General features: G+C 43.7%; 1 protein-coding gene across 2 annotated transcripts; it reads left to right on the top strand.

Annotated features, from left to right (window-relative positions):
• The first annotated feature begins 111,263 nt into the window (after positions 1–111,263).
• Positions 111,264–267,950, top strand: LDLRAP1 (low density lipoprotein receptor adaptor protein 1). Of its 2 annotated transcripts, none has more exons than XM_060784440.2 (9): positions 111,264–111,473; positions 160,378–160,520; positions 167,094–167,206; positions 190,061–190,175; positions 211,862–211,934; positions 228,633–228,716; positions 245,175–245,302; positions 249,482–249,516; positions 267,604–267,950. In XM_060784440.2, the coding sequence occupies exons 1-9, from the start codon at positions 111,389–111,391 to the stop codon at positions 267,752–267,754; spliced, it is 927 nt and encodes a 308-aa protein (XP_060640423.2). In that variant the 5' UTR covers positions 111,264–111,388; the 3' UTR covers positions 267,755–267,950. The 2 variants fall into 2 exon arrangements, with proteins under 2 accessions (XP_060640423.2, XP_060640422.2); XM_060784439.2 differs by having other exon boundaries at positions 111,265–111,473; positions 245,172–245,302.
• The last annotated feature ends 20,408 nt before the right edge of the window (positions 267,951–288,358 follow it).

Raw genomic sequence — 288,358 nt, 5'->3', positions numbered from 1 at the left:
AGTATGCAAGGAATCAATAAGTGTGTATGTGTGTGTGTCAACTGTAAAATAAAATACATGAAACCGATGGGTCGGGCAATGCACGAGGAGATGGCGAAGCCTGAGACTTTTGGTAACTGTTACATTTTTGTTCAGGCTTGAGCTATGCTAATGCCTAGAGAGAGAAGCAGAGAGAGAGAGAGAGTTTGGAGTGTACTCCACATGGACAGAGAAATACCATTTTAAATCTCTCATAAAAGGACATTATGTAAGTTGATGCAACTGATCACATTGTACATATGTTATTCTGAACTACAAAGAGTAAACTACTTGTTCTTTATTGTTCACCTGCGTGGCATATTTTCTTTCTTTGGCAAGGCAGTGTGTGGGCTAATCAAACATGAACTGCACATGGTTTATTTTACATTATGCCACAGACTACATTATATGAGTATACACACTCACCATATATTGCGGCTTCAAACTGCATTATATTGGCAGTGTAGATGGGACCACCATCAATGCAGAAACCAAAATCACACAACACAAGGACAGGAGTTCTGAGGTCAGTGATGATTGCACAATTGCATTCCTAATTTCTGATTTATGTCAATTTATTATCTGGTTCAGAAACCGGCCTGTTTGCCCAATGTAGAGGGCTGAAGGACATCATGATAGAGTGAAACCAGCTCTGATATTGCAGGTGATGCAGGAGATAATCAGGCTGGGCAGATCAATATTCCTTGAATGATTTTGGGTTGCTCACTCCTCTTAGCTCAGACTACATTGGAAGGTTTCTGCAAAGCTAAAGAGAGTCAGCCCATTTCTTTTTTTTTCCACTTGCTGAAATCATATGAATGAGGTATTTGTGTGTGTGTTTCACGTCCAAATCCAAGGAGCCCCTGGTGGCCCAATGGGTTAAAACCCTTGTGCTGTAGGGCTGCTGACCGACAGGTCAACGTTAGAATTTGGGGAGTTCGGGGTGAGCTCCCGTCTGTCAGCTCCAGCTTCCCATTTGGTGACATGAGAGAAGCCTCCCACAGGATGGTAAAACATCCGAGCGCCCCGACCTGGGCAAAATCCAATTCTCTCACACCAGAAGCGACTTGCAGTTTCTCAAGTCGCTCCTGACACGACAAAAAAACAACAACAACTTGGCATTATTTAATTATTAGGAATTCAAGATTGATTTAACACAATCTGCTACAAAAAGCACGTTTCTTTAAATTAAATTAAAATATAATTATAAATTAATTCTAATTGAATTTAGAATGGAAGAATCTCAAACTGACAGAGAAAAGGAATGGTGCTGATACCCTGGATTGCCTCAAACTTTCTTCACCTCAGATTTATAAGAGTGAGTCATTTTATTGATGCTATTGTTAAGCAATTGTGAATCAGAAATCCCTGTCAATCACCTGCGAATGACAGATATATGCCATCAGATTGAATTGTACTTTCTTGTCCAATGGTGGCATAAACTGAATTTTATGGCATACAATGGTTAAAGCAAGTAGGGTGTCTAGTGACTGGAAAACTATTACAAAGTGCTACGGATGAACTCAAACGTAGTTAATATGAAAAATATAAGGGATTCAAAAATCCCTGCAGACGGCCAATTCTCTCACACCAGAAGCGACTTGCAGTTTCTCAAGTTGCTCTTGACATGAAAAAAAAATTGAAATCCCAGTAATGGTGTCAATTCCTTAATTTATGCATGGTGGCTACTATTCAAGGTACAGGAAGTATACCATAAAATGTAACATTAGGTAGGCAAAACAATTCTGAACGTTCTTGCCATTAAATGAAATGATTAGGCAAGATTGCAACTTGCAATTGATCTGCAAAGTAGCATACACAATCATACTGGAGCCCTCTAGTGGCGAGGCTCGGAACAGTGCAAAATGTTATGTTGAAATCCATGATTGGCTTTTAATGCATCTAATCATTAGGCATGGTTAGGTTCGGTCGGAATCTTCGTAATTCGGAATAAATTCGGAAATATTTGCTTTTTGAAGTGATTTTGAAGTTTTTAAGGAAACTGGAAATCTCTTTGCCCTTCTGAAGCTTTTTCCACGAGTTCTGAATCAAATTTTTTTTTGGCTCAAACAAGCCTACTAATCATGTCTTTTTTTTTTTTAAAAAAAAGGCCTGTTTCCTTAATATGGAATGGCTTCCAATTAAACAGAATGCAATTGAAATCTAACATACATAAAAACATTTTTTAAACTTAAAACATATTGAAACAATGGCCAGAATCCACTTGGGCACTTATGAATGTTTTACAGTTACGCACCTACACAGTGAATCATTTCCCAATCCCTATCTACTATGCAGCAGTCTGTGTAAGTATCAGTCAGAAAGCAGCTGACATTTTTACCTCCTTCTTGAACAGTCTCCAGACCCATCTACGTTGATGTATAATGCAGTTTGAAACTGCATTATATGGTCAGTATAGGCTCATATAATGCACTGAACTGTATTATATAAGTCTATACTGACCACATAATGATGTTTCAAATTGCATTTTATGTCAGCACAAACGTGGCCTCCATTGCAGTAGTGTCGCAATACTTTCTCACACTGGAAGTCACTCATGCAAGGGATATGTGGAAATATATGTCAATTACTTTTGAAGTGACAGGGAAACAGCCTTATAAATTGCAGTACCTGTGGGTTCTATAGTTTAACTGTTTGGTAGAAGAGGGGATTTCTGCAGATGTACGAGGGTTATCTGGAAAGTAAGGCTACAAGATTTTTTAAAAATGCAAAGAATGAATTATTTTTTCCACATAATCACCATTTGGTTCAATACATTTTGTCATCCATGGGATGACTTTTTGATGCCTGTGTCATAGTTTCACTCTGCCTGTTCTGGTACAGCTGTACCAGGAGCTCCAATTTTGTTTGCTTTACATTAAATGTTTGTTTGCAGTCCTAGGTTTCAGGGACTCTGCAGATAGGTGGCTTCTTTTGGTTGCAGTTATAGGGCAAGCCACCTGTCCATCATCATTAAGTTTTGGTCCCGCCCCTTGCTCAGGGCAATTGGGAAGGGAAGGGAGGCATTTTTTAGTTAGTCTCAGCTAGGTTAGCCGATGTACAGGATGTGTGTAAAGCTTCCCCTGTACAAAAGCTTCAACCTTTAAGAATTTCCAAGGTTACAGAAATTCCAACAGAAACAGAAGAGAAAGAATTTCCAGGGAAGCATCCCCAAAGCTTTGAAGACTTTCCGGGGGAGAACAGCCCTAAAGATCAAAGAACTCCAGCTGAAGAGACTACAGGCCTTGCTGGTAGGTCCACTCGGTGCTTTGAGACACAGTTCAACCCGGTAATGGTGCCCACATCAGTTAGGTTTAAGTTTACAATCAGCCTGGTAGAAGTTAAAAAGGGGATTTTCCTTTAAAGTAAAGAAGAAGTTATTGAAGATAGTTGCCTGTCCTTCGTGGGCAAGTTTAGGAATTCATCAGTTGCCCAAAAGCTTGAAATCATTTACTTAACTTTACTGAAGACAAGAGAAGTTTCTGTTTGATTGTTCATTAATAATAGACTTTGTTGTACTTCTCAAACTATCTAAAAACTGTTTGTGGTGGAAACCTCTGAGAACTTCTCTTTAGGCCCCCCGGCTTCCTGTTGGGCAAAGGTTGCATGTCCTGTTTTAAAGACAACTATTTACAGGCCCAGCGCGCGACAGAACACTGCCTTTTTCAGCCAGTTTGTCACTTCGATTTTCACTTTGTTGTCATAAGAAAAGTGTTTTCCACCCAGGTGTTTCTTCAATTTAGTGAACAGATGATAGTCACTGGGAGCAAGATCAGGGCTGTGAGAGGGATGGCTTAAAACACCCCAAACAATTGAAGTCAACAACTCTTGTATTGCATCAGCAGTGTGCAGACATGCATTGTCATGAAGGAGACAGACTCCTGCTGTCAGGATCCTACCACGTTTGTTTTGGATGACTCTGCGAAGTTTCTTCATGGTCTCACAATATATTCAGTATCCATTTTGTCACATGCTGTCTTGACATTACATCCTCTCGATAAACGAAAATGATTTTGCCATGAATCACATTGGCGTTCATGCCATTAGCATTTAGGTAGCGTATTACAGCGCAAACTTCGCACTCGGAAACAGAATGAGGACGCTCATCTCTAAACGTCAACGCAATGCCAGTTGATGAGCTCCTGATGACTGGCACTGCTTTTTTGCTTCCGCTGGCTTTCCGCTACACAGCAGTGATACCAACTTCCCCTGCAAAAATTCCCCACGATCTCTAAACTTCACCACAATGCCAGTTGATGAGCTACTGACGACTGGCACTGCCCATTCGCTTCCGCTGGATTCCCGCTACATGGCAGTGATACCAAATTCCCCCGCAAAAATTCCCCATGATAGATATGTACCTTTCTGGATAATCTTTGTAGCTTCTTTTCCTGTTGGACTTCTGCTCAGCTACTAAAGATGCATGAGTCCATGTTGCATTTTGCATCTGGCCATTCTAGAAGATGTCCACCAGATTCAAACCTGATTGGTGAAACATCACCTGACATGCTGGAGCCTCCGGTGGCGCAGTGGGTTAAACCCCTGTGCCAGCAGGACTGAACACCGACAGGTCGCAGGTTCGAATCCGGGGAGAGGCGGATGAGTTCCCTCTATCAACTCCAGCTCCTCATGCGGGGACATGAGAGAAGCCTCCCACAAGGACGATAAAAACATCAAATCATCCGGGCATCCCCTGGGCAACGTCCTTGCAGACGGCCAATTCTCTCACACCAGAAGCGACTTGCAGTTTCTCAAGTCGCTCCTGACACAGAAAAAAACCCCCAAAAACCTGACATGCTTAGTTTAGGAATGGGTACTAGGGTAGTGTTTCATTTCATTATGTTGTCTTGAACTCTGCAGATGAGAAATCCCCCTTAGGCTTTCTGATATTGTTGGATTACAATTTACAGAAACACTGACTGTTGACCATGTTGAATTAACTTTGAGGAACTTGACGTCCAATATACCTGGGGAATCCAAGATTGGGAAACATTGCTCTAGTACAATATTCCATCCTTTTGAAATGCAAAATATGCAGCAGCAATTAATTTCTTTGTTGACTTTGCAAATCCATCTTACTAATTTGGATCCTGTTATTTTACTATTTACTTGCAGGGTGTGGGAGGGTAGGGTGGAAATCTCACTATGCGGTCCTCCAGATACTGTTGAAGCTAGCATAGCCCAATGGCGAAAACTAGAGTGATCAAAGCAAGGGCATCCTTGAGATTTCAGGCTATAAACTTGACACAAAGGTTAATGTCATAGCAATATGTATGCAAAAAAAAAAAAAAAACCAATGGGATTTTGGCCTGCATCAATAGGAGTATAGTGTCTAGATTCAGGGAAGTCATGATACCCCTCTATTCCGTCTTGGTTAGACCACACCTGGAATATTGTGTCCAATTCTGGGCACCACAATGGAAGAGAATGTGTCCAGAGGAGGGCGACTAAAATGATCAAGGATCTGGAGAACAAGCCCTATGAGAAGCAGTTTAAAGAGCTGGGCATGTTTAGCCTGAAGAAGAGAAGGCTGAAAGGAGACATGATAGCCATGTATAAATATGTGAAAGGAAGTCATAGGGAGGAAGGAGCAGGCTTTGTTTTCTGCTGCCCTGGAGACTAGGACGCGGAACAATGGCTTCAAACTACAAGAAAGGAGATTCCATCTGAACATGAGGAAGAACTTCCTGATTGTGAGTGCTGTTCAGCAGTGGAACTCTCTGCCCCGGAATGTGGTGGAGGCACTGTGTTTGTGCTATCGCACGCTGGGCCTGTACATAAGACTGTAGACAGGACATAAATTCTGTGTGCCCAACGGGACGCTGGGGCTGCCTCAGATTAAAGGCTTTTGGATTTCCTTAAACAGAGTCTTTAGATTGCTCAAAGGTTTAACAAAGTTCTTTATTATTGAAAACAAACAGGTACTTTAAGGCTTTCTTAATAGTCTATTGGCTCTCTCAATCTTGTCCACAGGGAACAGGCACTATCTTCACAACTGTAATTTAACTAATGGGGAAATCCTTAACTTCTAATCTGGGTAGTCTGTCTTTGCCTCTGTTGGCGTGGAGCCCCTACATCCGGTACCAACTGCTTCTGGCTTCCGTGAGTGACCCTTACCAAACAGAGCTTTGTAGACTTCCAAGGAAAAAAGGAAGGAGTTCAGGTTTCAGTGATGGCTGGCTGAAGTGCTGTGAGACCGGATTCCCTCAGCAAAGGAGCTGTAAGGCTATATATCTCCTCGGCCAAGCCATAGAAGATGAAGCTTTCTACAGGAGCTCTTGGTATTATGTCCTACATGAAAGGCTTCTCTGTGCGGACTGACCCAAAAAAGGCTCCTATTCCCTCCAAAAACCCAAAAAGGGGGCAGGACCAGGGAACCTAACTATAATTGACAGGTGGCTTGCCCTGTGATTGCAGCCAAAAGAAGCCACCTATCTACAGAGTCCCTGAAACTTAGGACTACAACAAACATTCAATGCAAAGCAAACAAAATTGGAGCTCCTGGTACAGTTGTACCTGCACAGTGCTATTCACCAAACATTTGATCCAAAAGCCACGTTTTCAATCTCTTTCTGAGGGTCAAAAGGGAGGGAACTGCTCTAATATCGCTGGGGAGAGAGTTCCACAGCCGAGGGACCACCACTGAGAAGGCCCTTTCTCTCCTTCCCACCAATCGTGCCTGCGAGGGAGGTGGGACTGAGTGCAGGACCTCTCCGGATTATCTTGATCTTTGAGATGGTTCATAGGGGGAGATATGTTTGGACAGGTAAACTGGGCCAGAACTATTTAGGGCTTTATAGGCTAAAGCCAGCACTTTCAATTGTGCTCAGTAGCAGACTGGCAACCAGTGGAGCTGATGTAACAGTGGGCTGTATGCTCCCTGTACACCAGTAAGCAATCTGGCTGCTGCCTGTTGGACCATTTGAAGCTTCCGAACAGTCTTCAAAGGCAACCTCATGTAGAGCGAGTTGCAGTAATCTATTCAGGGTGTAATAGAGCATGGACCTCTGCGGTAATCAATGTGTTTCAAGGCCATTTCCTTGAGAAAAGTTACCTTTTCTTGGACTACAACTTTTGGAAGGGCCCCAGGTCTCGGCGGTGACCAGGGGAGCATTTGCACAGCTAAGGCTCATGCGCCAGCTGCGCCCGTACCTTGGGAAGTTTGACTTGGCCAAGGTAGTCCACGCTCTGGTTACATCCCGTTTAGACTACTGCAACGCTCTCTATGTGGGGTTGCCTTTGAAGACGGCCCGGAAGCTTCAATTAGTCCAACGTGGAGCAGCGATGTTACTTACAGGTGCGGGACGCAGGGAGCATACAACCCCCTTGTTGTACCAGCTCCACTGGCTGCCGATTTGCTACCGGGCTCAATTCAAGGTGCTGGCGTTGGCCTATAAAGCCTTAAACGGTTCCGGCCCAAGATACCTATCCGACCGCATCTCGACCTACGAGCCCACCAGGACTTTGAGATCTTCCGGGGAGGCCCTGCTCTCGATCCCGCCTGCTTCACAAGCACGGCTGGCGGGGACGAGAGATAGGGCCTTCTCGGTGGTGGCTCCTCGGCTGTGGAACACCCTTCCCGTGGACATTAGACAGGCTCCTTCCCTGATGATATTCCGCAGGAAATTAAAAACTTGGTTGTTCAAGAAGGCGTTCGAACAAGAAGTGCAATGATTGGTAATGACTATAGGAATGGAATAACGGAAAATGATATTGGATTGTGGTTTGGACGATGAGACGACGCTGAATGGTTTTCGTAGTAATGACAATGTTTTATATAATGTTTTTGCATAATGGATTGAGAATTGTCTTTATACTGTGTTTTGAATTTTGTTCTTCCTATGTTGTACACCGCTGTGAGTCGCCCCTGGGCTGAGAACAGCGGTATATAAGCAAAGTAAATAAATAAATAAATACATAAACTTTCCCCACAATCCCTTTCATACACCAACACCTCTGGCATGTCTGCAGAATGTAATGAAAGAGAGAATTGATTTATTTCATTAAGACCTTCCCAGCTTACATCTGATTAATTAAAAATACTTCTCACTCTCGAGAACATGCCCTTTTTGAGAACCCTACCTTTATTAACCTTCTTTTGTTCAATTAATTGCAGGAACAACTGAAAGGGAGAGGAGGTGGGTGCAAAAAAGAGAAAATAAAAACTAGCAGCAGAAAGAGCATCTTAATACAAAGTAATAATACACTTTCAACTCCCACAGACAGCGTGGCAGAAATAATCTGCTTTCAACAGCTTAAAGCTCTCAGGCAACACAGCGAGGGTGATTTGAATGGCAGGTTGGTAGTTTTGGTGCATTGACGGGGGAATGCCTTTGAAGCATCTACAGACCCAATAAGAAAATCCAACATATGCTACTTTCAGCAAAGGACAAGAGGGATCCTCTCACATCTGCAGGAGTCTACTCTATATCATGTAGCTGTGGACAAGTCTACATAGGGACCCCCAAACGCAGCAGCATTGCCCGACACAAATCAAAGAACATGAAAGGCACTGCAGACTCCTTCAACCAGAGAAGTCAGCCCTGATGAACCAACCTAGACACAGAATATTATTTGAGAAAACGGAAATGCTGGACCACTCTAACAACCAGCACCTCAGACTACACAGAGAAGCCATTGAAATACACAAGCATGTGGACAATTTCAACAGAAAGGAGGAAACCATGAAAATGAACAAAACCTGGCTCCCAGTATTTTAAAAAACTCTAAAATCAGTACAGTAAAAAAAGAACAACACTCAGAAAACAGGGGAATTCCAGATAAGAAACAATCAGGGTCAGCTAATCACCTCCCAACAAAGGATTCCCCCAAGCAGCAAGAAGCCACACCTTGAAACTGCTGGGCCATTAAATGCTAATCAAGGTGGCCAACTGAAACTTTCACACCTATCTCAAACAGAGTTCTTTCTTCCACCTTGGACATTCCACAGATACATAACCCCATTTTCCTAGTTTATAACAAACCTCACAATCTCTGAGGATGCCTGCCATAGACGCAGGTGAAACATCAGGAGGGAATGCTTCTGGAACATGGCCAGACAACCCAGAAAACTCATAACAACCCTTGGAAGCTTTGGTTGTAAAAGGCAGAGTGAAGCAGAGACAAGTTGTAGGTTTTTTTGGGCTTATATGACCATGTTCTAGAGGCATTCTCTCCTGACATTTCGCCTGCATCTATGGCAAGCATCCTCAGAGGTAGTGAGGACCTCACTACCTCTGAGGATGCTTGCCATAGATGCAGGCGAAACGTCAGGAGAGAATGCCTCTAGAACATGGTCATATAGCCTGAAAAAACCTACAACAATCCAGTGATTCCGGCCATGAAAGCCTTCGACAATACACAGGTGGGAAGGTTTTGGAAAAGTTCCTTTGTTGAACTGTAACTCCTGGAACTGCCCAGCCAGTGACCATTTACAGTCCAAAAAAGGTAACTTTATAAAGTTCTGATGTGTGGGGCTAATAGCCAAAGGCTTTTTTTCACGTTGAAGTTATGTCCCTTTGGTGACACATTAACTGCCATGGATGCAGCCACTAAAATTTTGGGATTTGTAGTATGGAGAGTCAATCATAGAGTTGGAAGAGAACTTGTGGGCCATCCAGTCCAACCCCATTCTGCCAAGAAGCAGGAACATTGCATTCAAAGCACCCCCAACAGATGGCCATCTAGCCTCTGCTTAAAAGCTTCCAAAGAAGGAGCCTCCACCACACTCCGGGGCAGAGAGTCCCGCTGCTGAACAGCTCTCTCACAGTCAGGAAGTTCTCCCTCATGTTCAGGTGGAATCTTATTTCCTGTAGTTTGAAGCCATTGTTCCGCGTCCTAGTCTCCAAGGCAGCAGAAAACATTACAGAATTCAAAATAGTGTATGAGACTATAAATCTGAGTTCCCACACGTTGGAGCCATGGTGGTTAAAGTGGTATCAAAGAGTAATGTGCAGTGTGAATGAGATCTGTGTCTTTGGTTGGGGAGGATTAGCCAAAGCCATGTGTGCACAGCCCACAACTGAGCCCAGCTAATCCCAAATTAAAGTCACAAATCAAAAGCACATTTGCTTGGGGAGATGGCTTTGTGCTTAGCTTATTGTCATTATTCATGCCTTTATTCATGCCTTCTACAGCAACATGAAGAGGAATGAGTTGATCCATGCCCTGTCCCCAGGAGTTCACACTGGTGTCACATGGTCCATGGCTCCTTGCCAGAAAAAGGTCTTGTGACAGCCACTCTGCTGCTTTGGATCTTTGGGGCTTTATAAGACTAGCCTGCTGTCTCATATACGTTGTGTTCACACCTTATCTCAAAGTGCGTTATGTTGCCACTTCGGCAATACCATGTTCTGACAATCAATCTTCCCCACTAACCTATTTACTTGAGTCTATCATTCATCTCTTTTGGCTACATGGCCTCGCCAAAATTAGGTTTGCATTAGATTCACTTCATACGGTCATCTTAGGGTTGAGCCAAAGCAAAAGGTGAAGCTGCTTCAGGATCTACGTCTCTGGAGCTTCTTTTTGAGGGACATCATCTCTAATTTAATTGCCATGGCTCAATGCTGTGCAATCTTGGGATTTGTAGTTTGGTGAGGCACATTTATTTCTTGGGAGGAGAGCAATGACCAATCTCGATAAAATAGTGAAGAGTAGAAACATCACACTGGCAACGAAGATCTGCATAGTCAAAGCAATGGTATTCCCCGCAGTAACCTATGGATGTGAGAGCTGGACCATAAGGAAGGCTGAGCAAAGGAAGAGAGACGCTTTTGAACTGTGGTGCTTTCAAGGCATGGGGAGGGGGGGAATCTGTGTGGGATGTTTGGTCCAATTCTATCATTGGTGGGGTTCAGAATGCTCTTTGATTGTAGGTGAACTATAAATCCAAGCAACTACAACTCCCAAATGTCAAGGTCTATTTTCCTCGAACTCCACCGGTGTTCACATTTGGGCATATTGCCAAGTTTGGTCCAGATTCATCCATACCCTTCCAGTATTTTCTCTTGGTCATGGGAGTTCTGTGTGCCAAGTTCAATTCCATCTCGTTGGTGGAGTTCAGAATGATCTTTGATTGTAGGTGGACTATAAATCCCAGCAACTACAACTCCCAAATGACAAAATTAATCCCCCCCCCCCCCAATCAGGCCCGTAGCCAGGATTTTGATTCGGGGGGGGGGGGAGGGCTGAGTCTGAGTGAAAGACGGTCTACCCTAGCAAACCTTTTGTATTGTTACCCCAATAACCCCATGCATATGGGATATATTGAGTATGGTGATCAGATCATGATACGAATAAACATAACAGTTTAAATAATGCACCAGTAAGGCCTTCTCGTGGACTACTATGAGAATTTCGGGGGGGGGGGGGTGAAGCACCATTAAAGCACCATCAAAAAAGAAGCACCATTAAAGCCTTTGCAGACCGTGCAAAAAGAATCTGCGAACCCCACCTCCTCCAAGATGAACTGAACCACCTCAACTGGGCTCTACAGGCCAATGGATACTCCACCTCAGACATCAGAAGAGCTGCAAGACCAAGAACAAGCCACAAGAGTAAAGATGAAGATCCACCCAGAGGAAAAGTGTTCCTGCCATACATCAAGGGAACCACTGACCGCATAGGGAAGCTGATGAGGAAACACAACATACAAACAATCTACAAACCCACCAAGAAAATCCAACAAATGCTACGTTCAGCAAAGGACAAGAGGGATCCTCTCACCTCTGCAGGAGTCTACCGTATACCATGCAGCTGTGGACAAGTCTACATAGGGACCACCAAACGCAGCATTGCCCAAACAAGAATCCAGGAACATGAAAGGCACTGCAGACTACTTCAACCAGAGAAGTCAGCCATAGCAGAGCACCTGATGAACCAACCTGGACACAGCATTTTATTTGAGAACACAAAAATGCTGGACCACTCTCACAACCACCATGTCAGACTACACAGAGAAGCCATTGAAATCCACAAGCATGTGGACAATTTCAACAGAAAGGAAGAAACCATGAAAATGAACAAAATCTGGCTACCAGTATTAAAAAATTCTAAAATTAAAACAGCAGAGAGAAAAACAGGCAGGGACATCTAATCACCTTTCAAGAAGAGTTTGCTCCAGGCACTGTCAGCCCATTGTATGCTAATCAAGGTGGTCAGTTGAAAAGATTCACACCTAGCCCAACTTACAAAAGCCTTTTGTCTCACCCTGGTCATTCCACAGATATATAAACCCCTTTTTCCCAGCTCCAGCAGACCTCTGAGGATGCTTGCCATAGATGCAGGCGAAACGTCAGGAGAAATGCCTCTAGAACATGGCCATATAGCCCGAAAAAACCCACAAGAACTGAGTGATTCCGGCCATGAAAGCCTTCGACAATACATTTACATTATGATTCCTAACAGTTGCAAAATTACAGTTATGAAGTAGGAATGAAAATTATTTTATGGTTGGGGGTCACCACTACATGAGGAACTGTATTAAGGGGTTGTGGCATTAAGAAGGTTGAGAAACACTGGTGTAGATGCACCCTTTAGCAGCTCTCTGTATGTGCTGGAGTGTGGACTAGATAGAGCTTCATAAATGCAAAGCTAAGCTGCCTTTTTATCTCTCTAGCAAAAGGAGCAGCTCCATCTAGGAATCCCCCTTTTTAAAAAAAAAAAAGCAAGAAGAGCTTTCCTCCCCTTGGACCTGCCTTCCATGGCAAGAAAGAGCTGTAAGGACATTTTTTTTACTTGAATAGTTTTACAAATCCTAGGTTAAGTGAGCCTGAGGTTATTCTCATTTGTCTTTTTTAAAGTGGCATTTAATATTTTAGTGGGCATTTTATCCCAGGGGTATTGACAGATGGTTGCTTTATCATGTTGGTATTGGCCGCAAGCTTTCGGAAATATTCCAGTTGCTTTGCTGACATCTAGGAAACTGAAATGTATTAAATGATGCCAATCTACTCAGAACAAAGTTACGTCTCTGTGGTTGCCTCTCATAGCTCCAAGAGTTTGAAACCTAGACACCTGAAATTTTGCATGGATACTTAGGGTGCCACAGAGGTTTATGCCACAGGGTTTTTTTTTGTTTTTCACATTGAGTAATTTAATTTAATTAATTAGCTTCCTCCTGTATCCTGCACTAGCAATTGCAATCTCTAGATCAGCGTTTCTCAACCTAGGGGGGTCATGAGGGGGTTTCAGAGGGGTCATCAAAGACCACCAGAAAACACATATTTCTGATGGGGAGGGCTGTTTCTGAGACTCCAAGCAGGGAGGGGAGAGCAGGCATGCTAGGTGCATGGCAGTGTGATGCGCATGTGCGGGCCAGGGAGTGCGTGTGAGGCTGGAGGGAGGTTCACGCCAGTGAGTCCCTTCAAGGCATGGGAGTTCTGTTCTGTGTGGGAAGTTTGGCTCAATTCTATCGTTGGTGGGGTTCAGAATGCTCTTTGATTGGAAGTGAACTATAAATCCCAGCAACTAAGATCTTGAGAGTTTTGACTCATATTGTAAGAAGTTCTTATAGCCTTGGGATTCATGCTCATGTTTTGATTCTTGTTTTTTTGGATTCATGTTCATGTTTTGATTCTTGTTTCCCTGGATTTATGCTCATGTTTTGATTCCTGTTTTCCTGTACCTTTTGGATTATTTTGATTATTGCCTTGGAAGTGTTTTACTCCTCACCTGCTTGGCTGGGATTTTTACTTCTTGACTACTTTTTCTTATCACCTGCTGGATTTTGCCTTTCTTATACCATTTGGTGATTTCCCTTTTTAATTTGCACTTTCTTCAATAAACTGTTTTACTGCTGCTTTTGGATTCCTAGCTGGTCCTAAGGGCAAGGTGAACCCTGGCTGTGGTGCAACATGCAGGAGGATATAGCCTTGGTAAATATGTGGCTCCTTATTAATGTTATTCTTGGTAAGCACACTCCAAGGCAGGGCACAACATTTGCTCGGCAAGGTTCTTATCTCAGGGGGGGATCCATTGGCTAACATCCCGCATTGTCCAGATTGTACCTCACCTTGTTTTCAATGCATCATGGGAAGGCTCCTGTGTTGCTGGCACTGCTTCCTGAGATGCTTGTACCTCTCTTCAGGGATGGAGTCCTGCCAGAAGTAGATCAACTTCATGTAATGACATCTGGTGCGCTCCATGTCTGAAGAAAGATGCAAGTGTTGTAGGACGGGCAATTATGCCCATCCAATGAGGTGGTAAGTCGGGGTAAGTGAAGAGGCTCCCCATAGGGCCCAGGCCCGGCCTCAGAGATTGGGTCGCCCGGCTCCCCCCACCCACTGGTGTGATTGGAGGTAACCCCCCCCCTCCCAGGACTCTGTAAAAGATAGCTCAAAATCACAGAATTCATAGTTTTGCCAAGGACACCTGGCTGGAATGATCCCATAATCCGCTATTTCTCCCCCATGTGGGAACCTAAGGCTTCTTCTATGGTCCCTTGGCTCCACATGGCAACACCCCTGTAACCCAAACTAGCATCTGACAAATGTGGCTATTATTTATTAATTGGATTCCTTTTTATGGGGGGGGGGGCTGACATGATTTCCCCTTAGACCCTGCATTGTTTCCCCTTATGAATTCCTTGTATGTTCCCCTACCCCATTGCCTATTCCCTATGTGTGTATATCAATATTTTTAAAAATTGAAGGAAAAAGCTACCTTTTGATGAAACCAGCACCTCATGGCTCCTGAAAGCTTCTCAATTTCCTGAGCCAGTAAATCCCTAAACAAAGGACTCAACCCAAAACCCAATACATTAACAATAAATAAATGGCTCTTTACAGCCTAGACCTTGGAGGGCAAAGCCAGGCCATCTGGGTTGATAGGATCTATGGACATTTTAAATCACTTAACACAAAGGGTATCTTCCTATCTGCGAGGAACCAGGAATTTCTCCACAACTTCTCCATTGTGTCATATCCTAACTGTCCAGAACCAACTTTATCTTCATCAATGAACCCCATATCCCAGGACTATAACACAAAGGACCTAGCCCCTTGGGGCCTAGGCAAGAATGTTAAGTCAGAGAATAACCTAGGCCAGGCTTGAGAGCCAAAAAAGTTATCGCCCAGCCATTTGGCAAACATTGGCCACCTTAATCCAGTCAACTAGACATTTCTTCATTGTTTCCTTGTTGCCTATCTCCCTTCCACCTCATTGGATTTCCTGCTGGCTTGCTGATGTCACAGCCAATCATAACAAAGCCAGCTCAGGGGGGTGGGCATGGAAACTTTTGAATCTGAAGGCTATATATTTTGTATTTCTCTGCCCAGTGGGCATGTCAATTTTGTTGGCAGTCTACTGCAATGGTCATCCTTTCTAACTGAAATGAAACAAAACCTTGGTGGCTTTCTCTTCAACTTGGTGAGATTTATAATGGAATACTGGCTTTTTTTTCTCACCAGGCAACCCACAATGGCTTGGATCTCTCTATCAACAGTCACTCTAAATTGCTCGACAACACTGGGATCGGCGGTGGAATCGGCCAGGCGATAGGCTCCCCACAGGACCCAGGCCCTAATTCTGAGCCTGTGTCACCTGGCTCTCATCGCCCTCCGGGTTCGGTGGTAGCGTGAGCCAGGGAAAGGCTCCCCACAAAGCCCAGGTCCTGCCTCAGAGTCTGGGTTGCCCAGCTCTCGCTATCTGCTGGGCTTGGTGGTGACATTAGCTGGGTGAAATGCTCTCCACAGGGCCCAGGCCCTGCCTCAAAGCCTGGGTCACCCACTTTGCACTGCCCCCCGGGCTCAGCAGAGATGTGACCCAGACGAAAGACTTCGCCCTGGGCCTAGGCCCAGCCACAGGGTCTATGTCACCCAGTTTTGCGCCACCTGCCGGGCTCCCCACTAGATCTGAGAATTGGCTGCCGGCCAAGTAGATGTCAAGTTTTCTCCAAACCTCTCCAGTATTGGGTTGTTGTAGGTTTTTTCGGGCTATATGGCCATGGTCTAGAGGCATTCTCTCCTGACGTTTTGCCTGCATCTATGGCAAGCATCCTCAGAGGTGTTTCTATTGGTCATGCAAGTTCTGTATGCCAAGTTTGGTTGGAGTTCAGATTGCTCTTTGATTGCAAATGCAACTGCAGCTCCCAAAAGAGTGGGTCTATTGTCCCTAAAGCTCTCCAGTATTTTCTGTTGGTCATAGGAGTTTTGTATGCCAAGTTTGGTTCAGGTCTGTAATTTGTGGGGGTCTCAGTCATCTGTGGAAGTCAGGGACGAATTGGTTGTAGGAACTGCAAATCCCATCATCCATTGTCCATACTCCCCCAAACATATTGTTTTTGTGATTCATCACTATGCTTTTATTATGTTCAATTTGTAACACTGAAAACACATCCTGCATATCAGATATTTACATTACATTACATGATGGTTATGAAGTAGCAACGGAAATAATGTTATGGCCTCAAGTTTTTAATGCGTCGTGATCCTATTGTTATTGTTTTTGCTTTGTTTATGAGTTTATTTATTGTTGTATTGTTGTCGTTGTTGTTTTATTGATGTATTTGGGCTCGGCCTCTTGTAAGCCGCACCGAGTCCTGCGGGAGATGGTAGCGGGGTATAAATAAAGGTTTATTATGGCTGGGGGTCACCACAACATGAGGAATTATATTTAGGTGTCATGGCATTAGAAAGATTGAGAACCACTGTTCTTGTGCAGGTACAACTTCACCAGGAGCTCCAATTTTGTTTGCTTTGCATTTAATGTTTGTTATAGTCCTAAGTTTCAGGGACTCTGCAGATAGGTGGCTTCTTTTGGCTGCAGTCATAGGGCAAGCCACCTGTCAATTATAGTTAGGTTTCCTGGTCCCGCCCCCTTTTTGGGGTTTTGGAGGGAATAGGAGCCTTTTTGGCTCAGTCCACACAGAGACGCTTTTCATGCAGGACATAATACCAAGAGCTCCTGTAGAAAGCTTCATCTTCTACGGCTTGGCCAGGGAGATATACAGCCCACAGTTTTGCTGGGGTTATACAGCCCTACATCTCCTTTGCTGAAGGACTTCAGTCAGACATCATGGAAACCTGAGTTCTTTTCCCCTGGAAGTCTACAAAGCTCTGCTTGGTAAGGGTCACTCGCGGAAGCCAGACGCAGTTGGTACCGGGTGCAGGGGCTCCATGCCAACAGAGGCAAAGACAGACTGCCCAGATTAGAAGTTAAGGATTTCCCCATTTGTTAAAATGCATTTTATGAAGATAGTGCCTGTTCCCTGTGGACAAGATTGAGAGAGAGCCAATAGACTGTTAAGAAAGCCTTAAAGTACCTGTTTGTTTTCATCAATAATAAAGAACTTTGTTGAACCTTTAAGCAATCTAAAGACTCTGTTTTAAGGAAATCCAAGGGCCTTTAATCTGAGGCAGCCCCGGCGTCCTGTTGGGCACACAGAATTTATGTCCTGTCTGCAGTCTTATGCACAGGCCCAGCGTGCGACAGCACAGTTCTATACTATAATAAAAGGAGGGGGGATATGTTGGGGTTCAGCCTGAGTTTGAACTTGAACCTGATTCTCTGTTTGTTCCTGATGCTAATGAAAATACATATTTACTGATGCTAATAGAAATGTACCTCTTGATGCCAATGCTCCTGAAATTAGTGAGGAAGAAACTGCTGTAGGTTTGGAAAATGCCAATGTTCCTGAAATTAGTGAGGAAGGAACTTCTGTAGATTTGGAAAATGAAAGTACCAGTGTTCATGAGAATGTTTCAGAGGGAAGCCTTGAACTTTCCCTCCCTTCTGCACCTGTTAACTGTAATGACAACAGAAGGGGCCAAATTTGGCAAGATAGAAATAAATCACTCAGCTTGCGTCGATCCTCCCGAATTCAAGAATTAAAAACATTGGCTTCAAAGAAGAGGGGCGGTTCACGGAACCAATTCTTGGGTTTTAATTGCCTTCCGCCGGGCTGACTGTATCAGTTCAGGCATCGTTTCAGAATTGATGAAGACCTTGGCAGCTCTCCTGGTTCCCTGGCCATAGCTTGGGAAGATTTCTAGGATATCAAGTACGGTTAGTGAATCACTAAACAGGTTCCAGTATTTTGCAGTGTGGCTTTGGGTTTTTTTTCTTGTGCATTTAAATTCATGTTTGCTGATTTTGCTGTGGCTTTTGACTTGCATTTTTCCTTTATTTTGTAACAATTTTTCTTCAATAAAAAAGGATTGCTTTTCACAGTCAAGTGTGGTGGATAGTTATCTTAGGGCCTCGTTCCCTGCTCTGGATTGCAACAGGATATAGGAAGAATGTTAAATATGTAATTGTGTACCATCTTTTCATTTGTAACATGGTTTATGATATTAAAACACCAATGAAAAAATTAAAAATCCCAAAAAACCTAAAACAAATTAAAAAACAAAGCAAGTAAGAATCAAAAGACAACAAAATGCCCGGGAAAATGAAGAAATGCTTAACCATTTGCCTAAAGATAATCAACACGGAACATAGCAAACATCAAAATTCTCGGTGAAAGGATGTTCAGATCCAGACACACAACAGACCACCAGATTCTAGATTATTCTTCTTTGAATGATTCCAGACAGTACTTAATTCCAGGCGTGCTTTGCAACCTTTTTTTTTTTAAACTAGTCTTTTTTGCCCTGGCAATTTTTGTCCCACTGCCCAGTTGTGCTTTCAGATGTGCGTGGGAGCGCTCCTCTCAGGCTAATCCTGCTTGATCCATGCACACTCACAGCAGCCCGAATGAGAATCACAACTACTCTTGAATGTTGCCTGTTCAATGGTCCGATTGAGCATCAGTCACCAGCCCTATCATTAGGCAGATTGAGTCAGCCAGCAGTTTCTGGGTGATAGAAAAGGACAGTACATTATTTTTTAATAGGTATTATTATAATTTTGGTGCTAAGGAAGCGAAAAATGTTTCAGAGATGTAGCTGATTCAAGAATGGGAAGCTTTTGCTTTCTGGTTTTAATTCTAAGCATGGTCAATGGATCGTCCAGTAAAGGGTTGGTTTTTCAGAAATTCTGGCCCCGGGCCATTGAAAGCTTATTGGTCAAAACCCAGACCATGGGTTTGCTTAGAAGCAACTGGGAATAAGGCCCCTTCTACACTGCAATATAAAAATCCAGATTATCTGCTTTTATAATGTCAACATGATTAATTTTGTGAATATTTTCGTGAATATTTTCATGAATAATATTCTAAATATTTTCATGAATAGTTTTGAGAATAGTTTTGTGAATATTTTCATTGTTATTTTTTTTGAATAGGTTCATGATTAATTTTGTGAATGTTTTTGTGAATATTTTCATAAATAATTTTCTGAATATTTTCATGAATAGTTTTGAGAATCGTTTTGTGAATATTTTCATGGTTATTTTTTTTGAATAGGTTCACAATTATTTTTGTGAATAGATTTTGCAAATATATTTGCGTATTAATGTTATGCGAATATTTTTGTGAGTTATTTTTGGGAGTTAATTTCATGCTTAATTTTGTGAATATGTTTTGTGAATATGCTTTGTGTATTCTTTTGTGAATACTTTTGTGAATATTTTGTGATATTTTTGTGAATAGTGAATAGGTTCATTCACTCCCGCCTCGGAGTTTAAGATCTTCTGGGAAGGCCCTGCTCTCGGCTCCGCCTCTATCACAAGTGAGACTGGCGGGGACGAGGAGCAGGGCCTTCTCGGTGGTGGCCCCTCACCTGTGGAATTCACTCTCCGGGGAAATTAGATCATCGACATCCCTCCTTTCCTTTAGAACAGTGGTTCTCAACCTTCCTAATGCCACGACCCCTTAATACACTTCCTCATGTTATGGTGACCTCCAACCGTAAAATTAGTTTAGTTGCTACTTCATAACTGCCATTTTGGTGCTGTTATGAATAGTAATGTAGATATCTGATGTGCAGGATGTATTTTCATTCGCTAGACCAAATTTGGCACAAATACCCAATACACCCAAATTTGAATACTGATGGAATTGGAGGAGGGTATTGATTTTGTCTTGTGGGAGTTGTAGCTGCTGGGATTTATAGTTCACCTACAATCAAAGAGCATTCAGAACTCTACCAACAATGGAATTGAGTCAAACTTAGCACACAGAACTCCCATGACCAGCAGAAAATACTGGAAGGGTTTGGTGGGCATTGACCTTGAGTTTGGGAGTTGTAGTTCACCTTCATCCAAAGAGCACTGTGGACTCAAACAATGATGGATCTGGACCAAACTTGGCACAAATTCTCAATATGCACAAATGTGAACACTGATGGAATTGGGGGATATAGACCTTGACATTTGGAAATTGTAGTTGCTGGGATTTGTAGTTCACCTACAATCAAAGAGCATTCTGAACCCTACCAATGATTGAATTGGGCCAAACTTCCCACACAGAATCTCCATGAGCTACAGAAAATACTGTGTTTTCAGATGGTCTTTGGTGACCCCTCTGATACCCCCTCGCGACCCCTCCAGGGGTCCCGACCCCCAGGCTGAGAAACACTGCTTTAGAAGGAAACTTACAACCTGGATTTGGGACCAGGCATTTGGGTAATCTGTCAGATAAATAAAGGACGACGACAACTGATAGGAATGGACAATGTGGAACGTATTTATGGACTCTGAGTTGGCGAACGTTGAGCATGAGATTGATTTTTTATTGTTTTTTATTGATTGTGAGTATAATTGTTTTTTTTAACTGTTATAATTGTTTTAGTTGCTGTTTATATATGTTTATCTGTATTATTGTGTAGGCATCGAATTGTGCCTTTTGTAAGCTGCCCTGAGTCCCCCCTCGGGGGTTGAGAAGGGCGGGGTAGAAATATGCGAAATAAATAAACAATAAATTATTTCTGTGGATATGTTTTGGGAATATGTTTTGTGCATATAACTTTGTGATTATTTTGTGATATTTTTGTGAATAGCGAATAGGTTCATGATTATTTTTGTGAATATGTTTCACAAAAAATATTCACAAAAATCATGAAGCTATTCACAAAAATGTTTGCATAAAATATATTCACAAAAATATTTGCAGAACATATTCAGAAAAATGATGAACCTATTAGCAAAAATAATCCTGAAAATATTCACAAAAATATTTACACAAATAATCATGAAAACATTCAGAAATATATCCTCAAAACTGTCCAGATGACATCCCATATTACCATATATACTCGAGCATAAAACAACCCAAATATAAGCCAAGGCACCTAATTTTACCACAAAAAATTGGGAAAACGGATTGACTCGAGTATAAGCCGAGGGTTGGAAATGCAGCTGCTACTGATAAATTTCAAAATAAAAATAGGTACCAATGCAATTACATTAATTGAGGCATCAGGAGGTTAAATGTTTTTGAATATTTACATAACACTGTAATTTAAGATAAGACTGTTCAACTCTGATTAAACCATTATTCTAACCTCCTTCAATATAAATGTGCTTACTTATTCTTCCAATAATAATAAAGAGAGTAAAATAATAAACATATTTTTTTTGTCGTGTTAGGAGCGACTTGAGAAACTGCAAGTCGCTTCTGGTGTGAGAGAATTGGCCGTCTGCAAGGATGTTGCCCAGGGGACACCTGGATGTTTTGATGTTTTACCATCCTTGTGGGAGGCTTCTCTCATGTCCCTGCATGAGGAGCTGGAGCTGATAGAGGGAGCTCATCCGCAACTCCCCGGATTCGAACCTGCGAACTGTCGGTCTTCAGTCCTGCCAGCACAGGGGTTTAACATAATAATAATAATAATAATAATAATAATAGAGTAAAATAATGGAAATATAATAGTAACAGTAATAATAGAGTAAAATAATAAATGGAATAATGTGACGGCGCGAGTGGTGACACCTATATGTAGAACTGTTAGTTGCAAGATTTAAACTGTTGTATCATGCTTAATCCTGCCCCTTTTACCCTGCTTATGTATAGTTGTATGGATTGGTTACTTATAGCTGTCAATCAGTACTGTTTGGCTCCACCTCTTCCTGCAGGAGGGGAGTGCTTCTTTTCTTTTTCATTCTGTCATCAGAGTTCCTACCATATGGACGTAAGAGACTTGACTCTAAAGGACCCTGATTTAAGTTACCTCTTAGCACCAACTCTGAGGATTTTTACCCTTGGGGCTCATGCTTTATGTCCAGATCATCCTGGACAACATTGAGGAGACCCAAGCGCCTTCAAACCGGTTCTTTTGGCACCAGAGGAAGATCCCGAGTCTTCAAAACATAGGCCATCTGAACTGGGGTTGTGGTTTGCTCCAGCATTCACAGCCATTGAGGAAAGAGGAAACTTGGTGAGGCTTCTTGGCTTCAAACACGTTGAACCCAGGACTAATTGAGACTGTAACGTATATTTTCCTTCACCCCTCTGAAGTTTCCAGCTCATTGCTTTAAGAAATAACTCTTTGTGATCAATAAAAACATATTTTGAGTTATTTGCAGCGTTTTGGGTTTTTGGGAGTTCCAGTTTCCTATAGGAGGGCAAGAAGCAATCCCCGGGGGAAAGATGTCACGTCCATCTCTCCTTCATTAAGAATAATAGCCCCAAAGCGCGACGGCACAAATAATAACAATAATCAATAGAGAAAAATAATACAAGTAATAAAAGTAGAGTAAAATAATAAATGTAATAATAACAATAATAAATAAAGTAAATAATTAATATAATAATAAAATAATAATAGGATAAAATAATAAATGTAATAATAATAATAATAATAATAATAATAATAGAGTAAAATAATAAATAACCTTGACTCGAGTATAAGCCAATGGCGACTTTTTCAGCCTAAAAATGGGGCTGAAAAACTAGGCTTATACTCTAATACAATACATACCCTTCAACTGAAGCAAGTAGCCATGCAATCTTAGGGTGTGGCAAAAATTACAGATATTATTTATGAGGAAGAGCAGGCAATCCAGGAGAGGCTACAGCAGTTTTTTTTCCTGAACCCACTGGGAAGTGCAGGATTAAGCCTCTAACTCAGTGTTTCCCAACCTTCCTAATACCACAACCCCTTAATACAGTTTCTCATGTTGTTGTGACCCCCAACCATAATATTATTTTCGTTGCTACTTCATAACTGTAATTTCGTTACTGTTATGAATGTTAATATCTGATATGCAGGATGTATTATCATTCACTGGACCAAATTTGGCACAAATATCCGATACCCCCCAATTTGAATACTGGTGGGGTTTGGAGGAATTGATTTTGTCATTTCTGAGTTGTAGTTCACCAACAATCAAAGAGCATTCAGAACTCCACCAAGAAAGGAACTGAACCAATTTTGGCACATAGAACACCTACAATCAACAGAAAATATTGGCAGGGTTTGGTGGGCATTGACCTTGAGTTTGTAGTTCACCTACATCCAGAGAGCACTGTGGACTCAAAAAATGATGAATCTGAACCAAACTTGGCATGAATACTCAATATGCCCAAATATGAACACTGGTGGAGTTTGGGGGAAATAGACCTTGACATTTGGGAGTTGTAGTTACTGGGATTTATAGTTCACCTACAATGAAAGAGCATTCTGAACCCCACAAACGACAGAATTGGGGCAAATTTCCCACACAGAATCCCCATGACCAACAGAAAATACTTAAGGCCATCCAGTCCAACTCTCTTCACCAAGGTAAGAAAATCTAATCAAAGCCTTCCTGACAAAGAGCCATCCAGTCATAAATATAGATAGATAGATAGATAGATATGATTCACACAAACACACAGATATAGTATAATAGATTTGAAAGGGACCCCTAATGAAGGACAATTATATGTTGCATGTTCCAGAGTAGGTAAACCAGACACTCTCTACATCAACGCTGACAAAGAAACAACAAGAAATACTGTTTACCCACAAGCAGAAAGAAATTACATATATTAGAAACCAACACTTTCTCATTACTTTATTTTCCAGATCACCAGACTGGGCCACAGCAAGGCGTGGCAGGGGTCGGTTAGTGTATATATATATATATATATATATATATATAATACTAACCGTCCCCTGCCACGCGTTGCTGTGGCCCACATGGGGGTTCTGTGTGGGAGGTGTAGCTTAATTCTATCGTTGGTGGGGTTCAGAATGCTCTGTGATTGTGGGTGAACTATAAATCCCGGCAAGTACAACTCCTAAATGTCAAGATTCTATTTTCACCAAACTCCACCAGTGTTCATATTTGGACATATTGAGTATTCGTGTAGAGTTTGGTCCAGATCCATCATTGTTTGAGTCCACAGTGCTCTACCTGGATGTAGGTGAACTACAACTCCAACACCAAAGGACAGTGCCCACCAAACCCTCCCAGTATTTTCTATTGGTCATGGGAGAACTGTGTGCCAAGTTGGGTTCAATTCCATCGTTAGTGGGGTTCAGAATGCTCTTTGATTTTATATGAACTATAAATCCCAGCAACTACAACTCCCAAATGTCAAGGTTCTATTTCCCCCAAACTCCAGCAGTGTTTACATTTGGGCATATTGAGTATTCGTGTAGAGTTTGATGGAGTTTGCGGGAAATAGACCTTGACATTTGGGAGTGGTAGTTGCTGGGATTTATAGTTCACCTACAATCAAAGAGCATTCTGAACCCCACTGATAGAATTGGGCCATACTTCCCACACAGAACCCCCATGAACAACAGATAATACTGTGTTTTCTGATGGTTTTTGGCGACCCCTCTGAAACCCCCTCGTGACCCCCCCCCCCAGGGGTCCCGACCCCCAGGTTGAGAAATGCTGCTCTAACTCTTCCCCACCCGAGTCAATTGAGCACAAGCTACATTTGCTATGTGAACTCAGTGCAATGGAGAAGCATTAACAAGGACTCTCTCTACTCAATTGGGATATTGGGGGAATTTATTGTGCTGGTGTAGCCAGCAAACACTTTTCAAAATCAGCCCCATGTAGAGAGCAATACAGTAGTTAAATCTAGAGGCAATAAAGCTATGAAACATTCTGTACTGTGTATGTAGGTGGTCTCATTTCCTCTTCCATGTCAGGCATTAAATTTGTTTTAGGCCAGCGCTGCCAAACACTAGCTAAATGTAACCCCTTACCTATTGCCACCTTTTTCAAATTAAAGTGGGTCCAGGCCTGTTCTTAGAGCGGAACAGACTCACTTAGGAAGTTCATGAGGTAGGAAGAATTCAACATTACATGTAAATAATACATGTAATGTTACTCTGCAGCAGAGGGACAAAGAGCAAAGAAGTGCTCAGAGGCTGAAACCATTTCCGCCTGTCTGCTCTTAACTCCAAATGGAAAGGCACCTCTACCCTGAAAATTTCAAAGTACATTGTCACAAACACTAAGCTGTTGAGTGCTGTAATATATGCCTGGCAGAAGACTTTAGTTCTGTGAAGGTAATGTCTTTTTCAATCTTCCATATTTGTTCAAGAATGGTTATCTTTGGCTCGATATGTCAGTATCTCCTTAGTTTTAGTCTGTTGGTGTGCTTAAAGCAAATAAGTTTCCAAAAGAGCTGGATTGATTGGGTGCAGGCAGTCCTGGTGTTATTGAGAAATTGACCCCCTCCTCTAATAATAATAACTATAAATTCATAGCATGTTTTTAGAGCTTGGCTGAGTCTCAAACAAGCTCAGCCCCAGCCCAATCCCAAACATCGCTGGGAGGATTAATCTAATCATTGAAACAGGTTTGGCAGGATGCCCCCGGATCATGGACCATGGTGCCACATCCCTTATAGACAGGGGCGGCTCGTCCATTACGCGAAGTAAGCGGTTGCAGAACACTTTTGTTTGCTAGGGGTGCAAAGGCGCCTCTGTAAATACCACTTGACTGCCACTTGAGGAGTGCCCCCTCAGCTCACAACAGCCCTAGCAGTCCGGGGGGAGCCTCGGCTTTCTTGCCTTGCTGCCGGGCGATCCTCTTCCCAAAGGGGCCGGGCCCTTGAGTCTCGCCTAGCCCTCTCGTTCCTGCTCCACCCGGCCACCGGGTGCGCGAGCTGAGCCGACGCTCAATCACTCTCTGTGTTCGATCCCTTCCCCATGACCGGCTCCCTTTCCCGATCCCCTGGCGCTCCACCCGCCTCCTCTCCTCTCCTCAATCTGCGGGTGGGCCAAGGGGCGGAGCCGCCGCGCCTGGCCCGCTTCGGGTCCGGAGGCGTGTCTAAAGACCCCAGCGTGCGCACCAAAATTCGCCTCTTCTCCTGACTTTCTCTTCAGCCATTGGGACCAAGAGAGAGAGAGAGAGAGAGAGACTCTCCAGCTGGAGGTATCTCCCACCTCCGCTCCCTCCTTTGTTTTTGCGCCTACCTTCAGGAAAGGTGGGCATCTCCACCTCTCTCTCTCTCTCTCTCTCTCTCTCTCTCTTGGTCCCAGTGGCTGAGGAGAAAGTCAGGAGAAGAGGTGACTTTTGGTCTTCAGGCACGCCTCTGGACCCAAAGGGAGCAAGTGCGGCAAGTGTAGTTACTGGGATGTATAGTTCACCTAAAATCAAAGAGCATTCTGAACTCCACCAATGATGGAATTGAACCAAATATGGCACACACAACTCCCACGACGAACAGAAAATATATATCAATGATTGGTTGGGGGGGGGGGGCGCCAAAATACGGTTTGCTTACCGTTGAAAATTACCTAGGGCCGCCTCTGCTTATAGAAGTTTACATTACATGTTTTTATTGTGGGTAAAAAAATGGACAAGATTTTACATGCAATATTAATTTATTCCTTGTTTATTTATTTGTAATATATTGTATATTGTATATACTATAATTTATGATATGGTACAACGTATTATATAATATTAATGTATTGGTAGTGTATTATATATATTCTAGTATAATAATATAGTACTCCCCTACAGTATAATATAATAATATGATAATGTGTTCCCTTTAGGTCCTCATCATTGTTTACCTTCATATATTGACTTTACTTGAAGAATTGTCCACTTTACAAAACTTACTATTTTGGATTTCTACTACCATAGTAGACTGCATATAGTCGAAACCGGTTGTGGTTGACAAACTATGGATTTTGAAAAAGGACTGATAAACTGTGTGTTGCTGTGAACAAACTTTAGCAAAATATGGTCTATAAACTGATATATTCAACTGTAGGAATCAGCGGTGTACCTACATTAAGAAGCTCTGGATTAAGAGACTTGTAAAGGGGTTTACAAACTTTGTATTGTTATTGATAAATTTATTTTCAAAAGAACCTTAAAAGAGCTGTACATTTTGCTGTAAGAATTGGTTGTTTATACCACACAAGAAAAATAGTTTTGGGTTTAGAGAATTATATGTAGTATAATTTGTACTAGATGCCTATATATTGGATGTTGTAGCAATTAAGTAAATAGATAATATACATTATTGCAATTATATAATTGTTTTACTTTTGGTCTTAGGGACCTTTTGCCTTTTGCTAATATCTGTTGTCAACTGCTCTGAGTCTCCTCAGGGATATAGGGCAGTATATAAAGTATTATTATTATTATTATTATTATTATTATTATTATTGTATTGTCGAAGGCTTTCATGGCCGGAATCACTGGGTTGTTGTAGATTTTTTCAGGCTATATAGCCATGTTCTAGAGGCATTCTCTCCTGACGTTTTGCCTGCATCTATGGCAAGCATCCTCAGAGGTAGTGAGGTCTGTTGGAACTAGGAAAATGGAAACATTCACACCTAGCTCCAGCAGACAAGAGTCCTTTGCCCCACCCTGGTCTTTCCACAGATATATAAACCCATTTTCCTATTTCCATCAGACCCAGAGGCGGCCCTAGGTAATTTTCAACACTAAGCAAACAGTATTTTGGCACTCCCGCCCCCAACCAATCACTGATATATATTTTCTGTTCGTCGTGGGAGTTCTGTGAGCCATATTTGGTTCAATTCCATCATTGGTGGAGTTCAGAATGCTCTTTGATTGTAGGTGAACTATACATCCCAGTAATTACAACTCGCATATGTCAAGGTCTATTTTCCCCCAAGAGCGCCTCAAGAGCACCCCTGGGCAAAATCAACTATACTGCAAATACTTACTTTGCGTAATGGGTTGGGCCGCCCCTGATCAGACCTCACTACCTCTGAGGATGCTTGCCATAGATGCAGGCGAAACGTCAGGAGAGAATGCCTCTAGAACATGGCCATATAGCCCAAAAAAACCTACAACAACCTATTATTATTATTATTATTATTATTATTATTATTATTATTACATTAACTAATCGTTTTTAGATATACCATCAAAGAGTGGTCAAGATGGACAAAATTAAAAAAATAATAATTTTGAAATTGTAATACACCCACAATATACATTACAAACATACATAGACAACCCGCCACCCACCACAAAACCCCCCAAAAAACCAAACAAACAAAAAAGATGACAAAAGTTACTAGTCAGGAAGGAGACATAAAGTAGGAACAGGCAACAACAGTTGGCTTTTGCCTAAACCTGCAGGGAAGGGAACCCCTACTGTTCTGTCACCGCTGGGCCTGTAATTGGTTGGCTTTAAAAATAGGATGTGTAACCTTTGCCCAGTGGGAAGCCAGGGGCCTAAGGAGAAGTTCTCAGAGGTTTCCACTACAAAGAATCTTCAGATGGCTTAAGAAGTACAACAAGTATTTTATTAATGAACAATCAAACAGGAACTTCTCTTATCTTTAGCAAAATAAAGCAAATAATTCCAAGCTTCTAGGGAACTGGTGAATTCCTAAACTTGCCCACGAAGGACAGGCAACTATCTTCAGTAACTTCTTCTTTAAAGGAAAAACCCCCTTTTTAACTTCTCCCAGGCTGACTGAAATCCAACCCTCACTGGTCTGGGCTCCGCTACCGGGCCGAACTGCTTCTCGGACGCCGAGTGGACCTACCAGCAAGGCAGTGGATATTCTCCAGCTGGAGTTCTTTAGTCTTTAGGGCTGTTTCCTGGAAATTCCCAAAGCTGAGGGAATGCTTCCATGGAGTTCCTTAGGAGTCTCTTAAAGCTGTTCTCCTCTGGATTTCTTTCCCTTCTGTTTCTGTTGGAATTTCTGTAACCCTGGAAGTTCTTAAAGCTTGAAGCCTTTGTACAGAGGAAGTTACACACATCCTATATAAAGGCTAACCTGGCTGAGACTAACTAACAAAATGGCTCACCTTCCCTCCAAAGCCCAAAAGGGGGCGGGACCAGGGAGCCTAATGGTGACGGACAGGTGGCCTGCCCTATGACTGCAGCCAAAAGAAGCCACCTATCTGCAGAGTCTCTGAAACTCAGGACTGCAAACAAACATTCAGTTATTTATTTATCGTGTCATCAGCAACCATTGTATTACAATTCTAACAGAGCAAAACAAACACACAGATTAAAAAGAAAAAGGAAAAAAAAACACACACAGATTTTGCAAATTTGGTATTTGGTTAAATGTCCTTTGACCAGTATCTGGCCACTTGGAGTGCCTCTGGGGTTGCCGCAAGAAGGTCCTCCATTGTGCATGTGGCAGGGCTCAGGTTGCATTGCAGCAGGTGGTCAGTGGTTTGTTCTTCTCCGCACTCGCATGCCGAGGATTCCACCCTGTAGCCCCATTTCTTAAGATTGGCTCTGCATCTCGTGGTGCCAGAGCGCAGTCTGTTCAGCGCCTTCCAAGTCGCCCAGTCTTCTGAGTGCCCAGGGGGGAGTCTCTCATCTGATATCACCCATGAATTTAGGTGCTGGGTTTGGGCCTGCCACTTTTGGACTCTCGCTTGCTGGGGTGTTCCAGCGAGTGTCTCTGTAGATCTAAGAAAACTATGTCTTGATTTAAGTCGTTGACGTGCTGGCTGATACCCAAACAGGGGATGAGCTGGAGATGTCTCTGCCTTGGTCCTTTCACTATTGGCTGCTACTTCCCGGCGGATGTCAGGTGGTGCAATACCGGCTAAGCAGTGTAATTTCTCCAGTGGTGTGGGGCGCAGACACCCTGTGATAATACGGCATGTCTCATTAAGAGCCACATCTACTGTTTTAGTGTGGTGAGATGTGTTCCACACTGGGCATGCATACTCAGCAGCAGAGTAGCATAGCGCAAGGGCAGATGTCTTCACTGTGTCTGGTTGTAATCCCCAGGTTGTGCCAGTCAGCTTTCATATGATGTTGTTTCTAGCGCCCACTTTTTGTTTGATGTTCAGGCAGTGCTTCTTGTAGGTCAGAGCACGGTCCAGTGACTCCCAGGTATTTGGGTGTGTTGCAATGCTCCAGTGGGATTCCTTCCCAGGTGATCTTCAGAGCTCGGGATGCTTGTCTGTTCTTAAGGTGAAAGGCGCATGTCTGTGTTTTAGATGGATTAGGGATCAGTTGGTTTTCCCTGTAATAGGCAGTAAGAGCACCTAGAGCTTCGGAGAGCTTCTGTTCAACCATCTCAAAGTTGCATTCAGTTTGCATTCAGTGCAAAGCAAATAAAATTGGAGCTCCTGGAACAGCTGTTCCAGAACACCTACTCTCTGCTCCTACTTAAGTTAATACAAACTATTGAATTGACTTTGCAACCATTTAATGTAAGCTGGGGCAAAGATGGGAGGAGCAGAAAAAAGCTGGGACATTTTAGAAGTAGTTGCAAAAGCAGGAGGACAGAAGATTAAATGCTAATTAAATTACATTAAATTGGGATAATTGAAGGATACAGCATTACTCTCATGGCAACCTTTCAAATTCACGCCAGTTAGAAACTTCATTGTCTGACATCAAAAACAGGATATTATGCAAGTTCACAACTTCAACAGGGACCTCCTCTCTGCAGAAGACAACCAGCCCTCCATTATGTGACCCTGCTTGCTTTGTTGGCTTGACCACATTGGAAAGAGGAAACCCAGCACGCAAAGTAAACAACAAGCTGCTTCTTAGTAAAGGCGATTATGCGGATTAAAAGAAGATGAAAAGGGATGTTTACAATTATTATTAGCTTCAAAGTCTTCCCAACTAGGACAGCCAGCCGACATCCATCTGTTGTTTTACGCCCATGTGGACTCCAAGGTTGAGCGCATGCCAGCTGCACATGAAATTTAATGTTCGACTGCAACCTGGACTTTAAAGTAAAAATGATGCCATTTTGACAATCCAGGGCTATATCAGCTCTGTTAACACGTGTCCAGGAGGACTAGCGGATTTATAACTATATGCCGGAGAGAGGAATATGATCCCACGGAGTCCAAGAAAGAATGGAAGCAGGGATGCTGGGCAGGTACAAGCCGGGATTCACAAAAGTAGTGACACCGCAGTCTCTCTGAAAAATGGCTTTGATGAAGAGCGTGTGAAAATGGGGCTATAGTGCTGCTATTATTAGAAGGCTCGTTATAGACTTTGGAATTAATTCCAGCCGCACTCGCATTAGTCGTTCCATTTGCCGAGGCAGCTCTCATCCGGCCAAGACTTCATGCTCTTTTTTCTGCCAGGGAGGGGAGACACAATATAAGAGATTAGAAAGAAAGGGAAAGCAATGAACTGGCTGGTTGGATCTAACCCAGTGTTTCTCAACCTTCCTCCTGCCGCGACCCCTTAATACAGTTCCCCATGTTGTGGTGACCCCCAACCATAAAATTGTTTCCGTTGCTACTTCATAACTGGAATTTTGCTACTGTTGTGAATCATCGTGTAAATATCTGATATGCAGGATGGATTTTCATTCACTGGACCAAATTTGGCCCAAATACCCAATACGCCCACATTTGAATACTAGAGAGGTTGTGGGGGGGATTGAATCTGTCATTTGGGAATTGTAGTTGCTGGAATGTATAGTTAGCCTACAATCAAAGAGCATTCTGAACTCCACCAATGATAGAATTGACCCAACTTGGCACACAGAGCTCCCATGACCAACCAAAAACTCTGGAAAGGTTTGGTGGGCACTGACCTTGAGTTTTGGAGTTGTAGTTCACCTACATCCAGAGAGCATTGTGGACTCAAACAATGATGGATCTGGACAAAACTTGGCACGAATACTCAGCTGAAGCCCCTCCCCCGAAATTCTGATGGTGGTTCGTGAAAAGGCCTTACTGGTGCATTATTTAAACTGTTACGTTTATTCATATCATGATCTGATCATCATATTCAATATATCCCATATGCATGGGGGTATTGGGGTAACGATACAAAAGGTTTGCTAGGGTAGACCTCTTTCACTCGGACTCAGGCCCCCCCCAAAACAAACTCACCCCCCCCCCGAATCGAAATCCTGGCTATGGGCCTGGCCCTGGCCCTTGAGCGCTCCAGCTGGAAGTCAGCTGTGACCAGCAGTGCTGCAGAATTTGAAGATGCACGAATGGAGGATGAAAGAGAGAAACATGCCAAGAGGAAGGCGCCTCAAGCCAACCCCGTCTGAGACCGTCTTCCACCTGGAAACCAATGCCCTCACTGCGTGAGAAGATGCAGATCAAGAATAGGGCTCCACAGTCAACTACGGACCCACCAGAATACTGATCCTGGAAGACTATCCTACTCTGTCAACGAGGGATCACTTAAGTAAGTAAGTATTCCACCATAAATATAGCAGAGTAACAGAAGTAAACTTCATAATCAGCAGAAAATTACATGTGGCGAGCAAAAATAGGCTCACCACAGGATGACTTAGGATTGTAGAATCAGAACTTTAGATTCAAAAATATTTATTGAAGTAAAAGAAGTGCATTCTTAATAGAAAAGGTCTTGAAGCCAACTAACTTACTAAGTCTTATCATCTAACGTAGGTAATAATAATAATAATAATAATAATAATAATAATAATAATTCAGACAGAGTTTTGGAGCACAATACTCCTGACCTCACAATCGTGTTAAAAAACAAAGTATGGATCGTCGATGTTGCAATCCCAGGTGACAGCAGGATTGAAGAGAAACAACTGGAAATGCTGCCACGATATGAGGATTTAAAGATCGAACTGCAAAGACTCTGGCACAAGCCAGTAAAGGTGGTCCCAGTGGTGAGCGGCACACTGGGTGCAGTGCCTAAAGACCTTGGCCTGCACTTAAACACAATCAGTGCTGACAAAATTACCATCTACCAGCTGCAGAAGTCCACCTTCCTGGGATCGGCACATTATTCGCCGATACATCACACAGTGATCCACTACAACAGCCAGCAGAGTGTCTGCTGTGGACTCATCTTGTTGTGTTTCGAAGGTGCCCCCCATCTCCAATTAGAAAAGTAATCAAAAGTTTGCCAAGGGGCGACCTCCCTGCTGGGCGAAACTCCGAGGGCAAGGATGTCGCCTTTGTTTCTGTCCATGCAAAAGATTAACCCTTATTATCCAGCCTGGCATCCTTGCCCTTAGCAAAACTATAAATTACTATCTCTTATGGGGGAGGGGTCATGTTCGACTTCACAGCCTCAACCCAATGTGCCTCTAGTGGTGCTGAAATTATCCTGTCAACCCCTGAGCCTAAACCAGGGCTTTAACTCTTAAAGCAGAAGTGGGCCATTATTTGAGTTCTTGGTCTCATATCCCTTGAGGAAAGTCTTCGGTAGCAGCACCCATTACTACATACATACACCCTACCAAGAAAAAGTCACATTTTACCATCCTTTGGGTGGGTGAATTTTAAAGGTCCCCCTAAGGAGTTTTCCTCTAACAGAAAGCAATTTGGAAAATGTTTCAGGAGGGACCTAAAGGGCATTTGGGTCATTTGAGATTTTTCTCTTTAAATTTTTGAAACTCAAAAAAGATCTAAGGATTTTTAAATCCTTGGGGCCACCAAGTCAACCTTAGGGGCTTCACTCTCCTTCTCCCTGCTGTAAAATCTCCCTTTGAAAGTCCAAGTGCGTTCAGTCCTGTTGAGTGCTGAATTAGGGCTCTCGGCTCCTTTTTTCTGACAAGATCCTCATCTTTAATACATCACTGGCAGGGAGGTTTTCTTTCTCCCAGGGTGAGAACTAAAAGGATTACATTTACACATTGTAGAGCCAGCAGTAGTTTGAGTGTTGGAATATGACTCGGGAGACCGTGTTTCCGTTCCCTGCTTGGCCATGGAAACTCACTGGATACCTGCTTTGTCCCAAAATAACTAGTTTTTACCGAAGACATTGTTTGGTTATCTCCATTAAAAGCCCAACAGGTCACACTTTTTGGGGCCTGTCTGGAAGTGCCCTGACTTAGGCCCCTTCTAAACTGCCATATGAACTCCAGATTGCTTTGAACTGGATTATATGGCAGTGAAGACTCATATACTCCAGTTCAAAGCAGATAATGACAATCTGAATTATATGGCAGTATAAAAGGGGCCTTAGATAGTGTTTCTCAACGTGGGAGTCGGAACTGATGGGAGGATCCTGAGGGGCATCAGAGGGGTTGCCAAAGACCATCAGAAAACAGTATTTTCTGCTGGTCATGGGGGTTCTATGTGAGAAGTTTGGCCCAATTCGGAATGCTCTTTGATTGTAGGTGAACTATAAATCTGAGCAACTACAACTCCTAAATGTCAAGGTCTATTTTCCCGAAAATATACCAGTGTTCACATTTGAGCATATTTAGTATTCATGCTAAGTTTGGTCCAGACCCATCATTGTTTGAGTCCATAGTACTCTCTGGATGTAAGTAAACGACAACTCCAAAACTCAAAGTCAATGCCCACCAAACCTTTCCAGTATTTTCTGTTGGTCATGGGAGTTCTGTGTGCCAAGTTTGGTTCAATTCCATTGTTGGTGGAATTCAGAATTCTCTTTGAATGCAGGTTAACTATCAATCCGAACAATTACAACTCCCAAATGACAAAATCAATCCCCCACCCCAACCCCACCAGTATTCAAATTTGGGCGTATCGAGTATTTGTGTGAAATTTGGTCCAGTGAATGAAAATACATCCTGCATGTCAATCAATCAATCAATCAATCAATCCTGCATGTCAGATATTTACATAACAATTCATAACAGTAGCAAAATTAGAGTTGTGAAGTGGCAACGAAAATAATGTTAGGGTTCGGAGTCACAATAGGAGGAACTGTATTAAGGGGTCATGGCATTAGGAAGGTTTAGAAACACTGTGTTAGGAGGTCAGTGCAGATGTGCCCTTCCACACAGCCCTATATCCAAGAATATCAAGGCAGAAAATCCAACAGTATCTGCTTTGAATTGGGTTGTCTGAGTCCACACTCAGATGATGTGGGATGTTTTGATATTCTGGGATATAGGGCTGTGTGGAAGTGCCCTTTGTCGTGCCACTCTGCCTTAAGGATACAGCTGAATGAGGAAACAATTCAAAGTCAGTGAAGCTATTTAAGGGCATTATTGCTCCTGCCCAAAATAAGATTGTGAGTTTTCAAATTATCCTGTGAACCATCATTCATTATAGTGAAAACAAAAGGCAAAAAAAAGTTTGCTGGACAAAGAATTTGGGTTTTCCAGTCTCACAGGGTTTTGGTGCTTTGGATGCCTGAAATGAGACTTCCTCTAGGCTTCACAGCTTCCAGCTCAGGTTGTGACTGATGTTAATACAGACTGACTCATGTACTTCTGGCAGAACAAACTGATTGTTTGCACCAATGTAAAGGATTAGAAAGCATAACGCGAAGAAAACAGAGCTGGCAAACAAACAAGAAGGGGACTCTTTTCATCCATGCGAATGAGAGGTGTTGGTACAGGAAGGGGTACGTTATATTTTGGGATAGGAGAAGGTAAATTATACAAAACTAGCTTTACCCGCCACGCATTGCTGTGGCCAACCTACTCTCCCTCTTTCTCTCCTTCTTTCACTCCTTCCTTCATTTTCTTTTCTTCTTTCCTTTCTTCCTTCTCTACCTGTTTAGTTCCTTCCTTAGCTTTTTGCTCCCATCCTTCCTTCTCTTTGTTTCTTTCCTTCCCTCCCTCTTTCTCTTCGTCTTTCTCTTCTTCCTTCGCTCCGTCTTTCCTCCCTTCCCTTTTTCTTTCCTTCTCTCCTCCTTCCTTCTCTTCCTCTTTTTTCCTCCTCCCTTTTTCCTTCCTCTTTCTCTCCTTTCTTCCCTCTCTATCTCTTTCCTTCCTTCCTTCGCTCTTGACTTCCAGACTTCCTTTTCCTTCTTTCTTTTCTTCCCTTCCTTTCTCTTCTTCCTTCGCTTTTTTCCTCTCTTTCCCTTCCCAAATTCCCCTTCCTTTCTTCCTTCCTTCCTTCCTTCCTTCCTTTTGACACCTTCCCTTCCCCTTCCCTTTCTTCTTCTTTTCTATCTTTCTTTCCTTTCCTCTTTCCTTCCTTTCTTCCTTCTTTCCCATCCTCCTTCTCTCTCTGTAGTCTTTCTTTTCTACCTTTCTTTTTTCATATACCTTCTCAACTTCTCCTTCCTTCCTTCATACACCTTCCTTCCCTTCCTTCCTTTCTCCGTTCTTTCCCATCCTATTCTCTCCCTTTCTTCTTTCTTTCCTTCCTTTCTTCTTTCATATACCTTCTCAACTTCTCCTTTCTTCCTTCCTTCATACACCTTCCCTTCCCTCCTTTCTTCTTCCTTCCTTCCTTTCTCCCTTCTTTCCCATCCTCCTTCTCTCCCTTTCTTCTTTCTTTTCTTCCTTTCTTGTTTCATATAGCTTCTCAACTTCTCCTTCCTTCCTTCCTTCCTTCCTTCCCGTTTAGGGGCGGGGCGGGGGAGGGTGGGGGCGTGGCTTGAACATGGGGGCGTGGCTTGAACATGGGGCGTGGGCGGGGGAAGAAGAAGGAAGGGGAGGAGGTAAGGTTGGCGTATGGGTGTTGCACGCGCCGGGGGACTTCGGGGAAGAGCCTTTGCGTGGCAACAGAGGATGGGGGCATGGCTTGCACAGAGGGTGCGTTGGCCGGCCATGTGCGCGCGCCGGGGGACTTGCGGCGGGGAGCCTTTGCGCATGCTCAGTTGCTTTTTGTAATTGTGAGTGTATTGAAATGTTGTTTGGAATTTTGATTCACGTTGTGCATACCTTGTGGGTTGAGGTATGTGCACGGCAAATTTGGTGTGTTTTCGTCAGGGGGTTTTCACGTTTTGCTGTCCCGTTGAACGCCCTTTCCATTTATATATATATATAGATTTGTGTTGGTGAAGGCTTTCATGGCTAGACCCCTTAGCATTGGGGTCATCAAAATTTTGTCAACAGCCAAAAGTTTCTGACTGCCACCTAGTGGCTGTTTTAGGCATTTACACAAATCAGTTGTGCAGTGTTTACAACGGACTCTGGAAAAGATGCTTCAGTTGTACTTCACAAAAAGGAAATTAGTCGGTTTAGCAAACCTTGCAAATGCTGTTGTCGAAAGTTTTATGGCCGGAATTAGTGGGTTGCTGTGAGTTTTCCAGGCTGTATGGCCATGTTCCAGAAGCATTCTCTCCTGATGTTTCACCCACATCTATGGCAGGCATCCTCAGAGGTTGTGAGGTCTGTTGGAAACTAGGCAAGTGGAGTTTATATACCTGTGGACTGATGTCCAAGGTAAGAGAAAAAACTCTTGTCCACTAAGGCACGTGTGACTGCTGCAATTGATCACCTTGATTAGCATTGGGTAGCCTTGCAGTTTCAAAGCTTTGGCTGCTGCCTGCCTAGGAGAATCTTTTGTTGGGAGGTGATTAGCTGGCCCTGATTGTTTCCTGTCTGGCATTCCCCTATTTTTCAACATGGTTCTTTATTTACTGTTCTGATTTTAGAGGGTTTTTTAAAAAATACTAGTAGTCATATTTTGTTCCATTTTTATGGTTTCCTCCTTTCTGTTGAAATTGTCCTTGTGGATTTCAGTGTCTTCTCTGTGTAGTCTGACATGGTAATTGTTAGAGTGGTCCAACAGACCTCACAACCTTAGAGGATGCCTACCATAGATGCAGACGAAACGTCAGGAGGGAATGCTTCTGGAACATATACAAAATTGTTTATAGTGGGGAGTATTAAAAAAAAATCCCTCCTGTGCTTTGAAGTAGTATGTAATCCCATCCTCGAGGTGGGATTTTAACTACCTTATTAACCTGTCGCGTGTGTGGATTTGTTCCCATGCTGAAATAGATTTCTGTTTGTTTTTTTTAATCTGGGTGGAAATAACCAGAAATATCAGAGGTTTGTGGAGAACGTTTGCATCTAGGTGAGGGGAAAATGGGACAGAAGTAAAGAGGAAATCCGTGCCAAAGATTAGAAAAGAAGAGAAAATGGCAGAGAAGTGAACGAATATGTGATTTGGTGGCCTCTCCACGTATATCGTTCCCTGGAGAAATGCAGCTTGCCATTTATCTTCCTCGGAGAAAATTGCACTCCGAGGTTGTGGTCATTACAGATCCCATGGCACTGCTTGTAACAGTCACTCTCTTGGCCTCGCTGCTATTCGGGCTGAGAAAGACGCCATTGAAGAGGGACTCATCCTGCCTCCCTTCTCTGGATATAAATCCCTCTTTCCTATCAAAGTTTCCTCCATACAGACACCACATGCTTCATCCCCAGTTCCTTTTGTGATTATGTGTTGCTAGTATCGCGGGCTGCTGCGTAGGCTCCGGCAAAGACTCCCCAGTGGGCAGAAATATAAAAGCCAAGACCAAAGTAGGAAATGCAATTGTAAAAAGCAATGTAGCAAGAGCAAATAAAAATCTACCAGTCGTTTTTCAACTCCAGCTGCTTCAATGCTACAGTACATGCGGTAGGATTATGGAGTCACGTTTTATGTTGGGTCACACAACAGGCCATTAAGTGGATGGAGAGGATGGGGCACAAATCAAGATGTATTGTTGTTCTATATATATATATATACACACACACACACACACACACATATACACACACACACAAACACACACACACACACACACACACACATATATATATATATATATATATATATATATATATTTATATACACACACACACTTACTTAGGCGATCCCTCGTTGTCCAAGTAGGATAGTCTCCCAAGATCAGTGGCATGTTTCTCTCTTTCACCCTCCATTCGTGCCTCTTCAAATTCTACAGCACTGCTGGTCACAACTGACCTCCAGCTGGAGCGCTCAAGAGCCAGGGTTTCCCAGTTCTCAGTGTCTATGCCAGAGTTTTTAAGATTGGTTTTGAGCCCATCTTTAAATCTCTTTTCCTGTCCACCAACATTCCATTTTCCGTTCTTGAGTTCGGAGTAGAGCAACTGCTTTGGGAGACGGTGGTCGGGCATCTGGACAACGTGGCCACTCCAGCGGAGTTGATGGCAGAGGACCATCGCTTCAGTGCTGGTGGTCTTTGCTTCTTCCAGCGCACTGACATTTGTCTGCTTGTCTTCTCAAAAGATTTGCAGGATTTTCCAGAGGTAGTACTGATGGAATCGTTCCAGGAGTTGCATGTGACGTCTGTAGACAGTCCACGTCTCGCAGACATATAGTAGGGTTAGGAGGACAATAGCTTTATAAACAAGCACCTTGGTATCCCTACGGGTGTCCCGGTCCTCAACCACTCTCTGCTTCATTCAGAAAAAAGCTGCACTTGCAGAGCTCAGGCGGTGTTGTATTTCAGTGTCGATGTTGACTTTTGTGGAGAGGTGGTCAACATTTTCTAATGTTACACCATTAAGCTGTATTTCTGGCATTGGAGAGGGATTGGCTGGTGACTGCTGGAAGAGCACTTTGGTTTTCTCGATGTTCAATGACAGGCCGAGCTTCTCATATGCTTCTGTTCACACACACACACAGCTCTATCTATCTATCTATCTATCTATCTATCTATCTATCTATCTATCTAACTATCTAGGGGCTGCAATGGCTCAGTGGGTTAAACCGCTAAGCTGCAGAACTTGCTGATGAAGGTTGGCGGTTTGAATCTGGGGTGATCTCCTGTTGTTAGCCCCAGCTTCCTCTAACCTAGCAGTTCGAAAACATACAAATGTGAATAAGGGCACTTCCAGGCAGCACTAAATCACGGGTTTTAAACAGGGCAAAAAAAAATCCCGGGACTTCAGAAAAGGTCCACATACAGACCTCTTGGTCCTGGGATTTCTGCCACCATTGTCCACACTTGATCCTTTGTTGCAAGATTTAGAGGCTTTGTCCTGGCCGGAGAACGATATGAGATAATCGTTCTTTGTCCTGGCCGGAGAAACATTTCATGAAGTACTGTATATACTCGAGTATAAGCCTAGCTTTAAAACATTTTTTTTTTATGCTGAGAAAGGTCTCCTTGGCTTATACTCAAGTGAGGGTCCTGGCGGGAAGTCTGGGTTGCTGTGCTGTGCTGAGAGAAGCTGTATTCCCCAATTAATGTAATTTTATTAGTATCTATTTTTATTTTGAAATTTACCAGTAGCTTCTGCATTTCCCACCCTAGGTTTATACTCAAGTCAATAAATTTTCCCAGTTTTTGTGGTAAAATTAGGTGCTTTGGTTTATATGTGGGTCAGCGTATACTCGAGTATATACAGTATCTGCCACACAAACAATGTTTATGGGGTAGGATTACTTCTGCCCAAGTCAGCACTACACAATCAAACAGAAACACACACTTCCAAGCCAGGAACAGACCTTTGTCATTATTGACACTTTTTACAGCCTGGTTGCCTGGCCATCTGTCCAGAGAGATTTGGTTGTGTACTAGTGGCAGAAAACAACAAGGTGCTGTTGCTGGGTGATACATGTCTGTTCCTGATTGTTCTTACTGTGAAAAGATGTACAACATTGACTAGGGGGGCACAACTTTGTCCTGGTCAGAGAAAATGTGCCCTCCACACGTTTCATGAAGTTTCTGGCACACAAACAATTTTTTTGTCTTCTATTCAAGTGTCACCTTCATTTTAGGAACTGACCAATCAGGAACAAACATCTAAAGCCCAGGAACAAACCAAGATAAAAAAAAATTCAGTGATTTCCAATTGCAGGGACATACAGACATATTTGGCTCAATACCACGATATTTCTGCACCTGGAAATCTTGCTTGTTAGCCTTTTGTAGCCATTGCTTCCGCGTTTACAGGGAATGGCATCCAGCCACCCTCCTGCTTGCTGCAGAAGTTTCTGAGATAAAGGTACTGTCTGGATGGGTCCTAGATCAATCCAGTCATGTTGGCCACATGACCTTGGAGGTGTCTATGGACAACTCCGGCTCTTTGGCTTAGAAATGTAGATGAGCACCAACCCCCAGAGTTGGACACGAGGAAACCTTTACCTTTACTATATATATAGGTAAAAGTTTTCCCCCTAACATGAAGTACAGTCGTGTCCGACTCTGGGGTGTGGTGCTCATCTCCATTTCTATGCCAAAGAACCGGTGTTGTCCAAGGTCATGTGGCCGGCATGACTGCATGGAGCGCTGTTACCTTCCCACCAGAGCATTACCTATTGATCTACTCACATTTGCATGCTTTTAAACTGCTAGGTTGACAGAAGCTGGGGGTGACATCAGAAGCTCATGCTGCTCACCGGATTCGAACCTGAGACCTTTCGGTCAACAAGCTCAGCAGCTCAGCGCTTTAACCCACTGCGCTACCAGGGGCTCCTACTATATATGTGTGTGCGTGCGCGCGCGTGTGCGTGTATGACATTTCTATTTTGTTTCCCACACACAACGGGGAAGGATATAAACGTTGGGTAAGAAAGAAATAGGGAAGGTAAGGACTTGGGAGTTATTGTGAATAAATTAAGTCTTTACCGATATCTAATATTTCACATAAGGGGGGAGGGGGTGGGTGAGGAGACAAGAGAAAAGGAAATGTACATAGTTATGATTATTACATCTAATTTTTCATTTCCATTACACTTCTTTTCATTACTTAGAGTATTAAAAGTTCATGATATCCTCTGAAGCAGAGAGAGGAGTGATATCATCAATTAGTTTCAGATCTGATGGTTGTGTCTTCTTATATCATCTTGTATTATCTTATATCGTTCTTTCTTCTTTCCCAGCTTTCCTCTGTCTAAGTTCATTCAGGAGATGGTAGCGGGGTATAAATAAAGGATTATTATTATTATTATTATTATTATTATTATTATGTTCATCTCGATTGTTCTTGTCAGATTTTTCTGGAGGGCTGAAGTTGGCACAGGCCTGATCGAGATGTTTGTGTTTATAAATCAAGTTTGAAACAGGTGTATGTGTTTATAAATCAACAGAACATCCAACTGGCCAGCCATTTCCAGATCTTGGAAAAGATACTTTTTTGGACTGCAGCACCCCAGCTACTGGGTGGTCCGAAGTCAAGGAGAGGGGAAATACACACTTACGAGAATCCAAGCCAGTCGATACACGGAGGAAACAGCAACCTGCAGTTCCAGGACCCAAGCCCAACAAGAGAAGCGGCAGCAACAGGACCCAAGGCTCAAAACCAACACTTTGTCTACTGCAAAGTTCTATCAGTCCAGTGCCTTCATTTATCTTACAACTCATCATCCATTGATGAGTTGCCCTCCGCCCCATCCTCATCGCTGTCAGCTGACTTAGCCTCTACAGCTGAACACCAACGCCCATCCCTCCAACTCTTCCACCTTTTGTCAAGGCTTAGGTCTCCCCACGATTCCATGGTATCACCAGATTGCCAATCCCCACCAGAAAATCCCTCAAAGATATCACTGGATGTGGGTTGTGTACGCACATTTCTGATCTCCTGAACTTGTGTCCAATCCAATGGTTCCTCTTCATCCTCACTACTCCCAGACCCATTAATTCCAGTAAAACCCATGAACTCCTCTTCCTCTGTGGGAGCAGTATGTCTCGGATCCTTTTTCTCTAATGCTCCTCGTCTGACTCTTGCTCCCGAGTAATCCTCTTAATATCTCTACTCCCATCTCCTTCCTCCTCTTCACTCATTTCATTCTCAGAGAAACCTTCGAAGGATTCTTCGTCTGTGGGTGACATAAGTATCTCCTGAATTCTCTTCCTTTGCTGCTCTTCCCTCCTCTACTACTCCTACTATCAGTTGTAACGTTGTCAGCAGACTCTACTACAACAAGCAGGGTGACCTCCCACTGTTATTCCTGCCAACCTAGCAGTTCAAAACATGCAAATGTGAGTAGATCAATAGGTACTTCGGGAAGGTACCGTGCTCCATGTAGTCATGCCAGCCACATGATCTTGGAGGTGTCTATGGACAACACCGGCTCTTCAGATTAGAAATGGAGATGAGCACCAACCCCTAGAGCCAGACACGACTAGACTTAATGTCAAGGAAAAACCTTTACCTTTATATATATAACGTGTATATGAAACATAAATTAATATAATACTATATAATATAATAATAATTAGATATTATACAGGGTTAGTCAAAATGAATAGGCCAATAATAAAATTAATTGTACCCGAATTGGCCTATTCATTTTGACTAACCCTGTATATTACATATAATATTATGAATAATATTGAAGTATAGTGGTATAGTACAATATAGTAATACATAATATTAATATTGTGCTATGCTAATAATTATAATATATTGTATGTACATATAATATTGATCATAATATTGTAATACAATATAATAATACAATATAATAATATATTTTATATTACATGTAATATTAGTAATAATATTGCAACGTAGTGTTGTAGTACAATATGGTAATATATAATAGTAATATGGTGCTATGCTAATAATATAATATGTTGTATGTACATATAACTTGTAAGCCGCTCTAAGTCCCCTTCAGGGTAAGAACAGCAGGATAGAAATGTAATAAATAAATAAGTAAATAAAATAATGTCTTGTTTCAATGTGGGTCCCTACTCCAAGATATCTCATTATGTACATATGTGCAAATACAGGCATTCCAATACTGAAGGGGGAAAAGAATCTGAAATTCAAAACACTTCTAGCCCCAAGCATTTTTGGATAAGAGATACTCAACCTGTACCTGAAAGTATAAAACTGGAGTGGTGAATGCAGACAGTATATTTAATATAGAGTTTTATGTTTTGTAATGCATACCTCTTGGCCAAGATGTTTCTCTAATGTTTCCTGCGGAGGAAGTCCTGTTCAGTAAAGATCGCAACAACTTGCATTAGGAGCTTCCTCCCTGTGGGTTCTGCTGATGAAATACCCTCTAATTGATGTAGAAGTTCACCATGGTCAAAGGATGCAAGGGAAGGGAGGAATTCCTGGTTTCTTTTTCTGTTCTTTTTCTTTTTGAGAAATAGTACTATTCTGGTATATTTCTTTTTTTTTTTTAAAGGAAAACATTGGGAAACCAGCAATTGGAGCCCTCCGCTATAGAGAAAAAATACCAAAGTAAAATTTACTGAACTGCTGTACAGATATTTACATCCAATATTATCCAACTGCAGGTCCCGCAACAGAAGGGATCTTCTGACATTCCTCTTGCAAGGGCAGGAAAGATCCACCATAATCAGAGTAAGCCTTTTTATTCTGAAAGCTATCAAGAGCACATTTCCTGATAGTGGGATTGTGGCGCAGCTGGCTGAGTGTCAGCTGCATTAACAACTGTACCAGAAGCTCCCACTTTGTTTGCTTTGCATTGAATGTTTGCTTGTAGTCCTAAGTTTCAGGGACTCTGCAGATAGGTGGCTTCTTTTGGCTGCAATCATAGGGCAAGCCACCTGTCAATTATAGTTAGGTTCCCTGGTCCCGCCCCCTTTTTGGGTTTTTGGAGGGAATAGGAGCCTTTTTGAGTCAGTCCACACAGAGAAGCTTTCCATGCAGGACATAATACCAAGAGCTCCTGTAGAAAGCTTCGTCTTCTATGGCTTGGCCAGGGAGATATACAGCCTACGTCTTGGCCGGGGAGATATACAGCCCACAGCTTGGCCGGGGTTATACAGCCCACAGCTTGGCCGAGGATCATACAACCCTACAGCTCCTTTGCCGAAGGACTTCAGTCAGCCATCACGGAAGCCTGAATTCTTTTCCCCTGGAAGTCTACAAAGCTCTGCTTGCTAAGGGTCTCTCGCAGAAGCCAGAAGTAGTTGGTACCGGGTGTAGGGGCTCCAGGCCAACAGAGGCAAAGAAAGACTGCGCAGATTAGAAGTTAAGGATTTCCCCATTAGTTAGTATACAGTTATGAAGATAGTGCCTGTCCCCTGTGGACAAGATTGAGAGAGCCAATAGACTGTTAAGAAAGCTTTAAAGTACCTGTTTGTTTTCATCAATAAAGAACTTTGTTGAACCTTTAAGCATTCTAGAGACTGTGTTTTAAGGAAATCCAAGGGCCTTTAATCTGAGGCAGCCCCGGCGTCCCGTTGGGCACACGGAATTTATGTCCTGTCTACAGTCTGATGCCCAGGCCCAGCGTGCGACAGCACAAAGATCACTCTGACCAAAAGGTCATGTGTTCAAAGCCAGCCTGGGTTGGAGTGGGTTTCCAACCAATTGTGTAGCCTGTTGTCGACCTTTGCAACCCGAAAGACAGTTGCATCTGTCAAGTTTGGAAACTCCAAGAGCCATGAGCTGCTGGCTTTTATAAAACGGGCTGCTCTCCTTCATGTTTTTCATATAGGCATGCATACGTATAGGGAATAAGGAATGGGGCAGGGGAGCATCCACAGAGTTCATAGGAAGGGGGGGGGAATCATGCAGGGTCTAAGGGGAAGTCACGTCAGCCCCCCAAAGACCATAAAAGTTCATAAAGTTTGGCAAGAGTTTATAAAAGTTCTTATAAAGTTCATGGAAAGTCCATAAGAGTCCATAAGAGTTCATGGGGGTGTATAGAAGGCCCTAGGAGCACTGAGTAGCCGGTGTCCATTCATAAAACAGGGATTTCATTCATAAAAAAGGAATCCAATAATAGTCAAATTGGTGATATGCTAGTTTGGGTTACAGGGGCATTGTCATGTGGGGCCATGGGGCCATGGAAGAAGCCTTAGGTTCCCACAGGGGTGAGAGATAGGGGATTATGGGATCATTCCAGCCTGGTGTCCTTGGCAAAACTATGAATTCCCTGATTTTGAACGATCTTTTACAGAGTCCGGGGGGGGGGGGGTCACCTCCGATCACATCATCATTCATCATTACTGGGGTTACTGTGTATGCATTACTCTATTTTTCTTCCTCTGTGTTATATGATGGCCATTGTGTTTTATAATTTGTGTAAATTATAAAACTCTACCTGCTTATGAACCCTGTGGCCTATGATGTATGTAGTAAAGAAAATCCACTGCTCATGTGTTTCTATAGGCCAGGTGCTCTCACTTGCTCGGTTTTCTGCAAAGTTCCCTTTCCAGAGTGTTGGTTCTGTTAGTTTTTAATCTTAACATGTTTAGGGCTTTATAGGCCAAAGCCAGCACTTTGGATTGGGCCCAGTAGCAAACTGACAGCCAGTGGAACTGGTGTAACAGGGGGGTTGTGTGCTCTCTGTATGCTGCTCCAGTAAGAACACAACGACCGTGGCTTCTCAATCTGTTGCAGCCTTCTTCCACCTTCACAGCCATTGTAACTTGTAATATGTTATCCTCCGCCTGCTCCAATTGAGGTCTTTGGGTCTTCAGACTGGACTGGACGCAGCAGTCCAGTCAAGGTTAAGAGAGGCAGACTATGTTTAGGGCACCTTTCTAGCCCCTTCCCCATGTGGGATGAGCAGAGTGGATCCTCAAAAGGGCTGCTCAGTCGTGGATAGGATACAGCTCCGAGCTACTCAACTGCCTCGGACCTTGAGGTAGAACGACTGAGTCCGTATCCACCACCCATGTGCCAGTCTGTGACTAGGGGCTTCCAGATTTCACAGTCCTGCCCCCGTCTCCACTCACTGATCACCAGGGGACTTTGGTTTGTTTTTATTTTTCTTGGAAGACGTCTGTGCGTGAATTTTTAAAATGTTGCTCTACTCTGAACTCAAGAACGGAAAACAGAATGTTGGTGGGCAGGAAAAGAGATTTAAAGATGGACTCAAAGCCAACCTTAAAAACTCTGGTATAGACACTGAGAACTGGGAAGCTCTGAGTGTTCCAGCTGGAGGTCAGCTGTGACCAGCAGTGCTGTAGAATTCGAAGAGGCACGAGTGGAGGGCAAAAGGGAGAAATTTGCCAAGAGAAAAGCGCATCAAGCCAACCCTGACCGGGACTGCATTCAACCTAGAAACCAATGTCCTCACTGCAGGAGAACATACGGATCAAGAATAGGTCTCTACAGTCACCTACGGACCCGCTGCCAAGACACTACACTTGCAGGACCATCATCCTCGGGCTACGAGGGATAGCCTAAGGTATGTGCTGGGTGAGAGACATTGTAACGAAATAGCTGTGAACCGATCTTGATTTGGTCACATGCTAGAAAAGGGCTTGTAAAGAGGATCATTTGGTTTAGAGTTGTCATAAATTGGACCGGTCTTGAAGGTACATAACAACAAATTAGATTCTACCAACCTTCCGGGCATCATAATGCTTGCTTTGGAAAAAAAACGCATCAGTACAAAGAGTCTTAGCTGATGTTTCTGTGCTGTAAAAATAGACTGAATTAATTGAAGAGGCACGAATGGAGGACGAAAGGGAGAAACGTGCCAAGAGGAAGGCGCATCAAGCCAACCCTGACTGAGACCACCTTCCACCTGGAAACCAATGCTCTCACATGCAACTCCTAGAACGATTCCATCAGTGTTGCCTCCGAAAAATTCTGCAAATCTCTTGGGAAGACAAGTGGACAAATGTCAGCATGTTGGAAGAAACAAAGACCATCAGCATTGAAGCGATGGTCCTCCGCCATCAACTCCGCTGGACTGGATACCCCACCACCGTCTCCCAAAGCAGTTGCTCTACTCCAAACTCAAGAACGGAAAATGGAATGTCGGTGGGCAGGAAAAGAGATTCAAAGATGAGCTCAAAGCCAACTTTTAAAACTCTGGCATAGACACTGAGAACTGGGAAGCCCTGGCCCGTGAGCACTCCAGCTGGAGGTCAGCTGTGACCAGCAGTGCTGTAGAATTTGAAGAGGCACGAATGGAGGGCGAAAGAGAGAAACGTGCCAAGAGGAAGGCGCGTCAAGCCAACCCCGACCGGGACCGCCTTCCACCTGGAAACCAATGCTCTCACTGTGGGAGAAGATACAGATCAAGAATAGGGCTCCACAGTCACCCACGTACCCACCGCCAGTATATCGATCTTGGAAGACAATCCTACTGGGACAATGAGGGATCGCCAAAGTAAGTCCAGTAAGAAATCTAGCTGACGCCTGTTGGACTACTTGACGCTTCCAGACGGTCTCCACGTAGAGCACGTTGCCTTAATCTATTCAAGATGTAGCAAGAGCATTTTATTTATTTATTTGGGGTTCTTTTACCCCGCCATTCTCACCCCGAAGGGGACTCAGGGCGGCTTACAGAAACAAAGGCACAATTTGATGCCTGTATCATAAAACAATCATACACAAATTACATCAATTCACAGTTGACATGCATGCATTATAACCATAAAATCAATAAAATAAATAAAAACCAAATACAAACCCAATTTCTCCTCTTACATGGTCAGCGTTCGTTAACACCTAGATCTAGTTTTACGTTCCATTCATCCATCCTGCTGGTCTTACTCGCCTGGTTGTCTGATTTAATTGCCAGAGTGCCCAAAGGCCTGGTCCCATAACCAAGTCTTCACCCTCCTCCTGAAGGCGAGGAGGGATGATGATGCCCTGATTTCCCCCGGGAGTGAGTTCCACAGGTGGGGGGCTACCACTGAGAAAGCCCCGCTCCTCATCCCCACCAGCCTCACTTGTGACAGTGGTGGGGTCGAGAGCAGGGCCTCCCCAGATGATCTCAGACTCCGGGGTGGGACGTAGAGGGAGAAACGTTCGGACAGATACACTGGACCGGAACCGTATAGGGTTTTGTAGGTCAAAACCAGCACCTTGAATTGTGCTCGGAACTGAATCGGCAGCCAATGGAGCTGGCACAGCAGGGGGGTGGTATGCTCTCTGTATGTCGCTCCGGTAAGCAATCTGGCTGCCGCTCGCTGGACTAGTTGAAGTTTCCGAACAGTCTTCAAGGGCAACCCCACGTAGAGAGCATTGCAGTAGTCTATTCGGGATGTAACAAGAGCGTGGACCACCGTGGCCAGATCAGACTTCCCGAGGTACGGGCGCAACTGGTGCACAAGTTTTAATTGCGCAAAAGCTCTCCCAGCCACCGCTGAGACCTGGGATTCCAGGCTCAGCGATGAGTCCAGGATCACTCCCAAGCTGCGAACCTGCGTCTTCAGGGGGAGTGTAACCCCATCCAGCACAGGCTGTTACCCTATACCCTGTTCGGCCTTACGACTGACCAGTAGGACCTCTGTCTTGTCTGGATTCAATTTCAATTTGTTATCTCTCATCCAGTCCGACACAGCAGCTAGACACCGATTCAAGGTCTGAACAGCCTCCTTGGTGACAGGTGAGAAGGAGTGACAGATCTGGACATCATCTGCGTAGAGATAACATCTCAGTCCGAAACTCCGAATGATCTCCCCCAGCGGCTTCATGTAGATGTTAAATAACATTGGGGACAGAATCGAGCCCTGTGGGACTCCACACGACAACGTTGTGGGGCTGAACAGGTGTCACCCAGTAACACCTTCTGGGACCGTCCCTCAAGAAATGACTGGAGCCACTGCAAAGCAGTACCCCCAAGTCCCATATCTATGAGGCATCCCAGAAGGATACCGTGATCGACGGTATCAAAGACCGCTGAGAGGTCCAGCAGAACTAACAGGGACACACTCCCCCTGTCCAGTTCCCTGCGAAGATCATCTACCAAGGCGACCAAGGCTGTTTCCGTTCCATGTCCCGGTCTAAAGCCAGACTGTGCCGGATCAAGATAATCAGTGTCTACCAGAAATCCCTAGAGTTGTGCTGCCACCACACGTTCCAGGACTTTGCCCAAATAGGGGAGATTGGAAACTGGCCGATAGTTGTCTAATTGAGTGGGGTCCAGTGATGGTTTTTTCAACAGCGGTTTGATGATAGCTTGTTTTAAGCTCGCTGGAATCTTGCCCTCCTGTAAGGAGGCATTAACCACCACCTTCACCCACTCTGCCAAACCCCCTCTGGCTTCTTTTATCAGCCAGGATGGGCAGGGGTCTAGGATGCATGTAGTGGGTCGCACCTCTCCAAGGATCCTGTCCACATCCTCAAGCTGAACCAATTGAAATGAATCCAATAAAACCTGACAAGCAGATGCTCTCGTTACATTCTCAGAGACTGCAGGTAAAGTGGTGTCAAAAACCAACCGAATCAGCCCAATTTTATCTGCAAAGAATCGAGCAAACGCTTCACAGCGAGCTCCAGAGCTGTCAGGGATCTCGCTTTTCGGCGGGTTTAACAGACCCCTGACAACTCGGAAGAGCTCAGCTGGACGATTCTTCGCAGATGCAATATTGGCAGCAAAGGATGTTTTTTGTGCTGCCGCTATTGCCACATCGTAGGACCTTAGAAAGGCATTCAGATGTGTTTGGGCTGATTTAGTCGGATTCTTGCGCCACACGCGCTCTAGCCACCTCTTCTTTCGCTTCATTGCTGCCAGCTCCTCAGTAAACCAAGAGGCCGGGTTAGCTCAGTTACTCAAAAGGGGGCGTTCCGGAGCAATTGTGTCGATTGCCCTCGTCATCTCGGTGTTCCAATGAGAGACCAAGGCATCGACAGGGTCGCCAGTCAAGGAGGTGGGAAACTCCCCAAGAGCCATCAGGAAACATTTGGATCCATAAGCCTCAGCATATATCACCATGGCCAAATCTGGCTTTTCAAAGTACAGGTGCAACTGGTGCACAAGTTTTAATTGTGCTAATGCTCCCCTGGTCACCTTCGAAACCTGGGGAATGAATCTTGGAAAACTCCCAAGCTGTGGACCTGTGCCTTCAGGGGGATTGTAATCCCATCCAGAAAAGGGCTGTTACCCTATACCATGTTTGGTCTTTCAACTGCCCAGGAGGATCTCTGTCTTGTCTGAATTCAGTTTCAATTTGTTCGCTCTCATCCTGACCGGTACAGCCGCAAAGCACTGTGACGGACTGGATGATGGTTCCTAATTTCCTTGAGACAGGGTTGTAAGTCCACTGCCTGAAAAACACGTTTAAACACAATTTTCAAAGGTAACAGGAAAGAAACACAAGAAACAAGAGATTGAGATGGAGGGGTTGCTTTTCCGCAAGGTCTTTCTTGCCTGCTGATTTTATTATCATAGCAATAATATTTTATATCATCGTTTTGGTACCGTTTGGGTACATTGTTGCTGTGCCGTTATCTATTTTGGGTGATACGACGGAAGGAAAACAAGGAAAGCAATCTTTTAAATAAGCAAGCATTGCACATTGTGGAAGACTACATCCTGTTAATTTTCTCTGCACTCAGTTGCCTGGGATAGACCTCAGCAACAAAGAGGACATTTGTTCTTTGCAATGGTAATATGACACGTTGTTATCATGAGGTTCAAAATGAGGTTTCCCAGCTCCGTAGAAAATGCAGAATCAAGGACGATGCTTGCTGCGAGTGGGATTCAGGTGTATCTGCACAAGGACAGGTGGCATCTAACCTTCTCTCCTCCTCACTTGTAGCCCAGTCTTGTGCAATGAATGGTTAGAAAATAAAAGCTCAGCATATGTCATTTCGAAAAGAATGCAAAGATCCGAAAATGTATTAGTAGTTGTTTCGTGATCCCTGTGAACATTTTAATATTTGGGTGAAAAAAATGATTTTTAAAGCCATTTCCTATTTCTCTTCACAGCAAAATCTGGATAAAGCAGAAATTTAACCCAATGTACAGGCAAGAAGCCCCTGGTGGTGCAATGGGTTAAACCCTTGTGCCGGCAGGACTGCTGACCAACAGGTCAGCAGTTTGAATCCGGGGAGAGTGGGTTGAGCTCCCTCTGTCAGCTCCAGCTCCCCAAGCAGGGATATGAAAGAAGCCTTCCACAAAGATGGCAAAACATCAAACATCCAGGCATCCCCTGGGCAACATCCTTGCAGACGGCCAATTCTCCTCCATCAGAAGTGACTTGCAGTTTAGTTGCTCCCAGGCCCGTAGCCAGGATTTCGTTTCGGGGGGGGGGGGGGGGTAATTTTTTTCAGGGCAGGTTTCGGGGGGGGGGCTGAGTCTGAGTGAAAGAGGGTCTACCCTAGCAAACCTTTTGTATCATTACCCCAATACCCCCATGCATATGAGATATATTGAGTATGAATAAACATAACAGTTTAAATAATGCAACAGTAAGGTCTTTTCACGAACCATCATGAGAATTTCAGGGGGGGGGGGGGCTGAAGCCCCTCAAGCCCCCCCCCCCCCCCGGCTACATGCCTGGTTGCTCCTGACAGGGGGAAAAACCCCCAATGTGCAGGCAAATAGAGGGAGAAAATGTGGAGGCGGTGACAGACTCTGTATTTCTAGGCATGAAGAAGATGACTGCAGACACAGACCACAACCAGAAAATCAGAAGACAATTCCTTTCTTGGGAGGAGAGCAGTGACCAATCTTGATAAAAAAAATATTTAAGAGTAGAGATATCACACTGGCAATGAAGATCTACATAGTTATTCCCCGTAGTAACCTACGGATTGGAGAGCCTTAGTAACCTACGGATTGGTATTCCCCGTAGTAACCTACGGATAGGAGAGCTGGATGAGAGACGTTTTGAACTGTGGTGGTGGAGGAAAATTCTGAGAGTGCCTTGGACCGCAAGAAGATCGAACCAGTCCATACTCCAGGAAATAATGCACGACTGCTCACTGGAGGGAAGGATATTAAAGGCAAAGATGAAGTACTTTGGCCATATAATGAGAAGACAGGAGACCTTGGAGAAAATAATGATGCTGGAAAAAATGGAAGGAAAAAGGAAGAGGGGCCAACCAATAACAACAACAACAACAACAACAACAACAACAACAACAACAACATGGTTGTGGCTCACAAATGGAACTTTGAAAAAGGAGACGGAGGGCCTGATTCTGGCAGCCCAAGAACAAACCATTAGAACAAATGCCATCAAAGCCAGAATTGAAAAGCTGACGACAGATCCCAAATGTAGACTCTGCAAGGAAGCAGATTAAACAATAGATCACATCCTCAGCTGCTGCAAGAAGATCGCACAGACAGACTACAAGCAGAGGCACAACACCATTGCTCAGATAATTCATTGGAACTTGTGCCACAAACACCATCTGCCTGTGACAAAGAACTGGTGGGATCACAAGCCGGAAAAAGTTACAGAAAATGAGGACGTCAAACTCCTCTGGGACTTCCGAATTTCAGACAGATAGAGTTTTGGAGCACAATACTCCTGACCTCATGATCGTGTTAAAAAAAATGAAGTATGAATTGCAGGCCTGTAGCCGGGGGGGGGGGGACGCCCCCCAATTTTTCAGGTTAAAAAAACCCTGGTTTACTCATGACTTTTAACTGGTTAACCAAATCTCCATGCAAAGTCTATGAGACGCAAAAAATTAAGAGTCCCTCCAGAACAGCAAGCACTATCTCAAGCAAATATTGACAATTTATTCACACAGTCATTACTTGCAGCAATAGCCGATGTAGAAAATCAACCAAGTTGGGGGGGGGGGGAGTGTTGAATGTTCTTATTAAGGAGGCCAGACTTGGTGGAGGTGGTTGACAAGGGCGGAGCTGCAGGCTATTGAAGGCTGCTCTGCCCCCTGCTGTGCTCTTTGCTTCAGCATGAGCTAGGAGGCAGATTTCATTCCCCCCCCCCGAAATTATCAACCCCCCCCCCCGAAATTTTCAAAGCCCTCCCGAAAATGGCCCTGATGAATTGTAAATGTTGCAATCCCAGGTGACAGCAGGATTGAAGAGAAACAACTGGAAAAGCTGACACGATAAGAGGATTTAAAGATTGAACTGCAAAGACTGTGGTACAAGCCAGTCAAGGTGGTCCCAGTGGTGATTGGCACACTGGGTGCAGTGCCTAAAGACCTTGGCCTGCACTTAAACACAATCGGCGCTGACAAAATTACCATATGCCAGCTGCAGAAGGCCACCTTACTGGGATCTGCACCCATTATTCGCCGATACATCACACAGTCCTAGACACTTGGGAAGTGTCCGACATGTGATCCAATACAACAGCCACCAGAGTGTCTGCTGTGGACTCATCTTGTGTTTCAAACAACAACAACAACAACTGCCCTATCGCCCCAAGGGTACTCAGGGCGGATCGCAGTACACATACACGGCAAACATTCAATGCCGTTTTGGATAGACAGGACAGAGACAGACAGAACAGAACAGAACAGAAAGGAGGTATATTGTGACGACATCCAGCTTTTTGGTACCTTGGAGGTTGTGCTCGAATCCAGCCACAGGGGGGTGCTGTTGCTCCATCCTCTATGACAAAGAGCCATCAGGACTTCCTCCTTCCTTTTGGTCACCGGACATTTTCTTTTTTCTTTCTTTATGGTGTTGTAAAATACCTCCCCCACCTGTTCTAGCGGTACATCATTTATCTCCTTACAGCTCAAGCTGTTTTTAAACTGCTGAGGTACACAGTGAGCTGGGCTGACAGCTGGGAGCTCATGCCAACCTGGTGCTTCGAACTGGCAACCTTTCGGTTGGTAGATCTTACAATTGCTGGTGATTTACCAGCTGTGCTAAAGCCCAACCAAGGGCAAGGTGGATGGATGGTATCCTTGAAGTGACTAGCTTGACCTTGAAGGATCTTGGGGTGGCCACAGCCGACAGGGAGCTCTGGCCTGGGCTGGTCCAGGAGGTCACGAAGAGATGGATGTGACTGAATGAATAAACAACAACAATGGAAATGCTATGTGCAGTATGCATTCAATAATGCAAGTGTAGTGGAGTAGCAGGTTGGAATGATAAAGTCCTTAATCTAGCTCTGTAGGTAACTTGTCTTCATCAGGCAGGGGGAAGCATATAGCATAGCAATGGGATCCAAAAAGTCACCCGGGAGAAACTGTTCCGGAATATTAGTCTGTGGAGTCAGCAATATTAATTGACTTGCCATTTTCAAGCCTCATGTGGCACAGCCTATGGCCTTCTCAGCTACTTGGTCCCTCTCTTTAAAAAACAAGAACGGCCTCCTGCCGCCTCCTTTGACAACCTGCTAATAATTATATAGGAGTTTTCCCATTTTAAAAATCTTCCCATCCAAAGGATATGAATCATTAGGCAACCTCTTCCAACTTGGTATGGTTAGATATGCCAGTCATTTTGAACCAGGAATAATGGGTTTTCTGGTCTAACACATCTGGAGGGCAACAAGTTGAGGAATGCAGGCATATTAATAATGTTTTTATTCATTAATTGCGTACAAAAAGCCACATCCACACCTGGTATACACTCAACAGAAATTATTTCAGAGGGTTGTCTGTTCAATGGACTGGAGGTGATTTTATAAAGGCATACAAAGCTTGAAAAAGTTTATTTTTTTTATCCAACTCCCAACAGCCAAAGTGCTCTTCCAGCAGTCACCAGTCAATCCCTCTCCAATGTCAGAAATACAGCTTAATGGTGTAACATTAGAAAATGTTGACCATTTCCATTACCTTAGCAACCACCTCTCCACAAAAGTCAACATTGACACTGAAATACAACACCGCATGAGCTCTGTGAGTGCAGCATTTTTCCGAATGAAGCAGAGAGTGTTTGAGGACCAGGACATCTGTAGGGATACCAAGGTGCTTATTTACAAAGCTATTGTCCCCCCAACCCTGCTATATGCCTGTGAGACATGGACTATCTACAGACGTCACATGCAACTCCTAGAACGATTCCATCAGCGTTGCCTCCGGAAAATTCTGCAAATCTCTTGGGAAGACAAATGTCAACATGCTAGAAGAAGCAAAGACCACCAGCACTGAAGTGATGGTCCTCCGCCATCAACTCCGCTGGACCGGATGCCCAACCACCGTCTCCCAAAGCAGTTGATCTACTCCGAACTCAAGAACGGAAAACGGAATGTTGGTGGGCAGGAAAAGAGATTCAAATATGGGCTCAAAGCCAACCTTAAAATCGCTGGCATAGAGACTGAGAACTGGGAAGTCCTGGCCCTTGAGCGCTCCAGCTGGAGGTCAGCTGTGACCAGCAGTGCTGTAGAATTTGAAGAGGCACGAATGGTGGGCCAAGAGGAAGGCGCATCAAGCCATCCCCGACCAGGACCACCTTTCACCTGGAAACCAATGCCCTCACTGCGGGAGAACATGCAGATCAAAAATAGGGCTCCACGGTCACCTACGTACTCACCGCCAGTACACCGATCTTGGAAGACAATCCTACTCAGACAACGAGGGATCGCTTAAGTAAGTAATTAAGTACGTTTATACCTTACTTTTCTGCTAAGGAATTTAAGATGGTTAGCAGGGATCCCCTTCTTCTGTTTGGTGCCCTCCAGATGTGTTAGATCAGACATGGACTCCTCTGCGCATGCTCCGTTTGGTTGTGTAATTGTGAGTTTGTTGTTATGTTTTTTTGAGTTGTGATGAGTGTTCTGCATACTTTGTGGTTTGAGGTATGCGTACGCCAAGTTTGGTGATTTTTCGTCCAGGGGTTTTCACGTTTTGCAGCCCCTAACAACGCCCTTTTGGATTTTATATATATAGATGACAGATGCAGTATCAAAGATTTGAAAGGGACTCCTAAAGAAGGACACTATGTTGCATGTTCCAGAGTAGGCAAACCAGATAATCTCCACATCAACACTGACAAAAAAACAAGAAATACTGTTTACCCACAAGCAGAAAGACATTACATATATTAGAAACCAGTACTTTCTCATTACTTTATTTTCCAGATCACCAGACTGAGCCACAGCAATGCGTGGCAGGGGATCGCTAGTATTTAATAAGATTTCTTTTTGCTGCCACCTTATATTGTTTCATAGGATACCTCCTTGCCAGAATGTTTAAGAAGACACATGAACTCTTCAGGTGAAATGAAACATGAATATGTTGTTTATTTTGTTCTTGAACAGAAAAGATGTGTAGTGGTTACAATAAATTATCAGGCTTTGCTTTACAGAGAATGGTTCTATAACTTGAGGTTCTTAAAAGCAATGTTCCACACACAGGAATACAAACAGGTTATTCTGAACCTGTTGAATCCTCTTTCCACACCAGCACTCTAACACTATAGAGGCCTAACTATATCTCTTACTTCTTTTTCCTGAAGGCTTTAATTATTTCCATCAAAGAGGTATGTTTTAACAACAGTTCCTAAAACTCCTCCTTCCTTCCTTCCCCTTCAAAACTCCTAACTTTTTTAAACACCAAACACCCAACTGACAGTTATGGCTGCCTTAGCTCCTTATTATTTATTTATTTTGAACATTTTTACCCCGCCCTTCTCAACCCCTGGCGGGGGGGGGGGGGGGGGACTCAGGGCGGCTTACAATTGGCAATAATTCAATGCCACATCATAAAATACAGAATAACAAATATAACAATTAAACATGAACATTAATAAATAAAGATTAGAACAGTATACTTACACTCTGAATAGCTGTTGCCCGTCTGTTGGCTATTTAGCTAGCCATCTACTAATGATTACTTCGCTTAACTTATCCAAATCCTCTTCCATGCCATAGTCAAACATTATCAATTGTCCTTTAACCTGATTGCCCGAAGGCCTGGTCCCACAGCCACGTTTTGACCTTTTTTCTAAAGGTTTAGAGGGATGACGATGACCTAATTTCCCCGGGGAGCAAATTCCACAGGCGGGGGGCCACCACCAAGAAGGCCCTGTCCCTCGTCCCTGCGAAGCATGTTTGAGACAAAGGCGGTAGCATCCAAAATCTCCTCGTTGGGATTTTCTCCAGGTCTACTATTAGCTATGGATTACAATGAAGCCAAAGCACTTATTAAACAACTTATCACAGACACAGAGCGCCAACTAGATCTGGCCTCGGCTCCAAGCTTCCTTATCAGTGAAGACAGCAGATACCTTGCCTCCCATATGGCATATTTAACATACTTAGAGGTTCCTATTCATCGAAGGGCTTTCACCCTGGCCCGATGCCACGCTCTCCCATCAGCTGTACTCGAAGGCCGCTACCAGAAGATCCCTTTCCCAGAGAGACTCTGCTCCTGTGACTCGGGTCATGTAGAAACAATAGAACATGTGCTCCTTCAGTGCCCGTTCTACAGGGATATCCGTGCCAGGCTTATCTTACCTCTGATAGACAAGCACCCAGGCCATTCAGGACAATTTTATACCTCCCTGCTACTGGCAGATACTAATTCAGCTACAACCTACAATGTCGCAAAGTTCTGTGCAGCAGCATACAAAATCCGCCAGGGAATGACTAGTTCCAAAAGTCAACTGTGTGTCCAGTAATCTTCTTCCCTGAATCTACAATTTGGTGATGGATCTGGGCAGTGTATGTTTTTACCCTGTTCCCCCTTCTGCTCCCTCACCCATATTGTGTTTTTAGTAGTTATATTTATATTTTTAATGTACCAAACATGCCAGGTTTGTCTGGAAATGTGACACTATTTCCTGTGCTGGTCAATGACCGAAATAAATATTTTGATTGATTGAGACAAAGGCGGGGCCGAGAGCAGGGCCTCCCCAGAAGATCTTAAGCTCCGAGGTGGGACGTAGAAGGAGATACGTTCGGACAGGTATGCTGGACCTTCCTTTCCCTTTGGCTCCGCCCATCTCCAATTGCTTAGCAGTTCCCTCCAATTTCATCAGCCAATCAGATTGCACTTAAACTATGAAGCTGCCTAATTTCTCCACCCCCCTACCCTGCTCTCCTTAGCTTTTCCAAGCCAGGCTTGTCTACTGGATTTACACCAACTCTGTAAGGTAGGCCAATACATTACATGTCAAAACGAAAGGAAAATATTGTGCTTGCCCTTGCAACCAGATAAGGTTTTCTTATCTCTCTTCTCCTGGAGACAAGTTGACCTCCTTCGTGCCTGAGAAAGATGCCTTCATTTGCAAAAGTCTAGTTCATCCTCATTAAATTCTGCATCTGACAAATCATCCTCAGAGAAAGACTGCTATAGCCTGTTCCCAGGAATTTGACCTTGTGCATCTGCAGGAACAAAGGTGTGGTCATCCGAGAGCTCAGGCCTCTCTCCTGAGCTCAACTCAGGCCCAGCAAAACCCTCATCCCCATTGACATCAGACCCAATCACAGGCTGAACTACAACACTTCACTTCATTCAGCAGTGTCGCCCAAATCGTGACCTGTGCTGACAAGAGAATATTGGAAGTAGTATACTATATTTATAACATATTCTATCTATAATATGCTGGCATCACATATATATTATCTATATAAATAAAAATGTAATGTTCGTTTGTGGGATTAACAGAACTCAAAAACCACTGGACGAATAGACACCAAATTTGGACATAAGACACCTAACAATCCAATTTATGTTCTTCACTAAAAAATTGATTTTGTCATTTGGGAGTTGTAGTTGCTGGGATGTATAGTTAACCTACAATCAAAGAGCATTCTGAACTCCACCAATGATGGAATTGAAGCAGACTTGGCACTCAGAACTCCCATGACCAACAGAAAATACTGGAAGGGTTTGGTGGGCATTGACCTTGAGTTTGGGAGTTGTAGTTCACCTACATCCAGAGAGCACTGTGGACTCAAACAATGATGGATCTGGACCAAACTTGGCACAAGCACTCAATACGCCCAAATATGAACACAGATGGAGTTTGGAGGAAATAGACCTTGACATTTGGGAGTTGTAGTTGCTGGGATTTATAGTTCACCTACAATCAAAGAGCATTCTGAACTCCATCAACGATGGAATTGAACTAAACTGGGCACACAGAACTCCCATGACTAACAGAAAATACTGGAAGGGTTTGGTGGGCATTGGCCTTGAGTTTGGGACTTGTAGTTCACCTACATTCAGAGAGCACTGTGGACTCAAACAATGATGGATCTGGACCAAACTTGGCACAAGCAATCAATACGCCCAAATATGAACACAGATGGAGTTTGGGGGAAATAGACCTTGACATTTGGGAGTTGTAGTCACTGGGATTCACAGTTAACCTACAATCAAAGAGCATTGTGAACCACAGAATTGGGGCAAACTTCCCACTCTGAACCCCCATGACCAACAGGAAATGCTTATGGCCATCCAATCCAACTCCCTTCATCAGGGCAAGAAAACACAATCAAAGTCCTCCTGCCAAAGAGTCATCCAGCCATAGATAGATAGACAGATAGATAGATAGATAGATAGATAGATGGATAGATATAGATATGATTCATACACAGTGTGCTGTCGCATGCTGGGCCTGTGCATATGACCGTAGACAGGACATAAATTCTGTGTGCACAATGGGACACCGGGGCTGCCTCAGATTAAAGGCCCCTGGATCTCCCCAAAACAAAGTTCTGTAGAGGCTTAAAGTAAGTCCAACAAAGTTCTTTATTGATGAAAAACAAACAGGTACTTTAAAACTTTCTTAACAGTCTATTGGCTCTTGCAATCTTGTTCACTGTAAACAGGCACTATCTTCTTAACTGTAATTAACTAATGGGGAAATCCTTAACTTCTAATCTGGGCAGTCTGTCTTTGCCTCTGTTGGCGTGGAGCCCCTACACCCGGTACCAACTGCTTCTGGCTTCCGCGAGAGACCCTTACCAGGCAGAGCTTTGTAGACTTCTAGGGAAAAAGGAGTTCAGGTTTTGGTGATGGCTGGCTGAAGTCCCTCAGCAAAGGAGCTGTAAGGCTGTATGATCCTCGGCCAAGCTGTGGGGCTGTATCTCCCCGGCCAAGCCGTAGAAGACGAAGCTTTCTACAGGAGCTCTTGGTATTATGTCCTGTGCGAAAGGACTGTGTGGACTGAACTCAAAATGGCTCCTATTCCCTCTAAAACTCAAAGGGGGGAGGGGGGGGCGGGACCAGGGAACCTAACTATAATTGACAGGTGGCTTGCCCTATGATTGCAGCCACAAGAAGCCGCCTATCTGCAGAGTCCCTGAAACTTAGAACTGCAACAAACATTAAATGCAAAGCAAACAAAATTGGAGCTCCTGGTGCAGTTGTACCTGCACACACAGAGAGATATAGTATCCTAGATTTGAAAGGGACCCCTAAAGAAGGACAATGATATGTTGCATGTTCCAGGCAAACCAGACACTCTCCACATCAGTACTGACAAAGAAACAGCAAGAAATACTGTTTACCCACAAGCATAAAGAAATTACATATATTAGCAACCAACACTTTCTCATTACTTTATTTTCCAGACTGGGCCACAGCAATGCGTGGCAGGGGACAGCTAGTGTGTGTGTGTGTGTGTGTGTGTGTGGGTGTGTGTGTATGCTAATCCTTACTTAGGAAATATTCTTGAAAGGAAGGGTTTCAATTGATTTCTGCTCTCTCTAAGCCCAGTTGACGCTGCTTCACTGTCTACCAACCTCAAGCTGTTTTGACACTTGGAGAAATATGTTCTGCTACTCCCACATACCATTCACGCTTGAGAGCTGGCATATTCAATATGGTCAAGGAAGACATGAACATCCAGCCAGTAAAGGGACGCTCCCACATTGAGCGCAGCTTAAGAAGTGTTTGTGCAATAAAGGCAAAATGGGATTGATTTGGTCAGTTCAGAAAGACAGAGCTGCTCAAATGCTCAAAGTGCTCCAGACCAGACTAGTGGCAATTTTGGGGGTGGGGGGGATCAGCAAGCAATAAGCAGAACGGTATAGCTTTTTGATCTTGGAATAAATCTGTTGAAGTAGAAATCATTCTATTTATTCTTGTGTCACAAGAGAAGAAGAGGAAAGTAAAAATGTCAACATTGGCAGAGGGAGTACATGGCTGCGGGGTGGGACTCAGCAGGGAAGAAACAGAGCAGCTGAGACTCATCCTGCAGGGAAAAAAAGAACAGAAAAGGCAAGGAAACTCGCAAACTAGCATCAAGTACATGCAATGACCTTAAAATGAGCTAAAAGGTCACAGGTTAGTTGGCTGGAAGAGCTCTGGAGAGCTGTTCGGATGTGTCAGCAAGTGTGGGAGAAATCTATGTGATGGAGTGCCTGGTACACAAGACGTATGGCTTAGTATTCTCAGCCAGTAACAATTTAAGAAAGAAGAATCTGCAAAATTAAAAAGGTGTGAAGAGGAGTGGGATTTTATCTTCATGGGGTTTGGAGAAAACCAAAGTGCTCTTCCAGCAGTCACCAGCCAATCCCTCTGCAATGCCAGAAATACAGCTTAATGGTGTAACATTATAAAATGTTGAACATTTCTGCTACCTTGGCAGCCACCTCTCCATAAAAGTCAAACATTGACATTGAAATATAACACCACCTGAGTTCTGCGAGTGCAGCATTTTTCCAAATAGAGCAGAGAGTGTTTGAAGACCGGGACATCCATAGGGAGACCAAGGTGCTTGTTTACAAAGCTATTGTCCTCCCAATCCTGCTATAAGCCTGTGAAACGTGGACTGTCTACAGATATCACACTCAACTCCTAGAATGATTCCATCAGCGTTACCTCTGAAAAATCTTGCAAATCTCTTAGGAAGACAGGCGGACAAATGTCAGCGTGCTGGAAGAAGCAGAGACCACCAGCATTGAAGTGATGCTCCCTCACTATCAACTCCGCTGGACTGGCCACCAGGGGCGGCTCGTCCATTACGTGAAGTAAGCGGTCGCAGAACACTTTTTTTTGCCAGGGGCGCAGAGGCGCCTCTGTAAATGCCCCTCGACTGCCACTTGAGGAGCGCCCCCTCAGCTCACAACAGCCCTAGCAGGCTTTCTTGCCTCGCTGCCAGGCGATCCTCTTCCCAAAGGGGTTGGGCCCTTGAGCCTTGCCTAGCCCCTTGTTCCTGCTCCACTTGGCCACCGGGTGCGCGAGCAGAGCCGGCGCTCAAACGTTCTCCGTGTTAGATCCCTTCCCCATGGCTGGCTCCCTTTCCCGATCCCCCAGCGCTCCACCCGCCTCCTCTCCTCTCCCCAATCCGTGGGTGGGCCAAGGGGTGGAGCCGCCATGCTTGGCCCACTTCGGGTCCGGAGGCGTGTCTGAAGACCCCAGCGTGCGCACCAAAAGTTGCCTCTTCTCCTGACTTTCTCTTCAGCCATTGGGACCAAGAGAGAGAGAGAGCCCCTCCGGCTGGAGGTATCTCCCACCTCCACTCCCTCCTTTGTTTTTGCGCCTACCTTCAGGAAAGGTGGGCATCTCCACCTCTCTCTCTCTCTCTCTCTTGGTCCCAATGGCTGAGGAGAAAGTCAGGAGAAGAGGTGACTTTTGGTGCACACACCCGGGTCTTCAGGCACACCTACGGACCCAAAGCGGGCCAGGCAAGGGAGCAAATGCGGCAAGAGTAGTTACTGGGATGTATAGTTCACCTACAATCAAAGAGCATTCTGAACGCCACCAATGATGTAATTGAACCAAATACGGCACACAGAACTCCCATGACGAACAGAAAATATATATCAATTATTGGTTGGGGGGGGGGCGGCAAAATACTGTTTGCTTACTGTTGAAAATTACCTAGGGCCGCCTCTGCTGGCCACATTGTCCTAATGCCCGATCACCGTCTCCCTAAGGAGTTACTATACTACTGTTCTGTCGCACGCTGGGCCTGTAAATAATTGCCTTTAAACAGGACGTGCAACCTTTGACCAGCGGGAAGCCCAAAGAGAAGCTCTCAGGGATCTTCCACCATAAATAGTCTTTAGATGGCTTGTGAAGTATAACAAAGTCCTTTATTAATGAACAATCAAACAGAAACTTCTCTTGTCTTCAGTAAAGATAAACAAATGATTCCAGGCTTTTATGTAACCGGTAGCTTCCTAAACTTGCCCATGAAGGACAGGCAACTGTCTTCAATAACTTCTTATTTACTTTAAAGGAAAATCCCCCTTTTAACGTCTCCCAGGCTGACTGTAATCCAACTCTTACTGATGTGGGCTCCGCTACCGGGTCGAACTGCTTCTCGAATGCCGAGTGGACCTACCAGTAAAGGCTTAGATGTTCTTCAGCTGGAGTTCTTTGGTCTTTAGAGCTGTTTCCCTGGAAATCTTTGGAGACTCTTAAGACTGTTCTCCCCCGGAAAGTCTTAAGGGTTGAAGCTTTTGTACAGGGGAAGCTTGCACACATCCTATACATTAGCTTTCCTTGCTGAAACTAACTAAAAATGGCTCCCTTCCCTTCCCAATTGCCCTGAACAAGGGGCGGAACCAAAACTTAACGATGATGGACAGGTGACTTGCCCTATGACTGCAACCAAAGGAAGCCACCTATCTACAGAGTCCTTGAAACCTAGGACTGCAAGCAAACATTTAATACAAAGCAAATAAAGTTGGAGCTCCTGATACAGCCGAATCAGCACAACTACCAACTCAGGAATGGGAAATGTAATGTTGGTGGACAGGAAAAGAGATTTAAAGATGGACTCAAAGCCAACCTGAAAAACTGTGACATAGACACCGAGAACTGGGAAGCCCTGGCCCTTGAGCGCTCTAACTGGAGATCAGTTGTGACCAGTAGTGCTGCAGAATTTGAAGAGGCATGAGTGGAGGGCAGGGAGAAACATGCCAAGAGAAAGACACACCAAGCCAACCCTGACCGGGACCACCTTCTACGTAGAAACCAATGTCCTCACTGCGGGAGAACATGCGGGTCAAGAATAGGTCTCTACAGTCACCTACAGACCCACCGCCAAGACACTACACTTGTGGGACCATCATCCTTGGGCTACGAGGGATTGCCTAAGGTATGTGCTGGGCGAGAGACATTGCAACCAAACAGCTGTGAATTGATCTTGATTTGGTCACATGCTAGAAAAGGGCTTGTAAAGGAGATCATTTGGTTTAGAGTTGTCATAAATTGGAGCTGTCTTAAAGGTACATAACAACAAATTAGATTCTACCAACCTTCCGGGCATCATAATTCTTGCTTGGAAAAAAAAACGCATCAGTACAAAGCATCTTAGCTGATGTTTCTGTGCTGTAAAAATAGACTGAATTAATTGTGTTAGCAATGAGTAAGTGTTTATTCTGTGATAGTGTTTTGGAAAGCACTGAATGTTATGACAGAGAACAAGGGCAGACATTGCTATTCCTCCCTTGCAATGTTATTTGAGATACCCTCTTGGAAAAGAGGTAAGAGAGCTCCACAAAGAACTGCAAGAGTTTGTTTTTGTTTGAGTCTGCTAGAAAGGGCTCCTCTCACTCCGATATCGAATTATATGAAGGAAGAGCCTGATAAGCATTGCTAACCAAAATTAATAATCAGAGTTCCAGATTAAAGACTCAACAGACGTGAAGACAAAAAAAAGAGGCTTTTAATGTGCTGTTTTAATTTGTAATTTGCTATTTTTTTGCTTTTAACTGTATGTGGTCTGGGCTTGTCCCCATGTAAGCCGCCCCAAGTCCCCTCTGTTTAAGGAGCTCCACTGGCTGCCATTTATTTTCCGAGCCCAATTTAAGGTGCAGGTGCTCACCTACAAAGCCCTGAACGGTTTGGGACCACCCTACCTGCGTGACCGCATCTCCATCTACGAACCCACACGCTCACTCTGGTCATCTGGGGAGGCCCTGCTCGTGATCCCACCCACGTCGCAAGCGCGCTTGGTGGGGACACGGGACAGGGCCTTTTCTGTGGCGGCCCCCCGACTTTGGAACGCCCTCCCAAAAGATCTTCGACAGGCCCCTACTCTGGCAGTTTTCAGAAAGAACCTAAAAACTTGGCTGTTCCGATGTGCCTTTTCAGATTAGGAATTCCCCATCACTAAGTCCTAGAAGCACTTTAGTAGAATTAAGATCGCTGCACACCACACTTATTTTAATCCTACGTTCCTCCTGCCATTTCAGCACTTTTAACCCTGTACCCACTGCTCTGGCCGGCCCAGTTTTAAAGTGTCCTGATCTATTGTTACTGTTGTTGTTATTTGCTTAACTATTTTGATTTGCTTCTGTTTTGTTGTTGTGTTATGTTTTGTTGTACTGTGTTTTGAGGCTTCGGCCTGTGTAAGCCGCATCGAGTCCTTCGGGAGATGCTAGCGGGGTACAAATAAAGTTAATAATAATAATAATAATAGAAAAATTAAGTTCTTCTTCTTAATACATTCCGGCCAAGAATGTGGGCTCCTTCCCAAAAGTACAAGCATAAAGGATGTGGTTTTGTGCAACCAGTTTTATAACATTTTGAATTTTCCTCCCTTGTCTCCAATTGCCTGAGTTCCGATGATGTGGCTGGAGATCCCCTCCCAACCAGGTGGAGGAAAGTTATGTGCATGGACAGGGGTCTTCAGGAAGTGCTGGCATTCCATGCCAGCAAAAGTCCAGGATGGGGATGATGGGATTATGAAGCCTAGGCTCCTGAGAACAATGAAGCTGATCTCTGTAGTCCTGTTTGAGTTAGGCAAACAAAAGGAGGAAGTCTACTGAGGTGGCTGCAGTAGAGCTGTTGGGAACTACTGCCTACTGCCTTTTGTTATACTTTTGTAAGATACTGATAGAAATTTCTGGGTGATGGCCCTGCCTTGAGTTTAAGCAGTTCGGATAATTTCTTAGTGCATTTAAGAATAAGGTAGAATAAAATTATAGTTTATACATTCTATAAATCTATAGAATAGATATAGTGTGCAGAAAAGTTGCATAGAAGATCCTGAGGAGCAGATGGAAGTATGGTAGCTGCTATTGCACAACTAAAACTTGTGTGCCAGCTGCGCCCGTACTTTGGGAAGTCTGACTTGGCCACGGTAGTCCACGCTTTGGTTACATCCCGCTTAGATTACTGCAAGGCTCTCTATGTGGGGTTGCCTCTGAAGACTGCCCGGAAGCTGCAGCAAGTCCAACGCGCGGAAGCCAGATTACTAACGGGTGCTGGGTACAGGGAGCACACCACTCCGCTGTTATACCAGCTCCACTGGCTGCCAATTAGCTTCCGAGCACAATTCAAAGTGCTGGTGTTAACCTATAAAGCCCTAAACGACTCCGGCCCTGTTTACCTCTCTGAACGTATTCTCCCTAACGAACCATCAAGATTATTAAGATCGTCTGGAGAGGCCCTGCTCTCGGTCCCACCAGCCGCACAGGCACGCCTGGTGGGGACAAGGGACAGGGCCTTCTCTGTGGTGGCCCCGCGACTCTGGAACTCTCTCCCACCGGAGGTCAGAACCGCCCCGTCTATCCTGACATTTAGGAAACGGGTGAAGACGTGGTTGTGGAGACAGGCTTTCGATGAATGAGACAACACCCTAGGATTTTGGATGGAAGATGATGTATATTTGATTTTAATATGACGACTGACCACCGTAGTTTTAAATATATTGTTATTTTAAATGTGTTACTGTAATTGTGAACTATGATATTTTAGTGATTGTATGTGTTTTTATGGTTGGAAACCGGGCTGAGTCCCTCAATAAGGTGAGAAGGTCGGTATAGAAAACTTTGAAATAAATAATAAATAAATAAATATTGGTTTTTATAATTAAATTTTGGATGTTGTGTCTGTCCTGGTACAGCTGTACCAGGAGCTCCAATTTTGTTTGCTTTACATTAAATGTTTGTTTGCAGTCCTAGGTTTCAGGGACTCTGCAGATAGGTGGCTTCTTTTGGTTGCAGTTATAGGGCAAGCCACCTGTCCATCATCATTAAGTTTCGGTCCTGCCCCTTGCTCAGGGCAATTGGGAAGGGAAGGGAGCCATTTTTTAGTTAGTCTCAGCTAGGTTAGCCAATGTACAGGACGTGTGTAAACGTCCCCTGTACAAAAGCTTCAGCCTTTAAGAATTTCCAGGGAAGCATCCCCACACCTTTATGAATTTCCAGGGAAGCATCCCCAAAGCTTTAAGAATTTCCAGGGTTACAGAAATTCCAACAGAAACAGAAGGAAAAGAGTCTCCAAAGACTTTCCAGGGAAACAGCCCTAAAGAGCAAAGAACTCCAGCTGAAGAAACTACAGGCCTTGCTGGTAGGTCCACTCGGTGCTTTGAGACGCAGTTCAACCCGGTAGTGGGGCCCACATCAGTTAGGTTTAAGTTTACAGTCAGCCTGGGAGAAGTTTAAAAGGGGATTTTCCTTTAAAGAAGAAGTTATTGAAGATAGTTGCCTGTCCTTCGTGGGCAAGTTTAGGAATTCACCAGTTGCCCAAAAGCTTGGAATCATTTACTTAACTTTACTGAAGACAAGAGAAGTTTCTGTTTGATTGTTCATTAATAAAAGACTTTGTTGTACTTCTCAAGCCATCTAAAGACCGTTTGTGGTGGAAACCTCTGAGAACTTCTCTTTGGGCCCCCTGGCTTCCCGTTGGGCAAAGGTTGCACGTCCTGTTTTAAAAACAACTATTTACAGGCCCAGCGCACGACAGAACAGTGTCCATTTAAGACCCACACAACGAGTCATTGTTTGAGGATTACCCCACCCTTAAGAGTTCAGGGAATTTCTCTCTGCGTTCATTGAAAAGTGACTGATCCTGGTGATTTCTGGCAGAAATAATATACACATTTTGCTATAGATGCATAAAAGAGACATATATACTGCGTATATATATATAATGAAAAGGGAACTGTGGTGGTGCTGGTCTCTTGCAGAGTGACAAAGACTTCACATACAAGGGAAGGGTGCTGCTTTATTTCATTCTGGTTTATTGCCCTTGGAAAACTATAAATCTTTATTGGGATGGGGCTGTGTTTAACAACACCTTCTGTTTGCACTAGTTTGCAGCCATTGAGGTAAGCTGAGGACAAAAGAGAAAAGTGGGAGGAGAAGAGAGAAACTGGAACATTTTACAAATAACAGAAAAGGTGGGATGACAGAGGATTAATTGGGACTCTTGTCAGGCAAGATCCTGGAAAAGATAATTAAGGAAGTGGTTGCAAATACTTAGAAAGGAATGCGGTCATCGCTAATAGTCAGCATGGATTTATAAAAAACAAGTCATCTGATCTCTATTTTTGAGAGAGAGAAAGTTACAAGCTAGGTGGATGCAAGGAACACCGTGGATGAAGCATATCAGGATTTCAGTAAGGCCTTTCTTCAACAAGGTCCCCCATGACCTTCTGGCAAGGAAACTAGTCCAATGTGGGCTAGGCAAAACTACGGTTAGCTGGATCTGTAATTGGTTAAGGGAATGAACTCAGAGGGTGATTCTTCATCCTGGAACGAAGTGACGAGTGGAGTGCCATCAGCAGGGCTCCATCCTGGGACCGGTCCTGTTTAGGACCTTTATTAACGACTTAGATGAAGAGTTAGAAGGCAATTTGGGAGGGAGAACCAATATTCCAGACGACAGGAGCAGAATTCAAAACGATCTGAACAGATGAGAGAGATGATTGGCCAAAACGAACAACATAAAGATCAACAGGGGCAAATGCAAGATACTCCACTTAGGCATAAAAAATGAAATGCAAAGATATGATGCCTGGCTCGACAGCAGGACGCGTGGAAAATATCTTGAATTCCTCATGAACAGGAAGGTAAACATGAGCCAACAATGTCATGCAGCAGTTTAAAAATCCAATGGGATTTTGGCCTGCATCAATAGGAGTGCCAAGACCAGAGAAGTCATGATACCCTTCTATTCTGCCTTGGTCAGACCACACCTGGAATCACACTGTGTCCAATTCTGGGCACCGCAGTTGAAGGGAGATGTTGACTCTAAGCTGGAATGTGTCCAGAGGAGGATGACTCAAATGATCAAGGGTCTGGAGAACAAGCCATATGAGGAGTGGCTTAAAGACCTGGGCATGTTTATTCTAGAGAAGAGAAGGCTGAGAGGAGACGGGCCGAGTGCCATGTATAAACATGTGAAGGGAAGCTTGTTTTCTGTTGCCCTGGAGTCTAAGATGCAATGGTGCAATGGCTTCAAGCTACAGCAAAAAAGGTAGATTCCACCTGAACATGAGGAAGAACTTCCTAACTGTGAGAGCTGTTCAGCAGTGGAACTCTCTGCCCCAGAGTATGGTGAAGGCTCCTTCTTTGGAGGCTTTTAAACAGAGGCTGGATGGCCATCTGTTGGGGGTGCTTTGAATGCAATTTTCCTGCTTCTTGGCAGAAAGGGGTTGGACTGGATGGCCCACGAGGTCTCTTCCAACTCTATGATTCTATGATTCTTGTCTGCCAAACCAGGACAGCTGGGGATAAGCCAAGGGGCTCAATACATTCTGCTACGATGGATGAATGTGCCGATTTCTCTTGTTCCAGCATCTAGTTTTTGTTTTGAAGCATCAGTTTTGTTGTTGTTGGTATCATGAAGAAAATTAGAAAATGTGGAAAGTGTACATGTACAAAATTCTGAATAAAACCCTAACTTTATCCCTCTCCCGTCCTATGTGTGCATTGCTTTCTATGGATGTTAAGAAGCTACCTCTGTGCCATTTTGCAAGTGATGGAGAAAACAATGGGCAGAAGCTGTTGCCGTTGCCTGGCAACCTCGGGGCCCCTCCTGAGAGTGTTGGGTACCATGCTTCATTAGACATTTAGGTCAGACAGGCGGAAAGTTACTTTGGGAAACTACAGCTCCCAGAGTCAGCAGAGCTGGGGAGATTCTATGATACTCTCACCTCAAAAGAGAGGTTCCCATTTGTCCAGCATGAGCAGTTCCCTTTATTTAACAACAACAACAACAACAACAATTTTATTTCTTACCCACCTCTCCTTATGGCTCAAGGGACACAACATATCTCAAAACACATAACCAAATACATCATATAACATACACACATCTATATATATATTAGGGCTGGGCGGTTTCGTTTCGTTAATTCGTAATTCGTTAATAATTCGTTATTTTTTCAATTACAAAACGATAACGAACCATTCTGGAGCAATTATTTAAAAAAACGAATTTTCAAAAACGTTTTGTAAATGCTTCGTATTTCGATATTGTATTCGTTTCGTTATTGTTTTGAGGTCGTTTCGTTATTATTTCCGCATGTCTGGGCCAGTTTTATGGTTTAATTAGTGAAAAAAAATTATAATATCACACCAACAGTCAACAACAGAGGGAGAGGGAAGCTTCAGAAGGTTTTGGAGGTTTTTTAGCGTATTTCGCGGTCGCGTCCGCCATTAACGAATCGATTCGTTATTGTTTCGGAAATCGATTAATTAATTTTTTACCATTTACGAAATTTCGTAAATATCAAACTTTTTAAAAGGAAAATTTTGTAATTATTTTAAATATCGAAACAAAAAAAAACCCCCAAATACAAATCGATTTTAGAAACAAATTTTTCCGTTGTTACCCAGGCCTAATATATATATATAAATGCTCTGTGCATAATGAGTAGCTTAAAAACAAAAGAACCAATGAACGAAATCACACCAAATTTGGCAACAAAAGTCTCACAACACAAGGAGTGACCATCACTCAAAAATTATGATTTTGTCATTTGGGAGTTGTAGCTGCTGGGATTTATAGTTCACCTATAATCAAAAAGCAATCTGAACTCCACCAATGATGGAATTGAACCAAACTTGGTACACAGGCCTACCATGACCAACAGAAAATACTAGCAGCGTTTGGTGGGCATTGACCTTGAGTTTCGGAGTTGTAGTTCACCTACATCCAGAGAGCACTGTGGACTCAAACAATGATGGATCTGGACCAAACTTGGCACAAGCACTCAATACGTCCAAATATGAACACAGATGGAGTTTGAGGGAAATAGACCTTGACATTTGGGAGTTGTAGTTGCTGGGATTTATAGTTCACCTACAATCAAAGAGCATTCTGAACCCCAACAATGATAGAATTGGGCCAAACTTCCCATGACCAACAGAAAATACTGTGTTTTCTGTTGGTCTTTGGTGACCCCTACACAGTTCACCTACAATCAAAGAGCATTCTGAACCCCACGAACGACAGAATCGGGGCAAACTTCCCACACAGAACCCCCATGACCTACAGAAAATACTTAAGGCGATCCAATCTAACTCCCTTCATCAGGGCAAGAAAGCGTAATCAAAGTCCTCCTGACAAAGAGCCACCCAGCCATCGAGATAGATAGATAGATAGATAGATAGATAGATATGATTCATACACACACAGATATAGTATCATAGATTTGAAAGGGGCCCTTAAAGAAGGACAATGATATGTTGCATGTTCCAGGGTGGGCAAACCAGACACTCTCCACATCAACACTGACAAAGAAACAGCAAGAAATACTGTTTACCCACAAGCATAAACTACATATATTAGAAACCAACACTTTCTCGTTACTTTATTTTCCAGATCAACAGACTGGGCCACAGCAACGCGTGGCAGGGGACAGCTAGTTAAAACATATTTCCATGGAATACATATTTTTAAAAATGAAGAACCAAGATTAAAATATAGTAAACACAAGACGTGAGATGAAAATTTGTACTTTAAGTCTGACATAGATGCTTCAGTGCAGCCCGCTCACTGAATATTGAATATTGAATATTGAGTCAGCTCAGTATTGCAGTCTTCCATGATTTGGCAGTAGGTCTTCAAGGGGTGCATCTACACCAGCCATGGGCAAACTTGGGCCCTCCAGGTGTTTTGGACTTCAACTCCCACAATTCCTAACAGCCTCAAGCCCTTTCCTTGAGGGTTGAAGTTTGCCCATGCCTGAAGTACATTGTTGAATTAATGTAGTTTGATACCACTTTAACTGCCACTGTAACTAAAAGCTGATTGGGGCGGTCTTTTTAATGCTGCATAGTGCTGTTTTTAACATTTGCCTTCTGATTTTAATGAACTGTAATGTTTCAATTGTTCTGTCGCGCGCGCTGGGCCTGTAATAGCTGTACTTTTCTATAGGACGTATACTTTAAGCCCAGCGGGAAGCCAGGGGCGCCTCAAAGAGAGGTTCTCAGGGATTTTCTGAAGTAATGGTCTTTAGAGTCTTTAATGATACAACAAAGTCTTTATTATGGAACAAACAACAAATCTTCAATGGTTCAAACAACTCTTCAAGGCTTTCTTAGTCTAGTCCTCAATGGGCTGGTACCTGACTTTAGTTAACTGAACCTTCTCTGTAGAAGAAACCCCTTTTAACCTCTCCCAGGCTGTTTACTATCTATGCCTCATCGGTGTGGGTCCTACTACCGATTCCAAATGCATTGGGGTATCGAGTAGACCTACCAGCCGAGGCTTGAAGATATTTCAGCTGGAGTTCGGTAGATCTGTAGTGCTGTCCTCCCTCAGAGAGTTCTTTGAAACTTCAGGGCTGTTTTCCCTCTGATTGCTGTGAGGCTGAGAAGCTGTGAGCTCTCAGCCAGAGCCTTGGGACCTTTTCCCTGAATGCTCTTTTTCCCTGGATAGTCTTGAGAAAAGAAACTTTTCTACGGGACGAGCTGGTCTACGTCCTATAGTCTAGCTTTCTTGTGTGAGACTGACCAAAAAATGGCTCCTTTCCCTCCCAGAACCCTGAACAAGGGGCGGAACCAAAGCTTAATTATGATAGACAGGAGGCCTGCCCTATAACTGCAAACAGATAACAGAAAGAAAATAAAGTTGGAGCTCCTGGTACAGCCATACCAGCACATCAATACTAGCCATGCATTGCTGTGGCCCAGTCTGGCTAAATGGAAAAGAAAGAAAAGAGAAAGAGCTGGTTTCTAATATATGTAGATAATAGTTTATATAATAATAATCCTGGTCTAAATGATAATACTAATACCAATACTACTACTACTAATAATAATAATAATAATAATAATAATAATGGTGTAAATAGTAATTATACTGGCCTAAGTAGTAATAGTAGTAGCAATAACAACAACAGAGCAGTACGTGTGAAAAAGATCTTGGAGTCCTCGTGGACAACAAGTTAAATATGAGCCAACAATGTGATGTGGCAGCAAAAAAAGCCAATGGGATTTTGGCCTGCATCAATAGGAGCATAGTGTCTAGATCTAGGGAAGTAATGCTACCCCTCTATTCTGTTTTGGTTAGACCACACCTGGAATACTGTGTCCAATTCTGGGCACCACAATTCAAGAGAGATATTGACAAGCTGGAATGTGTCCAGAGGAGAGCGACTAAAATGATAAAAGGTCTGGAGAACAAGCCCTATGAGGAGCGGCTTAAGGAGCTGGGCATGTTTAGCCTGAAGAAGAGAAGGCTGAGAGGGGATATGATAGCCATGTATAAATATGTGAGAGGAAGCCACAGGGAGGAGGGAGCAAGCTTGTTTTCTGCTTCCCTGGAGACTAGGACGCGGAACAACGGCTTCAAACTACAAGAGAGGAGATTCCATCTGAACATGAGGAAGAACTTCCTGACTGTGAGAGCCGTTCAGCAGTGGAACTCTCTGCCCCGGAGTGTGGTGGAGGCTCCTTCTTTGGAAGCTTTTAAACAGAGGCTGGATGGCCATCTGTCAGGGGTGATTTGAATGCAATATTCCTGCTTCTTGGCAGGGGGTTGGACTGGATGGCCCATGAGGTCTCTTCCAACTCTTTGATTCTATGATTCTATGATTCTAACAACAACAGAACAAATGCAATTAAGGCCAAGATTGAAAAATCAGCTGATGACCCAAAATGCAGACTGTGTAAGGAAGCTGATGAAACTATGGACCACATCCTCACCTGTTGCAAGAAAATCGCACAGATGGACTACAAACAAAAGCACAACTCTGTGGTCCAGATGTTTCACTGGAACTTATATCACAAGTACCACCTGCCAGCAGTACAGAATTGGTGGGATCATAAACCTGCAAAGGTAGTGGAAAATCAACACGCAAAAATACTGTGGGACTTTCGAATCCAGACTGACAAAGTTTTGGAACACAATACACCAGATATCACGGTTGTGGAAAAGAAAAAGTTTGGATTATTGATGTCGCCATACCAGGTGACAGTTGCATTGAGGAAAAATGACACGAAAAACTCAGCCGTTATCAAGACCTCAATCTTGATGTTTCTTGGTTTGATATCCAATAGTTTCCTCGCAGGCTGTGATGATGGAGGTCTTCAGTTTGTTCCAATGTTCCTCAACATTTTCGGGGTGTTCTGTGGGTAGATGGTCCTTGAGTGCCGTTTGGAGAAGGGCACATCTGGAGGGCTCCTGAAGGGCTTGGGTGTTCATTTTGCGCCTTGTCTTTCTTCCTTGGAGTCTGCGCTTGGGGCGATCTTGATAGCTATCATGGATCGGATTAGCCTGAGGTAGGACATCAGTTAATCTCACAGTAGCAACAACAATAGACTCGATTTATTTATTTTTCAGCTGATCTGGTTGGGGAATTCTGGAAAAATGGATCCCAGAAAGGAATGTTTCCAAGATCTAGTTTCAACGTTACTTCAACGTTTTTTTTTTAAAAAAAAGCAGCATACAGCAATTCATAGCACATCGCAAAAATCACAATATTATAGTTTACAAGTGACAGCAATGGGAGCGTAACAATGCAGCCACACTTTCCAATTACCCAGTATCTCAGATCTTTTTAACTAGAGATGAAACACGTTCTACATGTGAAGCATTTGTTCTGCCACTGATCTGTTTGCTTTTTCCACTTGCAATGACCCTGTGTCCTATTTAACTGTTCTCTATCTGAAGGACAGTCAGAGGACAGTACTACTGTATCTATTTAAAGGTGTCCTCTATTTGAAGGTCTGTCCGGTCCAATTTCCATGTAAAGATAAAGATTTATAAGAAAGGGAAGCAGAGGCTTTCACCCCTGGATAGCAAGCTGAGCTGGCTGCAGTGTTCTATGTCACTATTGCAAGATGCATTGATACTTTTTGGACTGCAACTCCTAGAATCCCCCAACCAGGCTGGCCATAGTGGCTGGGAAATATGAGGGTTATAGTCCAAAGAACCTTTCCAAGCTCTGTGAGTAATGTATTTCTACTGCGGTCATTACTCCAGACTTACAGAGAGAGGTCAACCCTCCTGTTTAAGGAGCTCCATTGGCTGCCGTTCATTTTCCGGTCCCAATTCAAGGTGCAGGTGCTCACCTACAAAGCCCTAAACGGTTTGGGACCTGCCTACCTGCGTGACCGCATCTCCGTGTATGAACCCACATGATCCCTCCGTTCATCTGGAGAGGCCCTGCTCACGATTCCACCTGCATCGCTAGCGCGTTTGGTGGGGACGAGGGACAGGGCCTTCTCTGTGGTAGCCCCCCGACTCTGGAACTCTCTCCCCAAGGACATCAGACAAGCCCCAACGTTGGCAGTCTTTAGGAAGAGCTTGAAGACCTGGCTGTTCCAGTGTGCCTTCCCTGAATAGGAAACTCCCAGCATCATGTCCCAAACGCACTTTACTAGAGATTTAAGATTACCTGCACATGGCACCTACCTAAAATCCTTACATTTCACCTGTCATGTCCAGCACTTTTAATTTTAGTCATTACATTTGGCCCGGCTCTAGTTTTAAATGTGTCATGATGTATTGTTTTTAATGTTTTATTGTTATTGCTTTTAATGTTTATTGGTTTGCTTTATGAGTTTTATTGTTGTATTTGTTATGCTGTTGTTTTATTGAGGGCCTTGGCCTTTGTAAGCCGCACCGAGTCCTTCGGGAGATGTTAGCGGGGTACAAATAAAGATAATAATAATAATAGAATACATCCGTTGTCAAAGGCTTTCACGGCTGGAATCACTAGGTTGCTGTTTGTTTTCTGGGCTGTATGGCCATGTTCCAGAAGCATTCTCTCCTGACATTTCGCCCACATCTATAGCAGGCATCCTCAGAGGTTTTGAGGTCTGTTGGAAACTAGGCAAGTGGGGTTTATATATCTGAGGAATAATGTCCAGGGTGGGATAAAGAACTCTTGTCTGCTAGAGGCAAGTGTGAATGTTGAAATTAATGGCCCTGCAGCTTCGAAGCCTGGATGATTGCTGCCTGGTGGAATCTTTTGTTTGGAGCTGGCCCTGATTGATTCTTGCCAGGAATTACCTTCTTTTCAGAATATTGTTCTTCTTTTACTGTTTAGAGTTTTTTTTAATACTGGTAGCCAGATTTTGTTCATTTTCATGATTTCCTCCTTTCTGTTGAAATTGTCCGCACGCCTGTGGATTTCAATGGCTTCTCTTTGTAGTCTGACATGGTGGTTGTGAGAGTGGTCCAGCATTTGTGTGTTCTCAAATAATATGCTTTGTCCAGGTTGGTTCATTGGGTGCTCTGCTATGGCTGACTTCTCAAGTTGAAATAGTCTGCAGTGCCTTTCATGTTCCTAGATTCGTGTTTGGGCAATTCTGTGTTTGGTGGTCCCTATGTAGACGTGTCCACAGCTGCATGGTATACAGTAGACTCCTGCAGAGGTGAGAGGATCCCTTTTGTCCTTTGCTGAACAGAGCATTTGCTGGATTTTCTTAGTGGGTCTGTAGATAGTTTGTAGGTTTGTAGGTTGTGCTTATCATATTCCATGCAGTGAGCATGACCTTGCCTGCCAAGAGTTGGGTACGTGCTGCCTTTGAAGACGGTGAGTCATGATGCTTCCATTGTATCGACTGGACTTTAATCTCAGGATCAGAGTGATGAACCCAGCTTTCATCCTGTGTGATCAGTTTGTTGAAAAAGTCCTCCTGGTTTCCATGGCACATAATTGTCAATACAGTCTGAGAGCATTCGACTCGTTCCTGCTTCTGGAAAGGTGTGAGCAGCTGGGGGACCCAGTGAACGGATACATTATGCACGTCAAGATGGTCTTGGATTATTTTTTCCCCACAGACCCAACAGTAATCTTGACATTTTGGGCTAGGCAACCAATGGTTATGTGGCGATTTTCCAAAATGACAGCTTCCACTTGCTGGATGGTGTATTCATCAATAGCAGAGTGGGGTCACCCTGGAATTGGAGCTGTTTGCACTGAATTCCGACCACATTGGAATTGACGATGCCAGTTCTTGACTACATCATATGATGTGGAATTCTCACCATAATCCTCTTTCATCTCATCAAACATCTCCTTTGGTGTGCGGCCTTTCAAGTAAAGGACTGTTCTGTATTCCACTGAGTCCATTCTTAAACCTCACACCATTTCAGCACCTGCAAAATCAAGACCGTTATCAGTTCTGAGTTGTAAATTGGCACGTAACCTATAGAGACTTATATCATTACACACATGCAGTTTTCACGTCCTGTGATAAATAGAAGTGGGTCAGGGAAATCTTTAATGAACACCCCTCATAGTGCCGTGTGATAGACCCAACCAAAGTAACTTTTAGAACCTCATCCCAAAATGAGGTCCTAAATACTTTACCGTAGCATTCCATTCCATTTATAAGGAAAATAGATAATATATTCACTCCCATCACTAGACTGTAGGGCAGTTGTTCTCAACATTCCTAATGCTGCAATCCCTTAATACAGTTTCTCATGTTGTGGTGACCCCCAACCATAATAATAATAATAATAATAATAATAATAATAATAATAATAATAGATGCTTGGGAAGTGTTTGACTTGTGATTTTGTGATACAAAATCCAGCATCAGGGGTGGCTCAACTCATTACGCAAAGTAAGCATTTGCAGTATAGTTGATTTTGCCCAGGGGCGCTCTTGAGGCGCTCTTGGGGGGAAAATAGACCTTGACATATGCGCGTTGTAGTTGCTGGGATGTATAGTTTACCTACAATCAAAGAGCATTCTGCACTCCACCAATGATGGAATTGAACCAAATATGGCACACAGAACTCCCACGACGAACAGAAAATATATATCAGTGATTGGGGTGGGGGTGGGGGGCAAAATACTACTTGCTTACCGTTGAAAATTACCTAGGACTGCCTCTGTCCAGCATCTAGATCTCGTTTGCTGTGACATACTGTGCTTTTGTATCAGTAAAATAATAACAATTATTATTATTATTTTCTGAGCATACTACAATTGGACAATATCAAGCATGGGCATGCGAAAGAATATGTCAAAAGGGTCAGAAAGGTTTTGAAGATCAAATTAAATGGTGGAAATACAATCAAGGTTTTCAACACCTGGGCCATCCCTATAATCAGATACTCCTAGAATTGTGAACTGGACACAAGCAGAGCTGGGTGATTTGGACAGAAAAACAAGAAAACTGATGACAATCCACTACTCATTATACTTGTGTAGTGATGTCAACAGACTTGCCCTGCTCAGGAAATCAGGAGACAGAGGGCTTCTGCAAGTGAAACAAACGATAGAAGAAGAGAAACATGCACTGGCAGATTATGTGAAAGGCTGTCAAGAATCAACATTGAGGGAAGTCAATAGCAGACAACTGCTTCAAGTGCAAAAGACAAAAGGAGGGCCTGATTCTTGCAGCCCAAGAACAAGCCATTAGAACAAATGCCATCAAAGCCAGAATTGATAAGTCAACGACAGATCCCACGTGTAGGCTCTGCAAGGAAGCAGACGAAATGATAGATCACATCCTCAGCTGCTGCAAGAAGATTACGCAGATAGACTACAAGCAGAGGCATAACACCATTGCTCAGATGATCCATTGGAACTTGTGCCAAAAATACCATCCACCTTGTGACAAAGAACTGGTGGGATCACAATCCTGAAAAACACAAATAGCACAGACAAAGACAAATACTTCTCCTTTCGTTTCCGACTCTGGAGGCAATGCTGAACTCTGGCACTGGGGAGGTGTTCATCTCCTTTTCCAAGCTGAGGAGCCTATGTTGTCCATAGACAACTCCTGATCGTGTATCTGGCATGACTGCATGAATCATATTTTGCCTTGCCCGCTGAAGTGGTACCTATTGATTTACTCACATTTGCATGTTTTCGAACTGCTAGGTTGGCAGGAGCTAGGGCTAACAGCAGGAGCTCACCCCGTCCCATGGATTCGAACTGCCGACCTTCAGGCCAGCAGATCAGCAGCTCAAGGGTTTCACCCACTGTGCCATCGCAGCCCTGTTTAGCCATTTCTGTGCAAATTGGGAGATGTTCCCTGACTCCAAAACCTCTGTTTCTGCATACTTTAAAAACAAATCCAAGGATTTCAGAGGATGGAGCAATTTTGGAAACACAATTCTATCTGTAGTGGCTCGTCAGTGCTGTGTTTTGGTTAGAGAGTTGGCCGGAAATTTAGAGAATACAGATTTCCATTTCCACTGCGCCAAGAGAGTCACTGGGCTATCGTGGACCAGTCAGTTTTTTTTTCAACTTGACCCTCCTTATAAGGTTATTGTGAGGATTGGTGGAGAGCTGAGCTACATATTTTATCTTGAGCATATTGAAGGAAATGTGGATTATACATGCAACACGCAAATAAGGCTGGCATGCTTTTGGCACACGCTGCAGGCACTTTCTTAGCATTCACTGAGAAAAGCTGTGCCAACCAAGGCAAGGGAAAAGGTGCCAGCTTTGTGCCATCTGTTTTTCAAATGCTGGACTTCTAGGAGGGCCCTTGGGTCTTTAATACTCTGGGAGGGTTGCCCAATGCCAAAGCATCTGTCCCATAATGCATTTGCTCCTTTCTCTGCTAATGCTGTTGCTTTTTTCTCCCTTTTTTCACCACGAATGTGTTTTGCAGCCCCTGTTTTCTGCCTTCCTCTCCACTGGTGCAATTTTACTGCCAGCAGAGCCAAGATTATTCCAACCCAACTAGGACTGTCTTAGGACATTATTGCATATGAGCTGCTATCCCATGGCATTCCTGCAATGCAGTTACGAGCTACTTACTATCATGATGACAGGGGTCAAATGCAGCCACTGGCATTGTAGGATTGCCATACCACAACAGTGCAAAGTTGCATTTCTGTGTGGGCAGTGCAACACCAACCTCCCACATGACACTTCTCCTTCTTTAGCTGTGTTAAAGGGCCAGGTTTTAGCACAATGATAAGATCTACCAACCGAAAGGTTGCCAGTTCGAAGCGTGACAGTGTGAGCACCCAACTGTCAGCCCAGCTCACTGTTTACCTAAGCAATTCGAAAACAGCTTGAGCTGTAAATAGAGAAATTAGTACCACTAAAAAAAGCAGGGGAGGTATTTTACACCATAAAGAAAAAGATCAGAAAATGCCCGGTGAGCAAAAGGAAGGAGGAAGTCTTGCTAGCTCTTCGTCATAGAGGATGGAGTGACCGCACCCCCCCCCCCCCCGAGGCTTGATTTGAACACAACCTCCAAGATGCCAAAAAGCTGGATGTCAATACAACACACCTCCTTTCTGTTCTGTCTGTCTCTGTCTTGTCTGTCCAAAACGCATTGAATGTTTGCCATGTATGTGTACTGTGATCCGCTCTGAATCCCCTTGGGGAGATAGGGTGGAATATAAATTAAGTGTTGTTGTTGTTGTTGCTGCTGCTGTTGTTGTTATACTAGATTTCCTTTGACTAGAAGCTGGCCACTTGGAGTGCCTCTAGTGTCGCTGTAAGAATGTCCTCCATTGTGCAGGGCTCAGGTTGCATTGTAGTAGATGATCTGTGGTTTGCTCTTCTCCGCACTCGCATGTCGTGAACTCCACTTTGTAGCCCCATTTCTTAAGATTGGCTCTGCATCTCATGGTGTCAGAGCGCATCGTTTTCAGCACCTTCCAAGTCGCCCCAACTTCTGTATGCCCAAGAGGAAGTCTCTCATTTGATATCAGCCATGGATTAAAGTTCCGTGTTTTAGCCTGCCGCTTTTGGACTCTTGTTTGCTGAGGTGTTCCTGTGAGTATTTCTGTAGGTCTTAGAAAGCTATTTCTTGATTTAAAACATTGACATGCTGGCTGATATCTGAACAGAGGATGGGCTGGAAATGTCATTGCCTTGGTCTTTACATTATTGGTTGAGCTGAGTCTGCAAAGAAGTGTGCATGGCTGATGAAGATATAGTGACCCACATTCATGGGGTTGCCATAAGTCAAAGTTAATTTGACTGCAGTTAATAACTATATATAGAGAGAGATACACACACACACACACACACACACATCCTGTTTCCCCCAAAATAAGACAGGGTCTTATGTTAATTTATTTTCAGGTAATAACTTATTTTTCCAAACTGACTTTTTTTATGAACTGTAGGGTTTATTTTTGAAGTAGGGCTTATATTTCGAGCTTCCTCAAAAAACCTGAAAAATCACACTAGACCTTATTTTTGGTGAAACAGGGTATAGTGTGTGTGTGCATATGGAAAAATATTTTTATTAGCTGTATGAGGTGGTGCAGTGGGTTAAACCACTGAGCTGCTGAACTTGCTGATCAAAAGGTTGGTGGTTCGGATCTAGGGAGCAGGGTGAGCTCCTGCTGTTAGCCCCAGCTTCTGCCAACCTTGTAGTTTGATGAAGGCAAGATGAAAATACATAATACACATATTGGAAAATATGTATTAGATGTAACCATATTAGAAATAGGAGTTAGAAAATATATGAAATCACAAAGAGAAGTGTATGTAATATATGCATGACCTTCACTTCACTTGGCTTCTTAAAAGCGGCAAAAATTAGATGCCTCAAGAGACTCCTTCCATTTTGGTACCAGGCGAAGCTTATTGTAAGATTAATGAACTAGCCATCAAGAGGCTTCAGGAAGAACTTATCTCAAGATGGATGGAAGCTCTTGCTATCAGGGGTTCAGTAGACATTCTGGCAATGGTCCGCATTAATAGCAGCTCCTCAGATAAAGATGCTTAAAATGAAGGCTGACAGGTGTTGAAGTTAAAATATGCCATTGAAGTCAATGTAAAAGTGGAATTTTGTGATGCACATTGTGATGCCTGTATGATGCATGCATATTATTTTAAAGGGTATATAAACCAAGGCTTTTCTTTGTTCTGTGCCCTGTCTCTGGATTACCAGCAGGTCCATATCCGGTTGGCGCCAACTGAGAATAAACCGTGCTTTTTCAGACCTCAGGAACTCTCTTTGTCTCTTTTCCTCAAACCATCGCCCTGCCATTTCAGTTTGAAGACATGCAGATGTGAGTAGATGAATAGGAACTGCTCTGTGACGGTCTGGATGAGGGTGAACAAATTGAAATTGAATCCAGACAAGACAGACGTACTCCTGGTCAGTCGCAAGGCCGAACAGGGTATAGGGTTACAGCCTGTGTTGGACGGGGTCACACTCCCCCTGAAGATGCAGGTTCGCAGCTTGGGTGTGATCTTGGACTCATCGCTGAGCCTGGAACCCCAGGTTTCAGCGGTGACCAGGGGAGCATTCGCACAGTTAAAACTAGTGCGCCAGCTGCGCCCGTACCTTGGGAAGCCTGACTTGGCATGCTCTAGTCACATCCCGTTTAGACTACTGCAATGCTCTCTACGTGGGGTTGCCTCTGAAGACTGCTCGGAAGCTTCAAATGGTCCAACGATCGGCAGCCAGGATGCTAACAGGAGCAGCACTCAGGGAGCACACCACTCCACTGCTGCGCCAGCTCCACTGTCTGCCAATTTGCTACCGGGCACAATTCAAAGTGCTGGCTTTAGCCTTTAAAGCCCAAAACGGTTCTGGCCCAACCTACCTGTCCGAACGCGTCTCCTCCTATGAACCAGTTAGGACATTAAAATCATCTGGGGAGGCCCTGCTCTCGATCCCGCCGACTTCACAAGCACGCCTGGCAGGGACGAGAGACAGGGCCTTCTCAGTGGTGGTCCCTCGGCTGTGGAACGCCCTTCCTGCAGATATTAGATCGACCCCTTCCTTGCTGGCATTCCGGAGGAAAGTAAAGACCTGGCTGTTTGAACAGGCATTTGACTAAGCAGTGTGATTGATTGACTGACTATCGGAACACGGAATATCGGATAACGAGTTTGGGTTCTGATTTCATTGATGAGACCTGATGGATTTGTTATATTGATGTAGTGATGTATTGATATTGATGTTTAATGATTTGTGATGCTATTGCTTTTAAATGCTTAATGATTTTGTATTGTGTATACCTAAATTGTTGTAAACCGCTCTGAGTTGCCTAAGGGCTGAGAAGAGCGGTATACAAATAAAATAAATAAATAAATCACTACCTCCTCACTACCTCTGAGGATGCTTGCCATAGATGCAGGCGAAACGTCAGAAGAAATGCCTCTAGAACATGGCCCTATAGCCCAAAAAAACCAACAAGAACTTAAATAAATAAATAATAAGGTAACAACGCTCCATGCAGTCATGCTGGCCACATAACCTTGGAGGTGTCTACAGACAACGCCGGCTCTTTGGCTTAGAAATGGAGATGAGCACCACCCCCTAGAGTCTGACACAACTAGACTTAATGTCAAGGGGGAACCTTTACCTTTACTATTGGCTGTATGAACACAGGAACTATACATATGCATTCACCGTTATGTTCACAATAGCATAAAATGTGAAGTTAGTAAATTGAGCCCATTTTGTACTGGAATGACAAGTTCCCATGCCAAGGTACACTTTGGAAAGGTGTGTTTGAGTTCCAACCCCTCCCTTGGAGAAGCAAAGGGTGTGAAATTTATCCATAAAAGGTAATGTGAGTTTCCTTCTCTTTTTGCATCATTGGATTTCCACATGGAGAAATGCTGGAGTTTATGATGCCTGGAATTTTCATTTATGTAATTTGATTAAAATGTTCTATCCAGCCATTTCACCCTGTAACATACTCTCAAGGCCGTGCATAGTGCCATGCTGTAAAACAAACACGAGCACTCTAAAACGATTGAAGCAATTAAAACCTGTTTTAAACCCAGTGCCAGCATAGAACGGCCCCCTATAGTAATAAAAAATACGTTTTGACAGACAGCATCAGCAACTAACCCACGAATCCTTAAATGCCTGGCAAACAAAGCCATTTAAATGGTTCTGAAAATAAAATAAAATAGACCCAACATGTTCCTCTCACGCCAGAATAAGGTTCCTTAAACACATTGCCACCATAGAAAAGGCCGTGATTTTAAGACCAAGAGATTTTGCTTCTGATGACTGGAGGATAGGCTTGTGCATTCCAGGTAAACTTTTTAAAAATCATCTTTATTATGAAAAAAAACCAAAAACATTTTTTTTACACTGGGGAGGGGGTACAGATAGAAAAAAAAAGAATAAGAGAAGATTGGTTAGAAAAGGGAAGAGATCAGGTGGGATATGGATTGGGGGTAGAGAGGAAATGAGGGCTAAAAAAGTGGGGAAAGTGGGGAAAGAGAAAAAAATTGATGTAGGTAGCCTTTGCATTTCCTATGTACCTACATATCTGTATCTATCTAAAGCAGGGGTCCTCAAACTAAGGCCTGGGGGCCGGATGCGGTCATTTACCTCCAAGGTCATTTACCCGGCCCTCGCTCTGGGTCAACCTAAGTATGAAACTACTTGAAAGCACACAATAACAACAATCCTATCTCATCAGCCAAAAGCAGGGCCACACTTTCCATTGAAATACTAATAAGTTTATATTTGTAAAAATTGTATTGTTTTAAAATGTTTTTTTGCACTACAAATAAGATATTTGCAGTGTGCATGATTTTTTCGAATTATAATCCGGCCCGCCAACAGTCTGAGGGATTGTGACCTGGCCCTCTGTTTAAAAAGTTTGTGGACCCCTGATCTAAAGTATCTATATACAGTAATTTTATATATGAAATTTCCCCCATATGTTGGCAGGTCTTTTCAAATCTTATATACATATAGATATCGAGAAATTTCCATATACCTGTGTATCTGTATCTATAGGTATACATTATTTTTATATATGAATTTCCTCTCACATGTTTGCAACTCTCTGCAAATCTTATATAGATATAGATAAATATATAGATATACCTACATATATGTATATCTGAGTGTATGTATATGTGTGTGTATATATAAGCCCCCTGCCACACGATGCTGTGGCCCAGTCTGTTGATCTGGAAAATAAAGTAATGAGAAAGTGTTGGTTACTAATATATATAATTTCTTTCTGCTTGTGGGTAAACAGTATTCCTTGCTGTTTCTTTGTCAGTGTTGATGTGGAGATTGTCTGGTTTGCTTACTCTGGAACATGCAACATATAATTGTCCTTCTTTAGGGGTCCCTTTTGAATCTATGATACTATATCTGTGTGTGTGTGAATAATATCTATCTCTATCTATCTATCTATCTATCTATCTATCTATCTATCTATCTATCTATCTATATCTATGGCTGGATGGCTCTTTGTCAGGAGGGCTTTGATTATGTTTTCTTGCCCTGGTGAAGGGAGTTGTACTGGATGGCCTTAAGTATTTTCTGATGGTCATGGGGGTTCTGTATGGGAAGTTTGCCCTAATTCTGTCATTCGTGGGATTCAGAATGCTCTTTGATTGTAGGTGAACTGTGAATCCCAGTGACTACAACTCCCAAATGTCAAGGTCTATTTCCCCCAAACTCCATCTGTGTTCATATTTGGGCGTGTTGAGTATTCGTGCCAAGTTTGGTCCAGATCCATCATTGTTTGAGTCCACAGTGCTCTCTGGATGTAGGGGAACTACAACTCCCAAACTCATGGTCAATGCCCACCAAACCCTTCCAGTATTTTCTGTTGGTCATGGGAGTTCTGTGTGCCAAGTTTGGTTCAATTCCTTCGTTGGTGGAGTTCAGAATGCTCTTTGGTTGTAAGTGAACTATAAATCCCAGCAACTACAACTACCAAATGACAAAATCATAATTTTTTGAGTGATGGTCACTCCTTGTATTTTGAGATGTTTTGTTGCCAAATTTGGTGGGATTTCGTTCATTGGTTCTTTTGTTTTTAAGGTACTAATTATGCACAGAGCATTTATATATAGATAGATATCTAGCTCTGCATTGTTTATATAGGCATTGAACGTTTGCCTGTTTACTATGTTGGAAGCCAGCCTGAGTCCCCATGGGGAGATAGGCTGGTATACAAATGAAGTTCTACAATAAACCATCACTGGACCACACTAAATTCGACAACTATCGGCCAGTTTCCAATCTCCCCTTTGTGGGCAAAGTCTTAGAACATGTGGTGGCCTCACAACTCCAGGTATTCTTGGTAGACACGGATTATCTAGACCCGGCACAGTCTGACTTTAGCCCGGGACATGGTACCGAGACAGCCTTGGTCGTCTTAGTGGATGATCTGCGCCGGGAGTTCGACAGGGGGAGTGTGTCCCTGTTGGTGCTGCTGGACCTCTCAGCGACCTTTGATACCGTCGACCACGGTATCCTTCTGGGGCGCCTCGAGGGGATGGGTCTTGGGGGTACTGTTCTGCAGTGGCTCCGGTCATTCCTAGAGGGTCGATCTCAGAAGGTGTTATTGGGAGACACCTGTTCAACACCACAACCTTTGTCTTGTGGGGTTCCACAGGGCTCAATATTGTCTCACATGTTGTTTAACATCTACATGAAGCCGCTGGGGGAGATCATCCGGAGATTCGGGGTGCGGTGTCATCTGTACGCAGATGATGTCCAACTCTGTCACTCCTTTCCACCTGCTACTAAGGAGGCTGTCGAGGTCCTGAACCGGTGTCTGGCCGCTGTGACGGTCTGGATGAGGGCGAACAAATTGAAATTGAATCCAGACAAGACAGAGGTACTCCTGGTCAGTCGCAAGGCCGAACAGGGCATAGGGTTACAGCCTGTGTTGGATGGGGCCGCACTCCCCCTGAAGACGCAGGTTCGCAGCTTGGGTGTGATCTTGGACTCATTGCTGAGCCTGGAACCCCAGGTTTCGGTGGTGACCAGGGGAGCATTTGCACAGCTAAAGCTTGTGCGCCAGCTGCGCCCGTACCTTGGGAAGTCTGACTTGGCCACGGTAGTCCACGCTCTGGTTACCTCCTGTTTAGACTACTGCAACGCTCTCTACGTGGGGTTGCCTTTGAAGACGGCTCGGAAGCTTCAACTAGTCCAACGCTCGGCAGCCATGATTCTAACGGGAGCGAGGCGCAGGGAGCATACAACCCCCTTGCTGCGCCAACTCCACTTGCTACCGATTTGCTACCGGGCTCAATTCAAAGTGCTGGCGTTGGCCTTTAAAGCCCTAAACGGTTCCGGCCCAAGCTACCTATCCGACCGCATCTCTGCCTATGAAGCCACTAGGACTTTGAGATCTTCCGGGGAGGCCCTGCTCTTGATCCCGCCTGCCTCACAGGCACGGCTGGCGGGGATGAGAGATAGGGCCTTCTCGGTGGTGGCCCCGTGGCTGTGGAACGCCCTTCCCATGGACATTAGACTAGCTCCATCACTAATGGTATTCCGCAAAAAGGTGAAAACCTGGTAATTTGAGCAGGAGTTTGAATAGTCAGTGCAATGAATGTAATGAACATAGGAATGGAACAATGGATAACGGATCTGGATCATGTTTTTAGTGATGAGACGCTAGTGAATGGCTATGGTGTTAATTGTATATTGTTGTTAATTGTATACTTTTCTATAATATGTTATGATGTTAACTGTTTTTTATATCGTGTGTTGATAGCATTGAATTTTTGCTGTTCTTGTTGTTAACCGCTGTGAGTTGCCTAAGGGCTGAGAACAGCGGTATACAAATAAAGTAAATAAATAAATAAAGTAAATAAATAATAATAATAATAATAATAATAATAATAAATTGTTGATACCATATTGTTTTTGTTGACCCTTCTTTTCCACTTACAGAACTAGTTTACTGTTTTTCTTTGAAATATGGTAAATATTCAAAAACATTGTACCTATGGATGCCTCAATTAATGTAATTTTATTGATATCCATTTTTATTTTGAAATTTACCAGTTGTTGCTGCATTTCCCACCCTTGGCTTATACTCAAGTCAATATGTTTTCCCAGTTTTTTGTGGTAAAATTAGGTGTCTCGGCTTATGTTCAGGTCAGTTTATATTCAAGTATATACGGTAATTCCTTTCCACACCGGGAATAAGCTGTGCCTGTATCGCCTCCAAACAAACCTATCCAACAAAATCCTGTGATAGCATTGCCTTAAGGTGGCTTTAAGTCAGAAATGATTCAGTGGAATACAACAAGAATAACAAGAAATTGAATGCACCTGGTGCAGAGGAGGGAGAATTCTATTTCAATGTGTTTTGTGTTTTTGCAGAATGTATTAACATTTGCAAATATCTATGTGTTTTAGGTGAAAAGAACCTAAAGCTTAAAAAATAGCAAATGTGGGAGAAAGAAAAGCTGAGATTTCCCATTTGTCATCCCGCAGCATTCCTGCAGTCAAATACACGCTTTCTGGAACAAAGCCTCATTGAACTCAGTAAGACGTTCATTGCTGAATAAACAAACACACTTCGAGATGATTCTGGACAGATTCACGCTTCTGTCAACTAGGCTGGAAGAAAGCCCTATTGAACTAGTGGGATTTACATTTAAATAATTTTGGACAGGGTTGGACTGCATCAGTGCGAAACAAAGCTTTTGGGTTGCCATGCCAAAATGAAGTGTCACCTCCTAAATGCTTATGTGTTACACTGCTGCAAGATTGCCAACTTCTGAAGAAACCCTTGTCACTGGGCCAGGAACAGCAGAATGCTGAAAGGTGATCATATTTAAACAGCCATGCTGTGAATAGATTTCTGGTGATGTTTTCCAGAAAGCTGTCACTGCTGGCCTGTTAGAGCACAAGTCTTATGGCACCTCGAAGGCCTACAGAACAGGTTCCTCAGGGCAGTTGACAGATATGGAAAGAATTTTAATTTTGTACAGGGCCCAGACAAAAATAGGAGAAATATTTATTTATTTGTTTATTCCAACTGAGCTCTAGGTGCTCTCACTGCCTATTACATGGAAAACCAACTGATCCCTAATCCATCTAAAACACAGACATGTGCCTTTCACCTTAAGAAGAGACAAGCATCCCAAGCTCTGAGGATTACCTGGGAAGGAATCCCACTGGAGCATTGCAGCACACCCAAATACCTGGGAGTCACCCTGGACCGTGCTCTGACCTACAAGAAGCACTGCCTGAACATCAAGCAAAAAGTGGGCACTAGAAACAATATCATACGAAAGCTGACTGGCACAACCTGGGGATCACAACCAGACACAGTGAAGACATCTGCCCTTGCGCTGTGCTACTCTGCTGCTGAGTATGGTGAGTGTGGAACACATCTCACCACACTAAAACAGTGGATGTGGCTCTTAATGAGACATGCCGCATTATCACAGGTTGTCTGCGCCCTACACCACTGGAGAAATTACACTGCTTAGCCGGCATTGCACCACCTGACATCCGTCGGGAAGTAGCGGCCATCTCCAGCTCATCCAGGCCCGTAGCCAGGATTTCGTTTCGGGGGGGGGGGGGCTGAATTTTTTTCAGGGGGGGTTGAGTTTCGGGGGGGATGAGTCTGAGTGAAAGAGGGTCTACTCTACCTTTTGTATCATTACCCCAATACCCCCATGCATATGGGATATATTGAGTATGGTGATCAGATCATGATATGAATAAACATAACAGTTTAAATAATGCACCAGTAAGGCCTTTTCGCGAACCACCATGAGAATTTCGGGGGGGGGGGGGCTGAAGCCCCTCAAGCCCTCCCCCCTGGCTACATGCCTGAGCTCATGGGTATCAGCCAGCATGTCTATGACTTAAATCAAGAAATAGTTTTCTTAGATCTACAGAGACACTTGCTGGAACACCTCAGCAAGCAAGAGTCCAAAAGTGACAGCCTCAAACCCAGAACCTCAAGCCGTGGGTGATACCAAATGAGAGACTCTCCCCTGGGCACACAGAAGACTGGGAAGGCGCTGAACAGACTGTGCTCTGGCACCACGAGATGCAGAGCCAATCTTAAGAAATGGGGCTACAAAGTGGAATCCACGACATGCATGTGCGGAGAAGAGCAAACTACAGACCACCTGCTGCAATGCAACCTGAGCCCTGCTACATGCACAATGGAGGACCTTCTTGCGGCAACACCAGAGGCACTCCAAGTGGCCAGATACCGGTCAAAGGACTTTTAATCAACTACTAAGTTTGCAAAATTTGTGCTTTTTTATCTGTTTGTTTGTTTTGTTCTGTTAGAAATGTAATACAGTGGTATGGTTGCTGATGACACGATAAATAAAAAAAATGTTTATTTATTTACTCCATTTATATACCACTTTTCTCCGCCCTCGGGCAACTCAAAGTGGTTTACAGTAGCAAAAATTCAATGCAAAACATCATAAAAACAATTAAAACCATTAAAACCATGGCATCAATATACAATCTTTACAACGTCAATACTACATAACTCATAGCGTCTCTTAGTTAAAATCAAGATCCAATCTCGTCATCCAGTCGTTCCACGTTCCAATGTTTTTTACACTGCCTTTTCGAACGCCTGCTCAAACAACCAGGTCTTAACCTTCCTACGAAATGCTAACAAAGATTTTTTTTAGGCATCAAACTAACAGCTCTGAAAAGAATGGAAAAATCTGGCCTCTTTATTGAACTGAAACAACATTTCTGCCCATCACTATGCTCTACAATCCTATCTAGAAGCAGAAAGCTGTTTAGGGAAAAGATAGTGGCTGGTTATGTTGCATCCAGTCAACAACAACAATATTTTATTATTGTCCAGAGACCCCCTTTCTCCATAGAAACATAGTTAGATAAAATTCACAACAATTAAAATATGGAGTTAAAACTGCTTGATGCTGAATACAAGGGCCAGAGGTTTAGCACAGCTGGTAAATCATCAGCAATTATAAGATCTATCAACCAAAAGGTTGTACATTCGAAATCCCGGGTTGGCGTAAGCTCCCAACTGTCAGCCTATCTCATTGTTTACCTAAGCAATTCAAAAACAGCTTTAACTGTGATTAGAGAAATTAGGTACTGCTAAAAAGCAGGGGAGGTGTTTTATGACGCCATAAAAGAAAGAAGATCAGAAAATGCAACCAAAAAGGAAGTCCTGACGGCTCTTCGTCATAGAGGATAGAGCAACAGCACTCCCTGGACTCGAGCCCAACCTTCCATGGCACCAAAAACAGCTGAAACAAACCACCTCCTGTTATGTCTGTCTGTGTATTGTCTATACAAAGCTGCATTGAATGTTTGCTGTGTATATGTACTGTGATCCGCCCTGAGTTCCCTTCGGGGTGAGAAGGGTGGAATATAAATAAAGTGTTGTTGTTGTTGTTGTTGTTGTTGTTGTTGTTATAAAAACATCTGTGTCTAAAGTTGGGAATTGTCCAATCCTGGCTACCATGGAAAGAAACTTGGCAACTGCCAGGGTCACGTAAGGAAGATCGTCACCAAGTAAAAACTTCACAAAAAGTTTCACTGAGCTAGCCGGTGAGACAGCAGTATTTGGCCACCATCAAGTTTTTTAAGTAGTTTGCTGTGTGGAAAAGCCTAACATAGTGTATGGACAGAGCACTTGGGGAGCAAGATACATATGAACGAGAACTTAGCTCACAAAAGGCAATGTCCCACATTCTCTGCTTGATTTATTTGAAAGCCATATTAAAGCCCAGATGAGTTAAAAGGGACGCAGAAAAAACGATGGAGTAAAATAGAGTAAAATAATGGAAATGTAATAATAACAATATTTATTCCTAACAGAACAAAACAAACAAACAGATAAAAAAAAACACAGATTTTGCAGACTTGGTAGTGGATTAAATGTCCTTTGACCAGTATCTGGCCACTTGGAGTGCCTCTGGTGTTGCTGCAAGAAGGTCCTCCATTGTGCATGTGGCAGGGCTCAGGTTGCATTGCAGCAGGTGGTCAGTGGTTTGCTCTTCTCCGCACTCGCATGTCGTGGATTCCACTTTATAGCCCCATTTCTGAAGGTTGGCTCTGCATCTCGTGGTGCCAGAGCGCAGTCTGTTCAGCGCCTTCCAAGTCGCCCAGTCTTCTGTGTGCCCAGAGGGGAGTCTCTCATCTGGTATCAGCCATGGATTGAGGTGCTGGGTTTGAGCCTGCTACTTTTGAACTCTCGCTTGCTGAGGTATTCCAGCGAGTGTCTCTGTAGATCTAAGAAAACTATGTCTTGATTTAAGTCGTTGACGTGCTGGCTGATAACCAAACAAGGGATGAGCTGGAGATGTCTCTGCCTTGGTCCTTTCACTATTGGCTGCCACTGCCCGGCGGATGTCAGGTGGTGCAATACTGGCTAGACAGTGTAATTTCTCCAGTGGTGTAGGGTGCAGACACCCCGTGATAATGCGGCATGTCTCATTAAGAGCCACATCCACTGTTTTAGCGTGGTGAGATGTGTTCCACACTGGGCATGCGTACTCAGCAGCAGAGTAGCATAGCGCAAGGGCAGATGTCTTCACTGTATCTGGTTGTGCTCCCCAGGTTGTGCCAGTCAGCTTTCGTATGATATTGTTTCTAGCACCCACTTTTTGTTTGATGTTCAGGCAGTGCTTCTTGTAGGTAAGAGCATGGTCCAGAGTGACTCCCAGATATTTGGGTGCGCTGCAATGCTCCAGTGGGATTCCTTCCCAGATAATCCTCAGAGCTCGGGATGCTTGTCTGTTCTTAAGGTGAAAGGCACATGTCTGTGTTTTAGATGGATTGGGGATCAGTTGGTTTTCCCTGTAATAGGCAGTGAGAGCACCTAGAGCTTCGGAGATTCTGTTCAACCATCTCAAATAATAACAATAATAACAATAATAGAGTAAAACAACAAATGTAATAATAACAACAATAATAGAGTATAATAATAATTGTAGTAATAATAGAGTAAAATGATAAATGTAGTAATAATAATAAATGCAGTAAAATAATAAAGGCAATAAAAATAATAACAGAGCAAAATAATAAATAACCTTGACTCAAGTATAAGCCGAAGAAGACTTTTTCACCCTAAAAAAGAGCTGGAAAACTAGGCTTATACTCGAGCATATACAGTACTTCAATCCACATAACAAAAAAAAGTAATGCTAAAAAGGCAAACATCATTATTGATATAATAGTCATAAATAAAAATAAGGTATTTTCCTGATTTATTTATCGTGTCAGGAGCAAGCCAAACAGTTGTATTGCATTTTTAACAAACAAATAAATAAACAAAACACAAGGTCTGCAAGCTTGGTAGTTGATTACATGTCCTTTGACCAGTAGCTGGCCACTTGGAGTACCTCTGGTGTTACTATAAGAAGGTCTTCCATTGTGCATGCAGTAGGGCTCAGATTGCATCGCAGCAGATGGTCTGTAGTTTGCTCTTCTCCACACTTGCATGTCGTGGACTCCACTTTGTGGCCCCATTTCTTAAGGTTGGCTCTGCATCTCGTGGTGCCAGAGTGCAGTCTGTTCAGCGCCTTCCAAGTCGCCCAGTTTTCATGTGTGCCCAGGAAGGAGCCTCTCATTTGGTATCAGACATTGATTGAGGTTCTGGGTTTGAGCCTGCCACTTTTGGACTCTCGTTTGCTGAGGTGTTCCAGCAAGTGTTTCTGTAGATCTTAGAAAACTATTTCTTGATTTAAGTCGTTGTCGTGCTGGCTGATACCCAAACAGGGGATGAGCTGGAGATGTCACTGCCTTGGTCCTTTCACTATTGGCTGCCACTTTCCGGCGGATGTCAGGTGGTGCAATACTGGCTAAACAGTGTAATTTCTCCAGTGGTGTAGAGCGCTGATGCATTTTCCTGATGCCAAAAGGACAAAGTAAATTGCTTATTTTTTGTTATGAGTTTTATTTTCTTGTTTGTATTATTTGTTGTTATTGCTTTTATTATTGATGTTTTGTGGGCTTGGCCTCATGTAAGCTGCACCGAGTCCCTTGGGGGATAGTAGCTGGGTATAAATAAATTATTATTATTATTATTATTATTATTATTATTATGCCAACCGATCCTCTCTGGGGATAGCACCCAACACTGATATGCCTACCATGGTGATGGCTCTCTGTCTTGTAGCCACCTGCCTCAGGAGGCTTTCTATTTCAAAGATTAACATCAAGGCAGGTACATAAACAGACAGGTGGTCTTTTGTGTCCCTTAGTCTTAGACCATGAAAGCCTTTAAAGGTCAAATCAGCACTTTCAATTACATTTAAGAAATGACTGGAGGCAATGTGGTTGACATAGCTGAGACATAATGTGATCACACTGCCCAGTCGCTTGTAACCACATTCTGTGAAAATGGTAATTTCTGGACAGAGGCAACGTTGCATATAAACACATTACAACAGTTTAACCAGGAGGTGAGCAAAGCATGGGCAATTCAGTCCAGGCTGATCTGTGTTTGCCTCAGTGGGCAGGTGGACATGTGTGTACCTGCTCAGGGACTGTGCACCCTTCATCCCATGCATGAAATGTTATCCAGAATTGTGAGTGTGCACATACACACAGTGTGCATGGAGAGCAATGGGCTTGTGGACAGTGAAGTCGGAGAACAAATAAAAGCACAAGCCATGAATGTGACATTATGAACAGTGACTAAACTGTTGTGAATATCACAAAAGCCCTGGTGTCACAGGTAAACCAATGAGCACATGCACAATACAGTTATTAGTGTTTATGTTACCTTTGTTATTTTTGCAGCTTCAGATTAATAGTCATCCATCTGGAAGGATGTGTGTGCATATCTGTATAGAAAAATACAACATCATATGCAAAAAAAGTATGATCAGAGTCTGAATCTAAGAACTAGCGATGTTTCAACAAGGAAGAGTGATCTATAGTAGCGTTTCTCAGCCTGGGAGTCTGGACCCTTGGGAGGATGTCGTGAGAGGGTGTCAGAGGGGTCACCAAAGGCCATCAGAAAACACAGTGTGCCGTTGCGCCTGGGGGCTATAACTCTTAATGATCAAGGCATCTTTCCCCAGGGGATTGTTTCTTGCCCTCCTATAGGAAACCTGAACTCCCAAAGACCAAAACACAACAGATAACTCGAAATGTTATTTATTGTTCACAATAAGTTATCTTTCTCAGGCATAAGCTTGATGTTTCAACAGGGATAAAAGAAATATACTTTACAATCTCTGAAGTCCCAGGAGTTTGTAGCTGAGAAGCTTTTCCTGTTTCCTCTTTCCTCAATGGCTGTGAATGCCGAAGCAAACCACAACCCCAGTTCAAATGGCCTATGTTTGAAGACTCAGGATCTTCCTCTGGTGCCAAAAGAACCGGTTTGAAGGCGCTTGAGACTTCCAACGTCGTGCAGGTTGGTCTGAACATGAAGCATAAGTCTCAAGGGTAAAAAACCTCAGAACTGGTGCTGAGAGGTAATTTAAGTAGGGGCTTTTAGAGCCAAGTCTCTTACTCACGTCCATCCGATAGAAACTCTGATGGCAGAATGAAAACAAAGGAAGCACTCCCCTCCTGCAGGAAGAGGTGGAGCCAAACAATACTGATTGACAGCTATAAGTAACCAATCCATCCAACTATACATAAACAGGGTAAAAAGGCAGGATTACGCATGATACAACAGTTTAAATCTTGCAACTAACAGTTCTACACATAGGTGGCGCCACTCGCGCCATCACACACAGTATTTTCTGTTGGTCATGGGGGTTTTGTGTGGGAAGTTTGGCTCAATCGGTGGGTTTCAGAATGCTCTTTGATTGCATATAGTCCAGTTCAAAGCAGATAATCTGGATTTTTATATGACAGTCTAGATCAGCGTTTCTCAACCTGGGGGTCGAGACCCCTAGGGGGAGGGTCGCGAGGGGATGTCAGAGGGGTCGCCAAAGACCAGTATTTTCTGTTGTTCATGGGGGTTCTGTGTGGGAAGCTTGGGCCAATTGTATTGTTAGTGGGGTTCAGAATGCTCTTTGATTGTAGGTGAATTATACATCCCAGCAACTGCAACTCCCAAATGTCAAGGTCTATTTTCCCCAAACTCCACCAGTGTTCACATTTGGGCATATTCAGTATTTGGTCCAGATCCACCACTGTTTGAGTCCACAGTGCTCTCTGAATGGTGGTGAACTACAACTCCAAAACTTAAGGTCAATGCCCATCAAACCCTTCTGATATTTTCTGTTGGTCATGGGAGTTCTGTGTGCCAAGTTTGGTTCAATTCCATTGTTGGTGGAGTTTCGAAGGCTCTTTGATTGTGGATTAACTATAAATCCCAGCAACTACAACTCCCAAATGACAAACTCAATCCCGCTCAACCCCACCAGTATTCAAATTTGGGTGTATTGGGGCATATCAGATATTTACATCACGATTCATAACAGTAGCAAAATTACAGTTATGAAGTAGCCACTAAATAATGTTTAGGCCCTGCCTATCTTCAAGATCGCATCTCCCTCTAGAAACCAGTGTAAACTCTAAATTCCACCAGGGAGGCCCGTCTCTCGCTCCCACCATCGTCATCAGCGTGGTTTGTGGGGATGAGGGAGAGGGCCTTCTTGGTTGTTGGCCCCTGCCTCTGGAACGCCCTCACCAGGGAAATAAGACTGGCCCCTTCCCTCTCCTCTTTTTGTAAGAGCTTGAAGACTTGGTTTCAACAGGCCTTCGAGAATGACTAGTACGAGCTCCAGCCCTAGAAACTAGTTAGAATCTGGCCCTGCACCCCAACCTATTACCCAGTCAGTTTCCCAATAGGCTCAGGAAATGGGCAACCACAAGCCCCACTATCACAATTGTTGAAGCTGGTTTATTGCACTTTACCCATTTCCCCAGCCCCCCCCCCCCCCCCCCCATGGCTTACCTTGCACTAGCTCCAGCCCGGCCATCCCAAATTGCCTAGGTCTTTTCTGAATTTCTGGCCCTAACAGTTAATTTTGGCATGAGGAATAAGGTGGGATTGGTTTTACTGTATATGTGTTGTGTTAAAATTTTATGCTTTTTTTTCTTACTCTGTATGTTTTGTGTTTTTACATTTTGGAAACTGCCCTGAATCCCCTAGGGGAGATAGAGCGGTATATAAATAAAGTTTTATTTATTTATTTATTATTTGAAACACAACAAGATGAGTCCACAGCAGACACTCTGCTGGTTGTTGTATTGGATCACACGTCAGACACTTCCCAAGTGTCTAGGACTGTGTGATGTATCAGTGAATAATGCGTGCAGATCCCTTTTGCAGCTACCAGATGATGATTTTGTCAGCGCCAATTGCTTTTAAGTGCAGGCCAAGGTCTTTAGGCACTGCACCCAGTGTGCCGATCACCACTGGGACCACCTTTACTGGCTTGTGCCAGAGTCTTTGCAGTTCGATCTTTAAATCCTCATATCGTGTCAGCTTTTTCAGTTGTTGTATTGTCGAAGGCTTTCATGGCCGGAATCACTCAGTTCTTGTGGGTTTTTTCGGGCTATATGGCCATGTTCTAGAGGCATTTCTCCTGACGTTTCGCCTGCATCTATGGCAAGCATCCTCAGAGGTGAGGTCAGAGGTGACCTCACCTCTGAGGATGCTTGCCATAGATGCAGGCGAAACGTCAGGAGAAATGCCTCTAGAACATGGCCATATAGCCCGAAAAAACCCACAAGAACTTTTTCAGTTGTTTCTCTTCGATCCTGATGTCACCTGAGATTGCAACATTTATTATTATTATTATTATTATTATTATTGGATTGCATCATCATCATCATCATCATCATCATAATTATTATTATTATTTTACTGACACAAAAGCACAGTATGTCACAGCAAACGAGATCTATATGCTGGATTTCATATCACAAAATCACAAGTCGAACACTTCCCAAGCGTCTAGGACTGTGTGATGTATTTTTGAATGATGCGTGCAGATCCAAATAAGGTGGCCTTTTGCAGTTGACAGATCGTGATTTTGTCAATGTTTATTGTTTCCAAATGCCTGCTGAGATCTTTTGGCACAGTACCAAGTGTGCTGATGACCACTGGGACCACCTGTGCTGGTTTATGCCAGAGCCTTTGCAGTTCGATTTTGAGATCTTGATAGTGGCTGAGTTTTTCCTGTTGGTTTTCCTCAATGTGGCTGTCACTTGGTATGACAACATCAATAATCCGTGATGTCTGGTGATTATTATATTAATCTCGTGGTTATTATTATTATTATTATTATTATTATTATTATTATTATTATTATTATGGTTGGGGGTCATCACAGCATGAGGAACTGTATTAAGGGATTGCAGCATTAGGAATGTTGAGAACAACTGCCCTACAGTCTAGTGCCCTAGCTTAGTCTACGTTAATAGAATTCTTCCCATGTTTTTCTTCTCTTCTGCTTTCCTCCTCATGAGGGACTTGTGTACAAGCTTAGTACAAGAAATGAATCTGAGTTAATACCTAGATTACATTTTTTGTGAAATGCTGGAAGTCATTATTCGTCCCAGTAGTGGCAGTGCAAGTGGAAGCCTATTCTTTTCCTCATAAAGGAAGATGGGCAATTTGACAGACTTCTTGGACGACAACTCCTATAATATTGCCCAAAGTGTAGAATTGTACTTTAAGACTTCTGCACATCACCAGGTTGCTGAATTTAACAGGACTCGAATCCTGGTAAGAATGGAAAGCTATAGATCCTATCTTACTGAGCATAATAGTTGGTGGACAGAGAACCATAAAAGGAAGGATTATGTCCTCTTTTCTCCCGAAGCCTTGGGAGATGGTGTCATCATTCTGCACCTAGCAATGGGAACATGGTTGTTGTGTTCCTTCAGGCTGTTTCCAACCTATTGTAACACTTAGAAGTTCTCATGAAGGTTTCTGGAGCTGAAAGTGTGCATGTTCTGTTGCACGTTGGGCCTGTAAAGAATTTCCTTTAGAACAGGATGTGCAACCTTTGCCCAGCAGGAAGCCAGGGGGCCCAAGGAGAAGTTCTCAGAGGTTTTCCACCACAAATGATCTTTAAATAGCTCACAAAGTACAACAAAGTCTTTTATTAATGAACAATCAAACAGAAACTTCTCTTGTCTTCAGAAAGTTAAACAAATGATTCCAGGCTTTTATGCAACTGGTAGCTTCCTAAACTTGCCCACGAAGGACAGGCAACTGTCTTCAATAACTTCTTTACTTTAAAAGAAAGTCCCCTTTTTAACTTCTCCCAGGCTGTCTGTAATCTAACCCTTACTGATGTGGGCTCCGCTGCCAGGTCGAACTGTTTCTCGAACGCCGAGTGGACCTACCAGTAAGGCAGTAGACTCTCCAGCTAGAGTTCTTTGGTCTTTGGGGCTCTTTTCCTGGATTAAAGGCTGAAGCTTTTATATAGGGGAAGCTTGCACACGTCCTATACATTAGCTTTCCTTGCTGAGACTAACTAAAAAATGGCTCCCTTCCCTTCCCAATTGCCCTGAGCAAGGGGCAGGACCAAAACTTAACGATGATGGACAGGTGACTTGCCCTATGACTGCAACCAAAAGAAGCCACTTATATGCAGAGTTCCTGAAACCTAGGACTGCAATCAAACATTTAATACAAAGCAAATAAAGTTGAAGCTCCTGGTACAGCTGTACCAGAACAGTGCCACTCAACCAAATTCACCCAATGGGTTTGTTGGGAGAGTGGGCTTATTAATAAAAGACCCTCCTCATAAATGTACAGCAGAGTAACTTATCAGCAGCAGCATAACCCAGCACCAGTAGTCCAAAGTGATAAAAAGAACAAAAACACACAGACCAATGTTATCACTTCCATAGGAGGCTCTTCTTTGTAGTAAAATAATATGGTTGCACTATTTACAGGAACAAGGTTTCCATAACACAAATAACGTCCTTTATACTTCCTTCTTTGCTTCCATGCTAGGCTTCTTTCTTATGCAGATAAACAGCTTCAGTCTCACAGAGTTTCCTCTCACACCCAACTTACTCAGGAGCTTCACATAGTAGCTTTACACACACCTTTACACATGAGACCTTCAACCAGCTTCTCATAAATGAAGGCCTACCCTCGTACTGTGAGGCCTTCTCTCACAGGCTAATGCTTACCTCACACTGTGAGGCCTTCTCACAGACTAAGACCTTTTTCCCACTGAGGCAAACTAACACAGAGGCCGACTAAGCTACAGGCATACCTGCTTATATAGAACTACAGCTTTTGCTGAGTAATTGCATCTATTTAACCTGTGACGGAGTGAGTGGCGACACCTGTGTGTAGAACTCTAAAGTGCAAAGGTTTAAACTGTATAACATGCCCAAACTTGCCTAGTTTGTAAATGTATAGTTGGATTGATTGATTATTTATAGCTGTCAATCAATATTGTTTGCACCAGTTATATTGCTTCCTCAGCTCAATTGCTTGGCTCCACCTCTTCCTGGGGAAGAGGGCAGGGCTTTCTTCTCATTCTACCATCAAACTTTCTATCAGATAGACGTGAGAAAGAGACTTGGCTCTAAAGCCCTTAATTAAGTTACCTCTCATCACCAATTCTAAGGTTTTACCCTTGGGACTCATGCTTCATGTCCAGATCACCCTGTACAACGTTGAGGAGACCCAAGCGCCTTCAAACCGGTCCTTTGGCATCAAAAGAAAGACTCTGTGCCTTCAACATAGGCCATTGGACTGCGGTTTGTGTGTGTTCTGACCTTCACAGCCATTGAGAAAAGAGGGAACAGGAAAAGCTTCTCAGCTGTGAAATCTCCTTGGACCCAAGACAACCAGAGACTCTAATGTATATTTCCTTTACCCCCTTTGAAACTTCCAGCTTATTGCCTTAAAGGGATAACTCTTTGTTAACAATAAAACCTATTTTGAGTTATCTACAGTGTTTTGGTCCTTGGGAGTTCCAGTTCTCTAAAAAGAAGGTAAGAAGCAATCCCCTGGGGGAAAGATGTCACGCCTATGTCTCTTTCACTAAGAGTTATAGCCCCCAGGCACAATGGCAACCCTTTCAGTGCTTGACTCACATTTTTGTAATTAAAAATACCTAGTTAATTTTTAATATTTCTGACAGGGTTTTCATGGCTGAGTGGTGAATCGAGCCCGTCTCCAGAGTTGTCGTGCAGGGAACAAGGGACAAGGATCTGATTTAATTTGATTAATAAATAGCAATAGTATGAAGAAAGGGTTTGGTTAAATAAATAGTCTTAGTCTTTTTAATATTAGAAATAAATTGAAGAGTCTGCCATGAGAAACACACATGAAAAAGACCCACAAGGACAATATAACACTACCAAAAGAGAGCCCTAGCAAGAGGAATCCATTGAAGGTCTGCATGGGAATATCAAGCCAGGGAACTCACACAGGAGAGCAAGGCAATAAACTTCATGAAGGAAGAAAAGCTCAAACAGAAAGGGTATTTTGATACTGATAGATTAGCCACTCCATACCTGGCCAAATTTAAATGTAATGTGGGCATGGAACATTACCTCTCTTTTATACTTCCACTTTATATTAGAAAATTTTTTACCCGGGCTAGATTTGAGCAGCTCGACATTAAGTCCAAGTTGGGACGACATCAGAATATTCCCTACACGAGGAGAACCTGTGGGTGTCGTGAGGTAGATGCAGAAGTGGAGGACTCAGAACATTTTTTCTTAAAATGTCCCTACTACAACAGGATCCGGTCTTACTACCTAGAGCCTCTGCTGGAGAATCATACTTATTCAGAGAATAAGGAGAAATTGCACATCCTCCTTCAGGGCTCAGATAAAAACTCTATTTTAAAATTGACCCTTTTTATCCAAAAAGCGCTGGCCATCCGTGAGAAGATGGAAGCAGAGAGAGGCGACCTTGCTGCCATCAACAAAACTCAAACTTAAAAACTTAATATGGACACGCCACTAGTTTTACCTACCCATGCCCCCCACTCTAACCCTATTTTAAGGAATTAAACAATTTTAATCTTTTAACCTTTTTATCTCGTAGTTGCTCAATTATTTAGGAGTGGGTTGACAGGCCAGTAGGCCATGATGCCTCGTATTCATATATGGTTTTACTGTATGTGTATGTTTTGTATGTTTTGATATGGTCAAAATTGACTAATCAATAAAGAATTGTATTGTATATTGATAGATTGAACCAAATGGATGCCTCAAAGGAAGGAAGAAGGTTCAAAATAGATTGGATGATTTGTAATCGGGAAATTGTGGGGAAATTACTTACTTGATCTATTTTGATAAACTACTGATCAAAGTACCATATGTACAGGATGAAAGGGAAAAGGGACAATGGACTTCACCCCCCCCCCCCGAAATTTTCATGGTGGTTCGCGAAAAGGCCTTATTGGTGCATTATTTAAACTATTATGTTTATTCATATCATGATCTGATCACCATACTCAATATATCCTATATGCATGGGGGTATTGGGGTAATGATACAAAAGGTTTGCTAGGCTAGACCCTCTTTCACTCAGACTCAGCCCCCCCCCCCCCCCCGAAACTCAGCCTGAAAAAAAATTCAGCCCCCCCCCCCCCCCCCGAAACGAAATCCTGGCTACGGGCCTGACTATGGGGAATACCATTGCTTTTACTATGTGGATCTTAGTTGCCAGTGTGATGTCTCTACTCTTCACTATTTTATCAAGCTGTGACCAGCAGTGCTGCAGAATTTGAAGAGGCACAAATGGAAGGTGAAAGGGAGAAGTGTGCCAAGAGGAAGGCGCGTCAGGCCAACCCCGACCGAGACTCCCTTCCACCTGGAAACCAATGCCCTCACTGCGGAAGAAGATGCAGAGCAAGAATAGGGCTCCACAGCCACATACGGACCCACAAGAATACTGGAAGACAATCCTCAGAAAACGAGGGATCGCCTAAGTAAGGAAGTAATTTTATCAAGACTGGTCATGGCTCTCCTCCCAAGAAGGAAACCTCTTCTGATTTCCTGTCTGCTGTCTGCGAACAACAAGGAGAAGACACAAAAGTTATATGGAAGTATAGGTTGTCCATATACCTGTTGACCCATTCTGTCTGATACCACCCACTTGACACCATTAAAACGTACATGTTTTAAATTTTCCAAATCACAATCAATTGATCATTTCTCTGGTCCCATTTATCTTTCTTTCCACTTGAAAGAAAAAAGTGTTTTGGAAAAATCAAAAAAACTTGCCCACACTTCTATGACATTTTGGATTATCAGTTTAATGGAAGGACACTGATGTCGGAGTTTTAAGGTCAATCGTTTCAAAGAGATCCGCTCCCTGACAGATAACTAGTGCAATTGACGCAGCTCTGGAAATGTTGTTGACATGATTAGAACAGCGCGTCCCAGAAAACAGCTTTGTAGCTCTATTCCACACCAACTGACATTTCTGGACCGTCTTCAACCATAGACTCAGATGTGTATTGTAAAGTCCAGCCTGGAGCTTCCCAGCGCCTGGGTAATTGCAGCCTGGATCTCTCTGTCCAGGTAGGGTTACAGCTGGTATTTCAGTCAAAATCAATCAAAGACACTCAATGTCACACACAGCGACACACACACCCTCCAGCAGCTTGATACACAGCATTCTATCAAGGCTTTTAGAAAACTGGGTTCCTCTCCTACTTACTACTGTTACATTTATACACAGCATAAAGCTAGGAGGAAAGCATTGTTTGTGCACTGTTGGAAATTAAATACCAGTATTTGAAAAGTAACCATGCTGATGAATGGGAAGACATTGTCAGGATTTTAAACCCACTTCAGTCTAAAGCAGTGTTTTTCAACCTTCCTAATACTGCGACTCCTTAATACAGTTCCTCATGTTGTGGTGACCCCCAACCATAAAATTATTTTCGTTGCTACTTCAGAACTGTAATTTTACTACTAGTGATGTAAATATCTGATATGCAGGATGTATTTTCATTCACTGGACCAAATTTGGCACAAATACCTGATATGCCCAAATTTGAATACTGGTGGGATTTGAAGGGGGGGGGGTTCCTTTTGTCATTTGGGAGTTGGAGTTGCTAGGATTTATAGTTCACCTACAATCAAAGATCACTCTGAACTCCACCAACAATGGGATTGAACCAAACTTGAGAACTCGCATGACCAATAGAAAATACTGGAAGGGTTTGGTGGACATAGACCTTGAGTTTTGGAGTTGTAGTTCACCTACATCCAGAGAGTATTGTGGACACAAACAACGATAGATCTGGACAAAACTTGGCACAAACACTCAATATGCCCAAATGTGAACACTGGTGGGGTGTGCGGAAAATAGACCTTGACATTTGGAAGTTGTGGTTGCTGGGATTTTTGGTTCATCTACAATCATTGCAGGAGGAGGGATTTTGGTGGGAGGATTCTCTGTCTGTTTCCAAAAAGGAAGACAAGGAGAGGCGGAGAGATCTTCAACCTTCTTTGCCAAAGGGATTCCTAAGACCATCAGAAATCTGTGTCTTCTGATGGTGTTTGGCGACCCCTCTGAAACCCCCCTCATGACCCCCCCCCCCGGAATCCTGACTACCAGGTTGAGAAATTCTGGTCTAAAGGTCATGATGGTACCCTTCTATGCATCCTTGATTTATTCATTAATTCATAGTATTTGTATCCCACTTTTACTCTCTTAAGGAAACGCAAAGTGGTTTTTGGAAATTTAACTACATTAGGCAGTTGCTCTCAGGAGGTACACTTCTATCATGCCGAAATTCCATCCCTACTGCCACTGCTCCGGCCTCAGAAGGAAAGAAGAGAGAGTCACAGCTGAATTGCCATTACTTTTTCTTTTTGTGTGTCATGTCTTATTTAGATTGCAACCCCGAGGGCAGGAAACAGCTTGTTGCCGTTCTACCGGGAAAGCACCACATACAGTGAAAGTATCATATAACTCAGAGCATTCAAAACATTTCATGTTGGGGCTACATTTTGAGACATGCATGATTTCACGACACAGTGCATTAGTGTGTCGGCTGCAGTGTGTAGGTGTGTCATGCGAAGGCAGCAAGAAATGACAAAAAATTTGGAAATGTATGTTATGAGGGTTATCCGGAAAGTAAGGTTACAAGGCACGTGGCTCTCATGGGGAATTTTCTCAAGGGAAGTTGGTATTCCCATGTAGTGGGAAGCTAGGAGAAGTGATCAAGCAGTGCCAGTCATCAGTAGCTTATCAACTAGCATTGTGGTGAAGGTTAAAGCATACTCATCCCATTTCCCTCCAAGTGCAAAGTTCATGCTGTAATACAATACATAAATGCTAAGGGCATGAACGTCACTGAGATTCATCACAAAATTGTTTCAGTTTATGGAGAGGACATAATATCAAGACAGCATGTGACGAAATGGGTACGGAATATATGGTGAGACTATGAAGAAACTTTGCAGAACCATCCAAAACAAACATGGTGGGATGCTGAGGGTGGGAGTCTGTCTCCTTCATGACAATGCATGTCTGCACACCACTCATGCAACACAAGAGTTGTTGACTCCATTTAGTTGGGATGTTTTAAGTCACCCCTCTCACAGTCCCGAACTCACACCCAGTGACTATCATCTGGACTAAATTGATGGAATACCTGGGTGAAAAACATTTTTCCAATGACAATGAGGTAAAAATTGAAGTGACTAACTGTTCTGGAAAAGGTGGAGGGAAACTTCTATGACATAGGCATCAAAAACTTGTCGCACAGATGACAAAATGTATTGAACTGAATGGTGATTTATGTGGAGAAATAATGTAATACCTTGTATGCTACAATCCATGTCAATTTTATTAAAATATATTAATTCTTTGGATTAAAAAAATCTTGTAACCTTACTTTCCAGATAACCCTTGTACATTTGCAGAAATCTCCTCTTCTACCAAACAGCTAAACTATAGAACCACAGTTACTGCAGTTTATAAGGCTGTTTCCCTGTCACTTCAAAAGCAATTATATATTTCTACATATCCTTTGCACGAGTGACTTCCAGTGTGAGAAAGTATTGCGACACTTGCATGTTGCAATGGAGGCCACGTTTGTGCTGCCATAAAATCACTGAATGGTGATAAAGTGAAAAAAATAATGTAATACCTTGTATGCTTACAATCCATGTCAGTTTTATTAAAATATATTCATTCTTTGGATTTTTAAAAAATCTTGTAACCTTACTTTCCTTTGTATCTTAGAAATCATGTATTTTTTTGAAAAATTTAAATGAGAGATTTTTATGAGCTCTCTTGAATCCCTATACATTTTGTGACTATAATTTATGCATGTGTCTGTGTCTCCTATAAGGGGTTGGATTAGTCTCCAGTTTGCTCATAAAACTGAATAACTATGTCGTGAAATAACACGTCTAAAAATTGTGCCACCAACACAAACTATTTGGGAAGCCCTTCACGAACGTCTCATGGTGTAGTTTGGAAAGTTCTGATATCAATGATAATAATAACACTTTATTTATATTTATTTATTTATTTATTTATTTGACTTGTATACCGCTACTCCCAATTTGGCTCGGAGCAGTTTACAGCAGTAGATTAAAAGAATACAATTAACTTTAAAATACAATAAAAACAAGAACAGACATAGTCTCGAGTTATTCACCCATCAAAAGCTTGTCGGAAGAAAAAGGTTTTACAGGCTTTCCGAAAAGCAAGTAGGTCTCAGATAGATCGGGTTTCAACTGGCAAGGCATTCCATAAATAAGGGGCCACAATCGAGAAGGCTCTCTGCCTAGTAGAGGACAGATGATAAGTCCGGATGTTGGGGACTTCAAGCAAATTTTGGTCTTCGGACCGAAGTAATCTCTGGGGTTGGTAGGGGGATAAGTGGGCCCTCAGGTACGCCGGCCCCAGACCATATAAGGCCTTAAAGGTTAATACCAGCACCTTGAAAGTAATCCGGTACTCAATTGGTAGCCAGTGCAGCTGTTGTAGAACTGGGGTGATACGACACCTCACCGGCACCCTGGCGAGAAGACGAGCCGCCGCATTTTGCACCAGCTTCAGTTTCCGGATCACTGACAAAGGAAGGCCAATGTAGAGGGCGTTACAGTAGTCAAGCCTCGAGCTGACCATTGCCTGGATCACCGTAGCCAGGTCGTTCCTAGATAGGTAGGGAGCCAGTCGCCTAGCAGATGGAAAAATGCAGATCTGCTCACAGCAGAGACCTGGGCCTCCATTGTGAGCAGAGGGTCCAATAAGACACCAAGACTTTTTACAGCCTATCTCCACACTATCTCCGAGGGATTGTGATACTTATATACAAGCAGTCCCCGAGTTATAGATATTCAGTTTCCATACAACTCATAGTTAAGAAGGGGTGGGACAACAGGAAGTGAGAGAAATCTAGCCCTCGGAAGGAAAATTCACTCCTAGAAGAGTTATCATCATGGGGAAAAGGTTTCTCAACTAAAGCTTTATCACCAATCCTGGTTTCCACAACAAGCAAATTTTTCAAAAGCCAATGATCACAGGGGCAGAAAGTGAGGTGAAATCTTCTGAACAGGGGCACAGGCAGCAAAACAAACACCACAGGAGTGTTAACCCTTCCCTATGCTATCTAAAGCTAATCTATATACATATTTGGCTTGAATTACCCTTCAAAAAATGGACCTGTTCTAACTTGCATACAAATTCAAGTTGAGAAGAAACCTTCAGTATTATTATTATTATTTTACTGACACAAAAACACAGTATGTCACAGCAAATGAGATATATATGCTGGATTTCATATCACAAAATCACAAGTTGAACACTTCCAAAGTGTCTAGGACTGTGTGATGTATTTTCGAATGATGCACACAGCTCCAAGTAAGGTGGCCTTTTGCAGTTGATAGATGATGATTTTGTCAATGTTTATTGTTTTCAAATGCTGGCTGAGATCTTTTGGCACGACACCCAGTGTGCCGATTACCACTGGGAACACCTGTACTGGTTTATGCTAGAGCAGTGGTTCTCAACCTTCCTAATGCCGTGACCCCTTAATACAGTTCCTCATGTTGTGGTGACCCCCAACCATAACATTATTTTTGTTGCTACTTCATAACTGTAATTTTGCTACTGTTATGAATCACAATGTAAATATCTCATACTTTCATTCACTGGACCAAATTTGACACTAATACCCGATACGTCCAAATTTGAATACTGGTGGGACTGGGGGGGATTGACTTTGTCATTTGGGAGTTGTAGTTGATGGGATTTATAGTTAACCTACATGCAAAAAGCATTCTGAACTCCACCACCAATGGAACTGAACCAAACCTGGCACACAGAAGTCCCATGACCAACATAAAATACTAGAAGTGTTTGGTGAGCATTGACCTTGAGTTTTGGAGTTGTAGTTCACCTACATCCAGAGAGCATGGTGGACTCAAACAGTGATGGATCTGGACCAAATTTGGCACAGATACTCAATATGCCCAAATGTGAACACTGGTGGAGTTTGGGGGGGGGGGGGAGACCTTGACATTTGGGAGTTGTAGTTGCTGGGATTTACAATTCACCTACAATCAAAAAGCATTCTGAACCACACCAATGATAGAATTGGGCCCAACTTCCCAAAACAGAACCCCTATGACCAACAGAAAATACTGTGTTTCTGATGGTCTTTGGCGACCCCTTTGGTATCCCCTCATGACCCCCCCAGGCAGGACATAGTGGATAAGCATACAGATGTGGAGTTGTCTGTTCTGCTCCACAGTCACACAAGGTGTGGGATTCTTTTAGGTAGTGCCATTTTGCCAGGTTGTCTTTTGATCTGCCCACTCCACTTCTGAATTTGTTCAGGGACTTCCAAGTTACCCATCCTTGATTTGCCCCTGAAGGAAGAGCCTCGTGGGTGGGGGTGGGGGTGGGGGGCATCCAGTTCGGATTTCTTGGTTGAGCTGCCCAGAGGGATACCCCAAGGATATTAGGCAAGCCCCCACATTGGCAGTCTTTAGGAGGAGCTTGAAAACATGGTTGTTCCAATGTGCCTTCCCTGAATAAAAGAACAATAATTTATAACTTTATTCTATTTGTTGGGACACTCAACCCTACCTTGCCCTCTAAAAAACCCTGTTTAGATTCATTTTACTGCTGTTCACACCCAGAGTTTTAAATTGTGAATCTATTAGATTTGGCCCTGCCCACAGTGTTGGATCTTTGTGTTTTTAAATGTTTTGTTTTACTGCTGATATGTTATTTATAATGGTTTTGTATTGTATTTTTCCCCTTTATTTTATTGCTGTGTTGATTTACTGATGTATTGTATCATTGGGCTTGGCCTCATGTAAGTTGCCCCGAGTCCCCTTGGGAAGATGGTGGTGGGGTATAAATAAAGTTTCATTATTATTATTATTATTATTATTATTAGTGCTCAACCTTATTTCTCTCACATTAAGCAGCAACTTCCCGTTGCACATCGGGGGGGGGGGGGGGCGGTGGCAATGCCAGCTAGCTTGTGTAGGTTTAAGACATCCTGTGATTATTCTGCATGTTTCATTCCATGCTATGTAATGGCCAAGGAGCTCTGGCATGAGCTGGTCCAGGAGGTCACGAAGAGTGAGTCGGATGTGACTGAACGAATAAACAACAACAGTTTTCCCTAACAGAAGGTGTCTCTGATAACCCAGTTCAAAGCAGAGATTGCGGATCATTTGAAGCCCTAACTCTCCCCGCCCCTTGGCTACAGTCCTGGCTGAGACTGTTGGAAATAGTGGGAGCTAGTCCAACCCCCTTCTGCCTTCATGCAGTCAAAGCACAATCAAAGTGCCCCCAACAGGTGGCCATCCAACCCCAACAACAACAACAGAATTGGAAGAGACCACATGGGCCATCTAGTCCAGGGGTCCTCAAACTAAGGCTGGAGGGCCGGAAACGGCCCTCCAAGGTCATTTACCCGGCCCTCGCTCAGGGTCAGTCTAAGTCTGAAACGACTTAAAAGCACACAACTATAATAACAATCCCATCTCACCAGCCAAAAGCAGGCCCACACTTCCTACTGAAATACTAATAAGTCTATATTTGTTAAAATTGTTCTTAATTTTAATTATTGTATTGTTTTAAAGTGTTTTTGCACTACAAATAACATATGTACAGTGTGCATAGGAATTCATTCATTTTTTTTTAAAAAATATAATCCGGCTCTCCAACAGTTTGAGGGACTGTGACATGGCCCTCTGTTTACAAAGTTTGAGGATCCCTGATCTAGTTCAATCCCCTTCTACCTTCATGCAGCAAAAGCACAATGAAAGCACTCCTGACAGATGGCCATCCAGCCTCAACAACAACACCGACAGAATTGGAAGAGACCGCATGGGCCATCTAGTCCAACCCCTTTCTGCCCTCATGCAGTCAAAGCACAATCAAAGCGCCCCCGACAGATGGCCATTCAATCTCAACAGCAACAACAACAGAATTGGAAGAGACCACATGGGCAATCTAGTCCAACCCTCTTCTGCCTTCGTGCAGCAAAAGCACAATGAACGCAACCCTGACAGATGGCCAACCAGCCTCAATGACAACAACAACATGGACCATCTAGTGCAACCCCCTACTTCCTTCATGCAGTAAAAGCACAATGAAAGCACCTCTGACAAATGGCCATCCAGCCACAACAACAGAATTGGAAGAAACCACATGGACCATCAAGTCCATCAAGTCCAATCTCCTTCTGCCTTCGTGCCCCAAAAGCACAATGAAAGCACCCCTGACAGATGACCATCCAGTTTCAACAACAACAAGAGTTGGAAGAGACCCTTAGGCCTCTTCCACACTGCCCCTGTATTCCAGGATCTGATTCCAGATTATCTGCTTTAAATTGGATTATATGAGTCCCCAGTGCCAGATAATCTGGGATAAGCAGATAATCTGGGCTCAGATCCTGGGACAGAGAGTGGTGTGGAAGAGGCCTGAATTCCAGTGTGGGGAAATGATTGATATGTGTCTCAGGGCCCTTCCATACAGCCATATAACCCTGAACATCAAGACAGATTATCCAGATGATCTGAGTCCAAAAAACCTGGAGGGAAGGCTCAGGTTGTCCCCTGCCTGGCCTAGAGAGTCCCTTCTGCGGGACAGCGGCGCCTGTTGCTGCTGGGTGCGCCTTCCCGGCTTGGCACCGGCAGGAAGCGGAGGAGGAGTCCCCGGTTGCCCGGCCTGCCTTTCCCTCCCCTTCCCTGCCCTGCCCTCCCTCCTTTCCCCAGGAGATCCTCCCTCTGCGAAGGAGGGGCCAGTGCCGAGGAGGACGCACAGGAAAGCGAAAAAAAGAAACAGAAGAAAGTTTGGCCGAGACTTTGGAGACTTTGTTTCTCCTTTGCGGCATGGACGCCCTCAAATCCGCCGGGCGGGCCATCATCCGGAGCCCGAGCTTCGCCAAACCCGGCTGGGGAGGAGGCAAGCACAAAAGTGAGTTAGTTTCCCCCATTTTTCCAAAGTGATCCCCCCTTTTGGACCCCCCTCTTGAGCCTTTCCAAAGGAAAGAGTCTGGAGTTCTGCTGCGCCCTCCGTGCGCCCTCGGTGCGCTTTTGGAGAGGTTTAGGGGGACCGCCTAAACCGCCTCGCTTTGGGACCTTGCTCCGGGTCGAGGGGATCCGTTTCCTGATCCGATTACAGAGAGGAAACTCCACTCCCAGGATCCGATCTCACTGGGTGGGGGGAATCTCCGTCGAGGGTTTTTTTCCGGATCTTAACTCGCCTCGGATGTTTCTCGGTGGCTAAAGTTTGGGGAACTTTTCCCCGGCGCTCAGTCATTGCTTTGTCAGCAAACTTTTTGTTTGTTTCAGTCTCATTACATTAGAGAGAAAGATCTACTGAAAATCCGGTTTCTGGGCTTTGTAGTTTAGGGAGGAGCCTTTCACAGCCTCACTAAACTACAAACCCCAGCATTCTGCAGAAGGCAGAAACCGGATTTTAAGTGGATTTTCTCTCTCTAATGTGATGAGAAGCCATAGAAACAAACCACAGAAAGCCATAGAAACAAACTTCATCACACTAGAGAATGAATCCACTTAAAATCCGGTTTCTGGGGTTTGTAGTTTAGGGAGGAGCCTTTCACAGCCTCACTAAACTACAAACCCCAGCATTCTGCAGAAGGCAGAAACCGGATTTTAAGTGGATTCATTCTCTAGTGTGATGAAGTTTGTTTCTATGGCTTCCATGGTTTAGAGCAGTGGTTCTCAACCTGGGGGTCGGGACCCCTGGAAGGGTCACAAGAGAGTGTCAGAGGGGTCACTAAAGACCACCAGAAAACACAGTATTTTCTGTTGGTCATGGGGGTTCTATGTGGGAAGTTTGGCCCAATTCTGTCATTGGTGGGGTTCAGAATTCTCTTTAATTGCAGGTGAACTATAAATCCCAGCAACTACAACTCCCAAGATATCAAAGTCTATTTCCCCCAAATTCCACCAGTATTCACATCTGGGCATCTTGAGTATTCATGCCAAGTTTAGTCCAGATCCATCATTGTTTGAGTCCGCAGTGCTCTCTGGATATAAGCAAACTACAACTCCAAAACTCAAGTCAATGCCCACCAAAATCCTTCCAGTATTTTCTGTTGGTCAGGGGAGTTCTGTGTGCCAAGTTTGGTTCAATTCCATCATTGGTGGAGTTCAGAATGCTCTTTGATTGTAGGTGAACTATAAATCCCAGCAACTACAACTCCCAAGATATCAAATTCCCAATTCCATCATTGGTGGAGTTCAGAATGCTCTACAATCAAAGAGCTCTGTGATGCTCTTTGATTGTAGGTGAACTATAAATCCCAGCAACTACAACTCCCAAGATATCAAATCCCCAAATTCCACCAGTATTCACATCTGGGCATCTTGAGTATTATTGCCAAGTTTAGACCAGATCCATCATTGTTTGAGTCCACAGTGCTCTCTGGATGTAGGCGAACTACAACTCCAATACTCAAGGTCAATGCCCACCAAACCCTTCCAGTATTTTCTGTTGGTCATGGGAGTTCTGTGTGCCAAGTTTGGCCCAATTCCATCGCTGGTGGAGTTCAGAATGCTCTTTGATTGCAAGTGAACTATAAATCCCAGCACCTACAACTCCCAAATGTCAAAGTTTATTTCCCCCAAAGTCCACAAGTGTTCACATTTAGGTATACTGAGTATTATTGCCAAGTTTAGTCCAGATCCATCATTGTTTGAGTCCACAGTGCTCTCTGGATGTAGGCGAACTACAACTCCAAAACTCAAGGTCAATGCCCACCAAAATCCTTCCAGTATTTTCTGTTGGTCACAGGAGTTCTGTGTCCCAAGTTTGGTTCAATTCCATCATTGGTGGAGTTCAGAATGCTCTTTGATTGTAGGTGAACTATAAATCCCAGCACCTACAACTCCCAAATGCCAATGTCTATTTCCCCCAAAGTCCACAAGTGTTCACATTTAGGTATACTGACTATTATTGCCAAGTTTAGTCCAGATCCATCATTGTTTGAGTCCACAGTGCTCTCTGGATGTAGACGAACTACAACTCCAAAACTCAAGGTCAATGCCCACCAAAATCCTTCCAGTATTTTCTGTTGGTCACGGGAGTTCTGTGTGCCAAGTTTGGTTCAATTCCATCATTGGTGGAGTTCAGAATGCTCTTTGATTGTAGGTGAACTATAAATCCCAGCAACTACAACTCCCAAATGACAAAATCAACCGCCCAACCCCACCAGTATTGAAACATGGGCGTATCGGGTATTTGTGCCAAATTTGATCCAGTGAATGAAAATACACCCTGTGTATCAGATATTTACATGACGATTCATAACAGCAGCAAAATGACAGTTATGAAGTAGGAAGGAAAATAATGTTATGGTTGGGGGTCACCACCACATGAGGAACTGTATTAAGGGGTCGCAGCATGAGGAAGGTTGAGAACCATTGGTTTAGAGGACCTTTCTGTCCTCTCTTTTTCTCATCTGGGGTGTCTTTCCAAAGGTTTGCAACAGTTTAATAAGGACCACCAAAGATTCACAGCAACCCTGCCCCAATCCCTGGATCCTTCGCCTCTAGAGCAGAGCTTTCCAAACTTTGTCATGTTGGGGACACACTAGAGCAGGCATGGGCCCTCCAGGTGTTTTGGACTTCAACTCCCACAATTCCTAGCAGCCTCAGGTCCCTTCATTAGCATTTGAAGGCCTGCCTGAGCCTGGAAATTACAACAGCAAAACAACAGAGAGGAAACAACCAGGCACATCTTAACACCTCTCAGCAAGAGATTTTCCCAGGCTCAGGCAGGCCTTCAAATGCTAATGAAGGTGGTCAGTTGAAACATTCACACCTAGCTCCAGCAGAGAAAAGCTCTTTGCCCCACCCCAGCCATTCCACAGATATATAAACCCATTGTCCTAATTCCAACAGACCTCACTACCTCTGAGGATGCTTGCCATAGATGCAGGCGAAACATCAGGAGAAATGCCTCTAGAACATGGCTCTATAGCCCGAAAAAACCCACAAGAATCTAGTGATTCCAGCCATGAAAGCCTTTGACAATACACTTGATATCTGTTTTCTGCCTCCTGCAGAATGCTGGGGTTTGTAGTTTAGGGAGGCTGTTAAAGGCATCCCCCTAAACTACAAACCCCAGAATCCTGCAGGAGGCAGGATTTTAAGTGGATTTATTCTCTAGTTTGGGGGTCTTAAACTTTTTAAACAGAGGGCCAGGTCACAGTCCTTCAAACTGTTGGAGGGCCGGATTATAATTGAAAAAAACATGGAATAAATTCCTATGCACACTGGACATATCTTATTTGTAGTGCAAAAACACTTAAAACAATACAATAATTAAAATGAAGAACAATTTTAACAAATATAAACAAATTTCAATGGGAAATGTGGGCCTGCTTTTGGTTGATGAGATAGGATTGTTGTTGTTATTGTTGTGTGCTTTCAAGTTATTTCAGACTTAGGTTGACCCTGAGCAAGGGCCGGATAAATGACCTTGGAGGGCCGTATCCAGCCCTCGCGCCTTAGTTTGAGGACCCCTGCTCTAGTGTGTCATGAGGCCCCTTCCATACCACCATATAAAATCCATGTTGAACTGGATTATATGGCAGTGTGGACTCAGATAACCCAGTTCAGATATTGTGGATTATTAGCCTTGATGTTCAGGGTTATATGGCTGTGTGGAAGGGCCCTGAGACATATCTATCCTTTCGCAACACAGGAATTCAGGCCCCTTCCACACTGCCCCTCTATCCCAGGATCTGATCCCAGATTATCTGCTTATCCCAGATTATCTGGCAGTGGCGACTCATATAATCCAGTTTAAAAGCAGATAATCAGGGATCGGATCCTGGGATAGAGGCCTAAGGGTCTCTACCAACTCTATTGTTGTTGAGGCTGGATGGCCACCTTCAGGGGTGCTTTAATTGTGCTTTTGCTGCATGAATGCTGAATGAAGGCAGAAGGGGGTTGGACTAGATGGCCCATGTTGTTCTTGTTGTTGATGATGATGATGCTGGTTGGCCATTTGTCAGGGTTGCTTTTGTGCTTTTGCTGGATGAATGCAGAAGGGGGTTGCACTAGATGGCCCATGTGGTCTCTTCCAACTCTGTTGTTGTTGTTGAGGTTGATTGGCCATCTGTCGGGGGCACTTTGATTGTGCTTTGACTGCATGAGGGCAGAAAGGGGTTGGACTAGATGGCCTATGCGGTCTCTTACAATTCTGTTGTTGTTGAGGTTGGATGGCCATCTGTCGGGGGCGCTTTGATTGTGCTTTGACTGCATGAGGGCAGAAAGGGGTTGGACTAGATGGCCCATGCGGTCTCTTCCAACTCTGTTGTTGTTGTTGAGGTTGGATGGCCATCTGTCAGGGGCGCTTTGAGTTTGCTTTGACTGCATGAGGGCAGAAGGGGGTTGGACTAGATGGCCCATGCGGTCTCTTCCAATTCTGTTGTTGTTGTTGAGGTTGGATGGCCATCCGTCGGGGGCGCTTTGATTGTGCTTTGACTGCATGAGGGCAAAAGGGGCTTGGACTAGATTGCCCATGTGGTCTCTTCCAATTCTGTTGTTGTTGTTGTTGAGGTTGGATGGCCATCTGTCGGAGGCGCTTTGATTGTGCTTTGACTGCATGAGGGCAGAAGGGGGTTGGACTAGATGGCCCATGCGGTCTCTTCCAACTCTGTTGTTGTTGTTGTTGTTGAGGCTGGATGGTCTTCTGTTGGGGGTGCTTTGATTGTGCTTTCCCTTCATGAAGGCAGAAGGTCCTTGGACTAGGTGGTAGAAAAATACATGAACTAATGCTTATGCAGAATGCACATATTTTATTTGTAGTTCAAAAAACATGAAAAAGAATACAATATTTAAAATGAAGAACAACGTAAACTTATCAGTATTTCAATGGAAAGTGTGTAACGCTATTCAGCATGGGTTGTAACCTTATGTGCTTTTCTACTGACTCACAAACACCTTTATCTTTCCTGGGCTGAATTTCAGTTGGTTTGCTCTCATTCTCTTCCAGTGGAAGTTGGCCATAGGGTTGCACTGGAGGACCCAAAGATTCTTAGAGGGTTCTCTCAAATTAAACAAAATCCAAGCATTTTTGCCCACTTTCATTTGGGTCCTACATCCCTAGCCCTAAAGATCTGTGGTGGATTTAGAGATTCATAAAAGTAGGTAAAGGTTTTCCCCTGACATTAAGTCTAGTTGTGTCTGACTCTGGGGGTGGTGGTGCTCATCTCCATTTCTAAGCCAAAGAGCCAGCGTTGTCCATAGACGCCTCCAAAGTCATGTGGCCAGCATGACTGCATGTAACGCTGTTACCTTCCCGACAGAGTGGTACCTATTGATCGTCTCACATTTACATGTTTCAAACTGCTAAGTTAGCAGAAGCTGGGGCTAACAGCAGGAGCTCACCCCGCTCCCCGGATTCAAACCGCCAACCTTTTGGTCAGCAAGTTCAGCAGCTCAGTAGTTTAACCTACTGAGCCACTAGGAAGATTCATGGAGAGAACATATTAATGAAATCCGCAAATAATCAAATTCTCAATAGTTAAACCGGCAAATGTGGAGAGTCAACTACAGTCGTTTGGACGTGAGGTGTTGTGGAGGCACAGTGGAGATTTGAAAGAGACAAGGCATTTGGGGCTGTGAAGATGCCCCACTGAAGATGTCTTTGCTTAGTTTTGCTTGGTTTGGATATATTTTGATGGATAGGCGTACTCATTGTACTTCAGTCTTAATACCCATTAATCTAAGGTTAATCTGTGAAGTTGGCAGTCCTGACAGTACCGGCTGGCCTTTGCAGGATATGATTTGGCTTAATAGTTGATTCAGGGAGAAGTGGCCAGAGCACATGTGTCAAACTCAAGGACCACGGGCCAAATCCGGCCTGCCATGCCATTTTATGCTGCCTTCCAGATGCTGGACTACACCTGCTTTGTTCCTCATCATTGGACATAATGACTAGAGCCAATGGGAGTTGTGATATGGTTTTAACTAATGCTATATTTACTGTTTTAATGTTTGCTATTTGTATTTAATTGCGATTTTACTATTGTAATTCTTATGTAGCAGTATCGTACCACTACTAAATGTAAGCTGTCCCGAGTGCCCCTTCAGGGGTAAAGAAGGGACGGGATAGAAATACCAGAAATGACACAGTAACATCTGGAAAGCAGCAATTTGTTTAGCCAGGGAGTTTAAGTTAGATACAAGGCTTGAGAATACGATGTCTGACCTAAAATGCCCTCTAACCCATCATAAGGAAATGATGCTAAAAATTTACAGTGTTTCATACCTATATTATGGAGTTATGATCCTTATACAACTGTCACAAAGCTGGGATTGGGAGTCTTTGGCCTTTCCCAGTGTTATGGACTGCTGTTTCTAGGATGCAGGAATGGGGCGGATAGAAATTCTAACTCAGGAGGGCCATATGTTTAATGTTGAAGGCTTTCATGGCCAGAATCACTGGGTTGGTGTCATGTTTGGAGGGTCATACGTTTAATGTCGAAGGCTTTCATGACCAGAATCACTGGGTTGCTGTGAATTTTCCGGGCTATATGGCCATGTTCCAGAAGCATTCTCTCCTGACATTTTGCCCACATCTATGTGAGGCATCCTCAGAGGTTGAGAGGTTTGTTAGAAACTAGGCAAGTGGGGTTTATATATCTGTGGAATGTCCAGGGTGGGAGAAAGTACTCTTTTGTCTGTTTGAGGCAAGTGGGAATGTTGCAATTAGCCACCTTAATATTGAATAGCCTTGCAGCTTCAAAGCCTGACTGCTTCCTGCCTGGGGAATCCTTTGTTGGGAGGTGTTAGCTGGCCTGACTTGTTTCCTGTCTGGAATTCCCCTGTTTTTTGGGTGTTTCTCTTTATTTACTGTCCTGATTTTAGAGTTTTTAAAATAATAATAATAATAATAATAATAATAATAATAATCTTTATTTATACCCCGCCACCATCTCCTCAAAGGGGACTCGGGGCGGGTAACATAAGGCCAAGCCTGGAGATACAATACAGCAAAATAAAATACAAAACAACAAAATTACAACACAATAAAATACACGAGGTAACATAATAAACAGTGCAAAATAACATAATGAAGAATCGAACACAATGGACGGGCCAAATGCACAGATAAAATGATAAAACCCTGGATGAGATAGGAATAAAAAGTGTATAAAGAAGCCAGACTTTTGTTCATTTTCATGGTCTCCTCCTTTCTGTTGCAGTTGTCCACATGCTTTTGGATTTCAAAGGCTTCTCTGTGTAGTCTGACATGGTGGTTGTCAGAGTGGTCCAGCATTTCTGTCTTCTCAAATAATATGCTGTGTCCAGGTTGGCTCATCAGGTGCTGACTTCTCTGGTTGAAGTAGTCTGCATTGCCTTTCATGTTCCTTGATTTGTGTCTGGGCAATGCTACTGCATTTGGTGGTCCTATATGTAGACTTGTCAGTAGTTGCATGGTATATGGTAGACCCCAGCAGAGGTGAGAGGCTGAATGTAGTATTTGTTGAATTTTCTTGGTGGGTCTGCAGATAGTTTGTTGATTGTGTTTCTTCCTCAGCTTCCCTGTGCGGTCATTGGTTCCCTTGATGTATGGTAAAAACACTTTTCCTCTGGGTGGATCTTTGTCTTGACTTTCCTGGCTTCTTCTTGCAGCTCTTCTAATGTCTGTGGTGGAGTATCCATTGGCCTGTAAAGCCCAGTTGAGGTGGTTCAGTTCGTCTTGGAGGAGGTGGGGTTTGCAGATTCTTTTTGCATGGTCTGCCACGGCTTTAATTGTGCTTCTGTTTTGACTTGGGCTTGGGTGATGGTTGGAGTTTTTATGTAGGTATCTATCTCCTGCTGGGGAAAGTGGAAGGTAAAAGGAAGAGGGGCCGACCAAGGGCAAGATGGATAGATGGCATCCTTGAAGTGACTGGCTTGACCTTGAAGGAGCTGGGGGTGGTGACAGCCGACAGGGAGCTCTGGCGTGGGCTGGTCCATGAGGTCACAAAGAGTCGGAGACGACTGAACGAATGAACAACAACACATCTATCTCTGTGTGTAGGTTTTCTGCAAATTGTGTGGCCCCATTGTTGATTGGGTTTGCGGATGACTAGGACATCTAGAAATGGCAGATTTCCTCAGTTTTCTTTTTCCATGGTGAATTGGATGTTTGGGTGGATGCTGTTTATTATTTATTTATTTATTTAGAACTTTTTATATACCGGTCTTCTCAACCTCCGCAGAGGGACTCAGGCCGGTTCACAACAAACGATTCTTAAACAATAGTTTAAAATATCACATCACATAATGCGCTAATATATAAAATACACTAGCTGTCCCCTGCCACGCATTGCTGTGGCCCAGTCTGTTGACATGGAAAATAAATTAATGAGTAAGTGTTGGTTTCTAATATATGTGATGTCTTTATGCTTGTGGCTAAACAGTATTTCTTGCTGTTTCTTTGTCAATGTTGATGTGGAGAATGTCTGGTTTGCCTACTCTGGAACATGCAAGATATCATTGTCCTTCTTTAGGGGACCCTTTCAAATCTATAATACTATGTGTGTGTGTGTGAATCACATCTATCTATACCTATGGCTGGATGGCTCTTTGTCAGGAGGGCTTTGATTACGTTTTCTTGCCCTGGTGAAGGGAGTTGGACTGGATGGCCTTGAGTATTTTCTGTTGGTCATGGGGGTTCTGTGTGGGAAGTTTGCCCCGATTCTGTCATTCGTGGGGTTCAGAACACTCTTTGATAGTAGGTGAACTATAAATCCCAGCAACTACAACTCCCAAATGTCAAGATCTATTTCCCCCAAACTCCATCTGTGTTCACATTTGGCCGTATTGAGTGTTTGTGCCAAATTTGGTCCAGATCCATCATTGTTTGAGTCCACACTGCTCTCTGGATTTAGGTGAACTACAACTCCCAAACTCAAGGTCAATGCCCACCAAACCTTTCCAGTATTTTCTGTTGGTCAAGGGAGTTCTGTGCGCGCCAAGTCTGGTTCAATTCCATCATTGGTGGAGTTCAGAATGCTCTTTGATTGTAGGTGAACTATAAATCCCAGCAACTACAACTCCCAAATGACAAAATCAACATTTTTTGAGTAATGGTCACTCCTTGTGTTGGGAGACGTCTTGTTGCCAAATTTGATGTGATTTCGTTCATTGATTCATTTGTTTTTAAGGTACTCATTATGCATAGAGCATATATATATATATATAGAGAGAGAGAGAGAGAGAGAGAGAGAGAGATTAAAATACAATCATATAATTACATAAGGCCAAGTCATCCAAATGAAATCACAATTCATCGCCATCTGTCCGTGTGGTCAAGAGTTATTGACTCACTCATCGAATGCTAAATTCCAGAGCCAAGTTTTCACCAGCTTTCTAAAAGTCAGGAGAGAAGGGGCAGTTCTAATCTCCAGTGGGAGAGAGTTCCAGAGCCGAGGGGCCACCACCGAGAAGGCCCTGTCCCTCGCCCCCACCAGACACAATTGTGAGGGCGGTGGGACTGAGAGCAGGGCCCCTCCAGAAGATCTTAATAACCTTGATGGTTCATAGGGGAGAATCCATTTGGACAGGTAAATTGGGCCGGAGTCGTTTGGGGCTTTATAGGTCAACACCAGCACTTTGAATTGTGCTCGGAAACTGATTGGCAGCCAATGGAGCTGACGTAACAGAGGATTAGTATGCTCCTTGTACCCCGCTCCTGTTAGTAGTCTGGCTGCCGCTCGTTGGACTAGTTGTAGCTTCCGGGCAGTCTTCAGAGGCAACCCCACGTAGAGAGCGTTGCAGTAGTCTATACGGGATGTAACCAGAGCGTAGAGCACCGTGGCCAGATCAGACTTTCCAAGGTACGAGCGCAGCTGGCGCACAAGTTTTAATTGTGCAAAAGCTCCCCTGACCACCGCCAAGACCTGGGGTTCCAGGCTCAGCGATGAGTCCAGGCTCACTCCCAAGCTGTGAACCTGCGCCTTCAGGGGGAGTGTAACCCCGTCAAGCACAGGCTGTAACCCTATGCCCTGTTCGGCCTTTCGACTGACCAGGAAGACCTCTGTCTTGTCTGGATTTAGTCTCAATCTGTTAGCCCTCATCCAGTCCGTTACAGCGGCCAAGCACCGGTTCAAGTCTTGGACAGCCTCCTGTTAAGGTAGTCCAGCAACTTGTTGAGTTCTTCTTCTCCATGGCTCCAAAGGATGAAGGTGTCATCCACTTATCGGAATCATATAGTGGGATTTCCCCAGACAGGAAGCCGCCAGACTTTGAAGCTTTCAGGCTATTGAATGCTAATCAAAGTGGCCAATTGCAGCATTCACACTCGCCTCAAACAGACCAGAGTTTTTTCTCCTACCCTGGACATTATTCCACAGATATATAAACCTCATTTGCCTAGTTTCCAAGAGACCTCACAATCTCTGAGGATGCCTGCCATAGAGGTGGGAGAAACGTCAGGACAAAATGCTTCTCAAAAATGGTCATACAGGCCGGATAACTCACTGCAACCCAGCCATATGCTTTCTAACCTTGCTGGATAGTAAGTCAGTATGTATTATGACCCCTGATATTGCTGATGAGAAAGGGACTAAAAAAAAGAGAGAGAACGATATGCCACGCATGTGCTACTGAATTGTTGCGATTAAAATTTGAATCAGGGACTTCATGAACTGTAGGACTGACTCTTAGGCAGCATTTCATAAAATTGACATTGTCCTCTAGTCTTTATACCCTCCCTCATCTCACATTAGGAAGAACTTCCTGACTGTATGAGCTATTCAACAGTGGGACTCTCTGCTTTAGAGTGTGGTGGAAGCTCCTTCCTTTCAAGCTTTTAAACAGGCTAGATGGCCATCTGTCAGGGATACTTTAATTGTGCTTTTCCTGCATGGCAGGGGGTTGGACTAGATGGCCCATGTAGTTTCTTCCAACTCTATTATTCTATGATTCCATGATTCTTACATAGTTTATTTTGTTAAGATTGTTGCCGTATATACTCAAGTACTGTATAAGTTGACCCGAATATAAGCCGAGGCACCCAATTTTACCACAAAAACTAGGAAAATATATTGACTTGAGAATAAGCTGAGGGTGGGAAATGCAGCAGCTAATGGTAAATTTCAAAATAAAAATAGATATCAATAAAATTACATTAATTGAGGCATCAGTAGATTAAATGTTTTTGAAGTTTTACATAAAACTGTAATTTAAGATAAGACTGTCCAACTCTGATTAAACCATTATTCTAACCTTATTCTTATGTATCCTTCCAATAATAATAAAGAAAGAGAGTAAAATAATACATGTAATAAAAAATAGGAATAATAGAAGGGTTTTTTGTCATGTCAGGAGCGACCTGAGAAACTGCAAGTCACTTCTGGTGTGAGAGAATTGGCCGTCTGCAAGGACATTGCCCAGGGGACGCTCGGATAATTTGATATTTTATCATCCTTGTGGGAGGCTTCTCTCATGTCCCCGCATGAGGAGCTAGAGCTGATAGAGGGAGCTCATCCGCCTTTCCCCGGATTCAAACCTGCGACCTGTCGGTCTTCAGTCCTGCCGGCACAGGGGTTTAACCCACTGCACCACCGAGGGCTCCGAATAATAGAGTAAAATAATGGAAATGTAATAATAAAAATAGAGTAAAATAATAAATGCAATAATAATAAATAGAGTAAAATAATAAATGTAATAACAACAATAATAAAGTAAAATAATAATTTTACTTTATTATTGTTGTTATTACATTTATTATTTTACTCTATTTATTATTATTGCATTCATTATTTTACTCTATTTTTATTATTACATTTCCATTATTTTACATTAATAATAATAGATTACATTAATAATAATAGATTATACATTAATAATAATAGAGTAAAATAATAAATATGATAGCAATAATAACAATAATAATATAGTAATCTAATGGAAATGCAATAATAACAGTTATAATAGAATAAATAATAATAATAGAGTAAAAGAATAAATGTAATAAAATAATAGTAATTGAGGAAAATAATGTAAATAATAATAACAAATAGAGTAAAAGAATAAATGTACTACTACTACTACTACTAATAATAATAATAATAATAATAATAACAGAATAAAATTATAAGTAACTTGACTTAAAAGCCCCCCTTGATAAGCCAAGGGGGGCTTTTTCAGCCTAAAAAGGGGGCTGAAAAACTCGGCTTATACTCAAGTATATATGGTATTTATATCCCGCCCTTCTGCTAAGGTGATAGCTAACAATAAATTCACAAAACTAGATATGCAACTATTGCTTGAATTAACTTCTTTTCATGGTCTGGAAACTATGTTCAATGAGGAGTGGCTTTGGGTACTAGGTATGTTTAGTCTGGAGAACTGGGGGCCTGATTGGTATGTTTACAAATTTGGAAGGATGTCATACTGAAGATAGAGCAAAATTGTTTTCTGTTGCTTTGGAGAGCAGTAGCTTTCATATAAACAGTAGGAAGGAATTCTTGATGCTGAAAACTGTTTGATAGAAGTGGGCTACGCCACTTCAGAGTGTGTTGGCATCTCTTTCTTCGGAATTTTTAAAATATAGAGACTGGATGGCCATCTGTTGGGAGTGTTTTGGTTGTGCATTCCTGCATGGCAGAAGGGTCTAATTCTAATTCTGTTTCTATGATTCTGTTTCTTCACATGCATAGTATTATTAGATTGTAAGCCAGTGTTTCTCAACCTGGGGGTCGGGACCCCTGGGTGGGTCGCAAGGGAGTGTCAGAGGGGTCACCAAAGACCATCGGAAAACTCAGTATTTTCTGTTGGTCATGGGGTACTGTGTCCACAGCACTCTCTGGATGTAGGTGAACAACAACTCCTGAGCTCAAGATCAATGCCCACCAAACCCTTCCAGTATTTTCTGTTGGTCATGGGCATTTGTGTGCCAAGTTTGGTTCAATTCCATCGTTGGTGGAGTTCAGAATGCTCTTTGATTGTAGGTGAACTATAAATGCCAGTAACTACGACTCCCAAATGTCAAGGTCTATTTTCCCCAAACTCAACCAGTGTTCACATTTGGGCATATTGAGGGTGACAAGTTTCAACCAGGTCCATCATTATTTGAGTCCACCATGCTCTCTGGATGTAGGCGAACTACAATTCCCAAATGCAAGGTCAATGCCTACCAAACCCTTCCAGTATTTTCTGTTGGGTCATGGGAGTTCTTTGTGACAAGTATGGTTCAATTCCATCATTAGTGGAGTTCAGAGTGCTCTTTGATGGTAGGTGAACTATAAATCCCAGCAACTACCACCCCCAAGTGGCAAAATCAATGCCCCTCCAATCCCACCAGTATTCAAATTAGAGCTTATCATGTATTTGGTCCGGTGAATGAAAATACATCCTGCATATCAGATATTTATATGACAATTCATAACAGGAGCAAAATGACAGTTATGAAGTAGCAACAGAAATAATGTTATGGTTGGGGGTCAGCACAACATTAGGAACTGTGTTAAGGGGTCGCGGCATTAGGAAGGTTGAGAAACACTGTTGTAAGCCATGTGTGCGTGTATTTGTATGATACCTAGAAAACCATCTGCAGGCTCTTTATAAACCTGGAATTAATTGTGAAATTCAGTCTGAGATACGATCCACACTGCCCTGCCTCCCAAACCTTGTTTACGTCTTCCGTTCTAAAGTTCTTGCTACTAATTTAATACTTCCAGCATTAAAAAGGTGAGGATGGAGTGCAAATCACTCAGCAGGCTGTGTATATCGAGTGACCCCATTACCCAGGTTGCTTTGGTGTCAGAGGCATGGGATGCGCAGATCGAAGTGCACACACGCTTAGATCTGTGTGGCTTGGGGCTTAGGAGCTCATGAGGTTGCCTTAGACCAAGGCAGGGCTAGTGTCTGCACCTCCTGGGCTTATGAAAAACCTGTTTTTGTCGCTCATTCTTGTGAAGATGCATTGGATGCTCCCATGATCTTTTCTTGAGTCAATACCTTTTGCTTCCCATTGTGCTTTCCTTTAACCATTCCCAACTTTTCTCTTCCCACACTTCTGGATATAACACTGTGGTGTGTCAACCTTATGTGTATGCTATAACTAGGAAAGAAGAACGCCTCCGATGCAGGATCTGTCCATGCTTTCTAGGGGGGATCTGTACTTTAAAAACTAATTAAAGCTCTGCAGGAGACCTTGGAGACCATCTCATCCAACATTTCTCAACCTTGAGGTCAGGAGTCCTGGAGGGGGGGTTGTGAGGGGGTTTCAGAGGGGTCACCAAAGACCATCAGAAAACATATATTTCTCATGGTCTTAGGAACCCCTTTGACAGACAAGGCTGAAGATCTCTCCACTTGTCCTTCTCTTCCTTTTTGGAACTATACAGCGAATCCCACCAAAAGCCTTCCTCCTGCTGTGATTGGCTGGCCTCTCAGCCAAGGGGAGGGCGGTTTCTGAGACTCCAAGTGGGGAGGGGAGAGCACGCGTGCTCGGCACATGGTGTGCAAGGTTAAAGGGAGGCTCGCGCCATTAGTCCCTTCAAGAAATGAGGTTTCTGTGTGGGAAGTTTGGCCCAATTCTATCATCTGATATGCAGGATGTATTTTCATTCACTGGACCAAATTTGGCACAAATACCCAATACGCCCAAATTTACAGTTCACCTACAATCAAAGAGCATTCTGAACCACATCAATGGTACAATTGGGCCAAACTTCCCACACAGAACTCCCATGATCAACAGAAAATACTGTGTTTTCTGATGGTCTTTGGTGACCTCTCTGACACTCCCTTTGCGACCCCTGAGGGGTCTTGACCCGCAAGTTAAAAAACACTGCACTAAAGTGTCACGACACAGTTTGGGAAGTCTGCTTTACAGCTTTGTGACCTTATATGTCCTCCAGCTTAAGGTGATGATGGGTGCTACCTAGTTTCAATAATATTACAATGCTTTTATTATAGCAATACATTGTAAAGTGGTGACAATATTCCAAACATCAACACTTTTTTACTACTACCCATTCATTTCCACCTACTGGATTACTTATTCTTTCAATCTTTCGAGGTGTTTGCTCTATTCTTGCCCTTGCAGTCCATTTCCAGGGTGCCTGCCCTGTCAGGTGTTATCATCACCACCACCACCACCATCATCCCACTTTCTCTCTCTTAAATGAGGCTCAAAGCAGCTAACAATAGTTAAAAATGAACAATTTAATGCCCAAAACATATAAACATTAAACTAGACTGAAACATAGGAGTGTTAAAAATAAATAGTAAATAAATAGTAATAAATAAAATTATTCTAATCTTCAAAATGTATTAAAATGGTACCTCATCCTGTCTACTGGTAGGAACACATGTTATGCACATTTGTTCACAAAACATGCATCTCTAACATGGAAATGATAGGGTTGTTGTAGGTTTTTTTCAGGCTATACGGACATGTTCTAGAGGCATTTTCTCCTGACGTTACACCTGCATCTATGCCAAGCATCCTCAGAGGTAGTGAAACGTCAGGAGAGAATGCCTCTAGAACATGGCCATATAGCCCCAAAAAAACCTACAACAACCTAGTGATTCCAGCCATGAAAGCCTTCGACAATACATGGAAGTGAGAGTTCAAGAACGCACAGGAGAATCAATGACAACCATCTCAACCTAAAATCCTCTGGATGTTTTGGACAACTACTTCCATCAATCTCTGCTAACATGACATAACTAATCACTTGGGCCCCTTCTACACTGCCATATAAAATACAGATTATCTGCTTTGAACTGGATTATATGGCAGTGTAGACTGAGATAATCCAATTCAAAGTGGATAAACTGGATTATCTGATTTGATAATCTGGATTATATGGCAGTGTAGAAGGAGCATTGGTGGCCTTACAGGTTCCTGTTTTCTCAGGTGAATCCAAATCAAATTGCCCAACTGAGACAATGGCAGTCTACAATCAGGCTTTGAGAAGGAAAGAATTGAAGCAGAAACCAAAACAGACTTGTTCGCTGTTGTTGCAAACCACAAGACTAGAACCAACAGGTTGAAATTCCACAGAATTAGACTTTGCCCTAAGGTTTGGCCAATTTCCTAGGGAATTTTTTGCAAAAATTAATTCTTAGCTACATGCATGTAGTGCGTGTCTTCCCACAAACGTAAAGCAGCACATGTCCCTTTTCTCCTCCAAGACAAAATCAATCCCCTCACCCAAACCCACCAGCATTCAAATTTGGGCATATTGGGTATTTGTGCCAAATTTGGTCCCGTGAATGAAAATACATTCTGCATGTCATAAATTTACATTACAATTGATAACAGTAGCAAAATTGTAATTATGAAGTAGCAACTAAAGTAATGTTATGGTTGGGGCTCAGCACAACATGAGGAACTGTATTAAGGGGTCAAATACCCGATTTGGCACAAATACCCAATATGCTCAAATTTGAATACTGATGGGGCTGGTGGGCGGGATTGAGTTTGTCATTTGGGAGTTGTAGTTGCTGGGATTTATAGTTAACCTACAATCAAAGAGCATTCTGAACTCTACCAACAATGGAATTGAACCAATCTTGGCACACAGAACTCCCATGAGCAACAGAAAATACTGGAAGGGTTTGGTGGGCATTAACCTTGGGTTTTAGAGTTGTAGTTCACCTACATCCAGGGAGCACTGTGGACTCAAACAATGATAGATCTGGACCAAACTGGACACAAATACTCATATCAGGTTTTACAATGTATTGTAATGTAATATAGCTGAGTCATGCACTGCTAATAGGCTTCTATTGGAAATGCTGAGTCATGCATTAACTGTATATAGGGAATCATTTGGGGAATGTGTTCTGGCCTAGTCCAGGTGATTGTGAATGATGTAATCCTGGGTCTGAGTTAAGTTAATGAGTTGGGAACCAATCAGTGATTGCTATGTGTAATTGTATAGAATTGTATATAAGGAAGTCATGTAGAGTGTATACTCTCTCCTTGTGCCGTGATGCTGTTCGTCGAAGGCTCTATGTAATTGATTAAAAGAACCTGTCTGCTAAGACAAGATATAACCATGTTCTGTGGTAAGTTTGTAGTGTCATCTAGATTGGAGGGGAAAACAATAGTAAAACTGACAATGGCCGAGCATGTGCTCAAGTGTCTGTAAAAGAGTTCCAGAGTGACTGCAGTTTGTGGGAGCAGTTGACTGAAAATACTGTGCAGGAAGAAGCTACTGGAAAGCGCTGAAGTTGTGCAACTGATCTGCTGCTGAATTGTGAAATTAATCTCAACAACTCAATATGCCTAAATGTGAACACAGGTGGAGTTTGGAGAAAATAGACCTTTACACTTGGGAGTTGCAGTTGCTGGGATTTATAGTTTGCCTGCAATCAAAGCCCATTCCGAACCCTACCAACGATAGAAATGGGCCAAACTTCCCACACAGAATCCCCATGACCAACAGAAAATACTGTGTTTTGTGATGGTCTTTGGTGACCCCTCTGACACTCTCTCGTGACCCCCCCCCCCCGGGATCCCGACCCCCAGGTTGAGAAAAACTGCTTTACATTGACATTGGCCTTCCAGGATCTGCACTAAAAAAACACAAGTATAATGCCATTTACTATATTAACAAGAACAACACAAAGTTAATTATGCTCTCTAAAAGCATGTAGTTTATACATAACGTATAACAACACATCAGTCAATTAATCAGATTCATCAATCTCCCTGCCTGCTCACAGAATATCTTGGCATGTTACCTAATGAAGATCATAATAAGGCTTCATTCTAATTATAGTGACCGTTGTGATTTACACCTAGGTTGGCATTTGCATTTAAGCTTGGTGCCCATTGGCAGCTTGGCAATTGGCATGAAACACATTCTAGAGTGGTACTGAAGTTTTGCTACATTCAGATCAGTGCCAGCAAGTTACAGCTGGTAATTTTCTAGTAGTTTTGAATATGTTGGATCGGACATGGGCAAACTTTGGCCCTCCAGGCGTTTTGGAATTCAGCTCCCACAATTCCTCAGCTTAAGTGACTGAGGGGGGAAAGGAAAGAGTCTAAGGCGGTTAGGAATTGTGGGAGTTGCAGTCCAAAACACCTGGAGGGCTGAAGTTTGCCCATGCCTGTGTTGGATTACCTGTAATTTATATTTTGGCTCCTCTGCTGTGATTCCCTTAACTCAGACCCAGGATTACATCATTCACAATCACCTGGACTAGGCCAGAACACATTCCCCAAATGATTCCCTATATACAGTTAATGCATGACTCAGCATTTCCAAGTACCCTTGCTACATAATGTCTGACTGTAAAATGAATTTGAAGTAGCTTTTCTGTGGACCCATCTACACAGCCATATAATTCAGTTTCAGATCCCAGATTATCTATTTTGGATTATACGGCAGTGTAGATGGATATAATCCAGTTCAAAGAAGATAATCTGGGATCAGAGATTGGACTATATAGCAGTGCAGATCCAGCCTTAGATAAGGGAGCTTCTTTAAACTGGATCTGCACTGCCATATAATCCAGATTATCAAAAATAATCCAGATTGTCTTTGAACTGGATAATATGAGTCTATTTATTTATTTATTTATTTATTTGCGATATTTCTATACCACCCTTCTCAGCCTGAGGCGACTCAGGGCGGTTTACAAAACAGGCACAGTTCGATGCCACAATAATAAACAGTTAAAAGCATATAAACATCCATAAAATTCCATAAACAATAAAATCAAACAAACATAAAAACATAAAGGGCTGAGAATGGCGGTTAATAAATGCATCAAATAAATAAATAAATCCTCCATATCTAATTTCCAGAATCTTTATCCGATTGTAATTGTCCAGCCGTCTACATTGCCATTTAATCCAGTTCAAAGCAGATAATCTGGGATCAGAGATTGGACTATATGGTAGTGTAGATCTAGCTTTAAATAAGGAAGCTTCTTAGGATGGATCTACACTGCCGTATAATCCAGATTATTAAAAATATTCCAGATTGGGTTTTTTTGAACTAGTTTATATGAGTCTACACTGCTATATAATCCGGTTCAAAGCAGATAATCTGGGATCAGAGACTGGACTATATGCCAGTGTAGATCCAGCGTAAATAATGGATCTTCTTAGGATGGATCTACACTGCCGTATAATCCAGATTAGTAAAGATAATCCAGATTATTTGATTTGCACTGGATAATATGAGTCTACACCGCCATATAATCCAGTTCAAAGCCGATAATCTGGGATCAAAGATTGGATTATATGGCAGTGTAGATCCAGTCTTAAAAAAGAGAGCTTCTTAGGATGGATCTACACTGTCGTATAATCCAGATTTTTAAAGATAATCCAGATTGTTTTATTTGAACTGGTTTATATGGGTCTACACTGCCATATAATCTAGTTCAAAGCAGATAATCTGGGATCAGAGATTGGACAATATGGCAGTGTAGATCCAGCCTTAAATAAGGAAGCTTCTTAGGATGGATCTACACTGTCGTATAATCCAGATTATTAAAGATAATCCAGATTGTTTTATTTGGACTGGTTTATATGGTCTACAGTGTCATATAATCCAGTTCAAAGCAGATAATCTGGGATCAGAGATTAGATTATATGCCAGTGTAGATCCAGCGTAAATAAGGGAGCTTCTTAGGATGACTCTACACTGTTGTATAATCCAGATTATCAAAAATAATCCAGATTGTTTTATTTGAACTGGATGATTTGAGTCTACACTGCCATATAATCCAATTCAAAGCAGATTATCTGGATTTTATATGACAGTGTAGATGGGGCCCAAATTCACAGTATTAGGCGCAAGATCTTTCCCAACCTGGCGCCTTCTGAGTCTGCTGAACAACAACTCTCATTGTCCCCAGATAGCATATGTGATGCTACAGAGTATTATGGGACATCTTGCACAGAAGAGGTGGGGAAAGGAGAAAGATTCCTGAACATACTATCTGGGTCTCATTCTTTACAAGTAGAAAAGATGAAAAGACTTGATTTTTCTCTTGTAATGTTTGGATGAAACTCATCTCTCTGTGACTCGAAGAAGGATTAAGAAACTCATAACTACATCCGTCAGTGCGTCTCTGCATTTTCAAATTATAGGGTTGCATTACGGAGCCCAGCCTTGGCACTTAACACAGTGCCATTTTTGAAGTGAAACTTCAGCTTGAGAGCTGTACGCGTATTATGGATCATGTCTTTTGATGCTGAATCATGTCACAACATTATCCCTTTCAGAAGAAAGATCTCATTGAACACCCTGCAGGAGGGTGGAAAACAAGGGCAGCCACCTAGACTTGTGTCACTCTTCTTCTGGTGCTTGAAAAGGTTGCTTGTTTTAGACTACAAGTCCCAGAATCCTTCAGTGAGCATGGTCAAGGAACATCTGGTCCCAGACTTCTGGGAGCTGTAGTTTAAAAAGTGTAACCTTTTGGAACTGTGGCTTTCTTCAAGTTTTTGAAAAAGAGATGGAAACAAAGTTTTGAGAAGGGAAACGAATAAATTGAGATATTGAGGGATTTTTTTGTGGGTTTTTCTAATATATGTAGAACCAGGCCCGATTTCGTTTCGGGGGGGGGGGGGGGGGGGGTTGAAATTTTTTCAGGGGGCGTTTCGGGGGGGGGGGGCTGAGTTTCGGTGGGGGGCTGAGTCTGAGTGAAAGAGGGTCTACCCTAGCAAACCTTTTGTATCGTTACCCCAATACCCCCATGCATATGGGATATATTGAGTAGGGTGATCAGATCATGATATGAATAAACATAACAGTTTAAATAATGCACCAGTAAGGCCTTTTCGCGAACCACCATGAGAATTTCGGGGGGGCTGAAGCCCCTCAAGCCCCCCCCCCCCCCCCCGGCTACATGCCTGTGTAGAACACTTTGCATAATGAATGAATCAGGGAAAGTATACTAGATGTTGAATATCCCTTGTTTGAAATGTTATAGTGTTTCAGATTATGGATTATTTTGGTTTTTGCAAACATACATATATTTGAGTATAAGCCTAGTGTTTCAGCCCTTTTTTTAGGCTGAAAAAGCTTCCCTTGGCTTATACTCAAGTATACGTGTTTTATTTTTCTCTAATTATTATTATTATTATTACATTTATTATTTTACTCTATTATTGTTTTTATTACATCTGTTATTGTACTCTATTATTATTATTACATTTATTCTTTTACGCTCTTTATTGTTATGTTATGTTGGCTAAGGCGGATGGGAGTTGGAGTCCAACATCTGAAGCACTGCAGTTAGAGGCTCTGAGAGCTGAAGTCCGAAAGACGAGGTGTTGCACCTCAGGCCTGGAGACACCTATGACCACAGCACCACATCAGAGTATAGACAAACAGTTTATTATAAAAACACACAAATATATGAAAAAACAGGGATAAAAAAAGAAGAGTAATCGTCCAAAAATGTTTAGCAATAGGAGATAATCACACAGAAATCCAAGTCACCCAGTCTTCTGTGTGCCCAGAGGGGAGTCTCTCATTCAGTATCAGCCATGGCTTGAGGTTCCGCATTTTAGCCTGCCACTTTTGGACTCTCACTTGCTGAGGTGTTCCTGCGAATATCTCTTTAGATCTTAGAAAACCATTTCTTGATTCAAGGCTTTGATGTGCTGGATGATATCCAAACAGGGGATGGGCTAAGAGTTGAAAACTACTTTCCCAAGCCTTGTTGGGCTTTAATATGGTGCACCACTGGCTAATATCTGTTTTTAAACCATATGTCTCAAACCCAAGGGCCGCGGGCCAAATCTGGCTCTCCATGTCATTTCATGTGGCTAATGCTGGACTACATTGGCCACATGAAATCCCTCATCATTAGACGTCATGACTAGAGTCGATGGGAGTTGTGATACGGGAACATCTGGAAGGCTACAGTTTATTCTGTTTAGCCAGAGGTTTGAATTTTGATACAAGGGTTGCGGATGTGACGTCTGACTTTAAAATGTCCTTTAACTTTTCTTCAAACTCAGAGCCACAAGTGCTATAGGGTTGCAATTCCCATTATCCCCAGTCACCATGGTAGATGGATGTTGCCATTCAGTAACACCTGTGGACCCCAGTTGGGTAAATACTAAAGAGCACTGACCACTATATATATAAATATATATAGTTGGCTGTCTGTATCCATGGATTCTCCATCCATGGATTTTGTCCATGAAGGCAACCATAAGGCTAATGTGACCATAGATCAGTGTTTCTCAACCTGGGGGCTGGGACCCCTGGGAGGGTCACAAGGGAGTTTCATAGGGGTCGCCAAAAACCATCAGAAAACACATATTTCTGATGGTCTTAGGAACCCTTTGGCAGAGAAGACTGAAGATCTTTCCACCTGTCCTTCTCTTCCTTTTTGGAAACAGATTGGGAATCTTCCCACCAAAAGCCCTCCTCCGCTGTGATTGGCCAGCCTCTCAGACAAGGGGAGGGCTGTTTCTGAGACTCCAAGCTGGAGAGGGGAGAGCAAGCATGCTCAGTGCATGGCAGTGTGATGCACAGGTGCCGGCGAGGAAGAGTGTGCAAGGCTGAAGGGAGGCTCACGCCAGTGAGTCCCTTCAAGAAATGGGGTTCCTGTGTGGGACGTTTGGCCCATTTCTATCATTGGTGGGGTTCAGAATGCTCCTTGTTTGTAGGTAACTATAAATCCCAGCAAATACAATTCCCAAATGTCAAGGTCTATTTTCTCCAAACTCAACCAGTATTCACATTTAGGCATATTGAGTATTTGTGCCCATGTTTGGTCCAGATCTATCATTGATTGAGTCCACAGTGCTCTCTGAATGTAGGTGAACTACAACTCCAAAACTCAAGGTCAACGCTCAACAAAACCTTCCAGTATTTTCTGTTGGTTATGGGAGTTCTGTGTGCCAAGTTTGGTTCAATTCAATTGTTGGTGGAGTTCAGAATGCTCTTTGATTATAGTTTAACTATAAATCCCAGCAACTACAACTCCCCAATGACAAAATCAATCAAACCTCCCCCCCCCCCAACCCCACCAGTATTCAGATTTGGGCATATCAGATATTTGTACCAAATTTTGTCTACTGAATTAAAAAATATATCCTGCATATCATATGTTTACATTACCATTCATAACAGCAAAATTACAGTTATGAAATAGCAACGAAAATAATGTTATGGTTGGGGGTCACCACAACATGAGGGACTGCATTAAGGGGACGTGGCATTAGAAAGGTTGAGAAACACTTCCATAAATGAAAATGGATTTGATATCCCTGTTTTAAAGCAAAAGATCAAACTTTGCAAGAAGCATTGGAGACTCACAGAAATACTGTTCTCTCTCTTGTGTTTGTGCTTTTGTTTCCATCAGTTAATGTAATTTTATGCTTTCTTGTCTTTGTGTAAATTGCCCCCAAGGCCAGAAGCACTTCAAGCTGAAGTCCAAAGCTGAAAGTTCATGCAGAAGTTGTTGAAACTTGTTGTGAGATGTGTGTGTGTGTGTTTGGAACGACTAATAGATCCCACTCCCTGGAGGGCATAGAATCAAAGCCTGAAGGAATAATTATATATTGGCCAGGAAGGACTCTTGCTTATCACATTGGCATCTTAAGCGCGTGACCTGCGCGGCACTGAGCAAACAAGAATTGAACCCTCCCAAAGGGCCACTTCCATTATAGGAATCTCGGTGCACAGAGGGCAAATTTGAACAGCTTGCCCATATTGCTGGATAATTGCACACTGACCTTTGAGGAAGCCTCGCTGTGTTTGTTCGGTAGAGCCTTTAAAGCTTCACTTTCAGCAAGGGAAAAGGGTGAGGCTTTTATGTTTTGGTGGGGAGGGTGCAAGATAAGGGGCCTTTATGATCCACCCAGCCAGCCTATTTGTTATCTGGGAGGCTTTGCATTGTTTACTGTTCCAAAGATTTCTTTGCAAAGTTTCCAGTCTTCATTGAAGTGCTGTTTATCTCCATTCGCTCATCCTCCCAACTTTTATGGGCTTTTAAAGGCAAACCTTATGGATAACTAGAGCGGAATAAGAATTTCAAGCAGCAAAATGATGCAGGACAGTGATGGGAGTTTGTTGGAGGGCAGAGCTGTTAATCCCACAGAAACTGTCCCAAACCCATAAAAGAACAACGCCCCACATTTGCTAGGGTTAGGGACACAGGATCCCCATGAAAGTGAACAACCATGAACTACCTGCGTGAATGCCTATTTAGAAACATCTAGGGCCCCATCTACACTACCAGCCTGGTGTTGGAAAAATAACTTCTTGCTGGGTTGATGAAAAAGTAACTGCTACCTTGGGCAAGATGGATGGATGGCATCCTTGAAGTGACTGGACTGACCTTGAAGGAGCTGGGGGTGGTGACAGCCGACAGGGAGCTCTGGCGTGGGCTGGTCCATGAGGTCACGAAGAGTCGGAGACGACTGAACGAATGAACGAACGAACGGACCTTCCTTCTTGCTTTTTGATTAGTTTCTGTTGCCCCTTGGAATTGATAGGATAAACAAGCAAACACAACATGTCGAAATGCTCTGAATGTGATTTTTCAGGAGTAACATTTGAAAGTGACTAGAAACTGTTATTTTGCCCATAAACTATGTTCTTTTGTTTTGAAATGCTATTTTGCTTCACCTCACAAAGTAATTAAGTACAGGTGATACATGACTTAGTATCCACAGTCTCCGAGGCTGGATTTGCACTGCTTTATAACCCAGTTTCTGAATCCAGAATATCTGTTTTGAACTGGATTATAGGAGTCTACACTGCCATATACTCCAATTCAAAGCAGATAATCTGGATTTTATATGACAGTTTAGATCAGCGTTTCTCAACCTGGGGATCGGGACCCCGGGGGGGGGGCGGTCATGAGGGGATGTCAGAGGGGTCACCAAAGACCACTATTTTCTGTTGGTCATGGGGTTTCTGTGTGGGAGGTTTAGGCCAATTCTATTGTTAGTGGAATTCAGAATGCTCTTTGATTGTAGATGAATTATAAATCCCAGCAACTACAACTCCCAAATGTCAAGGTCTATTTTCTCCAAACTCCACCAGTGTTCACATTTGGGCATATTGAGTATCCCCGCCAAGATTGGTCCGTATCTATTATTGTTTGAGTCCGCAGTGTTCTCTGAATGTAGGTGAATTACAACTCCAGAACTCAAGATCAATACCCACTAAACCCTTCCAGTATTGTCTGTTGGTCGTGGGAGTTCTGTGTACCAAGTTTGGTTCAATTCCATCATTGGTGGAGTTCAGAATGCTCTTTGATTTTAGGTCAACTATAAATCCCAGCAACTACAGCTCCCAACTCCCACTTAAGCAGCTGAGTGGGAAAAGGAAAGGGCCTGAGACTATTAGGAATTGTGGGAGTTGAAGTCCAAAACACCTGGAGGACCTAAGTTTGCCCATGCCTGGTATGGATACACTAGAGGACTGAGAGGTACCTAGAGAAAACATTTTAATCAAATCTGTGAATCATCACAAAAGTGAAATTGACAAATGTGAAGAGCTGACTGGACTATTGAGATTATCCCTTGCTGGTTCTGAATGCATTTCTGTTCTTCCACATACCACCTCACCCAGAAAGTGTATAAACATCCACTGACTGTAGCTACACTCCATCCATCTGATAAACTGGGCTGGAATCCACAAAATCTAATTCCAAATAAAATTTCTGAATTTTTAAGATGCCAGTGGATGTTTCACTACAATTAAAGTTTGTTTTTATTTCCCATACATTTATTTCCCATATGTTGATTTTCTTCTTGCAGAAGCAGGTGGTTTAAAACACATATGAGAATTATCTGGAAAGTAAGGTTACAAGGCACGTAGATCTCACTGAGAATTTTCTTGGGAGAAGTTGGTATCACTGTGTGTAGCGGGAAGCCAGCAGAAGCAAACAAGCAGTGACAGTCGTCAGTAGCTCATCGACTGGCATTGTGCTGATGGTTAGAGATGAGTGTCCTCATTTGTTTTCCTCCTAGTCAAAGTTCATGCTGTATGAGGGATATTTGGAAAATAAGGTTACACGGCACGTAGCTCTCACAGGGAATTTTCTCAGGGGAAGTTGGTATCACTGCCATGTAGCGGGAAGCCAGCAGAAGCAAACAAGCAGTGACAGTCGTCAGTAGCTCATCGACTGGCATTGTGCTGATGGTTAGAGATTAGTGTCCTCATTCGTTTCCCTCCTAGTGCAAAGTTCATGCTATACGAGGGATATATGGAAAGTAAGGTTCCACGGCACGTAGCTCTCGTAGGGAATTTTTCCAGGGGAAGTTGGTATCACTGCCGTGTAGCGGGAAGCCAGCAGAAGCAAACAAGCAGTGCTAGTCGTCAGTAGTTCATTGACTGGTGTGGTGGTCAAGGTTAGAGATGAGCATCCTCATTCCATTTCCCTCCAAGTGTGAAGTTCTCACTGTAATACATTAACTCATTTCTACGAGCATGAACGCCGCTGCGATTCATCGCAAAATTGGAGCCCCCGGTGGCGCAGTGGGTTAAACCCCTGTGCCGACAGGTTGCAGGTTCGAATCCGGGGAGAGGCGGATGAGCTCCCTCTATCAGCTCCAGCTCCTCATGCGGGGACATGAGAGAAGCCTCCCACAAGGATGATAAAAACATCAAATCATCCAGGCGTCCCCTGGGCAACGTCCTTGCAGACGGCCAATTCTCTCACACCAGAAGCGACATGCAGTTTCTCAAGTCGCTCCTGACACGACCAAAAAATCGCAAAATTGCTTCAGTTGATGGAGAGGACATAATGTCAAGACAGCTTTTGACAAAATGTGTATGGAATATAATGTTTTCTGATGGTCTTTGGTGACTCCTCTGACATCCCCTATGTGATCCCACAGGGGCCTTGACCCTCAGGTTGAGAAACATTGCTCTAAGCTGAGAAAATGGCTGCAATAGTGGCCATAAAACAACCAAGAATCGTGGGGTGCCACAGACAAAGCTGGCTAGCCAAGGCAAAGTGTGTGATGAAAATCCTCTTTCCCTATTCAAGTCTTTGGAGGAACAGAAAAACCTTGTTTCTAGTTGGAATCTGCTGCCAACCTGTGTGTTTTGCTCCCTACAGGGTCAGATTTGTGCTCCTTTGTTTGCCTCATAGGGACCCTACTGCTCCCAACATTTCCCACATGTCTCAGGATTCCTCTGCTTTATGCTTCTGCCTGCAAAGCCCAGGGTTCATTTGGCACAATGGAGACGAAATGTGTGGGTGGTCATGGGCGATTCTGCTCTCCTTGTGCACTGAATGCTTTGGTATGCATGGCTGCTAAGCCGTGAAGAAGGATATTCTGTCTTTTTCGGTCTTATGAGTTCCCAGAGCAGAAGGAAAGGGCCATCAGCCTGCTAGGGAGCGCACAATAGATGCTCCTTTCATTGGCATCAGGAGGCTCACAGCTATTCTATATAATGCATTAATTGTGTCTCTTGCTGGAACACAGAAGCTTTGAGTGGTGGCTTATCACTCCTATTAAAGCAACATGTGAATAAGAGAAATGAGACCTGCCATGTCTGCCGGTCATTTGGAACACGAAGATCAGAGGGAATGGATGAGATCTATACGCCGTGCTTCAAATAGCGCTCTGAGTATGGCTTTTTTTATTTTTACAATAAGCCAAGCTATTCATGTGTTTAATGCAATGTGGGTACTATTTTAGAATATGGATGAACTGATGAGTTTGATTGAAAGTTTCCTCTTATTAAAAACTTAATTGGTGAATTTGTTTTTATCATGTCAGAAGTGACTTGAGAACATACTGCAAGTTGCTTCTGGTGTGAGAGAATTGACCGTCTACAGAGACATTGTCCAGGGGGTGCCCGAATGTGTTGTTACCACCTTGCTGGGAGACTTCTCTCATGTCTCCATAAACTAGAGCTGACAGATGGGAGCTCACTCCATCTCATGGATTCGAACCAGCAACCTTCAAGTCAGCGGTTCAGGCAGCCAACGCAAGGGTTTAACCCATTGTGTCCCATGGTTGCTGGCTCAGTGATGAATTCAGGAGGACTTCCAAGCTGTGTAATAAGAATGGCAGCTTCGTCAAAATCCTTCCACTTCCTTACTTTAAGCTTACCATAAGCAGAGAACATGGGGAGGAGTGTCATTCAAATCTGCATTTTCTACGGGCTTCCTTTTTTTTTGACTTGATATTTTGCATTAACAGGCTTCATCATGTGATGCTCCTCCCCATGTCCTTTGACTCTTGAGGTTGCTCTGTAATTCATGAAATTAATGAAATGCAAATCTGGCCTGGAATCAGGGCCATAGCCAGAAAAAAATGGGGGGGGGGGGGGCGAAGCGAATCATGAAGAGTAGTTCCATACCACAAAATAATTTAAATAGTATGGTCCATTCTATATTTTATATAGACTTAATTAAATGTTTTTTCTATTTAAGATATAAAGTTTCAAGTCTTCAAATAACTGAAAATGACTGCTAATCGGTAATGTATAATTATAAAAGAATACCACAATGTCTGTTAGAAACACTTGAAAACTGTGTCAATACACTTAGACAAAAATCAGTCTCCATCAATAACACTGTTCAACAGAGAAAAGGTTTCGGGCCTGAAAATAGTTGTTCTTTTATGATTTTGGGGCGCTGAAAACGAAAATGACATTTAAAAATGTATATTGGCTCTAGTTTTTATGATATAAGCAATCACGGGATCACGTATGGTTGAAAAAATGCATGTTGCGACTTATACTATGGAAGATTCTAGAATACTGTAGAAAGTTTGATGACGCAGTATTAGTGCCGTGTGCAAAAGCCAGAAAGCCCTCTATAAGGCCAGACTTTTGAACGGTGAGGGTCAGTCAGTTGAAGACTGAGACAGGATCGTTAAACATCGTTTTACATTGTTCTTTTTACTGTAGTTATGCCTCACACGTGTGTAAATAAAGCACTATGGAAAAAAAGATATCAAGGCAAATGGACTCCGTCAATGCTGTCAGACTACTGCTGGAGCATCGTAAGAGACAATCCTTTCCATGAATACAAAAGAAAAGTCAAGAGAAGCAAACAGGATAAAAACTAAAGTCACGATTAAAGCGACATTTAAGCTTTCAGACTTTTCAACTGCATTAGGCCTACTCATATAGTTTCTTGCTGCACAAACATAAACAATAGACTAATTAAATAAATATTTCTTATGTATAAACTATTGGCAATATAATTTGACTAAAATTTAGTAAATATTCACAGTTTATATACATGCAGTAAGGTTAGGTGCATTATCATAATATTAACGAATTACCTATTGTGGAGAAAATTGAAATAGCTGTTACATAAAAACCAGAGCCAATTAACACATTTAATTATTATATTTGAATTCAGCATGTTAAATTTATTAAGAAACGGCACATTTCATTTCCGTAACTGAGAAAAACTGAAAATTTGCAGTACAGTGTAACTTTCGGTGAACACTCAAGAGTGCGGGTCCAGTCAGTCTTTCTTGCCCCATTGTGCTTCTTATGTATGTTTTCAAACAAGAGTTGAAAACGACCTATATAGAGGCATAGTAATGGGAACCGTACTATCTGGAAAAGGGGAAGTGAGGGTGCAAGGAGCAAGGAAGGAAAGGCCTAATTCCCCACTATAAATAACATAAATAAAACTTTACTTATATCCCACCACCATCTCCCCGAAGGTACCTGGGGCGGCTTACAAGGCACTCCAGGGTGCACACATAACATACAACAGGTAAAAACAGTACAAAAGTATAAAACAAGTCACATCCACTAATGCTTTTGCCTCTTTGCTGCCCATTAAGAAGTACAGCACATTAATGTTGTATGCTGGCAAATGATGGCTGGAGCAATCTGCCGTTCTTCTAGCGGCATGCTAGTTCACATTCCAGGAATTTCCTGTTGCCTATAGCAAGGTTGGCTAGGCATCAAGTATGTGGGAATTACTAGAATCCCAAAGATCTCTAAAGACATACATTTAGAATGAAACAATTATGGCCCAGATGCTACATAACGCCAGTGGAGGACAAAGCACATCTATGTAGAATTGTGGGAGAACAATGGTTGTCATTCAGGCAGTCTGGCGACAGAGCTCTCCTAATACAGTACAACTCCAGACAGCCACCGCTTGGGTTGTGGAGAACAGGGCTGCACCTATTGTGTAGCTTGAAGAAAGTTTTTTGCATAAGGAAATTGTTAGGGAAAACTACCCAAAAATAAATAGCAGAGCATCCAAAAACAAACATTTAATAGCCCTGCAGCTTCAAGGTTTGGCTGCTTCCCGCCTGAGAAATTCCAGACAAGAAACAATCAGGGCCAGCTAACCACCCCCCAACAAATGCAGAGAAATCCAAGGGACCTACAACCCAAATTGCAATACTGGTGGGAATAAGATGACAATGGGGAAGAAATACAGAAAAAGAGGAGGATCACAAGAGTTGCATGGCATCTTTGTTTCAGCCATGACTGACAGACTGGGCATTCAGTCAGAGATGGGCACCTCTGGCAGGTCTTGAGAAGTTATTATGAGCTCCATAACAAAAGAACGGCCTGCCTCAGGGGAGCATGCTCACTCCATCAATGTTTAACATTTACACAAATGATTAGCCACTGATAGAAGACACAGAGAGTTTTATCAATGCAACCTGAGCGCTGCCACATGTACAATGGAGGACCTTCTTATTGCAACACCAGAGGCACTCCACGTGGCCAGCTTCTTTTTTTTAGTATTTTTTATTATTTTATCATGGTTTGATACATTTGTTATACATTGTTTGTTTTACAGCAGATACATATTATTCAATACAGCCTACCATACTTTTGGCATCTAGTGTTATTTTTCTGCTTATACATATTATCTATCCCTTACCACTGTGCTCCTCCCCCCCCCCCCCAGCCTTACTTACTTAGGCGATCCCTCGTTTTCCGAGGAGGATTGTCTTCCAGTATTCTTGTGGGTCCGTATGTGGCTGTGGAGCCCTATTCTTGCTCTGCATCTTCTTCCGCAGTGAGGGCATTGGTTTCCAGGTGGAAGGTGGTCTCGGTCGGGGTTGGCTTGAAATGCCTTCCTCTTGGCACGCTTCTCCCTTTCGCCCTCCATTCGTGCCTCTTCAAATTCTGCAGCACTGCTGGTCACAGCTGACCTCCAGCTGGAGCGCTCAAGGGCCAGGGCTTCCCAGTTCTCAGTGTCTATGCCAGAGTTTTTAAGGTTGGCTTTGAGCCCATCTTTAAATCTCTTTTTCTGTCCACCAACATTCCGTTTTCCGTTCTTGAGTTTGGAGTAGAGCAACTACTTTGGGAGATGGTGGTTGGGCATCCGGACAACGTGGCCGGTCCAGCGGAGTTGATGGCGGAGGACCATCGCTTCAATGCTGGTGGTCTTTGCTTCTTCCAGCATGCTGACTTTTGTCCGCCCATCTTCCCAAGAGATTTGCAGGATTTTCCGGAGGCAGCGCTGATGGAATCGTTCCAGGAGTTGCATGTGACATCTGTAGACAGTCCACGTCTCACAGGCATATAGCAGGGTTGGGAGGACAATAGCTCTATAAACAAGCACCTTGGTATCCCTACAGATGTCCCCGTTCTCAAACACTCTCTGCTTCATTCGGAAAAATGCTGCACTCGCAGAGCTCAGGCGGTGTTGTATTTCGGTGTCGATGTTGACTTTGGTGGAGAGGTGGCTGCCAAGATAGTGGAAATGATCAACATTTTCTAATGTTACACCATTAAGCTGTATCACTGGCATTGGAGAGGGGTTGGGTGGTGTCTGCTGGAACAGCACTTTGGTTTTTTCAATGTTCAATGACAGGCCGAGCTTCTCATACGCTTCTGCAAAGGTGTTTAGAGTGACTTGAAGATCTTCTTCTGAATGCGCACAGATGACGTTGTCATCAGCATACTGGAGTCCTATAACAGATGTTGTTGTAACCTTGGTTTTGGCTTTCAGTCTGCTGAGGTTGAATAGCTTGCCATCTGTCTGATAGATGATTTCCACTCCGGTGGGAAGCTTCCTATCAACAAGGTGAAGTATCATAGCGATGAAGATGGAGAATAAAGTTGGGGCAATAACACATCCCTGTTTGACATCGGATTCTAAGCCACAGCTTTTATGTATAATCTGTCCAAAATTTCAATTCTTCTTGTGGAGCTAACTTTCCTTCTTTCTTTTTTAATCCTTTTTCAATAAATTTTCTCCATACATCATCAAAATCACTTTGTTCCCATATACCTCTTTTAACTTTAATATACACCTCAGCTTATCATTTATTGCCAATTTCCATACTTCCTTATACCATTCCTCTATTTGTATATTTATTTCTTTTTTCCAGTTCCTTGCTATAAGCAGTCTTGCTATTGTTAATAAATTTGTTATGACTTCTTTATCCTCTTTTTTCAATTGTTTATTGTTATATAATGATAATAAAGCTATACTAGGACTTCTTTCCATTTTAATATTAATTCTATCTTCTATTTCTCTAAATACTTCCCCAAAAGTTATTTACATATCTACATTGCCACCACATATGTATATATGTTCCTGATTCTTGACATCCTCGCCAGCACTTTTTTGAGTAGTTTTTATTTATATTTGCTATTCTTACTATACTTCTTACTATACTTCTTACTATAATATTTCCATATTAACTTATAATAATTTTCTTTAACCCATATTGATAATTTTTTTAGATGTCTTTGTCTCCATAATTGTTGCCACTCTGTTTCATTTATTTTTATCCCTAAATCTTCTTCCCAGACCTCCTTGAGGATGTTATTTTTTGTTTTTCCTTTCTTTATTTCAATTATTATCGTATATATTTTACTAGTTGTTCCTTTCAAATTTTCGTGCTCCTCTACAACCCTTCCATTTTGTATTATTTGTTCAAATTGGTTAAGCTTACTTCCGTTTTTATTATTTTTTCCCCAATTTTTAAACCATTGTTCTAATTGTATATAATGGAACCATGTCAATTTTATTTCTCTAAATTCTTCTATAATCGTTTCTTTCTTCATTCCAACCTTTACCCAATCCCCTATTTTGTCTAATTTTTTCCCTTAACTTTTTATCCATTACTTTTTTTAAAAAATGGAAATTTCTTTTCCATTACAATTGGGGCTATTACTGAACCATCCATTATTAACATTCTGCTATATTCGTTCCATACTTCTAATATATTGCTCAACATTGGGTTTTGTTGTAGTAGAGTCTCCTGGTACTGTTACTACTGATAGTATGAGTGGTAGAAGAGGGAAAAGGTGTGCTCAGGAGCAAAGTGAGAAACAGCAAAGGAAGAGGATTCAGGAAATACTTATGTCACCCACTGATGAAGATTCCTTCGAGGGGTTTTCTGAAAGTGAAATGAGTGAAGAGAAGGAGTTTCAGCGGATGTAAGCAGGGGAGTTAAGAGGTCTACTCTAGAGTCGGGATCCGATGAGGAGTGTCAAAGGAAAAAGATCGGGGATATACTTAATGCTCCCACAGAGGAGGAGGATTTCATGGGTTTCACTGGGAGTAATGGGTCTGGGAGTGACGAGGAGGAGGATGCGTCATTGGACTGGACCAAAGTTCAAGAGGTTCAAGATATCTGTACTCAACCAACATCTAGTGACACGTTTGCGGGGTTTTCTGATGGTGGGGATTGGCCATCTGGGGATACTGTGGACTCATGGGGAAACCTAAGTCTTGACAAGCGATGGAAGAGTTGGAGGGATGGGCGTTGGCGTTCAGCTGTAGAAGCTAAACCAGCTGAAAGTGATGATGACGGGGTGGAGGGCAGCTCATCATTGAGTGAGGAATTGTAGATAAAAGTAAGCATCAAAATGTTATAACTGCAGAAGGCAAAGTGTTGGTTTTGTGCCTTGGGTTTTGTCGCTGCCACTTTCGTGTTGGGCTTGGGTCCTGGATCTGCAGGTTGCTGTATCCGCCGTGTTTGAACTCAGCTTGGATTCCCGTGAGTGTGGTTTTCTCCCTTCCTTGACTTCGGACTGCTTTTGACGACGACAGCGTTGACTACATGGACTTTGGAACCTCACAACTTCAACCTTGGCTTTCTTCGACTTTGGACTGTTTTTGACTTCGGCTTTTGCTTCACGGACCTTTGTTTGCTTACCCTTTGTCTGCTGTGCTATTTTGGGTAACTTTGGACACTACTCAGTTTAATCCGGATTATATCTCTGTTTAATCTGGATTATTTTCTAAATTGATTTTGAGCTAAATCTTGCTGCTTCTTTTCGGTTTTGACCAGAGACACTGAAGTAAGAGTCTCTGAGTCTTTTGTTTGATTTAATCAACTGTTACTTTTGGACATATTACTGAGTCTGTCTCTTTAAGGCTTCTGGGTTCCGACAGGTTTCTAATTTCCCTAGAAGTGGCCAGCTTCTGATCAGAGGACATTTAGTATAATGCCAAGTTTTAAAACTTTGTTTGTGTTTTTAAATAGTTTACAACGGTACCCTCAATTCACTTCTGACACGATAAATAAATAAATAGCCTGCTGCTTATCTTGGATTTTTCAAGATCATTGCTATGTGTTTTTGGAACTGCTGAAATTTTCCCACCATCAATATCAGTTTTGCTCTTGACCACATAAACCAGCAGTCAGAGAGAAGTTGGATATCTCAAAGGCTGTTGACTCTCAATCTCCATGAACTGCATGTAAACAAATCATGGGCCAAGGAAGATTTCTAATGGTGTTACAGCTGGGGACAGTTCTTTCTTGGTTGAGAGTTTGACAGACCATGTGTGTCTCGTGAGCATTTCTCACTTTTAAAATAATAGCACACTTCAGCACATAGTCTGAATGCTTGCTAATCTTTTTGCCACATAAGAACAGATATTTGAGAGGCACATCTTTTTAAAAAACATTCCCATAAGTCTCTGCCTTCTGGAATGCTCAGTGATATCCTTACAGTTTTATGAAATTTGAAGAGTTAGAAAGCAACGGAAACTGATTTCTTCTCCGGATGCTGAGCTTGAGCAACATTTAGCTACAAACAGTGGCTCTGAGTCTTCTTGCTGTTTTTTTCTACAACTCCAGGGCTTGCCCCACCATCAGGATTTCAAAAATGTTTCTTCACAGTACTTACTTACTTACTTACTTACTTTACTTACTACTTACTTAGGCGATCCCTCGTTTTCCGAGGATGATTATCTTCCAGTGTTCTTGTGGGTCCGTATGTGGCTGTGGAGCCCTATTCTTGCTCTGCATCTTCTTCCGCAGTGAGGGCATTGGTTTCCAGGTGGAAGGCGGTCTTGGTTGGGGTTGGCTTGATGCGCCTTCCTCTTGGCACGCTTCTCCCTTTCGCCCTCCATTCGTGCCTCTTCAAATTCTGCAGCACTGCTGGTCACAACTGACCTCCAGCGGGGACCGCTCAAGGGCCAGGGCTTCCCAGTTCTCAGTGTCTATGCCAGAGTTTGTAAGGTTGGCTTTGATCCCGTCTTTAAATCTCTTTTCCTGTCCACCAACATTCTGTTTTCCGTTCTTGAGTTCGGAGTAGAGCAACTGCTTTGGGAGACGGTGGTCGGGCATCCGGACAATGTGGCCGGTCCAGTGGAGTTGATGGCGGAGGACCATTGCTTCAATGCTGGTGGTCTTTGCTTCTTCCAGCACGCTGACGTTTGTCCGCCTGTCTTCCCAAGAGATTTGCAGGATTTTCCGGAGGCAGCGTTGATGGAATCATTCCAGGAGTTGCATGTGACGTCTGCAGACAGTCCAAGTCTCACAGGCATATAGCAGGGTTGGGAGGACAATAGCTCTATAAACAAGCATCTTGGTAACCCTACGGATGTCCCGGTCCTCAAACACTCTTTGGTTCATTCGGAAAAATGCTGCACTCGCAGAGCTCAGGCGGTGTTGTATTTCGGTGTCGATGTTGACTTTGGTGGAGAGGTGGCTGCCAAGGTAGTGGAAATGATCAACATTTTCTAATGTTACACCATTAAGCTGTATCACTGGCATTGGAGAGGGGTTGGCTGGCAGTATTCTGTGCTCAGTGAAAGTCTTCCTTTAAATCCGTTTACACAAGTTTTGTATACTTGGAAGAAGTGGTAAGCACACACTTTGGTTGTAAAGGTCCCAGGTTCAATTTGTGGCATTTCTAGGTAAGCTAGCAAAGTCCTCTGACTCTGGAAAGGAGTCAGTGTCAACAATAACAAGCTAAGTCAACTAAGGGTTCAACTACAAATCCCAGTATCCCATAGCATTGAATCATGGGGATTAAAATGGTGACAAACTGCATTAAGTCTTCCGTGTGGATACACCATTTATCGATTCTGTTAAATCAGGAACATCTGTCTGTGTTTTAACAGAAGAGAGGAAATTAAAAAGGCAAGAGGAAAAGGAAGACTCTGCTGTGGGGATAAAGATGCTACGAGATGCAGGTGCATTGTGTCATCTTGAACAATACATTAAATCGACTGGTGAGATGGGCCATGGTTCTGGGTCAATATCAGGTAGTTTTTGCCAAGTAGGCAGAAAATAATAATAATAATAATAATAATAATAATAGCCCAAGAACAAGCCATTAGAACCAATGCCATCAAAACCAGCATTGAAAAGTTGATGACAGATTCCAGTAATAAAACTTAGTTATATTCCACCCTATCTCCCTGGAAGGACTCAAGGCAGATTCCAAAAAGAAAAGGCAAACATTCAATGCCAGAATACAAGAACAATACACCACAGTAACAAAATTTAACAACTCTATATATAAACACAAATTATGACTTAACAACTAAAAATTAAATTAAAAAACACAGTTTGTTATATAAGACATAAGAGGCACACCAAGGACAAGATGGATGGATGATATCCTTTTGAAGTGACTGGCTTGACTCCGAAGGAGCTGGGGGTGGCCATGGCTGACAGCTCTGGCGTGGACTGGTCCATGAGGTCACGAAGAGTCGGAAGTGACTGAACAAATAAACAACAACAAGACAAACCATCAAACATCCAACAAAAACAAGTGTCGATTCTGCAAGGTAGCAGACAAAACTATGGATCACTGCTGCAAGAAGGTTGCACAGACTGACTACAAGCAGAGGCATAACTCCGTTGCTCAGATGATCCATTGGAACTTGTGCCACAAATACCATCTGCCTACAACAAAGAACTGGTGGGATCACAAGCCTGAAGAAAAGTTACAGAAAATGAACACATCAAACTACTCTGGGACTTCCGAAATCAGACTGACAGAGTTTTGGAGCACAATACTCCTGGCCTCCCAATCGTGAAAAAAAAAAAAAGTATGGATCGTCAATGTTGCAATCCCATCAGGATTGACGAGAAGCAACTGGATCAGCTTATACAATATGAGGATTTAAAGATAGAACTGCAAAGACTTTGGCACAAGCCAGTCAAGGGGGTCCCAGTGGTGATCGGCACACTGGGTACAGTGCCTAAAAACCTTGGCCTGCACTTAAACACAATCAGCACTGACAAAATTACCACCTGTCATCTGCAAAAGACCACCCTACTCGGATCTGCGTGCATTATTCGTTGATACATCACACAATCCTAGAAACTTGGGACTGTCCAACGTGTGATCAAATACAAAAGCCAGCATAGTGATCTTATTTGGTCAGGACTAATCTTGTTGTGTATCACATAACAACAACAACTTCATTTATATCCCACCCCGCTCCCCAAAGGGACTCGGAGCAGCTTACAACAATGTGACAGTAAAAACCAGGAGCTTCTGGAGTGAGAGAATTGGCCGTCTTGTGGGAGGCGTCTCTCAACATAAACAATATAAATTAAATGAACAACCAATATTAAGCAGGTAAAGGTAAAGATTTTCCTCTGACATGACGTCCAGTCGTGTCTGACTCTGATGTGTGGTGCTCATCTCCATTTCTAAGCCAAAGAGCCGGAGTTGTCCGTAGATACCTCCAAGGTCATGTGGCTAGTATGACTGAAAACACCCATATTATATATGACATAAAAAGATATTAATCAATAAATAAACAGAAAAGATAATACTTACACCGTACATCATAAAACATGTAAGAGCACCCCAGTCACTGTTCCAGTCCAGTTAAAAATTCCATTGAATTATCTATCCATTGGCTAACGTTAACCATTTTAAAAGGCCTGTTTCCATAACCAAGTTTTTTTTTTTGTCGTGTCAGGAGTGACTTGAGAAACTGCAAGTCGCTTCTGGTGTGAGAGAATTGGCCGTCTGCAAGGACGTTGCCCAGGGGACGCCCAGATGATTTGATGTTTTTATCATCCTTGTGGGAGGCTTCTTTCATGTCCCCGCATGAGGAGCTGGAGCTGATAGAGGGAGCTCTTCTACCTCTCCCCGGATTTGAACCTGCGACCTGTCGGTCTTCATTCCTGCCGGCACAGAGGTTTTACCACTGCGCCACTGGGGGCTCCACATAACCAAGTTGTCAACTTAAGACAGTGTTTCTCAACCTGGGGGTCGGGACCCCTGAGCGGGTCGCGAGGGGGTGTCAGAGGGGTCGCCAAAGACCATAAGAAAACACAGTATTTTCTGATGGTCATGGGGATTCCATGTGGGAAGTTTGAGCCAATTCTATTGTTGGTGGAGTTCAGAATGTTCTTTGATTGTAATGAACTATAAATCCCAGCAACTACAACTCCCAAATGTCAAGATCTATTTTCCCCGGACTCCACCAGTGTTCACATTTGGGCATATTGAGTATTCATGCCAAGTTTGGTCCAGATCCACCATTGCATGAGTCCACAGTGCTCTCTGGATATAGGTGAACTACAACTCCCAAACTCAAGGTCAATGCCCATCAAACCCTTCCAATGTTTTCCATTGGTCATGGGAGCCAAGTTTGGTTCAAATCCATTGCTGGTGGAGTTCGGAATGCTCTTTGATTATAAGTGAACTATAAATCCTAGCAACTACAACTCCCAAATTACAAAATCAATCCTCGCCCAACCCCACTAGCATTCACATTTGGGTGTATTGGGTATTTGTGCCCAGTTTGGTCCAGTGAATGAAAATGCATCCTGCATATCAGATATTTACATTATGATTTATAACAGTAGTAAAATGACAGTTATGAAGTAGCAATGAAAACAATATTATGGTTGGGGGTCACCACAACATGGGGGACTGAATTAAGGGGTCACGCCATTAGGAAGGTTGAGAACCACCGACTTAAGATATGGATTGACTTCACACTAATCTTGCAAAGTAGTTAATGTACATTCCCACTATATAATAGTGATGGAGGAGAGCAGAGAAAAGGATTTTCTGAAAGCTTCATGCAAAGTGTGTGACAGTGGCAGCATTTTAACTTATCCCCCTTTGGCTGGCAGTCAACCATCCACAGTGAAGGTATTGGTTGCTATCTGCTGTGGATAAAGTGCTACTTACTCAATGACTCGCTTGTGGTTTCTGTGCTCTGCAGTTCTTGCTGGGTTCACAGTTGAGGAGTTCGGAAATGCTAGACACCAATCATCCGGCACGCCTTGGAGGCCCGAGTCTTCAGCATTCATGTTTTTTCACGGTGGGGCTTGAGTAGAAGAGGAGCGGAGCACAAAGGTTAAGTGGCTTTCAGAGAGCCTGCGGAAATTGCCAAAGCAGGGATCAAAAGGCAGGGTGCCTGACTCCTGGCTCAAGTCCTTGTTCTTTTCTAGCCCACACAGCCTCAAATGCTGGTGAAATGTTTCTGTGTTTGTGAGTGTGTTGTAAACACACATATATACAGTAGAGGCTTGCTTATACAACCTTCGCTCATCCAACGTTCTGTAGTATCCAACTCAGTCTGCCTCCCACCTGGATCCACAGCTGTTTCAATACATTGAGATGTTTGGGTGCTAAATTTGTAAATACAGTAATTACTACATAACGTTACCATGTATTGAATTGCTTTTTTTGTTGTAAAACATGATGTTTTAATACTTAATTTGTAAAATCATAACGTAATTAGATGTTTAATAGGCTTTTCCTTAATCCCTCCTTATTATCCAACATTTTCGCTTATCTAATGTTCTGCTGGCCCATTTATGTTGAATAAGCGAGACTACTCTGTGTGTGTGTATCAACCATATATACCACATGTGTGATTATATATATATATGTGTGTGTGTGTTATATACATGTAGTATATATTGTTGATTTTAACAGAAACAATGTAATTCACAACCATGGTAAAGAAAAAAGCTCACATAAGTTGTAGTTTGACAAGGTCTTTAGCCTTTTCTGATAAAGAGTGCTGATGGCTCTCTAAACTACAAATCCCAGCCATGGCAGTCAAAGTGATGTCAAACTGTATTGATTCTAGAGTTCCTTTGTTGTTCTGCAGAGGTTCTTGTCATTGCCCATTGTTGTTCATTCGTTCAGTTTCTTCCGACTCTTGGTGCCCTCATGGACCAGTCCATGCCAGAGCTCCCTGTCGGCCGTCACCACCCCCAGCTTCTTCAAGGTCAAGCCAGTCACTTCAAGGATGCCATTCATCCATCTTGCCCTTGGTCAGCCCCTCTTCCTTTTTCCTTCCATTTTCCCAAGCATCATTGTCTTCTCTAAGCTTTCCTGTCTTCTCATAATGTGGCCAAAGTACTTCATCTTGGCCTCTATTATCCTTTCCCTCCAATGAGCAGTCGGGCTTTATTTCCTGAAGTATGGACTGGTTGGATCTTCTTGCGGTCCAAGGCACTCTCAGAACTTTCCTCCAGCACCACAGTTCAAAAGCATCTATCTTCCTTCACTCAGCCTTCCCTATGGTCCAGCTCTCACATCCGTAGATAACTACGGGGAATACCATGGCTTTGACTATGCAGATCTTCGTTGCCAGTGTGATGTCTCTACTCTTCACTATTTTATCGAGAGTGGTCATTGCTCTCCTCCCAAGAAGTAAGCGTCTTCTGATTTCCTGGCTGCAGTCTGCATCTGCAGTAATCTTTCACCTAGAAATACAAAATCTGTCACTGCTTCCACATTTTCTCCCTCTATTTGCCAGTTATCAATCAGTCTTGTTGCCATAATCTTGGTTTTTTTGATGTTTAACTGCAACCCAGCTTTTGCACTTTCCTCTTTCACCTTGGCTAGAAGGCTCCTCAGCTCCTCCTCGCTTTCGGCCATGATTGCCCATTAGTCATGCAATATATTATCCTAAAGAAACTGCACAGATTTGAGAAATGACTCAAGTTTAGTTAGAGCTTGAAAGTTGGCTTTTCTTGTTGTTGAACTTTCAGTACTTCAGTGTTGAATCTCTTGTTTCTTGACAGCAGTGAACAATGACATACAATACACAAACAAAGGCAAAAGTTTCCCTTTCCATCTCGGGCGTCTGGAGGCGATGCTCAACTCTGGCCATGGGGAGGTACACTTGTTCCAATTTTCCATGCTAGGAGCCTGTTGTCTGTAGACCTTTCTAGTTATGTTTGCCGGCATGGCTGCATGGGCACCTTTTACCTTCCCCCCTATTGATGTACTCACATTACATGTTTTCAAACTGCTAGGTTGTCAGGATCTAAGGCTAACAGTGGGAGCTCACCCTGACCCGCCGCTTTGGACTGCTAACCTTCCGGTCAGCAAGTTTTTCCATAGCTAGCTGTTTAACCCATGGTTGGAGGGTTGGCACACTGGGGAGCAATAGATTTCTACTGCTTTGGAACAATTTGAGTAAATTGCGCAAGGTAAATAAACTTTCATTTCCTGTGCAGAGCTTTTAAATATTGGTTTTTAAAATGGAAGGATTCCAGATCTGAGGAGGGGATGATTGAGAATGGTAGTACAGAAAGTAAGTTTTCCAATCTCTGATTATATGTGTCAGCATAACTCTCCCTGCCATTGTAGTGTGCTACTGTGTTGAATGTCTTGCTTTCTTCGTGAGTCATCTTGCATATATTTCCTCTGACTTAATTGAGCTCTTTGCTTCCCATGCTTGTGGCTTAATTATGAGTCACCCGGGGTTATTACCTGCTGGAGTGTGTTGAATGTAAAGGCACTGCCTATCTCGCTCACTACCCAAAGGAAAAACCTCCTAAAGCAAAGCCCAGCCACACCTTGGTCTGGAATCTGGCTTTCTGGGTTCCAACGTGAGGTTTGGACAACAGTATTGCGGTTTAAGTTCCATCCTCATCTTTCCCCAGTGTTTGGATGAAGCCACCCCTTTTCATTCAAACGGGCGCATTGTTTGTGGTTTGTCAGTTGTCAAACACACAGGGAGAGAACGAGGGAATGGCAAAGGTCATGGGCACAAAGCATGGCTGAGATGCCAAAATAATTATTCCTGATGTGGGCCGTGAGGGGGTTTCAGAGGGGTCGCCAAAGACAACCAGAAGACACAGATTTCTGATGGTCTTAGGAACCCCTTTGGCAGAGAAGGCTGAAGATCTCTCCGCCTGACCTTCTCTTCCTTTTTGGAAACAGACAGAGAATCCTCCCACCAAAATCCTTCCTCCTGCAATGATTGTAGGTGAACTATAAATCCCAGCAACTACAACTCCCAAATGTCAAGTCTGTTTAGATTTCAGTATCTAGATTTCAGTAAGGCCTTCGACAAGGTCTCCCATGACCTTTTGGCAAACAAACTAGTCCAATGTGGGCTAGGCAAAACTACGGTTAGGTAGATCTGTAATTGGTTAAGCGGAAGAACTCAGAAGGTGCTCACCAATGCTTCCTCTTCATCCTGGAAAGAAATTACGAGCGGAGTGCCACAGGGTTCCATCCTGGGTCCGATCCTGTTCAACATCTTGATAAATGACTTAGATCAGTGGTTCTCAACCTGTGGGTCCCCAGGTATTTTGGCCTACAACTCCCAAAAATCCCAGCCAATTTACCACCTGTTAGGATTTCTGGGAGTTGAAGGCCAAAACATCTGGGGACCCACAGGTTGACAACCACTGACTTAGATGAAGGGTTAGAAGGCATGATCATCAAGTTTGCAGACAACACCAAATTGGGAGGGATAGCCAATACTCCAGAAGACAGGAGCAGGATTCAAAATGATCTTAAGAGATTAGAGAGATGGGCCAAAACTAACAAAATGAAGTTCAACAGTGACAAATGCAAGATACTCCACTTAGGCAGAAAAAACAAAATGCAAAGATATAGAATGGGGGATGCATGGCTCGAGAGCAGTATGTGTGAAAAAGATCTTGGGGTCTTCGTGGACAACAAGTTAAACATGAGCCAACAATATGATGCGGCGGCAAAAAAAGCCAATGGGATTTTGGCCTGCATCAATAGGAGTCTAGTGTCTAGATCCAGGGAAGTCATGCTACCCCTCGATTCTGCCTTGGTTAGACCACACCTGGAATATTGTGTCCAATTCTGGACACCGCAGTTGAAGAGAGATATTGACAAGCTGGAATGTGTCCAGAGGAGGGTGACTAAAATGATCAAGGGTCCGGAGAACAAGCCCTATGAGGAGTGGCTTAAAGTGCTGGGCATGTTTAGCCTGAAGACGAGAAGGCTGAGAGGACACATGATAGCCATGTATAAATATGTGAGAGGAAGTCATAGGGAGGAGGGAGCAAGCTTGTTTTTTGCTGCCCTGGAGACTAGGACGCGGAACAATGGCTTCAAACTACAAGAAAGGAGATTTCATCTGAACATTAGGAAGAACTTCCTGACTGTGAGAGCCGTTCAGCAGTGGAACTCTCTGCCTCGGAGTGTGGTGGAGGCTCCTTCTTTGGAAGCTTTTAAACAGAGGCTGGATGGCCATCTGTCAGGGGTGCTTTGAATGCAATTTTCCTGCTTCTTGGCAGGGGGTTGGACTGGATGGCTCACGAGGTCTCTTCCAACTCTGTGATTCTATTATTTTCCCCAAACTCCACCAGCGTTCATATTTGGGCATATTGAGTACTTGTTCCAAGTTTGGAGTTCTGTGTACCAAGTTTGGTTCAATTCCATCGCTGAGCGAGTTCAGATTTTGATCACAGATGGTCTGCTGGTACAGAAGTGTGACCTACATTGGGATGGTAGGCATTGACTAGAGTGAAGCCTTAAATGACACATTCAAGCCAAATCTCTCACCGACTCCACACCTTATTTTATGGTGCTAAATTGTACCCTTCCCAGTACAGCACCTCTCTCTCCCTTTTTGTCCTGGACTGCAATTCCCATCATCCCCAGCCAAGAACCAAGCTGTCTGGATTATGCGCAAGGTTGGAGGGAGCTGCTTAAATGCAGGTCTGTGCAGTGTGACAGTGCGCACGTACGCAGGAGCAAAAAGAAGAGCTCTGGCTCAAAAACTGCTGCCTGTGCATCCTCCAGTTTTGGCGAGTGACCAACAAGATAATGATATTCTGGCTGAGTGACAGCCCTAGACACCACATGGGCCCTGAAGCTGTGAAAAGCTAATAAGCCCATGCACAGACAGTTCTTCTTTCCAGTGTCTGCTTGGGAAGGGACTTGATTCATTATTGTGGAAGCATAGAAGAAATCACACAGGTGATACTGGCTTTATGGCGACCTTATCACATTGAGCTGTTTATATCAGTGGTTCTCAACCTTCCTAATGCCGTGACCCCTTAAAACAGTTACTCACGTTATGGTGACCCCCAACCATAATATTGTTTTCATTGCTACTTGATATCTGTCATTTTTACTACTGTTATAAGTTGTAAATATTCGATATGCAGTATGTATTTTCATCCACTGGACCAAATTGACCCAATAAGCCCAAATGTGAATGCTAGTGGGGTCGGGGGAGGATTGAGTTTGTAATTTGGGAGTTGTAGTAGCTGGGATTTATAGTTCACTTATAATCAAAGAGCATTCTGAACTCCACCAGCAATGAATTAGAACCAAACTTGGCACACAGACCTCCCACGACCAACAGAAAACACTGGAAGGGTTTGGTGGGCATTGACCTTGAGATTGGGAGTTGTAGTTCACCTTTATCCGCAGGAGCACTGTGGATTCACGCAATGATGGATCTGGACCAAACTTGGCACAAATACTCAATATGCCCAAATGTGAACACTGGTGGAGTCTGGGGAAAAATAGACCTTGACATTTGGGAGTTGTAGTTACTGGGATTTATAGTTCACTTATAATCAAAGAGCATTCTGAACTCGACCAACAATAGAATTGGGTCAAACTTTCCACACAGAATCCAAATGGCCAACAGAAAATACTGTGTTTTCTGATGGTCTTTGGCGACCGTTTTGACTCCCCCTCATGACCCCCTCAGGGGTCCCGACCCCCAGGTTGAGAAACACTGGTTTATATCAATACACAACCTGCTGGGTTTTTTTCCTGACTGATTGCATACTGGATTCAGGCAGGATGCATACTGACCTCATCACACCCAAATACTACAATGTTTACCTTCAGAAAATGCTCCACTTTGACTCATCACATTGGCTCCTCCCAATCTGTTCAAAAGTTTCCCTGCGTCACTCTCTCGCAGTGGTTTTCAATCTTCCTAATGCCACAACCCCTTATTACAGTTGTTGTGCTGACCTCTAACCATAACATTATTTTCGTTGCTACTTCATATCTCTAAGTTTGCTACTGTTATGAATCGTCATGTAAATATCTGAAATGCAGGATGTATTTTCATTCACTGGACCAATTTTGGCACAAGTAACCGATATGTCCAAATTTGAATACTGGTGGGGTTGGGGGGAATTGATTTTGTCATTTAGAATTTGTAGTTTAGAATTTGGGACCATTCTAACTGCGTGACCGCATCTCCGTTTATGAACCCACGCGTTCTCTTCGTTCATCCGGAGAGGCCCGGCTCACGATTCCACCTGCGTCGCAGGCGCGTCTGGTGGGGACACAAGACAGGGACTTTTCTGTGGTAGCCCCCCCGACTCTGGAACTCCCTCCCCAAAGATATCAGAGAGGAAGAACTTGAAGACCTGGCTGTTCTGATGTGCCTTTCCAGAATAGGAAAACTCCAGTAACATATCCCAGAAGCACTTTATTAGAGTTTAAGATTGCCCGCACACTGCACTTACCCTAAAATCCGATATACCATCTGTCACATCAGCACTTTTCACCTGTACCCATTACATTGGCCCGGCCCTGTTTTCTTGTGTTTTGGTGTATTGTTTTTATTGTTTTGTTGTTTGATATTGCTTTAATTGTTTTGATTTGCTTTAAGTTGTGTATTTTGTTATGCTATGTTTTATTGAGGCCTTGGCCTGTGTAAGCCGCATCGAGTCCTTCGGGAGATGCTAGCGGGGTACAAATAAAGTTAATAATAATAATAATAATAATAATAATAATAATAGTTCACCTACAATCAAACAACATTCTGAACTCCACCAATGATGGAATTGAACTAAACTTGGCACGCAGAACTCCCATGACCAACAGGAAATACTGGAAGGGTTTGGTGGACATTGACCTTGAGTTTTGGAGTTGTAGTTCACTTACATCCATAGAGCACTGTGGACTCAAACAATGATGGATTTGATCCAAATTTGGCATGAATACTCAATAAGCCCAAAGGTGAAGACTGGTGGAGATTGGGGAAAATAGATCTTGAGTTTTGGGAGTTATAGTTGCTGGGATTTATAGTTTACCTACAATCAAAGAGCATTCAGAACCCACCAAGGATAGAATTGGCCATGGTAGTCCATGCTCTTATTACATCCCATATAGACCACTGCAATGCGATCTATGTGGGGTTGCCTTTGAAGGCTGTCCAGAAGCTTCAACTGGTCTAATGGTTGGCAGCCAGTTTACTAACAGGAGCAGCTCTCAGGGAGCATACAACCCCTCTGTTGCGCCAGCTCCACTGGCTGCTGGTTTGCTATCGGGCACAATTCAAAGTGCTGGCTTTGGCCCATAAAGCCCTAAACCAGTAGTTCTCAACCTTCCTAATGCCACAACCCTTTAATACAGTTCATCATGTTGTGGAGACCCCCAACCATAAAATTATTTTCGTTGCTACTTCATAACTGTAGGTTTGCTACTGTTAGGATTCGTAATGTAAATATCTGATATGCAGGATGTATTTTCATTCACTGGAACAAATTGGGCAGAAATACCCAATACGCCCAAATTTGAATACAGGTGGGGTTAGGAGGGAGGGATTGATTTTGTCATGTAAATATCTGATTTACAGGATGTATTTTCATTCACTGGACCAAATTTGGCACAAATACCCAATATACCCACATTTGAATATTGGTGGGATTGGGGGGGGGGGATTGATTTTGTCATTTGGGAGTTGTCGTTGCCGGGATTTATAGTTCACCTACAATCAAAGAGCATTCTGAACTCCACCAATGAGGAAATTGAACCAAATTTGGCACACTGAACTCCCATGACTAACAGAAAATACTGAAAGGGTTGGGTGGGCTATGACATTGAGTTTTGGAGTTGTAGTTTACCTACATCCAGAGAGCACTGTGGAGCCAAACAATGATGGATCTGGACCAAACTTGGCACGAATACTCAAATATAACCAAATGTGAATACTGGTGAAGTTTGGAGAAAATAGTCATTGAAGTTTGGGAGTTGTAGTTGCTGGGATTTACAGTTCACCTAAAATCAAAGAGCATTCTGAACCCCACCAATGATAGAATTGGTCCAAACTTCCCACACAGAAACCCCCATGACCAACAGTAAATACTGTATTTTCTGATGGTCTTTGGCAACCCCTCTGACACCACCTTGCGACCCCCCCCCCCCCAGGGGTCCCGACCTCCCGGTTGAGAAATGCTGCCCTAAACGGTTCTGGCTCAACTTACCTGTCCGAACGCATCTCCCCTTATATATCATCGAGTACTTTAATATCGTCTGGGGAGGCCCTGCTCTCGGTTCCGCTTTTGTCACAAGTACGTCTAGCGGGGACGAGGAACGGGGCCTTCTCAGTGGTGGCCCCTCGGCTATGGAACACCCTCTCAAGGGAGATCAGATCGGCTTCTTCGCTCATAACATTTCAGAAAAAACTCAAGACATGGCTATTCGAGCAAGCATTTGCAAATATTGAGTAACGGACATAGGAATCGGAACAACGACACAATGAGACTGGACAGTGTTTTTAATGAGAATTTATAGAATTGTGTTTTATTGTTACTGTTATGATTTTATTGATGTTAATGTTTTTATATTGTATTTGTGTTTCTATGGCATTGAATTTTGCCTTGTAAACCGCCTCGAGTCGCCAGAAGGCTGAGAGGGGCGGTATACAGTAAATAAATAAATAAACTTCCCACACAGAACCTCCATGACCAACAGAAAATACTGTGTTTTCTGATGGTCTTTGGCAACCCCTCTGACACCCTCCTTGCGACCCCCCCCCCCCATGGGTCCCGACACCCAGGTTGTTATTAAATTATCCCCGCTTCCTATTTCATAATGATAAGGGGGTTTCAAGGAGAAAAGACAGGAGTGTGAAAATATGCCGGAGATGAAGGAGGATAGAGAATTATACTGTTGGTATATCGGGGAAGCCTTATTCTTCATCAGAGCAATGGGATTTCCCGAGCTTGGCAGGATTACTGTTTTTCTACTATGATTTCCAGAAGTCTCCAGTCAGCCTGGCCAAAAAACGTAACACTGCTGTGCTTTGGTAAGAGATTGCCAAAATGCTTGGAGTGATTTTCATTAAGAAGAATTGAGGTAGCATTTCCCCATTAGTTAGAGAAGGGGAGTCAGAACAGGTTGAGCATCCCTTGTCTGGAATTCTGGAATCCGAAATATTTCAAAATATAGAATTTTCTCCTTTAGTGACTGGTATAATATTAATGACACTTTGTTTCCTGATTGATTAGTATACACAAACTTTGTTTTATGCACAAATTTCCTTTAAAACATCATTTTAAATCAACTTAATGTATACCAGCAACGGAATATGTACAATTATTGTTGGAACAACTGTGTAGAATGGGCCTTAGACTACAACTCCCAGAGTTTGTCTTTATCGTGATTATGGGTTTCTGATAAACAATATACCGTTGGAACACAAATCAACCACACTCTTTGTTTTTTCACGGTATTATTCAAACCTTTGTAAGTAATACAGCTTTCTGTTTCATTCTGTAGAGCTCCCAGAAAACTGGACTGACACCAGAGAAACCTTGCTGGAGGGGATGCTCTTCAATCTAAAGTACCTGGGCATGACGCTGGTTGAACAGCCCAAAGGAGAAGAGTTGTCTGCTGCAGCCGTCAAAAGAATTGTCGCAACTGTGAGTAGAATCCTAGAACCATAGAGTTGGAAGTGACCTTGTGGGCCATCCAGTCCAACTCCATTCTGCCAAGAAGCAGGAAAATCACATTCAAAGCACCCCTAACAGATGGCCATCCAGCCTCTTTTTAAAAGCCTCCAAGAAGGAGCCTCCACCACACTCTGGGGCAGAGAGTTCCACTGCTGAACAGCTCTCACTGTTATGAATTTCTTCCTCATGTTCAGGTGGAATCTCCTTTCCTGTTGTTTGAAGCCATTGCTCCAAGGCAGCAGAAAACAAGCCTCCTCCCTCCTCCCTATGACTTCCCCTCACATCTTGATACATGGCCCTCATCATGTCTCCCTTCAGCCTTCTCTCTATGCTAAACGTGACCAGCTCTTTAAGCCTCTCCTCATAGGGCTTGTTCTCATCATTTGAGTCACCCTCCTCTGGACACATTCTAGCTTGTCAACCTCTCTCTTCAATTGTGGTGCCCAGAATTGGACACAGTGTGATTCCAGATGTGGTCTGGCCAAGGGATAGAGGGATAGCATGTTTTTCCTGGGTCTAAGCACAAGACTCCTATTGATGCAGGCCAAAATCCTATTGGCCCTTTTCCCCCATCACATGACATTGTTGGCTCATGTTTAACTTGTTCCCCACAAGGACTCCAAGGTCTTTTTCACACGTACTGATGTCAAGCCAGGCATTGTCCCCCATTCTGTCTATTTGCATTTCCTTTTTTCTGCCTAAGTGGAGTCTCTGTTGAACTTCATTGTGTTCGCTTTGGCCCATCATCTCTCTAATCTGTGAAGATCGTTTGGAACTCTGCTCCTGTCTTCTGGGGTATTGGCTCTCCCTCCCCATTTGGTCTATCTGCAAACTTGATGGACATGCCTTCTAACCCGTCATCTAAGTCATTAAGAAAGATCTTGAACAATAGTCTTACATGTCAATATATTGAAAATGGATCTGATATTATTGAAAGCTGATCACTTTATACTTGAGATATTTTCTTTTCCAAAATCAGTTTAAGATGCTGGTAATCACAAGGTATTCCCCGTAGTAACCTATGGATGTGAGAGCTAACAACAACAACAACAACAACAACAACACTTTATTTGTACCCTGCTACCATCTCCCCAAGGGACGCGGTGCGGCTTACATGAGGCCGAGCTCGAACACAACAATACAAGCAATAATCACAACAATACAAGTAATTAAAATAAAAACATAAACAGTAAACATATAACATTATCAATAAGACAACATACAATAAAAAACTGTGGGAAGGCCAAATGTAAAATTAAAATTGGAAATAGTGCTGAACATGGACGAAAAGATGATAGTAGCGTTTGTGGAAAGACATACGAGCAGACCTAAAAAATATAAAGTGCTTAGAGGCACACTGGAACAACCATGTTTTCAAGCTCCTCCTGAAAACTGCCAGGGTAGGGGCCTGCCTGATGTCCTCAGGGAGTGAGTTCCAGAGTCGAGGGGCCACCACCGAAAAGGCCCTCTCTCTGGAGCTGGACCATAAGGAAGACTGAGTGAAGGAAGATAGATGCTTTTGAACTGTGGTGCAGGAGGAAAATTCTGAGAGTGCCTTGGCCCGCAACCAGTCCATACTTCAGGAAATAAAGCCCGACTGCTCACTGGAGGGAAGGATATTAGAGGCCAAGATGAAGTACTTTGGCCACATCATGAGACGACAGGAAAGCTTAGAGAAGACAATGATGCTTGGGAAAATGGAAGGAAAAAGGAAGAGGGGCCAACCAAGGGCAAGATGGATGGATAGTATCCTTGAAGTGACTGGCTTGTCTCTGAAGGAACTGGGGGTGGTGACGGCTGACAGGGAGCTCTGGCGTGGGCTGGTCCATGAGGTCACAAAGAGTCGGAAGCGACTGAACAAATAAACAACAACAAATCGCAAGGCTGCCTTCAAGGCCAATGGGCTTGTAACCCATATTTATTTGTATTTTTTCTGTTTAGTCTCACATTTATTGTCAACTGCTTTCAGTCCCTGTGCCATTGCGCCTGGGGGCTATAACTCTTAATGAAAGAGGCATGGACATGGCATCTTTCCCCAGGGGATTGCTTCTTGCCCTCCTATAGGAAACTGGAACTCCCAAAGACCAAAACACAACAGATAACTTGAAATTGTATTTATTGTTCACAATGAGATCTTTCTCAGGCATAAGCTTGATGTTTCAACAGGGATAAAGGAAATATACTTTACAATCTCTGAAGTCCAAGAAGTTTGCAGCTGAGAAGCTTTTCCTGTTTCCCCTTTCCTCAATGGCTGTGAATATCGGAATAAACACAACCCCAGTCCAATGGCCTATGTTGAAGGGACAAGACCTTCTTCTGGTGCCAAAAGAACTGGTTTGAAGGCGCTTGGGTCTCCTCAATGTTGTCCAGGACGATCTGGACATAAAGCATGAGTCCCAAGGGTAAAAAACCTTAGAATTGGTGCTAAGAGGTAATTTAAGCAGGGGCTTTTAGAGCCAAGTCTCTTACTCATGTCCATCTGATAGAAACTCTGATGGCAGAATGAAAAAAGGGAAGCACTCCCCTCCTCCAGGAAGAGGTGGAGCCAAACAATTGAGCTTGAGAAAGCAATTCAACTGGTGCAAACAACACTGATTGACAGCTATAAATAACCAATCAATCCAACTATACATAGGCAGGGTAAAAAGGCAGGATTAAGCATGATAAAGGTAAAGGTAGTCCCCTGACATCAAGTCCAGTCATGTCTGACTCTGGGGTGTAGTGCTCATCTCCATTTCTAAGCCGAAGAGCCAGTGTTGTCCGTAGACACCTCCAAGGTCTTGTGGTCGGCATGACTGCATGGAGCGCCGTTACCTTCCCGCTGGAGCGGTACCTATTGATCTACTCACATTTGAATGTTTTCGAACTGCTAGGTTGGCAGAAGCTAGGGCTGACAGCAGAAGCTGACGCCGCTCCCCGGAATCGAACCTGTGACCTTTCGATCAACAAGCTCAGCAGCTCAGTGCTTTAACCCACTGCGCCACCGGGGGCTCCTTAGGCATGATACAACAGTTTAAATCTTGCAACTAACAGTCCTACACATAGGTGGTGCCACTCGCGCCGTCACAGTCCCAATACTGAAAGAAAAGCAAAATTAAAATAAGGTAAATAAGAAAAAATTAAAAATCTTTTCATCTGATTTTGAAGTTGAGGCTGAGTCTCCCTGCTTTATATAGACAAAATGGCTCAACTCAAAGGTACCAAAGAATCCAATGTAACTCGATTACATTTAGTCATCATGGGATGCTGAGGGTGTTGGCGATGCGGGTGGAAAGTAAAAATCTGGAATTGGAATCGACCCAAGGAGCTAAACATTGGCACAGGAAGGCTCCATACTGCAACATTTCATTGCAGTGCCCACTTGCCAACACTTAAATGCCACGGAGCGTTGCACTTTAAAATTATATTCCAAGAACACTAAGGGAAAACTCACTCAAATAGCATTAAAATCCCATAAAAATCCAGTTCATAAAATAGAATATAGTTCATAAAATACATAAAATGGTTGCAATTATCGAAAATTAGCCAACATAAAATGGTCGTGATTTATAATAGGTTCCCAAACACTCACTTGAATGGAGAAAGCTTTGCCTATCCTTTGTCAAATTATGTTTGATAGGGATGCTCTTTGGGGAGGGCTAGTCCCATAACACACAGTGACGCTGACTGGTGTCCCATTCAAATGAACAGGAAGATGTTCTCCTGCAAAGACCTTTGTGGACATGGAGATCATGGATGGGGCAGAGATGTCATATATGGTCAACACAAAACCCACTTGGCTTTTGTGTGTCTTTCTGTATGTGTGTTAGGGGACCGAAAGAAGGCTGTGTTCTGCAACAAACTGGAATGTCCATTTTATATTCATCCTTTGTATTTATTTCGATTTGCTCCAAAGAAATGGGAAATTATTGTTTCCATTTGATGTTTGATGTTTTGTTAGTATGTCTGTTATAACAGGCTGTGCTTTTTATTTAATTTTAGTTTGTTAAGTTATAATTCGTATTTATATGTTGAGTTGTATAAATTTTGTTAGTATGGATATATTGTTGTATTCGGGCATTGAATGTTTGCCTTTTATGTTTGGCATCTGCCCTGAGTCCCCTTGGGGAGATAGAGTGGAATATAAATAAAGATTATTATGTATTATCGAAGGCTTTCGTGGCCGGAATCACTGGGTTGTTGTAGGTTTTTCCAAGCTGTATGGCCATGTTCTGGAGGCATTTTCTCCTGACGTTTCGCCTACATCTATGGCAAGCATCCTCAGAGGTAGTGAGGTCTGTTGGAAGTAGGAAAATGGGTTTATATATCTGTGGAATGACCAGGGTGGGACAAAGGACTTTTGTCTGCTGGAGCTAGGTGTGAATGTTTCAACTGACCACCTTGATTAGCATTTAATGGCTTGGAAGTCCCACCCTGCTCATTCCACAGATATATAAACCCATTTTCCTACTTCCAACAGACCTCATTACCTCTGAGGATGCTTGCCATAGATGCAGGCGAAACGTCAGGAGAAAATGCCTCCAGAACATGGCCATACAGCCCGGAAAAACCTACAACAACCCAAAGATTATTATTATTATTATTATTATTATTATTATTATTATTATTATTATTATCATAAACACAGCAAGATGAGTCCACAGCAGACACTCTGCTGGCTGTTGTATTGGATCATACGTCAGACACTTCCCAAGTGTCTAGGACTGTGTGATGTATCGCCGAATAATGCGTGCAGATCCCAGTAAGGTGGCCTTCTACAGATGGCAGATGGTAATTTTGTCAGTGCTAATTGTTTTTAAGTGCAGGCCAAGGTCTTTAGGCACTGCACCCAGTGTGCCAATCACCACTGGGACCACCTTTACTGGCTTGTGCCAGAGTCTTTGCAGTTCGATGTTGTTGTTATTATTATTATTATTATTATTATTATTATTATTATTATTAATTTTGTTCACATGTATATCCCACTGTTGGAGTTATCGTCCCAAAGTTGTCCAGTGAGGCCAGATTTCCACTGCCATATAATCCTGTTTCTGAATCCAGATGATCTGTTTTGAACTGGATTAAATGAATCTAAACTGCCATATAATCCAGTTCAAAGATGATAATTTGGATTCAGAAATTGAATTATATGTCAGTATAAACGGGGCTGAATTTTATCATGGCTCATGGATGACTAGAAACTGGATTTTCTAAGCCCCAGGCCCCTTCTACACTTCCATATAAAATCCAGATTGTCTGCTTTGAACTGGATTTTATATGGCAATGTGGACTCATATAATCCAGTTCATAGTAGATAATGTGAATTATCTGATTTGATAATGAGGATTATATGGCAGTGTAGAAGGGACCTCAAATCAAAGCCCTAACTGCTATGCACAGTTGGCTCTCAGACTGGATCTACCCTGCTGTATAATCCAGATTATCAAAGCAGATAATCAAGATTATCTGATTTGAACTAGATTATGTGTAGCCCTTTCTCCACTGCCATATAAAATCCGAATTGTCTGCTTTGAACTGGATTATAGCACAACGTAGACTCATAAAATCCAGTTCAAAACAGCTAATCTGGATTAGCTGCTTTCATAATCTGGATTATATAGCAGCATAGATCCAGCCATAGTCTACACTGCCATATAATCCAGTTCAAAGTTTTGGTTTTATTTTGCTGTAACCTGTTGCCCGGGCTTGGCCCCATGTAAGCCGCTCCGAGTCCACATTGGGGAGATGGTGGCGGGGTATAAATAAAGATTATTATTATTATTCGGTTCTTGTGGGGTTTTTTTGGGCTATAGGGCCATGTTCTAGAGGCATTTCTCCTGACGTTTCGCCTGCATCTATGGCAAGCATCCTCAGAGGTAGTGAGGTCTGTTGGAAATAGGACAGTGGGTTTATATATCTGTGGAATGGCTGGGGTGGGGCAAGGAGCTCTTCCCTGCTGGAGCTAGGTGTGAATGTTTCAGCTGACCACCTTCATTAGCATTTGAAGGCCTGCCTGAGCCTGGGAAAATCCCCTGTTGAGAGGTATTAAGATGTGCCTGGTTGTTTCCTCTCTGCTGTTTTGCTGTTGTAATTTTAGAGTTTTTTAATACTGGTAGTAATAGTAATAATTACTTATTGTTATTGTTACTATTCAAAGTAGATATTCTGGATTTTATATGGTTGATTCAGCCTTTGGATAATTGATATATTCTCAAGAAGGAAGTTTGGGAGTCTACCTTTATTTAACTGTTGGCTTTCAGAGTTATCAAACAAACTTCAGTGGTATATCAAATCTGTCCACCTATGCATTATGGTTTTCCCAAGTTCTATATATGATTATGAGACAAAACATACATCCTTACGAAAGCCAAACCCTTTGGTTCTACCCTGAAGGATACTATAGATCATTACCTGAAATATATGGCTGAATAAAATGGTGATTTTACCAAGCTACAAATCCTAGAATGCTATAGAATGGACCATGACAGTTAATGCATTTCCAGACTGACTCATCCCAAGCATTCTGTGAAATAACCCGGGCTTTTGTCTTTTCTCTTTCCAAAGGCAAAGGCAAGTGGGAGAAAGCTTCGGAAAGTAACCCTGAAAGTGTCTCCCAGAGGAATAATCCTCAGTGACAGTATAACCAATGAACCTATCGAAAACATCTCTATATACAGGTATGTCTCAGTGGGTTACCTTGGAGTGTGCAAAATGAGTTTTGAGAGCCTGACACTAAAAGTGCCTCAATATCATTCTTCTTTGTGTTCCTCATGCTATATCTCCACTCCTTAAATCCCTTCACTTTGCCCTATTATCTCTATGTGCATTTATTCAAGCACATCACTTCATGCGATCTTGACTTATCTTTGATGCCATGGCCATTGGTTTGAGAGGCCCTTCTTGTTTCTCTCCCATTCTATTCAATACACACATGAATTCTGCAGCACTGGTGGTCACAGCTGACCTCCAGTTAGAGTACTCAAGGGCCAGGGCTTTTATGGATGAGAGGCCACCACTGAGAAGGCCCGCTAGTTGTGCTTGTGAGGGGGGTGGGACCAAGAGCAGGGCCTCCCCTGATGGTATTAGCCTCTGAATTGGATCATAGGGGGAGATTATGTTCGGACAGGTAAGCTGGGCCAGAAACATTTATGGTAGTGTTTCTTAACCTTCCTAATGCTGCGACCTCTGAATACAGTTCCTCATGTTGTGGTGACCCCCAACCATAACATTATTTTCGCTGCTACTTCATAGCTGTAATTTTGCTATTGTTATGAATCATCAAATCAAATCATTTATTTCGGTCATTGACCAGCACAGGAAATAGAGTCACATTTTCATACAAACTTGGTATGTTTGGTACATTAAAAATATAAAGCACAATATGGATGAGGGAGCAGAAGGGAAGGGGAAACAGGTTAAAAACATACAATGCCCAGATCCATCACCAAATTTTAGATTCAGAGAGGAAGATTACTGGAGATGTAATCTTGTTATGAATCATAATGTAAATATCTGATATGCAGGATGTATTTTCATTTACTGGACCAAATTTGGCACAAATACCCCATGTGCCCAAATTTGAATACTGGTGGGGTTGGGGAGGAGTTGATTTTGTCATTTGGGAGTCATAGTTGCTGGGATTTATAGTTCACCTACAATCGAAAGAGCATTCCAAACTCCACCAACAATGGAATTGTACCAAACTTGGCTCACAGAACTCCCATGACCAACAGAAAATACTGGAAGGGATTGGTGGGTTTTGGAGTTTTGGAGTTGTAGTTCACCGACATCCATAGAGCACTGTGGACTCAAACAATGATGGATCTGGACCAAATTTGGCATGAATACACAATATGCCCAAATGTGAACACTGATGGAGTTTGGGGAAAACAGACCTTGACATTTGGGATTTGAAGTTTATTTATTTATTTATTTCGGTTTCTTCTACCTCGCCCTTCTCACCCCGAAGGGGACTCAGGGCGGCTTACAAAGGCATAATTCGATGCCAGCATCACATAACAGTAGTAAAACAAAATAACATCAATTAAACAGTTGAACTGTTAAACAACAATTCCTGCATTGCAACCCTAAAACCAGTAAAACCAATAAAACCAATAAAACAATGCAAACCTAATTACTCCTCATAGACGGTCAGCGTTCGCTATCTCATAGTCCAAATTCCAATTCCACATTGTCAGTCCTGTCAGTCCTAGTCGTTTGATTGTCCTTATCTAGTTGTCAGATTGCCCAAAGGCCTGGTCCCACAACCACATCTTTACTTTCCTCCTGAAGGAGAGGAGGGATGTTGATGCCCTAATTTCTCCCAGGAGTGAGTTCCACAGGTGAGGGGCCACCACCGAGAAGGCCCTGCTCCTCGTCCCCACCAACCTCACTTGTGATAACGGTGGGGTCGAGAGCAGGGCCTCCCCAGATGATTTCAGACTCCGGGGTGGGACGTAGAGGGAGATACATTCAGACAGATACACTGGACCGGAACTGTACAGGGTTTTGTAGGTCAAAACCAGCACCTTGAATTGTGCTCGGAACTGAACCGGCAGCCAGTGGAGCTGACACAGCAGGGGGGTGGTGTGCTCCCTGTATGACGCTCCGGTGAGTAATCTGGCTGCCGCTCGCTGGACCAGTTGAAGTTTCCGAACAGTCTTCAAGGGCAACCCCACGTAGAGTGCGTTGCAGTAGTCTATTCGGGATTTGAAGTTGCTGGGATTTATAGTTCACCTACAATTCGGGATTTGAAGTTGCTGGAATTTATAGTTCACCTACAAGCATTCTGAACCCTACCAACGATAGAATTGGGTCAAATTTCCCACACAGAACCCCAATGACCAACAGAAAATATTGTGTTTTCTGATGATCTTTGGTGACCCCTCTGAAATCCCCTCGCAACCCCCCAGGGGTCCTGACCCCCAGCTTGAGAAATACTGATTTATGGCTTTATAGGCTAAAGCCAGCACTTTCAATTGTGTTTGGTAGCAGAGCGGCAACCAGTGGAGCTGACACAACAAGGGGTTGCTCCCTGTACACTGCACCACTGAGGGATCTGGCTGCTGTCCATTGGACTACTCGAAGCTTCCAAACAGTCTTCAAAGGCAACCCCACGTAGAGGGTGTTGCAGTAGTCTATTCGGGGTGTAATTTATGATTTGTCTTGTGGTGAAAGTGGGGTGTAAAGTTAACAGCAACAACACAACCCTGAAAGCATGGAACAATTGGCAGATGCCAGCAGTGGCCTCATGCCTCTATTCCTCCCTTTCCAAACATATTCACATCATGGAGATTATTTAGCAGCAAGTTGAAGACATTTTTATTTCCATTCCTATTTGCTTAATGTGCATCATGGGAAATAGTTGCTGTGCTTGGGGGAAAAAAAGTTTTTAGAAATTGTAATGCGTTCCACTGATTGGCATTTTAATTTTGTTTTCCAAAAATAATAATAATAAAGCTCCATAAGTCACCAACTGTGCTTGAATATGTAATACCATTTTCTAAAAGATTTCTTTGATTTTCAGAGTGTTTTATAGTTTCGGTTATGAAAGCGCTAGTCTTAATCCCTTAAAAGAAAGCTCTATTGCTTTGGGGAAGAGATGGAAGACTGGGTTTTGCTGGAGCTACTCTGGATTTCACAGGCGCTATCCAAGGTACTGAAACCTACTTCAGGGATAAGGCTCCGCACATTGGAGAGCCCCAGCATGGATTTACCTCCTTGAAACAACAGTCGCTGGCCACATCTGTCTTAAAGGCTTTCAAGTTCCTCGCGATGGAGGAATTTGAATCAGAAGGAACTGCATTTGGTTTAGAGATCTGCTCAGAACAGCAAAGTGGCGTTTTGTTGTTGTTGTTGTTGTTTGTCACGTCAGGAGTGACTTGAGAAACTGCAAGTCGTTTCTGGTGTGAGAGAATTGGCTGTCTGCAAGGACGTTGCTCAGGGGATGACAGGATGTTTTTTTATCTTTTACCATCCTTGTCACTGCCTTGGTCCTTTCACTATTGGCTGCTACTTCTCAGCGGATGTCAGGTGGTGCAATACCGGCTAGACACTGTAATTTCTCCAGTGGTGTAGGGCGCAGACACCCCATGATAATGCGACATGCCTCATTAAGAGCCACATCCACTGTTTTAGCATGGTGTGATGCGTTCCACACTGGGCATGTGTACTCAGCAGCAGAGCAGCAAAGCGCAGGGACAGATGTCTTCACTGTGTCTGGTTGTGATCCCCAGGTTGTGCCAGTCAGCTTTCATACGATATTATTTCTAGCAGCCACTTTTTGCTTGACATTCAAGCAGTGCTTCTTATAAGTCAGAGCAGGGTCCAGAGTAACTCCCAGGTATTTTGGTGTGCTCCAATGCTTAGGTGGGATTCCTTCCCAGATAGTCCTCAGAGCTCAAGATGCTTGTCTGATCTAAAGGTGAAAAGCACATGTCTGCATTTTAGCTGGTTTAGGAATCAGCTGGTTTTCCCTGTAATAGGCAGTAAGAGCACCTAAAGCTTCAGAGAGCTTCTGTTCAACCATTTTTAAAGCCCCCTGCTTGAGCGGTGATGGCACGATCATCAGCATAGATGAAACTCTCTGTCCCTTCTGGCAGTGGCTGATCATTGCTGTAAATATTAAACATTGAGAGAGCAAGCACACTATCCTAAGGCAGACTGTTCTTCTATTTTCGCCATCTGCTTCTCTGGCCCTGGAACTAAACAAAAAAAGCTCCTAATTTAAGTAGGTAAGGTGGTAATCCTTTGTGATATTATACATTTTTTTTCAGTAGGAGGCGATGATTTATAGTCTCATAAGCTGCTGACTAGATGTGAAGCACAGTGACTGGCCAATCTTAATCCAAAATCACTTTGGAAATGGCAGCTCTTCTGGGTGTTGCCATCCAAAAAGTAAATTTGAGGGGATTTTGGGAGCTGTAATTCAACAAGGTAATATTTGTAAACTACACAAGAGCATATTATTTTTTATTTTGCTGCAATATAAGGTAACACTTCTGAAAGCAAGGCCATTTTTTTTTAAAAAAAGGTCAGGACCCTGACCCAATAGTCTCTCTTGTTTAATTCTAATAGTGGGCATAGCTTAACAGACCTGTCTTTGGCAAGTTGCTGTCTTGTTTACTTAGAATCATAGAATCAAAGAGTTGGAAGAGACCTCATGGGCCATCCAGTCCAACCCCCTGCCAAGAAGCAGGAATGTTGCATTCAAATCACCCCTGACAGATGGCCATCCAGTCTCTGTTTAAAAGCTTCCAAAGAAGGAGCCTCCACCACACTCCAGGACAGAGAGTTCCACTGCTGAACGGCTCTCACAGTCAGGAAGTTCTTCCTCATGTTCAGGTGGAATCTCCTCTCTTGTAGTTTGAAGCCATTGTTCTGCGTCCTAGTCTCCAAGGAAGCAGAAAACAAGCTTGCTCCCTCCTCCCTGTGGCTTCCTCTCATATATTTATACATGGCTATCATATCTCCTCTCAGCCTTCTCTTCTTCAGGCTAAACATGCCCAGCTCCTTAAGCTGCTCCTCATAGGGCTTGTTCTCCAGACCCTTGATAATTTTAGTTGCCCTCCTCTGGACACATTCCAGCTTGTCAATATCTCTCTTGAATTGTGGTGCCCAGAATTGGACACAATATTCCAGGTGTGGTCTAACCAAAGCAGAATAGAGGGGTACCATTACTTCCCTAGATCTAGACACTATGCTCCTATTGATGCAGGCCAAAATCCTATTGGCTTTTTTTGCCGCCACATCACATTGTTGGCTCATGTTTAACTTGTTGTCCACAAGGACTCCAAGATCTTTTTCACACGTACTGCTCTTGAGCCAGGCATTGTCCCCCATTTTGTATCTTTGCATTTTGTTTTTCCTGCCAAAGTGGAGTATCTTGCATTTGTCACTGTTGAACTTCATTTTGTTAGTTTTGGCCCATCTCTCTAATCTGTCAAGGTCGTTTTGAATCCTGCTCCTGTCCTCTGGAGTATTGGCTATCCCTCCCAATTTGGTGTCATCTGCAAACTTGATGATCATGCCTTCTAGCCCTTCATCTAAGTCATTAATAAAGATGTTGAACAGGACCGGGCCCAGGACGGAACCTTGCGGCACTCCACTTGTCACTTTTTCCCAAGATGAAGAGGAAGCATTGGTGAGCACCCTCTGGGTTTGTCCATTTAACCAATTACTTAGTTTTTTGATAGCTAGAAAAGGGTACTCCAGATATCTACCTAGTGTTAAGGTTAAAGGAAACCATATTTTTGTTTAAATATATGGTGGAAATGTATTACATTGGACCCTAATGCCTTTAATTGAGGTCATCGAATAGCTTTAGCCATGAGTGGAAAAAAGTTTCTTGATACGTCTCTATATCATTCTTCACATGGAGTCTTGCATAAACTGTGTTGGAAAACTCATTAATTTTGAAGGCTGTGCTGAGTGGCATTTACTCTTAAATATTAATAAAGTTTGCACATGTCACTTAGCAGAGGAAGGTCCCCTTGAAACCATTTTTCTTCCTTTCCCTCCCTTTTTGATAGCATGTTGAAAGGATTTTTTCACTGCTGTTATGAAAACCAACATTATCTGCTTTAAAAAGAAACAAATTATAGGGAAAGGGGGGAAAAACATAAGTGGCTTTTATAAAAACAAAGCATCCCGAAGCTTCATATGGGACAAATGTAGGACTTGCTGGAGCAAAACAAGAAACTAATGTGATGTAAATTCATTTTGAATGTGGCTTTTTAAAAAGGCAAGAAACTCCACTGGGAGATCTGTTGTTCTTTTCTTGGGAAGAGAGATCCCTTCTTCAAGCTGTAGCACAAACTTCCTCTTGCCTGAAACAGGGAAGTGAGTTCGGCCTCCTCTTTCCCAGTGATTCCTCATTCTTCTGCTCGATTTTCAATGGGTTGTTGTTGTTCATTCGTTCAGTCGTCTCCGACTCTTCGTGACCTCATGGACCAGCCCACGCCAGAGCTCCCTGTCGGCCGTCACCACCCCCAGCTCCTTCAAGGTCAGTCCAGTCACTTCAAGGATGCCATCCATCCATCTTGTCCTTGGTCGTCCCCTCTTCCTTTTACCTTCCACTTTCCCCAGCATAATTGTCTTCTCTAGGCTTTGCTGTCTCCTCATGATGTGGCCAAAGTACTTCAACTTTGTCTCTAGTATCCTTCCCTCCAATGAGCAGTCGGGCTTTATTTCTTGGAGGATGGACTGGTTGGATCTTCTCACGGTCCAAGGCACTCTCAGAACTTTCCTCCAACACCACAGCTCAAAAGCATCGATCTTCCTTCGCTCGGCCATCCCTAAGGTCCAGCTCTCACATCCGTAGGTTACTACAGGGAATACCATGGCTTTGACTATGCAGATTTTTGTTGCCAGTGTGATGTCTCTACTCTTTTCTATTTTATCGAGACTGGACATTGCTCTCCTCCCAAGAAGTAAGCGTCTCCTGATTTCTTGGCCACAATCTGCATCTGCAGTAATTTTTGCACCTAGAAATACAAAGTCTGTCACAGCCTTCAATGGGAGATGGGGCCAATCGGGGAGGGTCCCTTAAGCACCACTATGGTGTGTTTGGAGCTCTTCTACTGGAGCGGGGAATATCTTGCAGCCACTTCAGCTACGTTTGAATCAAGACAGGCCACAATTTTCTTGTTGGAAGACTAGACCTACTTTCTGCACAAAGAATAGTGGGAGTTTGTGGACAGAAAATGCAATGTTACGGTCAAAGTACCCATTATTATTATTATTATTATTATCATTATTAACTTTATTTATACCCCGCTAACATCTCCCGAAGGACTCAGTGCGACTTACAAAAGGCCAAGGCCCTCAATAAAACAACAACATAACAAATACAACAATAAAACTCATAAAGCAAACAAAAAAAATTAAAGCAATAACAATAAACATTAAAAACAGTAACACGACGCATTTAAAACTAAGGCCGGACCAAATGTAATGAATAAAATTTAAAAGTGCTGGACATGACAGGTGACATGTATAGGTTTTTAGAGGTAGTGCTGTGTGCAGACAATCTTAAATCTCTAGTAAAGTGCATTGGGACATGATGCTAGGAGCTTCCTATTCTGGAAAGGCACACCGGAACAGCCACGTCTTCAATCTCTTCCTGAAGACTGCCAGCGTTGGGGCTTGTCTAATGTCCTTGGGGAGAGAGTTCCAGAGTCGGGGGGCTACCACAGAGAAGGCCCTGTCCCTCGTCCCCACCAACCGCGCTTGCGACGCAGGTGGGATCGTGAGCAGAGCCTCTCCAGATGATCGGAGAGATCGTGTGGGTTCGTATACGGAGATGCGGTCACGCAGGTAGTCAGGTCCCAAACCGTTTAGGGCTTTGTAGGTAAGCACCTGCACCTTGAATTAGGACTGGAAAATGAACTGCAACCAATGGAGCTCCTTAAACAGGAGGGTTGACCTCTCTTTGTAAGGAGCACCAGTTATCAACCTGGCCGCCGCCCGTTGGACCAGTTGGAATTTCCAGGCCGTTTTCAAGGGCAGCCCCACGTAGAGCGCATTGCAGTAGTCCAATCTGGAGGTGACCAAGGCGTGGACCACCCCGGCCAGATCAGCCTTCACGAGGTACGGTCGCAGTTGGTGCACGAGTCTCAGTTGTGCAAAAGCCCTCCCGGCCACCGCCTGAGCCTCAAGCGTAAGTGATGAATCCAAGAGGACACCCAAGCTGTGGACCTGTGACTTCAGGGGGAGTGTAACCCCATCCAGCACAGGCTGCCACCCTATACCCCATGGTTGCAATATCCACAGTTTCATGTACCCATGTCTGACAAAATGTGTCTTCTAAGGGTGTGTGAAACGGCATGGAATCCATTCTGGGTTTTTTTCTGCTCTGAATTATGAATCCGAATGATCTGCCTCCTAATCTCCTGGAATCTTCCCGAAAAACAGAATGGAAGCTGAAACTGAATTCAGGGCTTGTGTTTGACATGTGTGGATCAGAGTGTAGGACTAATATTAGACCAAGGTTTCACATCCCCAGTCAACCATATAGTGAATGGCAGTCACTCTGTCTCAGCATAGACCTGTCCAAAAAGACTCTGAGAGAGTAAAGTTTTTTTGTTGTTGTTTATTCATTCAGTCGCTTGAGACTTGTCATGACCGCCTGGATTAGCTCAGGCCAGAGCTCCCTGCTGGCCATGGCGTCCCCCAACTCCTTCAAGGTCAAGCTAGTCACTTCAAGGATACCATCCATCTACCTTGCCCTTGATCGGCCCCTCTTCCTTTTTCCTTCCATTTTCCCCAGCATCATTCAATTCTCCAAGCTTTCCTGTCTTCTCATTATGCGACCAACATACTGCATCTTTCTCTCTAATATCCGTCCCTCCAGTGAGTAGTTAGGCTTTATTTCCTGGAGTATGCACTGGTTGGATCTTCTTGCGGTTCAAGGCACTCTTCCATTGCTCAGCCTTCCTTATGTTCCAGCTCTCGTATCCATAGGTTACTATGCGGAATGCCACTGCTTTAACAATGCGGACCTTCATTGCCAGTTGACGTCTCTACTCTTTACTGTTTTATCAAGATGGGTCAATGCTCTCTTCCAAAGAAGTAAACATCTTCTGATTTCCTGCCTGCAGTCTGTGACTGCAGTCATCTTCATGCCTAGAAATACAAAGTTTGTCACTACCTCCATGTTTTCTCCCTCTATTTGCCAGTTATCAATCAGTCTGGTCACCATAATCTTGGTTTTTTTAACTGCAACCCAGCTTTTGCACTTTTTTAAATAAATGATTTTTATTGATTTTTGCAGAAAAAAGCAAACATAACATACTTTAAAACTACAGATCCATATTTCTACAATCGTCTATTCACTAAACATTTCCTCACCCCACGCACATCAGCGAAACTAGAAGAAGAGAAAAATGAAAAAACAAGCAAACAAACAAAAAGGGACCCAAAAACAAAGACCAAAAAAACCCCCATGAAAACAAACACCTTGTGACTTCTGCTCTTCATTTTTCGCTTCCCTTATTTGTCATATTTCACCCTTTCCTCTCCAAATCCTTTAAGAGAGGAAGGTGGAAGATTTTTGTTCATAAAATAAACATCTCTCTTATCTATTATCTTCTTATCAACTTTTGCACTTTTTTTTTATTTAAACTTGGTTAGAAGGCTCCTCAGCTCCTCCTTGCTTTTGGCCATCAAAGTGGTATCATCTTCATACCTAACGTTGTTAATGTTTCATCTAGCAATTTTACTCCAGCCTTGGATACGTCAAGCCCCACACGTCACATGATGTGTTCTGCATACAAGTTGAATAGGTTAGGTGAGAGTAGACAGCCCTGCCATACTCCTTTTTCAGTCTTGAAGTTGGAGAACCAGAATAAAATGGGAGAAAAACAGGATATACATATAATAAATGAAAAAAAATCTGTAAACTGAGAACAAATCTTGGAATTCTGATGGTTACATAACTATGGCTTATGCCAATATATGTATATATTGTGGAGGACATGACCTCCTTGCACAATTGTTGTTGTTGTTCATTCGTTCAGTCGTCTCTGACTCTTTGTGACCTCATGGACCAGCCCACGCCAGAGCTCCCTGTCGGCCGTCACCACCCCCAGCTCCTTCAAGGTCAGTCCAGTCACTTCAAGTATGTCATCCATCCATCTTGCCCTTGGTCGGTTCCCTTACACAATAGGTGTACAATATCACCTCCTTTAGCTGGATGAGGGGGGTTACACGTTTCCCTCAAAATACTAAAGGTTTTAGCTGGAAGATGCTCAAGTGTATCCCCACAGGATGGAGGAATAGCATTGCATCTGGAAACTTGTCCCTCAGTTGCTATTTTGCTCCCAGAAAGGAAGGAGGGGAAGGGGAGCAGACTGCACCCCAGACAACAGTGTGAGTACTGAATAAGCTCTTCCATAGAAAAAGAAAATGAAAGAAAACTGCCATTTCTAGATGTCCTAGTCATCTGTAAACCAGACCAACAATTGGGTCACACAGTTTACAGAAAACCTACACACAGAGATAGATACCTTCATAAAAACTCCAACCATCACCCAAGTCAAAAAAGAAGCACCATTAAAGCCTTGGCAGACCGTGCAAAAAGAATCTGCAAACCCCAACTCCTCCAAGATGAACTGAACCACCTCAACTGGGCTCTCCAGGCCAATGGATACTCCACCTCAGACATCAGAAGAGCTGCAAGACCGAGAACAAGCCACGACAGTCAGACAAAGATCCACTCAGAGGAAAAGTGTTCTTGCCATACATCAAGGGAACCACTGACCGCATAGGGAAGCTGATGAAGAAACACAACATACAAACTATCCACAGACCCACTAAGAAAATCCAACAAATGCTACGTTAAGCTAAGGACAAGAGGGATCCTCTCACCTCTGCAGGAGTCTACTGCATACCATGCAGCTGTGGACAAGTCTACATAGGGACCACCAAACGCAGCATCGCCCAAACACGAATCAAGGAACATGAAAGGCACTGCAGACTACTTCAACCAGAGAAGTCAGCCATAGCAGAGCACCTGATGAACCAACCTGGACACAACATATTATTGAAGAACACAGAAATGCTGGACCACTCTCACAACCACCATGTCAGGCTACACAGAGAAGCCATTGAAATCCACAAGCATGTGGACAATTTCAACAGAAAGGAAGAAACCATGAAAATGAACAAAATCTGGTTACCAGTACTAAAAAAACAAAACTCAAACACAGGGGAACTCCAGATAAGAAACAATCACGAACACCTAATCGTCTCTCAACAAAGGAATGTCCCAGGCAGCAACAAGCCACACCTAAAAACTGTCAGGCCATCAAATGCTAATCAAGGTGGCCAGTTGAAACATTCACACCTACCTCCAACAGACAAGAGTTCTTTCTCCCAGCCTGGATTTTCCACAGATATATAAACCCAATTTTCCTAGTTTCCAACAAACCTCACAACCTCTGAGGATGCCTGCCATAGATGTAGGCAACGCATCGGGAGAGAATGCTTCTACACCATGGCCATACAGCCCGGAAAACCTACAACAACCCTATGCTGTTCCAGTCGGCTAAATGGATATCAACCCACAGAGTTATTCTTCATGCAGTAGTACTCCCTGCATGTGAGAAATAAATGGATCTGTGAAGTTTCCTGCTACACTCTCAGAGATCTGTGGTTCTTTCACAGAGGAAACTTTGAATATGAGATACTTTAGAAAAAGAATCTGAGTCTCTCAGAACATGCTGACTGGGGAATACATACTGGGAACTGTAGACCAAAATGCAAGTTTGCCACAGCCAAGACTTTCCTGATTCCTTGTACAAATGCTTAGCCTTTGGAGAAGCATTTCCAAGTGTTCAGAAGACTTCTTGTTGTAATGTTTTCAAGTAAGACATCTCCTGTATTACAGATGAGAGAAACCAAAAGAAGGAAATGTTTGCCAAAGGCCACCAAGCAAATTCATAACAAATTGGGGACTTTTTCATTCATAGCTCATCCCCTTAGCCTTTGAAATGTCTGGAAATAATATGGATATGTATGAAATGTCAACTGTTTTAGACATGGATCACTGTAGGCCATTTAGTTAAGGAAGTTGGTATGTACTAGATAGTTAAGTCAAAAAAGTGATTCTCAAAAATCTCTGTAGACTTATAAATACTGCATCATAACTGTAATGTAATATTAATATAATATATAGGAACCATTCCCTTGTTTTGGAGAAAACCTAAAAGAAGTACTGACTCCCACACCTTTCTCCAGTGTGGCACAACTTTGGGTCTTTTTGAGTCTCTTGGAAGAAAAATGGTGGTGGCAATGGGACTTTCTCTTCACCACAGAATGACTCTCAACTTATCCATTGGTCATATCAAAATTCATAATTTTGACCCTCAGACCTACCCTCAACTTAGAAACAAGGCTGACGTATATACAACTAAATGCATGTAAAGTCCAGTGAGGATGGAGCTTACAAGCTGAGGCTAAATCCAGACAAGACAGAGGTCCTCCTGGTCAGTCGAGAGGCTGATTGGGATATAGGGTGGCAACCTGGGGTCCCACTCCCCCTGAGAACACAGGTCTGCAGTCTGGGGTCCTCCTGGACTCAACGCTGATACTTGAAGCTCAGGTGTCACCAGTGGCCAGGAGGGCCTTCATACAGTTAAAACTAGTGCGCCAGCCAGGGTTATCCAGGGTTGTCCACGCCTTAGTTATATCCAGAATGGACCACTGCATTGCACTTTACATGGGGCTGCCTTTAAAGACGGCTCAGAAACAATTAGTGCAAACATTGGCAGTCAGATTACTAATGGGATCCAGCTATAGGGAGCATACCGTGTCCCTACTGAAGCAGCTCCAGTTTCTGGTCCCAATTCAAAGTGCAGATTATCACCTACAAAGCCCTACACAGTTCGGGTCCAACCTATCTTCTGTCTCAAGTGTGGTTGGTGTGGATAAGAGAGAAGGCCTACTCGATGGTGACCCCCGGCTTTGGAATGCCCTCCCAAGGGATATTAGGTTTGTCCCCACACTACATTGTTTTTGCAGGGAGCTGAAAACATGGCTCTTCAAGCAGGCTTTTGGAAGTCCTTTTTGGAAGATGGTGGTAGGGTTATTATTATTAGTATCTATACATTTGCTGGGTTTAGGGGCACAGGACCCCCCCCCCCCAAAGTTAAAAAAATGTAAATAATAAAATTGTGGATTTTGTTTACTTTAGAGAAAACTTCTCTAGGAACCATTAAGTTCATATCAACTCTATGGCCAACTTTTTCTGGATTTAGGAATCCTTCAGATTCCTAGATGGATGTTCTCTCTTGGAATTTGACTCTATGATCAACTTGTGACAGAAATTGACTATAGGTCACACCGAGGGACCTAGAGTGTCCTAGACAAAAGATTTTAATCAAACGTGTGAGTAATCAAATCCAAAAAAGTCCAATTTTCAAATATGGAGGGCTGTCTGTTTTTCTAATCTGTCTTCAATCAACATGTCTCCAGTTGAGGTCCGTTAGCTCACTTCCAATTGGAAACAATAGAAAACAGCTTAATAACCCAAGCCAAACCTGCAGATCTGATAGAAGGAAAGCCAAGGTAAGGCAACCACTAAGCCCCAAATGTTGCTGTAGCATGTCATTGCCAAGAAAGTCCTTGTGTATGTCAACATAAGGTGTTGGGTAGAACAAAGAGGCAAACTCATCCAGCACTCAATGAGCAGGCAACTTGCAGCCTGGAAATCTTTATCCTGCATATCTGTGGAAGATCACCCTAGAACAGCGGCTCTCAACCTGGGGGTTGTGACCCCCCTGGGGGGTTGTTAAGCAATTTGGGGGGGGGGGGTTGCGAAGCTCCCTTGGTTGGCCCTGCCCCCTCCAAAATAGCTGCCATACGGGCAGCCTTTCCGCCCAGCCCACGGGCCTTTCCAAACTCGGAGGGGCGCATGGGCCAGGTGGAGGGCTGCTCTCAAGGCCTCAACATGCGGGCACCCTTTCCGCCCAGCTCATGTGCCTTTCCGAACTCGGAAGGGCGCAAGGGCCAGACAGAGACCTGCCCGCAAGGGCTCGCCATGCGGGCAGCCTTCCCGCCCGGCCCACGTGCATTTCCGAACTCGGAGGGATGCGTGGGTCGGGCGGAGGCCTGCCCGCAAGGAATCACCATGCGGGCAGCCTTTCCGCCTGGCCCATGCACTATTCCGAACTCGGAGGGGTGCGTGGGCCAGGCGGAGGCCAGCCCGCACAACCTTGCCATTGAGGAGCCTTTTCTGTTTGGCTCTCGTCCCCTGGGCAGACGGCTCCCCGCATGGCCTGGCTTAAGAGGGGCAGAACCAGGAGGAGGTCTTCACATGGCCTGGCAGTCTGGGGAGCCTTTGCCACCAAGCCCTCACCCCCTGCCGAGCTCGGTCCAGATCCATTGGTGTTTGGGTTCACAGTGCTCTATGGATGGAGGTCAACTACAACTTCAAATCAAGGTAAATTTCCCCAAAAGACCTTCAGTATTTTTTGCTGGCCATCGCGTTCTGTGTGCCAAGTTAAGTCCAATGCCATGTTTGGTGGAGCTTTACTAATTGCAGGAGGAACTGTAACTCCTACATGTCTGAACATATTTTCCCCAAACTTCTCCAGTATTTTCTATTGATAATGGGAGTTTTGTATGCCAAGTTTGGTTCAATTCCATTTTTGTTAGAGTTCAGAATGCTCTTTGATGGCAGGGAAACTATACATCCCAGTAACTGCAACTCCTAAATGTCAAGATCTGGTTCCCTCAAATTCCACCAGTGTTCAAATTTGGGCATATTGAGTATTTGTGCCAAGTTGGGTCTAAATGCACAGTCGTTCACAGGCCTCTCCATTTGTAGGTGAACTACATCTCCTGTAAATCATTGTCAATTCCTCCCAGCCCCCTCCAGTATTTTCTGTTGATCATTGGGGTTCTGTGTGCCAAATTTGTGCCAGGTCTACAATTTGTGGGGTCTCAGTGGTCTGTGGAAGTCAGAGCTGAATCGGTTGAAGGTACTGCAAATCCCATCATCCATCGTCCATACTCCCCGAGCATATTGCTTTTGTAATCAGCCACTATGCTTTAATTATGTTCCATTTCTAACAATGAAAATACATCCTGCATATCACATGTTTCCAGTATGATTCATAAGAGTAGCAAAATTACCGTTATGAAATAGCAACGAAAATATAGTTGGGGGTCACCACAACATGAGGAACTTCATTTAGGTGTCACGGCATTAGAAATGTTGAGAACCACTGCCCTAGAAGATGAACTGTTGTCAACAAAGTTCCCACAGATGCAAACTATTCTGATTTGACTGCCCCTAATCTGAGCCTCTTCCTGACCTGTTTTGTTTTGAATCCAGAGCTGTTCCCTCTCTCGGTCTAAAGAGTGACATGCTGCCAAGAGAGATGTCATCACATTCTTGGAAGTGTGGGGCCCAGGACCCGCCTGCCACCTTTGTGATGGTTCAACAGCACTTGCTTCCTGCTCTCTCGGACGTTGAGACTTATCCCCTCTGACAGCTTTTCTTCACACCTTTCCATCAGCTTCTCTTACCGTTTGTCGCTGAGGATGGCAGAGTGTTGGGGACAGGGACCTTCGGAACACATCTGCCATCCCAGGATGAGCAGGAGCCAAGCCTTTAAATCAGACCCACTCCCGTTTAAATTGTCCTGAAAGCTATGTGTCCTCAAATACCGTGTCGTGAAACCAGGAGGCAATAATTCCCCAAGGCAAAAGGGAACTTGCAGTCTTTCCTCTTGAGATTGGCTATTGGATCATCATTCCCATCTAGCTTTACCTAAAAGGATTAAAAAAAAAGAGATCCGTGCTGACGGTGTCAAGTTATACCGTTTTCACACATACAAAGCCTGCCAAGAAATGAATTATGACTGTGTGCTTCCAAAGGAGGCTTTTAGGGTGCACTTACTTTCTTTCGAACGTGTGCGAATGCCCAAATGTCATTTTCTTCCTCTTGTTTTTCTACCTCTTCTTTCTCTTTTCTTTCGTTCTTTCTTACCCATAAGGAGGAAAAGAAGAAATCATTGCACAATGAGGTTTGATTGTGATACTCGTAGCACTTGTCTCGAGACAGCTTGAGATGTGTTATCCTGTTACCAAAATTGCGCCTAATTTCAGACGGAACGTGCGATCGGCAATGACATTATCTGCAGCGTGTCTCTTTTTGGAGTAACAAGGACATAACAGATTGTTTGTTGCTGTTGTTTAAAAAAACTCACAATATGGTTGCTTTTTAGGGTCATAAGTAATGTTACGTTTTTATTGTTATAAAATAAATAGAAAGCTATAAGTAAGTCTAGGCCAGGCATGGGCAAACTTGGGCCTTCCAGGTGTTTTGGACTTCAACTCCCACAATTCCTAACAGCCTCGGGCCCCTTGCTTTCCCCCCTCAGCTGCTTAAGTTTTATTTATTTAAAGCATTTATATTCCGCCCTTCTCACCACGAAGGAGACTCAGGGTGGAACACAACATATATACAGCAGACATTCAATGCCAGAATAAAACAAACTATAAATATAAAGAAAAATTAAAATCAGCTGTATAAACTTTGAAATCAAATTGTTAAAACCATCTCAAACCAGCCATACCTGATGGTTTCCTGTTATTACCTTATTGCACTATCCCAAAGGCTTAGTCCCACAGCTAAGTTTTTACCATCATTCTGAATGACAGGAGGGAGGGGGCTGATCTAATCTCTCCAGGAAGGGAGTTCCGTTGCCGAGGGGCAATTACTAAGAAGGCCCTCTCTCCCTCATCCCTGCCTATCACACCTGTGACAGTGGTGGGACCAAGAGCAGGGCCACCCCACAGAATCTTAGTTTCTGCCGTGGTTTGTACAGGGAGATGCTTTGGACAAGTAAACTGGGCCGGGCCAGTAAAGAGCAGAGACATCAGACTGGCAACAAAGATCCGCCTAGTCAAAGCAATGGTATTCCCCGTAGTAACCTACGGATGTGAGAGCTGGACCTTAGGGAAGGCTGAGCGAAGGAAGATCGATGCTTTTGAGCTGTGGTGCTGGAGGAAAGTTCTGAGAGTGCCTTGGACTGCGAGAAGATCCAACCAGTCCATCCTCCAGGAAATAAAGCCCGGCTGCTCACTGGAAGGAAGGATACTAGAGACAAAGTTGAAGTACTTTGGCCACATCATGAGGAGACAGCAAAGCCTAGAGAAGACAATTATGCTTGGGAAAGTGGAAGGCAAAAGGAAGAGGGGCCGACCAAGGGCAAGATGGATGGATGGCATCCTTGAAGTGACTGGACTGACCTTGAAGGAGCTGGGGGTGGTGACGGCCGACAGGGAACTCTGGCGTGGGCTGGTCCATGAGGTCACAAAGAGTCAGAGACGACTGAACGAATGAACAACAACAGGCCAAAGCCAGCACTTTAAATTGTGCTCAGTAGCAAACTGGGAGCCAGTGGAGCTGACGCAACATGGGAGTTGTGTGCTCCCTGTATGCCATCCCAGTTATTCAATCAATCAATGATTTATTACGGTCTTTGACCAGCACAGTACAGAATGGGGCATCGGTGCCCAAGGAAGGGAATCGCAGTTCCCAAGTAGATCAGGTATAAAAGCAGATTAAAAACATGTTATAAAAGAGACAAATTAAAAAGATAAAACAGACTAAACTTACAGTTTAAAGTGCATGTATGAATCTAAAATAGGGGGCGGCTAATAACAAATATCAGACAACTGGGAAGCTCTAAAAGGGATGAGAGGGGAGCATTTACAGCATTTCAGTTATTACAAATAATTCTAACTATATTCCCGGCAGGAAGTTGCCTGGTAGAGTCGGTCATCAGCCGTCTAATCTTAATTGCTGCTGCACAGAACTTGGCAACTCTTTAGGTTGTTGCAGAGCAAAAGTCCGAGAGCAACAGGAGGGTGTAATATCTTTGAGTGCGCCCTGGATGTTTTAAAAGCCAAGGAGTGATGAAATTAGCTCCCAGTTATCAACCTGGCTTCCTCTTATTGGATTATTTGAAGCTTTCAAACAGTCTTCAAAGGCAACTCTATGTAGAGTGCATTGGAGTAGTCTATCCTGGATGTAACAAGAGCATGGACCACCGTGGCAAGTCTGACTTCCCAAGGTTCCCAAGGCAACTGGCACATGTTTTAATTGTGCAAAAGCCCCCCTAGCCACTGCTGCAACCTGAGGTTCCAGGTTCAGCTATGAGTCCAGGAGGACTCCCAAGATACGAACCTGTGCCTTCAAGTGGAGTGTAAACCCATCCAGCACAGGTTGTAACCCTATACCTTGTTTGGCCTTGCGACTGACCAGGAGTGCCTCTGTCTTGTCTGGGAAACTTCAATTTGTTCGCCCTCATCCAGACCGTCACAGAGGCCAGGCACAGGTTCACAACCTGGATAGCCTCCTTAGCATCTGGTGCAAAGGAATAATAGAGTTAGACATCATCTCCATACAGATGCATCGAACTCCAAAACTCTGAATGATTTCACTAAGTAGCTTCATTTATATGTTAAACAACATAGGGGACAATATTGAGCCCTATGGGACACCACAGGACAAAGGCTGTAGGGCCGAGCAGGTGTCCCCCAACAACACCTTCTGGGTACGAACCTCCAGGAAGGACTGGAGCCACTGCAAAATAGTATGCAAAGATTGATGGCCAGGTTGCTAACTGGAGCAAATTACAGGGAGTGGTCCACCCCCCCCTGTTTAAACAGCTCCGCTGGCTGCTGATAGATTTCAAGTCCCAATTCAAGGTGCAGGTTATCCCCTATAAAGCGTTAAACTGTTCGGTACCTGCCCATCTTCCTCTATGAACCTACATGATCTCTAAGATCTTCTGGGAAGGCTCTTCTCTCACTTCCACCTTTGTCTCAGGCACGGTTGGTGGGGACGAGAGAGAGGGCCTTCTCACTTGTGGCCCCCTGGCTCTGGAATTCCCTCCCCAGGAAGATTAGACTTGCACCCTCCCAGTCCAATTTCCACAAAAATCTTAAGATGTGGATGTTCCGCTGTGCCTTCGACTAGACAATTTCCTAGATAGCTGGCCCCAGCTAGGACCCAAAAATCTTGTTCTCGCACTTTATAACCCAAAGCTAGAATTGACCTACAGTATTTTACATTGCTCTTATCCTTACTGCTGCTATATGACCTCTGCACTTTACCCACTAGCTCTATCCTTTAAATTGTTGTTACACCAGTCTGCCCACCCGTGATGAGAAATTGAACTTTGTTATTGGTTGTTGGTTTTGATGGTTATTTTATATATTGTTATAATGTTGTGATTTCATTTTGTTTTATACTGCTTTATGCATCTTAATGTGTTACATTTTACCTCTGTTGATTGAACTTGCCCGAGTCCCTTTGGGAAGATGGAGGTGGGGTACAAAAATAAAGTTGTTGTTGTTACTATTATTACCTCCAAGACCCATCCTTGTGAGGTGACCCAGAAGGATACCATGGTGTGCTGTCATGCGATAGGCCTGTGAAAAGGGCTGTAGACAGGACATGTTTTGTATGCCCAACGGGACGCCAGGGGTGCCTCAGATTAGAGACCCTTTGGATATCCCTAAACGAAGTCTTTAGAAACTTGGAAAGTTTAACAAAGTTCTTTATTATTGCTTAGGCCTTCAATAAATCGAACAAAGTACTTCAAGGCTTTGAATCAACTGGTGGCTTTCTTAATCTTGTCAACAAGGGACAGGCAACTATCTTCATGAACTGTTTCTTCTCTATCAGGGAAATCCTTAACCTCTACCTGGGCAATCTGTCTTAGGCTCTGCTGGCGTGGGCCCCTACACCCAATCCAAATTGCGTTATGGCTGCCGCGAGTGGTCCTTACCAAACAGAGTCCTTTTGTAGATTTCCAAGAGGAAAGAAGGTCTTCAATTCCCAGCGAAGGCTGGCTGTAAAGCAGTGGGACTGGATCCCCCCAGCAAAGCTATGCTTCTCTGTAGAGCTGTGGGACTGGATCCCCCCAGCAAAAGCTGTAAAAGACAAAGCTTTCTACAGGTGGAACTGATTCACATCCTGTACGAAAGGCTTCTCTGTGTGAACTGAGCTAGAGGTCCCCCTTTTCCTTCCTAAACCCAGAAAAGGGGGCGGAACTAAAGAACCTAATGATGATTGATGGGTCATTGGCCCTATAATTGCAAACCAAGGAAAGCCACCTTATTGAAAAATGCATGGAACCTTGGAATACATGCAAACACTCAAAGAAAGAAAAAGAAGTTGGAGCTCCTGATACAGCTGTACACACATGGTCTATGGCAGGGGTCCTCAAACTATGGCCCGGGCGCTGGATGCGGCCCTCCAAGGTCATTTACTCGGCCCTCACTCATAGTCAACCTAAGTCTGAAGTTGAGAGCACACAACAACAACAACCCTATCTCATCAGCCAAAAGTAGGCCCACACTTCCCATTGAAATAATAATAATTTTATATTTGTTGAAATTGTTCTTCATTTTAATTATTGTATTGTTTTTAAGTTTTTTTGTACTACAAATAAGATATGTGCAGTGTGCATAGAAATTCATTCATATTTTTTTTCAAATAATAATCCGGCGCTCCAACAGTTTGAGGGACTGTGACCTGGCCCTCTGTTTAAAAAGTTTGAGGACCCCTGGTCTATGGTATCGAAGGACACTGAGAGATCCAAGAGAACCCACAGGGACACATTCCCCCTGTCGAGCTCTCTGCGGAGATCATAATAATAACACTTTATTTGTACCCCGCTACCATCTCCCCAAGGGACTCGGTGTGGCTTACATGAGGCCGAGCCCGAATACAACAATACAAGCAAAACAACAACAGTACAAGTAATTAAAATAAAAACATAGACAAGAAAATATACAACATTATCAATAAGACAACACACAATTAAAAACAGTGGGAAGGCCAAATGTAAAATTAAAATGGAAATAATGCTGGGACATGGATGAAAGGTGATAGTGGCATTTGTGGAAGGGCATATGAGCAGATCTAAAAAATGTAAAGTGCTTTGGAGGACAAAGTGTTATGGGATCATTATTCCGGGAAGGTACACTGGAACAACCACGTCTTCAAGCTCCTCCTAAAGACTGACAAGATTGGGGCCTGTCTGATGTCTTTAGGGAGTGAGTTCCAGAGTCGAGGGGCCACCACTGAAAAGGCCCTCTCTCTCGTCCCCACCAAGCGCGCCTGCGATGCTGGTGGGATCGAGAGCAGGGCCTCCCCGGATGATCGAAGGGATCATGTGGGTTCGTATACAGAGATGCGGTCATGCAGGTAGGCGGGTCCTAAACCGTTCAGGGCTTTGTAGGTAAGAACCTGCACCTTGAATTGGGTCCGGTAAATGAATGGCAGCCAGTGGAGCTCCTTGAACAGGAGGATTGACCGCTCCATGTAAGGCGCCCCAGTTAACAACCTGGCCACCACCCGTTGGATCGTTTGAAATTTCCGGGCCGTTTTAAAGGGCATCCCCACATAGAGTGCATTGCAGTAATCCAGTCTAGAGGTGACTAAGGCATGGACCACTTTGGCCAGATCCGCCCTCCCGAAGTACGGTCGCAGTTGGCGCATGAGTCTTAATTGTGCAAAGGCCCTCCCGGACACCACCGACGCCTGAGCCTCAAACGAAAGTGAAGAATCTAGGAAGACCCCCAAACTGCAGACCTGCGACTTCAGGGGGAGCGCAACCCCGTCCAGCACAGGTTGCCACCCTATACCCCGGTCTGGTTTACGATCGACCAGGAGGACCTCTGTCTTGTCGGGATTAATCTTCAGCTTGTTCATCCTCATCCAGACAGCCACAGCGGTCAGGCACTCGTCTAGCACTCGAGGGGCTTCCTTGGAGTTAGGTGGAAAAGAGTAGTAGAGTTGTGTGTCATCTGCATAGAGATGGCACCCAACTCCAAAACTCCGGATGACCTCTCCCAGCGGTTTCATGTAGATGTTAAAAAGCATGGGAGACAGAATGGAGCCTTGCGCGACCCCACAGGTCAAAGGCCAGGGGTCCGAGCAGGCGTCTCCCAGCTTCACCATCTGGGATTGACCCTCAGTTTCATCCAAGAACCCCTGGAGCTGCAAGGCAACGACATGTTCTAAGACTTTGCCCAAAAAGGGGAGATTGGAAACTGGCCGAAATTTGTTCAAATCAGTGGGGTCCAGTGATGGTTTTTTCAACAGCGGTTTTATCACCACTTTTACCCACTTTGCCAAACCCCCTCTGACTTCCTTTATCAACCAGGATGGGCAGAGGTCTAAAATGCATGTAGGCACCCTCGCCTCTCCCAAGAATCTTGTCAATGTCATCAGGTTGCACAAAAGCTTAAGGTACCCATTGGTACAAGATGGGGATGTTGCAGGATTGGGAGCTGTTGATAGCAATAGCTAGGGACAGGAGAATCACAAGGAGGAAACACACCAGCCGGATGCACAAAACGTCATGTGATGGGGACCATTACCAGAGGTGACAGTACAGCTGCAATGTTAATTTGCCTACTTCGTGTGATATATTAAAGTCCCAAGAGCTGGATTGTCTGAGTTCAGAGCACTCATTTTCTCTTTCATTCCCCCTGCAAATGAAAAATAATTCTCCTTAGAATGCAGAGATTTGGGGAAGATGGATGGATATTTGTTTTTCTGCACATTCCCAGTGTTGTAAAATCTTCGGCTGGGAAATTGCATTCTTTCTGGCTTTGATATGATAAGCAAACTTTATGAATCAGCATGTGGCATGCATCTGAAACTTTCATTTGCTTCTCATTTCTCAGGCGAAGTCCTGAAATGGAAGTCGGGTGCAGTTTTGCACAAAATATCAAGCTTTATGTTGGATGCAGGTTTTCATCATTCTGCCGGGTTTTGCTTTATTAGTTTCTAGCCCGTATGTTTGTAAAGATTGGTGAAGAGGTAAGAGGATAACAACTAGAAATCTTGAACTCGTTGGCTGTGAGTTACAGTCCAAAAAAGGAACTTTCTCCCTGTTTAGATTGTGTGCAGCCTAGTGTTCCCCTCTCACTGTTTTGCTTTCTGCCTCCTGATTGTCTAGGTCTTTAATGTGCGCTTTCTTTGTCATTGTTCACAGGATATCTTACTGCACGGCGGACAAAGTGCACGACAAGGTGTTTGCCTATATTGCCCAAAGTCAGCACAATGAGAACCTGGAGTGCCATGCTTTCCTTTGTGGCAAAAAGAAAATGGTCAGTATCATTGCGCCGGAAATGTTACTTTTAGTGGGAAGTGGCTAAAGCAGTGGTTCTCAACCTTCCTAATGCCACAACTCCTTAATACGGTTCCTCATGTTGTGGTGACCCCCCAACCATAACATTATTTTCGTTGCAACTTCATTACTGTAATTTTGCTACTGTTAGGAATTGTCTTGTAAATATCTGATATGATATGGACCAAATTTGGCACAAATACCTGATTCGCCCAAATTTGAATACTGGTGGGGTTGAGGGGGATTGATTTTGTCATTTGGGAGTTGTAGTTGCTGGGCTTAATAGTTCACCTACAACCAAAGAGCATTCTGAATTCCACCAATGATGGAATTGAGCCAAACTTGGCACACAGAACTCCCATGACCAACAGAAAATACTGGAAGAGTTTGGTGGGCATTGACCTTGAGTTTTCGAGTTGTAGTTCACCTATATCCAGAGAGCACTGTGGTCTCAAACAATGATGGATCTGTACCAAACTTGGCACCGATACTCAATACGCCCAAACACTGGTGGAATTTGGGGAAAATAGACCTTGACATTTAGGAGTTGTAGTTGCTGGGATTTATAGTTCACCTACAATCAAAGAGCCCCTTGAACCCCACCAATGGTAGAGTTGGGCCAAACTTCCCACACAGAACCCCCAAGACCAACAGAAAATACTGGAGGGATTTGGGGGGAATTGACAGTGATTTAGGGGAGAGCACACCTCCCCGCTTTTGAGTCTCAGAAACAGCCCTCTCCTTGGCTGAGAGGTTGGCTGAGAGGCCAGCCAATCACTGCTCTGTTTCCAAGAAGGAAGAGAAGGACAGGTGGAGAGATCTTCAGCCTTCTCTGTCAAAGTGATTCCAAGACCTCAGAAATACGTGTTTTCTTATGTTCTTTGGAGACCCCTCGGAAACCCCCCTTGTGACCCCCTCACAGGAGTCCCGACCCCAAAGGTTGGATCTCCACGTCTTGATGCATCATAGGTCGAAATTGCCTTTCAGGGATGGCTGGAAGACACCTCCAGTATTCCTGAAAGTTAGATAGGATGGCTAGGACTCTCTGGAGTTGCAATGCATCTACATCCAAAGGGTTGCAATGCAGTAATACATATAAATATAATCATCATCATCATCATCATCGTCATCATCATCTTTATTTATAGCCCACCACCATCTCCCCAAAGGGGACTCAGGGCCGCTTACATGAGGCCAAGGCAGCAGTACAGTACAGTAAAATAAAACCAAGACAACAATACATACAATACAATTAAATCAATAAAAACATAGGAATACAATAAGAGCAGCACAAACTAAATACAATGTAAAATCAATCCCAAGGGCGGGCTACATGTACAAGTTAAAATGATAAAACTCAGGATGAGATAGGGATGAAAAAGAAGTATGAGATGGAGTAAGAGACCATATTAAAACATCAATCCAGTAGAGTCTCACTTATCCAACCTTTGCTCATCCAACGTTCTGTATTATCCAACGCAGTCTGCCTCCCACCCGGATCCACAGCTGTTTCAATACATTGTGATGTGTTGGTACTAAATTCGTAAATACAGTAATTACTACATAACATTACTGTGTATTGAACTGCTTTTTCTGTCAATTCGTTGTAAAACATGACATTTTGGTGCTTAATTTGTAAAATCATAACGTAATTTGACGTTTAATAGGCTTTTCCTGAATCCCTCCTTACAGGCGTATAGCCAGGATTTTGATTGGGGGTGGGGTGGGGGGCTGAGGATCTACCCTAGCAAACCTTTTGTATTGTTAACTCAATAGCCCCATGAATATGGGATACATTGAGCGTGGTGATCAGATCATGATATGAATAAACATAACAGTTTAAATAATGTACCAGTAAGGCCTTCTCATGGACCACCCTGAGAGTTTCGGGGGGGGGGGGGGAGACTGAAGCCCCTCCCAACATTTTCGTTCATCCAACGTTCTGCTGGCCCGTTTATGTTGAATAAGCGAGATTCTACTGTACATTAAAGCAATATAAAATCATTACCATCATAATAAGAATAATGTAAAAAAAACTCATCACATGCAAATCTTCCTACATAGCTACCCAATACTTATTCTAATACAAAATGGAGTGTTGTGTGGATCGTCTTCAGAATCTCTGAAAATGCCAGTAGCCACAAATGCAGGCGAAACATCAGGAGTAAATGCTGCCAGAACACCATACAGGCCAGAAACCACATAACACTCCAGTGATTCCAGCTGTGAAAGCCTTCAACAATACAAATTTAAAAAATGTTTTTATCTGCAAGTGTAAAGATAGCGGGAGAGAAACCAGCCTCGTCTCTTGTGGCAGAAAGTTCCATAGTCTAGGGCAGCCACTGAAGGCTCAATTCCATCTACCCAAAAATTCAAGGTAGCAGAAATGCTAGCGTCTTTACTCATGATGGCCAGGGGCTCTCTGGAGTGATGGGGGTAACAAGGCCCTGATCCATCCACTTTTACTGTGCTGCTGAGTTCAAGGTGGTTGTGTTGGGTCATGTGAATGGCAGACCGGTTCACTTTGCAGCTGGTCTGCTGCCCACAAGTGTGGGGCTGCTCCGGAGATTCAGCACAACTCTGAAGCATTCCCTAACTTGATGCCGGGCTAAACTGGTTCTGGCTTGTTTACTCTGCATTAAAGACCGGCAGTCTCTGGATGTCATCTGGACATCGAGGTTCATCTTCTGTTCCACTTCAAGGTAAAAGGCTGGTGCTAGAAAACCCTTATTTATTTATCGTGTCAGGAGCAGACTAAACAGTTGTATGGCATTTTTAAACAAACAAACAAACAAAACACAAAGTTTGCAAGCTTGGTAGTTGATTAAATGTCCTTTGACCAGTATCTGGCCACTCGGAGTGCCTCTGGTGTTGCTGCAAGAAAGTCCTCCATTGTGCATGTAGCAGGGCTCAGGTTGCATTGCAGCAGGTGGTCTGGGGTTTGCTCTTCTCCGCACTCACATGTCGTGGATTCCACTTTGTAGCCCCATTTCTGAAGGTTGGCTCTGCATCTCGTGGTGCCAGAGCGCAGTCTGTTCAGCACCTTCCATGTCGCCCAGTTTTCTGTGTGCCCAGGGGGGAGTCTCTCATTTGGTATCAGCCATTGATTGAGGTTCTGGGTTTGAGCCTGCCACTTTTGGACTCTTGCTTACTGAGGTGTTCCAGCGAGTGTCTCTGTAGATCTTAGAAAACTATTTCTTGATTTAAGTCGTTGACATGCTGGCTAATATCCAAACAAGGGATGAGCTGGAGATGTCACTTCCTTGGTCCTTTCACTATTGGCTGCTACTTCCCGGCAGATGTCAGGTGGTGCAATACCGGCTAAACCAGGAGTCCTCAAACTAAGGCCCAGGGGCCGGATGCGGCCCTCCAAGTTCATTTACTCGGCCCTCACTGAGGGTCAACCTAAGTCTGTAACGACTCAAAAGCACACAACAACAACAACAACAACAACAACAATCCTATTTCATCAGCCAAAAGCAAGCCCACACTTCCCATTGAAATACTAATAAATTTATATTTGTTAAAATTGTTCTTCATTTTAATTATTGTATTGTTTTTAAGTGTTTTTTGCACTACAAATAAGATATGTGCAGTGTGCATAGAAATTCATTCATGTTTTTTCCAAATTTTAATCCGGCCCTCCAACAGTTTGAGGGACTGTGACCTGGCCCTCTGTTTAAAAAGTTTGAGGACCCTTGGGCTAAATAATGCAATTTCTCCAGTGGTGTAGGGTGCAGACACCCCGTGATAATGCTGCATGTTTCATTAAAAGCCACATCTACTGTTTTAGTGTGGTGAGATGTGTTCCACACTGGGCATGCATACTCAGCAGCAGAGTAGCATAGCGCAAGGGCAGATGTCTTCACTGTGTCTGGTTGTGATCCCCAGGTTGTGCCAGTCAGCTTTCGTATGATATTATTTCTAGCGCCCACTTTTTGCTTGACATTCAGGTAATGCTTCTTGTAGGTTAGGGCACAGTCCAGAGTGACTCCTAGATATTTGGGTGTGCTGCAATGCTCTAGTGGGATTCCTTCCCAGGTAATCCTCAGAGCTCGGGATGCTTGTCTGTTCTTAAGGTGAAAAGCACATGTCTGTGTTTTAGATGGATTAGGGATCAGCTGGTTTTCCCTGTAATAGGCAGTGAGAGCACCTAGAGCTTTGGAGAACTTTTCAAAGTTCCCTGCTTGAGCAGTAATGGCATGATCATCTGCATAGATGAAACTCTCTGTCCCTTCTGGCAGTGGCTGGTTATTTGTGTAAATGTTGAACATGGATGGAGCAAGCACGCTCCCCTGAGGCAGGCCGTTCTTATGTTTCTGCCATCTGCTTCTCTGGCCCTGGAACTCTCTAGCAAACTCTGAGAAGTCTCTTTGTCGTGGCTTTACCTGATGTGCCTGTGACGATGGTGGATCCAAGGAAAAGCACTCTCCTAGGATCTCAAAACTCAGACAGTCTGGACCTAAGCTGCATAGGGCTTTATGGGTCATGACCTCACTTTAGACCAGCTACTAAATGATATTAAGTAAAGCATTAGGCATTTTTAAGGGTGCTAGACAAAATGCCAGATATCTGTCTGATCATAGGCTTAGTGGGATAGCACAAAAGCCTACTGCTTATTGCTTCTTGGTCTGAATCCTACCACAGTAAGGCATATTTAGTCATTAATTTTAGAGTACATATGCAAAATGTACGTACAGTATATATAGTTTTCAGAAGACAGTATCAGCCTTAAGATTGTGTTGTCGAAGGCTTTCATGGTCAGAATCACATGCTTGGGGAGCTGATGAAGAAACACAACTTACAAATGATCTACAGACCACTAAGAAAATCCAACAAAAGGACATGAGGGATTCTCTCACCCATGCAGGAGTTGTGGACAAGTCTACATAGGGACCACCAAACTCAGCAGCATTGCCCAGGCATGGATCAAGGAACATAAATGGTACTGCAGATTAATCCAACCAGAGAAGTCAGCCATTGCTGACCACCTGATGACTTTACTTACTTAGGCAATCCCTTGTTGTCTGAGTAGGATTGTCTTCCAAGATCTGTGTACTGGCGGTGGATATGTAGGTGACAGTGGAGCCCTATTCTTGATCTGCATCTTCTCCCGCAGTGAGGGCATCTGTTTCCATGTGGAAGGCAGTCCCAGTCGAGGTTGGCTTTACACGCCTTCCTCTTGGCACATTTCTCTCTTTTGCCCTCCATTCGTGCCGCTTTAAATTCTACAGCACTGCTGGTCACAGCTGACCTCCAGCTGGAGCGCTCAAGAGCCAGGGCTTCCCAGTTCTCAGTGTTTATGCCAGAGTTTTTAAGGCTGGCTTTGAGCCCATCTTTAAGTCTCTTTTCCTGCCCACCAACATTCTGTTTTGCATTCTTAAGTTCGGAGTAGAGCAACTTCTTTGGGAGACGGTGGTTGGGCATCCGAACAATATGCCCGGTCCAGTGGAGTTGATGGCAGAGGACCATCTCTTCAATGCTGATTGTCTTTGCTTCTTCCAGCATGCTGACATTTGTCTGCTTGTCTTCCCAAGAAATTTGCAAGATTTTTTTGAGGCAACGCTGATGGAATCATTCTAGGAGTTGCATGTGACGTCTGTAGACAGTCCACGTCTCGCAGGTGTGTTGGGAAGACAATAGCTTTATAAACAAGCACCTTGGACAAGATGACAGTCCATCGAGGGGGACCACCCGATGAACCAACCTGGACACAGCATATTATTTGAGAACACAGAAATGCTGGACCACTCTAACAACCACCATGTCAGATGACTCAGAGAAGCCATTGAAATCCACAAGCATGTGGGCAATTTCAACAGAAAGGAAGAAACCATGAAAAGGAATGCAATCTGGCTACCAGTATTAAAAAAAACTCTAAAATCAGGACAGCAAATAAAGAGCAACACTTAATAAAGAAGGGAAATTCCAGACAAGAAGCAATCAGAGCCAACTAACACCTTCCAACAAAGGATTCCCCCAGGCAGGAAGCAGACATGCTTTGAAGCTGCAAGGCTATTCAATTCCAAACATTCACACTTGTCTCAAACAGACAAGAGTTCTTTCTCCCGCCTTGGACATCATTCCACAGATATACAAACCCCACTTGCCTAGTTTCCAACAGACCTCACAACCTCTGAGGATCCCAAATAGAGGGTACCTCCAGGCAACAAACCCCAGGCTACCTCTATGCAGATACCCTCACTGATTGACTTTGCAAACTTCATAGCTACTAAAATACTAATTCAAGCCAGCTGACTATAACATTCACAATTTCTTTAAACAGACAAGGATTCTTTCTTCCACCCTGGACATTCTACAGATATATATACACTCCACTTGCTTCACTGACAACAGAACCTCTGAGGATGCCTGCCATAGATGCAGGTGAAATGTCAGGAGAGAATGCTTCTAAAACATGGCCATACAGCCCAGAAAACCCACAGCAACCCAGCCTTAAGATTTCTATTCCTGAATACCTTCTAAGCCAGTGTTTCTCAACCTTCTTAATACCGCAACCCCTTAATACAGTTCCTCATGTTGTGGTGACCCCCAACCATAACATTATTTTCATTGCTACTCCGTAACTGTAATTTTGCTACTGTTATGAATCATAATATAAATATCTAATATGCAGGATGTATTTTCATTCACAGGATCAAATTTGGCACCAATACCCAATACGCCCAAATTTGAATATTGGTGGGATTTGTGGGGAGGGGATTGATTTTGTCATTTGAGAGTTGTAGTTGCTGGGATTTATAGTCAACCTGCAAAGAGCATTCTGAACTCCACCAACGATGGAATTGAACCAAACTTGGCACACAGAACTCCCATGACCAACAGAAAATACTGGAAGGGTTTGGTTGGCATTGATCTTGAGTTTTGGAGTTGTAGTTCACCTACATCCAGAGAGCACTGTGGACTCAAACCATGATGGCTCTCGACCAAACTTGGCACGAATACTCAATATGCCCAAATGTGAACACTAGTGGAGTTTGGGGAAAATAGACCTTGAGATTTGGGAGTTGTAGTTGCTGGGATTTATAGTTCACCTACAACCAAAGAGCATTCTAAATTCCACCAACGATGGAATGGAACCACATTTGGCACACAGAACTCCCATGACCAACAGAAAATACTGGAAGGGTTTGGTGGGCATTGATCTTGAGTTGTAGTTCACCTCCATCCAGAGAGCATTGTGGACTCAAACAATGATGGTTTTCGACCGAACTTGGCACGAATACTCAATATGCCCAAATGTGAACACTGATGGAGTTTGGGGAAAATACACCTTGAGATTTGGGAGTTGTAGTTGGTGGGATTTCTAGTTCACCTACAATCAAAGAGCATTGTGAACCCCACCGACAATAGAATTGGGCCAAACTTCCTACAGAGAACCCCCATGAGCAACAGAAAATACAGTCTTTTCTGAAGATCTTTGGTGACCTCTTGGACACCCCCTCACAACCTCCCCAGGGGTCCCGTCCCCCAGTTTGAGAAACACTGTTCTGAGCTGAAGAATAGTTTGGAATTATCAGCACAGGGCCATATTTAAGCTATCTTTCATCGGTGCAGTGCACCATAGATTTGGAGATGACTGGTTATGGCCCTGCTTGCCTTGCATGGGGATGGGGAACCTTTATCCTTCGGATTTTCAAACACTTTGCAGAAGTGCCAAAGCAGCCCCACTTATTGTAGAGGTTTGAAGATCGTAGCGGAGAACATGTGGAAAGCTAAAGGTCTTTGGAACTGTCACTTAGAAATGAAACACCTTGCTAATATGCAGGAAATGGTGGCATTTGGCCACAGCAGTGGAGGGGAACTCAATTTTCAAGCCCACTTTGTAATTCTATATCCAAGGCCTTTTGTTAATGCGTTTCCTCAGAGCAATGTCATGGGCAAGGGCTCTAATGATGCTTCAAAGTCCTTTTGCAGAACGTGCAGCAAGAAACTTAGGCTTGCCATCATGTGTATGTTTAACACCAGCACAGCCCATCCCAACTCTCTAGCTACTCTAGCCATTATATTTTTCACTGTGTGCCTTAGAAACAAAATATGTTTACATATTTACAGTGGTTACATGCTTTATCACTTTTTAATCTACTGATTGGTAATATTGGGGTGATGGCAGGGAGATCAGTTCTTAAAGATGTTGAAGTACTTCTGGCCTGGGTTTCCTGATGCTATCCAGATGTTTTGGACTGCAAATCCTATACAACAGTGGTTCTCACACTTTCTAAGGCTGCAACCCCCTTAATGCAGTTCCTCATGTTGTGGTGACCCCCAACCATAAAATTATTTTTGTTGCTACTTCACAACTGTAATTTTGCTACTGTTATGAATCGTAATGTAAATACCTGATATGCAGGATGTATTTTCATTCACTGGACCAAATTTGGCACAAATACCAGATACGCCCAAATTTGAATACTGGTGGGGTTGGGGGGGGGGGGGTGATATTGTCATTTTGGAGTTGTAGTTGCTGGGATTTATAGTTCACCTACAATCAAAGAGCATTCTGATAGAATTGGGCCAAACTTCCCACACAGAACCCACAGAACACACAGACCAACAGAAAATACTGTGTTGTCGAAGACTTTAATGGCCGGAATCACTGGGTTGCTGTATGTTTTTTCGGGCTATATGGCCATGGTCTAGAGGCATTCTCACAGAAATGCTGGGCCACTATCACAACCACCATGTCAGACTACACAGAGAAGCCATTGAAATACACAAGCATGTGGACAATTTCAACAGAAAGGAGGAAACCATGAAAATGAACAAAATCTGGCTACCAGTATTAAAAAACTCTAAAATTGCAACAGCACAACAACAGAGAGGAAACAAACAAGGACATCTAATTACCTCTCAACAAAAGTTTGCTCCAAGCAGTCAGCCCATTGTATGCTAATCAAGGTGGTCAGTTGAAACATTCACACCTAGCTTCAGCAGAGAGCTCAGTCATTCCACCCCAGTCATTCCACAGATATATAAACCCATTTTCCTATTTCCAACAGACCTCACTACCTCTGAGGATGCTTGCCATAGATGCAGGCGAAACGTCAGGAGAGAATGCCTCTAGACCATAGCCATATAGCCCGAAAAAACCTACAACAACCCAGAAAATACTGTGTTTTCCTATGATCTTTGGCAACACCTCTGACAGGCCTTTCGCACACACACCCAGGGGTCCTGACCTCCAAGTTGAAACACTGCTATACAGCCTTGCAAGTATGAAAAATCTTTATCAATTATTGGAATTGGCCAAGGTGGTCCACGCCTTAGTCACCTCTAGACTGGATTACTGCAATGCACTCTACGTGGGGCTGCCCTTGAAAACCGGGATTGCACCGGGATTGTGGCGCAGCTGGCTGAGTGTCAGCTGCGTTAAGATCACTGACCAAAAAAAAGGTCATGAGTTCGAAGCCAGCCCAGGTTGGAGTGGGTTTCCAACCAATTGTGTAGCCTGTTATCGACCTTTGCAACCCGAAAGACAGTTGCATTTGTCAAATAGGAAAATTAGGTACCACCTATGTGTGGGGAGGCTAATTAACTAATTTATGAGGCCATAAAAAGACTCCAGAAAAAAGCACTCCAGCAAAGCATGCGGGGAATGCGGAAGTACTTCATCAGCGTCGCAGATGGGCAATGAAAGTGACAGCTCCCCTGGCGGCCAGAAAAAGTTAAATAGCCTCTGTGTATGTCTATATATGTTGTATGTCTAATTGGCATTGAATGTTTGTCCTATATGTGTACATTGTAATCCGCCCTAAGTCCCCTGCGGGGTGAGAAGGGCGGTTTATAAATGCTGTAAGTAAATAAGTAAATAAGTAAATAAATAAAATACTGTGTTTTGGTAATCCCTCTGACACCCTCTCATGACCCCCCCCCCCGGGGTCCCGACCCCCAGGTTGAGAAACACCCTTGCAAGTATGAAAAATCGTTATCCATTATTGGAATTGTATTACTATATACTAGCTGTCCCCTGCCACACGTTGCTGTGGCCCAATCTGGTGATCTGGAAAATAAAGTAATGAGAAAGTGTTGGTTTCTAATATATGTAATTTCTTTCTGCTTATGGGTAAACAGTATTTCTTGCTGTTTCTTTGTCAGTGTTGATGTAGAGATGGTCTGGAATATGCAACATATAATTGTCCTTCTTTAGGGGTCCTTTTCACATCTATGATACTATATATCTGTGTATATGAATCATATATATCTATCTATATCTATATCTATGGCTGGATGTCTCTTTGTCAGGAGGGCTTTGATTACGTTTTCTTGCCCTGGTGAAGGGAGTTGGACTGGATGGTCTTAAGTATTTTCTGTTGGTCATGGGGGTTCTGTGTGGGAAGTTTGCCCCAATTCTGTCGTTGGTAGGGTTCAGGATGCTGATTGATTGTAGGTTAACTATAAATCCCAGTAACTACAACTGCCAAATGTCAAGGTCTATTTCCTCCAAACTCCATCTGTGTTCACATTTGGGCATATGGAATATTGTGTCAAGTTTGGTCCAGATCCATCATTGTTTGAGTCCATAGTGCTCTCTGGATGTAGGTGAACTACAGCTCCCAAACTCAAGGTCAATGCCCACCAAACCCTTCTAGTGTTTTCTGTTGGTCATGGGAGTCCTTTGTGCCACGTTTGCCCATGATAAGGACTGCTTTAGGGTTGCCATAAGTTGGAAATGACTTGAAGGCACACAGCCACAATAGCAGCCCATAGAACTACATATTAGCTTCAGAGTATGTATGGAGATAACGCTCTCTAACAGCCTACGTTTATCTTTTTTCTTCCAATTTGCAAACCTTTTCACTCTGTTAGCTTAAAACAAATTTGACTTCCCACATTGGAGTGGCCACTTAGAAGCTTGGACAACGCTTGCACTTGTTTCCAATTTGACACAAGGTAATCTTGTCTGAAAGTCTGAGTGGTGTTTACATTTTGGTAGAAGACCAAAACTCCTTTCTTACGATGGGTGAAAAAACACAGAAACACAAAAATCTTATCTTTAAGTATGGTAATTAAGTATGAAACTCCCCACAGCTGTTTACAATTTCAGCTGTCACATTCAACTCAAGTTTAATAGACCCGGATCCTGGTGCGAATCGCCCAGGCACTAAAAATATAGACTAATTATATGCCAAAAAGCTGGGAAGCTAGACATATATTCAGGATTTACATCCCCAGCATTTTATACAGCCTTCTCCCAATATTTCTCTAATGTAGGATTAATGTTCATACATTAAGTAGCCATGGAGGTAGGAAAAGAGAAACATTTGTATCAGCTCCACTGGCTGCAGGTCCAATTCTGAGCACAATTCTGGTCTTGACCTACAAAACTCTATACGGTTCTGGCCCAGCGTACCTGTCCGAATGTATCTCCTTCTACGTCCCACCTCGGAGTTTAACATCTTCTGGGGAGGCCCTGCTCTCGGCCCCACCTCTGTCGCAAACGCGCTTGGCAGGAGAGAGGGACAGGGCCTTCTCGGTGGTGGCCCCCTGCCTGTGGAATTCACTCCCTGGTGAAATTAGATTATTTACATCCCTCCCCTCTTTTAGAAAGAAGTTAAAAATGTGGATGTGGGACCTGGCCTTCGAGTTATCTTGCTGACAATGACAGTGATGATTATGACAATCACTATGGTAATGGACTAAGGCAGGGGTCCCCAAACTACGGCCCGCAGGCCACTTCCGGCCCGCCAAGGGCACTTATCCGGCCCGTGGAGGAGGAGCGCCACCCCCCCACACACACACACAGTGCCCCTCCCTTGGCTGGCTCACACTATCCGTCAGGCCCAATGGGCAGCGTGAGCCAGCCAAGGGCAGCTGCCCCGCATGGCCTACTCACGTGCAAAGCACCTCGCGAGGTGCTTTACGCACGAGTAGGCCGCGCTGGGCTGCTCCTCCCTTGGCAGGCTCACGCTATCCGTTGGGCTGATGGGCAGCGTGAGCCAGCCAAGGGCAGCTGCTCCGCGTGGCCTAATCGCACGTAAAGCACTTCGCGAGGTGCTTTACGTGCAAGTAGGCAGCGCGGGGCTGCTCCTCCCTTGGCAGGCTCACGCTGCCCATCAGGCCCGATGGGCAGCGTGAGCCAGCCAAGGGAGGCTGCCCCTGCGCTCCATGCCGTCATGCCGGCCACATGACCTTGGAGGTGTCTACGGACAACGCCGGCTCTTCGACTTAGAAATGCAGATGAGCACCACACCCCAGAGTCAGACACGACTGGACTTCATGTCAGAGGAAAACCTTTAACTAGGAAAATTGTGGAAGATCCAGGGTGGGAGAAAGAACTCTTGTCTGTTGGAGGTAGGTATGAATGTTTCAATTGGCGACCTTGATTACCATTTCATAGCCTGACAGTTTCTAGGGAGAATCCTTTGTTGAGAGGTGATTAGCTGGCCCTGATTGTTTCTTGTCTGGACTTCCCCTGTGTTTGAGTGTTGTTCTTTATTTACAGTTATAATTTTAGAGTTTTTTTAATACTGGTAGCCAGATTTTGTTCAGACTAGAAATAGGAAGATTTCCCATTCTCTGCTCCTGGAATTACTGCCTAAAGAGGGCTAGAAAGAACCCCCTCTAAGGGCCCTTCCACACAGCAAAATAAGACATGTGCAATGTGCACATAATTTTTTTTATTGATTTTTTAAAAAAAGAAACTATAGTCCGGCCCTCCAACGGTCTGAGGGACAGTGAACTGGCCCCCGGTTTAAAAAGTTTGAGGACCCCTGGACTAAGGACATGCTTGATGGAGTCTCTAACTAAAGAATTCATCTCAGATAAGGTCACCAGGCTGTTATTGAAACAGAAACAGATTTTAATTAATTAATGTCATTTAATGTATTGTTGAAGGCTTTCATGGCTGGAATCACTAGGTTCTTGTGGGGTTTTTTTCTCTTTTCAACAGAAATTTCAACAGAAAGGAAGAGACCATAAAAATGAACAAAATCTGGCTACCAGTATTAAAAAACTCTAAAATTACAACAGCAAAACAACAGAGAGGAAACAATCAGGCACATCTTAACACCTCTCAACAAAAGATTTCCCAGGCTCAGCCAGGCCTTCAAATGCTAATGAAGGTGGTCAGTTGAAACATTCAAACCTAGCTCCAGCAGAGAAGAGCTCTTTGCCCCTCCCCAGCCATTCCACAGATATATAAACCCATTGTCCTAATTCCAACAGACCTCACTATCTCTGAGGATGCTTGCCATAGATGCAGGCGAAACGTCAGGAGAAATGCCTCTAGAACATGGCCCTATAGCCCGAAAAAACCCACAAGAACCTAATGTCATTTAATGTTTTACATGTATGTAATTATTGGATTTTATTATGTATTTTATTATGTGTACATTGGAGGCATTGAATTGTTGCCAGCTGGAAACCGCCCTGAGTCCATCCGTCCCCGTCCCGGGGTTTTTTTGAGAAGGGTGGAGTACAAATATCTGAAATAAATAAATAATAAATAATAAATTTAGAAACCAACACTTGGGCCAGAAGTGCTGGTGAAGAGAATTTCCCCAATAAGAGTACGCTTCTCTCCATTTGTCCCTTCCTCTCACTTTATGTCCTTTTGTTTCAGAAAATTGTATGCTGGTGATAGGGATGCTTTTTATAGTTACGTTGCACACTGATCGTGCAGTGAGGACAGGAATAACATCATAGTGGGAGGGGAGCATTTGGGGAGAGAATATTGAAAGGCGATGCAACTGCTCATCCCATCCACAGCCGACCAGTTCTCCTCCGCAAATGCTTTTCTGTCCCTGAAGATGGGCTTTGAAATAGGAAAGAAAGTGAAGTGAGCTAGAGCTGACAGGGAGCTTGTGTCCATGGAAAATTGGCTGGCAAGAAAAGGATCAAGCACCACTCCTAGAATCATCGAGTTGGAAGAGACCTTGTGGGCCATCCAGTCCAACTCCATTCTGCCAAGAAGCAGGAAAATCGCATTCAAAGCACCCCTGACAGATGGCCATCCAGCCTCTGATTAAAAGCCTCCAAAGAAGGAGCCTCCACCACACTCCCCGGTAAAGAGTTCCACTGCTGAACAGCTCTCACAGTTAGGAATTTATTCCTCATGTTCAAGTGGAATCTCCTTTACAGTAGTTTCAAGCCATTGTTCCATTGCGTCCCAGTCTCGAGGACAGCAGAAAACAAGCTTGCTCCCTCCTCCCTATGACTTCCCCTGCCATCTTGATCTATGGCCCTCATCATGTCTCCTCTCAGCCTTCTCTTCTTATGAAGGCTAAACATGCCCAGCTCTTTAAGCCGCTCCTCATAGAGTTTGTTCTCGAGACTCTTGATCCTTTGAGTCGCCCTCCTCTGGACACAATCCATCTTAAGAGTCAATATCACCCTTAAGTTGTGGTTCCCAGAATTGGACACAGTATTCCAGGAGTGATCTGAGCAAGGCAGATTAGAGGGCTACCATGACTTCCCTGAATCTAGACCAGGGGTCCACAAATCTTTTAAACAGAGGCCAGGTCACAGTCCCTCAAACTGTTGGAGGGCTGGATTATAATTTGAAAAAAAACATGAATGAATTCCTATGCACACTGCACATATCTTATTTGTAGTGCCAAAAACACTTTAAAACAATACAATAATTAAAATGAGGAACAATGTTAACAAACATAAACTTATTAGTATTCCAATGGGAAGTGTCGGCCTGATTTTGGCTGATGAGATAGGATTGTTGTTGTTGTTATGTGCTTTCAAGTCGTTTCAGACTTAGGTTGACCCTGAGCGAGGGCCGGGTAAATGACCTTGGAGGGCCGCATCCGGTCCCCGGGCCATAGTTTGAGGACCCCTGATCTAGACACTAGACTCCTATTTTCCAGGCCAAAATCCCATTGGCTTTTTTTTCTTTTTTGCTGCCGTATGATATTCCTGGCTCATGTTGAGCTTCCTCCCCACGAGGACTCCAAGATCGTTTCCACATGTCCTGCTGTTGAGCCAGGCATCGTCCCCCATTCTGTCTCTTTGCATGACTGCTTGGAATGCCTGTTTGCCTTTCTGCCGAAGCGGTACCTATTGATCTACTCACATTCGTATGTTTTCGAACTGCTAGGTTGGCAGGAGCTAAGGTAACAGCGGCAGCTCAGCCCAGCCCACTGTAAAAGAAAAGGTTGAGAGGAGACATGACCACCATGTATAAATCTGTGAAAGGATGCCATATGGAAGAGGGAACAGGCTTGTTTTCTGCTGTCCTGGAAACTAGGACTGGAGCAACGGGTTCAAATTACAGGAAAGGAGATTACACCTGAACATTAGGAAGAACTTCCTGACTGTAAGAAGAGCTGTTCAACATTGGAACTCTCTGACTCAACGTCCAGTGGAAGCTCTTCCTTTTGGGTCTTTTACAAAAAGGGTTGGATGGCCATCTGCCAGGAAGGCTTTGATTGTGCTTTTCCTGCATGGCATAAAAGGGTTGAAGTAGATGTCCCATGCGATCTCTTTCAACTCTTATGATTCATTGGCAGATAGAGCTAGTAGAGTTCCCGTAGTTAAGGAAGAAAAGCTGCAAAACTGGCTGTTGATACTGTTAATTACGTTAATTTAACATGTGAGCCACTGAAATTTTAAAATGCATAAGCTTGCCTTTCAAGAGGCAGAGGAGAAACAGGGCGCTTTACGGAAGCAAACACAGCCCCTGGCTTTGATTTTGCTTGCCATCAATGAAGTGGCTTCACTTTGAGGAAATTAATCATACGCGTGTTAGTTGATTAAATTATGAGATAGCCTGCTTAGGCCTAAAAACAATATTTCCCCCCTTTTTTTCGCAACATTTTATTTTTCAAACCATGTGTCTTGATATATACAGTTTGTATCCTTTTCATTTTTTTCATCCCACATTTGCCTGGGGATTTGTGATTTTAGATATTTCTGATCTGTGGTTTTGTGGCACCACAGGACAACCGTTGGACCTGCATCTGACAAAATAAGCCCTCTAGATGGAGGACTTAGAAAATTCCTCTCTAGATTTCATCTCTAGGAATTTTCTACGTGATCTAGTGCAGGCATAAGCAAACTCCAGCCCTCCATGTATTTTGCACTCCAACTCCTATAATTCCTAACAGCCTACCGACCAGACATGTAGCCGGGCGGGCGGGGAGGGGGTGTTTCAGAGGCTTCAGACACCCCCCCCCCCTGAAATTCTCAGGGTGGTCCACAAGAAGGCTTTACTGGTACATTATTTAAACTGTTATGTTTATTCATATCATGATCTGATCACCATGCTCAATGCTTGGTTGGGTATCAGCCAGCACGTCAACGACTTAAATCAAGAAATAGTTTTCTAAGATCCACGGAGACACTCGCTGGAACACCTCAGCAAGCAAGAGTCCAAAAGTGGCAGGCTCAAACTCAGAACCTCAACCAGTGGCTGATACCAAATTAGAAACTCCCCCCTGGGCACACAGAAGACTGGGCGACTTGGAAGGCACTGAACAGACTGCGCTCTGGCACCACGAGATGCATAGCCAACCTTAAGAAATGGGGCTACAAAGTGGAATCCACGACATGCGAGTGCGGAGAAGAGCAAGCCACTGACCGCCTGCTGCAATGCAACTTGAGCCCTGCTACTTGCACAATGGAGGACCTTCTTGCGGCAACACCAGAGGCACTCCAAGTAGGCAGATACTGGTCAAAGGACATTTAATGAACTACCAAGCTTGCAACCTTTGTGTTTTTTTTCTGTTTGTTTGTTTTGTTCTATTAGAAATGTAATACAATGGTCTGGTTGCCCCTGACATGATAGATAGATAGATAGATAGATAGATAGATAGATAGATAGATAGATAGATAGATAAAATAACCATGCTCAATATATCCCATATGCATGGGGATATTGGGATAACAATACAAAAGGTTTGCTAGGGTAGATCCCCCCCCCCCCCCCGGAATCAAAATCCTGGCTACCGGCCTGCTACCAGCCATAAGGAAGTATAGAAGTTGGAGTCCAAAACACTTGGAGGGCTGAAGTTTGCCCATACCTGCTCTAGGGAGACTCTGCAATAACTTTGGGGAAAGAAATTAATTTTACTAGGGTTTTCTATTATCTACAATTTCCCCAGGAATATAGGGATCGTATTGTATTTTTATTTTATGTAAACTATTAGCTATTCCAAAGAAGGGAGGAATAGAATGTATAGATTTATTTATTTATCGTGTCAGCAGTGAGTTGAGGGTACAGTTAAAATGCATTTAAAAATACAAACAAACTTGGCATTAGACTAAATGTTCTTTGATCAGTAGCTGGCCACTTGGAGTGCCTCTGGTGTTACTGTGAGAATGTCCTCCATTGTGCATATGGCAGGGCTCAGGTTGCATTGTAGTAGGTTGCATTGCCCGGGAATGCTCAGGTTGCATTGCCCGGGAATGCCCGGATGTTTGATGTTTTACCATCCTTGCGGGAAGCTTTTCTCATATCCCCACATGGGGAGCTGGAGCTGACAGAAGGAGCTCAACCCACTCTCCCCGGATTCAAACTGTTGACCTATTTAACCCATTACTCCACTGGTGTCTCCATCCCAGCTAAAATACTGATTAATTTATTTATTGTGTCAGAAGCGAACCAAAACAGTTGTATTTCATTAAAAACAAGCAAACAAACAAAACACAAAGTTTGCAGACTTGGTATTATATTAAATGTCCTTTGACCAGTAGCTGGGCACTTGGAGTGCCTCTGGTGTTACTGTGAGAATGTCCTCCATTGTGCATATGGCAGGGCTCAGGTTGCATTGTAGTAGGTGGTCTGTGGTTTGCTCTTCTCCACACTTGCATGCTGTGGGCTCCACTTTATAGCCCCATTTCTAAAGATTAACTCTGCATCTCGTGGTGCCAGATCACAGCCTCTGGGTCTCCCGGCCTCCTGTGTGCTAAGGAAGGAGTTTCTCAGCCAGTCTCAGCCACTGATTAAGGTGCTGGATTTTAACCTGCCACTTTTGGAGTCTCGCTTGCTAAGGTGTTCCTGAGAGTATCTCTGTAGATCTTAGGAACCTATTTGTTGTTGATGTGCTGGCTGATATCCAAAAAGAGGATGGGCCGGAGACGTCACTGCCTTGGTCCTTTCATTTTTGGTTGCTACTTCCCAACGGATGCAATACCGGCTAAACAGTATAATTTTTCCAGTGGTGTAGGGTGTAGACATCCTGTGATAATGCGGCATGTCTCATTAAGAGCCACATCTACTGTTTTAGCATGGTGAGATGTGTTCCTCACTGGTCGTGCGTACTCAGCAGATTAGCCAAGCCCAAAAGCAGATGTCTTCACTGTGTCTTCTCTATGGTGGCCCCCCGACTCTGTAACTCACTCCCCAAGGATATCAAACAAGCCCCCACATTGGCAGTCTTTAGGAGGAGCCTGAAAACGTGGCTGTTCCAGTGTGCCTTCCCTGAATAAAGGAAACAATCCCCTGCAAAATATCCTGAGAAGCACTTTAATTACCCATTGGGTTGCTCTCCCTACATTTTGTTTAAAACCCTCCTACTAGATACATCCTACCTCTGTTCATGCCCAGCATTTATTTTTAAAATTTTAACTATTACATCTGGCCGGGCCATATGTTTTTAAACTCTTGTGTGTTATTGTCTATATGTGAGTTATATTAATTGTATTATTTATTTGCTTATTGCTTGTTGTTTTTACTGATGTGTTGCTGGGCTTGGCCTCATGCAAGACACTCCAAGTCCCTTGGGGAGATTTATTTATTTGTCGTGTCAGAGCAACCAGTCCATTATATTACATTTCTAACAGAACAAAGCAAACAAACTGACAAATACAAAACTTGTGAGTTTGGTAGTTGGTTAAATGTCCTTTGACCAGTATCTGGCCACTTGGAGTGCTTCTGGTGTTGCTGCAAGAAGGTCCTCCATTGTGCATGTAGCAGGGCTCAGGTTGCATTGCAGCAGGTGGTCAGTGGTTTGCTCTTCTCCACACTCGCATGTCGAGGGTTCCACTTTGTAGCCCCATTTCTGAAGGTTGGCTCTGCATCTCGTGGTGCCAGAGCGCAGTCTGTTCAGTGCCTTCCAAGTCGCCCAGTCTTCTGTGTGCCCAGGGGGGAGTCTCTCATTTGGTATCAGCCATTGGTTGAGGTGCTGGGTTTGAGCCTGCCACTTTTGGACTCTCGCTTGCTGAGGTGTTCCAGCGAGTGTCTCTGTAGATCTTAGAAAACTATTTCTAGATTTAAGTCGTTGACGTGCTGGCTGATACCCAAACAGGGAATGAGCTGGAGATGTCTCTGCCATGGTCCTTTCATTGTTTGCTGCTACTTCCCGGCAGATGTCAGGTGGTGCAATACCGGCTAAGCAGTGTAATTTCTCCAGTGGTGTAGGGCGCAGACACCCCGTGATAATGCGGCATGTCTCATTCAGAGCTACATCCACTGTTTTAGTGTGGTGAGATGTGTTCCACACTGGGCATGCATACTCAGCAGCAGAGTAGCACAGCGCAAGGGCAGATGTCTTCACTGTATATGGTTGTGATCCCCAGGTTGTGCCAGTCAGCTTTCGTATGATATTGTTTCTGGCACCCACTTTTTGCTTGATATTCAGGCAGTGCTTCTTGTAGGTAAGAGCACGGTCCAGAGTGACTCCCAGGTATTTGGGTGCACTGCAATGCTCCAGTGGGATTCCTTCCCAGGTGATCTTCAGAGCTCGGGATGCTTCTCTGTTCTTGAGATGAAAGGCACATGTCTGCATTTTAGATGGGTTAGGGATCAGCTGGTTTTCCCTGTAGTAGGCAGTAAGAGCACCTAGAGCTTCGGAGAGCTTCTGTTCAGCCGTCTCAAAGCTCCCTGCTTGAGCAGTAATGGCACGATCATCAACATAGATGAAACTCTCTGTCCCTTCTGGCAGTGGCTGGTCATTTGTGTAGATGTTGAACATGGATGGAGCAAGCACGCTCCCCTGAGGCAGGCCGTTCTTCTCGCCACAGAAGCGACCAGCATGCATGCAAGCAAGCAAAACAACCTTGGGGAGATGGTGGCAGGGTATAAATAAAGTTATTATTGTTATTATTGTTATTATTATTATTATTATTATTATTATTATTATTATCCCCAGGTTGTGTCAGTCAGCTTTTTTAGACTAATGTATACAAATTGTCTGCCTGACTATCCGATCTATATTAAGTCAACATTTCCTCCCCTGTGGAAATGTCATCTTTATAGATGATGATTATTATTATTATTATTAAACTTTATTTGTACCCCGCTAGCATCTCCCAAAGGACTCGATGCGGCTTACAAAGGCCAAGGCCTCAACACACAATATAACAATACAAAACCTAAGGCAAATTAAAACAATTAAAGCAATATAAACAACAAGCAATAAACAATACACTAAACACAATAAAATTGGGCTGGGCCAGAGTAATGGGTACAGGATTAAAAGTGCTGATGCGACAGGAGGTATATAAGGCTTATAGGGCAAGTGCAGTGTGCGGTGTGTAGCAATCTTAGTTCTAATAAAGTGCTTATAGGACTTGGTATTGGAGTTTTCCTAATCTGGGAAGGCACATCAGAACAGCCAGGTCTTCAAGTTCTTTCTGAAGACTGCCAATGTAGGGGCCTGTCTAAGATCTTTGGGGAGGGTGTTCCAGAGTCGGGGGGCCACCACGGAAAAGGCCCTGTCTCGTGTCCCCACCAAACATGCTTGCGACACAGGCGGGATCACGAGCAGGGCCCCTCCAGATGACCGAAGTGAACACGTGGGTTCGTAGACGGAGATGCGGTCACACAGGTAGGATGGTCCCAAACCGTTCAGGGCTTTGTAGGTAAGCACCTGCACCTTAAATTGGGCTCGGAAAATAAACGGCAGCCAGTGGAGCTCCTTGAGCAGGAGGGTTGACCTCTCTCTGTAAGGAGCACCAGTTAACATCCTGGCCGCTGCCCGTTGGACCAGGTGGAATTTCTGAGCCGTTTTCAAGGGCAGCCCCACATAGAGCGCATTACAGTAATCCAATCTAGAAGTGACCAAGGCATGGACCACCCCGGCCAGATCAGCCTTCGCGAGGTACGGTCGCAGTTGGCGCACGAGTCTTAATTGTGCGAAAGCCCTCCCAGACACCACCGACGCCTGAGCCTCAAGCGTAAGCGATGAATCCAATAGGACTCCCAAACTGCGGACCTGTGGTTTCAGGGGGAGTGTAACCCCGTCCAACACAGGTTGCCATCCTATACCCTGGTCAGGTTTATGATCAACCAGGAGGACCTCTGTCTTGTCGGGATTGATCTTCAGCTTGTTCCTCCTCATCCAGATAGACACAGCGGCCAGGCACTCGTCCAAGACCCGAGAAGCCTCCTTGGAATTGGGTGGAAATGAGTAATAGAGTTGTGTGTCATCTGCATAGAGGTGGCCGCCGTTGTTTCACATTTCCTCAACTGTGGTAATGTCATCTTTATAGATTGAATATAAGTTTCCTAAATGAGCGTGAGAATATATCCAGGTAGGAGTGAAGTTGCCGCTGACGCAGCCAACGATGCTGTTGGAATCCACCTTGAATGGAGAGAGACTTGTAGAGCTGTAGAATTCGCAGAAAGATCCTGGTTGACCATCTCTCAACTGATCAGAAACTGAGCCAAATGACTTAAATGTATGCAAGTCACTGTCTATTCACACAGTCTTCTGATTGCGGTTGTGTCTTCTTCTCTTTCCCCTTTCCATGCAGGCTCAAGCCGTCACCCTCACGGTCGCTCAAGCGTTCAAAGTGGCATTTGAATTTTGGCAGGCATCCAAGGAAGGTGAGTGTACGGATTCATCTCCACCTCCCTGGCTTCTCAGCAGCTACGCACCAATGTGAGGCACATTTGGCCTTTTGTTGCAGCTGCTGCCGCCACCACCGTTGTTTGACTTTTCCCTGGAAGGGGAAATATTGCCTTTATGCATTGGTTCCTTTTTACAGAAAGCACAGCGAATGAAATTCCAATTCCTCAGCTCTTTTCGCTGGAGGCTTCTCCTAATTCCGAGAGGTTTGCGATCAAATGCCCTGCAGCTTTCAACCTGTACACCTGCCCATTTCTGGCCTTCATAGTGTCCACTCATATTTCATGCTTTGGATTAGTTTTTCCGATCTGGTCTCCGTTTTATTATCTGGTGCCAGTGAATGCTTCCAGAAAGGGCAGCCTTTCATGACATTCTCCCCTTGCTGATAGGGGGAAAGGGGGGCCATTTTTTACATGTTTTAATGGTTTTTATATCTGTTTTTATATTGTTATGTTGAATGATTTTAATCGCACTTTTATGAATGCATGGCATCGAATCATGTTAATCCGTTTATTTATTTATCGTGTCATCAGCAACCATACCATTGTATTACATTTCTAACAGAACAAAACAAACAAACAGATTAAAAAAGCACAAATTTTGCAAACTTGGTAGTTGATTAAATGTCCTTTGACAAGTATCTGGCCACTTGGAGTGCCTCTGGTGTTGCCGCAAGAAGGTCCTCCATTGTGCATGTAGCAGGGCTCAGGTTGCATTGAAGCAGGTGGTCAGTGGTTTGCTCTTCTCCGCACTCGCATGTTGTGGATTCAACTTTGTAGCCCCATTTCTTAAGATTGGCTCTGCATCTCGTGGTGCCAGAGCGCAGTCTGTTCAGTGCCTTCCAAGTCGCCCAGTCTTCTGTGTGCCCAGGGGGGAGTCTCTCATTTGGTATCAGCCATTGGTTGAGGTGCTGGGTTTGAGCCTGCCACTTTTGGACTCTCGCTTGCTGAGGTGTTCCAGCGAGTGTCTCTGTAGATCTTAGAAAACTATTTCTAGATTTAAGTCGTTGATGTGCTGGCTGATACTCAAACAGGGGATGAGCTGGAGATGTCTCTGCCTTGGTCCTTTCACTATTGGCTGCTACTTCCCGGCAGATGTCAGGTGGTGCAATGCCGGCTAAGCAGTGTAATTTCTCCAGTGGTGTAGGACGCAGACACCCTGTAATAATGCGGCATGTCTCATTAAGAGCCACATCCACTGTTTTAGTGTGGTGAGATGTGTTCCACACTGGGCATGCATACTCAGCAGCACAGTGTTAATCTGTAACCCGCCTTGAGTCGCCTTATGGTTGAGAAAGGCGGGCTATAAATGTTGTAAATAAATAAATCAATATTTTTGGAATCAGCAGGTTGGGTATACTCAGCAGCAGGTCTAAGATTTGAGGCACCAAATGTATGTTGGCCAGTGTGATTGTTGAATTTTATTTATTTATTTCTATTTAGTGCACTTACTGTATATCCCGCCTTTCCAAATTATTTGATAACTGAAAATTCTTTTGAACTAAACATAAGAAAAACAGATTGTACATAGCCCGAAAAAACCTACAACAACCCAGATTGTACATAGCAAGGAAGATTCAGTGTGAACACATATACAATGATGCATATGAAAGAAGAAGAAGAAGAAGAAGAAGAAGAACAACAACAACAACAACAACAACAATGTGATGTGGCGGCAAAAAAAGCCAATGGGATTTTGGCCTGCATTAATAGGAGCATAGTGTCTAGATCTAGGGAAGTAATGCTACCCCTCTATTCTGCTCTGGTTAGACCACACCTGGAATATTGTGTCCAATTCTGGGCACCACAATTCAAGAGAGATATTGACAAGCTGGAATGTGTCCAGAGGAGGGCGACTAAAATGATCAAGGGTCTGGAGAACAAGCCCTATGAGGAGCGGCTTAAGGAGCTGGGCATGTTTAGCCTGAAGAAGAGAAGGTTGAGAGGAGATATGATAGCCATGTATGAATATGTGAGTGGAAGCCACAGGGAGGAGGGAGCAAGCTTGTTTTCTGCTTCCTTGGAGACTAGGACGCGGAACAATGGCTTCAAACTACAAGAGAGGAGATTCCATCTGAACATGAGGAAAAACTTCCTGACTGTGAGAGCCGTTCAGCAGTGGAACTCTCTGCCCCGGAATGTGGTGGAGGCTCCTTCTTTGGAAGCTTTTAAACAGGGGCTGGATGGCCATCTGTCAGGGGTGATTTGAATGCAATATTCCTGCTTCTTGGCAGGGGGTTGGACTAGATGGCCCATGAGGTCTCTTCCAACTCTTTGATTCTATGATTCTAAGAAGAAGAAGAACTACTACTACTACTACTTTATTTTTCTACCCCACCTCCATCTCCCCGAAGGGACTCGGGGCGACTTACATGGGGCCCAAGCCCAAGGCAAAACACAATTAAAAACAAAGCAAAAACAATTAAAACAGCATAAAACAGCGTAAAACAACATAACAATAATAGCTAGCAACAACAATAACAGCAGACTAATTTTGGAGGGGCGGAGGAAAGACCACTACATGAAGTAGTTAAAGGATAAGTGGTTTAGTAAGGTGGATAACAATGTATAACGGCATAGGAAGTATCATGGAAACAGAGTAAATTAACAGGATCAGTTAATATAGTATAGGACATCAGATTGAATGACAATTCAAGTCATGATGCAGGTCATTTGTCATAGGAGTCGTCAATCGAAAGCACGACGAAACATCCACGTCTTTAATTCCTTACAGAATATAGGAGCAGAGATGTCTATTTCACATATCACCTGATGAATTTGAGCGTGCAGAGGCTGATCAAGAAATGAAACATATGTGGTGGATAGTTGGATGAAAACATCAACCTGGTGGGTGGCTGCTAATTTTAAGGCAGATTCTTTGGTGAATGCAATCAAAACAAGAATGAAACTGGGTTGCTGTGAGTTTCGTGAGCTGTATGGCCATGTTCCAGAAGCATTCTCTCTTGACGTTTCATCCACATGTATGGCAGGCATCCTCAGAGGTTGTGAGGTCTGTTGGAAACAAGGAAGGCGGGGAGTATATACCAGTAGACTCCTACATGACATGATGGCAACAGCCTTGGACAGCAATGGCTCCCAAAGTGACCCATTTAAGGTGGAATCAGGTGTCAAACAGGGATGTGTTATTGCCCCAACCTTATTTTCCATCTTCATCACTATGTTACTTCATCTTGTTGATGGGAAGCTTCCCACCAGAGTGGAAATCATCTATCGGACAGATGGCAAGCTATTTAACCTCAGTAGACTGAAAGCCAAAACCAGGCTTACAACAACATCTGTTATAGAACTCCAATATGCTGATGATAACATCATCTGTGCTCATTGAGAAGAAGATCTACAAACCACTCTAAACACCTTTGCAGAAGCATACGAGAAGCTCGCCTGTCATTGAACATCGAGAAAACCAAAGTGCTCTTCCAGCAGTCACCAGCCGACCCCTCTCCAATGCCAGAAATATAGGTTAATGGTGTAACATTAGAAAATGTTGATCATTTCCGCTACCTTGGCAGGCACCTCTCCACAAAAGTCAACATTGACACTGAAATACAACACTTCTTGAGCTCTCTGAGTGCAGCATTTTTCAAATTAATCACAGAGTGTTTGAGGACCGGGACATCCGTAGGAATACCAAGGTGCCTTGTTTATAAAACTATTGTCCTCCTAACCCTGCTATATGCCTGCGAGATGTGGACAGTCTACAGACGTCACATGCAACTTGTAGAACAATCCCATCAGCGCTGCCTCCAAAAAATCCTGCAAATCTCTTGGGAGGACAGGCGGAGAAATGTCAGGTGCTGGAAGAAGCAAAGACCACCAGCATTGAAGCAATGGTCATCCGTTATCAACTCCGCTGGACCGACCGCGTTGTCCAGATGCCCAACCACCATCTCCCAAAGCAGTGTTCTCAAATAATATGCTGTGTCCAGGTTGGCTCATCGGATTGCCACGTTGTCCGGATGTCCAACCACCGTCTCCCAAAGAAGTTGCTCTACTCCGAACTCAAGAATGGAAAATGGGATTTGTTGGGCAGTAAAAGAGATTTAAACATGACTCAAAGCCAACCTTAAGAACTCTGGCATAGACACTGAGAACTGGGAAGCCCTGGCCCTTGAGGACTCCAGCTGGAGGTCAGCTGTGACCAGCAGTGCTGTAGAATTTGAAGAGGTACAAATGGAGGGCGAAAGAGAGAAATGTGCCAAGAGAAAGGCACATCAAGCCAACCCCAACCGGGACCGCCTTCCACCGGGAAACCAAAGCTCTCACTGCGGGAGAACATGCAGATCAAGAATAGGGCTCCACAGTCACCTACGTACCCACCACCAGTACACCGATCTTGGAAAACAATCCTACTTGGACAACGAGGGATTGCCAAAGTAAGTAAGACTCCTGCAGAAGTGAGAGGATCCTTCTTGTCCTTTGCTGAATGTAGCATTTGTTGGATTTTCTTAGTAAGTATGTAGATAGTTTGTATGTTGTGTTTCTTCATCAGCTTCCCTATGCGGTCTGTGGTTCCCTTGATGTATGGTAAGAACACTCTTCCTTTGGGTGGGTCTTTGTCTTTATTCTTGTAGCATGTTCTTGGTTTTTCAGCTCTGTGGTGGAGTCTCCATTGGCCTGTAGAGCCTAGTCAAACAATTCTTAAAGACGTTTGCCATAGTGTTTAGGTGGAATAATCCCTTTCTGATTGTAATTTGAGTCAATTGGTTTGTGTCCTAGTCTCGGGAGCAGCAGAAGACAAGCTTGCTCCATCTTCTAAATTGTAACCCCTTCAGATATTTAAAGAATAGCTTTGATGTCCCCTATCCACGCTAAAAATATCCAGCTCCAAAAGTTGTTCCTCATTGGCTTGGTTTCCAGACCTTTTGATCACCTTGGTTGCTCATCTCTAGACACGTTCCATCACCAGGTTTCCTTCCTCGGTAATGCAACCTGCAATCCTTTAAACTGAAGGTGTACCTGGTTGAACCTGGGACCTTTTTTATACCAAGCAGATGCTGGGTGCGGAGCTTCGCCCTATAACCGCCTTGTAGCAATATGCTTCAATGAGAGATTGTCTCTGTCCTCCCCCGGTCCTTCCATCCAGCAGAAGCGCGTGGGTGTCTGCCTGGCAACCACCCACACGCTTGAGATAGTGTGGCTGGTTGCTAGGCAACCACCCAACTGCTTTCTGTCATCCCCATCCATTATCTCGAAGGCACCCGGGCACAGGCTTCCTCACGCGCATGGAGAAAATGCTGTAGGCCAGGTCCTTGGGTCCTGCCCAACTGCATGGTGCCAATGGAAGAGTATGCCGACAACATGGGACCATCTGTCCTTTTGTCTGTGGGGACCTTATTACTGGAGTAACTGGCAGTTTGGCAATATTCCAGGCAGGCCCCAGGCTTGATTGGGTGGTCTTCCCAAGTCTTGGGGTCATGCCAGTCTCGGGAACCTTGTCTTTCTGCTGTGCAGATTCCGGAGTTGGCAGAAGGGAAAGGTTGACATGAAAAAGAGACTTGCCTGGAAACCCTTTCCATCGCTGTGCTGCCTCTCCTACATCGCTGAGCAAAGCTTTTGAAATTAAATGATGCTTTTTAGAAGTACAGGCAGTCCCCAAGTTACAAACAACATTGGTTCTATAGGTTTGTTCTTAATCTGAATTTGTATGTAAGTCAGAACAAGTACATTTTATAACTGTAACTCCAGTGATACATATGATATACAGAATGGGGGACAATGCCTGGCTTAAGAGCAGTATGTGTGAAAAAGATCTTGGAGTCCTCGTGGACAACAAGTTAAACATGAGCCAACAATGTGATGTGGCGGCAAAAAAAGCCAATGGGATTTTGGCCTGCATCAATAGGAGCATAGTGTCTAGACCTAGGGAAGTAATGCTACCCCTCTATTCCGCTTTGGTTAGACCACATCTGGAATATTGTGTCCAATTCTGAGCACCACAATTCAAGAGAGATATTGACAAGCTGGAATGTGTCCAGAGGAGGGCGACTAAAATGATCAAGGGTCTGGAGAACAAGCCCTATCAGGAGTGGCTTAGGGAGCTGGGCATGTTTATCCTGAAGAAGAGAAGGCTGAGAGGAGATATGATAGCCATGTATAAATATGTGAGAGGAAGCCACAGGGAGGAGGGAGCAAGCTTGTTTTCTGCTTCCTTGGAGACTAGGACGCGGAACAATGGCTTCAAACTACAAGAGATGAGATTCCATCTGAACATAAGGAAGAACTTCCTGACTGTGAGAGCCGTTCAGCAGGGGAACTCTCTGCCCCGGAGTGTGGTGGAGGCTCCTTCTTTGGAAGCTTTTAAACAGAGGCTGGGTGGCCAATAAAGAAGCACTTTATTAGAGTTTAAGACTCTCTGTACATTGCACTTGCCCAGAAATCCAACATACCACCTGCCACACCCAGCACTTTTTAACCTGTACCTATCACTGGCCCGGCCCTGGTTTTTATTGCGTAATGATGTAATGTTTTGTTATTGCTTATGTTTTTAATTTGCTTTAAATTGTATTGTTATTGTTCTGCTGTGTTGTGTTGAGGCCTTGGCCTTTGTAAGCCGCATCGAGTCCTGCGGGAGATGCTAGCGGGGTACAAATAATAATAATAAATAATAATCTGTCAGGGGTGATTTGAATGCAACATTCCTGCTTCTTGGCAGGGGGTTGGACTGGATGGCCCATGAGGTCTCTTCCAACTCTTTGATTCTATGATTCTATGAAATGTGTATGTATATGTATGTGTGTATTTATGTGTATATACATATACGAGGGTTATCCGGAAAGTAAGGTTACAAGATTTTTTAAAAAATACAAAGAATGAATATATTTTAATCAAACTTACATGGATTGTAGCACAGGGATTATATTATTTTTCCACATCATCACCATTCAGTTCAATACAGTTTATCATTCATGTGATGAATTTTTGATGCCTGTGTCATAGAAGATTCCCTCCGCCTTTTTCAGCCAATTTGTCACTTCAATTTTCACTTTGTCGTCATTGGAAAAGTGATTTCTACACAGGTGTTCCTTCAATTTAGTGAACAGATGATGGTCACTGGGTGCGAGATCAAAGATGTGAGAGGGGTGGCTTAAAACATTCCAACCCAATGAAGTCAACACCTCTTGTGTTGCATGGTGGTGGCTCCCTAGCTGAAGAACACTTTCCCCAAAGAGGTTTTTGGCACCTGCCTTGATGTTCTTTTGGTACTCATCTGCGGATGCACATTGTCATGAAGGAGACAGACTCCCGCTGTCAGCACCTCACAACATTTGTTTTGGTTGGCTCTGTGAAGTTTCTTCATGATCTCGCAATGTATTCCGTACCCATTTTGTCACATGCTGTCTTGACATTATGTCCTCTCCATAAACTGAAATGATCTCACAACGAATCGCAGCGGCGTTCACACCTTTAGCATTTAGGTAGCATATTATAGTACAAACTTCGCACTTGGAGGGAAACGGAATGAGGACGCTCATCTCTAACCTTCACCACAACACCAGTCGATGAGCTACTGACGACTGACACTGCTCGTTCACTTCCGCTGGCTTCCCACTATACGGCACACGGCACTGATACCAACTTCCCCCGAGAAAATTCCCTGAGAGAGCTACGTGCCTTGTAACCCTACTTTCCAGATAACCCTCACATGTGTGTATGTGTATGTTGTGTGTATATAGCAAAACTTTGGATAGCATAGGGAAGTGTTAACACCCATGTGGTGTTTCCTTTGCTGTCTGTGCTCCTGTTCAGAAGATTTCACTGCACTTTCTGTTTCTGTTAGAATTGGATTTTGAAAAATATGGCTTGTGGAAACAAGGATTGGTGAGAAAGCTTCAGTGGAGACATTGTTTTCCCCATAATAACTCTTCCAGGAGTGACTTTCCCTTCCTTCCAAGGGGTAGTTTTCTCTCACTTCCTGTTTGTCTCACACCCATTCTTAACTATATATTTTTTATTTATTGGTTTGTTTACTATATTTCTATCCCACTCTTTCCACCTCGAAGGGGACTCAGAGGGACATACAGTTATGGCAAAATGCAGTGCCACATTTCAAACACAAATAAACAAATACAACACATAGACATGATCCAGCGAGAAAATTAAAAGAAGTGTCCGAACAAAAAAATAAAAGCAATAGTCCCCACTAAAGCCCAGGAGGAACAGTCGAAATTAGAATGACAGCAGAGAAGCCAGCAGCCCCAATCCAAGTCAGGCTTGGTTGCAGCACTAAATTGATGGTCAAAGGGAAGCTGGCAGGCAAAATTCCCCAGTAGTTGTCCTATAAAGTATCAGTGACTTGAAATAATTTTGAGCTATGTCTAGGTAGCAGCAAGTTCATGGCGTGGACTTGGAGGCAATGGTAGAGCAGCTCTGCCGCACCAATATCTCTAGGTCAATGCTAGGCAGTGAAAGGAAAGGCCAAGTGGAGCGTAGCTCAAGGAAGCCACCAATCAGTTCTCAGCACTCGTTGCTCTTGCTGGTGTTTGAGTCTGCGTGAGACCATAGTCGCCCCGATGGAATCAGGACCTCAGTAGAATGCTAGTCAGCCGGGCAGTTGATAGAATTCCCAAATGATAAAATCAATCCACCTCAACCCCACCAAATTTGGTCCAATGAATGAAAATACATCCTGCATATTGGATATTTACATTGCAATTCATAATAATAATAATAATAATAATAATAATAATAATCTTTATTTATACCTCGCCACCATCTTCCCAGTGGGGACTCGGAGCGGCTTACATGGGGTGAAGCCCGGACAACATATTACAGCAATAAATTCAAAACATAAACAACAAACAACAAAACAACATCATCAGAATACATTAATAATAAGAAGAAAAGAAAAAAAGTCATAAAATGACATTCAAATCAAATCATTTATTTCGGTCATTGACCAGCACAGGAAATAGAGTCACATTTTCATACAAACTTGGTATGTTTGGTACATTAAAAATATAAATATAACTACTGAAGCACAATTTGGGTGAGGGAGCGGAGGGGAAACAGGTTAAAAACATACAATGCCCAGATCCATCACCAAATTGTAGATTCAGAGAAGAAGATTACTGGACACACAGTTAACTTTTGGTACTAGTCATTCCCTGACGGATTTTGTATGCTGCTGCACAGAACTTTGCAACATTGTAGGTTGTAACTGAATTAATATCTGCAAGTAGCATGGAGGTATAAAATTGTCCTGAATGGCCTGGGTACTTGTATATCAGAGGTAAGATAAGCCTGGCACGGATATCCCTGTAGAACGGGCACTGAAGGAGCACATGTTCTGTTGTTTCTACATGACCTGAGTCACAGCGGCAGAGTCTCTCTGGGAAAGGGATCTTCCGGTAGCGGCCTTTGAGTACAGCTGATGGGAGAGCATGGCATCGAGCCAGGGTGAAAGCCCTTCGAGGAATAGGAACCACTAAATTTTTTAAATATGCCATAGGGGAGGCAAGATCTGCTGTCTTCATTGATAAGGAAGGTTGGAACCGAGGCCAGATCTAGTTGTCGCTCTGTGTCTGTGATACGTTGTTTAATAAGTGTTTTGGCTTGATTGTAATCCATAGCGAATAGCAGACCTGGAGAGAATCCCAATGAGGAGATTTTTGATGCTACCGCCTGCTTCCATGTGGATTGGATGTCATCCGTCATGGGTAGTGGGGCAAGACCAAAGGGTGCATGGGATAGTCTGAGCCAGAGGTTGAGTATGGCCACCCACACCCTGGCCTCCACTCTCATAAAACCCGTCTCTAGTCGCATGGTTGCATTAGAAACGCATTTAGGGACCTGCAAGGCCGATCTCAGAAACTCTGACTGAACCAGCTCTAAGGAGGCAAAACTGGAGAAGGGGTCCAGCTGAGCACCATACAAGAGTTGGGCTAATGACCGCTTCAAACAGCTTGAGCGCTGCCGGTGTGAAGTGGCCCCCTTTTGTCTTAAGATATTTAAGAATGGCAATTGAGCTCCCCTGCGCGGTGTTGGATAACATAAAATAACATTCTAATAAACATTATCACAATAACAATAACAGTGGCCAGGCCACATGTACAGGATAAAACAATTAAAAAAAACTGTAATGAGATAAAATAGGAGCAAGACATTTACGGGGAACTCATAAAACACATAGATTTATGAGGTTGAACTTCCCATTTGGGGGGTGCGAGCTCCAGTAGCAGAAAAATGTTGAGGGGTGCAAAATGTCATGGTGTGCACCTACTCACCAAAGGCGCAGCGAAAGAGCCAGGTTTTAAGGTTCTTTTTAAATGTTTCTAGTGAAGGGGCTTTCCTGATCTCTCCAGGTAAATAGTTCCAAAGTCGGGGAGCCACCGAGGAGAAGGCTCTCTTCCTTATACCCACAAGACAGACTTGTGAGATTGGTAAAGGTGACAGGAGGACCTCCCCCGAAGATCGAAGGGCCTGGGTTGGTACAGTAGCAAAATTACAGTTACGAAATAGCAACAAAAATAATGTTATGGTTTGGGGGGGGGGGCACCAGAACGCGAGGAACTGTATTAAGGGCTGCAGCATTCAGAAGGTTGAGAACCAAAGAGTTAGGGGCACAGGATCCCCATGAAAGTGAACATTTGTGATTAAAGAAATTGCCATTTTTTTCTTACTTGAGAAAATACCTCTTTGGGAATTTCCAGATCTTCCGACACAACTCTTTGGTCAACTTCTGCTGGAAACTAGCTATAGAATCCCACCGAGGAACTTACAGCTTCTCAGAGAGAGCATTTTAATTCGATCCAAATGTAATCAAGCCTACAAAAGGTTAAACCTGTGATTGTGAAGAACCAGCTGTATATTTCCCAGAATTTCCCATTGGCTACGGGATTCTGGAAAGTGTACAGTTGGCTCTCTGTTTCCCCAGATTCCGCATCCATGGATTTGAATGTTTACGGCCTGAAGATATTATCCCTCTGCCAAACAAAATTCCTTAAAGCAAACTTCCCTTTTATGATTTTATAAAAGGGACATCATTTTGTTACGCAGTTGCATATAATGGGACTTGAGTTGCCAGAGATTCTGGTATCTATTGGAGTCCTGAAACCATACACTATCAAATACCAAAAGCTCAGCTGTAGCTCAAACATGTGACATGCGAGTGTGGAGAAGAGCAAACCATAGACCACCTACTCCAATGCAACCTGAGCCTTGCCACATGCACAATGGAGGACCTTCTTGCGGCAACACCAGAGGCACTCCAAGTGGCTAGCTACTGGTCAAAGGACATTTAATAGAATACCAAGTCTGCAAACTTTGTGTTTTGTTTGTTTGTTTGTTTGTTTTTAATGCAATACAACCGTTTTGGTCCGCTCCTGACATGATAAATAAATGTAGTTCAAAAAGTATAATTTCCTGGATATCTTGCAAAATTTACATTTTGCTATTAGTACTTTACTCTCCATGTAGAATTGAAATACATTGCTGGGAGTGGTTCTTGTTAGTCTCAGCTTGTTTCCCCCTTTTAAACCATTCTTATACACTGAGTCCTTGGTATCTGGGGATTTAGGTTCCATGACTTCATGTGGATACTAAAATTCATAGGTATTCAAGCCCCATTAAATAGAATGTGTACTAAAATGACATCTTTGATATGAAAAGGTAGAAAAAATGTTGCTTTTTGGAATTTTTATAATATATTATCAAGCTATAGTTGTTTGTTATTTATTTTTATTTACAGTATTTGTATACTGCTTTTCTCACCCCGAGGGGGACTCAAAGCGGTTTACACATAAGTAATCGCAAAAATTCAATGCCAGTACAAACAATTACAATTATATACTACAATTAGACATAAATCAAATTAAAAAATACATCCATGATCAATAAAACAATCATTAAAACAATAAAACAGGCTCGTCCATCAAATCGCCGTTCCAGTCATTGTCTTTCCGAAATGCTGCATACATTTACTTCTACTTCCCGAAGGCCTGGTCCCAAAACCATGATTTTAATTTGAATCCATGGATGCAGAATCTGAGGATTTTTCATAGCTGACTATACTTGATACTGGATCATTTTAATTCCTATCTAGTGGCACTTATAGAATCATAGAGTTGCAAGAGACCTTGTGGGCTATCCAGTCTAACCCCCTCCCAAGAAGCAGGTAAATTGCATTCAAAGCACTCCTGACAGATGACCATCCAGCCTCTGCTTAAAACCACCAAAGAAGGAGCCTCCGCCACACTGCAGGGCAGAGAGAGAGAGTTCCACTCACAGTCAGGAAGTTCTTCCACATTTTCAGGTGAGAGCTGTTCAGGAGTGGAACTCTCAGCTCCGGAGTTTGCCTTCTTTGGAGGCTTACAGTCACTTGTAAGAAATCATAAAATCGTAGAGTTGGGAGATGCTGGTCCCAGAGAGTTAATCTGGTTTCCAGATGGTCCCAATCTCCTCAATTATATGGGATCAGATGGGGGAGCATCCTATTGATCACCCCTTTCGTTCAATATGAGGTAATATGACTGCTGGGAGAGATCATCCAGAGTTTTGGAGTTCGGTGTCAATTTTACACCGGTTTTATTTATTTATCGTGTCAGGAGCAAACCAAAACAGTTGTATTGCATTAAAAAAGCAGACAAACAAACAAAGAAAACACAAAATTTGCAGACTTGGTATTCTATTAAATGTCCTTTGACTAGTAGTTGGCCTCTTGGAGTGCCTCTGGTGTTGCTGCAAGAAGGTCGTCCATTGTGCATGTGGCAGGGCTCAGGCTACAATGCAGTAGGGGGTCTGTGGTTTGCTCTTCTCCGCACTCGCATGTCGTGGATTCCACTTTGTAGCCCCATTTCTTAAGGTTGGCTCTGCATCTCGTGGTGCCAGAGTACAGTCTGTTCAGTACCTTCCAAGTCGCCCAGTTTTCTGTGTGCCCAGAACCAATGACACCTAACTTTTATTACTCCTTTCCACTGAATGCCGACGATGCCATCCTGTTCCTTAACCGGTGCCTGTCATCAGTGATGGACTGGATGAGGGCTAATAAGTTGAAGGTAAATCCAGACAAAACAGGTGTACTCCTGGTCAGTCGGAAGGCAGACCAAGGTGTGGGATTACAACCTGTTCTGGACAGGGTCACACTCCCCCATAAGATGCAGGTCCACAGTCTAGGGGTGATCCTGGACTCAGCACTGCACTGGAACCCCAAGTGTCAGTGGTGGCCAGGAGAGCCTTCACACAACTAAAACTTGTGCGCCTGCTGCGCCCATACCTCGAGATGCCAGATCTGTCCATGGTAGTCCACACCCCATCTGGACTACTACAACACTCCCTATGTGGGGCTGCCTTGAATATAGTTTGGAAGCTGCAATTAGTTCAGAGATCAGCAGCCAGGTTATTAACTGGAGCATCATACAGGGAGAGATCCACTCGTGTGCAATGGCATCTCCACTGGCTGCTGCTTCGCTTCCGGGTTAAATACAAAGGCCTGGTTATTACCTATGAAGCCCTAAACTGTTTGGGCCCTGAATATTTGAACAACCGCATTTCTGGGTTGTTGTAGTTTTTTTCTGGCTATATGGCCATGTTCTAGAGCAGTGGTTCTCAACCTGGGATCCCCAGATGTTTTTGGCCTACAACTCCCAGAAATCCCAGCTAGTTTACCAGCTGTTAGGATTTCTGGGAGTTGTAGGCCAAAAACATCTGGGGACCCCAGGTTGAGAACCACTTTTCTAGAGGCATTCTCTCCTGATGTTTCACCTGCATGTATGGCAAGCATCCTCAGAGCTAGTGAGGTCTGTTGAAACTAGGAAAAAGGGTTTATATATCTTTGGAATGACCAGGGTGGGACAAAGAACTCTTGTCTGCTGGAGCTAGGTGTGAATGTTTCAACTGACCACCTTGATTAGCATTTGATGGCCTGGCAGTGCCTGGGGCAATCTTTTGTTGAGAGGTGATCAGATGTCCCAGATTGTTTCCTCTCTGTTGTTTTTCCTAGTTCCAACAGACCTCACTACCTCTGAGGATGCTTGCCATAGATGCAGGCGAAACATCAGGAGAGAATGCCTCTAGAACATGGCCATATAGCCCGAAAAAACCTACAGCAACCCAGTGATGCCAGCCATGCAAGCCTTCGACAATAAACCGCATTTCTGTTTATAAACCAATACGAGTACTGCAGTCAGCAGAGGAGGCCCTGCTCTCGGTCCCCGTCTCAAGTACAGTTGGTGGGAATGAGAGAGGCCACTCCCCACCTCTGGAACTCCCTCTCTAAAGAGCTAAAAATGGCCCCCTCTCTCCTCTTCTTCAGAAAGCTTTTAAAGACCTACCCGTGCAACCCAGCTTATGAAGAGGAGGAGGATCAGTATTCTTGATTTTTTTTAAAAATAATCTTTATTGAGAGTTTCTGTTAAAAAATACCATGTATATAAAATCTTTGGGTAACCAAGGAAGAAAGAAAGAGGGGGGAAAGGAAGGAAGAAAAAAGAAAAAAAGAGAAGAAAGGGCAAAGAAAAAGATATTAAAAATATAAGCTTTGTTGACTTCCCGAGTATCTTCCCTGTGGATTCTTCCATTTCTTTCCTACATCTTCTTCTGCTGCTGCTTTTTCTCCCTTCCTTCTAAATTAATATGTTTCTATTGTTATGTTTCAAATATTCCGTAACTTTACGTTTCTTTTATCGGTGTCTGCTTATTTTTGGATATTAATTGTGTAAGTCTGTCCATATTGCTAATGTCTGCAATTTTCTCCATCCAATCTTTTTCTTCTGGGATCTCTTTCTTTTTCCATACTTTTGCATAGCAGATTCTTGCTGCCGTATTTAATAGGAATAGGAGTTTGTCTAGTTCTGATCTATTATTCCAAGCAGGAATATCTCTGGTTTCAGGGAAATCTTTATATTTAATATTTTTTGTAGTATGTCTTGTATTTTTTCCAATATATCTTCGATTTCTCACATGACCACCACACGTGGAAATATGATCCTTCCTTCCCACATTTCCAACATTTTATGTTTATGTTTTTATAACATTTTCCTAATTTCTGTGGGGTCATATACCATCTATGTGACATCTTGATCCAGTTTTCCTTTAGTTCTACTCACCTAGACACCTGATACCCACTTCAGACCGTTGTTGTGATATAATTTTTAGGCTTTTAATGCATTAATGTATTGTGTTTTAACTGATATTTAGCATATCCTTGGTTTAAGTTCTGCTATTTATAAGTTATATTTATTTTATTTTATTTCGTGTTTCATTATGACTGTTGTTTATGTGTTCCTGCCATTGTATGTTTGCCATTTTTGTTATACTTTGGTAACCTCTCTGAGTCCCTCTGGGAGAGAGAGTGGGGTATAAATAAAGTATTATTATTATTATTACTATTATTAGCTGTCCCCTGCCACGCGTTGCTGTGGCCCAGTCTGGGGATCTGGAAAATAAAGTAATGAGAAAGTGTTGGTTTCTAATTTATGAATTCCTTTATGCTTGTATTTCTTTGTTAGTGTTGATGTGGAGAGTGTCTGGTTTGCCTACTCTGGAATATGCAACATATCATAGTCCTTCTTTAGGGGTCTCTTTCAAATCTATGATACTATCTGTGTGTGTGAGAATCATATCTTTCTATCTATCTATCTATCTATCTATCTATCTATCTATCTGTATTTATGACTGGATGGCTCTTTGCCAGAGGGCTCTGATTACATTTTCTTGCCCTAGTGAAGAGAGTTGGACTGGATGGCCTTAAGTATTTTCTGTTGGTCATGGGGGTTCTGTGTGGGAAGTTTGCCCCATTTCTGTCGTTTGTGGGATTCAGAATGCTCTTTAATTGTAGTGAACTATAAATCCCAGTAACTACAAATCCCAAATGTCAAGGTCTATTTCCTCCAAACTCCGTCAACTCTAAAATGTCAAGGTCTATTTCCCTTAAACTCCCATCTGTGTTCATATTTGGGCATATGGAATATTTGTGCCAAGTTTGGTCCAGATCCATCATTGTTTGAGTCCACAGTGCTCTCTGGATGTGGGTGAACTACAACTCCCAAACTCAAGGTCAATGTCCACCAAACCCTTCCAGTTTTTTCTGTTGGTCATGGGAGCCCTGTGTGCTAAGTTTGGCCTAATTCCATCATTGGTGGAGTTCAGAATGCTCTTTGATTGTTGCTAAACTATAAATCCCAGCAACGACAATTCCCACATAACAAAATCAATTTTTTTGAGTGGAGGACATACATTGGGTTGTTAGGTGTCTTGTGTCCAAATTTGGTGTCAATTCCCCCAGTGGTTTTTGAGTTGTGATGGTATCACAAACAAACATTACATTTTTATTTATATAGATTATTATTATTTGATACATAACAAGATTAGTACACAGCAAACAAGATCACTATGCTGACTTTTGTATTTGATCACACACTGGACACTTCCCAAGTCTCTAGGACTGTGTGAGGTATCAGCGAATAATGTGTGCAGATCTGAGTAGGGTGGCCTTTTGCAGCTGACAGATGGTAAATTTGTCGGCGCCAATTGTTTTTAAGTGCAGGCCAAGGTCTTTAGGCACTGCACCCAGTGTGCCGATCACCACTGGAACCACCTTTACTAGCTGCTGCTGCTTCTTGTTGTTGTTGTTGTTGTTGTTGTTGTTATCGCGATCTCTTCCATGAAATGCACTGTTTGTCTTCTGCACTTAGAAAAAAAATCTCATTTTTCTCATTGTAGAGAAAGAGAAGCGGGAGAAAGCCATCTTGGAAGGAGAGAGCACAAGTGTCCCAAGTTCCGAAAGCTCAGCCTCCCCCAAAGGACGTAAGTGACCTGGGAACTTCTCTTTTGCAAGGGAAATCTATTGGAAATATGAAAGCTTGACCCGACCCTGGAGATGGAGGCGAGGCATTTCAAAGTCCCCAAGGTGAACTCAATCTGACTTGTGTGCTCCTTGGAACCCAGTGCAAATTGAATTTCAAAATCTACACTCTTGTCAGATGTTTGACAAAGTGGTTCTAGGTGAAGTGTTTCTTAAAAGAAATAACTGCTGGAACAGCTTAAAGGTACAGCGCCTGCCATTCATGTTGAAGATGGCACTGTGTATATCCCCTTGAGTACAGCTGGGCGGATAACATGCTGTCATTCGTAGGAGACTTTAAGGCAGAATAAAGGTAGCAGCTGCCTTTTCTCCCTACATGATATTCCTAGTAACCCATGTAGCTAAGAACTGATGTCTCCGCTTATTGATTTATCTGTTTTTCTTCTATCTGCAAATCCTTTTCCTTTTGTATTGTTTTCTTTCTGACTATAATCTTGAGTAACGAATTTTATAAGATGTTCCAAGAGCCCCATATGGTTGAAGAGTAATATCAGAAATCCCTTAAAAAAAAAAACAGTCAAGTATTCATAGACCTGTCAGCAGCTTATACTGGTACTGTAAATCATCACCTTCTTCTGAGGAAAAACTTATAATATCACAAAGGACTACCACCTCACCCACTTCATAGGAAATCGGCTACAAAACAGGAGCTTTTTTGTTGAGTTCAAGGGCCAGAGAAGCAGATGGCGAAAACTGAAGAACAGCCTGCCTCAGGGGAGTGTGCTTGCTCCATCAATCATAGAATCATAGAATCAAAGAGTTGGAAGAGACCTCATGGGCCATCCAGTCCAACCCCCTGCCAAGAAGCAGGAATATTGCATTCAAATCACCCCTGACAGATGGCCATCCAGCCTCTGTTTAAAAGCTTCTAAAGAAGGAGCCTCCACCACACTCAGGGGCAGTGAGTTCCACTGCTGAATGGCTCTCAGAGTCAGGAAGTTATTCCTCGTGTTCAGATGGAATCTCCTATCTTGTAGTTTGAAGCCATTGTTCCGCGTCCTAGTCTCCAAGGAAGGAGAAAACAAGCTTGCTCCCTCCTCCCTGTGGCTTCCTCTCACATATTTATACATGGCTATCATATCTCCTCTCAGCCTTCTCTTCTTCAGGCTAAACATGCCCAGCTCCTTAAGCCGCTCCTCATAGGGCTTGTTCTCCAGACCCTTGATCAATCCCACTGGAGCACTGTTTAACATTTACACAAAGGGGCAGAAAGTTTAATATATGCTGACATGCCATCACCTCCCAAGCAGGGAGCTTTGAAATGGTTGAAGCTCTCCAAAGCTTTAGGTGCTCTTGCTGCCTATTACAGGGAAAACCAGCTGATTTCTAATCCATCTATAACACAGATATGTGCTTTTCATCTTAAGAGCTGACAAGCATCTCGAGCTCTGAGGATGACCTGGGAAGGAATCCCACTGCAGCATTGCAACACACCAAAATACCTGGGAGTCACTCTGGACTGTGCTCTGACTTACAAGAAGCACTGCTTGACTATCAAGCAAAAAGTGGGTGCTAGAAATAATATCATACAAAAGCTGACTGGCACAATCTGAGGATCACAAGCAAACACAGTGAAGGCATCTACGCTAGTGTTTTGCCACATTGTTGCTGAATATGCATGTCCAGTGTGGAACACATCTCACCAACAGTGGATGTGGCTCTTAATGAGACATGCCACGTTATCACAGGATGTCTACACCCCACACCACTGGAGAAATTATACTGTTTAACTGGTATTCCACCACCAGAAATTTGCCGTGAAGCAGCAGCCAACAATGAAAGGCCCAAGTCAACATCTCCGGTCCATCCCCTGTTCAGATATCGGCCAGCACGCCAACACCTTAAATCAAGCAATAGTTTTCAAAGATCTACAGAGATACTCACAGGAACACCTCAGCAAACGAGAGTCCAAAAGTGGCAGGTTAAAACCCAGAACCCATGATCTAGGATTGTCTGCTCGCTCCATCTCTCTCCAAATACCTATCCTAGTTATATGTCACCTTGTCATGCCCGGCATTTTTAAATTTTAATTATTACATTTGGCCCTGCCATAGGTTTTTAATGCGTCGTGGTGTTATTGTTACTGTTTATTGCTTTGTTTATGAGTTTATTTATTGTCTATATTGCTGTTGTTGCTGTTTTTACTGATGTATTTGGGCTCGACCTTTTGTAAGCCGCACCGAGTCCTTAGGGAGATGGTAGCGGGGTATAAATAAAAGATTATTATTATTATTATTATTATTATTATTATTATTACATAACCTCAATCCATGATGGATACCAAATGAGAGACTCCCTCTTGGGCACACAGAAAACTGGGCAGCTTGGAAGGCACTAAACAGTCTGCGTTCTGGCACCACGAGATGCAGAGATGTGGGCAAAACGTCTGGAGTGAATGCATCTGGAACATGGTCATACAGCCTGGAAAACTCACAACAACACAGTGATTCCAGCCATGAAAGCCTTCAACAACATAATAACAATAATAGTAATGGTGGGGGTTGAACCTTGGTCCTCTTCGAAAGCAAACAGTATAGAAGAGACACGGCTCTTTTTTCAGTACCTCTGAAAACCACCAATACAAAGAATGTGCATATATTTAACTAGCTGTCCCCTGCCACGCGTTGCTGTGGCCCAGTCTGTTGATCTGGAAAATAAAAGGAACGAGAAAGTGTTGGTTTTTAATATATGTAATTTCTTTATGCTTGTGGGTAAAGAATAAGTCTTGTCGTTTCTTTGTCAGTGTTGCTGTGGAGATTATCTGGTTTGCCTACTCTGGAACATGGAACATATTATTGTCCTTCTTTAAGGGCTCCTTTCAAACCTATGATACTATATCTGTGTGTGTGTGAATCATATCTATCTATCTATCTATCTATCTATCCATCTATCTATAGCTGGATGGCTCTTTGTCAGGAGTACTTTGTTTACATTTTCTTTCCCTGATGAAGGGAGTTGAATTGGATGGCCTTAAGTATTTTCTGTTGATCATGGGGGTTTGCTCCAATTCTGTCGTTGGTGGGGTTCAGAATGCCCTTTGATTGTAGGTGAACTGTAAATCCCAGTGATTACAACTCCCAAATGTCAAGGTCTATTTCCCCCAAACTCCATCTGTGTTCATATTTGGGCGTATTGAGTATTCATGCCAATTTTGGTCCAGATCGATCATTGCTTGAGTCCACAGTGATCTTTTATTGTAGGCGAACTATAAATCCCAACAACTACAACTCTCAAATGCCAAGGTCTAGTTTCCCCAAACTCCACCAGTGTTCATTCACATTGGGCATATTGAGTATTCATGGCAAGTTTCATCCAGGCCACAGTGCTCTCTGGATGTAGGTGAACTACAACTTCCAAAATCAAGGTCAATGCCCACCAAACCCTTGCAGTATTTTCTGTTGGTCATGGGAGTTCTGTGTGCCAAGTTTGGTTCAATTCCATCGTTGTATGAGTTCAGAATGCTCCTTGATTGTAGGTGAACTATAAATTCCAGGAACTACAACTCCCAAATTACAAGATTATAATTTTTTGAGTGATGGTCACTCCTTGTGTTGTGAGACATTTTGCTGCCAAATTTGGTGTGATTTCATTCATTGGTTCTTTTGTTTTTAAGGAACTCATTATGCACTGAGCATTTATATATATATATAGACTTATGCAGTGTCATAAAATTTCAAATTCTGAAATTTTATACATATCCAAAGCATAGTTCAGATTTAAGGATTCTCAAGACTGTGGCCAGAAAACATTATTGAGGCCTTCGGAGCCAGTCATTCTGCTGAATTATTATCCGTGCTGCCCAGAGAAACGCTTTAGAGCAGAGTGGATGTTAAAGAGGATTTCTTCCCTATCAAATATCCTGGTGGATCAATATGACGCAGTCTGCTTGGACAGGAGCCCTGTTTATGGGTGATTTCCTCTGCAGCATCTCGGATGGGAAGAAGGCAGGCAAGTCTTTGCTCCCCGCCGGCCGGTTCATTTAAGGCTATTTGTGCCAAGCAAGGTTTTGGAGATAGCCTTTGCCACCAGACAATTGCACAGAGGATCTAGCTTAAAAACAATACTCGGAAGACATGACCCCATTTCGTAAGCTGCACAGCCCAGACCGTTAAGCGTTTAAATGGATCCCCGGGAGCCATTTTCAGACAGCCGCTTGCAGGAAGGTGGGGAGCTGCCTCTCCCGAGTCCCCTCCCTTCTGCTGTGGAATAACAGGCGCACAGGTTTCATGATGAAGAAGCCACGGGGGTCAAGAGGACAGTTACATCCTTGATAGATTTCAATCAGAGGTCAGTGACATTGTTAGACCTGATCTGCACCCAAATCACAGCTTCTCCAGAATGGAAAAAAAAAGAATCCAGTGTTCTCTGGCCATTCTGCTGGCAGGCAGTGAGAAAAGTGACCTTTTTCCAAGCTGGAGGACATAAGCAGCGCTCCTTTGGGAAATCTGCACAGCAATAGATAAAATCAAATTATCAACCAGTGTGAAAATGTCCTTAAGGGCATCTCCTTCTATCTTCAAAGCTGAAATATGTACTTTTTTATTGTACGCAAGTACAAAAAGAACACAATAACTAACAAAAACTATACATTTAGAGCAGTGGTTCCCAACCTTTAAGAGACCGTGGGCCACTGGGACAAAAAAAGGGGCTATTTATTTATTTATTTATTTAGAACATTTTTACCCCGCCTTTCTCAACACTTAGAGGGACTAAGGGCGGCTTACAATTGGCAACAATTCAATGCCGCTTCATACAGTACAAATAGCAAAAATAACAATTAAAACCATGAACATTAAAATAAAAAATGTACAATATCACAAAGGACTACCACCTCACCCGCCTCATAGGAAACCTGCTACAAAACAGGAGCTTTTTTGTTGTGTTCCAGGGCCAGAGAAGCAGATGGCGGAAACAGAACAGCCTACCTCAGGGGAGTGTGCTTGGCCCATCCATGTTCAACATCTACACAAATGACCAGCCACTGCCAGAAGGGACAGAGAGTTTCATCTATGCTGATGATCGTGCCATTACCGCTCAAGCAGGGAGCTTTGAGATGGTAGAACAGAAGCTTTCCGAAGCTCTAGGTGCTCTTACTACCTATTACAGGGAAAACCAGCTGATCCCCAACCCATCTAAAACACAGACATGTGCCTTTCCTCTCAAGAACAGAGAAGCATCCCGAGCTCTGAAGATCACCTGGGAAGGAATCCCACTGAAGCATTGCAGCGCACCCAAATACCTGGGAGTCACTTTGGACCGTGCTCTGACCTACAAGAAGCATTGCCTGAACACCAAGCAAAAAGTGGGTGCTAGAAACAATATCATACGAAAGCTGATTGGCACAACCTGGGGATCACAACCAGATACAGTGAAGACATCTGCCCTTGCGCTGTGCTACTCTGCTGCTGAGTATACATGCCCAGTGTGGAACACACCTCACCACACTAAAACAGTGGATGTGGCTCTTAATGAGACATGCCGCATTATCATGGGGTGTCTGCGCCCTACACCACTGGAGAAATTACACTGTCTAGCCAGTATCGCACCACCTGACATCCGCCGGGAAGTGGCAGCCAATAGTGAAAGGACCAAGGCAGAGACATCTCCAGCTCATCCCCTGTTTGGGTATCAGCCAGCACGTCAACGACTTAAATCCAGACATAGTTTTCTAAGATCTACAGAGACACTCGCTGGAACACCTCAGCAAGTGAGAGTCCAAAAGTGGCAGGCTCAAACCCAGAACCTCAACCAATGGCTGATACCAAATGAGAAACTCCCCCCTGGGCACACAGAGGACTGGGCGACTTGGAAGGCGCTGAACAGACTGCGCTCTGGCACCACAAGATGCAGAGCCAACCTTCAGAAATGGGGCTACAAAGTGGAATCCTCGACATGCGAGTGTGGAGAAAAGCAAACCACTGACCACCTGCTGCAATGCAACCTGAGCCCAGCCACATGCACAATGGAGGACCTTCTTGCACCAACACCAGAAGCACTCCAAGTGGCCAGATACTGGTCAAAGGACATTTAATCAACTACCAAACTCACACATTTTGTATTTTCTCTGTTTGTTTGCTTTGTTCTGTTAGAAATGTAATATAATTGACTGGCTGCCCTGACACGAGAAATAAATAAAATAAAAAATTAAACACTTATGACCCATTTAGCTATTGCCGGTCTGGTGGCTATTTTTCTAGCCATATACTAATGATTACTCCGTTTCACTTATCCAAATCTACTTCCAAGCCATAGTCAAATATTATCCATTGTCCTTTAACCTGATTGCCTGAAGGCCTGGTCACACAACAACTATTTTACCTTCTTTCTGAAGGTGAGGAGGGATGACGATGATCTAATTTCCCTGGGAAGCGTATTCCACTGGCGGGGGGGGGGGGGGGCTACCACCGAGAAGGTCCTGTCCCTAGTCCCCGCCAAACATGTTTGAGACAACGGCAGGGCCGAGAGCAGGGCCTCCCCAGAGGATCTTAAGCTCCGAGGTGGGACATAGAAGGAGATACGTTCAGACAGGTACGCTGGACCGGAGCCGTATAGGGTTTTATAGGTCAAAACCTGCACTTTGAATTGTGCTCAGAATTGGATCGGCAGCCAGTGGAGCTGGCTATGTATGTACATACATATGTATGTGGTATGTTCCCTGTATGACGCTCTGGTGATTAATCTAGCTGCCGCTCATTGGACTAATTGCAGTTTCCGAACAGTCTTCAAAGGCAACCCCATATAGAGCGTGTTGCAGTAATCTATTTGGGATGTGACAAGAGCATGGACCACCATGGCCAGATCCAATTTCCCAAGGCACAGCTGGCGCACAAGTTTTAACTGTGCAAAAGCTCTCCTGGCCACCACCGAGACCTGGGGTTCCAGGCTCAGCGATGAGTCTAGGATCACTCCCAAGCTGCGAACATGGACCATCAAGATCAATCAACAAAAATAAATTTTAAACATTTTTAAGTAACTGGAATGTCTGAATCATATGAACGTTCACATATACATTGTTTTATTTTGTGATATAAAGACAAAACACCATAATGAGACTTAATGAAAAAAATAATGTGATTTTTGAGTTTGAGTAGGGATACCAAGGTGCTTGTTTATAGAGCTATTGTCCTCCCAACCCTGCTATATGCGTGGACTGTCTACAGACGTCACATGCAACTCCTGGAACGATTCCATCAGCGCTGCCTCCGGAAAATCCTGCAAATCTCTTGGGAAGACAGGCGGACAAACATCAGCGTGCTGGAAGAAGCAAAGACCACCAGCATTGAAGCGATGGTCCTCCGCCATCAACTCCGCTGGACCCGCCACATTGTCCGGAGGCCCGACCACCGTCTCCCAAAGCAGTAGCTTTACTCCGAACTCAAGAACGGAAAACGGAATGTTGGTGGACAGAGATTTAAAGATGGGCTCAAAGCCAACCTTAAAATCTCTGGCATAGACACTGAGAACTGGGAAGCCCTGGCTCTTGAGCGCTCCAGCTGGAGGTCAGCTGTGACCAGCAGTGCTGCAGAATTTGAAGAGGCACCAATGGAGGACAAAAGGGAGAAGCGTGCCAAGAGGAAGGCGCATCAAGCCAACCCCGACCGAGACCACCTTCCACCTGGAAACCAATGCCCTCACTGCGGAAGAAGATGCAGAGCAAGAATAGGGCTCCACAGCCACATACGGACCCACAAAAATATTGGAAGACCATCATCCACGGAAAACGAGGGATCGCCTAACTCAACTCAATAGAGTGAGACCTCCATATCCGTGAAGTATATGTTCCCAGCCAGCTGCAGTTACAGGAAACCATGGATGTGACCAAACACTATTGACTTACTATATATACTCAGGTATATGTTTAGAAATCTTAGGCAAACATTTGACACTAAAAACTGGGTCAACTTATCAATGGTCAAAGTTAGTACTACACCTTAAAGAGAAACCATCTCCTCCTTCTGAGCCAAACACTAAAAGCTAGACCCCAGTTCTTTTTCAGGAACATCAAAAAAGTGCCAGAAGCGTCCACTCCTCTACTGTCATGCTTTGGCCATACAATGAGAAGACAATTACTCCTGGGAACAGACAATAATCTTGGTAAAGTAGCAGGCAGTAGGAAAAAAGTAGGATAGACTCACTCAAGGAAACCACTGTCTTGAATCCCCTAAACCTGTGTGGGGCTGTTGATTGAGTGACTTGAAGGTCTCTCATTCATAGGGTTGCAATAAGTCTATTATTTATTTATTTATTTATTTACTTTGCTTGTATACCGCAGTTTCTCAGCCCGTAGGCGACTCAACGCGGTTCACAACAAGAGCAAAAAGACAATCATAACAGCATACAATTTAAAAACCATTAACAGCATAGTATACAAAGTAATGACATATCAATACAACAACCTTAATGTCTCGTCACTAGAATCGTGATCCAATTCGTCGTCCGTAATTCCGTTCCTATATTCATCATATTCATTGCACTGTTTATCCGAATGCCTGTTCAAACAGCCAGGTTTTTAGTTTCCTTCGAAACACCATTAACGTAGGAGCTGATCTAATGTCCATGGGAAGGGTGTTCCACAGCCGGGGGGCCACCACAGAGAAGGCCCTGTCCCTCGTCCCCGCCAGCCATGCTTGTGATGCAGGCGGGATCGAGAGCAGGGCCTCCCCAGAAGATCTTAGAGTCCTGGTGGGTTTGTAGGCAGAGATACGTTCAGATAGGTAGCTTGGGCTCGAACCGTTTAGGGCTTTATAGGCCAATGCCAGCACTTTGAATTGAGCCCGGTAGCAAATCGGCAGCCAGTGGAGCTGGTGCAGCAGAGGGGTTGTATGCTCCCTGCGCTCCGCTCCTGTTAGTATCATGGCTGCCGAGCGTTGGACTAGTTGGAGCTTCCGAGCCGTCTAAGTCAACTTGATGGCAGTAAACAAAAAGTTATTATTTCACATAGAAAGCGGTGAGCTAAATCCAATGTTGTCCCAACTTGGGGATTCACACAGAAATGAGCGACACTTATTAGTCACCACTGATTTCAATGCATCTCTCTACTCTAGTTGGAACTATAATTGGATTTAGTCCAGTATTATTAAAACCAGACTCTTAAGCCATAGCAGATGGTGGTATTCTACTTATTTATCGCCCTTTATGCTGCAAAATGACATACACATACCCGACACACATTGAGGAAAGAGGCTGTTATAGATCCCATTGAGTGCTCCGCCTTGTCCCCAAGATGACCTCCTTTTTCAGTGTATCGTGCTTTGGTTGATGGTGGTGACACTTTGGTGAGGAATAAAAAATTCTGATTGTTCCTTTTAGGAAAACACACATTAGTATTCAAGTCGCAATCTACTTGTCTCTTCTTGCTTTTTCCTGAATATGCATAAATTTGAATGATAGAATTCCTTTGTGATACAAGATACCTGGGAGCTTCTAGGGACATGTCTACAACATATTGATGTATCATTTGGAAAGACCCCCAGTTGCGCAATAGGTTAAACCCTTGTGCCAGTTGAAATGTTGATTGAAAGGTCGGCGGTTCAAATCCGAGGGCAGGGTGAGCTCCCATCTGTCAGCTCCAGCTTCCCATGCAGGAACATGAGAGAAACCTCCTACAGCAGTGGTTCTCAACCTTTCTAATGCTGCGACCCCTTAATACAGTTCCTCCTGTTGTGGTGACCGCCAACCATAATACTATTTTTGTTGCTACTTCACAACTATAATTTTGCTACTGTTATGAATAATAATATAAATATCTGATATGCAGGATATATTTTCATTCACTGGACCAAATTTGGCACAGATATGTGATATGCCCCACTTTTAATACTGGTGGGGTTGGCAGGGGATTGATGTTGTCATTTAGGAGTTGTAGTTGCTGGGATTTATAGTTTACCTACAATCAAAGAGCATTATGAACTTCAACAGTGGAATTGAACCAATCTTGCCACACAGAACTCCCTTGACCAACAGAAAATACTGGAAGGGTTTGGTGGGCATTGACCTTGAAGTTTGGAGTTGTAGTTCACCTACATCCAGAGAGCACTGTGGCCTCACACAATGATGGATCTGGACGAAACTTGCCATGAATACTCAATATGCCCAATGTAAATGAACACTGGTGGAGTTTGGGGAAACTAGACCTTGGCATTTGAGAGTTTTAGTTGCTGGGATTTATAGTTCACCTACAATAAAAGATCATTCTGATCCCCACCAATGATAGAATTGGGCCGAACTTCCCACATGGAACCCCTATGACCAACAGAAAATACTATAGTCTTTGGTGACCCCTCTGAGCAGATCCAGCCGTTGGATCTGCTCAGTTAATGGGCCATCACAATGCTTTATCCCTTTCAGTGGGGAAATCCTAACCTATAGTCTTTGGCGACCCCTCTGAAACTCTGAAACTCCTTCGTGATATTTTCAAATAAATCGCAACCGTTGGATCTGCTCAGCTAATGAGCCATCACAATGCTTTATCCCTTTCAGTGGGGAAATCCTAACCTATAGTCTTTGGCGACCCCTCTGAAACTCCTTCGTGACACCCCCAGGGGTCCCAACCCCCAGGTTGAGAACCACTGTCCTACAGGATGGTCAAACATCTCGGCTTCCCTTGCACAATATCCTTAGGTAATGGTAAAGGTTTTCCCCTGACATGTAATCCAGTCGTGTCCGACTCTGAGGTGTAGTTCTCATCTCCATTTCTAAGCCGAAGAGTTGGCATTGTCCGTAGACACCTCCAAGGTCATGTAGCCAGCATGACTGTATGGAGCACCATTACCTTCCTGCCAGAGCAGTACCTATTGATCTACTCACATTTTTCATGTTTTCGAACTGCTAGATTGGCAGAAGCTGGGGCTGACAGCAGAAGCTCACGCTGCTCCTCGGATTCGAACCAGCGACCTTTCGGTCAGCAAGCTCATCAGCTCAGCGCTTTAACCCACTGTACCACCAGGGGCTCCATGGACAATATCCTTGCAGACAGCTAATTCTATCACACCAGAAGCGACTTGCAGTTTCTCAAGTCGCTCCTGACACACACAAAAATGATTCCAGGTGGGGTGATAATGCTGGCTGGTAGATTTCTGATGCCATGAAAAGTACTGCAGCAAGAGAAATACAGGAATAACCCATCAAGGGCGCGTTTCGTCAGGACTCTCCTGAGCATGTGACACTAAAATGAATGGGCAGTGTGTAAGAGCAGCCTGGATTCACTATCCTTCTTTATGTCTTCTCTGAAAGTCACATTTGATCTGCTGTGGTTACCTTTTCCCATATTTCATTTAAAAACCTATTGTGTGTGTTACTGTGATCTTGAATCGTTGTTAGCCACCCTGAGTAATGCATATGCATTAGGAAAGCAGAGCAAATATTTTTACATGAATTATATCTTGGTTTTGCATTTCCTTATTTTTGCAATTGGTAGGCTGTGCACGGCTCTGAAAACCGAGCTGGAGCAGCTCCCCTGCGAGGAAAGGTGACAATGTTTTGGGGCTGTTTGGCTTAGAAAGTAGGTAAAGGGAGACATGACAGACGTGTACAAAATTAAGCGTGGTCTGGAGGAAGCAGATAGGAAGATGTTCTTCCCCCTCATTCCTAATGCTAAAATCTGAGCTCATTCACTGGAGCGGTGTGGCAGGAGAATCAGGGCAGTTGAAATGAAGGAAGTACTTCTTCACATGGTACATTGTTTAAAAGTTGTGGAACTCATTCTTAGGCGATCCCTCATTTTCCGAGGATGATTGTCTTCCAATACTCTTGTGGGTCCATATGTGGCTGTGGAGCCCTATTCTTGATCTGCATCTTCTTCCGCAGTGAGGGCATTGGTTTCCAGGTGGAAGGAGGTCTCGGTCGGGGTTGGCTTGACGCGTCTTCCTCTTGGCACGCTTCTCCCTTTCGCCCTCCATTCGTGCCTCTTCAAATTCTGCAGCACTGCTGGTCACAGCTGACCTCCAGCTGTAGCACTCAAGGGCCAGGGCTTCCCAGTTCTCAGTGTCTATGCCAGAGTTTTTAAGGTTGGCTTTGAGCCCATCTTTAAATCTCTTTTCCTGTCCACCCACATTCCGTTTTCCATTCTTGAGTTCGGAGTAGAGCAACTGCTTTGGGAGACGGTGGTCGAGCATCCGGACTACGTGGCTGGTTCAGCGGAGTTGGTGGTGGAGGACCATCGCTTCAGTGCTGGTGGTCTTTGCTTCTTCCAGCACGCTGACGTTAGTCCGCTTGTCTCCCCAAGAGATTCGCAGGATTTTCCGGAGGCAGTGCTGATGGAATCATTCCAGGAGTTGCATGTGACGTCTGTAGACAGTCCACGTCTCACAGGCATAGAGCAGGGTTGGGAGGGCAATAGCTCTATAAACAAGCACCTTGGTATCCCTACGGATGTCCCGGTCCTCAAAGACTCTCTGCCTCATTCGGAAAAATGCTGCGCTCGCAGAGCTCAGGCGGTGTTGTATTTCAGTGTCAATGTTGACTTTGGTGGAGAGGTGGCTGCCAAGGCAGCGGAAATGATCAACATTTTCTAATGTTACATCATTAAGCTGTATCTCTGGCATTGGAGAGGGGTTGGCTGGCGACTGCTGGAACAGCACCTTGGTTTTTTCAATGTTCAATGACAGGGCGAGCTTCTCGTACGCTTCTGCAAAGGTGTTTAGAGTGGCTTGTAGATCTTCTTCTGAATGAGCACAGACAACGTTGTCATCAGCATACTGGAGTTCTATAACAGATGTTGTTGTAACCTTGGTTTTGGCTTTCAGTCTGCTGAGGTTGAATAGCTTGCCATCTGTCCGATAGATGATTTCCACTCCGGTGGGAAGCTTCCCATCAACAAGGTGAAGTATCATAGCGATGAAGATGGAGAATAAAGTTGGGGCAATAACACATCCCTGTTTGACACCGGATTCCACCATAAATGGATCACTTTGGGAGCCATTGCTGTCCAAGGCTGTTGCCATCATGTCATCATGGAGGTGCCACAGGATGTTCACAAATGTGTTAGGGCACCCGATTTTTTGGAGGATGGTCCAGAGAGCGCTGCGATTCACTGTGTCGAATGGCTTTGCAAGGTCGATGAATGCCATGTACAGAGGTTGATTTTGTTCTCTGCATTTTTCTTGGAGCTGTCATGCAGTGAAGATAATGTCCATGTGGAACTCATAACCACAAGATGTAATGATGGCTGCCACTCTAGTGGCTCCCAACTCAAGGCAACTTTGAAAAGGAATTGGACACATTCATGGATGATGGAGCCATCGGTGGCTTCTTGTCATTCCCTCCAGTGGGATAAGAGTAGGAAGATGTTGCCGCACATTGGTCCCACATGGAAAGCCAACTGGTTGGCTTCTATCCATTCAGAAGGTTAGACTAGATGGCTCTTTTGTCTGATCAAACATGGTTCAACCTAAGTTCTCATTCTGATAAATTGACAGAGTAAAAACAGATCATCTACACCAGTGGTTCTCAACTTTCTTAATGCTGCGACCCCTTAATACAGTTCCTCATGTTGTGGTGACCCCCAACTCGGAAGCTCCAACTAGTCCAACGCTCGGCAGCCATGATTTTAACAGGAGCGGAGCGCAGGGAGCATACAACCCCCCTGTTGCGCCAACTCCACTGGCTACCGATCTGCTACCGGGCTGAATTCAAAGTGCTGGCGTTGGCCTTTAAAGCCCTAAACGGTTCCGGCCCAAGCTACCTATCTGACTGCATCTCTGCCTATGAACCCACCAGGAGTTTGAGATCTTCCGGGGAGACCCTGCTCTCGATCCCGCCTGCTTCTCAAGCTCGGCTGGCGGGGACGAGAGATAGGGCCTTTTCTGTGGTGGCCCCCCGGCTTTGGAACACCCTCCCCATAGAGGTACGATCAGCCCCTTCGCTGATGGTGTTTCGGAAAAGATTGAAGACATGGATGTTTAAACAAGCATTCGGTTAATCCGTTGTAACGAATTGTGATGACTAAGGATTGGTTATACACGGACGATGAATTTTGGATTACGATTCCAGTTATGAGATGCATAGGATTGTTATTGGTGGCCCAATAATTTGTACTGTATATGTGTTTTATGCTTTTAACTGAATATTGTTTTTTAAATGTTGTAAACCGCAATGAGTCGCCGATTTAGGCTGAGATATTAGCGGTATACAAGTGCATTAATAAATAAATAAATAAATAAACTTCATTCCTACTTCATAACTAATTTTGCTTCTGTAAATATCTGATATGCAGGATATATTTTCATTCACTGGACCGCATTTTGGCACAAATACCAGATACATCCACATTTGAATACTAGTGGGGTTGGGAGCGGCGGCATTGGTTTTGTCATTTGGGAGTTGTAGTTGCTGTGATTTATAGTTAACCGACTATCAGAGAGCATTCTAAACTTCACCAACGATGGAATTGAACCAAACTTGGCACACAGAACTCCCATGACCAACAGAAAATACTGGAAGGGTTGTGTTCTGGAGTTGTAGTTCACCTATATCTTCCTTGAGCTTTGGAGTTGGAGTTCATCTATATCCAGAGAGCACTATGGACTCAAACAATGATAGATCTGGACCAAACTTGGCACGAATACTTAATATGCCCAAATGCGAACACTAATAATATAATAATAATAACACAAGCATGTGGACAATTTCAACAGAAAGGAAGAAACCATGAAAATGAACAAAATCTGGCTACCAGTATTAAAAAACTCAAAAATTACAACAGCAAAACAGCAGAGAGTAAACAATCAGGCACATCAAATCACTCTCAACAAAAGATTCCCCCCAGGCACTTCCAAGCCATTAAATTCTAATCAAGGTGGTCAGTTGAAACATTCACACCTAGCTCCAGCAGACATAAGTCCTTTGCCCCACCCTGGTCATTCCACAGATATATAAACCCATTTTCCTACTTCCAACAGACCTCACTACCTCTGAGGATGCTTGCTATAGATGCAGGCGAAACGTCAGGAGAAAATGCCTCTAGAACATGGCCATATAGCCCGGAAAAACCCACATGAACCCAATAATAACACATTATTTGTACTCCGCTACCATCTCCCCAAGGGACTCGGTGCAGCTTACATGAGGAGTTTGTGGGAAATAGACCTTGACATTTGGGAGTTGTAGTTGCTGGGATTTATAGTTCACCAATCAAAGAGCATTCTGAACTCCACCAACAATAGAATTGGGCCAAATTTCCCACACAGAACCTCCATGACTAACAGAAAATACTGTGCTTTCTGACGGTCCTTGGCAACCCCTCTGATCTACACGCAATCCTTCTTGTTGTTGACTGCTGTCAGGTTGACTTCAATGCTATGGTTGTGCAGATAGCAACATTAAATGTATCTATATATGCACACACACACATACATAGGTGACTCTATGAATAAGAGACCCCCAAAGTCACTGTATCATAAGAAAATTAGTATTTCAATACAGAGCCATTTTAATACCAACCCCCTTCTGCTGATCCCTGGGTTCCTGGGCAAGTACTTATTATTTCATTCCTTTTTCCTCCCTGAGGACAGGAAGCGGATTTTGCTGTGTGATGGAACAAAGAGGAAATATTTCCTACCTCCTCTGCATAAGGGCTGTCAGGATGGTGTGGTCCTCTGGATGTGGTCAGCTTGTAGCAGCCATGATAGCACACCATTGGCAGTGTTGGCTAGTGAGACTCACAGCCCAGCACTTTTTGACACTGCAGTCGACTGTTCTGGGGATCCTTGTACCTAATCATAGTGTGATTGTCTATATCCAAAGTGTTTCTTGCTTAAGTTTTAATAATACTGAATTTTACTTGGTTTTTAACTATGCAAAAGCTAGTTCATATAGTATTTTATGTAGTATTTGAAGGGTGTATCTCGCCGCTGAGCCCCTGGTGGCGCAACAAGTTAAACCACTGAGCTGCTGAACTTGCTGACTGAAAAGTCGGCAGTTCAGATCCAGGGAACGGGGTAAGCTCCCACTGTTAGCCCCAGCTTCTGCCAACCTAGCAGCTTGAAAACATGAAAATGTGAGTAGAGCAATAGGAAGGTAATGGCACTCCATGCAGTCGTTCCCACCACATCTAGGAGGTGTCTACGGACAACGGCAGCTCTTTGGCTTGGAAATGGGGATGAGCACTTCCCCCCAGAGTCTGACACGACTTGACTTAATGTCAAGGGAAACCTTTACCCATAGTATTTTAATGATGTATTTCATATTATATTTAACAATCGGGTTTATATGTATTTATGTGTTTATCCTTTATGTGAAAGACCGATGGCCTAAGCATTAAATAAACAACTATTACTACCAGTGATAGTCACAGCCCAACACTTTTTGAGGAACCACATGTCCCTCTCCATAGGTCTAAACAGCTTCTCTCCTACATCACTCATCACTGTCTCTGCTTTTGTTTTTCTCTGCACACATAGCAGTCACTACCGGGAATCTCCTAGACTTGGAGAATGCCATCAAACCCCCTTTGACCGTGAACTCCAACTCTGTGCACTTAGACAGCAGCATCTTTCGACCACATTCATCAGAAAATAACAACGTTGTGTGGGTAAGTGTTTTGCGAGCATTCCTTGAAGCATGCAGATGTCTCAGTCATGATGTGCCAAACATAAGTGTGCCACTGATTATCTCTGGGCATGATTGCTAAAGGACATCATGTGCCGGTGGTTGAAATGGGATATTAAGAGTTCTTTTCAGTAGATCTGGGCCTATTGGTCCAGTGAGTGCTTCATCTTTGTCACTCCATCGACCTTAGGGGTATGTGTGAGAGAGATTGGTAGATAGCCCACAGGGGTGGAGGTTGTATCGCGTTTTTTGAGAGAGTTTCCGAATTTCAGAATAGTTTGTGAGTCATTTAGATCTCTTCCTTACCAGCCAGTCCCTCTTGAGGTATTTCTTGACTCACGTGGTCCCTTCGGAGAACATTGTGCATGTAACCCATTAATAGTTCTGGTAACACTTATCAAAAAACAACCCTTCCATCATTTCATACTAAATTGCTTTCTTATCTTGCTACACCAAATTAAAATGGAGGTGCAGGATGTGTTTGTGTGTGTGTGTCACAAGCTGTACAGTAAGTTTAGGAGAGTGAAAGGCCTGCCGAGAAGCTTTAATAAGGTTCTATTACACCAAACAAGGAAAATACTTCTCCTCCTCACTAAAAATCTTTGTCAAAACAGCCTCTAAACTCTTCTTTGATGCAGCCATATGGTGCAAAAACTCAACTGTTAATCTACATAGAGTGCAAGCAAAGTTTATAAAAGATCTTCTAAATGTGCCTTCTTGCGTACCTAATGCGGTCCTGCTTCTAGAAACAGGTGAATGCCCACTGAGTACTAGGGCCTGGACTCTGAAAATGAACCAACGGTTAAAAACAATGGTATTCCAACTGGGAACAAGTTTACTACATCACCTCCCTTATAAAGTCTCCAAACCCCTTTGGGCGAGGAGTACTGAACGAAAAGCAGCCTCACTTGGACTATCCGCACCCCTCCTGTTCCATCTGGGACTCAAAATGGCTCAAGAATCCCTGAAGCAAAGGTTGCGGGACATTGCCCTGGAAGAGCTTAGAGCGCACTCAAATTCACCATGCTCCCGTAGAGTCCTAAATTTACCATACAGGGAGCCATTTAAGACATGTGAATACCTAAAAAGCCTTACAGTGACTAAATATTGCAGATTATTTACAAAAGCGAGATTATGTATTTCCCTCAGAGTTGCTAAGAGGCTGACTGTCTGGAATGCCTTACTTCCAAAGACTATGCCCCTGTGAGGGAAATGAAATAGAAACAATAGAACACATTTTATTGCAGTGCCGCTACTACGCAGTGCAACATAGCCAACTTTTATATTCAGTCTGTCCCGCATGACCAGCCATCCCAAGCAGAGGATTGTTAGATATCTTTGAGAGGACAAGTGCCACAAGGAGACTCTCATTGTGGCAAAATTCTTTGCAATGGCAACAAGGCTGAGTGTCCTGAGTTGCCCTTCAAAAACAACCTTAATACAATGTTGAAAGTAAAAGAAAAATGCTTTACTTCAGCAAATACAAAGGATAAGCAAATGCAGTTGAAAATGCAAAAGAAAGGAAGGAAGTCTTAATGCAGACACAAATTAAAGTCTCTTACAAAATCCCAAAAGAAACAGCAGTCTTCCATCAGACAACAGGCAATTATCATGCATCGTGGTGTTATTGTTACTGTTTCTTGCTTTGTTTATGAGTTTATTTATTGTTTGTATTGCTGTTGTTGCTGTTTTTACTGATGTATTTGGGCTCGGCCTCTTATAAGCCGCACCGAGTCCTCTGGGAGATGGTAGCGGGGTATAAATAAAGGATTATTATTATTATTATTATTATTATTACTAAGTCCTTAGCAGCAGACACAAAGAGGTTCAACTGGAGTGAAAATATCGGCATCAGAGTTGTTGTTACCAGCAAAAGCTGACTGCTCCTGCTTCAGATTTATAGCCCTAAATTCCCCACACAGGAGGTGCTAGGGCATCTCCCAATTAGCTCAGCGTTTCTAGCAGCTATTCTAGCTGAACGCCATGTGTGCTCTGTCTCCTTTAGTCTCTCTAAAAATGTGGGCACTTGTAAAACCTCACCATCTGATTCTTCTTCTCCCTCCAATTCCTGAGCACTTCCTTGCTCCCCTTCCTCTTCCGAAGATGAAGAATCCCTAACACTGAGAAAGCAACTGACCTCTGACAGGGGCATTACTTGAAACTATGTAGATGTATCTTGTACAATGGACTTCTCCTGCAATGATGGGAGAATTTATAATGGCTGTTGGTTTTACTGATGGGACTATGGACCATAATAAATATTGTTGTTGTTGTTCTGATACATAGCTCAGCCTCACAAAGGTCTGAATATAGAATGACTATGGTACACTGAGCCATACAGGATTGCAGCGAATGTTTCCCACTGCATCCAAGACTTGGTACAGTCTATTAAATTAAAGGTATAAGACAATTGTGTACTGTTCTATTATCCAGGCAGAGGTCAAAAGAGAAGGATAGTCCATTTTATGGAGGGGGGAGGAGTTGAAGGAGGAAAACCATTTTCCCCATTTTTGCTTATTATTTCCCCTCCCCACTTACCCATCCAATGTGGCACTAGACACCTAGAATACTAACAACAGGGACTCAAAGGGTTAAGGCAAGGCAACGCCTCGGGTCTAGAGTCACCCAACAGGAAGTGCCCGAATGCAGAAGAGGAGCGTGGAAATCACAGAGGATAAGGGCGCTTCTGTTTCCGGTCCTGCCTCGTTTCCCCCTCCTCCTCTGCCTTTCCTTGCCTTTTCACTTGTTGGGAATGGAGAGAGAGTTGGAGAACACTCCTATAACACTGTTCTACAAATTTTCAGTTTTTCTCAGTTGCAGAAACGAAATGTGCCGTTTCTTAATAAATTTAACACGCTGAATTCAAATATAATAATTAAATGTGTTAATTGGCTCTGGTTTTTATGCAACAGCTATTTCAATTTTCTCCATAATAGGTAATTCATTAATATTATGATAATGCGCCTAACCTTACTGCATGTATATAAACCGTGAATATTTACTAAATTTTAGTCAAATTATATTGCCAATAGTTTATAATGAGAAATATTTATTTAATTAGTCTATTGTTTATGTTTGTGCAGGAAGAAACTATATTAGTAGGCCTAATGCAGTTGAAAAGTCTGAAAGTTTAAATGTCGCTTTAATCGTGACTTTAGTTTATATCCTGTTTGCTTCTCTTGACTTTTCTTTTGTATTCAAGGAAAGGATTGTCTCTTACAATGCTCCAGCAGTAGTCTGACAGCATTGACGGAGTCCATTTACCTTGATATCTTTTTTCCATAGTGCTTTATTTACACAAGTGCGAGGCATAACTACAGTAAAAAGAACAATGTAAAACGATGTTTAACGATACTGTCTCAGTCTTCAACTGACTGACCCTCACCGTTCAAAAGTCTGGCCTTATATAGGGCTTTCTGGCTTTTGCACACGGCACTAATACTGCGTCATCAAACCTTCTAGAATATTCTAGAATCTTCCATAGTGTAAGTCGCAACATGCATTTTTTCAACCATACGTGATCACGTGATTGCTTATATCATAAAAACTAGAGCCAATATACATTTTTAAATGTCATTTTCGTTTTCAGCACCCCAAAATCATAAAAGAACAACTATTTTCAGGCCCGCAACTTTTTCTCAGTTGAACAGTGTAATTGAAGGGGAAGTGCTGGAGGAAAAGGGGGCATTGATTAAGAGCGTTGGATAAGACGGAATGTCAGATAAGCGAAGGTCGGATAAGCAAGACTGCTGTATATACATACAATATAGTAAAAAAATCACAATTATATACATAACAAATAACTAGTATAGGAGGCTTGTTGAAAGTTGCTATTTCCAACATGTAAGAGGTTCAGTAATACCGACCATTAGATCTTGCTTCGTATTTATTCAGCAGGTCGGCAATAGGATGCTTTCCAGGTGCTTTGGACTGTAGCACCTATCATCCTTCATCATGAGCTGGGCTGATTATAAACTTTGCGATTTGTAATCCAAACCATCTAGAAGCCATTCTGCCTGGATCCCCCTTTTCTGGGGAAAAAACAAACAAACAGTGTAAAAATAATGTTGTAGAGTCATGTGCTTAGCTAAGTAAGTTTCATTCCTATATGATTTATTTTCATTTTTCCTCTCCTCCTGCCCCATTTCTCGTTCTAACAAAGGCACTGGATGACGGGCTGGATGAAGCGTTTTCAAGGTAATTATGATCATTTGTTTCGCAAAACGATCTTTCCACCAGCGGCCTGCCCAAGAAACAGGCTTGATTAGTGACTGCTTTTTCCTCCTCTCTCTCTTTCTTTCTTTTTTTCTTTTTTTGTAAATCCTTCTAATCTAAATTGTCTGCTGCAGCCTGACCCCTTCAGCAGTTCTCTGTTTGACTAATTGAACGATGGGATTTGCAGCCGACTGGATAAGTCAAATATTTTGATAACTTCTTAAAGGCAGGAGCTAATTTGTGTGTACGGTGGGGAATTAAATTCCCTAAATGATGTGGCTTACTCAGTAAGTGTTCGCCTGTATATGGCCACCAGGAGCAAAATGTGAACTGCCAAAACATGGAATGAGCACCCAAGAGGGAGTTAACAGCTGGGTGGAAATGCATATTGGGAAGTCCTGGAGGGAATGCTGTCTACAAGTTCTCCTGCTACAGTAGCTGAAATTTCCTAAGGCAGCATTAAAGCTTGAAAAAGTTACGTTTAATAATAATATATAATAATAATATTAACTAAATAATATAAATAATATAAATAATCTATTATTATTATTATTATTATTATTATTATTATTATTATTATTATTATTATTTGAAACACAACAAGATGACTCCACAGCAGACACTCTGCTGGCTGTTGAATTGGATCACACGTCGGACACTTCCCAAGTGTCTAGGTCTGTGTGATCTATCGGCAAATAATGCGTGCAGATCCCAGTAAGGTGGCCTTCTGCAACTGGCAGATGGTAATTTTGTCAGTGCTGATTGTGTTTAGGTGCAAGCCAAGATCTTTAGGCACTGCATCCAGTGTGCCGATCATCACTGGGACCACCTTGACTGGTTTGTACCAGAGTCTTTGCAGTTCGATCTTTAAATCCTCATATCGTGTCAGCTTTTCCAGTTGTTTCTCTGAAATCCTGTTGTCACCTAGTATTGCAACATCGACGATCCATACTTGGTTTTTTAACATGATTGTGAGGTCAGGAGTATTGTGCTCCAGAACTCTGTCTGTCTGAATTCGGAAGTCCCAGAGGAGTTTGGCGTGTTCATACTCTGTAACTTTTTTTGGCTTATTATTATTATTATTATTATTATTATTATTTGAAACACAACAAGATGAGTCCATAGAGTGTCTGCTGTGGACTCGTCTTGTGTTTCTAACAACAACAACAACAACAATAATAGTTTATTTATAGACCGCCCTCTCTCCTCAAGGGGATTCATGGGGGTTTACACACACAAAAAAGGCAAACATTCAATGCCCGAACTCGAAATACAAACCTTTTTTTAATAGATTTTTATTAAACAGTTTAAAACGTAAATACATGGAAAGAGGGGAAATATTTAGGAGAAATACAAACATTTTGAAATAAACAGAATAATACAAAAATAATAACCATGAACATGTAACAAAAGAGAAATTGACACCAAAATGAGAACCAAATATGAATAATCGAATAAACCAAAATATACTAATAACATAAATTAACCATTCAAACATAAAGCCTAGAAAAGGCAATTAAAATACATCATATTTATTTACTTACTTACTTACTTACAGTATTTATATTCCGCCCTTCTCACCCCGAAGGGGACTCAGGGCACATCTCAATGCACACATACACGGCAAACATTCAATGCCATTTTTAGATATACAAGACAGACAAATAGAGGTATTTTGGCATTTTCTAAGTTCATCACCTGGAGGTTATTATCAAGGTTGGTTTTTTTAATGTACCAAAGCAGCAATGCAATACAGATAGGTTTGCCAGCATTCCAGTGGAACTAAAATGTCCTAATCTTCCTCCTCTCCGTACACCAAAGTGCAAAAGTGCATTTTCAAGAGCTTTTTAAAGGAGAGGAGGATGGGTGCCATTTTTATTTCAGAGACGGGGAGCGAAGTGGTCCATATAGGGAGATGTGATCGGATAAATAGCCTGAACCCAGGCCGTTTAGGGCTTTATAGATAACGACCAGCACTTTGTATTTGGCCCAGAAGTGGACCGGCAACCAGTGGAGCTGCCACAGCATGGGAGTTCTCCTCTCACAATACAGCACTCCAATTTGCAATCTGGCTGCCAATCTCTGCACCAATTGCAGCTTCTGATCTGTCTTCAAAAGCAGCCCCACATAGAGAGTGTTGCAGTAGTCCAAATGGGATGTGACCAAGGCATGGACAACCATGGCCAAGTCAGGTGTCTCAAGGTACGGGCACAGCTGGTGCACAAGTTCCAACTGTGCGAAGGCGCTCCTGGCCACTGCCAGCACGTGGGGTTCCACAGTCAACAATGAATTCAGAATCACCCCCAGACTGCGGACCTGTGTCTTCAGGCTGGATGATCATCTATCTGAGAGTGATACTTTGATTGTAATTTTACTGCATGTCAGGGTGTTGGACTAGATGGACCATGTGGTCTCTTCCAACTCTATTATTCTACAAATTTATGAAAAAAGGACAGGGGTAGGCACAGAAAAACATCTATTTCTGTTTTATTGACTATTCTAAATCCTTTGACTGTATGGATCATAACAAATTGTGGCAAGTTCTTGGTGGTATGGGGATACCAAGCCACCTTGACTGTCTCCTGAGGAATCTGAATAACGACCAAGTAAGAACAGACCACAGAAGAACAGACTGGTTCAAGATTGGGAAAGGAGTATGTCAGGTCTGTATACAGTCAACCTACCTATTCACTTTGGAGGCAGTGACAGACTTTGTATTCGTAAGCATGAAAATGACTGCAGCCAGGAAATCAGTAGACATTTCCTTCTTGAGAGGAGAGCAATGACCAATCTCGATAAAATAGTGAAGAGTAGAGACATCACACTGGCAATGAAGGTCCACATAGTTAAAGCAATGGTATTCCTGATAGTAATCTGTGGATGCAAGAGCTGGACCGTAAGGAAGGCTGAGCGAAGGAAGAGAGATGCTTTTGAACTGTGATGTTGGAAGAAAATTCTGAGAGTGCCTTGGACCGCGATAAGATCCAACCAGTCTATCCTATAGGAAATAAAGCCCAACTGCTCACTGGAGGGAAGGATATTAGAGGCAAATATGAAGTCCTTTGGCCACATAATGAGAAGACAGGAAAGCTTGGAGAAGAGAATGATGCTGCGGAACGTAGAAAGAAAAAGGAAGAGGGGCCGACCAAGGGCAAGATGGATGGATGGTATCCTTGAAGTGACTGGCTTGACCTTGAAGTTGGGGGTGGCCACAGCCAACAGGGACCTCTGGACTGAGCTGGTCCATGAGATCACAAAGAGTCGGAAGCGACTGAATGAATAAACAACAAAAGGCACATGATAGAAACTGTAGTCCTACCTATCTAGAAGGCAGCAGTTTGGGAAGGTCTGTTCAGTACCCATTGATGTAATTGAGCAGTTGAAGTCAACATGAATTAGGAAATGGCCTAAGTCCTGATCATTGTCTGTAAAAACAATCCTGAATGCTACCAGCATCTGTTGTTTAGCAATGTCACAAAACATGTTGGTAAGATTTTTCAAAGTACAAATCACTTCTGCTGCTCCTTCTCATTTTTCCTGCCTTGGACATTGAGAAATTCATCCGTTTCTTCCTCAAGCGGTCACTGTTGCCATGTTTCAGTTGCTTTCCCGGCTTCAAAAAAATAACTTAATGATGTTTTAGAAGAAGAATAGCAGAAAGCTATTCTTGTTTTGCTTTTTAAATGGATCGTTAGATTGATTTTTTAAAATGAGTACTAGAAATAAATGGTGGCCCGTCTTGGAAGAAGGGGGTCCATAAGATTGTGGGTATGAATGTCTGTATGGCAGGCCTTATTTTACAAATGTGCAAAAAGGAAAAAAAAGTCCAACCGTATTTTTAAATAATCTCTAGTACAATCTCCAAACATTGCTATCTGATGCAGAACAGTGAATATTGCCCGAGGTGCAGAGCTATTTTCACACCGAAGGCAGAAAATCCCAAATATAACTTTCCTATCTCCGAACAGTAAAAATCCCAAATATAACTTTCCTATCCCCGAACAGTAAACAGCCCCTTAAGCAGCTGAGGGGGAAGGGGCCCAAGGCTACTAGGAATTGTAGGAATTGAAGTCCAAGCACCTGGAGATCCCTAGTTTGCCCATGCCTGAACTAGCCAATGGACTTCACAATTAAAACTCATACAAATCAAATAAAACCCCAAATAGTAAAAATGCAGGAGTAGCATCTGTAAAAGTTCATAGAGTAAGCCAAGGTTATTTTTGTGAGATTTAAAAAATAACGTTGCTCTCAGCAGTTGTAATTTCCCAGCACAACGACCTGCAGCTCCTTGGAAACCTTTTAGTTCAAGTGCTGGCTGGCTTAAGAGGCAGAGCTTTTTTAGTCATGTTTGATCATTAACCTAAATGTGAATCTCAAAGTAGATGCGATTGTACGTCTGACTCGCAGTCTCATAAATACTAATCTGGATGCCAGTTTCTGCTCTTTTTATTTTCATGGCATCTGGAAGCAAAAGGCCATATCCATCCATTTCTGAGGTCCTGCAGCCAGGATAAGAAAACTGTCCAGTAGGGTTGTGCATTCAGGGTAAACCCTGACCTGATTCGTGTCCCAGCTTTCAATGGGGGCCCAATCCGTTTTTTGGGAGCTTCCTCCCAAAGAGAGCAGATATCTCTATTTGCTCTTCAGTGCCAAAAGATCAGTTTTCTATGGGCCCATTATGGGGGGGGGGGGCTCCCACCCAGATTCCGCTTTCCAGCGAACGCTTCAAAGAGGGTTCTTCTAACCAGCTGTTTCTACTCTAGAGGAGGCACTTAATTGCATGCACTGTCCTATTTTGCCACAGAAACAGCCTTATAACAATGGTTAAAGCAACTAAAAAAGTTTTACTTCAGCAAAATGATAGTACTCTAACAAACAGCAGCAAAGGAACAGAAAGAAAATCCCAAAAGCAAAGCAAAAGTCTAACATCAGACATGAAACCAGTCTTTAGCAAAAAGTCTGCGCGGCACTTGCTGGAGCTGCAAGCAAGGAAGCTGGAGCACAGAAGCACTGAGTGGAATAGTTGCTGCCAACATTGACCACTTCCTCGGCTCCCAGCACAGGTGTTACTAAAGCGAGGTCTGATTGCTCGGCAGCCTTGCAGCAATTCTAGCTGACTTTCTCTTTTTGCCCTTCAGTGTTCCTGAAAAGTAGGAACTGGCAGTATATTTTCCTCGCCCTCTTCTTCCTTCTCAACACTTGCCCCCATGTTCCCAATTCCTATGTCTCCTGTTCTACCTCCTCCTCTTCAGAAAAGGAGGGCAAAACAATATCGCCTGTGCTTTCCAAAGCCTACAGCCGAGCACCTCATACTTTGTGATGTCAAAAGCAGGCCAGGAGTCAAGAACCGTTCCTGCTTTGCTTTCATGTTGAACTGATTTTTCGTAGTGGGAGGGGCCTTCCTGTTCCATGCTCCCAAAGAAATGAAGGAAACAGGAGAAACTAATTCCGCGCATAACTCTACTGTCTAGTCCACCTTAGTGGGTTTCCAAAGTGGGTTTGCGAAGACAACTGACTGTGTGTTTCCTCTGTGGATTTTGTGTGTACAAATGTATGTGGGTCCCTGATGTTTTGCAACCAAGACATCTGCCTCAGGTGGCACAGAAAGCTTTCCTGGTACAGATGCCCAGGAGAGGATTTATGGGTCGCAAGGGCTTTCATGGGAGAGCGGTCTTCAAAAGAAACCCAATTAGCTGACCAGGGTGAGATCTAAGCCCATCCTCTCATGCCGGAATATGGGAATAACACTTTTCTCTGGTCTCACCTGATTCATGTACAGGCAGTCCCCAAATTGTGAACAAGAGGGTTCAGTAGGTGTGTTCTGAAGTTGAATTTGTTTGTATGTCAGAACAGGGACATTTTTAAATGTTACTCCAGCCAGCCAGCCAGCCAGCCAGCCAGCCAGCCAGCCAGCCAGCCAGCCAGCCAGCCGGATAGATAGATAGATAGATAGATAGATAGATAGATAGATAGATAGATAGATAGATAGATAGATAGATAGATAGACAGACAGACAGACAGATAGACAGATACCTATCTAGCTTTGGATAGCATAGGGAAGGGTTAACATCCATGGGGTGTTTCTTGTGCTGTCTATGCCCCCGTTAAGAAGAGTTCACTTCACTTCACAGATGATGTTGCAAGGGGCTGCCCATCATTAATATCAAAACAGCTTCAACTAAATAAATAAAAAAATAAAAAAATCAAGCATTTGAGTGCCTTTCAGATGCAGAAGTAACGAAGCACACACATTTTATCATTTTTACAAACACACTCAAGTGAAATTGGCAAGGTGCAGTTCATCAACTTTGTTCCGAACGAAAGACACAAATCCCCATTATCAAATGATATTTCTCCTTGGCGACAGAATATTAGACATATGTGTGAAATAAATCTGTGTAGAGTGAATCCACCGAGTTCATTGAACTGTCAGAAATGCACGAGATGTTTTCAATTCTTTGAGTAAAGTTGAATAAACATGCACTCAAACCCAGACCTTGAAGTCATAGGCCCCTTCTACACTACCATATAAAATTCACATTATCTGCTTTGAACAGGATTATATGGCAGTGTAGACATATAATCCAGTTCAAGGCAAATAATGTGGGTTATCTGCTTTAATCATCAAGATTATATGGCAGTGTAGAAAGGGCTGTAGGCATTGAGAATATTGGGTCTGGATAGTTCATCCCAATTCCCTTTCTCTCACATACAAAAGTCAGTTTCACTTCCAAATGTCATTTAATAATAATAATAATCTCAGGCTGCTTCTTTTGCACCTATAAATAGAATTATAAATTTTGGAAAGTTCTTCCAGGCAGCACTAAATCATGGGTTGTAAACAGGGGCAAAAATCCCGGGACTTCAGAAGAGGTCCACATATAGACCTATTAGTTCCGGGATTTCTGCCTCTGTTGTCCAGACTTGATGCTTTGTTGCAAGGTTTAGAGGTTCCCAAGATGGCCACCATGGGACATCCACCAGAAGCTTCAGCATAGTTTTTTAAAAAAACAAAAACCTCAAGATGCAAATATGCGGAGAATCACTGCAGTGAATCACTGCAAAAATTCTGGCTAGAGAAACTGCCCTCCAGGTGTTTTATGAAATATCTGCCACACAAATAAAGTGTATGGGATAGGACCACTTCTGCCCAAGTCAGCCCTGTACAATCAAACAGGAACACGCACGTTAGAGCCACAAATTGACACTTTTTAGAGTCTGGCTGCCTGGCCATCTGTCCAGACAGATTTGGCTGTGTACTTGTGGCATCAAACAACAGGGTGCTGTTCCTGGGTTATGCATGGCTGTTCCTGATTGCTCTTCTTGAGAAAAGATGTACAACATTGACGAGGGGACCACAACTTTGTCCTGGCCAGAGAAAATGTGCCCTCTACACCTTTTATGAAGTCTCTAGCACACAAAGTTTTTGCCTTCTACACAAGCGTCATCTTCTTTTTAAAAACAATCAACATAACAATATAAAAACATATATAAAAGCCAGTAAAACGTGTAAACTCCGGTGTCATCCTGTTAAAATCCATTTCCAGTAACTGTCTAGCCCAGGGGTCCACAAACTTTTCAAACAGAGGGCCAGGTCACAGATCCTCAAACTGTTGGAGGGTCGGATTATAATTTTTTAAAAAAATGAATGAATTCCTATGCACACTGCACATACCATATTTGTAGTGCAAAAAACACTAAAAAACAATACAATAATTAAAATGAAGAACAATTTCAACAAATATAAAATTATTAGTATTTCAATGGGAAGTGTGGACCTACTTTTGGCTGATGAAATAGGATTGTTGTTGTGTGCTTTCAAGTCGTTTCAGACTTAGTTTGACCCTGAGCGAGGGCCAGGTAAATGACCTTGGAGGGCCGTATTCGGCCCCCGGGTCTTAGTTTGAGGACCCCTGGTCTAGCCAATCCAACTTCATCATTCATAATTTCATGTTATCTATTCCGCTGTTTTCTCAAAGCTTGCACAAAGAGCCAAGTTTTCACCTTTCGGAAAGTCAGAAGGGAGGGGGCCGATCTAATAGTCGTAAGGCCGAACAGGGTATAGGGTTACAGCCTGTGTTGGATGGGGTCGCACTCCCCCTGAAGACACAGGTTCGCAGTTTGGGTGTGATCCTGGACTCATCGCTGAGCCTGGAACCTCAGGTTTCGGCGGTGACCAGGGGAGCATTCGCACAGTTAAAACTCGTGCGCCAACTGCACCCGTACCTTGGGAAGTCTGACTTGGCCACGGTAGTCCACGCTCTGGTTACATCCCGTTTAGACTACTGCAACGCTCTCTACGTGGGGTTGCCTTTGAAGACAGATCGGAAGCTTCAACTAGTCCAACGCTCGGCAGCCATGATACTAACAGGATCGGAGCGCAGGGAGCATACCACTCCTCTGCTGCATCAGCTCCACTGGCTGCCGATTTGCTACCGGGCTCAATTCAGAGTGCTGGCGTTGGCCTTTAAAGCCCTAAACGGTTCTGGCCCAAGCTACCTATCCGAACGTATCTCTGCCTATCAGCCCGCCAGGACCCTAAGATCTTCTGGGGAGGCCCTGCTCTCTATCCCGCCTGCTTCACAGGTGCGGCTGGCGGGGATGAGAGACAGGGCCTTTTCTGTGGTGGCCCCTCGGCTGTGGAACGCCCTTCCCATGGAGGTAAGATCAGCCCCCTCGCTAATGGTGTTCCGAAGGAGATTAAAAACTTGGATGTTTGAACAGGCATTTGGTTAATCAGTGCAATGAATGTGACGATTACAGGAATGGAAATATGGATGACGAATTTGGATCACGACTCTAGTTATGAGATGCATTGTGTTGTTATTGTTGTGTCAATATTGTATATTGTGCTCTAATGGTTTTAAATTGTATATCGTTGATTGATCTTATCCTTGTTGTAAACCGCGTTGAGTCGCCTGTTAGGCTGAGAAACTGCAGTATACAAGTAAAGTAAAGTAAATAAATAAATAAATAATATCCCTGGGGAGGGAGTTCCATAGCCAGGGGGCCACCACTGAGAAGGCCCTGTCCCTCGTCCCCGCCAATTGCACTTGCGATGTGGGCGGGATCGAAAGCAGGACCTCTCCACACAATCTTAATCTCCTAGATGGTTCAGAGATATGTTCAGACAGGTAAGCTGGGCCAGAACCGTTTAGGGCAGTGGTTCTCAACCTGGGATCCCCAGATGTTTTTGGCCTTCAACTCCCAGAAATCCTAACTAGAAATGATAAACTAGCTGGGATTTCTGGGCGTTGTAGGCCAAAAACATCTGGGGACCCCAGGTTGAGAACCACTGGTTTAGGGCTTTATAGGCTAAAGCCAGCACTTTGAATTGTGTCCGGTAGCAGATTGGCAGCCAGTGGAGCTGGTGCAACAGATTAGTTCTGTGCTCCCTGAGCGCCTCTCCCGTTAGTAAGCTGGCTGCTGCCCGTTGGACCATTTGAAGCTTCCGAACAGTCTTCAAAGGCAACCCCACATAAAGCACGTTGCAGCAGTCTATACAGGATGGAACAAGAGTGTGGACCAAGTCAGACTTCCCAAGGTACGGGCGCAGCTGGCGCACAAGTTTTAACTGTGCAAATGCTCCCCTGGTCACTGCCGAAATCTGGGGTTCCAGGCTCAGCGATGAGTCCAGGATCACACCCAAGCTGCGAACCTGCGTCTTCAAGGGGAGTGTAACCCCATCCAACACTGAGTGTAACCCTATACCCTGTCTGGCCTTTCGACTGACCAGGAGTACCTCTGTCTTGTCTGGATTCAGTTTCAATTTGTTTGCCCTCATCCAGATCGTCACAGCGGCCAAGCACCGGTTCAGGACCTGAACAACCTCTTTAGTAGCAGGTGGAAAGGAGTGACAGAGTTGGACGTCATCTGCGTACAGATGACACCACACCCTGAAACTCCAGATGATCTCCCCCAGTGGCTTCATGTAGATGTTAAACAACATGGGGGATAATACTGCATCCTGAGGAACCCCACAAAACAATGGGTTCAGGAGATGAGAACGTTGAAAAGTCTTTAAAAGTCTCTCATGCCTGAAAGAGCCTAGCAACTCCAGCTGATATCAAATGCGCTGGATGCTGCTGCCTTGGCCAATCGCCTTGACTGCATGCACCTGCCCTCAGGAGTTAAAGGTCCAAATCTCAGTCTCCAGAAACATTGTGAATTGCTCTGAATGACTGGAATGCAATGAGGACCGTGCTGAAGATCTGTTGTGGCTGCCTGTCTGTACCAGTTGTCCCGCGGCAAAGGAAATTGAGACATTTGAATGTGGCACTTCATTTATTTTTGTCGTTGTTGTCCTCGTCCTTTGACCATGGGACCTTTTGCCTGCAAGATAAGGCCTCCACTTGCACTGTCGCCAGGCTGCCGTGACTGTGAAAAAGAGAGAGCTGTACAAAAGACAGCATTCCACTCAGCAGAAACCAAAAGGATGTGACTGATTATAGAATAAACCGTGTTGTCTGGCTGGGGCTTCCTGATAGACAAGCTGGAGAAATACCGGAAAGCTGCAAAGATTAAATTCTTCTTGGTTTAGGAGCATCCGTTTTTGACACGGAGAGGGGAAAAGGGCCTTTGGGCAGAAAGCAGCGGGTGTGTTCCGGCTGTGGCGGATTCACAGTGTAATCTAGACCAATTATGTTCTTTTGGAAGAAAGGTGTACTAAACTGTTCAAAGGTGGCTGCATGTGTGTGCTTTACACCCACGCGTCATACATTTTCTGCAGCAGACAGTGTATACACACCAAAGAGTTGCCCTGGATGTGGTTTATGTTTGGTTCCCAGGAGGACTCCCTTCTGGAAATGGACCATGCAAAACTTTCTCAGCTTCAGCCATTGTGTGTTTGCAAAGGCAATTGACTGTATTTCTGCTCTGTGGATTTTGTGTGTACAAATGTACGTGGGTCCCTGCTGTTTTGGAAGAAGACACTTATCTCAGGTGCAACAGAAAGCTTCCCTGGTTCAGAAGCTCAGGAGAGAATTTATGGGTCACAAGGACCTTCAAAAGAAACCCAATTATCTGACCAGGGTGAGATGATGATGATGATGATAATAATAATAATAATAATAATAATAATAATAATAATTTGCTACCGGGCACAATTTAACCTTTAACCTTTAGCCTTTAAAGCCCTAAACGGTTCTGGCCCGACCTATCTGTCCGAACGCATCACCCCCTATGAACCAGTTAGGACATTAAGATCGTCCGGGGAGGCCCTGCTCTCGATCCCGCCAGCCTCACAAGCACGGCTGGCGGGGACGAGAGAGAGGGCCTTCTCCGTGGTGGCCCCTCGGCTGTGGAACGCCCTTCCCGCAGACGTTAGATCGGCTCCCTCCCTGCTGGTGTTCAGGAGAAGAGTGAAGACCTGGCTCTTTGAACAGGCGTTCAATTAAGCAGTGCAATCAATTGACTGAGTTTGGAACTGGAATAATGGATGAGGAGATCGGATTGTGATTTTACTGATGAGACGTGACGGATTAGTTATTGGATGTGTTGATGTTTGTTCATTTACTGATGTATTGTTGTATTGTTTTAACTGCTTTAGTGATTGTTTAGATGCTAATGCTATGCACTTTGTATATTGTCCTGTTGTGAACAGCACTGAGTCGCCTACGGGCTGAGATAGTGCGGTATACAAATAAAGTAAATAAATAAATAAATAAATAAATAATATACTTTATTTATATTCTGCTTTATCTCCTTGAAGGGACTCAAAGCGGATTACAATACACATATAATAATAATTATAATAATAATAATAATAATAATAATAATCTTTATTTATACCCCGCCACCATCTCCCCAACAGGGACTCAGAGCGGCTTACATGGGGCCAAGCCCGAACAACAAACCACAATATAACAATACAAATTGAAGTAAAATTTATTATTTATTTACTTGATTTATATACCGCTTTTCTCAGCCCTCAGGTGACTCAAAGCAGTTAACAACAGCAAAATTCAATGCAAAACATCATAAAACGATTATGGGACAGTTAAAACAATAGCATCATCAACAATTAAACATCAATATAACAATCATTAGCGTCTCATCAGTAAAATCAGAATCCAATCTCATCATCCGTTAATCCATGTTCCTATATTCATTACACTGCTTAATCGAATGCTTGTTCGAACAGCCAGGTCTTCACTTTCCTCCAAAAGACCAATAGGAATGAGGCCAATCTGATATCTATAGGAAGGGCATTCCACAGCCGAGGGGCCTCCACTGAGAAGGCCCTGTCTCTCGTTCCTGCCAGGCGCGCCTGTGATGCAGGCGGGAATGAGAGCAGGGCCTCCCCAGATGATCTTAATGTCCTAGTTTGTTCATAGGAGGAGATGCGTTCGGAGAGGTAAGTAAGGCCATAACTGTTTAGGGCTTTATAGGCTAACGCCAGCACTTTGAATTGTGCCCGGTAGCAAACTGGCAGCCGGTGGAGCTGGCGCAACAGAGGAGTTGTATGCTCCCTGAGTGCCGCTCCTGTTAGTAACCTGGCTGCCGAGCGTTGGACTATTTGAAGCTTCCGAGCAGTCTTCAAAGGCAACCCCACGTAGAGAGCGTTCCAGTAGCCTATACGGGATGTAACCAGAGCATGGACTAAAATAAACAACAGAACATTAAAAAGTAAAACATCAAAACATATAAAACAATATACACAGAACATAGGAACCAAACATAATGACATATGAGACAAACATTCAATGCCTTGTACACACAGTAAACAATGGCATGCAACATAGGCAAAGGTAAAGGCCCCCTTTTTTCCATCTCCGGCATCTGGATACAATGCTCAACTGCAGCCATGGGGAGATGCTTTTGTTCCATTTTTCAATGCCGAGGAGCCTGCTGTCCATAGACATCTCCAGTTGTGTTGCCGCCACATTGCATATCTGCATGGGGCACCCTTTTACCTTCCCGCCAAGGTGGGACCTATTGATTTATTCACATTGCATGCTTTCAAACTGCTAGGTCGGCAGAAGCTAGGGCTGACAGTCGGGAGGTACCTCAACTTATAGCTTCAAAATGCCAACCTTCTGGTCAGCAGATTTCCTGCAGCTAGCGGTTTAACCCGATGTGCTACCACAGCCCATCCTCTCAAGCTGGAATGTGGGAAAAACCCCTTTCGTTGATCAAAATCTCACCTGATTCATATATAGGCAATCCCCAAGTTACAAACAAAATGGGGTTTGTAGGTTTGTTCTTAAATTTTATTTATTTATTTATTTATTTATTTAGTACACTTGTATACCGCTAATATCTCAGCCTAAAACGGCGACTCATTGCGGTTTACAACATTTAAAAACAACAATATTCCAATTAAAAATATAAAACACATACATATACAATACACAGTATTGGGCCACCAATACAGACCAATGCATCTCTTAAATTAAAATCATAATCCAATTTCATTGTCTGTGATTGCCAGTCCTTGATCAGAGATTTCATCGCATCGGATTAGCCGAATGCTTGCTCAAACATCCATGTCTTGAGTTTTTTCCGAAATACTATCAGCGAGGAGGCTGATCTTATCTCTATAGGGAGGGCATTCCAAAGCCGCGGGGCCACCACAGAAAAGGCCCTGTCTCTCGTTCCTGCCAGCCGCACCTGTGAAGCAGGCGGGATGGAGAGAAGGGCCTCTCCCGAAGATCTTAGGGTCCTGGTGGGCTGATAGGCCGAGATACGTTCGGATAGATATGTTGGGCCAGAACCGTTTAGGGCTTTAAAGGCCAATGCCAGCACTTTGAATTGGGCCCGGTAGCTAATCGGCAGCCAGTGGAGCTGGTACAGCAGAGGAGTTGTATGCTCCCTGCGCCCTGCTCCTGTTAGTACCATGGCTGCCGCCCGTTGGACTAGTTGGAGCTTCCGAGCCGTCTTCAAAGGCAACCCCACGTAGAGAGCGTTGCAGTAATCAAGGCGGGATGTAACCAGAGCGTGGACTACCGTGGCCAAGTCGGACTTCCCAAGGTACGGTCGCAGTTGGCGCACGAGTCTTAACTGTGCGAATGCTCCCCTGGTCACCGCCGAAACCTGGGGATCCAGGCTCAGCGATGAGTCCAGGATCACACCCAAACTGCGAGCCTGTGTCTTCAGGGGGAGTGCGACCCCGTCTAACACAGGCTGTAACCCTATACCCTGTTCGGCCCTGCGACTGACCAGGAGTACCTCTGTCTTGTCTGGATTCAATTTCAATTTGTTCTCCCCCATCCAGACCGTCACAGCGGCCAAGCACCGGTTCAGGACCTTGACAGCCTCCTTAGTAGCAGGTGGGAAGGAGTGACAGAGTTGGACATCATCTGCGTACAGATGACACCGCACCCCGAAACTCCGGATGATCTCGCCCAGCGGCTTCATGTAGATGTTAAACAACATGGGGGACAGTATTGAACCCTGAGGAACCCCACAAAACAAAGGTTGTGGGGTAGAACAGGAGTCCCCCAGTAACACCTTCTGAGACCGACCCTCGAGGAATGACCGGAGCCACTGCAAAGCAGTACCTCCGAGACCCATTCCCGCGAGGCGTCCCAGAAGGATACCGTGGTCGACGGTATCAAAGGCCGCTGAGAGGTCGAGTAGCACCAACAGGGACACACTCCCCCTGTCGAGCTCCCGACGGAGATCATCCACTAAGGCGACCAAGGCTGTCTCGGTACCATGCCCCGGCCTAAAGCCAGACTGTGCCGGATCCAGATAATCCGTGTCTACCAAGAATGCCTGGAGTTGTGAGGCCACCACACGTTCCATGACTTTGCCCAAAAAGGGGAGATTGGAAACAGGCCGATAGTTGACGAATTGAGTGGGGTCCAGTGATGGTTTCTTCAACAGCGGTTTTATCACAGCTTGCTTTAAGCTGGCTGGAAATATGCCTTCCCGAAGGGAGGCATTAACCACCACCTTAACCCACTCGGCCAATCCCCCTCTGGCCTCCTTTAGAAGCCAGGATGGGCAGGGGTCTAGGATGCATGTGGTAGCTCTCATTCCTCCAAGCACCTTGTCCACATCCTCGGTTTGAACCAATTGAAATGAATCCATCAAAATTGGACAAGCAGATGCTCGTGTTACATCCTCAGAGACTGCCGTTAATATGGTATCCAGTCCAGAGCGGATCAAAGCGACTTTGTCTGCAAAGAACTGAGCAAAGGCTTCACAGCGAGCTGCCGAGTCATCAGGGCACCCATCCTGAATGGTGGGTTTTAACAGGCCTCTGACAACTCGGAACAGTTCAGCCGGACGGTTCTTTGCAGACGCAATAGTGGCTGCAAAGAAAGTTTTCTTTGCGGCTCTTATTGCCGCGGCATATGACCTTAAAAAGGACACAAACCGTGTTCGATTTGGCTCGCTCGGATCCGAACGCCACACGCCCTCTAGTTCCCTCTTCTTTCGCTTCAACGCTGCCAGCTCCTCAGTAAACCAAGGGGCTGGTTTAGTTCGGCTACTTGAGAGGGGACGTTCTGGAGCGATCGTGTCTATTGCCCTAGTCATCTCCCCATTCCAGAGAGCGACCAGGGCATCAACAGGATCACCAACCGAGGTGGCGGGGAATTCCCCAAGAGCCATCAGGAATCCCTCCGGATCCATAAGCCTCCTGGGGCGGACCAATTTAATAGGTCTTCCACCTCTGCGGAGGTTAGGGGGTGCAGTAAGTCTAAAGCTGACCAGGTGGTGGTCGGTCCATGGCAACGGAGAGATGGATAACTCCTCAACACCGCCGCCTTCCTCCCATCCCTGACAGAAAACCAAGTCCAATGTATGTCCAATGGAATTTGTAAGTCAGGACAAGGGCATTTTTAAGTGTAACTCCATCTATATAAATAAAAATGCAATGTTCGTTTGTGGGATTAACATAACTCAAAAACCACTGGGCAAATTGACACCAAATTTGGACACAAGACACCTATCAGGCCAATGAGTGACCATCGCTCATAAAACACTGAAAAACACACCATTACAATGCATGCACAAACCCACACACATATGCCAAAACACACACACACACATAAATATATACAAATATATACACACAGAAAAACACATATACACAGACTGGGCCACAGCAACGCGTGGCAGGGAACAGCTAGTGTGTGTGTGTGTGTGTGTGTGTGTGTGTGTGTGTGTATATATATATATACACACACACACACACACACACACGTGTGTGTGTGTACTCCCCCCCCCTTCTCTCTCTCTCTCCCTCTATCTATCTATCTATCTATCTATCTATCTATCTATCTATCTATAGCTTTGGGTAGCTTAGGGAAGGGTTTACACACCTGTGATATTTGATATTTACTCCTGTTCAGAAGATTTCACTTTACTTTCTGTCCTTGTGAGAATTGGATTTTGGAAAACGTGGCTTGTCATGGAAACGGATTGTTGAGAAAGCTTCAGTTGAGATACTTTTCCCTCTTGATAACTCTTTCAGGACTGAATTTCCCTTCCCAGAGGATAGATTTCCTCTCACTTCCTGGTGTCTCACCCTGTGCTTAACTATAAGTCGTTTGTAAGTCAGATGTTTTTAACTATTGTCCGAGTTCAGTGCCTAAAGTGCTGTTGTGCCCACTATCCAAAGGCCTGGCTCCAAAACCACGTCTTTAGTTTTTTCCTAAAAGTAAGGAGGGAGGATGCTGATCTAATCTCGCTGGGGAGCAAATTCCATAAGTGGGGGGGGGGGGGTCACCACCGAGAATGCCCTGTCCCTCGTCCCCACCAGACGCGTTTGAGAAGCTGGTGGGACTGAGAGCAGGGCCTCCCCAGTAGATCTTAAATTACGAGGTGGAACATAGAGGGAGATACGTTCGGATAAGTAAGCTGGGCCAGAGCACTCTATGCATACAGCTCTGTGTCTCCTTTCCTGCAAGGCCCTTTAAGGATGCTGCAGAAATTCCCTCTTATCCACCTGCTGTTCTCTAGAGCAGAGCTTTCCAAATTGCGTGTCAGGACACACTATTAGTGTGTTGTCTGTAGTCCTGAAAAATGCTTCCCCCCCCCCCCCAAAATAAAAGCAGTACTGAAAAGACGGAGAAGGAGGAAGGGACCCCCAAAGGGCATCAAGTCCAATTCCCTACATCCAACTCCCTACAACTAAGACTCGTGCGCCAACTGCGACCGTACCTTGCGAAGGCTGATCTGGCAGGAGTAGTCCATGCCTTGGTCACCTCTAGGGTGGATTACTGTAATGCGCTCTACGTGGGGCTGCCCTTGAAAACGGCTCGGAAATTCCAACTGGTCCAACGGGCAGCAGCCAGGATGTTGACTGGCGCTCTTTACAGAGAGAGGTCAACCCTCCTGTTCAAGGAGCTCCACTGGCTGCCGTTTATCTACCGAGCCCAATTTAAGGTGCAGGTGCTTACCTACAAAGCCCTGAACGGTTTGGGACCAGCCTACCTGCGTGACCGCATCTCCGTCTACAAACCCACATGCTCTCTCCGTTCATCTGGAGAGGCCCTGCTCGTGATCCCACCTGCGTCGCAAGCGCGTTTGGTGGGGACACGAGACAGGGCCTTTTCCGTGGTGGCCTCCCGACTCTGGAACACCCTCCCCAAAGATCTTAGACAGGCCCCTACATTGGCAGCCTTCAGAAAGAACTTGAAGACCTGGCTGTTCCAATGTGCCTTTCACGAATAGGAAACTTCCAATACCAAGTCCCAGAAGCAGTTTATTAAAGCCAAGACCGCTGCACACTGCACACTGCACTTGTCCATAAGCCTCATTTCCACCTGTCACATCAGCACTTTTAACCCTTGTACCCTTACTCTGGCCCGGCCCAGTTTTATTGTGCCTTAGTGGATTGTTCTTTGCTTGTTCTTTTAGATTGCTTTAATTGTTTTAATTTGCCTAGGTTTCGTATTGTTGTATTGTTTGTTGAGGCCTTGACCTTTGTAAGCCGCATTGAGTCCTGCGGGAGATGCTAGCGGGGTACAAATAAAGTTTAATAATAATAATAATAATAATAATAATAATAACAACATCCAAACAGGAAGGCACAGTCCAAGCACCAGCCTCCATTTGAAAACCTCCAGAGTGGTTTGATCAGTACAGAAGTGATTTCCTTTTTTCTCCTTTCAGATTGGCAGAGTCTCGAACTAACCCTCAGGACCTTGACATCGGCTTGACTGCTCAAGATATCCAGAGTGCTGAAATCCTGTCACCCGTCGACTGGGACAAAGTTGACGCCGTGAGAGCAGGAGAAAAAGACGACAATCTCTTTGGCTTCTGACGTCTTCCCTGCGTGTTCTCCTGACGTGCTTTTTTGGACTTCATTAACCACTATGAACCTGATGCACTGCCATCTGGGTGATTTTAACTGGAGGGGGTGACCAAGAAGGGGAGGGACAGCTATACATTTGGTTTATTTGGATGGCGTTATGGCACTCTGCAACTCTTTTGACCAAAGCTAGAGATCTTATAATGCATCTTTATATGTGATCTGTCTTTCCTTCTTTCTTTTATTATTTTTTTTTTCCTGAGGGGGGAGGTCTTTTTTCTATATGTAAATGACGAGACACTCCTTTGAGCATATTTATTCAAGAACCCCTTCAGTTTACATATATTATGGAAATTTTGTAGCATCATCTAACTTTAACATTACAGTATTAGACAGCTTTTCCCACTGGAATCGAAGTGCTAGAAGATAGCATCAGGGCCGTCTTTTGAGGAGGGATAGGGTCCTGCTGTGCAACATCAAAGAGATCTTTTTTCCAAGATGAGTGTCCTGGGAAGGCAGGGGTTTCTCTGGGGGCCCTTCCACACATCCCTGTATCCCAGAATATCAAGGCAGAAAATCCCACATTATCAAGAGTGTGGACTCAGATAACCCAGTTCAAAGCAGATACTGTGGGATTTTCTGCCTTGATCTTCTGGGATATAGGACTGTGTGGAAGGGCACTGGGAAGAAAATGTTGGAAGCTGCTTGGTTGGTTAGAGCAGAGAGGCACTGAAGGCAAGGAGGTGTGTTTGTGAGGCTTCACTATGGAAGGCTGGAAGATTGTGTGATGGGCGGCCCTTTATCCTCTTCTATACAACAGGCATGGGCAAACTTTGGCCCTCGAGGTGTTTTGGACTTCCCACTCCCACAATTCCTAACAGCCTCAGGCCCTTTCCTTTTCCTCCCCCATTCCACATGCTTGTAAGTGGTGCCCCATAGTAGCTGCATGGACAAGTCTGTCGCGGGATGCTGGTAGTGAAGTGATTTATAGTTTCCAAATCACGACCTCCCCGAACTGCTGCAAGCTGGATAGCAAGTGTCCCAAAAGTCAACAAAAATACAGCAGAGCACTTTCACAGCATATTATTAATTATTATTATTATTAGCTTTATTTGTACCCTGCTAACATCTCCCGAAGGACTCGGTGCGGCTTACAAAGGCCAAGGCCCTCAATAAAACAACAGCATAACAAATACAACAATAAAACTCATAAAGCAAACCAATAAACATTAAAGCAATAAGAGTAAAACATCAAAACAATACATCATGACACATTTAAAACTAGGGTCGGGCCAAATGTAATGAATAAATTAAAAGTGCTGGACATGACAGGTGAAATGTAAGGATTTTAGGGTAGGTGCAATGTGCAGGCAATCTTAAATCTCTGGTAAAGTGCATAAACACACTTCAGCCCGTCTATCAACAGAGTCCAACTGCCAGCATCTACACACACTTTATAGTAAACTCATGGATTCAGGTTTTCATCCAAAATATCCAGAGGATTTAATATACAGATATACAAACAGGATACCTAGATCCACTTTCCTTGTTATTGCAAACAATCAGATTGAGTAAATAGTCATATACAGCATAGGCAGATACTCACATAGAGTCACACAGGAGAGAGAGAGGTGGAGTCTTTCATCCTCTTTATATAGCCACCGGCTTATAGTAAAAGACACTGGCTGATGCAATAACCCACACATGGTTATGACTCAACCATTACCACATCACCTTAGGTCTTGCAACATGACATTCAATGCCATTACCCAGGTGTTTTTTTAATTTTCCACATGTTTATCAAACAGTATTTTTCCATGGTTAGAAAGCTTTTCCATTTCTATCCAACAAAGTCATAACTAGATGTAACTTGGGCTGTATGGCCATGGTCTAGAGGCATTCTCTCCTGACGTTTCTCCTGCATCTATGGCAAGCATCCTCAGAGGTAGTGAGGTCTGTTGGAACTAGAAAAAAGGGTTTATATATCTATGGAAAGACGAATCAAGGAATATGAAAGGCACTACAGACTACTTCAACCAGAGAAATCAGCCATAGCAGAGCACCTGATGAACCAACCTGGACATAGCATATTATTTGAGAACACAGAAATGCTGGACCACTCTCACAACCACCATGTCAGACTACACAGAGAAGCCATTGAAATACACAAGCATGTGGACAATTTCAACAGAAAGGAGGAAACCATGAAAATGAACAAAATCTGGCTACCAGTATTAAAAAACTCTAAAATTGCAACAACACAACAACAGAGAGGAACCAGGCAGGGACATCTAATTACCTCTCAACAAAAGTTTGCTCCAAGCACATTGTATGCTAATCAAGGTGGTCAGTTGAAACATTCACACCTAGCTCTAGCAGACAAGAGTCCTTTGTCTCACCCTGGTCATTCCATATACAAACCCTTTTTCCTAGTTCCAACAGACCTCACTACCTCTGCGGATGCTTGCCATAGATGCAGGTGAAACGTCAGGAGAGAATGCCTCTAGACCATGGTCATAGAGCCCGGGGGAAAAAAAACATACAATAACCCAGTGATTCCGGCCATGAAAGCCTTCGACAATACATTAGGAGTAACTTATTACAAGGATCATCAGTAGGGTTTCCTCTAGTCCCTCTGACCCAGAACTGGGGAAGCCGCCCTCTTAATCAATGAAAACCATTTGAAATCTTCCAACTTTGTTTCAGATCCTATGGCAGAAAGAAAGGTGAGCCACATGGAAGCACTATGCAAACCAACCTGTTCTCTGCTTCTTAATCATCAAGGCCACAATCCACCCATCAAGGCCATAACCCCCACTCCCAAAAGGGTTTCCTAAGAGTCCAGATAACATGTGCTAGAATATCCTCTTCTATACAACAGGCATGGGCAAACTTTGGCCCTCGATGTGTTTTGGACTTCCAACTCCCACAATTCCTAACAGCCTCAGGCCCTTTCCTTTTCCTCCTTTCCCCCTGCTTAAGCAGCTGAAAGGGAAAAGGAAAAGGCCTGGGGCTGTTAGGAATTGTGGGCGTTGAAGTCCAAAACACCACAAGGACCAAAGTTTGCCGATGCCTGGTCTATAATATGTGAGGAATAGTTGCAATAAACATCAAACGCAGGAGCTTATTTCCACAGGAATGCTTTGTCTTTTGTTGTAGCTATTCACAGTATTCACAGCTCTCTAGAATCCTTCAGTTCATCATACATCATCGCCACATCCAACCCCAACTTATTCTGTTGGTGTTCTTATATACACTTGTAATGTCCCATTCATGCCTTCATTATATTAGATGCCTGATGCAAACCTAACTTCAGGATTTCATTATCCTCAGACTTAATCACTGTAACTATGAATCGGCACTTAAAATACTCAAAGTAACCCAGCATTTTATCCTCAAAATAGGTTAGTATATCTTAAAACTCAAACATTTCCGCCAAAAACAGATTTATCCTTCAGCATCCCACCAGTAATACATGTAGTTTGCTTATGAATATGTTTCATTCTAGGCTAGTTCTATTATATTTAAATTCCTTAGAAAAAGATGCAAAAGTACTCATGAATAGGACACCAATGTAGCATCACACTCTTTTGTAGCCTCACAAATGTTGAGCCTCCTGAAATATCGATGAGGCCAGGCAGACAGAGGCCCTGTAAAGCTTCCATTCAGTCTTGCATCTGTCTATTCATATGAGAGGCGTTCATTAAAGATTTCCCCTGACCCACTTTTATTTATCACAGGATGCTGAAACTGCACATGTGCAATGATATAAGTCTCTATAGGTTACGTGCCAATTTACAACTCAGAACTGATAACAGTCTTGATTTGACAGGTGCTGAAGTGGTGTGAAGTTTGATAATGGGCCCAGCAGAATACAGAGCAGTCCTCAAATTCCTTTACTTGAAAGGCCGCACACCAAAGGAGACATTTAATGAGATGGAAGAGGTTTATGGTGATGATTCCCCATCAGATGTAGTAGTCAAAAACTGGCATCATCCATTCCAATGTGGTCGGACTTCGGTGCAACAGCTCCAATTCCAGGGCAACCCCACTCTACTATTGATGAACACACCATCCAGCAAGTTGAGGCCACTATTTTGGAAAATTGCCACATAACAATTCACCACCTAGCCCAGAATGTTAAGATTAGTTTGGGGTCCATGGAAAAAAATCATCCAAGACCATCTTCACATGCATAAGGTATCCGCTCACTGGATCCCCTGGCTGCTCACACCTTTCCAGAAGCAGGAACAAGTCTAATGCTCTCAGGTTCTATTGGCAATGATGTGCCATGGAAACCAGGAGGACTTTTTCAACAGAATGATCACACAGGGTGAAAGCTGGATTCAGCACTATGATCCTGAGACTAAAGTCCAGTCAATGCAGTGGAAGCATCACGACTCACGGCCTCCAAAAAAGGCACAAGCCCAACTCTCGGCAGGCAGGTCATGCTCACAGTATTTTGGGACCAGCATGGAGTAGGATTTATGGATTTCCTAACAAAGGGGACCATGATCACTGGAGCATTCTAGGCTTCACTACTGCAGAAATTGGGGGAGGCCATCAAAACCAAGAGACAACGGGATTTTGGCCTGCATCAATAGGAGCATAGATCTATTGAAGTAATGCTACCCCTCTATTCCGGTTTGGTTAGACCACACCTGGAATATTGTGTCCAATTCTGGGCACCACAATTCAAGAGAGATATTGACAAACTGGAATGTGTCCAGAGGAGGGCAACTAAAATGATCAAGGGTCTGGAGAACAAGCCCTATGAAGAGCGGCTTAAAGAGCTGGGCATGTTTAGCCTGAAGAAGAGAAGGCTGAAAGATATGATAGCTATGTATAAATATGTGAGAGGAAGTCACAGGGAGGCGGGCGAAAGCTTGTTTTCTGCTTCCCTGGAGACTAGGACGCAATGGAACAATGGCTTCAAGATACAAGAAAGGAGATTCCATCAGAACATGAGGAAGAACTTCCTGACTGTGAGAGCCATTCAGCAGTGGAACTCTCTGCACCAGAGTGTGGTGGAGGCTCCTTCTTTGGAGGCTGGATGGCCATCTGTCAGGGGTGCTTTGAATGCAATATTCCTGCTTCTTGGCAGGGGGTTGGACTGGATGGCCCATGAGGTCTCTTCCAACTCTATGATTTTATGATTCTATGATTCTATGAATGTGGCATACTCACCAAAGGTGTCCGCCTTCTGCAAAACAATGCACCAGTTCACAACCCACCTGTTGCCCAAATGGAAGCATGCTCCCGTGGCTTTGAAATTATACCGCATCCCCCTTATTTATCCAACCTTGTACCATCAGACTTCCACCTCTTTCCAACAAGGAAGTTATTTTTGAAGGGCAAACATTTTTCAGATGATGAGACTCTGATTTCTGAAGTCACATCATGGCATTTGGAGCAACCTGTCAACTTCTACAAGCGAGGTGTTGACTGTTGCTTTAAAAGATGGGAGAAGTGTGTTTCCTTGGGTTGCACCGATGGAGAGAAGGACTCAGAACTGGGCCAAGTTTCATTGTTCTCAGTCCACAGGAAGTGGGTCAGGGGAAATTTTTGATAAATGCCCCTTGTACAGTAGAGAGAAGCCTGTCCCTGCATTTCATACTCAAGGGGCTAGATCGCACATTTGAATGTTCGTCTTTAACAAAATAAAAAACCAAAACACTAGAATGTCAGGGATTAAATGTTGTTAGTTTTAGACTTATCCTTATCATGCTTGTTTTCCATTTTCAAGGAATGAAGTTGGAGGGAAGGAGTCTTGGAGTGATGCTAGTCACAACCTTTTATATAAAAAAAGAAAAAGAAAAGAAATCATGCATTCATTTTCAGTTCATTGGGTGTTAATTGATCTGCTTTTGTGTGGCTGAGGCGCCTTCTATACTACCATATAAAATTCAGATCTGCTTTGTACTGGATTATATGGCATGTAGTAGTAGTATTTTATTTGTCGTGTCAGAGCAACCAGTCCATTATATTATATTTCTAATAGAACAAAGCAAACAAACAGACAAATACAAAACTTGTGAGTTTGGTAGTTGGTTAAATGTCCTTTGACCAGTATCTGGCCACTTGGAGTGCTTCCGGTGTTGCTGCAAGAAGGTCCTCCATTCTGCATGTGGCAGGGCTCAGGTTGCATTGCAGCAGGTGGTCAGTGGTTTGCTCTTCTCCACATGTCGAGGATTCCACTTTGTAGCCCCATTTCTCAAGGTTGGCTCTGCATCTCGTGGTGCCAGAGCGCAGCCTGTTCAGCGCCTTCCAAGTCGCCCAGTCCTCTGTGTGCCCAGGAGGGAGTCTCTCATTTGGTATCAGCCATTGGTTGAGGTGCTGGGTTTGAGCCTGCCACTTTTGGACTCTCGCTTGCTGAGGTGTTCCAGCGAGTGTCTCTGTAGATCTTAGAAAACTATTTCTAGATTTAAGTCGTTGATGTGCTGGCTGATACTCAAACAGGGGATGAGCTGGAGATGTCTCTGCCTTGGTCCTTTCACTATTGGCTGCTACTTCCCGGCAGATGTCAGGTGGTGCAATATCGGCTAAGCAGTGTAATTTCTCCAGTGGTGTAGGGCGCAGACACCCCGTGATAATGCGGCATGTCTCATTCAGAGCCGCATCCACTGTTTTAGTGTGGTGAGATGTGTTCCACACTGGGCATGCGTACTCAGCAGCAGAGTAGCACAGCGCAAGGGCAGATGTCTTCACTGTATCTGGTTTTGATCCCCAGATTGTGCTACTACTACATGCTCGCCACAGAAGCGACCAGCATGTAGTAGTAGTAGTAATAATAATAATAATAATAATTCTTTATTTATATCCTGCTTTTCTCCCTAATGAGACCCAAAGTGGCTCACAACATAATACAATACAAATCAAGCACATTTAACCTAAAATACAAGACAAAATCACATAAATTATGTCCAGAAATAAGATATAAATAAATATTAAGCATTAAAACATTTAAAACCAATTACCTTTATATATACACAGACACTCTTCCATATATAGTGAAATCCTATATACAAAATTGGATGCAAAATGAAATGCAGCATTTAAGACAAAATGTCCTCCAGTTCTCTCTTTATATGAGAGACAAATGTATGAACCATGAAAACACAATAAATCAGATTGCCACCATACCAAGAAGATATCGGGGAGTGCACATCAGTGCTTTTGCTTTACCATAGGAATGTGGACCTCTCTGGGTACATTCATATGGAAGCGTCTCTTGCAACTTTTATACAGGTGGAAATAGGAAAAACATTTCTACAAAAATCCAGTATATCTCCTTCCCTTCTGTCCCAGATTGTGTGTAGACTTAGATAAATCCAGTTCAAAGAGGATAATGTGAAGCTGGTAAGGAGGGATGATGAGGGATGGAAACAAAAAGGTCCCTTCCACACAGCTGAATAACATCCCCCATTTTCTACTTTATTTACATATTTATATACCGCCCTTCTTAGCCCGATTTGATCTGAAATATATGGCAGTGTGGACATACATAACCCAGTTCAAAGCAGATATTGTGGGATTTTCTGCCTTGATATTCTGAGTTATAGGGCTGTGTGGAAGGGCTCTGAGAAGATCTCAGCTTCTTCAGAAGGTTGAAGGTCCTTCTACACTGCTATATAATCCAGATTATTATATCAGATAATCTACATTATTTGCTTTGAACTGGAATATAGGAGTCTCCACTGCCATATAAAATCCATCTTGTCTGCTTTGAACTGAATTATGTGACTCATATAAACCAGTTGCAAGTGGATAATCTGAGGCTGGATCCACACTTCTGTATAATCCGGTTTATCAAATAATCCAGATTATCTCCTTTGAACTGGATTATAGGAGTCTATACTGCCATATAAAATCCATTTTATCTGCTGTGAACTGAATTATATGGTTCCTATAATCCAGTTCAAAGCAGATAATCTGAGGCTGGATCCACATTTCTTTATAATCCAGTTTATCAAATCAAATAATCCAAATTATCTGATTTGAACTGGATTATATGAGTCTACAGTGCCATATAATCCAGTTCAAAGCAGATAAATTGGAGTATAGGCAGTATATATAAGGCCTGGATTATCTGCTTTGAAAATCTGGATTATATGACAGTGTAAATCCAGCCTCTATGCCTATCGAGTGGTGAAGTTGTAGTCCTGTGTTGGTTCTCATAAGTGACGAACTATATATTTATCGTGTCATCAGCAACCATACCATTGTATTACATTTCTAACAGAACAAAACAAACAAACAGATTTAAAAAACCACAAATTTTGCAATCTTGGTAGTTGATTAAATGTCCTTTGACCAGTATCTGGCCACTTGGAGTGCCTCTGGTGTTGCCGCAAGGAGGTCCTCCATTGTGCATGTAGCAGGGCTCAGGTTGCATTGCAGCAGGTGGTCAGTGGTTTGCTCTTCTCCACACTCGCATGTCGTGGATTCCACCCTGTAGCCCCATTTCTTAAGATTGGCTCTGTATCTCGTGGTGCCAGAGCGCAGTCTGTTCAGCGCCTTCCAAGTCGCCCAGTCTTCTGTGTGCCCAGGGGGGAGTCTCTCATCTGGTATCACCCACAGATTGAGGTGCTGGGTTTGAGCCTGCCACTTTTGGACTCTCGCTTGCTGAGGTGTTCCAGCGAGTGTCTCTGTAGATCTAAGAAAACTATTTCTTGATTTAAGTCATTGACGTGATGGCTGATACCCAAACAAGTGATGAGCTGGAGATGTCACTGCCTTGGTCCTTGTTTCAGCCTCACTTAACAATGTTGTTTGCTGTGTTTCTCTTCTTCCTTTAAACTCTCTTAAATGGGAGCCAAAAAACCCGAACCACCAGAATAATTGGTTGAAGTGGCTCAAAAGCATCTTTATCTCCTGATACTGGAAACAGGAAATTGTGATGGCTGCTCAAAACTGAAAGAACAAAACGCTTGCCTTTGGAGTATTTGGTGGGCAGGAATAAGTGATTTCTCTCTCGCCCAGTTTAAGATTGGAAAAGGCATCTTTTATCTTAAGGCGTGTCACTTTGCACTTTAGAAACAAAACGTGAGCTGCCGTTTGGATTCAAATGTCACAACGGGACTGTGCAACGCTGTAACCTTTCTTTATCTGCACCTTTTGAAAATCCCTTTTTTTCCTTCTCAGACAGACACATCACGCATCAGATATTCTTTCTCAAACTGACCTATCGCTCTTTTGCAGTGCAAAATGTTGGAAGACACATCCATCACATTGATGGAGATTATGGGCAATTCTGCTGTCTCTTTTTACATATTTTTTTATATTTGCCATCAAGGAAGGAATGCATTGTTGACATTTCACTATCAACTGACAGCAATGGACAGTGTGGTTCTTGTACTACTACTTCTTTGTTTCTCATCTTCCTGCATCACCACCAACACCTCCTTCTCCTCTTCATATTCTTTCTCCTCGTCCTCCAATTCTTCTGTCTGCTTTCTTTCTCTTACTTTAAGTCCATTAGTTCAGTGTTTCTCAATCTTCCTAATGTTGTGGTAACATTATTTTCGTTGCTACTTCATAACTGTAATTTTGCTACTGTTATGAATCATAATGTAAATGTCTGATATGCAGGATGTATTTTCATTCACTGGACCAAATTTGGCACAAATACCCAATATGCCCCAATTTGAATACTGGTAGTATGGGGGGGGGTTGATTTTGTCACTTGGGAATTGTACTTGCTGGGATTTATAGTTCACCTACAATCAAAGAGCCTTCTGAACTCCACCAACGATGGCATTGAACCAAAATTGTCACACAGAACTCCTATGACCAACAGAAAATACTGGAAGGGTTTGGTGAGCATTGACCTTGAGTTTTGGAGTTGTAGTTTACCTACATCCAGAGAGCACTGCGGACTCAAACCGTGGTGGATCTGGACCAAACTTGGCACAAATACTCAGAATACTGGTGCTGTTTGGGGAAAATAGACCTTGACATTTGGGAGTTGTACCGCCCTGAGTCGCCTGTGGGCTGATATGGACGGGATATAAGTGATGTAAATAAATAAAATAATAAATTGTAGTTGCTGGAATTTATAGTTCACTTACAATTAAGCTAATTTCCTCCTTGGTGGAAGGTTTCGCCGTCTGTTTCCAAAAAGGAAGAGAAGGACAGATGGAACCTTCTCTGTCAAAGAGGTTCCTAAGACCATCAGAAATATGTGTTTTTGGCTCCCTAACTGAGTATTCTACATTCAAATCAAGATCAGCACTGTCCCTACAATTGGGCAAAGTGTGGTGACTACTTCCCAAAATCCTTCCAAGGTGTGCTCATCATCCTGTCCTTCACTCCTACATCAGATGAAGAACTTTCCACTCTTGCCAATGTTCCACTTTTATCACCTTATCTGTTACAAACATGCATAAAGCAGAATTAGATTCGGAAGAAGGAGGCGTGAAAATTGGAGGAAGGAGAATCAGGAATTTAAGATATGCAGACGATACCATATTACTAGCAGAAAACAGGAAAGACTTGGAACGATTGCTGAAGAAAGCCAAGAAGGAAAGTGCAAAGTTGATAATTAAGCAAATAACAAAACTGTCCACATATGATTTGCATAACTTGGCAATGAATCCACTGAAACTTTTCAAACATTGACTCAATCATTAATTGGAATTATTATAATGAATGACCCCCCCCCCCCCCAAGGATCCTGACCCCCAGGTTGAGAAACGCTTTAAATCCCTTAATTCCTCTTTGTCTTTCTTCATATTCCTCTTTCTTCCTTATCTTCTTTTTGTTCTTCCTTTCCTTGTTCCCTTGTTCTTGTTTTGATCCTCATCTCATTCCTCTTTCTTTCTCTCTTGCTTCTTCCTCCTCTTCTTCTTTATCATCCTCTTCCTCTTTTTAGTCAACTCTCATTTCCATTTACATAGAAAAGTAATTTGTTCCCCCACATTTAAGTCACTGAATTTAAAAAAGCCAAATTGGATAAAAAAATAAAATAAAACAAAACAGACATAAAAATCTGTTGGGAAATCTGTGCTGTTTGGCTCAAAAAAATTTAACCCTAATCTCTAGGTGATGGTGGATCTTGGCTGGAAACTTCTGTCTGTCTGGCATTCAGGATTAATTCCAGTCTGTGTTTCCAATTAAGCTAATTTCCTCCTTCATTATCTAATTTGGGAAGATTCCAAAGAAATTCCTGCTTCCTTTCCATGGTCTCCAGCTTCCAAAAATAAAATGAAAAATGCTACAAGAAAATTCAAAAATCAAGATGCAAAATCTCTTTCAGAAACTTTTCTCTGCTTCCTTTCACCTATCCTGTAAAGCTATTTTCCTTTTAATCTGTGTACATGTGTCTGGGCTCATAACCCTTTGTTGGGGAATCTGAGCTGTTAGGCTGAAAGATAACCCTCAGTTGGGGTGATTCCACCATAAATATAGCAGAGAACAGAAGTAGACTTCATAACTAGCAGAAATGTATGTGCGATTAAACTGGAATAAGCTTCCATTCTTAGGATGGCACAGGATTGCAGAGTCAGAACTTTAGGTTCAAAAATATTTATAGAAGTAAAAGAAATACATTCTAAATAGAAAACGTCTTGGGGTAGCTTACTAAATCTCAATATTTCTAAAAGGTTAAAAAAAAGTTTTTTAAAAATCCATGCAGCTACATTTTGCCTAGAGAGAGCGGCAAAATGTGCATCCTCACTGGAAGGAAGGAAAGACAGAAGGGACGATGTAGGCGAAAAGCCACATGGCCAAACCCAGGGCAATAAAAATACCTTTAAAAAGGAAGCCCCCTCACAGAGCATTGCTACATCTTCAAAAGGGGAGTTGATAATGACAGGGAGGAGGAGGAGGAAAGACGAAGCCCTTTTTGGTAAACGTGCATAGAAATATGGGGGAGGAATCCCTCAGTCTAATCCTATTTCTAGTCTATCTACTCATTGAGGATTGGAGGCTTGATGACACAAGAGACTTGTGCAGTCCAGGCATGAAATCCAACAAAATCAAAACAAAACAACAAAAATGAGCATTACATGACTGTCCCTCTTCGTGTGTATATATGTGTTCCCACTTCTCCCCTTCTGCCCACTTGTGGTTCATACAAATGCTGAAAACAGAATGTCTCAGCCTGATTTCTCATTTGGTACGGCTCTGGTTTTAGAAAATTAAATAATGGAAGAATCAGGATTATGATTATTAAGAGATTATGCTAAACCATGATCCTGAATCGCTGCACTGTGACACAGTTTGCTGTGCTTTGTGGCCTTGTTGGAAATATACTAATCTGTTTTATTGAATTGTAATTGGCCTTTGAAATGCTCGTCTTAGTTTCCCAAAGACCCTTGTTTATAACCGTGTTCATCCCACAGTTGGGACAAAGTAAAGCCTGAGCCAGACTGTGTCTGTTCAGAGACTGGCAGATAGAGATGAATCTGAAACAAGGCAATTTGGAAGCTTGTATGCTTTATGTACTTGGGTGACCCAGTGGGGCAGTGGTCACCAAAATTCTTGAAGTGTGCCCTGATTTGCACATAACACACAACTCTTCCAGTATTTGGTATGATCATAAGAAGTTAGTTGATGTCTACTCAAATCTCACTCTTGAGAGGTAGACCAGTGGTTCCCAAACATTGCTCTTCCAGGTGTTTTGGACTTCCAAGTCTGCTTTGAATTGGATTATGTGGCAGTGTATACTCATATAACCCAGTTCAAAGCAGACAATCTGGATTCAGTTTCTGCTCTATAAGGAAATGTAGATCTAGCCTAGTGTTTCTCAACCTGTGGGCCGGGACTCTTTGAGGGGTTGTGAGAGGGTGTCAACGGGGTCACCAAAGACCATCAGAAAACACAATATTTTCTGTTGGTCATGGAGGTTCTGTGTGGGAAGTTTGGCCCAATTCTGTTGTTGGTGGGGTTCAGAATGCTCTTTGATTGTAGCTGAACTATAAATCCCAGCAACTACAGCTTGCAAATGTCAAGGTCTATTTTTGCGCAAACTCCACCAGTGTTCACATCTGGTCATATTGAGTATTCATGCCAAGTTTGGTCCAGATCCATCATTGTTTGAGTCCAGAGTGCTCTTTGGATGTAGGTGAACTACAACTCCAAAATTCAAGGTCAATGCTCACCAGACCTTCCCAGTATTTTCTGTTGGTCATGGGAGTTCTGTGTGCCAAGTTTGATTCAATTCCATCATTGGTGGAGTTCAGAATGCTCTTTGATTGTAGGTGAACTATAAATCCCAGCAAGTACAACTCCGAAGTGCCAAAATCAACCCCCTCTCCCAACTCCACCGGTATTCAAATTTGTGCCAAATTTGGTCCAGTGAATGAAAATACATCCTTCATATCAGATATTTACATTGCGATTCATAACAGTAGCAAAATTACAGTTATGAAGTAGCAATGAAAATAATGTTATAGTTGGGGGTCACTACAACATGAGAACTGTATTAAGGGGTTGCGGCATTAGAAAGGTTGAGTACCACTAATCTAGCCCCAGGAGCTCCAGCCAACTGTCAGGAATTCTGGGAGATGGTTCAAAAAATCCAGAAGGAGTAAAGTTTGGGAAGCTGTGATATAGGATGCATTCTTCATTGGTGCAGAACTAGGTAAGGTGTCCAAATAGAGTTGTCTTGCCTATGGAGATAAATAAGGTAGTTGAATTGGCATGACCATTGCAAAGGGATTGGAGTGGATTAGGTCACGTTATTTATGGTTTCAACATCTCGGATTGTAAACATCCAACATATTAGGGGCAATGTTCCAGCTCTGCCTATTCATATTGATCGTTTTCTGCTTGCATGAGATTTTTTTTTTCTCGAAAAGGAAATATTTTACAATTTTATTCTTTCCCCCTACACACAAGCTGAAAAAGTACACTTAAAATAAAGTGTACCCCAGATCTCTCATCTCATTCCCTTTCTTTGGTAGACTAAATTTAATATTCTGTGGCAGGAAGCGATGATCATTAGAAAAATTGTGAAAGACTGGTATAAGATGTTTCATCTCTATATAAATATGCATTTTCTCTTTCCTTCGAAAGAACATTTGGAGCGCATTGCATAATCATGCATAAAATAATGCCTCCGTGTATATACTTAGACTTGTACTGTGAAAAGTACACAGGCCATTGAAAAATAAACTTTCTACTTTTTTCCCAAATATATCTCAATGTCTCATTGTTACTGATCATTCTGATAATAAATTTTGACTTGGATAACAAATATCTCACAAAATTCATAAAATGGCATCAGCTTTGGACTTCCTTTTCCCAAACAAAGAAGGCAGAAAGACTTTTGTTGGTCTTGAATGGAATAGAATAATTGAGTCAGTTGAGAGTTGTTGTAGGTTTTTCGGGTCGTATGGTCTAAATTTAAATTTATAGACGGGAAAATATATAAAATAATTCCAACGCTGCTCAGCCAAAAATATAATGCTCACAAAAGGAAGAGGGAGTATGGTTGCTGAACCAACTGTATATTTAGAAGTTTGGAACTGGGAACCACTGGAACTGAGAGACTTAAAACAATTCTTCAAATGAATTCCGCTGCCACCATTTCGAAATTAATCAGGCTGAGGTATTATTGAAAGTTTGTTCTGTAACACACACTGTGCCACTATAATTTCTTAGAGGTTGCTGTGAAGCTGACTTTAGTAATACTTTGACTACAAAAGTATTCACACAGAGGCTGGTATAAGTTAAATAAAAGAACTAGAATGTTTATTGAACAGGCTTGAAAAATTCAGGTACAAATGCTTAATGGTTTCAGTAAAATACTGGCATAAAAAGCTTGTGGTTCCGTTAGAGTCAAAATCTTAAAAGCTTCTGGGTTACAAGTCTTCAAAGTTCCACCACAGAAAATTACTTCAGGAAATTAATATCTGAAAATAACTCCCAAAAATGCCCCTTAGGAATCTAACCAAAAATACCATGAACTAGACTTCCCTAGGAATTGAACAGTCCACTAACTGGATACTGCTCCTCCACAGTATTCTAGCTATTTACTCAATAGCTCCTCTGAATACTTCACAAAAGACTGAACCAATCTTCTTCTCTAAACCCAAACTCGCTCTCACTAACGCCAACACTTCTTCTCTCTAACTGCTCCAAACCCTAACTGACTAAACTGGGACTTCAAGCCTCAGTTTAAAAGACACTTTTTTCCTCTAAACCCCATCTTCCTAGCAAATCCTAGCCTTCTGATTTTCCGTCCAAGACTTGAACTCGTCCCCTCAAGGCAAACCTAACTAAAATGGCTTCTCCCTGTCTAGATCCAGGGAAGTCATGCTACCCCTCTATTCTGCCTTGGTCAGACCACACCTGGAATCACACTGTGTCCAATTCTGGGCACGGCAATTGAAGGGAGATGTTGACTCTAAGCTGGAATGTGTCCTTGATCAAAGGATCAAGGGTCTGGACAACAAGCCCTATGAGAAGTGGCTTCAAGAGCTGGGCATGTTTAGCCTGCAGAAGAGAAGGTGGAGAGGAGACATGATGAGGACATGATGAGGACTAGGCCGCCGTCGGACCGCGACTGACATCGTCGCAGGACCACCGTCGCTGCTGCCACCGGTTGCATTACCATCTGGACGCCGTCCCCTTCAGGCCGCTGCTGACCCACGGCTGCCTTTGCCGCCCGCTCTCCATCAGGGCGTAGCGAGGAGACCGCGGAGGGGTCTGCCGGACTTAGTATAGACCTCAATATAGACCTTGCTGTGCTGACCTTCTTTTGTGTGGATCCCCGTGAGACTCTGTATGTTGGCCTTCTGGGGGGTAGTTCTCTGTGCAGACCTTACTAACCCTCTTGTGTAGACCTCGGGGAAGACCTTTAAGTTTGGTGTAGACCTCTGTGTAGACCGTTAAGCTTGTGTAGATCTTTAAGCTGGCCTACCTTGTGTTAACATATATCGTGTAAGAGCGCGATTGTCTAACGGCGCTGCCCCATCGCCGAGTTGTAATCTCCGGAAGCCCCATCCGCTTCCTTACCAACCGTCTAAATACTCCAGCTGGGGTCATAATAGCATTAAGCTAAGTTGCCATCATCTCCACCCCATAGGAGGGTGATTATACCTCACCAACTTAGTACATTCCGAGGTATCTTTGCCATTAATGTGATATAAGAGCGCAATAGAGCACTCTAAGGCGCCTACCAACTGCCATTTGCTGCTAGATTGCACCAGCACTTATGCCCCTTTCCCGTCCCTCTGTGCCGCACTTTATTTATTGTTGAAAGTATTGAATACCGATTGCACTTTAGACCTAGCACTTTATGAATGTGCCTGATGACACGTAGTGTGGTTGTTGAGTGAATATTATTATCGACAGTATTGTATTATAAAACTTGTGCACTTTAAGAACCATCGTATTGGTGTGGCCGAAACACCACCACCACCTGTATTGCTGTATCCATGTGGTCCCCCACCCCCTTTTATATACTGTCCCTGTTACTACTGTGTAGCGGAGGGGGCAGGAGAGGAGGTGGGCTGGAGCCTGCAATTGAAAATGGGGTGGGGAGGGGGGAGGAGGGGGAGAGAGGATGTTGGCAAGAGCCAAAAAATCTAACAACGAGCAAAGCAGATAACAAGATCTTAGCTCTGAACTGCGGCATGGAGGGGGGGAGGTGTTCCAACAGCTGAGGGGCCCCCATAGAGGTCGTGGTGGGAAGGAGGAGATGCGGAAAAAGGAGACCTCGAATTCGGCCTAATTCGGACCACTTATCCATATTAACAACCCCTAACCGGTCTCCTAAGGTAAATTGGTGTAACCAGGTGAGCGGACCCTCTGGTTTGAAGGTGGTGTTGTTGAACGCCAGATCTGTCAACGGAAAAACGACCTGGATCCAGGATCTAATCCTGGAGGAGCGGGCAGATCTGGCGTGCATCACGGAGACCTGGTTGGATGAAGCTGGGGGCGTAAATCTCTCCCAGCTTTGCCCTCCAGGTTTCTCCGTGCAACACCAACCAAGAGCCGGAGGACGGGGAGGCGGGGTCGCAGTGGTCTATAGAAATTCCATCCATCTGACCAGGAGCCCCATCCCGCAGACCACAAATTTTGAATGCGTCCACCTGAGGGTGGGTGACCGGGACAGAATAGGGATTCTGCTAGTGTACCGTCCACCTCGCTGCACTACAGTCTCCCTACCTGAGCTAGCGGGGGTGGTCTCGAGCCTGGCGGTGGAGTCCCAACAGCTCCTTGTGCTGGGGGACTTCAACATCCATGCCGAGGCAACCCTCACAGGAGCGGCTCAGGACTTCATGTCCGCCATGGCAACCATGGGGCTGTCCCAACGAATAACTGGCCCCACCCACTGCGCTGGACACACATTGGACTTGGTCTTCTGCCAGGGATGGGAGCAGGGTGGCGGTGTGGAGGAGTTGTCTATCTCTCCGTTGCCATGGACCGACCACTTCTTGATCAGATTTAGGCTCACTGCGCCCCCTAACCTCTGCAGAGGTGGAGGACCCATTAAGATGGTCCGCCCCAGGAGGCTTATGGATCCGAATGGATTCCTGACGGCTCTTGGGGATTTTCCCGCCACCTCGGTAGGTGACCATGTCGAGGCCTTGGTCGCTCTCTGGAATGGGGAGATGACCAGGGCAATTGACAGGATCGCTCCGGAACGTCCCCTCTCGAGTAACCGAGCTAAACCAGCCCCTTGGTTCACTGAGGAGCTGGCAGCGATGAAGCGAAGGAAGAGGGTACTAGAGAGCGTGTGGCGCTCGGACCCAAGCGAGCCAAATCGAACACGGTTTGTGTCCTTTCTAAGGGCATATGCCGCGGCAATAAAAGCCGCAAAGAAAACTTTCTTTGCGGCTACTATTGCGTCTGCAAAGAACCGTCCGGCGGAGCTGTTTCGGATTGTCAGAGGTCTTTTAACTCCCCCTACCTCAGGGGGGAGCCCTGACAATTCGGCCACGCGCTGTGAAGCATTTGCTCGGTTCTTTGCAGACAAAGTCGCTTTGATCCGCTCTGAGCTGGACGCCACATTAAGTGCAGTCTCTGTGGATGTGACACAAGCACCTGCTTGTCCTATTTTGTTGGATTCTTTTCAGTTTGTGAAGCCCGAGGATGTGGACAAGATACTTGGAGGAATGAGGCCCACCACGTCCATCCTAGACCCCTGCCCATCCTGGCTTCTGAAGGAGGCCAGAGGGGGATTGGCCGAGTGGGTAACGGTGGTGGTGAATGCCTCCCTTCGGGAAGGCAAGATTCCAGCGAGCCTAAAACAGGCTATTATAAAGCCGCTGTTGAAGAAGCCATCACTGGACCCCACCAAATTCGAAAACTTTCGGCCTGTTTCCAATCTTCCCTACTTGGGCAAAGTCATGGAAAGCGTGGTGGCCTCACAACTCCAGGTATTCTTGAGAGACACGGATTATCTGGATCCGGCACAGTCTGGTTTCAGACCGGGACATGGTACCGAGACGGTCTTGGTCGCCTTAGTCGATGATCTGCGCCGGGAGCTAGACAGGGGGAGTGTGTCCCTGTTGGTGCTCCTGGACCTCTCAGCGGCCTTCGATACCGTCGACCACGGTATTCTTCTGGGGCGCCTTGCAGAGATGGGTCTCGGGGGCACTGCTTTGCAGTGGCTCCGGTCATTTCTGGAGGGCCGTACCCAGAAGGTGTTATTGGGGGACTCCTGTTCGACACCACAGCCTTTGACCTGTGGGGTCCCTCAGGGTTCCATCCTGTCCCCCATGCTGTTTAACATCTACATGAAGCCGCTGGGTGAGATCATCCGGAGTTTCGGGGTGCGGTGTCATCTGTACGCAGATGATGTCCAACTCTGTCACTCCTTCCCACCTGCTACTAAGGAGGCCGTCGAAGTCCTGAACCGGTGCCTGGCCGCTGTAATGGTCTGGATGAGGGCGAACAAACTGAAATTAAATCCAGACAAGACAGAGGTACTCCTGGTCAGTCGCAAGGCCGAACAGGGTATAGGGTTACAGCCTGTGCTGGACGGGGTCGCACTCCCCTTGAAGGCTCAGGTTCGCAGCTTGGGTGTGACCCTGGACTCGTCGCTGAGCCTGGATCCCCAGGTTTCAGCGGTGACCAGGGGAGTATTTGCACAGCTCAGGCTCGTGCGCCAGCTGCGCCCGTATCTTGGGAAGTCTGACTTGGCCACGGTGGTACACGCTTTGGTCACATCCCGCCTCGACTACTGCAACGCTCTCTACGTGGGGCTGCCCTTGAAAACGGCCCGGAAGCTCCAGCTAGTCCAGCGCGCGGCAGCCATGTTGTTAACAGGAGCAGGGCGTAGGGAGCACACAACGCCCCTGCTGTCCCAGCTCCACTGGCTGCCGATTTGCTACCGGGCCCAATTTAAGGTGCTGGTATTATCCTACAAAGCCCTAAACGGTTCCGGCCCAAAATACCTTGCAGACCGCATCTTGGCCTACGAGCCCACGAGGACCTTGAGATCATCCGGGGAGGCCCTTCTCTCGATCCCGTCTGCCTCACAGGCACGCCTGGCGGGGACGAGAGAGCGGGCCTTCTCGGTGGTGGCCCCCCGGCTGTGGAACGCCCTCCCTACTGAAGTTAGACAGGCGCCCTCCCTTATGGCCTTTCGTAAGAGCCTAAAAACATGGCTCTTCGAGTTGGCCTTCAACTGAGTGCTATATCTTTTGGCAATGATGACCGGAATGGACCACGACTATGAGACTGACTATGACCCATGATATGACGAAGCGGATTTTTAGTATAAGTATATGTCAAGTAGTAGTAGCATGTTATGTATTGTTTTGATTACTGTAAATTGTCTTTTCTATGTTGTTGTTCACCGCCACGAGTCGCCCCCTGGGCTGAGAGTGGCGGTAAATAAGTGCAAGTAATAAATAAATAAATAAATGAAGAAGAAGAAGAAGTTTATTTTTATACCCCGCCTCCATTTCCCCGAAGGGACTCAGGGCAACTTGCATGGGGCCAAGCCCAAATGAATACAGTTAAAAACATCACAGATAAAATATTAAAACAACAGAAAACATTATAACAACAGAAAAACCAAACATCATAAGCAGCAACTAGAAGTACTTTAAGACTCACTTGGGGGTGGGGGGCAGGTGTGAGAAGTCATATGGAGGAGGGAGCAAGCTTGTTTTCTGCTGCCCTGGAGACTAGGATGCAATGGAACAATGGCTTCAAACTACAGGAAAGGAGAATCCACCTGAACATGAAGATGAACTTCCTTACTGTGAGAGCTGTTCAGTAGTAAAACCCTCTGCCTTGGACTGTGGTGGAGGCTCCTTCTTTGGAAGCTTTTAAGCAGAGGCTGGATGGCCATCTGTCAGGGGTGCTTTCAATACTATTTTCCTGCTTCTTGGTAGAATAGGGTTGGATTGGATAGCCACCCAATCCAGCATTTCTCAACCGGGAGTCGGGACCCCTGGGGGGGGTGGGGGGTTATGAGGCGGTGTCAGAGACCATCAGAAAACACAGTATTTTCTGTTGCTCATGGGGGTTCTGTGTGGGAAGTCTGGCCCAGTTCTATTGTTGGTGGGGTTCGGAATGCTCTTTGATTGTAGGTGAACTTTAAATCCCAATGTCAAGGTCTATTTTCCCCAAACTGGCTTCAAACTACAGGAAAGGAGATTCCACCTGAACTTGAGGAAGAACTTACTAACTGTGAGAGCTGTTCAGCAG

This window comes from Anolis sagrei, chromosome X, assembly GCF_037176765.1.
Source record: "Anolis sagrei isolate rAnoSag1 chromosome X, rAnoSag1.mat, whole genome shotgun sequence".
Lineage (NCBI taxonomy): Eukaryota > Metazoa > Chordata > Lepidosauria > Squamata > Dactyloidae > Anolis > Anolis sagrei.
The sequence above is the reverse complement of the archived record's forward strand: the minus strand, read 5'-3'. Positions and strand labels throughout refer to the sequence as shown.

Bases quoted from the DNA above. Each gene is read 5' to 3' on its own strand.
- LDLRAP1 (XM_060784439.2), top strand. From the start codon at position 111,389: ATGGACGCCCTCAAATCCGCCGGGCGGGCCATCATCCGGAGCCCGAGC. The intron at 190,176-211,861 runs GTCAGTATCATT...CTTTCCATGCAG, and splicing joins TTTGTGGCAAAAAGAAAATG to GCTCAAGCCGTCACCCTCAC. The intron at 249,517-267,603 runs GTAATTATGATC...TTCTCCTTTCAG, and splicing joins CTGGATGAAGCGTTTTCAAG to ATTGGCAGAGTCTCGAACTA.